This window comes from Aethina tumida, chromosome 1, assembly GCF_024364675.1.
Source record: "Aethina tumida isolate Nest 87 chromosome 1, icAetTumi1.1, whole genome shotgun sequence".
In the NCBI taxonomy this organism is placed as follows: Eukaryota; Metazoa; Arthropoda; class Insecta; order Coleoptera; family Nitidulidae; genus Aethina; species Aethina tumida.
Genome location: NC_065435.1, coordinates 73,229,486 through 73,517,843, shown reverse-complemented (window position 1 = coordinate 73,517,843; position 288,358 = coordinate 73,229,486). Strand labels below are relative to the sequence as shown.

The 288,358-nt window shown below is 30.6% G+C and overlaps 9 protein-coding genes and 2 long non-coding RNA genes across 15 annotated transcripts in view; 5 read left to right on the top strand and 6 right to left on the bottom strand.

Annotated features, from left to right (window-relative positions):
- LOC109596034 (uncharacterized) overlaps positions 1-114,736 on the top strand; it is a 124,948-nt gene extending 10,212 nt beyond the window's left edge. Inside the window, exons 2-11 of the mRNA XM_020011484.2 lie at positions 37,988-38,208; positions 106,341-106,591; positions 106,901-107,118; positions 108,637-108,792; positions 110,191-110,425; positions 111,952-112,164; positions 112,225-112,988; positions 113,177-113,396; positions 113,448-113,584; positions 113,647-114,736. Coding sequence (XP_019867043.1) covers positions 37,988-38,208; positions 106,341-106,591; positions 106,901-107,118; positions 108,637-108,792; positions 110,191-110,425; positions 111,952-112,164; positions 112,225-112,988; positions 113,177-113,396; positions 113,448-113,584; positions 113,647-113,813 — 2,582 coding nt within the window. The 3' untranslated portion in view covers positions 113,814-114,736. The remainder of the gene's footprint in view (positions 1-37,987; positions 38,209-106,340; positions 106,592-106,900; positions 107,119-108,636; positions 108,793-110,190; positions 110,426-111,951; positions 112,165-112,224; positions 112,989-113,176; positions 113,397-113,447; positions 113,585-113,646) is intronic.
- LOC126266498 (uncharacterized) lies at positions 74,923-76,225 on the bottom strand. Its single transcript, XR_007548839.1, has 3 exons — positions 76,080-76,225; positions 75,635-75,839; positions 74,923-75,427 (listed from the first exon to the last, which is right to left on the bottom strand). It is a non-coding gene; the product is annotated as an uncharacterized LOC126266498 (long non-coding RNA).
- Positions 114,737-117,077: 2,341 nt separating the features above from the next.
- LOC109596035 (uncharacterized) lies at positions 117,078-119,678 on the top strand. Its single transcript, XM_020011485.2, has 3 exons — positions 117,078-117,235; positions 118,769-118,889; positions 118,988-119,678. Exons 1-3 carry the CDS (start codon positions 117,194-117,196, stop codon positions 119,206-119,208), a joined length of 384 nt encoding a protein of 127 aa, XP_019867044.1. The 5' UTR covers positions 117,078-117,193; the 3' UTR covers positions 119,209-119,678.
- An 11,080-nt stretch (positions 119,679-130,758) lies between these two features.
- Positions 130,759-132,591, top strand: LOC126266506 (uncharacterized). Its single transcript, XR_007548843.1, has 3 exons — positions 130,759-130,892; positions 130,946-131,026; positions 131,122-132,591. It is a non-coding gene; the product is annotated as an uncharacterized LOC126266506 (long non-coding RNA).
- Positions 132,592-132,914: 323 nt separating this feature from the next.
- On the bottom strand, positions 132,915-139,261 carry LOC109596017 (hexosaminidase D). 2 transcript variants are annotated; one of them, XM_020011470.2, is made up of 10 exons: positions 139,206-139,261; positions 139,097-139,151; positions 138,818-138,983; positions 134,706-134,926; positions 134,463-134,646; positions 134,145-134,415; positions 133,981-134,088; positions 133,765-133,932; positions 133,624-133,710; positions 132,915-133,567 (listed from the first exon to the last, which is right to left on the bottom strand). In XM_020011470.2, the coding sequence occupies exons 1-10, from the start codon at positions 139,232-139,234 to the stop codon at positions 133,372-133,374; spliced, it is 1,485 nt and encodes a 494-aa protein (XP_019867029.2). In that variant the 5' UTR covers positions 139,235-139,261; the 3' UTR covers positions 132,915-133,371. The 2 variants fall into 2 exon arrangements, with proteins under 2 accessions (XP_019867029.2, XP_049817212.1); XM_049961255.1 differs by having other exon boundaries at positions 133,765-133,948; positions 134,003-134,088.
- A 1,748-nt stretch (positions 139,262-141,009) lies between these two features.
- LOC109596037 (ubiquitin carboxyl-terminal hydrolase nonstop) lies at positions 141,010-144,347 on the bottom strand. The gene is made up of 7 exons (XM_020011488.2): positions 143,966-144,347; positions 142,652-142,896; positions 142,325-142,586; positions 141,969-142,264; positions 141,655-141,907; positions 141,344-141,603; positions 141,010-141,243 (listed from the first exon to the last, which is right to left on the bottom strand). Exons 1-7 carry the CDS (start codon positions 144,086-144,088, stop codon positions 141,201-141,203), a joined length of 1,482 nt encoding a protein of 493 aa, XP_019867047.1. The 5' UTR covers positions 144,089-144,347; the 3' UTR covers positions 141,010-141,200.
- A 307-nt stretch (positions 144,348-144,654) lies between these two features.
- On the top strand, positions 144,655-148,892 carry LOC109596036 (pyridoxal-dependent decarboxylase domain-containing protein 1). Its single transcript, XM_020011487.2, has 10 exons — positions 144,655-144,839; positions 144,911-145,245; positions 145,296-145,537; positions 146,449-146,678; positions 146,729-146,800; positions 146,874-147,203; positions 147,260-147,403; positions 147,535-147,763; positions 147,820-148,104; positions 148,158-148,892. The coding sequence occupies exons 1-10, from the start codon at positions 144,732-144,734 to the stop codon at positions 148,589-148,591; spliced, it is 2,409 nt and encodes an 802-aa protein (XP_019867046.1). The 5' UTR covers positions 144,655-144,731; the 3' UTR covers positions 148,592-148,892.
- A 115-nt stretch (positions 148,893-149,007) lies between these two features.
- Positions 149,008-151,197, bottom strand: LOC109596015 (trehalase). Its single transcript, XM_020011468.2, has 6 exons — positions 150,828-151,197; positions 150,565-150,727; positions 150,092-150,513; positions 149,601-150,036; positions 149,389-149,546; positions 149,008-149,313 (listed from the first exon to the last, which is right to left on the bottom strand). Exons 1-6 carry the CDS (start codon positions 151,140-151,142, stop codon positions 149,068-149,070), a joined length of 1,740 nt encoding a protein of 579 aa, XP_019867027.1. The 5' UTR covers positions 151,143-151,197; the 3' UTR covers positions 149,008-149,067.
- Positions 151,198-151,849: 652 nt separating this feature from the next.
- LOC109596016 (trehalase) lies at positions 151,850-154,604 on the bottom strand. Its single transcript, XM_020011469.2, has 4 exons — positions 153,674-154,604; positions 152,762-152,951; positions 152,458-152,709; positions 151,850-152,339 (listed from the first exon to the last, which is right to left on the bottom strand). The coding sequence occupies exons 1-4, from the start codon at positions 154,583-154,585 to the stop codon at positions 152,014-152,016; spliced, it is 1,680 nt and encodes a 559-aa protein (XP_019867028.1). The 5' UTR covers positions 154,586-154,604; the 3' UTR covers positions 151,850-152,013.
- Positions 154,605-160,945: 6,341 nt separating this feature from the next.
- LOC109596031 (uncharacterized) lies at positions 160,946-180,677 on the top strand. Its single transcript, XM_020011482.2, has 3 exons — positions 160,946-161,029; positions 178,854-180,371; positions 180,428-180,677. The coding sequence occupies exons 2-3, from the start codon at positions 178,912-178,914 to the stop codon at positions 180,522-180,524; spliced, it is 1,557 nt and encodes a 518-aa protein (XP_019867041.2). The 5' UTR covers positions 160,946-161,029; positions 178,854-178,911; the 3' UTR covers positions 180,525-180,677.
- On the bottom strand, positions 173,946-288,156 carry LOC109596033 (extracellular serine/threonine protein CG31145). Of its 4 annotated transcripts, XM_049961251.1 has the most exons (12): positions 288,055-288,156; positions 287,874-287,990; positions 277,842-277,879; positions 253,759-254,816; positions 241,934-242,209; positions 219,436-219,560; positions 211,428-211,506; positions 190,892-190,984; positions 186,742-186,985; positions 185,739-185,932; positions 185,370-185,510; positions 173,946-175,134 (listed from the first exon to the last, which is right to left on the bottom strand). In XM_049961251.1, exons 4-12 carry the CDS (start codon positions 253,980-253,982, stop codon positions 174,942-174,944), a joined length of 1,569 nt encoding a protein of 522 aa, XP_049817208.1. In that variant the 5' UTR covers positions 253,983-254,816; positions 277,842-277,879; positions 287,874-287,990; positions 288,055-288,156; the 3' UTR covers positions 173,946-174,941. The 4 variants fall into 4 exon arrangements, with proteins under 4 accessions (XP_049817208.1, XP_049817207.1, XP_049817209.1 ...); XM_049961250.1 differs by having other exon boundaries at positions 287,874-288,156; XM_049961252.1 differs by lacking the exon at positions 277,842-277,879.
- Between the last annotated feature and the right edge of the window lie 202 nt (positions 288,157-288,358).

The window sequence follows — 288,358 nt, the reverse complement described above, 5'->3', positions numbered from 1 at the left end:
ATCTAATAAAAGATCTTAGTCAAATAGTACCATACGATACAAGAAAATTATAATTTAGCGTTACAAAGACCAAGTGAAATAATTAGATATTCCTGATCGGCTATTAGTCAATCGCTTCCCGTATTAACAATAAATTAGATGAACAAGTCAAGAAGTAGTTATAACAAATATACAGCGAGTTCGAAAAACAATTAGCTCAAATTAAAGCAAACCTGGAAGAAATGTTGATATACGTTCAGCTTAAGTGGGAAAAATATAAATAACATTTGATAAAACAAGAAAACATTAGTTTTTAGAATATATTATATATAATTTTAGCAGATTATTTAAATAAAATGGTTATGGCTATTATGGGTAATTTTTCAAAGTGTTAAATATTATATTTAACATTTTAAAAAACTATTCTAATTATGGCCTCAATTGAATATGATTATAAATTTTACTTTTTACTAACTTTTTTATCATTTTTGGTGCAAACGCATTAAAATTAGAACTTCTTTTTGACTCAATGAAAATTAATTTAATAATAGTTAATAAAATATGTTTTACGTAAATCAGCGATCGGTCATTTTATACTATAAAAAATATTTTCCACACATTTTTCAAGACTTTTATTGATAATATATTTTTTCTATACCTATTGAAGAAGTAGTTAGGTAGATGTATGACTAAAACTAGACTAATTTGAAAATTCTTTTTATATCGTACTAAGATTTTCCTATAAATTTTAACACACTATACCTAAAAATTACACTTAAATTCTTTTTATGGAAGCATTTTTTAAAAATATAATAAATAAATAAAGATAAATGAATGTTCTACAATATTTGTTTATATATTTTTAAGATTCATCCAGCAGTTCAGATGTGAGTGATTTTCGGGCAAAAACGATCGTATCGTGCTCGGAGCAATAGAAATCACAAAGTTAAGCCCACCTTGAAGATAATACTTATGCAAAAAAAGCTAATGAAAGTGAAAATCGAACAATAAATTATAAAGTGATTGCTTTTCCATACGAGAAATTATATATATATAAATGAAAGTTTTAGAAGGTTTGAATGTCGGTGCAACTCCGAAAAATGTGATTATCGTGTTTTGTGAATCAAAATTTATAGAGAAATCATAGTAGGATATGAAAAGCAAGATGACTGTAAACCAGTGTTATTTGACCATCCAATACATTTTCATACACCATAAATTAAATTATAAATAAATCCAAATATTTTACCTATTGTTTCCAACTTTTTCTTGTGCCAGAGTAAAGGGAAATTATTTTAACAAATCCCCTCGTATCGGCTAATTCACTTTCCCAACTCTGATAAATCCTATTTCAATATAACACTTTTCGGGATTTCGCTTCGGTTATGTTTTATTTATGATGTTCCGAACATGAAAAGATCAGACTAGGATCTAGAATAGTAAAAAAATCACTGGAAAATGGTAATAAAATTCAATTGCATGTTATCAAAAAGGGACGTAAAACTTTAGCATGGACTTTTTCCGATCCAGGTAAATGACTCGTATAAAAATGAGGAATGTTTAGAACGGCCACAAGATAAAACTTAATGAAATTCTTTTTATGAAAAGCTTATTACTAGGAATAAGCCTTTGCGGTTGAAGTTCAAAAGAGGTAAAAAATTAGAAAAGTCTAATAAGTCTCTTAATTAAATACGAAATTAAGTAGTCCTGATTATCTGTCTCATTTATCCGTTGAAACGCGCCTACACATAATTTTTAATTAAATTGTTGTTTTGCAAATGGAAAGAGGCAGGAAGTAATTAAATCAAAAAAGTGACAAAAACTTAATTTGCCTCGGCCAGGAAACTTTTCTTTCCTGAGCTGGTAATGGTCTTGCATTTTTCTTGATTAGCCGGGTTTTTGAGGCGGTCTCACGGCCCGGATGAGACGGAATGAAACGGATTCCGACTTCCCGACGCATTTTTTCAACACTCCTTTTTCCCCCGGCAAAATAACAAACTCCACCTTCACAACTCAAATTACGCGGAATTAAAAAAGATACATTTCGACGCGGGTGTGTGGTTATCAGTCACCAATTCGAATTAATTCAATACAATTAAAAAACTCAACCCTTATTAAATATAATCAAATTCAATCTATAATTGTAGATATCTACAAATTAGTAAATACGCATTTTTTATAATACGTGATGCATCTTGTTATTATTAGACGTTAGTATTATCAGACAAAACATTTGATTAAATAATTATTAATTTATTAACCTCTTATAATTTTACATAGAATTCTTTTACCAAGTTTTATGAAGAATTCTTAAAACGAATTTGCATGACAACAGCTTTCTTCGAAATTCCATTGAGAATAGAACTTGAAATTTTCTTTTAATTCGAATTCACCTATTGTAATGAACTACTTCTTGGGCTGGTCTCGATGACAAAATCATTAGACCTCTATGATTGTTTGATTTTTGGAATGCATTCTGACAACTTAGCATTATGCCATTGAATTCTGTTGTCTAGTATCTCAATTATTTTAACGTATCACATATCTGTAATATTTCAAAGAATATAAGCGGATGAAACAAAGATGGAAGTTTTATATCCTGCCATACTTAATATTAACTATAGTTCAGCATGTGATTACAAATAGATGGAATCAAATCGGATACATCCTTTTATTAATTAGTTTTAGAAAGTTTTATCAAACCAATCTCAATGAAATTATCATGATTATTTAATTTTATTATTATTATTATTATTGTTATTAATCTATTGTTATATACATTTTTTAAAAAATGATTTATTGGTTTTATATTGTAACTTTCATAAACAAAAGTGAACTATTTGTGAAGTAATCACGTTTAATATTTATCGTAACAAAAATATTATATTTCGATAAATAAATCACAAACTAACACATTTTGTGGAATCTGCACGGTTTCAGCGACATCCCAGAAATTCTTATCGATTACAAACGATTCGGATCCAATTTATCCCTGGCTGTTTTATGGCGGTGCATTTGTGCGAATATAAATCAAAGCGATTCTCATATTTCTATTAAATAAAAATGTTTTGATATTGAAATATTTATACCCCAGATATATTGGTTTTGACACGGTTCCGGGTCGTTATTTTAATCTTTCCCAGACAGCTTTCCTAAAACAACAATAAATTACAAAATACATTCACCGCGGTCCCGCTTTTGTGCCGTTCCGTTTTTCTCCAGCAAAGGAAACGAGATGCTTTTAACAAATATAAGAACTGCTTTGAATTTACGGAAATAACGAAAGCACTATTATTCTGTACTTTTTTCTGATAGAAATACAATTGTAAATAAAGTGTAATTTCTTGGAAAACATTATTGAATTTGTCTAAGAAATGTTCCGATTGAAGCTGGTTTTAAGAAGCTATTTATATGCATTTCATTACCATCTACCATCATCTACCTTACAAAATCTTGACCTATTTTTCTTAGTGTTCATTATTTTTTAAGAGGAATGCGAGACAGGATATATTATCTTGGCCACAAAATATTGTGGCCACGTTTATGACACTTGACACAATTAGGTGTAAAAATAAAAAGGTGTGAATAAAGTATGTAACACATTTTTTTATTATTATTTTAAAAAATTGTAATTCAAATGATTGTAAATTATTGTTAAATATAGGGTGGACCTTCTAAAACGTATCGCGTGGCATTGCGTTGAAATCTAAAAACGCTACAAGGTTCATCTTCAAATAGATGCCGATACTTCGCAAGATACGTCGTCCTCGAAATCTTCCAATGTATCGCGTGGAATGCTGTAAACTTTGTTTTGTTTGTATCCCTACAAAGATAAATTCTAAAGGACTTAAATCGGGTGACCAAGGGAGTGACCCTTCATCCCATCCAGCGTCCTGGAAACGTGTCATTTAAATAATTGCACATTTTACGAGTAATGCGAAGGAGCTCCGTTTTGTTGGAAAAACAGGATGTTGTTCATTGGATACATGATCGTTCTCTATGATATATGTTAGAAACAATCGATGTTATATCGATAATTATAATTTTTTAAGGAGTATATCGAAGATCGCTTTTTAAAGAACTAAGCAGCAATATATATGGAAATAAACACTCTCTTTAATCTTATATAAAAAACAATAAAAGTAACAAAATTTTAGTTATATAAACAAAATACGATTAATGAAAAAATCTATTACTTAACTACCTGATATAAATTCTATATCTACTTTTGAAATAGACAATAGATAATACTTAATTTTATATGATATTAAGTTTGTTAATTTATAAATGAGAAACGACAATAAGTCCAGTGTCCTTTTAAATTATCCTTGTAAAATGTAAACTCACGCAAAGGCTAAACTAACACATGTACATAATTAACTGCAATTAGATAAAAAGAATAAACATTTTTAACTCGGAAAAATAAATAAAGATAGAGAATATAACGGGGTCATTTTCTAAAGGCATTAATTGAAATTATGTGACATTTACATGAACTCCTCGGGGAAGTGAGGCTTTTTACCTTGACAATTATTTTAAATATTTCATAATTTAAAGCTGAAATGTTGTTTCAGTTTGCCCGTCTGGTTCATGAATAACCGCTGAAATTTTCAGCGGGTCGCTTCTTGGACCCCACCAACAAACAGGAACGTATAATTATGTTCACTAAATGATTTACAAACATTTTCCTCCATCAAATTTAATTTGAAATTGCAAACTTCTTCTTTGTTTTTAAAAACAATTTAGTATATGGTTATAAATATGAAAATATAATATTTTAATATTTTTATTAATAATATTAATATTTATAAACAGACATTGTTTTACTGAATTCTTTGTTAATAAAGTTTATTATCAGCGCATTCAAAATTTGGAATCAGACTCTGTAACTAAATGTTTGGTAATAACAAAATTAATTATTCAAATGTTATTACGACATTCCGTGAAAAGCCGTCCAAATTCAAGACCAACTTTTGGCGCCTTTATTCGACGTCCGAAACATCAAAATCAGAATTTCCCCAAGGTGTTTAAAATAACTTTTGAATTGATTAGAATTTTGAATACATTTCAGTTTTCAGTTAAGAAACAACAATTTGTATAACTCTAGTAAATGTTTATTTAAATGAATTATGACCCTATTATTAATTATTAGTTACGAGTCTGGATAAACTAATTAATATACCGATACTGGTTTGTATGTTCTGTTTACTTCATATGAAATAAGCCATCGGGCAAATTAGACTACAGTAGCAATATAATTGCCAATAGTATTGAACCATCGAATTATTATCAACCATATAATTAAATAATAACACATATTTGGAACTCCAACGGCTTTATTGACGGCGGAATGTAAATGTAACTTATAAATTAATTATAAAGTACAAAATCAATTAGCGAATGAAAGCAAGGAAAATGGATTTTCGCATAAAATCAGTCGATTTTTACTGGCTGACACTCGAGAGCGGGACATGTTTGGAAGTTTGTAAATTGCACGTCAAACGTCCCTTGTCGAAAATTAATGGCGTTATAAAAAATGGGGACGAATGTGTTAAAATTTAAAAGTTCCAATTTTTATTTAACGGGGTCACGAATTATTTATTTAACCGCAGAAGTTGTTTTTTTTTAACAGAAACGGAAAGAAAGTCAGGAGGACCTAATCTCTTTTGAAATAGGTCTAGATGATTTACTCGCATATTCGACAGTCTCGTTACCCCTTTTATAACGTGATTTAGAATTTTTTTAAATATTGTATAATTTTTCTTTCTATATTTTTTAGGGTAACTGGTAAAATCATATTTTGCTTTTTTTTTCTTTTAGATCATTTACTGCCATATGTCCAATTGAAAAGAATAAAATATCATTAGAAAAGTGATCAAATTGTATCAAGTATCAGCTGTAGCTGATAAAAATCTTGAAATTTTTTTACAATTCTCAACTATTTTCGTCATTTCACTAGTAATTCTCAACAACGAATAATTTAAAAATACTTACTAAACCAAAATCGAATAAATAGTGAAAATATTGTGATTGAAAGAAAAATATTATTAATGACAAACAATTCTTGCAAAATGAAAACTCACCCAAAGGTTAGGTTGAATTAACAATCAGTTACAAAAAATTGAAACCCTAGTAAATCAAGATTAGATAAAAAGTTAAATTGCGGTAGAAAGAAAAATAAGCCAGTGAATAAGTTTGTTGGTAAAAAAAGTCCATTAGAAGTAGATATTTAAAAATTGCCTTCAAACTACTTCCTTGTATAACGAGAATGTATTTATTGAATGTTAGGTTAAATTCACATAAAAGTATTTCAGTCGTTGCTAAATTTTTTGGACAATCTTCAGTTATTCGCTTTTCTACTCAGACCACTCCCACCAAGATATTATCAAAGTATTGTAGAAAGAAAATATCGAAGAGTCGGAGATGAGCAAACGATGAAAGACAATCAAGATAAGATTATACCATTAGAAAATGTAAAAGTTCAAGTCAAAATTCTTTACACAGTTCAAATGAATGAAACAGAAATTTAACAGTATATAAAATTAAATTTTCTTTTTCCTTTCCATCATAATATTTGGATTTCGATATTAATCTACCAAAGTTTCAAATATTTGTAATTTAATAAACTATATTTTTACTTAATACTCACTTTTTAATGAAATATTATTCATATGGATCGCACTTACAGTTTATTCTGCGTACTACGTTAAGTCATCGGGCAGTACCGCTCCACAAGCCAGTGGTGGTGGGAAGCCAACGGATCAAACTGCAAGTCCAATCCTCACCCAGGAAGGTCCTTGAACCTTCCTCAGATTGGGCTTGTTCTTCCGGATCCAGTTGACAGGGGGCTGGCATTTTTGTCAGTCCCGTCTTCTGGTTTAATTCACCCGTATATATTAAATATACGCCCCTTTCCCCCATATGTGCAATCACATATGTGAAACATTTGGTCATGATCTCCGGATCGGTACCCGGAGAGGGGTTTACACTTTCCCCTCTCTGTCCATAGGCCATCATCAGGAGCTTCAAAATTAATACTAGATTTTTTTAACCTCGCTATGGAAAATGGTGCATGCACGTTAATACAAAAATGGTGGATGCGCAGTATTAAAAAAATTGTGGGTACGTGAATATTAACAATGGTGGATGCGATTTAAAAAATTGATTTCAGTATTTACATTGTACCATTATCGAAGGGGATTTCTTGAATTAACTGATTAGTTTTGGCTATAGGCCATCATCGGGCAGTACCGCTCCACAAGCCAGTGGTGGCGGGAAGCCAACGGATCAAACTGCAAGCCCAATCCTCACCCAGGAAGGTCCTTGTACCTTCCTCAGATTGGGCTTGTTCTTCCGGATCTAGTTGACAGGGGGCTGGCATTTTTGTCAGTCCCGTCTTCTGGTTTAATTCACCCGTATATATTAAATATACGCCCCCTTTCCCCCATATGTGCAATCACATATGTGAAACATTTGGTCATGATCTCCGGATCGGTACCCGGAGAGGGGTTTACACTTTCCCCTCTCTGTCCCAAACAAAAAAAAAAACTACGTTAAGTAAAATGAACACAAAACACATATATAAAAACTAGAATTACCACTGAAAAGTTGAAGAGATAGAGCTATAATATAACCTATGGTTTCTCATAAAAAAATAAGACCTGGACATTTAATTCTCTTTTGGAGCAAGTCCAGATAGTCTTTCCTTTTTTGAAGTAGGTCTAGATGATTTATATTCGACATTTCTTATTCATTTTTTGCGCACGTTTAGTCCTGTAAACATAAAACTCTGTATCCGACATATTTAGTTACAGATATATGTAAAATTAATTTATTAAAAAACCAACGCATGATTTGACATAATCCTTGTCTCCATTTTGAACATTTTAACATCAAGTAGTGTTAAAGCATGCAAGATTTAAACCAACTGACACAATATTAAAAGATAGAAGTAATATCCGGCGTACATGTCCGTTGATAAATAATTATCATTTTAAATTAACCCAAGTATCTGGGGTAATCAGGACGCGTTCTTCGACTTAATGCACTCGCGACAAGGTCACATTATAGTTAGCGATTTCAGCCGGGAAACTGCATGCACTCTAATAAGAATTAGCTGCAGAATGTGACGCGGGGCTGTAAACCGAGTCGGATATAAATTCACTTGTTGGGAGAAAGAAAGTGCGGTTTATGGGGTGGAAAATTTAACAGACTGTTATATTTGTGCGTCCCGGCTACAATGTGTACTTTACAAACGTTGTATGTACAAAAGCTGTACTACGTTTCGACTTAACGTGCTCACAAGTACAACAGTGAAAAATAATAGAAAATAAATTGTTTGTTCGTATTTTTGATTGCCATCTAAGAAAGTAAAATAAACTATTTGCTTGGTAAATACGTAAAGAACTATCGAACTTTGCTACCACATATGCAAATATTTAATTTATTTCCAGATAACTTGTGTTATTCAAGCTTTTATTAGGATGATTTTTTTGAATATAAAATGGAAAAGTTTTTACTGATTAAACTCTTTCACATTTTAATGACTTAAGTTGTCCCAACTTCAACTAAATAAGATTAATTTTAAGGGTCAAATTAGTTATGAAAGGCAACATAAGTTCGGTCTGCGTTTTAAATAATTACGTACAAACCTTTTTACCATCCCAATTAGTATTACAGTCAATTAACTTTGAAAACCCTTTCGACTAGACTATTGAAACCATCATCCATAGCTATAAAACCAAAAGGACAATTCAATTAAATTTCCCTAACCTATGCATGTTAAATAAAAAAATATATGAGGTTCTGTGTACCGTTAATTAGCGGAGTTTATGGCCCATTCAGTAGTTATTTTATACTTATTGTTAGTAGCAGACAACATAAAATAACTTTAGTGCAAGTTTCAAGTAATTATAATAACAGTACAATAATTGCACTGGAATCGAGCGTCTGTAATACAATGGGAAAACTGTTTATTGATTCGGCGCGCCAAAACATCCCCCGAGTCGCGTTTCGATATACATTTAACAGCTCGGTTCATATAACAGTCCCGCTTCTACCCATAATGCAAACAGCTTAATATTCACCGTTTATGGTCGAACTTTCCAAAGATCCGTCAAACGACTGAGTCGCCCCGAAAGGGTTATCATATCTCAATTACCCCGCTTTATTAAGTCATCCCGCAATCAAGGTACGGGACACTTAACATGCATCGGGACGGTTACACACTTTCTCCCATCGAGATTTATCGGGACAGTGCCGCGTAAACCAATTGTGCGGTCGGAGAGCGGTTAACTGGATTACCGATTAATTCAATTGTGTCTGTCTGTCATCGACGTTGACCGTTCAGTGCGGACGTCAATCTGCGTTGAATGGATTTCTTCCTATGCCCATCAACCCCCCATTCAATTATCTTAAGATAATCGGGATTCAGTGGAGGAACGGCAAAGTGGACCCTCGCTCTAATTTGGATTAACGTGAATTGGGCCTTTTTACTTATTGATTTAATTATTTCGACCTTTCAAATATACAAGGGACCTAGGCACTTGTTAGTTCAACTCTTAACCGAATATAACCCAATGATTTCGATTAAAACATGTACATGTGTACGTTAAACAATTTAATTTGCGTGCATCCACATGAGAAAACAACAGATTTTAAAGTAACAGACATTTGCATAAATTTAATTAAAATATTTACTTACGTTACATTTAACAAAGAAAATATAAAAAATAAATACATTTATTTTTTTCTTAATTCTAACTTTGAAGGAATACACCAAATTTCTTTACTTTATTTATACAAAATTCTTTGAATTTTAAATAAAACACGTTAAAATATAATAAACCTATTGTTTTCTTTTATTTATTTATTTGATTTTACAAAAAAAAAAAACACAAAACATAAGAATAAAAAAAATTGAAATTTCAGTAGTACTTATTATATGGAAATATTTTAGTAATCACATAAATTTTGGGATAACATTTTGGTTTTTTTCCTAAATTATGTTGTTGTTCTCATTTAAATCAAACTTTAAATTATTAAAGAATTTTAAGAAAAATATTTCACTGCTCAATTAATAAATTAATTCACGGGTAGAATTTTTAAAACAATTTTGCACAAACAATAAGTGGCTTGAAAGTTGTAAAGACAATTTTCATCATTTTTGTGGTAAAATATGTTTGTCTGTTTTAACAGTTATAATAATTGATAACTTTTTATAAATATAAAAAATATATTACATATTCAAGTTTTCATTCTAAAAATTAAAACCGGGGAAATTATAATAGAAATACTTTGTTTGATTTTTAGAGTAATCGGCTTAGTAAATAAATCTGTGTTTAAATGGAATTATAAAAAATTATTCATAAATTATTGAATCTTTTTGGAAAAAAATAAAAATTATAATTATATATTATAATTTAATATAAACCCTTACTTTCTAGCTAATTATAAAAACGTTTGCCGTAATAATATTATCTATCTGCGGCGCGGCATAATTGCGTTATGATAAATGAAATTAATCCAACAAAAATTAAATTTTCCCAGATAAATCGTCTGCAATTTATTTAATGTCCGGAATATATTTTACGTTGTCCCACAATAAAACAATACATAATGCGGGCATAATTTATAACCCCGGAAGATGGTTTAATGAGAATTCTTGCATCGAAATTTCGTTGTACAAGACCCCAGAGAACAACGAACAGAAATTTTGCTTAAGTTGTAATGTAATCTGTACATGTAGTTTTTAATGTGGTGATTAATTAACGTAGCCAAATTTACGAAAATTTATTATCCGTATAAATTTAACAGCAGTTAAGTATGTATTAATTAAATTAAATTTTTTTTTAATTTTTATTTAATAATATCTGTTCTTTGTGTTTTTGAAATTGCTGATAATTGATTATCACCAATTACTTCATTTAAGGCAGCAATTATATTATAATGTTCAGTGGTGGCTTACAAAGTTTGAGTCTGATGAGGCACATTATATATTAAACACACAAAAAAACCAAAAACAAAATCTTATTTACGTAGAACTAGTAAGATATAGTTCGAATGATCACTGTCATGTAAATTTAGTTCGCGAGATAGATTTTTCAAATCACAAAAACCCCTTCTATACCAAATATCTTCACTATGCTTTAAAAAGACATGACCATCAAAATAATTTTATCCATTACTATACTTCCCGTTAGCCAATTAAATTTATCGTATCAAGATATAGTAAATCCCCACTTTTTTGTATTGTATTTGTTAATGTATTCAAATTAGGAATTGGATGGTTTAATACTTTACCAACAAACGTTTTGTTAGTAGTAATATAAACTGGAAATACACAATTATTTAATAAAAAATCTGAATTTTTTCATGTTATTATTGGTTGACGCCATACGTAATAAAAAGGAGATGCAGTATTAAGTTTTTGAAACTGAATTGAACTGATGTTCGGAAACATCGTTTGTGTCAGTGTTTGGAGTTATCTCATTGGCCTCTGCTCCCTTACCATTGAAACATTACCTTAAAGCGCATGTTGGAACCAATAGAAATATTTAAGATTTACTTATGAAACGAATTGACATGAAGAGGCAAATTTAAATGTGGCTTTGGAGAACTTGCTCACAAAATTTTCATTGAAATTAAATCAAAAAATGTTATTACTTGTTTAATTATCTATTTTACAACCTACCTTAGTTTAAACATTAAGTTATATTCTATTTTAAAGAATAAAAACATAAAAATTTATTTTTTTAATATTAACGTTATCAATAAAATCATTTTCAAAAGTGAGGCACTGTCTCACCTGCCTCATCTGAGTAGTCTCCATTGAAGAATATCTAAAATTATTTTTTGATATAAAATCTACTTGTGAAATGTATATATTCACACAATTTTAATGTTTTACAAGTTGTGTTTTTGTAATACAGCTGAACCATTAGTTAACTAATTAGTAGCATATCATCAAAGTATGGTATTAATTATACCTGATGTACTATGACAGTGATTTAGTAATTATCAATGACACTGTACTAATATAATTAATTGATATTATTGAAAATATCCTACATATACACAATATTAACAGAACAAAATCCATTAAAGGACAAACAATTCAGATAGCAGGAAATTCGGGCAGTGTTGATGTGCATTGCAACCCGATTTGCACAAACAGATTCGCGTTATAAAATGGGACGCATATGCCGAATGGAACGATAACTTTTTATTTTCAATTATGTTTTCCAAAAGCCATCGTCTCCGATAATTCCGACAAACAAATACAGCGATTGCGAATGCGAATCGTGGCTGGTCGTTATTAAGTCCCGCTGCATAACCAGTTAAAACAATTTCGTTACGGAACGGCATCTTTGCGGAGCAAGTTTTGAGGTTAGAGAGCGGTCGAAATAAGAAAAACAACGAACGAGATTGCACAAATGGCGTCTCTCCACTTGGGTCCAGGCACGTTATACACAAATGTCTCCTAATCTAATCTACATTCGAATGGTATTCGCTCACTTTGCATTCATGATGTACTTCAAAACTGACAAATATCTTTTAACTGAGTAACGGTATTCGGGTCGTACTACTTTAATATTCCGCAAATATTCTCTTTGAATGGGTCTTATGTTTACGATCGCTTTTATGGCGATAAAGCGCTCACAAAAGACGGAGTGCCAATTGAATCGGCCACTGGATATGTTGCTTTAATGGGCCTTCAACCAAACTCTCACGTGATCATATCAAATATTTCACTGTTTCTTATGCACCGAAGAATTTATTATATCACATTATACTTTACATGCTTTAATTGATCTACGTTAGGTTAAAAATGATTTTTAAATAACAAAGAAAAATGTAAATTAAAAAATGCTCCGTATATATCGAAATGGAGAGATTTTTTATTCAAACCTTCTAAACACATTAAAGCCACAAAATTATTTTTGCATTTAACCCCGAAATTGAAGCGAAATCAATACGGTCTGCAACAATATGCCCTGATCAAAAAGTTTTGTAATAGTTCCACTAGTGCCAGTCACGTATTAATTAATCTGTCAACAACTGTGTGTATAATAAATCCCGTCCAGAATATAATTTTAAAGCCGGTGCACACCACTAATTTTATCAGTGTCGGTTTTCGGGAGGACAAGAAGGCTTAATCCACGGGATTCGGTAGGTCCTGACGTCTCTGGTCGTCCTTAATCCGTCCTAGACGGTCGCAGGCTCTAATTGTCACAGAAATCGCGGCAATCCTTGGTCTGTGGTGACGTGCGAGGGTTAAAAGGTTTTACCCTCCCCTGTAAGGATTAATATTATTACTGAATCGTTCAATTATTTTAAACCGCTCCTCGGACCTTTCTGCGGAATTCAATTTGTCGGCCCGAACTGCCCTGACTTATTTTATGTGCGATTATTATACCCTGCTTTCCTCCCTACTACTACCATTTCAAATTTGAATTATTTGCACAAGAACCAAATTTATATGTTACATACAATATTTTACCTACGTCATAATCTTCCTCTTGCGATTAATGTTGAAATTAACAATTCCTACCATAAAAAAATATGACAAAAGAAATAAAAATATATTTTTATAGATTTAATGCATCTAATATTTATATGTTATTTTTCAGGTAAGTGACCACATTTGTTAAATTATGGTAACGTATATCAATTAATCGAAGGCCAATTGGCAAAACGAGTGTTAATGCAATTTAATATTTACCATTATAGTGATAATAATTCGATTAAAAGTTTGGCCGGCCTTAATGGCTCTCATCAGCTTTTACAGGAAGGAGGGACGATTTCCACGAGTCGACCGAGCCCACCTTTTGCAAACTGGCCAGGGCACTAATGAATCCAATGCCTCGGTCCGCGACCCGTGAAAATTCCGTTACGAAACATTTACTTTAAACCGATTTCGCAGCACGTTGGCGACGGAACATCGCCCTCGGTTTCTTCTCCCGCTCCTTACACCAGTACTAATCTTCAGATTTATGTTATTCAATTACACAATGAGCGGGGACGGTGGCTGGCTTAAGAGCATTTTAATTTTGCCGAATTATCCGGCGCGATTATTTCGAAAGGGAACGCGGAAGTGGATGGAAATACATTTCGCTGATTGCCGCCGATCGCCGCCCCACGGAACGGCCGCCGTTCTAATGTAAATTATGCAGATTTTGGTTAACGGCTCGTAACGGTAATGTTCTGTTTCTAATTCAACGTTTCGTTTATTAAAATTTAATAACTGGAGTTTACGAAGGGCACCTTCGAAAGAAAACAAAAACACTTTCTCCTTCAAGTTATAATTGAATTTTATAGTTCACTTAATTTTTTATTACATATTTTAATGTTTTAAATTTTACTCGCCCAATAGTGTCTTTCATTTTACATTTTCAAATTAGATTTATAGTAAAAGAATTTTTTTATGATTTGTTGTTTTAGTTTTTCTATCTTAAATACAAACTTTGAGTGTATTTGAATTATATAAATAAGTCAATCCACTTAAAGGTGTTCAATAGGCACAAACATAACAGATTAATAATGTGATGGATTAATTATGTACACAATAGTTCTGAATTAATATAATGTTTGATAACTATACTGCGCGTCAAAATTATCGCCTAATTGCATAACTATTGTGTGATTATGTGAAGATTATTAAACATTTTAAATAAAAATGTTAATTTTATTCAAAAACATATTCAGAAACTCAAAAAAATAATTTATTTCTAAAATTAAATAAATTTTTAAATTTCCTTCTTTGACACAGCGATCCCCCATGCTAAAATTTAATAACTCGACCTCGAGTGATTTCATTCCATATTTCAACCAATCTTAAAAAAAGTCATTTAAATTATTTGGAGGGTTTGGAAGTTGCCTCAGTCGTTATCTCAAACATATTCAATGGGACCGAGCAAATTTCGAAATAAAATTATTTCCAACAAATAAAACAAGTAGAATAACATTATTCTCTAAAAACTTCACAATATACCGTTGTGTAGTTAATCGCCTACTATCCGCTAGTACGAACTTCGTACGATCGTTTATGTTTATTCTAACTCAAACTCTTATAGAACCGCCTTACACTTTGCGCATCTTTCTGTTAGCCTTCCGTATACCATATTTCTTCTATCGTCTGATAAAAGGACTCATCAATGAATCATATTCGATCCAATCACGTGTAAAATTCGATCTTTGTCTCCGGTACTCCCTGGAGCAAGGGACCTGTGGTTGCTTTTTTTCGTCTTCTGTGACCCTTTTTCTAATTCTTGTTTGACTTATTCTAAAGTTATAACGATCCGCCAATTCATCTTGCAAATATGTATTGGATATAAACCTTTGCCTCAATGTTTGGATACCTAGAAAACGATCTTGGCACTAGCTTTTAATCTTTTTTTTACTCTGACCTTCTTCTTGTTTTGTTATTCGTTTCGGTAAACCGCCTCAAGACTCTGGAGTTTGTTAATTGGTTCACATTGAATCGTTGAGGTAGCTAAGCTTGATTGTAGTCTTCTTTGAAATAAATCTAATATGATCAACTTCATATAAATTATGATTTTGGATTTGTAACTGATTCATTTTATACGAAAACGATAAATGAAACTTGAAACCTATGATATTGTGGGAACAAGTAGGCAAATCACATTGAATTTTTTTTATAATTTTATTGATTAACAATGACAATGAGTTCGAACTAATAATTGATAATATTACAAACTTTAAAAGTGAAACAAACTTTACTATATTTTTCAAATGATTAAACGTTAATTTTGACGTGCAATTTATATTACAAATATCGAGGTGACAAAGACAGGGTTTGACACTAAGAAAAAACTTCACATTTTCAACTTTTTATTAAACGAAATATCAAAAATATTCGTAATTTGTAAACATGGCTTTTGGATTATCATGCGTTATTTTAATAAAATGCATAGTAATAATTTGGTGATAGTATAAGTACCAAGTGGCATATGCTAAACAGTATATTTAAAAAATTCACGGGTATTTCTAAAATAGAAGCTCCTTTGAAAGAAGTTAAATATTAATTAACGTTATATAAAGAATCAAAATCCTCTATGAACATTTATTTGCCAAAAATTCGTCTAAAATTCCTAAAATCATATATTACATGAATTCATTATCAAGAGCTATTCAAGACACATTAGGGTCTTCGAATCAAGAGGAAAATCATACAGTAATCCATCATTCAAAAAGTTGTCCCATATATGTCCGTCTGTCCAATAATATTGTCAAAATGTTTCCAATGGGGTCCTTACATAGACATATCATTTGTCATAATTGTAATAGGAACATATTGTTCCTATTGCCATTACCAGTATTTATTGCTACTTATTTAATAGAATGGTGAAAAATTGTAAGTGTTAAACGGGTTAAACCCGTTTTTACGACCAGAAAAACCCTAATTATTTGCTTTTTAATTATAGGAAGAAGCATCTGTTAAAACAGAAAAGGTCATAAATTCCGTTTCCTGCAAGAAACAACGATAAAATTTTATTGCAGCCCCTTTAAATTGACTGTCCATGGGATTGGCGATAAATTAACGAAACTCCACTCAGTGCCCCAAACATTGCATCGGCATTATGAAATATATAAAAACTTTCCTTTTCCATTGGCTTGGTTTCCGTCCAACTTCCGAAAGTTCCGCGAAGTCGACCCGGAGTTATGTAGGCACTTTTGTCGCCGCAGAGACCGCGATGGTCTATGATATATTTAACCGAATTTAATGAGGTTTTACTGCCCTACAAGGCCATTACAACAAATTTGCCTTGCTCGCTCTTGTTTAACTGAAATGTATTACAAAGTTGGACCTTTGTGACACAGATATTCGCGACGCGAAATGTTTGGCAATTATCGTCCACAAAAGACAAACTTCGGCTCATATCCCGAATTCAGTTTATACATTTTGTAAACATACAATTCAATTTTCGACATGGTAAAATACAGAGTCTACGTGACTGACAATAATTAATTGTGCACAGATTTTAGCGTAAGGCGTCACATTGCTACATTTGTTTAATGAAGTAAATATGAATTGCTTATATATATTTTATAACATAAAATAAAAATCGAATAAACTTAAATTGGAATGTGTGGAGGAATTTTGCATTGGGAACATATTCTCCAAATACCATAGGTGCGTTTAATACCAGGTCCTTATTAAAATCAATAATCTTAATTAAATTCACTGTACATCAAGTGTACGTTTTCAGTGTCTCCACAAACGTTGGCTAATATTAGCTGTGCTGTTCATCTTGTTTATTATACTTATTAACCAAAACACAAAAGACCTGAACTATATCAATAATCAATACTTCAACTATTTGTTATCATTTGTAGTTGCTCCATTTGAAACTGATTAAATTACGACGTATAGATTTTGTTTTTATGTTTATTATTTTATCCGACGTGTTCCGTTGTCGCACATTCCGTAAACCTGCTTTAACAAATTTCGAATGGAAAAAGTTATGATTGAATTTTATGACTTAGTCCGCTTATGAAAATGGATTTTTTACTGATACATTCTTATTCATGGAAAAATCCTTAAAATATATTTTATGGTGTGCTTCATAAAGAAGACGGATTCCGTTTTATTCGCAATCTGGTTTCGGCGAGATATGTTTATTTGGCCAAACGTACGTAACGCCATGTTCAACTATTCAAATGTATTGTAGGGATTTTCTCACAATTTTATTAATGCCTTACAGTTATACTTAAATTCATTTTATTTTCGTGGGAACTATTTCTCAAATGTTTTGACACAAATAACAATGCAATTTTGCCTAATTTTGATATATTCAAATAAATTGTTTTTATTTAAACTTTTTTATGTATTTCCCTTATAATACCTTATATACATTTAATATGGAAATATCCCTGTAACAGTTCTATTTGTAGTTCGATTTTAACGAATAATGGCCCAACACAATAAATATTCCATAAATTATAAAAATTGCCATCCAGCAGCCAACACAGATCTATTATAATATGTTTATTTATAATAAAATGTAACAAAAAATATATAAATAAGGGACATACCCATTGTTAAGTCTGTGTTAGAATTACAGTTAACATTTTCCTAACCAATTTATTTCTTTCGTTGTATTATATTTGTTACACAATGTCCACTAAAATTCAGTTATACACTTTTTCGGTATTCATAAAGTTTTTTTGAAATTCAGGACAAGTGAGCCCTGAAATCCGGACAAGATTCGGACGCCTAATAATAAGTCATACATTTAGTTATTTAGTGTAAATAGTAAATGAAATTAAAAACATTTAAAAATATGTTTATTTTTTAAATATATTTTAACGCAATAAATGATAATATGGTGCCAAAAAAAAAAAACAAAGTTAGCAGCATTTATTGTTGTAATATTGTAATAACTAATTTACGTGGAACTTTCTTGATTTCAGAACTTCAGTTAGAACGGAAAATTTTTCCGGTGACTTAATATATAAAATTCAGTTTGATATAAATAAAATGTTGTCATTATTATATCTTTTATAGACTCGAGGGCAATCCTATTCCTATATTTTGTATATTGAGCAGCAATTAGAGAAAATATTTGCACATTTGCATTGTGTGTAGTAATAGCAAAAAGGAATTCACATATTTTTAACACTTTTAATGGTTATGCATTGTTGAAAATAAGTTGACCATTTTTTGAGAGTTGACAAATCATGTTGTATCTAGATAGTAAAAGTTTTTTAATAAAAAATAATGAACTGATACTCAGACGTGTCATCGTATCTATTAAAATATTCAACAAATTTAAATGTTTTTACCACTATCTTCAGGTTTTCCGAACATTTTTTTAAATTCCTTCACCGGACACCTGTAAAAGGTACATACATATTTTTGACGGATCTATGTTGGATGATCCATTATATTCGGAAAGTTTTTAATTATAGGAGCCTTGGCACAACTAACAAAAATAATTTTTTTTAAGTATTTGATCAAGTTGGAAACGTTTACTCATTTTCGGTCTATTAAATTATATTTTTAAGTAACAAAGAAAGAAAAATGTTAAGAAATCCCTAATATTGTTGATAAACAGAAAATGAATGAAAATTAAATTAAAAATTACATAACTTTTTCTACTTATTACCTCCTGAATACGTCTCGACAGAGTGTCAACTAACTGAGTAAAATTGTTCCAAATTTTCTTTGAGATGAGCACGCAACTGTTGTATGGTTCGTGCGAGATGTATTCTTTCTCTTCGTGATATTCATACAATACTCTGATAACATGTAGATTTACAAACAATGGCATATTTAAAAAAATTCTTATCATGAAATAAATTCACAAATTTTATGTTTTGAATGGTGAGGCCAACTACTGAAACAGGGCTCATATATTAAAATAAATAAAAATTACAGAAGTGTTTCTAGCTTAAATGGGCCACACTGTATAAAAACAATATTTTTTACTATTGTAAAATGTAATATTTAACTTGGGTGTGCCTTGTGTTTATTATTTGTAAATATGAGATTCATCGCCTGAATTTGAACTATTCGATAGACTTTCTGAATTGTGACATAACGTGACTGAAAGGCATATCGATAAATTTAAACAAGCCAAAAATAAAACCTGGATGTGCCATTCATGATGCTCCATAAATAAATTTAAGGACAATTTACGAGAGGAAATATTAACAATATAATAAATAAGAGCGTAAATTTCATGGTTACAGTAAATCGCACCCATAAAATCTCAATATGCAATGAGAATAAACAAGGATTTCGCCTTGAATTTACAATTACTAGATATCTCTGTTTATGTAACTATTTTACGGACTTCTATTTTATAATATAACGCCGCAAATACATATTTACGTTTCTACAAAAACTTTCTGTTGTCAATAAAAGTAATGAATATTTGAGGTGTTCTTGTAACTGCGTAATGGATATTAAAATCGGTAGAAAAAAAAACAATAAATCGCCTACAAAAGATATAAAGTTCATTTCATTTCGGTGCAACTGGGCCGTCTTAAATATTTCACGAATTCGAGACGGCGAAACCAATTTAAAAGAAGTGTATAATTTAGGTGGAGCTATTAAAATTCCCATCCTCTTGGCGCGATAAAAAATTAAACAGCCATTCACAAATGGCCGGGGCCAATAAAAATTTCATTAACGATTCATGCCCGATGGAACACGATTGGCCAGAAATTAAAATACAAATTTATTATTCGCGTGACGTAAATAAATAAGTGGATACATTAGGGCTAAAATGTTTATGTGTTTTATGACGAGCGGATTGCGGGGATTTCGCTTGTTACACAGTAATTAAAACAAAAGTTATGTAAATGTACACGTGAAGGCAATTTCCGGACTGCGATCAACTATTAATGGCCACTTTCACTTTTTTAATGTTTCAATGCAGTCAAAATTAAAATGTGTCTCCAAAAAACTATCGTATACAATACAAAATTTTATATTTCATCGTTGTTGCGTTAAAAATAAAGTGGTCCCCCACATTAAATATAATATTAATTTAAATTAAGTCCTAATTAAATCAAGCCGGCCAACCATAATATTTAATTTGAATTTTATTTTAAAACGCAATTAATTCGTTATTTTTTTCATTGAGAAAAAAATAGAGTAATTTATTTTCTCTTCAACCAAATCTAGATTTTACTAAATTAAAATGTTACATATTAAATTTGACATTAATATACACAGCGCGTCTTTTGACGTGGATAATTTGAATTCCCCAGATTAAATAAATTTATTTGAATATTTGCAGCTAGACAGTCAGTATGCTTTTCATATATTTAATAGACATAAAGATAAAAAGGATTCCATTTTCTGTAAATATTTTATTTCCAAATTATTGTGAATTTAAACACATTTTATTCGGTTTATTCCTAATTTATCTATTGTTTAGCACTGTAAAATTCTTCAAAAATGAGTCAACAACAAGCCTATCTGTAGAGTAAGTATAAATACTGATTGGACAAATGTAGTGGTTAGAATGTTGAATTTTTAAATTTTAATTAATTTTGTTGTATTAATTTCCCAAGAAAATTGGTGATATTAATTTTATTATTTGTTTAAAAGTTCTGTTGCTAATGCAATTTTGTTTAATTTATGTAGGGGATTACATTACTTATTTTGATATGTTTGTTACAATATAATGCCATTGGTTTTTAGTTTCTCCAATTTCAATAATTCAAATTATCCACTTCAAAAGACGCGAACTGTATTTAAGTTACTGAAACTGATTTATTTTTGTTATTAAAATTTAAATTTAAAAATATAATAAAAGAAATAATTAAACGATTTAATTTTCACTAAATCAATTTATTTAAATGATAAAATATATATATATATATATAATTGTACAATCAGTAACTTTTGTAATAATTTAGGTTTACAGTAATTATAATTATACAAATAAAAAGAATATTTAATTAAAATAATAATTACTTGGGACTTAATTATTTCAACATTCAACACAATTTAAAATAAATCGGGATAAAAAGTACAGTTGGGAGTTGAAGCATAATTAGGAAAATTAAAACGAGTGTCATAATGCAGTAATAATAAAGCATAGAAAACAGTTCTTTGTAATATTCATTTTATGAATGTAATATGTTTATATGATTTTTTTCTGCAATATTTTTATACTTTAAATCAGTGCTTTGTTAATTAAAATGAATAAAAAAGAAATTTCCAGTTTTAATTTATTGCATTTCCATAAAATAAAAGATTGGAAAGGTGGAAAATTAATTCGGTTTATTAACATGTAAATTGGCCATTCGATTATTTTTCTATTTCTGGCCCGCTATAATTTCCCTAATCAACTTGTCAGTTAGAGCAAATAGAACGGACGTTGTCCAGATCATTAATATTTTATATAAATACATGTTTTGCTGATGTGGTAATAATTTAACACGCAAATAATGGATTACCTACACACCACCGCCAACAAATTTATTTTGTATCGATTTTTTCCGATGTCATTAATAAATGGTCCCATACCCGGTGGTTAATTCATTTTTCCCCATCAAAAAAAATGCATCTGTTGTATTAATACGTCAATAGCACAACACTCACGTGGAAAATATGTTTGCAGGTTAATTTTTAATTTACCCTTGAGTTTTTTTAACACAAAAATAGATCAACGATAATGCGTAACATTTATATAGGAGCACAATGAATATTCAAACATTTCGAACAGTGCCGAAGTATTCGATTTCGCGCTTTATTTATTCATCGTTTTAATTTCAAACAAAATTGCATGCATAATCGGACTGGCTGATTTCGGACAATGTCAGGAGGGTATTTTGCATTAATACTCGGCTCTTTTGACCTAGACACAGTCCATGTTTTTTAATCATTGTGGAAAACTCGATGTAACATTTATAAACCACTGGTCACTGTGCTTATAAAACTGTAAAATGAGCTTTTCTTTTAAGCTTCTGGTCGTTGTGTTTATAAAACTATAAAATGAACTTTTCTTTTAAAAAAGCTATTTAAATTTACGCTGTCGTTTTCAGTTGATAATAATTAAAAGATAATTAATTGAATTAATTAAATTGATAAAACAACGTATTCGTTTGATAAATTAACAATTTAAAAAACTTATACTAATTCAGTATAATTTTTCTGGAAATCAGAAATCTACCCTGTGGTATGATGACAAACAGCTATTTACATATATATTCACTAGTGAATATTTGTAATACAATTATGTTTAAATAAACACAATTAATATGCAAATTAAAACAATAAAGGTAAAATGTAAACCTCAACAACTACAAGCTCAATATAATTCTCTATATATTCAATTTGTTTCGTATTAATATAATAAAAGTAATTCTTGATGTAAAGTAGATTATAGTATTTTGGACACAGGAAAAACAGATTATATGTGATGTATTTTAATCAGAATTATGTAAAATAACAAATTAAATTATGCGAATAATTGAACTAGGAAATTGCTAAAACAGTAATTAAATCAAAAGTGCATTAACTATGTTGATTCGGCCAAAATTGTTGGATTTATACAATAATAGTTTTACCATGGAATAGTACAGATTATAATAAGTATTATTCTGGATTTACTAATAATTTCTTTAATATCAAAATGAAAATTGATCCTTACATACAAGAATTTTAGAAATGTTACGTGATGAAGTAGCACGTTTGAAGCAAACTTCGAATAATTTGAAAAATCTTTCCTTCTTAACCTTATTTTAGCTATAAAAATTAAGTTATATTATCAATTCTATATAATTGTTAATGGTCTTCATAGATTCGTAGTTAGTTAGTAGTAAATAAAATCATTAGCCTTTAACTAATATTCAATTAGTAATTTTATTATCTAAACACAGAACAGAAAATTTACTTTTGGAGTTGTGTTAGAATCTTTCCATACACAAAAAGAATTTTAAATCGACCGCGCAACAGAGGAATCTAATAAAACAAGAATCTAAGAAACTTGAAAGTCAGGTAAAGCTTAAACTTCCTTAAATAAATTAATTTACTCTCCTTTAAATAATAATATCAATTTGAATTCAACAAACTTTAGTTAAAACAAGTTCATACCAAACAGAAACAAGGCGTCGAATAATTATTTCAAGGCAACAAATTACTTCACGTATAAATAAACATGAGGTTAAAAAATATACTGTCGGAACTAATAGTAATAAAAATAATTAATACGCAATATGAAGAAATTAAAGGTTCTGCAACTGAAACAAGGATAAATTGAAGTAGTATAAGAGAAGTAATTACATCTGTTGACGTTTGTTGATCGAAAAATCCTAAGCATTATCTATAAGTAAAAGGCGATTGATGTCGAATTAAATTGGAGCACTATCCAAAAAAGCATAACTTACTCTATAAGGACAAATAGTGAAGTTACTGGGAGATCAACTGTATTCTATGTTGCTCTTATCTGGAATTAAGTAATTTCATTCACAAGTAGTAAATTAAAACTTTTCCCGTCCTCTAATTATATATTTAGAAATATAGGTATTTAGATTAATTCAAATAAATCTTTCTATTTGTCTCAAACTATTTTAATTCACTTTGTCCTCTGAGGTAGTAATTGGCATGTATTTTAGGTGAACTAATCAAATAGCGATTAAAACTAGTGATGTGGTTATTTCAAATATGCTGTGATGGCAATCAAGTTTCTCTTGCTCGTTGCTACATCAACAATCCCAACATGGTCTCATAGAAATATTGCAATAAAATAAATAGTCGCATTTTAATTAATGTCTCAGAATTTCCTCTAAGTAACAAAACGATATTGTTGCATGCAACTGAGGCAATAATTGTACATATTGTTAATTTACGTGTTAATAAATAATAATTAACCAACTCGAAAACAATACAACAAAAAATTGAAGCGTCTACAATCAGAATAGATGTAAACTGGAGCAGTCTGAGAGAAGTAAATACATAACGTACATCTATTGAAGTTGGTCGAAACCTTCAAAGCATTATCTACTACTAAGAGGGTGGTCGTCGACGAAGTGAATTGCAAGCATCGACAGTGAATCCACAATTGACGGTATAGGAATAGCAAATGATGAGACTACCTGAAAATCAACTTTATTCTAAGTTGGTCTGAAATTTAGAAAAAGATACTCATAGAGAAATCTTGCGTTTGAAACAGTTTGAGAGAATTTTTCTATTCCCAATGTGCTGAATATGGTAAGTGATTTATTTAATTTACCTTTATGCCAATTTTGTATAAAAAAAATAATCAAATTTAATTGATGAATGTTTAAATATAGATATTTAGCGAGAGCATCTCTTTTTGATATGTCAGTTATTTTTTACAAAAACATTTACTGAGATCCCAAGTTGAGACTAAAATTGATTCCGATGTACAGTCGGCTGCAGAATTACCACCCTAAGGTTCATTTTCGCTTGTGGCCTGAATACGTATATTCACCACCGTAAAATTAGTATACAGGGCTGATAAATTAAATTTTTTATTATGGATTGTTTTCAATTAATAATTATTTTCCATAATTATTATTATTATAATATTATCAATGTATTAGCGATAAATCGCTTGAAATACAGTTAAATCTGTTAAATGGTTTAAACTGAACAAAATTTGTCTCACAATTAAGGATAGAACATACTTCATCCGTCCAAAAGAGACATGTTGGTACAAAAGGTTTCACCAACCACCATTTTTTAACTGAATTAAAAAATAATTATGTAGTTTTATTGACAATTAAAAATTTTGGGGAAGAAGTTAATGATTTCAGGGTTTATATAGTATTCATTCACATTAAATATTTATTCTTGTTACAACATGTCGATTTCAAATAATATTTATATTTATAAATTTGCGTAATTTAAATGTTTAATAAATGTGTAACAAAGGTTTGTTACTATTAAAAATAATAAACTATATTGGCTCTTTTACATGATTTTTTGTTCTTCTTTTCGACTCTATATACCTTCATATTTTTATAGATTTTATTTCCACTCTCTGCAACTGTACACAAATGAAGCACAATCCCTCTTCCTCCCACTCGATTCAGGTTATTCACATCCCCCGATTGCCGCCATACATCTCGTAACAACAATGGCAAAAACGATTGCACCGTCAACCCGACGCTATAAAATAATCCATCCGAAGTCATAAATCTCATTTAAAAAGTTACGTCAGGTTTTGCTGGTGGCCGTCCGCAAATTGTAACGGATGCAACGCAACCAACAGAAAGGGGTTGGTATTTCGCAGCGCGAACTTTGATAGATCGACACCAACGGCATTTGTCTGGCTCTAATGAGTCGAACATTCCTGTTCTCACTTGGAAGTGCTTAGCCAAGCAGTTTGTATCGGCTGTCATCGGGTTGCCTTAATTGCGCACCCTCTGTTCAAAGATAAATATGTAGGTAGTAAAGTGGGGCGGCCCCCAATATAAAAAAAGTCCAACCTAAAACTTCTAATTAAACTAAATCAAACTAACGACATTGTCTCGTTCAAGTGAAGCACACACGAGGAACGAACAGGAATTTGAACACGTCTTAACCCGGGGCTTAACGAGGGGTGACGCAACCCTTTGAAGCCGGCTCCAGGAGTTGTTGAGCCGTCGCACTATCGCGAATTATTATAAACACCTTCGCATCTAATTTGCGTCGCGAACAGATGTTTCCGAACTAAAGTTTATTTTAATAAGCACTCGCTACCCTCGCAATGGCTGACAGTTTGTTTTAATTGTGCATGTGTGCTCGGCGAATTTTATGGGGAAAGTTGAGTTTGCGACGCGGCGTGTTGCCGCCGTGACGTATGTACGTCGCATTATTTAAAGTTTTATGTACCAGGTGTAATGTGTAGAGTACATACTTGGAACACATGGTGGGGGATGTTTTTTTGCTTTAAGTTGCCTCTTTTGTCTTGTTGAATGTGTGTCACTGAGTAGAAATTTAGTTCTATGAACATTATTTTGTTTACACTATTAAGGATTACATTTTTTCACTGACTTTTCTTAAAAAGGAACATATTCTATATATAACAGTAAAAAAGACGCAACACCTAAAACGTATTAAGATATTTTTATAAAATTTGGTATACTAGTACCTATTTAGATAAGAAATTATTAAAAATTGAAGTCAATCGGAAAACGTATTGTCAGTTTTTTGTTTTCTTTTCTTCATTTATTTAAGGTATTATAAACAAACGTGTACTTAGTTTATACTAAAATATACTATTACTATACTATTACTATATATTTAGTAATTTGTTTTATTCAGTAATTTATACTAAACGTTTAACATGCATAGAGTACGAAGAAGAAATAATTTTAGCGAATTTCGTTTCGAGGAATAAATAGCTCGGCGTTTGAATAGAAATGTGGATATTGTGATGCAATGTTGGCAGTCATGGAGTGGAGAGGGTTAGAAGAGGTAGACCAAGAGGTTCCGGAAGACCAAGAGGGAGGAGATATCACACACGCAAGAAAATGTCGATAATCTCATTAGATCGGTACCACGACGCAACAAAAAGGGGGTCCGAACGTCTTAATCAAAAAGGGGGTCCGAACCATTATTTGCTTTTGCACTTTATGCTTTAAAATTCTTGTTTAATTTTTTAATAATGTATTTTTTGTAATAGGTTAATACTTTTCTAAAAAATTGAAATAAATCAATTATCTTTAGGTGTTGCGTTTTTGTTTTTGCACGCAGTATACATTAGATATACTTATTACAAACAGAATTGCGTTTATTTCAATTCAGTATATTGAATATTTTTGGAGATAAAAAGTATTTAAATTTTAAAATAGCGCTCAATGATATCAGAGTATCTGATGGCATCTTTATTGCTCATTGCGCCTCTGACTAGCATCGTTCCGTGCGGTTAAGTGAAGATTAACAGTTGATTAATTAAATTTACCAGGTTTATAATGGTACAGATTGAAAAGGGATTTAGACTAGGTCAATTAGATAACTTATCTAAGATTGATTCATTACAATACAAGTTATTTTATACATAAATCAACAGTTTGAATGTATATAGGGTTTTTCAAAAATGGTGGATAAGCTATCACTAACTATAGTCAGTTTGTTTTGTGTCGAAAATTAGAATACAAAAATCCGATGAAAAAAAAATATATATATTTATAATCAAAAAACTATTATTAATAATTTGCGAAAATATTTTTTTAATGACATTTTTTAATAATACTCGTAGATTTAAACGTATGTCTGAAGTTTTATTGTATTTAATTTGGGAATAAGTGTAAAAACAAATAGAATACCTACATTAGACTAGTCGTTAAAAATTATTTTTATAGAGACGTCCCCTAAAAAACTTTCTTTTGATGACAAAACACCAGGAATTTTTTTAAATCAAAATAACAGGTGCCTCAAGATGATCTAAGTTAATTTTTGGTAAAATCATGTTTTTTGGATTTGTTTCTGAGAAATACAATTTTATTCTAAATATAAACAATTTTAGAATCCAAATAAATAAAAACTCAAAAACAAAATAAAATTTCAAAAATTTTTCCAGTTGATATGGTTTATTAAATAAAAAACAAAATATATTGAAATTAATATTTTTATTTTAAAATAGTAATAATAACGAGTGCCATTGTCAATAATTTTAAATGAAAAAAAAAATTATATTTGCGTTGCAAAAAATTTAATTTTTAACGATCAGTTTATTCTATATAGATGTTTTGTAATATTGATATCAACTTACCTCAAAATGGTCTTCTCAGCATCACTTGTTAATCAATTCAACATTTGTTTTTTATTATTTCATAATAACTTTGTACCACTGTTTTCGTAATTTTGCATTCTTTGTAAAACTGATAAATATTATGTTGGTGGAGTAAATATAATATTTTACTCGTGAGTGGTATATAATTTTTATAAGCTTTATTTTATGTCTTAGTCGCCATCAAAATGCGTTCAAACGTCAACAGTTTGATTAATGTATGTATTATTATAATGTATTAATGTTGTCGTCTGCTATACTAACTTTATAAAAATATTTTGAAACCGTTTCAGGAACACAAACCAACAGTATACCAATATACCAACGAATATAATATTTATATAATATAATAAAGATATTTTAATTTAGTAAATAATAAAAATTGTATATATTACGCTGATCAACACGAAAAAGTAGTTTTCCTTATAACCATCAGAGATTGACACTAAGTATCATATAATTTTCAGATTAAGTGAGATACGTTTTTCTCGAGAAGTATTATTTTATCGACGTCAATTTTTGTGTGAACTTCCAACTGAGTTCAAGTATGGTATTACAAATTTTAAGAACCGTATGATTCTTTACTACAAAATATTTATAATTACAATGCAGTAAATAAATAAAACTATAATGAAAATATAGAAACTTTTTATTACATTAGATTATTTGGAACTATCGATAAAAAATGATGAAAATAGCTCAAAATAGTGCAAGAAATTTAGGATTTTATTAGCTGTTTGTAACTCAACTCAATTTCTTTTAATCGAAAGGAGTTCTCGTTGGATGCACAATTTAATTACCTTTCTAATGAAATATAGTTTATCTCGATCAAATTGTCCGTTTACCATGAACGCTGGTTTAAACCAAATCGTAAATGGAAAAACATAATGTACCGTTTTTATTTTGATTGTATGGCTCAGATGAAAAAGAAATAAAATTTTTTTTCGTGTTCAGCCTATACAAATCGCCTTAAACAAATGTCTATATTTGTAAAATTTAAATTTGAACTCCGGTGTAAACAAAGAATTTTGAAACTTTCGATAAGTTTAGAAGGAAAACATTTTATTGAACTTTTTTTGACAGGCTCTGATTTAAGACCGCCCTGTATGTTTAATAATTTAAGGTGTTTGTTAATAAAATATATAATTTCCGCGTTGACGTACGTTATTCACGGAAAGATTGATTTCTCAAATATGTAAATTTAGTTTTAATATATTTGATCATGAATAAGGAAGAGAATTTATTATCTTTATTTGAGCGATTTAGAAGAAGTATTATAGTGTCACGAAATGATATAAATTGAGTTTGTGTGCACATAAATTTCCGTATTTATATATTTAAATTAGGGCTTTCATGAAGGGCAACATTTAAAGTGGTTGATTATAACTAATGGTTATAAAGATTACGCATAAAATCAAAAATTTTAATATCTTCTATAATAATGTGGTATAGATTAAATTTTAATACCGTGTTATTTAAGAAAAATTTAATTATCATAATAAACATATCAGTACTTTTAAATTGAATGTAGGAATATTTCAGTTCGTAAATAAATGAAATATTTTTCTAACTTGCAATCAATAATTTACTATTTTAAATGTGCATATTTAGTATCTTATTATTATAAAATCTTCACTCAGTCACCCACGTTAAGCAAAATTTACACACGAACCGCGAACGCAATTACAGCTCGTTTGTACGCGCCTCAAAAAAAAACTAAATCAACAAGCCAGAGAAATTTAACATTCAAATCAGAGCACGTAAACAAAACAATCGACTCGGAATTTTTTGCGTCGTCTTAATTCTAGTGAAGGGGAAACTGGATACGTGGCCAAGTCCCGTACAGAACTGTCCTGCGGCATTTCTTTCCCGCGACGGGAAATATAAATTTAACGCCTGTCGCTCTTCATGTGACAATCACTGCAATCCGAGACGTCGTTCTCCAGTTCCATTGTTCGGCAGATGGGAAAATCAAAAGTCGAGGAAAAAACTGCCTTTGCACAAAGCAGCAACCCGATAATTAATAATTCCGGATTCGTTCTGGCGACGTCTTAAAAATTGCAATAAATTTTATAATCGCAAACAAAACAGTTCCGCAATGAAAGTAAATTAAGGGGGCCATTTTCCGGGGAATCCAAAAGAATTCCGAACCCGATTCCAGATCGTAAACTAATAAATACTCGAGTGGAATTAATTCGTTAGGGGGCGTTTTAACAATGAACAACGAGTTCGCAGTTAATCTCCAGTGTTTATAGGCTGTTGTGGAATTTAGGAAAAGGTAAAGCTGTGATCGTCATTAATGTCATCATTCTCTGTCAAAAGCTTATTCTGTTTATCATATTTATTATTTTAATTCCTGTCATTAAATACACATTAGCAATTTCGATATTTATTCCTGGTTAATGGTTGATTTTTTCATATAAATTAGTACATTCGTTCGTTTGATATTTATATTATATGATCGTTAAATATAAATTTTTCTATAAACATAATAAAAAAGTAAATAAATAAAAAACATCAATGTAAATATTTTTGTTTATTTCAATATTATTTGATATTTTGATATTAATAAATACGAGTACGTAAGTACCCACGTTCAAATACATACATGGTAGGTAATTCGAAGTGTAAATGTTGAGAATCGCTCCGCAACATTAAATTCAGCGAATTAAAAACACGCCGCGAACCAATTAAAATTCAGGCGGCGACGCGTTACAATACCCCGTTGCTTTGCCGATTAATTTTCAGTGAACCGTACCTGAAGGCCCCCTTTAAAATCCGAATGTTTCGAACCTGCATTACGGAATCGCGAGTCAAGACGATGGTGGAATTGTGACGACTTTTCACCCAATAAAATAATTTCGAACTTGAGAACTGGATACAAAAGGGGGTTGAACGTACGGAGTTGAACTTATCAAATGATTGAGTTATATGGGGACGCAGCCAAGCGTGTGGTACACATATATTTTACGCTATTGTGCTGGTGTATTTTAGGGAGATTATGGTAACGTTTAACAAAAGCTAAAATATTAATGAGATTTTAGCGATTAATTCCCGTCTTGTCAAAATACAAAATTCATATTTCTGTTTCCATATATTTTGCTTCCATCTTTTTTGTTTTCGATTCGTAAAGGTGCTTTATCAAACAATTGATAAAATGATAAAAAAAATTTTAAACGTTTCTATAAAAATTTAATGTCCGTCGACTATCTACGAATAGACTATTGTTTTTTACTAATGTGTTTTTATAATATTTTTTTACTACTGACTTGATTTTTATGTTCACAAATTACCTAATCAGTAATTTATAATAGATTAATAACAGCGTCCATAATTATCAAGAAATATTACTATAATTATTGTCATTAAATACAAAGATCTAAATGATTACATGCCGTGTTTGTCTGCGCTTAATTTTCAATTATAGTCTTATTATTAGTAATTTTAGAGCAAATAGTCCTAGAAATTTTTATTATTATTGTTTATTTTAATATTGATCATTGTTTGTGAACTTGATTGATGTAGCAGCATCCGCATCGGCGTCGATTATCCAAAAATTCCACCTTTGGCGTTGCTACGTGCCATAACCAAAATGTATGCCGATATATCAGTATTGTATCTATATTTTTATGGTTGATTTATTTGTTCAAATAACTTTCGAGTGTGTTATTATTATTTTTTAATCCTTCGTCTATGAAATGAAATAAAAATTTAAACGCATAATATAAAAAATTCAATTATATTTTAACATGAATAATAATCACTTTTCTGTTTTCGATATATTACGGGTATCACAATAAACTGTAATCTACATGTAAAATAAATAAATGTATATGTAAATAAATTCTTTTATCTTTTCTTTATTTTTTCCTGAACATATAATATTCCACAATATATCATTTCAGTAATTTCGAAAGTAATTAATTTTAGAATTAACGATTTTTGTTTTGTTTTTTATGTTTCTTTTTATTTATTTAAATTTTTTGTTTGGTTTAATAGGTTGGTTTGGTTCAGTAAGTTTCTTACAGTCAAAGTGACCATCTTTTACGCTGTGGTCAAGGGCATACCAGAGGCTCTGGATCACCCAGAGGTACTAAAGAAAGATAACATCGATACTAGTAATTAACTACTATAAATTAAAAAAATCGCCTTATGTCGACAAACCGTCCGTCAGCTGCGGTATAATGCAGTGACCAATTGCAATATTGTCAATATACCGTTGTGTCAGCTATTTTGATCTTGCCACCTACCACCTGTATTTGGTATTCCTACTCATCTCTGAATAATATGGAATGGTGGCATGATTGAATGAATCCACCCTAAATAAGAATTCTAACGAATCAAGATTTTGGTTAGGAATGAAAGACAGTCATTAAAAACGTGGCTAAAATTATAAAATATTATTTTTTATGAGTGCTTGTCTCTAAAGAAATTCGACCACACTGATACAGAGCCATCCCCAAAGGCAACAGTTTTTACTAATATTTCTATGTTCACACCATGTTCAAATACGCTTCTCTGACTAATATAATGTATACCTACGCTCATCTGAAAACAGACAATTACGCCATTCGGCTGCAGTCCATGGGCGGTGATCGTGGCCCATACTCTGTGGTCAACCCGATTCTTCCATGTTCCAGTTTCATGCAACCTTGTCTAATGGTAAACGTACTTCCAGTGATTCTAACCTCTGCACAAAACTTGGATGTAGAGAATCACCACAATGTCGTATATTGGTATGAGCAGTACACGGATTACAAGTGCGACTTACTATTTTGTGATGCATTATACATTTGAGCTATTTCTGAAAAAAACTTTTATTTCAGGTATTTTACCGTGCTAAACAAGAAATAAATCAAGAATGAACCGAATTAACTGTGTTGAAATTCACAAAATGGTTTTTTCGAAATAATTATTTTCCAAGAAATGGAATGCTTTTTATTTTGATGTATATTAAATATATAAAAATTAAAATAAATTTAAAATACCGACCATCTAGAACTACAAATATTCAAATAAAATTCTTTGGGAAATGTATTCGAAATTGTGTCTACGTAAATATAAATAGATTAAAGTGAAAAACTATGATTTCATACAAATTTTTATACGATTTTGAACTTTTTAAATGTATTTATACCTATTATTTTCCACTGAAGGTAAAATTTATTATGTCAGATACGCTATGAAAACTCTGCAAATTTAATATTTTCAAGAAAAACCTGCTTGTAATTAATTAATTATAATTAAATAGATTATCTAGCAATTTATTTTAAATGTTAAATGTTTTTATATCTCATTGTTGTTTTTATATGTCACTACATTCATATTTTTTCAAATGCTACTTTTGTTTTAATGTATTACTTTTATGTATGTGTTGCCATTTAATTAATACAATTTACGATGTAAATAAAAAATGAGAATGTATTTTTTTTTTTTTTTTTTTTTGATATTTGTATAATTTAATATTTTCGTGCTTTTATACGTCATTTGTGTTTAAATATGAACTTTAATATAGTTTACATATTAGTATTATTTATTTTAAAAAATATATATACAGTTTAGAACTGCAAAAAACGAGCATTAAATCAATGATTTACATTGTCCTGATTATATCCAGAATCAATTCTCGTTGCATTGTTCGGAAACGGGTACAAAAGACGGGCGCCATATTTTTGAGATTTAGTAGTATATCTATTAGGAGGTGACAGTTCGGGGTCTCCCTTTTAGTGGCGGCCAAGCCTTGCACCGCCATCCTTCCCGTGAATCATCGCACCCGTGAGGATGCCGCTGTATCATTCCGCCTTCTGCCGCCGCCAGCCTGCAGAGAGAGAGGGAGAGAGATCTCCAGACCACTAACGGCCTCGCCATGATAACCCCCCACGCACGAGCTATTTATGAGAATTTATATCTTCCAGACGCCAAACAAAAAATATATCCGGCGATGTTGCTCGGCTCTTTGGTTTATTAAGTATTTTTTTTTTTTTTGGAGTACAAGAACAAGCATGAACGGAACGCAATAACATTTGAATAATATATTAATGGTGTTCGCCTCGGGCAAATGTATTTTAAATGTATGTGAATTGGGACGAGTCAAAGAAGATTATTTTACATACTTTACTCATGAATTTTTACCGGTGTAACTTGGGGATTTTCAGGTATTATAAGACTAAGTAAATTAAAAGAATGATACTTTTTATTGTGGTACTTTTTTTTCAATCGCTATTATCGTTATTCTTTATGTAACAATTTATTTTTATATAGTAGTTTTTGTTGAAATGGAATTTTCCCTTGTAAAAGTATAATTTATTCCCCTTATGTTAGGTCACATCAAATAACATTAAAAGCAATGTGAATATAATATTTAAATTCAAATTGAGAGTCGCTGTATTTAAATCGTTCATAATTAAATTATTAAAATAAATCTGATATCAATGGTGGAACACAAACAAAGGCGCCTATAATAAAATCGGGGTCTGGCACTTGATAAGTTCTAAAACCAACAAAACCGTAGAGCAGTTCAATGGTAAAGCGGGCAATCACGGCATGTAATCATTTACCTCTTTGTACTTGGTGACAATCAATACATCAAAAATTCATTGTAACCGTAGACTTGTGTTCAAAAGAATTTGTATCGAACACTGAGCCAAAAATAAACATAGCTTTTACTCATTGCATTTCATTGTAGATAGAAAAACGTTTTGAATGTATGACTGGACAATTTTTGTTAATAATTAATTTTACAATTAAAAATAACGGATGTTGTTGCGATTTTTCAAACAGTCACCGTTTTCTGAGTGCACCATTCGGATTGCAAAAACTAGTGACAGATTGTTAAGGATTATCTGCGGCCTGGTTGACATCTTAACTTGCGTTTTTGCATTGTACACTTTGTCCTAGATCACAGTTTTTGCACGACCCAAAAACCAGAAGAGACAATGCACAGTGCATGCTCTATAAAGCTTATTTGTGCCGGCAACAAATCATCGCGTGTTTGATTTATAAAACGCCAACATTCCAATTCTATAACTCATCTTGTAAATTGTAAAATTCATTTCATAATAACACGTTCGGCGGGCGCACGTAAATCAGAATTCCGTCCCGCGAGATCCACAATAAAATATTCCGGGGCACTATTTTACGTACGATTTAGTAATTAGGACCGGATGATGTGTTCAAACGGAATTTCAATTGGTTTGACGAGAGGACCGTAGTAATTCACAGCTCACTGTATTGACAGTGTTTAAGAACTTTGTAAATATTTAATTGCGAACGTTTTAAAAGTGTAAAACACTTGTAAATGTGTATATGAATACATAATTTAATACTTTTCAACGTTTTAAACTAAATAAATTTACTGTTTGATGTTGTTCCGCAAACTCGTTTCATTTCTCCCTAACATAAATTTTCCGTTTCATAATTAACAAACAAATGAAGATAATTGCATGAACAAAAGTTATACATAATAAATACATATAAATGTTTTCTGTAAAACATTAAAATTAAATAGTTTTGAAAATAGATGGATAATAATGAATGTGAACCGAAATTTGATATATCCATTTTTATTTAATAAATTAATTTTCTTGTAATAATCTTACTGAAACCAGATACTTAATGATTTGTGTCCCAATTAGGATAATTGATCAAATCGTATTTCCGGTTATTGTCAACAACAGGTACACCGATTAAAATCAATTTCTCCAATAAATATCCAGATTGTTACGTACAAGGAATCTTATTAAGTCCCCTTGTTAATTGCATCTGCCGTAATGAAGTTAAATAATGGCAGGACGTCTTCGGAGATGTATTGGCGAAAAGTCGTTTGTACTTAATATCTTTAAGAGGATTAGTCCCGGGACCCGTTCGAGATTAAGATAAATTAATGTATAATGCCCCTATTATTGTAGTTTCTGGATTGTTTCTTTGTCCGGGTCGATTCTAATAATTCGACCCGATGGCCAATTATATTCGTAGGATGGCGATGCGGTTTCCCTTGCGGAAAAACGAACTCGACACAGGAAAAGCCTTTTGTGTGTGTCCCCGCAATTGATTCAATGGTTTTAATTGTTTTGTTTTGCGGAGTCAATGGAACGAAACACAAGTTGCACAAAGGCTTTTCCAATTCTCCAAATAATAGTAATCATAATAGTGTGTTTTGCCTTTCAGAGATAAAACCGACGACGAGTACTTAAATTACTATATAATCTTATCGAGATACTCAATTACATTTATTATAGTAGATGTAGTTATTTTAATGTTTATTGTTAGATAAAAGTCATATTTGTTTTCTATACTTCAGATAATAAGTTTTTGATTTTTATACAGGAAAATATTTCTATGGATATCACAAAAATTGTTTTCTATAGAGGTCTACTTTATTATAATTTAAAAAATGGGTATAAACTATGGAAAATAAAATGGAATTGTAAATGAAAAAGATTTGTTTCGATCTTCAATGAGTCACAAAGTATAAAAATTTATTTATACAAATTTATTTCTTCAAGTTAAGTTTTGTATAATCTACTTACTCCTTCTTTTTTCTATTTAGAAGTTAGTGTTTCTCTCTGTTTGAACTTTTTAATGGAACATTTTAATTAAACATACAGAATATTAGCATAAATAAACTGAAATGCATCGGAATAGCAATTTTCCGGTTTACAAAACACAAGGAAAATATCATAAAAGCTAAATACCATTTCGTTAAGGTTTAGAAGTGGGAATTACGACCGAAGTGCCTCCATCGTAAGTAATTTTAAGTGTTCTCAACTCAAGACTGTTTATAGATTCTACACTGTTCCAATTAGCGATGTTAATCCCTTTTCCACTGTGAAGTATTTGGAGAAACTTCAAAACAAAGTTGCTGCACCGTTTCGGATTTATTGTGTTTTCGATTATTTCGATTATTGCGATACGTTTTTAGTAATAATGCATTTGTTGTAAGTTTGCGAGTGTTAAATTTAGAACTGGGTATTCTTTATAGTTTAAATAACACAATAATTAAAATTCTGTAATTCCTTAAATTAAATAAACAAAAGAAATTTTAATTTAAGTTGTAGATTTGCGTATGTATACAATAAAAATAGTTTTTATTAAAAAATATGAAGCTTATAATGCTAATTAAATATTTATGAACACTCTAAAAGTTTTAATAGTTTTCTAAATTAGTTTAATTCCAGAATAAATGAGTAAGTCGAAATTAATGTACAACTTTAGCGACATAATCATTTAAAACTAATTCTTGGATTCTAATTTCACTTTGTGTTAATTTTACAATAAAACGTTATAAATTAGAATTTGTAAGTTGGTTTAATGAGTCAACATTTAATTTGTTGCGCGCGCTCGCCCGTAACTGAGACCGAGAAAATGAATTTGGGACCAGTTGATGCCCCAGAAATAATTTCTTTTAACAAGATTTATATCGCTGCAGGAAAGCGAAAATTTCAGCAGCGAACAAGGTAAATTTCATTGCGAAATTGTTCCTTATCAATGTTGAAACTTTGTTTCCGCTCCCGAATAAACTGAATTTCCTGTGTTGTATCCAGCCGAAGCCAAAAAGGACCATTTCAACGAGCCACTACTGGACGTTCACTGCGAATTCCGACCACTGACACTTTCAGCCGAAAATAATAAAGCCCTTTGTTTACGGTCGGGTTTTCGAGACATTCTAATAATAAGCCGTAAAGCCATCCAGTCCGTGTATTAATTTAAATGCCACAACTAAATTCCCATTCTGCAATTTGTTAACGCCGGATTAAAATTAATTCGTGCCGTTTTTTTGCTTGCAGCGGAAGCGAAAAAGGACCATTGCAACAAGACAGTGGACATCTACGAGGATGTCGCCAGTCCGGAGGTGACGCAAGACAATTTCGGCAAACCGATGACCTGTTGGTACCGGTTCCGTTCGTTCCGCGGCACTCCAAAGGACTGGATATTGAGAATCAAGTTCAACAAGTTCAAAGTGGGCAGTTTGCTCAACGCCAGCCACTGCGAGGGCGGATACATGCAGGTACTTAATTTAATTTTAAAATTTTAAACTAAGACTGTAAATGAAAAATTATATATTTATTTTTTTAATTTATATTTATTAATTTCAAGAAAAAAATATATTAAATTAAAACGTCAAGTAAAACAAATACTACAATTATACACGAAATAATCATTATCTATTTTCCATACATTACATATAATACAATATATTGTTTTTTTCAACGTGTAAAATAAATCTGTATATAAATATATTATATTTTATTACTGTTTTATTATATTATATGAATTATATAAATTTCTACCCTTTACCATTCAATGTTTTATCATATATAAATAAATATTTAAAAACTCTTTTGTGAATCTTACATATCTAATTATATTATAATTTTTATAAACCGTAATTAATTTCAGTATACTGTTATTTTTGTGGTACAAAAATCCTGCGACACGTAAACAACATGGAATGTGTATGAGCTTGGGTCTTTGCAGAAATAGGTAGATTAAGGTGAAAGATATATGGTTTCATTCAGTTTTCTAGATCTTAACAATTACTTTTGACTGCGACTGAAATTTATAATGTCAATAATTACTCAATACACTCCGAAAATAATGAAATATTTAGAAACTTAAAAAAAAACTATATCTAGTCATTTATAAATATTAAACAGAAAATTATTTTGTGATTTAGTTTATATGTTAAATGTTTTTGTCACATTTGATTATTTGATTTTTTTTATATCATACTCAATAATTTCTACAATTACATTAACCTATTTATTTTCACTTTAATATATTAGTCTTATGTTTGTGTTGACTGTTAATACAATTGTAATGTAAATAGAAAATGAAGATTTAATTTTTTCAATTTTTTTATAATTCATAACATTTTTGTATTTTTATACCTCATTCACGTTTGAGTAGCAAAAGAACTAAGATGTCTAGCATATCAGGTCAACATGCTTAAAATATCGTTTTGTTTATGAAGGGGACTATTATTTAAGAACAATGGTAAAAGATTTTTTAATCAAAATATCGGCGTTCGCTTTCTACACATTTTACCCATCTCTTGTTCAATATATGGGTGCAATTCCAAATAACAGATTTATCTTTCAATGAAGTCTATTAATCTAGCCATTTTTGTACGTACATCCTTGAATGTTTTGAAGTATTGCTCAGCCAGTGCGTGTCTCATCGATAAGAAAAAGTGATAATCAAACGAAGAAACCGTTTCTTTTACCTGGCTGAATGTGCAGGAACGTGGTTATGCTGCAGAATAACTTTGCTGCATTCTCGAGCCAATTCTGTCGTTTTTGGATCATTGATTGTCGGGAGCGAGCAGACGTAGTACATTACTCCTTTTTGGTCCCACCACACACACAATATTTTCTTCATTTCTTCTTCATTTGTGGTGTTTGTGTATCGTATTCGTCCAATAGTGATTGTAATTCGTTTTCATTCGCAAGTCTCAACAAAAATTTGATGAGGTTCAATATCTTTTTCTTTTGATTAAACAAGAAAACTATCACATGCCGTAAATGGTGTTCATTTGACTCAATATTCGACATGTTAACCACAAAAAGTTTGTTACTAATTCGTAAACAACAAAATGAATATGACATTTTCTATGGCAGTATCTTATAAAGGAAACACCGTTTAGAGTTCGACATATATTTCAATAGATTTTATGCACTAGCTCTTCACAGAAAAACTACATTAAGTTTTCTTAAACCATCTGTCAATGCCAATGCAAACAGAAAAATTCGCCATTCTATTAATCATGTTATTCCCTGCTACATTAAATATTGGTATTTGTAAACACGTATAATTTCCTTAAAACCCAAGTTTACTTTGTGTCAACAAAACTATTAGGTAAAAAAAATTATGACCTCAATTCAATTTTACGAACTAATGAAACTCCAAACCAACTCATTACAAATCCTTTTATCCTTTGTAACGTTGGTTTCAAGTTTTTTCACAAAATTAAATTCTTTCGCGAATACCAACTCTTTCCCAGCTAAATAACAATTACGGAGCAACATAAAAATCAATTCCGAACCACTAAATCTAGGCGATTTATTATGCTAAGAGAGAATTGGTTAGTGCTAAGCTAGATGAATAATTTATAAGTGTAAGCACTTTGTATAAAAAAAGTAATTGCTATAAAAATTTCTTTTACGTTCCATTAATATTTTTAACATAAAAAATTGAACTGAAGGTTACATTATAAATGCTATAATTAGGACAAAAACCAAGCCTAATTTATGCAAACAATCATTAGAACAATTTTCCTGTTAAATTTGTTTGATAAACGAGCGCACTGAAAAATTACTGCCGTTTAATTTAGCTGGATTTTTTCCCGGCCATTCGTCAATGTGATTTATAAGCCATTCATTGAAATCGTAAATGTCCACAGCGATATAATTCAAAACGAAAACAACAACTTAAGTCGATAACTCCAATTAAAACACGTGTCCCAAGAGAAAAAGACAAACAATATTGCTAGTTTATTTATTGCCGAAACGGGCGGCGCAAAAAGCCGCCGACCGGAAATAACCGACGATGTATCAAACAGGAAACCAATAATCATGAAACAATACAAAGAATCGGGCCCAATAAATAGTCGTGTGTGCCGTTTCGTGTATCGAAAACACGACCAATCCAGATTACAAATGACACGAGTGCAATAAAACAATCGCGATCCGCGACAATCGTCCCCCAGAAACTGGGAGAAGGGCAAAAACACAAATTGGGGCTGTTAATAAACGACAGCAGATTATTTACAACAATCGGTTCGATTGGATTTTCTTGAGACAAAGAGAAACGGTTTGAAATGTAATCGAAAATAGGTTGTGAGAGAAATGGAGAAAAATAAACGGTTAGGAGGCACTATAATTTATAATTATTAATTTTCATTTTATAATTTCTAAATAAAAAATTCGTCGTCGCTGGAAATTGAACGAAACCCGATAGAATGAAGAACAACAATAACAAAACACAGCAGAAAATTCCTCAAACATTTCGATCAGCAGAAAAATAGTTTTCTGTTGCTAGTAAATTGAATTAAAATTATTAAATTTGAAACGTCCCCTTTAGAATTTGTATCCGCTGCGATGTATTCAATTTATATTTAATACACCTTTTAGTAAATTTGGTGCAATGGTGCAATAGTTATAAGTGGATTCGGCTCCATCGTGCTATGTGCCAACGAAAAATCTCAGATATTCATTAGATTGCATTTTTATTGTTTTTAATGTTCCGTAACTGCACTGCCGTACACCCGTGCTCAATTATTAAAATTCTTTTAGCGCGGAACCATCTTAAGGAATTCCGAAATAGTGCCGTAATATCCATTCAAGGCTCGTGTTTATTAGAATATAAAAAACAATGGCGTTGGGCCGGATTATAAGGGGTTGTAACAAAAGAGGAAAGCAAATGATTGTTGTGTTTGTGTTTATTTGTTCGCATATAATTTAAATTTATTTTTATATGATATGTATTTATATAAAATATAAATGAACTTCCTTATTGCTGAGTCAAATAGAAAGTTTTTTATTTCTAGTGATTGGGAATTGTTACACCAAAGTTACTCTATATTAACATATAATAAGTTTTTATCATATATATTTTTAAATATAAAATTGGTAAAATTAATTAAAATTAATTTAATTAGATCTGATTTTTTATTCAAACTTGAAATATTTAAATTTGAGAGATAATTTAAAAAGATCTGAAATTATTATCAAAAAAAATTGATAAACATTATATATTTTTAAAGTTATCGAAAATTACTAGTAATATATAAATACTATTTTAATTACCTATTTATTTTAATTACATAAATATTGCTTATATATAAGTCTGCTTTTTTAAAATTTAAAATTTATTACAATTTGAGTGTGTTTTTTGTATAATAAATGTTATTTTAGTTCCTGACTAAACTTCAAAAAAGTAATTCAGTGATCATTACTATACTTTCATTAATAAATAATAAGGATTGTGCTCCTCCGATTAGTAATCTGTTTTCTCGGTCAGATGTAACTTTTGGCCGACCTCCTCTAGGCCAACTTTGCACATCTCCAATCTCTAGAAACTATTGATAGAGTCTGCACACTATGGTTTGGTCTACATTAAATGCAGCGGCCACATCAACTTGTCTTGAGCCAGCTTAAAGTATTCCTGCAGTACAACGTCTATCAGCTTTTGATAAGTGAGTGATAAGACGAATTTAAGAAAAGACAATAGAAATTGGTTGATATTTCTTGAAGAGAATTAAAACCAAACTGAATATTTAAATATCGACTAAAATCCATGATGCGTTCGACCTCATTGTTTTTTGTCTAAGATTTTATTATTTTCATTTTTACGTTTTTATTCACAAATAATTAACGTATACAGATGGTACAAAATATATGGTTAAATTTATATTTTGGTCGAAATATGTTACTATGCTTAACTTTATTCGATCAGTTTATATGATTATTTTTATGTTTGAAATATATTAATATAACATAATAATATTATTATACATTAATATTTGTATTTTATTTTATTCTATTGCTGAAATAATAGATAAAGAATAGATTCTTTGGATTATAATAATGTAATGGATTATATAAATGTAATCATAGAAATAAGATAAGATAATAATTTTAAATAATCCTGTTTGAAATTTTTTATTCAAAAACATAATTTTTGAAGCTACATCTTACCAAATGATTTTTCATAAATTTTTAGATTTTTCACTCCATTTATAATTATATTAATATTATAATTATTATTAATAAGAAAGTAAAATATTAATAATAATAATAATAATAATAATTAAAATATATATTATATGTAAAAATAAAATATTCTATTTTACAATACTTCTTTAAAACTGCAATTTTACAATTTTTTTTACATTATTTGTGATTTAAAATTAATTATATTTGCATTCACATCAGTAAATTAAAGGAATTCTCTGAATCAAAAAAACTGTTATATACCTTTTCTCTGTTCAATACAAGAATATGCTAAACATACACCTAACCCCAAACACATGTGTCGAACATTATAGATACCATCGAATGTGCCATTATTAGTAAAACAATATGGTACGGGGGGGAAGTAAATACGTTCCGGATATGAGGATGCAGATGTACATTACGTATTCAATTTCCATTGCGCCATGCCCATCGATCCAGAGCCGTACCGAGCAATAAACTCCGGAGACTATAAAAAACAAACATATTTTTGACCCGTTTCGGTTGGAAATGGGTCCCGCTGTTACGTAGCCTTCTGGCGAAATGCGAAATACAAATAATTAAATCGGAAGTGTGTTCGCAATCTGTTCGTTTCGGGGATGATTATCGTCAGAAATTTTGTTGTTTTTTTCTCGTGTATTAATGACGGCACGGCTGGCACTTAACTCTTTATTATCGCATTTGGTCACAAATCACTGTTTAATGTTATCTAATAAAAACGACACCCTACACTACGCCACTGTCCAATTTCGAAAAATTAAATATGATTTGTATAGTTAAGTAATTTCACTCGAACGCCTAAATAGTGAACTTTTCGAGAACTAAATAAGAAAGAAACTACATCTAATTAGTCCTCGTACAAAGAGAAAAACTTGTTGGATTTCTCGCCGAAATGCATAAACGAGGTTTTTTTTCTATAGCCATGAAACACGAAATTGGTGCTTTTGTAATAAAACCCTTTTAATTTTTCATTTTTATGGTGCAGTATTTTCCCAACCCAAAAAGAAAAACGTTTGCTCTCGAGAACGGAAAAATAGCCATGGAAAGAGAATCTTACGTTCGGATTTTATTTAATTTTTCTTTGTGTTTACTGTTTCACAAACGCGTGAATAAAGTATAGAAGCTTTGGCACCGTACACCTTCGTGTACATTTCAAGAACGCCATATTCCCCTTTTTTATAATAATTTTCTAAATATAATATTTCACTTAAAATTTAAAAATAAAATTTAAAAACATACTTTTTTATCCTTTAAATGCCTTACACAGGAGACCAAATTTAAAATTTTAATTGATAAAGTCAATTGCAATTCAAATTGGTTGTCCAAAACTGAATTGATGAAAAAATTTGAACAAATTGAAAACGGTCACTATAGGAGTACCAAAGTAATTAAGTTGTTTTTAAAATAAGCAAGAAGCCTTTAATCCATAACAAAGGAGTGATGAAAAGATTAGTATAAGATACATAAGTTTAGGTTGATATGTTAAATGATATTTACTGTATTTTAAAAAAATAAAGGCAACAGTATTGATAGAATTGTTTAGAAAATAACAAGAAACATTTTAAATAAATAATAAAAAATGTTAAAATTAATTACTAAATTTTTAAATTTGTAAGTATAAAAAAGTATATATAAATTAAGAAAAATAACTAATGAAAGGCATAGATAATTTGGGGATAAACCTCCCATTCACTGTTTGAGCATAAATCTACAATTGGCATCAGCAACAATTTATGTGTTCACGAACTGGTCTAAAACTAAATGACAAAAGAACTTCTTGCACAACTACAACTAATTAATCCTGAGAGACACTTCTACAAACAGAAACAAAACTTGAGATATTTCTCCAACTTGCCGGATTTTTATATCGGAGTGCTTAACGCTTTTTATCTGCTCGGATGAAACAAGGAATTGGCGCTTTCTGAAATACCACATTATTAATTATTAATTTTAGTGTTGCGATATTTCTCCCAAAAAAAAAAAAAATGTACTGTGTCACATTTCTAGTTTTATTTATTTTTTTTTAATGTATATTTAGGCAGTAAAATAAAATAGACAAAACTATTAGTTCGTCATGTTGACTGTTGAGTGGGTTAGTAAATTGAAGTTGGAACAGGGATGGTTTACATAAACAATCCGCCGTGATTGTTTTTTATCCAGCCCTCGTTGAAACGTTGATCAGGCACTCCGTCGTAAAAACAAATTCTATTAATCGTAGGTAATTCGAAAAACGGGCGAAAGGGACGGACGAATTAACCCCCGTGTGTATTGTGCCGTCGACGTATTCGAGTGGCACCGCCATTGCTCTCTATACGTAAATCCGTGGCTCGGATGGCATAACAAGTGTTTACACAGTAGGCAGGGATCCAAGATTTACATAAAAAGTCAATTGTAGTCAGTGATACCAACCAGTTCTATAGTTGGCGTTCCCGTAAATGGCCAACAATCATTTCCAGATCGATTGGCGTAACCGCAACCGAAACTGATTTATATATACAACACGGAAAATGGCCTGCATGGATTTTCAAACCCCCTATTTGCATAGAAAGTATAGGAAATTTGAAAATTATTTAGATTTTTGTTAAATTGGCCGAAAGATGGTCTCATCCTCCATTTGGAAGCACCATTGGGTTTTCACAGAACTACCTTTATTAAATATACCAGTCAATTTATAAAAATATTCCCATTCATTTTTATGGTACGAATACATAAAACAGAAGTTGATTAAAATACAAGATTAAATTAACGTTTTACAAATGTTTATGCTTATAAATTTATGTACGTTTTTTATTTGAAATTCTATGCCAAACCTCTAATCCGCAATGATGTCAGTTTTAAGTGGACAAACAGAAACTTGGAATCTTAGAACATTACTTTATAATTTATAAATTTAAAAAGTGATAATATGAAGTGTATCATTTTTATTTTAGTTTATTTTTTTATAGTAGTTATATCAATTTAACGTCATCGTTGTTTTATTTAGTAATGTTATTTTAATTTAAAAAAAAAAGTAACAAATAAATTAGTCGTTATTAAATTTAATATAAAAAGATTTATTGTCCACTATATTTTAATTGCAACAATAATTTTTAAATAAAAAAGTAGTTATTCTTTAATTATACATGCATACCACCAACGTGATTTATGCTTTTAAAAAATTCATTCATTGAAAGTTAAATAAATAATTCGTCACAAACAAAGAGCTCTGATAACTTAATATACAATCTGGGTTGTAAAAACACGGACCATACGGAATCATAAACTTTAATTCGATGCAAATGAAAGCGTTGAACATGAACTACCGACGTGCTACTTGAACTACTACATAAAATACACGGTTTTTTTATGTTTGGCACCCAGTAAATCAGCTACCGCCAGTCTCGCCCTCTCCGTAATAACGCAGCAGGTTATTTTTTCATCAGAATTTTATGATGTCTTCAAACGACCACACAGTGAGGCCTTTCATAAGATAATGGATACGTGCAAAGTTTGAGATTTCTCTCGTTATTTTGCATTTTAATAAAAATTCTTTATGCCGGTCTATTATGAGGACGATGCTGAATTTAAACCGCACTTGAGCAACTGCGAAATATTTGAGCACGCAACAAAACTCTTTTTATCTTGAGGTTGAATATCACACCTTCACAAATATGAAAGCTAACCATCTTTAAATGATGAATATACAATATTAAAGTTTTTTCGTTTTCGTTCCGTTTTCGTTTATGGTCGACCATCTTGAATGATGATGATGAAAGGCTTTAACTTAATACTGGAAGTGCATTTTCACAAAGGAAGGAAATCATGCTGAAAGAATAAATTTGTAAAGAAGATAAGGAAAAGTTTAAGATAAGTTCGTGTGATTCATTTTGTAAAATTTTTTTGCAGGCAAAACATTAATAGCAGCACTATTAAAGCAGCAGTAGAATTCCGGTTAAATTTACAGCAATATGTCATGCAAGCTGTGTACAAAGAGTTTTTGTATGATGAAAAATCCCTTTGAAAGACCGAGGTTTAAGGTCTCATTAGTCGATTGAATGCTTTCATTCAAGAAGTTCATCAATGTAATAAAGACTTACTGGTTTCATTTGCCCAAAAGACTCCACCACTCGCCGCCGTATTTCAGCCAAATGAAAGATCTCGGTTCCGATTGTTTCTCCTTTTAAATGAAAAACTTTTTATTTGCGACTTGTAAATTGTGGTGTTTCCAGTTGAGATGCGAAATACAAGTATACTTCTGCCCTGGGAACACTCTTTTAATTCCGATCATTGTTTCATGTTTATCCTTTATATTTTACAGGTCAATACCGATCGGATAAAGTAGTAAAACAAAACCATTAAAAATAACTTATTTTATTCGTGTTCTATGTTCAATTATGGTTCACGAAAGTGAGCATTCGTTATAAAGCCAACACTAGAGTGGAACACGGTTCGGACATTTACGACGTAAGTAAAAGGGAGCTTAAAAATCCTGCAATCACCATCGAACTGGAAAGTTTCAATTTGCTGTCGCTTGCTAACGAATTAAAAAGAAATGAATTTTATGATCGCAATCACTGGAAAGGCTTCGTTAAAATTTCGGTGGAGTTGCTGAGTACAACTTCACAATGGATAGATTAAATCAGAATCGGGATCACCGTTTTGCAATGCACCGTCGAGATTCAATCAAACAATTATAACTGAGGAGAACGAGAAATATTCCTGTGAAATTAGTATTGACGTTTATCATTTTACTAAATCCGTTTTAATTGGACCAGTTTCAGCCAATTCTGTTCCTCCTCTGTAATTTTTAACAGGAATACGTTTTGATTAAAGCTGCTTGTTAATTAGATTTAGGTATTATGTCGATTATTAGTACACGCTAATTAAGCAATCGAATTGAATCAAACTTCGCACAGTCGTGTGATCTCAATAATTAAATTTTAATTATTTGTATATTGGAGCATACATTTCAGCGCATCAGTGAATTTCTACAGGTGTACTAAGTTGTTTACCTAATTGTCTTTTGATAGCTTCAACAGCAGTAATTTCAAAAGAGCCAATACTGTTAGGTGTTAATACGTTTTGATTGGACCAAATAACTATGAATGCAAGTCCTTCTCTATGGATGGAGGATTGCCATTTTCCATCAGGCATAATTAACATATTGGACCGTGCAGAGATTAGGTCCTTTGACTGCAACTGATAGATATATCATGGAATGAAAGCTCCCCGTGCCACGTCGGATTTATTAAAGTCCATCATTAATCAATATGCGTGTAGCAAACAGCCAGACTGTAACAGATCTTGATATAAATGGCATAGATGTGTCGTGGCAAACCATATTTGACGGGATTGAGACAATGTTCGGCAAATTGTTAATGGAAGATTAACCGGAGATTTAGTGGCAAACACAAAATTTCCATCTGTACAGAAAGGCGCCAGATTGATTTTAAATCTTACTCCCAGATAAGTAAACTGATAATCCTCGGTAAAACGTGAATGCTTTTAATGAAAATCGGGGTTATAAATATACTAATACAATTTAAGTTGAAGCAGATTTTCTATCAATTTGCGGAAATACAAGTGTGGGGTTCGTATGTGGGAATTTTACTTTAACCCTCCCCATCATTCCAACGATTCCTCAATATTTATTTCGGTTGTCGATATATAAAGTAATTTACATGATGGTCCATAAAATTGGAAAATATAAGTCCCCAGTAAATGGGATAATAAAAATCGAAATCCCACAATAAAGTGACCTTTTACTGTGCGACCCGTATAAGATAAAGGGTGATGTACACGCTGACTTGGAGTTTCGCCTTTGGTTTATTTGTGAATCCATGCATTTTATAGCGTGTAACCCGTCGATATCTTGTGGACAGACTTGGAAAGTTCATAAAAAATGGGTCGAAAGTATCGGGCGAAATGGAGTTTTACAGCACTGCTTTTACAATATCTTTATTGGGCTTTTGCTATATTGGTCGTGTCTAATATCTTTTATAAGCTACGTGCGTTTAAATGTTTATATAGGCCTGTTGGATATTCTTCTTATACATTTTTTATTAAGTTTGGTGAATTTTACACAGATATTTTATTACCGAGGAAACCGACTCGAATGTGAAACACCAGCCAACTCCAATATTTACTTGGGGTCGTTAATTCAACAATTTTCTTTAAAGCTCACTTTTTATTCAATGGTGTAATAAATAACCGCAGTATGATTTCATTCTACTACTATTTATTATGCGACCCAGATCACTTGTGTACAATTTATGAAAAGTTGTCGCAAGAACGTTTGAAGTTATTCAATTCATACACACGTCGGATCCGGAAAGTAACTGCGGGAACGAACATACAGGAAACCGCTCCTGTTAAACTTTCAATATCCATTTCATAACGTTATCTTGACATTAAAATAATACTTGAAATATTGAATGCGGTTATTTTAGGTGAATGAATTTTATATACTTTGTTATTGTGTTTGTTTCGGTGTGAAATGACGAATATAAAAGGTTCATTTATTTATACATTAATAAAATTGCTTTTGTTTTATTGTTCCGAAAAGACCATTTGTATACGATTAAATGAGTTACAAATGTTTAATTTTTCAATAATATTATTTTGCGGTTCAATCAGTTTGTTTTACAATGCAAATTACATAATTAAATATTGATATAATATCTAAAATAATTACTTTTTAATGTAATACATTGGAGTGTTTACATATTGCAATATATTTGTGTCGGTTAGTCTTGATTGCAAAAATAATTGAATTATAATTATTTATTAATATTAAAACAAATATAAATTAACATACCAAAAAATATTTAATATTTAAATTAAAAATTGATATAGCTTTGATATCAACAATTTTGATTTACTGCTCTTTCGAAACTATTGTATTTTATTTATCCACTGACAAGATAAATCGGTTCTATTCCATAAAAATTACTGATGCATTTATTGTAACAAATATCTAGAACAAGGTCCATTCAAAATTTTAACAGCACGCTGTCCAATCAGACATTTTTATTTTCATTGTAAAATCAATGCACGAATCCATTCAAATAAAATGATGATTTTTTTATTTCAATTTTGAAATTAAAATATTTTTACTTTTTTTTAAGATGTGTTTTAATTAAAAATATTTTAGTTAAATAAAAAAATTGGAAAAACTATTGTATCTCTTAATCAAATTTCTTCAATAACAATAATTTATTTATTCATTCATTTTATGTATAGGGCTTATTCCACTCGAAAGGTTTTTTAATATTCTAATAATATTGTGTTGCAAAAAATGAACTTTCCAACGTCAAAAGGACATGGACATGGTATAGCTGAAAATGAAAAAAATAGAAAAGTAATTCTTGTTAAGATATAATTGCTATAAAAATTTCAAATTAACTCTTTTAACCAATCTCCAACAAGTTTCTTATAAATGAGTGGATCACCCTGTATAAATTATTATATTTGTGTGAGTTAAAAAATTTATTGTATTTCTCATCCTGAATACCATTGTCAAACTTAGTTTAGAATATCAGACGTTGACCTAATGCAGAAGTTCTTACAATTTATTTAATTTTTAACTCAATCAATATGCACAAATAATACACTTTTAAAGATATATTAACAATTTATTATGAGAAGAATGAGTATGAAATTTATTAACATCCAATTTTAAAAAAATAGTAATAAACACCTGAGGAGGTGTTTCTATTCTAAACTAGCTAGGCTGCATTTCCATCTTTAAAAGTAACAAAATAAATAATCGCATTATTACTAACTGCTGTTTAAACCACAACAAATTAAACAATTTTCAATGTTACTATTAATACCATAAATAAGAATAACAGTTTCCGTGTTTCATAAAACAATTACTTCTCCAATGAGGCGTTTTCGTATTCAGTGAAATAGAGACGGTTTGATAATGTATTCGGAAAAATATTGTTCTATTGCAGGAAAATGCAGGGAAAATTCGTCGTTTTTCAGTTCCACCGGCGCCTCACTTCTCATTCTTTTCCTGCTCTCGCGTAAATTTGAAATAATATTTGCTGGAACGGTTCATTAAAAGAATTTATGGAAAAACGTGTTTCTTGTCCAAGGAAATGGGGCGTGAAGGCATGGCGCGCACTCAACGATTTATGCCCATTTAAATGAAAGGGACGAACGAAAAATGCAAAACGGAAAGAATTATTTTGACAACAGTTATGCTGAGGAATTGTTCGAAAACTTACCTTCACAAACAATCTTGCTTTTGGTGTTTCAATTTACTAAGTGCTAGTCTTCCCTTAAAGTTTGCATTTACGAAATGGTGGATAATTATAGAATACAATTAACTTTCGAGGATTCCGATAATAATTTTCTTTCATCCACATGGTTTTATCGGTACTTTTCTTAACGAATTCTTTAAAATGATGAAAGCCAAGTTTCCCTGAATTTTGTTTAATTAAATAGAGTTTCCATTATACATAACGGCGTTCACGATCTAAAGTACACTTAAACGTAAAAAGTTACGATCCACATTTACTTGAAATACATTCGATCCAATTAAGTACGCAGCCCCGAACTAATTGTATTTTTATATCGACCAAGTGGTTTTAAATTACGGCGGAAGAAGGAAGAGGGAAAAGGACAAATTTAATAGTTGCCTGATAAAAGAAAAGAAAGCCGAAAGAATCCGATATTGGTTATACTCTATTTCCTTCCGCCATTCGATAATTTAATAGACTCACCCAATGTTTAGCTGAGTCGCGGCACCGGAAACTGGGACGAGCATGTGTTCGTGTCACATGTCTGATCTTACAATTTTTCAGGACCGAATTAACTTTCCCCTACGAATATTAACTTTATTACGGGGGAATAATATGCGCCTCACTACGTTTCGGGAATGTATCGCATGATCCATCCCTGTTTTCCCACTTCACGGTTTATATCGTAACATTTTATATTTTATGTATTTGCCGTGCCGCGGAACGACAGAAAAAAAAATTTTACTTTGTAATTATTTACAAAGATTGTCAAAAATTTGGACAATAAAACATTATAAAAAGTGAATCTCAGGTGGTCTAAAAAAGTCTTAATTAAACTAGGGAAAAAACTTTCATGTTCATTAACCTGAGTTATCTTGGCTCCGAAACGACTTTCGTTTACGACTTGCATATAGACAATGTTTATTTCGCGCATAATCGTGCAGCATCCTCTTTAACTTCTCTTCGTGCCCGTAGTTCCTGCATAATTTAGGAAAATTATACCGAATGCCACTGTTGTAAATTTATTCGTCTGCATTCCGGTTGAACCGTCTCCCTTTCTACGCTCCCGTTAATGAATTTATAAATAAATATTACATAATACATATTTTTTTATTACAAAATCAACTTTCATTGTTTTTTATACGAATGAGATAACTAAATACATCCATTATTCAATAGCACATACAGATTCATCGGATGTGGAACGAAATCGGATTAAGGGGGAAAATAAATACAAGGAAATTTACAAGCAGACATATTAAATTACGGAAATATTTCGTCCCCTTCGAATCGATTTATATTCCGTACATATCAGACGGTTTTCCTAAATTGCGAAATTGTTGTATTATTTCTTGCGAGGACATCAGCATGGAATAATAGAAAATTTGATTAGACTGAATGGATTTTCGAATCAGTGGCTCTCGGATTAAACGGATATAAAATATTGTACAGGTACGTGAATGTTTTAGACAATGTATAATTATGTTATCCTCTTACGACGAAATATGATGGAAATAAAAATGAATCAAAATTATTATTTCACGATTTAAGTACTTGAATTAAATAATAATATTTTCACTTAAATTTGGTGTCTTACGTAAAATGCATTATCCATTTCTTCATTTGTGTTTTCCAGTTTCTCATTTTAGTTGATATGGGCATAGAGAATAAACTGTAAGCCCATTAGAGATGAACAATATTTAGAAACGTGAGTAATCCATACATCGGTGTCTAATTCATTTTTAACGGAATAAAAATAATGTAGTTACAACTGCATGAATTTAATATTTCATGCAATTTTTGACGATTGTCAGTCACTTTGGCCATTTGGGTAATTTGGACAATTAATTCCAAGTATTAAATTTTTAACAGATAGTTTATTCACTTCAATTACAAACATTTCAAGTCTTGATAGACCAAGATTAAATAGAATATTTAATTTTATATATTTCACCTATTTGAACTGTGTATCCGTGTGTTACTATTTCTATCGGTCGGATAGCGATGATAATACGATATCATTTTTTCAACGTATTTATCTCTTTAACCAGACTAAATTTTTTGAGAAGAAAAGCATATGTCTGAAGGAGAAAATGAGTCTTAATTGTTCTAATTCAAGCCTGAAATTTGAAAATGAATATTTTGACGTGAATGATGTGTCTTAGAAAAATTGCGATCTTTTTTAAATAATTGAGACATTTCTGTCGTCCCAAAAACTTGTTAAGGACTCCCTTGAATGCTTAACGAAATAACCACTTCAATTGATTTTTTGATAAAATCGGAAATTAATTTTTCAAGTAGTAAATATCGCTATTGTCTGCTAGGATCTGAAATGTTTTAAACTATCGTCTAAAAATGTAAAACTTCGGATATCGAATTATATGTTGTTGAAAAAAATTATTCCAATGTTCAAATTCCATGAAATTTGAAGTTTCATCAGTTGTAACTCTGCCATTTTCCTTCCGACTGCAACGAGTTATGTAACGTTGGACGCATAATTCCTAACAAAATATAATTTATTTCAATTGGGCTTTCCGTTAATTCAGCGCACACAAATTACTCTAAAATATTATATATAAGAGGAAATTCCTATATTTCAAAAATAATAATAATATAATCAATTTTTTATTAAAGTCTAGAAAACATTTATGTTAGATTTCCAATTTGTTGGCTTATATTTGATGTGGTTTTTGCACACAAAACCTGTATTCCAAATTCACACAGATTCTTTTTTACCTCGATGGACGGCCGGTCGATTTCCCGCAAACATATCTATTCATCGCGCGACCATCGTCCGGAAAAAAAGGCATTTGATGCATGGGGGAATCGCTTATAATTGAAAAGTTCCTGCATGGAATGGAATGCGTTAACTTTTAAACAGGGACGAAAACCACCGGAGGATTTTTGCCGCCGGACTCCAGCCATGTAAACCTGCAGATACTATCAATATAACTCGAGGACCTTTTCCACCTTTTTTTGTGGATGATAAATGGAAAATGGTGAATAGCGTTTTTAAAAATGTTTAGCGGATAAAAAGCGTCGCAAGAAATTGCAACTGTAACGAATGATAAATATTATGATATATGAATCTTTGGCGTAGAAATACAGACACTCTTTTTCTGGGTTTCAGTAGCAAGATATTACAGCATTTAATGTTGTATTTTGACGCACTACGCATACTCGAAAATATGATTAATCAGTACTTTAATTAACTGGTAACATAAAAAATAATATACACGTATATGTGCATTGTCTTAAAAATTGACTTGTTCTGTTTATTATAAAATGCACAATTAATAATTTCATTCACTTTTGTTAAACTATGTAGATAATTGAAAAACGGTATACATAATTACAAAAATAAATAGAAAAATAAGACTTTAGTACCTACTTGGATACAATTTATGACCTTTTTAATGTTGCGAAGGGAGCCATACCTTCGAGATTGTAATATTTACTTAAAAACATCATGAAAAGCGTATCGCATGGTTACGAGAGCCAGGATCGCGTTTTCCGTGACTGAACGATACATTTTCGTGTTCGCGTATCGGCGCCGTTGTTTCCCGCCTCCGGCGACGGGGAAAAAATGCCATAAAACAATAACAATCCGTCAACAGACGTCGTATCTGTCATAGTGGCGGGCCGCCGCTGTTGCTCGGTCTCCGGAGGTCCGGATCGGGTAACCGGGAGGAAAATCGTCTGGGGAACGGGCCTCCCGGGTAGTTCCTTGACGCAACACCTGTCCGTCCAAATGATGCAGCGAAATCCCATTTCAGGAACTGGAAACACCTCAAGACAATGAGGTCTGTTTAAGCTTCGGATGTCAATAGAAGCACGGAACATGCGATGCGGTGTTTAGTGTTGGGGGCGAATTTATCGTCGTTATCTTGTTTGATAATGATGTGTAATTACTCGCGTCCAAATTACAATATCAAAAGTAAAACTATTAACCTTCTCGCTGCAGATACCAACGTGCTGATAAGAATTCCACTGGGCGGTGGAATATTTCTTGCATTATCACAATAAATTTTAGGACGTCGCGTTAGACTTATCTGCAGAACCATTTGCTACCCATAATTACTCTTAATTAGAGCACATAATGGTAATAAATCAGTGCAATTACCATACTTTCAGGCTCACTGGGGCTGATATTAAAAACATTTCTTTGCACCGTTTATTTCAGACGAGCTATTTATTTTCTCATCAAATTAACGAGGTTTAGTTTAAGGTTTATTAAATCTCAAAATGGGAACAGTTTATTAGAAATATAATGTCTAAGATGAAGTTAATGGTTAATTACTGTTAAATTAAATATTATTCCTCTAATTTTTGTTAAAGATACTTGTTGCTTTTGATGCTTTATTATTTTTTTATATTAAACTTAATTAAGCTATAACTGCAACGATAATGTTTATACATTAGTAAACAAAAAATAGAAATACAGTCGGCTGTTTATAATTCGATTACAATTAACAATAGAATAATAGAAACTCAGACAAAAAACTTATTTAATTATGTCATTTCTAACTTAATACGTAATATTTTCTTAAGAAATTTGGTGTGTGTCCATTTTGATAGATAAAAAATTCAATGGAGAATTTTTTTAACTTGTTAAAATTGTCCTAATCAATTTTCGACTCCAAAAAATAATATGGTAGAACTCGTTCAAAAGATATAGCAAACAATGTTTATGACACATAGATTTTTAATTTTCTTTTTATACGAGCTAGTATTCATTAAAATCAATATATAAATATACACATATACATAATAATTATTAACAAGTTTTTCATTACGTACACATAAACTTGTTGATTTATATCAAATAAAAAAAATAATTTGGGCCATTAACCATTTATTTGATGTTAAAATTAAATTATTTAACTTTAACATCAAAATTAAAAAAAAATATATTAATTAATCTTGAATTCAAGATTTGTATTATAGAAAGTTGATTACACTTAATAAGACTTTTAAGTTAAAATGTCTAAACCAACATTATTTTCAATTAAATTAATTATAACCTCTTAATAAACAAAATAGCACGCCTCCGCAAGCAAACATTCATAAAGCGAATCTGCATAATAAAAATATAATTGGAATAAGTCGCGGCAATTAGGCGAAAAACAATTAATTAAAAGTGGGCAGGGCCAATATTAAAAAAACATTTTTTGCACCCCTTAATTATATCAAAAGCCGAAACTCGTTCACTAGCAATCAAATTACCATAATATTAAAATGTAAATCGGGAAGTTTTGCTTCGCGAGTGCTTTTTCGTTTTCAGGAGGATTTAATTCGTTAGTGTTCAATTAAAAATACATAAACCGAATTATGTAGTGTTTAATTTATTTCGAATAAGTTTATTACACTAGTAATTAATGAAATGTCCAAATTGAAACTGCTCCTATTTGTAACAGTTTAATTTTGAATATTCAAGCGTGTAATCTCATAATACGGACGTGGTGTATAGTACATTGCCAACAAAAATTAATTTCATATTGCGGGTAAGTTTTAAAATCCCGGAAAATAAAAACGCCTGGACTTCTAATACCGCTGAAGATTAATATTTCATAATAGCTTAATATTCTCTCACCCTCCCGTATTTAAAGCATCCATTAATAACTTGCTGGGCTTTATTAATTAATATTAATGGTCCTTTATTACGATATTTAATTGGTAAATTAACTTGCAGGTTGGGGATAATTAATCTGCACAAAAATTAAGACTGAACTTTACAGTTTAATTCATAATCAGTACGTTTGACAGTCAGCAAAAGAACAATAAATATTATCTACAAGATAATAAACAACAATAGATCTGAAAACTTGATCCCACCGTAACTAAACTACAAATTACACATGAATATTATCCAACCTCATTATTGAATCGAAGACAATAGGTAATACAATGCTGACAAGACAATTAGACGGGTTCCTAACGCAAATGCATCGCCTAATTGAGACTCCGCAGGAAATATTATAGTAAATAGGAGAGAGATTGTCCATAACATGAACAGAATTTTTGTTTATCTATTTAAATTTGTTGACAACAATGGTGGCTCGAAATTTGAGCTCATGCAGTCAGTTTTGGTGAAAACAAGAGTAACTAACTTTAACAAAATATTGTTGAATAAACGGCGAGTTGGATTAGCATAAACTTTATATACAACTCCATCAGTAAAAAATATAATTGAAGCACGGAGATTTAGGAATCAATTTAGCGGCAAAAGTTGGAATGAGTCGCGTTTTAATACTTTCCCGTAAAAGTGACGTCTCCATTTGGCTGATTGCAGGCTGTCAGTCTGTTCGAGCCTCAAAATTCAGACGTCAAACTTTTATAATAATTCCCAGCCACAGACTACAGGTTTCGATCTATAATGCACGGAATGGTACGTCATTGCTGAATGATTGACGTCTTAATATATTTTCTCGATTCACAGACAATTTGAATCTATTTACGCTGTTTCAGCCGGTGACAGTGGTATTATTTTCAAACGGAATCACGACGCCTGCAGCTTAAACACGATCGGTTAATTTTCGCGAAACTACAAATGATTTATTCTGATTTAAACACAACTTTCTTTGTGATAAAATTACTAAAAGTAAATGTTTTTATAAAAAAGTCGCAGCAAAAGGAACAAAGCTTTTAGATTTAAAATAATTTAATTTTTTTATAATCTTGTTTATAAATTTTTAACTAATTTCATATAATTTAAAAGAATTTAGAAGAAACTAAGGGAACGACATTTAAGCTATTAAAAAGTTACACTCTACAATTTTAATTTTGAATATTGGATCTAATAATGAGCATAAAGAAAGAGAAAAAGTGATAAAGATATTATAAACAAATAAAAACATAATAAAATAGGACCACACTATTTAAGATGGAAACATGACACATTTATAATTCAGTTGCAATAAATATGACAATAAAAAACTGTATGATTGCCATCAAGTTTATTTTATACTATACCTTTATATTTATTGATAGTAAAAAAATTCAAACTCATAAACTCATAAAGCCCACTAAATCAATAATGTTAAGATCTAAATAAGTGATAGAGAAATAGAAAAATGATAGAATTTTCTAATGATAGAAGTAAAATATCAAATACAAACAATAACAGAAGTTGTCAATGATAAAATTTAAATAAATAAATCCCAGGTATAAAATAATATATCGATCGTATATGTTTAATTTATATTTATGTAGTAATAAAACCTCCAATTAAATAACAAAAGGAAGGATAATCACCCGGGCCGAAATAAATTATAAAACACTCATATCCATCGCCCTGATACGTTTCAATCCCTCGGCAAATCCTAAATGGTCGGGAACGTGAAACTTAACGGACTTGACGTTGTACATCAAATAAATAATTTATCAAAATAATCCATTTACTGTATTCTATACGGAACACATTAGATTAGTCCATTATCGTATTATCCAGCACAAAGCTTGGTTGCGTCTGTTCTCCATTACGGTTATGAATAAGAAAATAAATACCGCTGACAAAGCAAATCGACGCTTTGTACCCATATACGTATTTGTGTTCTTGTGTTTGGTGAATTTAATACTGAAGATTAATGGATATTGTGTTTTGGGGAATTGGACTTTTCTTTATTGTTGTATGTGGGGAGTGACGATTTTTATATTTCTGAAATGATTCTTTGGTAAAGTTGTATAATCGTGTAACAGGAAGTGAGATTCTAAAAACTTTACGAATAATATTAGGGGTGAAAACATATTTTTTACATCGATATAAATGTACTTTGGAAACTTTTTATCTGAAAAATTTGCTCGGGACGAATAAAATTGATAAAGTATCAAGACGCGAGACAGAGAATGTCATAAAGGCTTTAGGTTCCAATATTAGTTGATATTTTGTTCGGTAGAACTCCCATCCAGATAAAATGTAAATTTTATGCGGGAATTGAACAGTATTGAAAGTTCTCGAAAAGTAGATTTCATCTAATTGCTTGAGAGCTTTCCTATACTCCCAAGCACCAAGCGTACCAACAATATTTCCATCATTTTATTACCCACCAAAAAAGAGTGTAACAAAAAAATATTAAGCAAGTTGAGAAAAAAAAGTTTCTTTTAGGGTCAAAACCAATATTTTTCTAATTAGTGTTGTGGATTTTTTTCGATCCGTCCTTAACACGTGCCATTTCCTCCTCTGGCAGAGTGCACAAGATGAACCGAACCTGCGAGGCTTTGTTTCACTTTGTTCTTTACGAGGTTTGTCAAGTAACAAAAGAATCGCTACTAAAAATAGACGGCGAGAGAAATTAGTACCAAAGAGCTTTTAATCCCGGCCGCGCAGTCGGTTCGATTTCCCCTGAATAAAATATGTGGAGTGGAGTTTTAAATGTTAGTTTGCTTTACTTACGTGGACAATTCGAATGGAATGTTACGGCTTACCTTCGACAAAAGCGGCCCTTTTGTTCGACCTACTCCATTTCAGGCGGATTAATTGAACCATTACGAGTTTTTAAAGTTTAATTTTGAGTAGTAATCAATGTTAAGAGTAAAATCCATTCATTTTTGGGTACTGAAAATCATTTACCTGAAAAATATTATTAGCTAATTCGTATTAAACAATGACTGTTTATGCTAGTTTATAATGCCCATGTGATTCGCAGTGGTTTTATTTAGATAGAAATTTGTGCATACAAAGTCACAAGTTGGACAAACTCGTAATGAGTAAATATTACCTTGACAATTTATTTATACGAAAGTTTTCCTATCTGCATATGTGATTTAAATTCGTTTTGCATTTATCCGTCAGTTTAATTTATTTAGCGCTTGTGTGACCGAGATGTTTTGCTGTTGCAAAAACAATTCGGTTTACGCCGGAGCCGAATAATGTGCAGTTGGTCCCGCGAATGATTAAGTTGCATTTTACGATGTCATAAATAGAAAAGTCGGTTCCATGAATATATGAATCCTCTGAATAATAACTCAAAGTGTTTTTGCACGTCTAACATTTACATATGCGGTCCAAAGTTCTGGATTACATTCAATGAGTGTGTTTATAAATAAGTACGTGTGTGTCCGGGTCGAAAGTGCCCGATAAGGGTAAGGATTCTTTGAATTACGTGCATTTTCAAACGGGGACAATTATTCTTTACATATTTATGAAAATACGAAAATTCAATCCTTGCACAAAACGTGCATAAATTAGATCATTAACATCTGACAACAAAGATTGTGGAAATGAAACCGTTGATAATAAATAGTATGAACGAAATTCTTTGTTATTTTTAAATACGACTTGACGTGAATTTTGATAATACGCATACAATGTTGAAGTTTATTGCGACCATAAATAGTTTCCCATAAAAAGCTCGACCTCTTTTGGTATTCTGGCATTCATATTTTACGTCTTTTTTTCGTTTTATAAACTGTTTTTCACAATTTAATGACTTAGTTTGAAGCGATCTGCATTTGCATTTTTCCAGTTAGGGTTGCAATAATTTCCACGTTTTCGCAACAGGACTTTGTATGGAAATATTTCTGTTAATTAGTTCATGAAACTACATTTTTGCGCACGCAAATCAATAAAAGTTCCACAGCCAAACAATAAACGTACAGTTTTCTTTTTAGAATAGTATTTTTTTTTTTCTTTGCTCTCGGGTAGACATAGTGGCCGCAGGACGTATATCAGTCCTTTCACGGAAAAGTCACAGAAAGCGAATGGAATTGTCGTATTTCCTTTCCCGCAAAAGGAAATGAAAATATTCACGTGCTTTTATTACATTACTACAAACAATTGCTTTTCATATTTCTTCAACTTTATACTTTATTATCGCTCTATGACGTCGCGACGTTAAGAGAAGCGATTGTTTGTGCTGACCGATAGAATACATTTTTGAAAGACACGGACATTTTTGATAGAATACTTGAGTGATGACGATGCACTTTTTTCAGTAAACGTTACAATTACTTCATTCATTTATTTGAATTAGACAATTTATTTCCATCAGGTATTAAATATTCTGAACTAAACGGGGGCAAAGCTGAGTCTGAAAATTGCATATTTAAATTTATTCTGTAAAGTTTAAATGAAACATTTAACTTTTGTTACAATTTAAAATAAATATGCCGCAGTGTGGAGAATGTCCAGTCCTCACTTTTATTTTTAATTCAGTTGGAATAATGGAAAATATTCAATTTCACAAGAGAAAAATAAATTTCCAACAAAAGCTCATTTATAAATCCTTGATTAAAAGCTAACAGATTAACAAAGTTATTTAGTAAAAATAAACTTAACAGTATTTCCACGATAAAATAGCGTTTAATTTTTTTTTTGCTTTAAGGTCCACATAACAATTTAACCATGCATGTGTAATAAAAGTTTCTATTCTCATTTGCATCGCAGCGTTGTTAATCGACCGACATTCTTGCATTCGGATTTTGCGATTTCATAAAACTCAAATTGCCAACTTTTATCTTTCATCTTCAATAAAGGTCTGTATTTCAGCGAAAATCACGTTATTCAGACATATTCCAACGTTCTATTTGCAAAACACCAAACATTTTACCATGAACATTTCTGTTATTTTCCGACAACAATGCATCGAAAATTAATTATATACAGCCATTGTTGTTCATTGCAATATTACAAGCACATAATAAGACACACAAGCACCATACAAAATATCCAGTAATGTTAAAGCTAACGCATTAAATTAACATTAAACGAGCAACATAAAATATAATTCGCTCGAAACAAATTTGGTTGCATGCGGCATATTTCAATTTCGTATTTCGGTAAATTAATATTTGCTTGCATGATACAAACAGAGTTGTGGCGATTGGGCGCTGACAAACCATTGACATTCGCTTATGTTCCTTAATAATGTTCAACCAGCAAACGTCCATTCGGTCAATATTACGATTCAATCAATTGATGTATGGATATTGGGTATTACAAAAATGAGTTCATTACGCGGTTTAATATTTAGTGAGCACGTCGATAAAGTAATGTTGTTTTAAACTGCTAAATTTATTTAGTTTCATGAATACAAGATGCATTAAAAATAATGCAACAATCTACGAACAATTAAATAATTAATTATAATAATTAAACTGAAGTAATCCTATTGTGTAATATTGGCATAATACATATCAATTTAAAACAGCTTTAACAAATTGAAATGGGAAATTAAAGTGAACAGTATAATTTACTAATGAAAATGTTTAATTAAAAATGTAATTACAATAAACCCCTTTGAACAATTCAAATAATTGATAAAAATATTCCAGTCCATTAAAGCAACTAATTAATGTAATCGAATGAAAACTTATTCTGTTGTAAAATATCATCAACATAAATTTTATGCACGAAATTATGGTATCGGTGTTAAACTGTCAAGTTTATCTTGCAGTTGAGATAGCTAATCTTGGAGATGGTGACCTGGGAGACCAAACTAGTCCAGTGAAGGCAAAGTAGTTCAGCAATTACAACCACAGTGGCCTTAGTTTATTTGTTGTTAATGTTTCGTGTAATCTACTTACAAAACAATACCACCGGCGTATTGTTTGGGGAGAGTCGGTAGGTGCGTTTTGCTTGGTCAGTTTACCTTGTCGTTTTATTTACCGGTAACGGTCCAGGGATTTCCATCCCGCAACTGGATGGAAATGCATACGACAGAAATGTTTAGTGCATCCCAAGTGGTCAACCGTAAATTGATCTATTTTAAATGCGCCAGATTCAGCTTCATCGGATCCATCCATCAAATCAAAATTTGTTCGAGTTTCAAGAGTCCAAGAGATTATTTTTGCAAATGCTTCATTCAGGATTTTATAAACAATTTAAAATTATTATTATTATTATTATTATTATTATTATTATTATTATTATTATTATTATTATTTGATATATCTTGAGCTCTGATTTATAAATTTCGTTTTATCTTTTTTTATCATGACCAATTTAATTTAATTAACCAAACTCATCAATTAACATTTCATTAGAAAAAGTTAAAAAAAACTACTACACAACAACGAAAGCGACTTTCATCAATAACTGATTAAGCCACTGATGAAACGCACATATTTGAGTTAAAAATTGGACTCCAAACCATTGGAAAGGTCATAAAGTTCTGCATGTATATTTTTCCGGGGCGTTTGTTTGTTTTTCCACCGCCGATAGCTATTTGCCGAGCAGGACTGGACCATGTAACTTTGCAAGTCTGTTGTTGTTGTTGTGAATTAAATAAAGTGCTTTCCAATATGTACGGGACCCTCAATCCGTGCCGTCGAGGATTAAGTGGTCCTTAGTGTTGACAAAACCGTCCATGTACGTGACCCATCAAATACAATCACTTGGCAAGCGAGTTAAGGAACTTCCAAATAATTTTTTATCGGTTATATTGATGTTATATTCTAAGGGCTCCGTTTCTATGCAATGTTTTTATGAACTTGATAAAAGAGATTATCTGATTAATTAATTTAGTTTATTTTGTCGTAGCCACAGATTTTAATAAAATCGATAAACAGGTCTAATCATGAAAATGGATGCAGGATTTTCGTTTAATAAATACCCTCTTTCAGTCTTTCATTAAAAGCGGGTGCACAGGTTACCCACTGAAAAGGTTCTTTGTTAAAACAACTGCCGGGTTCGATGATTTGCTATCTGATTGAACATCCTTTGATATATGTTCGTTACCTAGTAGCAACATAATGCACTTCTCCCGGCTTTATGTTCAATATCCATACACACATTATAATTAGTGGATTAAAATGGACGAATACCAAAATGACTTATTTTCACTTTGTTAGAAAAAAAGTATATTGGAAAAGCTGGTCTCACATAACAACTTTGAACGACATTGTCTCTAAATGAGTTTCAAGCAATTAAGCTTCAAACTATGAATAACTGGATTTAATGAAACTCAATGTTACATAATGAATAACTAATTTTACTTTTACTGCTGCAAACGCGGAACTTTATGAGTCAATTTCGAATTTAACGGGCGTTAATTTCAATATTTAAAAAAGTCGCGCACCAAGCTAATACATACTTCATGGAGTACCCAATAAAGGAGAAGTTATTAAGATTCGGCGCACATTTGACAGAGGTTTTATCTTCATTTCCAGTTGGTAAATTTATTTTTTTCCTTATTACGGTTCTTTTATCTTCACGGTCTTTTGCCGATCTGAGACCCTAATTAAAACGTTTTATTAAAGGAAGAAACTAATAAGGGATTTATTTGTGAATTAGCGTAAAATTGTATAGAACTAAAGACATTAAAATTTTTAATATCTTCTCATCTTCTCTTATCTCATTTTCTTTTTCCTCTTTGCCAATCCATCTTCCTATATTATTAGAATAAATGTGATCTCTTTCCATGTTACAGTTGCCTTTTTGTATAAATTTATAAAAGCAGCAAGTTCAATTAATTTTCAAGCTGACATGCCACATAAATATAAGTAAGATCTGACGATACCCCAGGTTGAAATGACAAGATTCCATATGCGAAATTGCATCTCGTGACAATTTCTCATCTCGACCTGGTAATTTTAAACAACAACATATGCAAAGCACAAAAGTCAAAGTAAAGTGATAGTAATTTTTTAAAGGGCCATTTATAAATATTATGGCGTAGTAGCTCGCATCTATTACGCCCAATATCATCTGCCACAGGAACGGCTCACCTTGCAACTCGAACACATAAACGTAACAGCGATAAATTATGGAACGCCCGCCGGAATATTTCAAGTCGGAATGCGAAAAGTAAATAAAGGAGATGCTGCATTTCCAACAGGTATTTTCGCAATTTTTAATTAAATATTCGTAAATCGTGCAAACTTTCTTTATATGTGTTTTAACTAAGGTAAGGAGTTTCGGCTTTTGTTCCTTGAAATTGTGTCACTGTAATACTTAAACTGCGCTTCTTGACACTGTTGCTGAAATAACTAGGAGTTAATTTCTAAGGTTACCATCGTTTTAAGCTTTGTTTCTAAAGGAATATATTATTACTAAAAGTCTGCTTGACGTTTCAGTCCAATTTGCTTGCAATATAATGGTAAATTTTAGCACGCCTTTCACTACACGTCTTAATTGCATCAGTAACTCCTTATCTAATATCTATCTTGTGTTCTAATTCCCTGACACGTTTTAATATCTGATAGGGTTAAATAATAAAACACTATATTTATACTAAAATATTTATTAATTTTTTAGACTCTATCTATGATAATGATATTTCTATAATCTCGTGGTATATGAAATTTATGTTGGTTAAATTAAGGCGAATTAACAACATCCTTGGATTCTGATGTGGCCGATAAAAAAGTGGTGGTGACGCCGCCCTTGCAATGAATGTAATTACCATGTAAGCTCTTGATTACCCCCATTGACGTTAACATATGTTACCTTGGGGATCTCACATCGGCGCCATTACCCAGCTTTTCTAGACCCACTTGATGTCTTTTTGATTGCTATATATCACATCCGCAATTTAACCGCATCGTATTCCTGACACGGGACCTCCTCACTCACTTATTTACTGGCATCGAACTTTTACCATTAGTCGAATTTGCGAAAGAAATAAAAATATTCATGAAGTGTTGCTGAGAAGAGCCAGTAATGAATTAAAGTCTTAGTCTTAGTTTTTGAAATGCACAGGCAAAGCCGTGTCTCATTTTTCTATTATTTTTCTTATTTTTCATCCATGGTTTGTTCAGCAAATTGTAGTCGATCGTTATTATATTAACTTTCAATGTCTGGAACTCTGGAAACTAGTTAGCTGGAAGAAAATGCTGCAGAAAATAAAAGATATGTGCTGTGCTATAGCTATAAATTACAAGTTTGTGTACAGTGTTAATAAGTTTCCCAGAAACTTATAGCATTTATGTTGTTGCGGTAAACTTTCCAACTGTCATTACAGGCACTTTAAATTTAATACGTTTCAGGAAAGTTTGTCTGTTTCTCAAAAAAATATACTACGACGTATAACAATTGATTTTTATGACTGTTTTTTATTCGTTCTTTAGTTGCAATAAAATAAAGTTCTATTTATTATTTGCACCCGATTCCATCCAACTTCTGCGTTCAAAACAACAGTCAGGCAAAACTAAACAATTTATAGTTTTGTTTTGATTTCAATTTAAAATTAAAATTTATTTTTTTAAGCGTTGCATTTAGTTAATTGTTTTGTTGGTTCTTTTCGTGTGCATAAAAACACAAATGGAAATTTATAAATCAACATGATTGTTTGTACAATTTGAAATTTCAATTAGTTTCATTTGGACTTGTTATGTGTTCCTGTTAATGGATTTATTGGATACCATTTCAGGAACACTAATTTTCATTTAAATTTTAACCACTTTGTTTATTAAGATAGCTCTTTAGTTAATGTGAAATTGGTGTAATAAAAGTATAACCAAATTATATTCAAAACTCATCGATTGTTGTGCTTTAGTAGTTGAGGTAAATGTTAAGTCAATATTGCTAACAGTATTGTTCCAATTTATTACTAAAGCATTTCAACAAATTTTAAAAGAATTAAGTATTAATCAGATTTGTAGTCAGTGTAGCATATCATATTACTCTTATTGTGTACATTTTATTTTATGACATGTCGATTATTAATATCAGTAACTTATACAATTTAATTAAATTATAATAATAAAAAACATCTCAAAATTAAAATAAAATAATATCATAAAAATCATATTTTTTATTTTTTCAAGTTAAATTTACAGATTTATATGTACTTCTCTCTCTTCTGCAGCCAAATTTGGTTATAAACTCTTGGTCCTTTAATAATTGTGAAGTAACGCAATCTTATTTTTAGAATTGTAGTCATAATAAACTTCGGTACTTCATTCTTCAGTGATTGTTAGCAAAATATCTCCACTACCAATTCTTTTTTTACAATTTATCAGAGATATCCATAAATAAAGAATACAATAGTTTTCTGCTTTACTTAAGATTTTAAGGTAAAATCCATAACTATGCCCATATTTTAGTTTCCATATTGTAAAATTTTGAACAAAACTATTCCTTTCTTTTCAATCCCCTTGAATTAAATGTCGCCTGCTAAATGGATGTTTAATACTGCATAAAACAATTTAATTTAGTTTAAAATAAATTAAAATGTGATTAGTTACACAAGATTTCATTACTTCTCTATAGTAAATTTTGCGCAAAAGTTCACAGACTGGAAATAAAATTAGACAATGGCAAGATAATATTGCTCAATAACGTAAAAAACAATATTCGTTACTTATGGACCACCTCATTTATATACAGGTATTTGATTTAATATTAGTATTTGCTTTCAATGTTCTATGGGCGTTAAATAGGTTGATTTTGTACTAGTACTTGCTTTCAAAGTTCTATGAGTGTTAAATAGTTTTCTAAATAACTTACAATTTTTAAATGAGATCCTGAAATATGCCTATTTTTATTTCCAAATTGTAAAATTTTGAACAAAACTCTATTCCTCCCTTTTCAACCCCCTTGAATTAAAAGTCACCCTTTTTAAAATTTCTACAGATTGTGGGTACGTCTGATATACTGCTAAATGGGTGTTTAATTCTCCACACAACAATTTAATTTTTTTTTAATTTATTTTAAAATAAATTGAAATGTGATTCGTTATACAAGATTAAAATATATCTCGGTGTTAGGGATGCTACGAATTCGGATGTTGATGGCTTCAATCACACATTTATTGTAATTATTTTATTTATTATAGATAATTAAATGGTTGAATGGGGAATTAAAAACCCTTTCTAGCAACGTATCACACCCACATTCCATTGATAATTTAAAAAGGGATGGCTTTTGCTCCAAGGGGGTTGAAAAAGAATAATAAAGTTTTGCACAAAAGTTTACAGATTGGAAATAAAAATAGGCGATGGTATGATTATAATTTAAAACTCAATAACGTAAAGAAACTATATTCGTTACATCTGGACCACATTATTTATAGACATACTTGATTTTACACTAGTATTTGTTTTCGATGTTCTATGAGTGTTAAATAGTTTTCTAAATAACTTACAATTTTTAAATGAGATCCAGAAATATGCCTATTTTTATTTCCAAATTGTAAAATTTTGAACAAAACTCTATTCCTCCCTTTTCAACCCCCTTGAATTAAAAGTCACCCTTTTTAAAATTTCTACAGATTGTGGGTACGTTTGATATACTGCTAAATGGGTGTTTAATTCTCCACACAACAATTTAATTTTTTTTAATTTATTTTAAAATAAATTGAAATGTGATTCGTTATACAAGATTAAAATATATCTCGGTGTTAGGGATGCTACGAATTCGGATGTTGATGGCATCAATCACACATTTATTGTAATTATTTTATTTATTATAGATAATTAAATGGTTGAATGGGGAATTAAAAACCCTTTCTAGCAACGTATCACACCCACATTCCATTGATAATTTAAAAAGGGATGGCTTTTGCTCCAAGGGGGTTGAAAGAGAATAATAAAGTTTTGCACAAAAGTTTACAGATTGGAAATAAAAATAGGCGATGGTATGATTATAATTTAAAACTCAATAACGTAAAGAAACTATATTCGTTACATCTGGACCACATTATTTATAGACATACTTGATTTTACACTAGTATTTGTTTTCGATGTTCTATAAGTGTTAAATAGTTTTCTAAATAACTTACAATTTTTAAATGAGATCCAGAAATATGCCTATTTTTATTTCCAAATTGTAAAGTTTTGAACAACACTCTATTCCTCCCTTTTCAACCCCCTTGAATTAAAAGTCACTCTTTTTAAAATTTCTACAGATTGTGAGTACGTTTGATATACTGCTAAATGGGTGTTTAATTCTTCACACAACAATTTAATTTTTTTAATTTATTTTAAAATAAATTGAAATGTGATTCGTTATACAAGATTAAAATATATCTCGATGTTAGGGATGCTACGAATTCGGATGTTGATGGCATCAATCACACATTTATTGTAATTATTTTATTTATTATAGATAATTAAATGGTTGAATGGGGAATTAAAAACCCTTTCTAGCAACGTATCACACCCACATTCCATTGATAATTTAAAAAGGGATGGCTTTTGCTCCAAGGGGGTTGAAAGAGAATAATAAAGTTTTGCACAAAAGTTTACAGATTGGAAATAAAAATAGGCGATGGTATGATTATAATTTAAAACTCAATAACGTAAAGAAACTATATTCGTTACATCTGGACCACATTATTTATAGACATACTTGATTTTACACTAGTATTTGTTTTCGATGTTCTATAAGTGTTAAATAGTTTTCTAAATAACTTACAATTTTTAAATGAGATCCAGAAATATGCCTATTTTTATTTCCAAATTGTAAAGTTTTGAACAACACTCTATTCCTCCCTTTTCAACCCCCTTGAATTAAAAGTCACTCTTTTTAAAATTTCTACAGATTGTGAGTACGTTTGATATACTGCTAAATGGGTGTTTAATTCTTCACACAACAATTTAATTTTTTTAATTTATTTTAAAATAAATTGAAATGTGATTCGTTATACAAGATTAAAATATATCTCGATGTTAGGGATGCTACGAATTCGGATGTTGATGGCATCAATCACACATTTATTGTAATTATTTTATTTATTATAGATAATTAAATGGTTGAATGGGGAATTAAAAACCCTTTCTAGCAACGTATCACACCCACATTCCATTGATAATTTAAAAAGGGATGGCTTTTGCTCCAAGGGGGTTGAAAGAGAATAATAAAGTTTTGCACAAAAGTTTACAGATTGGAAATAAAAATAGGCGATGGTATGATTATAATTTAAAACTCAATAACGTAAAGAAACTATATTCGTTACATCTGGACCACATTATTTATAGACATACTTGATTTTACACTAGTATTTGTTTTCGATGTTCTATAAGTGTTAAATAGTTTTCTAAATAACTTACAATTTTTAAATGAGATCCAGAAATATGCCTATTTTTATTTCCAAATTGTAAAGTTTTGAACAACACTCTATTCCTCCCTTTTCAACCCCCTTGAATTAAAAGTCACTCTTTTTAAAATTTCTACAGATTGTGAGTACGTTTGATATACTGCTAAATGGGTGTTTAATTCTTCACACAACAATTTAATTTTTTTAATTTATTTTAAAATAAATTGAAATGTGATTCGTTATACAAGATTAAAATATATCTCGATGTTAGGGATGCTACGAATTCGGATGTTGATGGCATCAATCACACATTTATTGTAATTATTTTATTTATTATAGATAATTAAATGGTTGAATGGGGAATTAAAAACCCTTTCTAGCAACGTATCACACCCACATTCCATTGATAATTTAAAAAGGGATGGCTTTTGCTCCAAGGGGGTTGAAAGAGAATAATAAAGTTTTGCACAAAAGTTTACAGATTGGAAATAAAAATAGGCGATGGTATGATTATAATTTAAAACTCAATAACGTAAAGAAACTATATTCGTTACATCTGGACCACATTATTTATAGACATACTTGATTTTACACTAGTATTTGTTTTCGATGTTCTATAAGTGTTAAATAGTTTTCTAAATAACTTACAATTTTTAAATGAGATCCAGAAATATGCCTATTTTTATTTCCAAATTGTAAAGTTTTGAACAACACTCTATTCCTCCCTTTTCAACCCCCTTGAATTAAAAGTCACTCTTTTTAAAATTTCTACAGATTGTGAGTACGTTTGATATACTGCTAAATGGGTGTTTAATTCTTCACACAACAATTTAATTTTTTTAATTTATTTTAAAATAAATTGAAATGTGATTCGTTATACAAGATTAAAATATATCTCGATGTTAGGGATGCTACGAATTCGGATGTTGATGGCATCAATCACACATTTATTGTAATTATTTTATTTATTATAGATAATTAAATGGTTGAATGGGGAATTAAAAACCCTTTCTAGCAACGTATCACACCCACATTCCATTGATAATTTAAAAAGGGATGGCTTTTGCTCCAAGGGGGTTGAAAGAGAATAATAAAGTTTTGCACAAAAGTTTACAGATTGGAAATAAAAATAGGCGATGGTATGATTATAATTTAAAACTCAATAACGTAAAGAAACTATATTCGTTACATCTGGACCACATTATTTATAGACATACTTGATTTTACACTAGTATTTGTTTTCGAAGTTCTATGAGTGTTAAATAGTTTTCTAAATAACTTACAATTTTTAAATGAGATCCTGAAATATGCCTATTTTTATTTCCAAATTGTAAAATTTTGAACAAAACTCTATTCCTCCCTTTTCAACCCCCTTGAATTAAAAGTCACTCTTTTTAAAATTTCTACAGATTGTGGGTACGTTTGATATACTGCTAAATGGGTGTTTAATTCTCCACACAACAATTTAATTTTTTTAATTTATTTTAAAATAAATTGAAATGTGATTTGTTATACAAGATTAAAATATATCTCGGTGTTAGGGATGCTACGAATTCGGATGTTGATGGCATCAATCACACATTTATTGTAATTACTTTATTTATTATAGATAATTAAATGGTTGAATGGGGAATTAAAAACCCTTTCTAGCAACGTATCACACCCACATTCCATTGATAATTTAAAAAGGGATGGCTTTTGCTCCAAGGGGGTTGAAAGAGAATAATAAAGTTTTGCACAAAAGTTTACAGATTGGAAATAAAAATAGGCGATGGTATGATTATAATTTAAAACTCAATAACGTAAAGAAACTATATTCGTTACATCTGGACCACATTATTTATAGACATACTTGATTTTACACTAGTATTTGTTTTCGATGTTCTATGAGTGTTAAATAGTTTTCTAAATAACTTACAATTTTTAAATGAGATCCTGAAATATGCCCATTTTTATTTCCAAATTGTAAAATTTTGAACAAAACTCTATTCCTCCCTTTTCAACCCCCTTGAATTAAAAGTCACTCTTTTTAAAATTTCTACAGATTGTGGGTACGTTTGATATACTGCTAAATGGGTGTTTAATTCTCCACACAACAATTTAATTTTTTTAATTTATTTTAAAATAAATTGAAATGTGATTCGTTATACAAGATTAAAATATATCTCGGTGTTAGGGATGCTACGAATTCGGATGTTGATGGCGTCAATCACACATTTATTGTAATTATTTTATTTATTATAGATAATTAAATGGTTGAATGGGGAATTAAAAACCCTTTCTAGCAACGTATCACACCCACATTCCATTGATAATTTAAAAAGGGATGGCTTTTGCTCCAAGGGGGTTGAAAGAGAATAATAAAGTTTTGCACAAAAGTTTACAGATTGGAAATAAAAATAGGCGATGGTATGATTATAATTTAAAACTCAATAACGTAAAGAAACTATATTCGTTACATCTGGACCACATTATTTATAGACATACTTGATTTTACACTAGTATTTGTTTTCGATGTTCTATGAGTGTTAAATAGTTTTCTAAATAACTTACAATTTTTAAATGAGATCCTGAAATATGCCCATTTTTATTTCCAAATTGTAAAATTTTGAACAAAACTCTATTCCTCCCTTTTCAACCCCCTTGAATTAAAAGTCACTCTTTTTAAAATTTCTACAGATTGTGGGTACGTTTGATATACTGCTAAATGGGTGTTTAATTCTCCACACAACAATTTAATTTTTTTAATTTATTTTAAAATAAATTGAAATGTGATTCGTTATACAAGATTAAAATATATCTCGGTGTTAGGGATGCTACGAATTCGGATGTTGATGGCGTCAATCACACATTTATTGTAATTATTTTATTTATTATAGATAATTAAATGGTTGAATGGGGAATTAAAAACCCTTTCTAGCAACGTATCACACCCACATTCCATTGATAATTTAAAAAGGGATGGCTTTTGCTCCAAGGGGGTTGAAAGAGAATAATAAAGTTTTGCACAAAAGTTTACAGATTGGAAATAAAAATAGGCGATGGTATGATTATAATTTAAAACTCAATAACGTAAAGAAACTATATTCGTTACATCTGGACCACATTATTTATAGACATACTTGATTTTACACTAGTATTTGTTTTCGATGTTCTATGAGTGTTAAATAGTTTTCTAAATAACTTACAATTTTTAAATGAGATCCTGAAATATGCCCATTTTTATTTCCAAATTGTAAAATTTTGAACAAAACTCTATTCCTCCCTTTTCAACCCCCTTGAATTAAAAGTCACTCTTTTTAAAATTTCTACAGATTGTGGGTACGTTTGATATACTGCTAAATGGGTGTTTAATTCTCCACACAACAATTTAATTTTTTTAATTTATTTTAAAATAAATTGAAATGTGATTCGTTATACAAGATTAAAATATATCTCGGTGTTAGGGATGCTACGAATTCGGATGTTGATGGCGTCAATCACACATTTATTGTAATTATTTTATTTATTATAGATAATTAAATGGTTGAATGGGGAATTAAAAACCCTTTCTAGCAACGTATCACACCCACATTCCATTGATAATTTAAAAAGGGATGGCTTTTGCTCCAAGGGGGTTGAAAGAGAATAATAAAGTTTTGCACAAAAGTTTACAGATTGGAAATAAAAATAGGCGATGGTATGATTATAATTTAAAACTCAATAACGTAAAGAAACTATATTCGTTACATCTGGACCACATTATTTATAGACATACTTGATTTTACACTAGTATTTGTTTTCGATGTTCTATGAGTGTTAAATAGTTTTCTAAATAACTTACAATTTTTAAATGAGATCCTGAAATATGCCCATTTTTATTTCCAAATTGTAAAATTTTGAACAAAACTCTATTCCTCCCTTTTCAACCCCCTTGAATTAAAAGTCACTCTTTTTAAAATTTCTACAGATTGTGGGTACGTTTGATATACTGCTAAATGGGTGTTTAATTCTCCACACAACAATTTAATTTTTTTAATTTATTTTAAAATAAATTGAAATGTGATTCGTTATACAAGATTAAAATATATCTCGGTGTTAGGGATGCTACGAATTCGGATGTTGATGGCGTCAATCACACATTTATTGTAATTATTTTATTTATTATAGATAATTAAATGGTTGAATGGGGAATTAAAAACCCTTTCTAGCAACGTATCACACCCACATTCCATTGATAATTTAAAAAGGGATGGCTTTTGCTCCAAGGGGGTTGAAAGAGAATAATAAAGTTTTGCACAAAAGTTTACAGATTGGAAATAAAAATAGGCGATGGTATGATTATAATTTAAAACTCAATAACGTAAAGAAACTATATTCGTTACATCTGGACCACATTATTTATAGACATACTTGATTTTACACTAGTATTTGTTTTCGATGTTCTATGAGTGTTAAATAGTTTTCTAAATAACTTACAATTTTTAAATGAGATCCTGAAATATGCCTATTTTTATTTCCAAATTGTAAAATTTTGAACAAAACTCTATTCCTCCCTTTTCAACCCCCTTGAATTAAAAGTCACTCTTTTTAAAATTTCTACAGATTGTGGGTACGTTTGATATACTGCTAAATGGGTGTTTAATTCTCCATGCAACAATTTAATTTTTTTAATTTATTTTAAAATAAATTGAAATGTGATTCGTTATACAAGATTAAAATATATCTCGGTGTTAGGGATGCTACGAATTCGGATGTTGATGGCATCAATCACACATTTATTGTAATTATTTTATTTATTATAGATAATTAAATGGTTGAATGGGGAATTAAAAACCCTTTCTAGCAACGTATCACACCCACATTCCATTGATAATTTAAAAAGGGATGGCTTTTGCTCCAAGGGGGTTGAAAGAGAATAATAAAGTTTTGCACAAAAGTTTACAGATTGGAAATAAAAATAGGCGATGGTATGATTATAATTTAAAACTCAATAAAGTAAAAAAACTATATTTGTTACTTCTGGACCACCTTATTTATATATACAGAATTTTGATTTATTACTAGTACTTACTTTCAAAGTTCAACTTTTTGTATAAAATCAACAAACAAAAATTGTTACAGTTACACCAAAAACATGAAAATATGCATACAAATTAAACCAAACAATGCCAACAATGAAAAAGAATTCAGTAATGAAGAGATGATTGTAAACAATACGTAAGTTAAAACAAGGACCAAAATCAAAGACTCTGACAGAACAAAGATTCTTCTATCTTAACCTTAGATATCGATACTTATTTTTGCTTCATCAGTTAATGAGTTGCGGCTTTAAAAATCCAATTCGATTTGATCTTCTCTCGATGATTCTAAAAAGTCAGTATGGTTAAGCCTGGTGCAGAAAAATATGAAATTTCGAATATGACATTCAAAGAATGTTGTATTTAAATTTTTAGGTATATTATTCATATTTTTCCAGATAATAGAAGTATTCAAAAGTAATATCTGTAGATTAATATCAAAACATCTTAAAGTACCCGTAATAAAAATAATAAAATACCAATAAATCTACTTACAGAATAATACAGTTGTTGCTGGTCTTCACGGTTGTTAGCTTCTTGGGAAGTCCTCTTAGAATATTAACAGAGTGTTTGAAAACACAAACTTTTGAAAAAAATGTTTCAGCAATAGAAAATAAGTAAATTCAGTTTCAGACAATCGAATCTTCCTAATTACTATACAATACTTTTTCCTTTTCACCCTTAATTTTACGTCTTGATTCTACAAACAAAGAAGCGATACGATTAAAAAGGATTTACCTATTAAGTTTATAACTAGAGTTTCTATACATTTGAAAATTACAAGCTGTATCTTCTAATTTATGCATTTTCATTTTTATTTTAAAATAAATGGCAAAAAAAGTACAAACTAATTAATATTATTAAATCAAGGAAAATATAATGCCTACTCATGAGCCTGTGATCATTCAAAATTAATTAATTACTGTATATTACTACTCACTATATTTTTCTCAACGACGTTATCAATTCTTGTATGGTTCTCATTATTTAAGAACAAACCTCTTCTTATTTGAAAAATTTGAATATTCTACTAGTTGTTCGTACAAGACGGTTGATGTAAATCGCAATCAATCATTACAGCACATCCGAATGTATCAACGTTTGGCAAAAGAATGAATTTAGTTTCAGCAATACAAAAAAAATAAACCGTTTCCTTGACAATCCGATCTTCAATTGTTACTCATTTCTGGTTACTATGCTACCCTTGTCACTCCCTTTACATTTGTGGCTATATTCTAGAAACAAGAAAACGATACGATTAAACGGATTTAAGTTTATAATAACAGTTTTTGTAAATAAAAAATGAATAGTTGCATCTTTTTATTTTTGTATTTAAAATAAAAAATTAATTGTTAAATGATTGTAAAAATAAAATGGTGAATATAAAATTACTTACTATATATCAACGTAACTTGTATGCTATTCCTATATGATTTTGGAACCTGCTCACTTGTACAAGATTAAGATTATGACTGCATCTACTCTCAACTATATGGGAACATTGCAAGTTTATCGTAGAGTTGCGATGATACGAAACAACAAACAATTGTTTCGTTGCCTAAAGAACAAAATATTCTCTATTTTTACCAAAGTTGGCTAGTCACAACATTGATTTTGCATTAGGCTGCGGTTACACTACATAATAATTCGTACGAAAATTTCTTTGTATTAATTTGTTCGAACAAAGTGGTTATATTGGTCGCAAAAGGTATTATAGATAGTATTTAATTATATATAGTTTTTAGTTTGTAGCGGAGTGAAATTAATCCAGCTAATTTTATTTATTAAAAGCAGTCCTTTAATAAAATTTCTTTTACTGGAAAACAGAAAACGCTTTTTGGGTTTATGATTATCTTTTATCTAGACCTAAAATGAAGATCATATGGAGAACTCAGGAGAAATAAAATAAAGAAAAATATTGCCCAAATTTTTGATTCCGTAAATATTACCTTTCTTCAATCAATGTAATCAATTTTTTCATATCCATAATTTTATTCATCCAACTAACTAACCGAAAAACAGAATATTTTGTTTCGTACGTACAACTTGAGAATATGTACGTGGTAGGCTTAAGTACTAACCTTTTACATACTTATCTAAAAGTATTTGATCCTATTGAGTTTTGAGAAAGACATCGTGTATGACAGGGCCAGTAAAAGTCTCCCACTACGGGGCAAAATTGCAGACTTCTGTCTCAAACGTTTTTCAATAGGTATACATGTACATGTACAGTCATAAGCATAATGGCATTACCACCCTAAGGTCGAGTTTCGTTTGCGACCTGAACAAGCGGGCTCGCATAAATTATCCCAAAATTTACATTTATTTGTATTTTAGTAGGTAAGTAACATTTTGTGTGACCATCTTAACGCAATAATTGTAGAATACTTCTGTAAATTTAAAGTTTTTGGAGTAGATGTATAATTATATTATTATAAATTTATTATTTATAAATTTACATCGTATGATTTACAATATATTTTGTGCATTTATTTTTGATATTAATAGATGAAATAAAATAACTAAATATAAAGCAAAATATATAGTTATTTATTATATAGTTTTATTAAATAAATATATTAATAATATAAATAAAATTAAAAACGTGTGTAGCCGCCATCAGCGGCTATTACGGCTTCAAAACGATCCCTCATTGAATTAACAATATTGTGACAATAGTTCCGTCTTCGCAAACCTTCCAATATGTGGAGGCAATGCTGATACAGGTCTCCAGGCGTTCGTTCGTTGTGGTTCTCCCACATCTGCATCATGAGCCCCCAAAGGTTTTCGATTGGGTTAAGATCCGGTGATCTAGGAGGCCATGGTATTCTGTTTATCTCTCTGTGGGCCGCAAACCACTCTCTCACAATACGAGCTGGATGAATGGGGCAATTGTCGTCAACAAAATTAATTATCTCCATATCATCGGCCGGGTAAAGTGTACGAACGGACGGCAACATGACGTTATTAAGAACGTCCAAATAATGACCAGAATTTGCTCTGGATGGCAGAACAATCGTTTTATAGTTAGTTTGATGTCAATTCTGAGTATTGCGTTCAAAAATTTTTGCGAAAAATTCTTATCATAATTCATTTTCGGAATCGGTCAGTCTGAGTTATGTTCCTACTATTCAGATACTCAATTACGAATGGCAGTAGTGGTTGCTAATATAACGTAAAGCGTAAAAAAGTAGCCGCTATATAATTAGAAGGAGTCGTTTTATTCAATTCCCTGAATAGAGTGAAATTATGACCAATGACCGCATAATAATTTATTATCCCAATTGCTTACAACTAAAAAGTATGACTATATTTTAAAATATTTATAATAAATACTAAAAAACAATAGTATTTGAATTCTCAAAAAAGCGAAATAATTTTATACATTTTTATTAGTTTTTATAAATAGGGCTATTTTATTTAATTTATGTCTACCTGAGATAATAATTTGCAAAAACTAAGTTTTTTCAAGATTAAAGAAATATTTCTAAAAATATGAAATACTTATTATATAATCGACAGAAGTAAATATTTTGACCTGGTACCATTGACCCTTTGTTACGTCTACCTGGGTTTTATGGTTATTTTTTTTGGGGTTCTGGGCGGGGCTTAGCGAGAGCGGGTCGCAAGCGATTTTGTTTGGAAAGTGGTAATGCCATTATGCTTATGACTGTATGTATATATACCGTATCAAAAATGATGAGCGTGTCTACTCGCATATTGAGACGGAACATCAATACCCCTTTGTAAACAAAAAGGAAAGATATACATGCAATTATGTGGGCGGGCCGAACTGACTGGAGGGGATCATTTGGTTTTGCTGCGTTTAGCATGCGGTTCGTCTCCGCAGACGTTGTTTTTGGTATATTTTATTTAATTTTTGGGATACATTTTTATTTTGAAAAAAGTAGTTTATTTTTAGAATACTTATTTTTGTTTTTGATATACCCTCAAAAAATATTTCATTTTACAGATTGAAAATTATACAAAGTTACGGAATTTAAATGGAGCATCCGAAGAACTCGAACTACATCCCTACGCATACGGAGAGTTACTAAATGCATTCGCAAAGATTAATTTACATTGTGCGCCGGCGCGCACCAGCACGGCGCATTGTCTCTGAGAGTAGGGATTCTTACTACCGGGCAAAACTTTTCTCTCTTTGTCGTGCATCCATCTCTTACAACATCCAGACACGAAGAGCATTTTTCGTACGGTATACTTGTTTAGTTCAGACGTATTTGTATCAATTCGTTCGAACTCGGTAGCATACAGAGAAAAATAATGCAACAAGGTTACATAACATACATTCATTAAATTAGGTCAATTTAATGAATGTATGTAGATTCAATAAACAATACATTTTTGGAAAATCCAATAATTAATCTGTCGGAACATGGGATAAATCAAAGGAAAACTGAAAACTTCTGACACCATCACTAATTACTAGTGGGGACGACTCTCGCATCAATGGACGACAATATTTCCAATTATAACATAATGAGTTATCAGTTACCAGCAGATGTGGATGGAAAAGTGAGTCCCGGAAGTTCGGTGAGGGTGAAAGATGTTTTCCGAGTAATTGATATCAACTCGAGGCCCACCCGACCGAAATGAGTTATTGTCATTTGTTCGAGAAACCGGTCTTTTGTTTTCCCAGCTCGTCTTTATCATAATGTCGAAAGTGCCTGGAGCCGTTTTAAAAGAATTGCGATATGTCATTTCGGATTGCGGATACGGCAACTGATTGCGGTATCGAGATTTCCTAAAAACGATGTAATAAAACTACGGTTCCGCAATCTCGGTTGTCTGATTTTATTGGACGTGCGAGATGCTAGTATTTCTGAATGTGTTCACGTTTAATAATCGAATTTTTTTGTTCAAGGTACGGTTTTATTTATTCCTGAAATAGTAAGTATTAATAACCAACAAACATAAATAATTTTCACACTACTAATAAAATCCTTTAACCACACATAAACGTATTATTACAAATATTTAATATTTTTTTTCTTTGTCCGTAAATTCATTAGATCTAATATTAAACCTACCCGCAGTCATGTTTATGCTCCTCAAGAGCTTCCATTAAAAAAATTATAGTTCACTAAAAGATAAAATGAAAAATTTTTTTCCAACAAGACAAAGGGTGTTTGTGTTATTAAAGCTTAAAATCCGCGTTATTATTCGTATTATTCCGTTAATATTATATTTGTCATAAATTCATTAGCTTGATTAGGGTTTTTATATCCTTCGTTGAAATTAAGACAGCAGTCGATACAGACGGGTAAAAAGTATCGCACTGAATTCAGGCACGGAGCAACATAAATCAAAAAATTTAATATACTCCACAGGTCTCCAGACATTTATTCTGTACCAGATCCTGAAAAGGCTAGGAAAGAAGTATTTCATCAGAATAATAAAATATCCAAATCATTTTTTATGGGCGAGCGCTCTTCATGCGCCCGGATATTAGGATAATGAAATATTACAAAAAAGTTGATTCATCGGACTGAACGCCGAGATTATGAACTTTCTGCGTCGCGTTTAAGAATGAAATCGATTCCATTTTTTTCAGCCATTTAATATTTCATTGTCTGTATTATAATAAAAACTCTTGGAACATCCGCTTAAATTCTTGCAAAATGCAGTGAAGAAACAAAGAGTGATATTTTACACACTTTGCCAAGTTTCAATATTTAATAGGGTTCACGGTTGGTTTTCGTGCATGAGAATACATCGTGTAAAATTGCGCAAGTTTGCTACAAGCTACTGGGAATATTAAAGGAAAACAAATATCGTCTATCTTGTACACTTGACTTATACATTTTCATATCGTTATAGTGAATTTCAATAATACACAACAGATTTTTCTTATTCTCAATAATAATGCAATTTAGTCGAGGCACGAGATTTTTTAATTTTGATCCATTTACTTTCCATCTTTGGAGTCTGAAACTTTATTAAGAGGTTTTATATGAAGGAAAACTGGCGTATTTCATAAATTACTTATCAAGTTATTTGATCTCCTTTATTCTTTTTATTACTAAATTTTAATTTCAACTATTTTATTTCTACATCTTAGTGCTGTGGGTAAAATTTTAATCTATAAATTGTAAAAATTTCAGGAATTAAATTATACACAAAAATAGAAATATTTTATTTTAATCGATGCAACGTCAAAACAATTCTACATTGTATACATACATCAATTTAAGGAAGCATAAAACTAAGGTTTAAGAGCGACGTTTACTAGAAAAGGAATCACACTTTCGACCAGAAAAGGATGCAGAACAAAACACAGCTCGTAATGTGCTGCCGCCACGAAATTAAATAAACATTCAATTCTAAAATGTTCGTGTGCAAAATTTTTCGCATGGAACAGGACCGCACTACAGAGTTCATAATTATAGTAAATTTACTGGTTGTAAATACATTATGAAATTTGTAATATTAATGAATTCTTAATATATTTTTATTTAATAAAATTATATAAAATTTATTATGATACAATAGATATATTATAGATTATATTAAGACATTTTTCATTTTTTCATATTTTTGCGTCGTTCACCAACTTACTGCTTCTAATTTTAAGAAGAAAATATTTTTCTACAGAAACTACGAAGTACGAGAAATTTAATGAATCAGTAACAGTAAAAAAATTTTATGAAGAACACGATAAAATTGCAAACCCTGCTGGTTTATTGTCATATATATTTATATTTAAGAGCTTCACTTAATGGATTCAATTTTTTATAAATTATATTGTGTATTTTTATAATTAAATTTCTATATTTTCAGGAATTATTTCTCAAGACGAAATTGTGGAAGTTAAGTGTTCTTACATGACATTCAAATCTGAATATTCATTAAGCAAATGAAGCAAATCTATGCTATTTTATTGTATATTCAGGTTCAAAAAATAAACTTTGAAATAATTCATAAATAGAAATATTCTATTTTAATTGTCTAGGACCAGAGATAATATTATATGATAATGAAAATGGTAATTTAATAAAATATTGTTTTTAAAAAATACTAATTCAAATTACCAAGTTTACGCAGTAGTTTACTGCCGTTAAAAGTCGAGAAATATTGTATATAAAAAGTATTTTGATTTTAGTTTGTCAGATAATGAAAATTATATTGTATTATATTTAATTGTATTGAATTTTACTGAATAATAAGCAGAATTTTCTCTTTAAATTATTTAAATATTTTGGAATGAGATAAATATATATCACATAAATTTGAATAATGATGATTAATCAATTAACTTTGTAATTCTAAAATTAGTAACATAATTATGAAAGGAAGTGATTCTAAATTTTACTGCTGGAACACATGACATACGCCCTTCCTTAGGCACAATCACTTATACTTACAGATTTCTATAATTATTCGGTCTACGTATGAAATTTTATTATTTTGTGAATTTGGAGCAAATCTAAAAAATGCAATATTTTTATAGGAAAATTAAATATCGAAGCTTTGACATGACACATTTTATTTGCCAAAATATTCTTTATTCCTTGAGTTATTTGCTGTACAAACATGGTAAAATATGACCCAATTTTGACAATAAATTTCTTAGTTATTAAAGAATATTACGACTTCAAAACTATGTCATGTCAAAGATCAAACATTTATTAATCTACACCTAAAATTTGAAATTTGGCTGATTGCGAAGTTTTTGATTTTTTTAATTAAGATAAGCTTAAAATTTCTTGAAAAAATACTTTGTTGCATCAACTTTCTTAATATTAATTAGCGAAAACGTTATGTTCACGTGTCGATAACGAGAATGAAATAATTCAGTTTCCTCATCATTCACTCGCGCTGTCAAACCGAATAAAACGAAAATATATCACGTTCGCGGTCGAACAAAGGAACCACCCCCCGTAAACGGATTCGATAAAATACCGACTGATTTTTAAACACGGTGTTCAATTGCTGTCGCAATTTATGCATTTGCCTAATTGATGCTCTCGATCGGCCCATTGTTTGGACCACCCGCATTATCACCAGCTGAAACTTGTTTTAAAGCCTGGAAGTCGTTGCGAGGAGAAAGTTAAAAGCGTTTTCGGTTCGGAGGAGGGTTCCTTTTTCAGCGCAGCTGAAAGTTGCCGGGTCTCTGGAGGTCCATTTGTCAAATGTAAGTAACTGATTATACCTTTCCAGCATGTTGCATTAGGCCGATTACATCAATACATAAGATTAATGTCTCGATATGCCTATAATGGATGAAAATTCTTACTTGTCACATACAAATTGGCAGCGTGTGTACAATACAACCTCATTCCGGGCAACAAAAGATCGAAATGCGAAATGTTTCCCGGGATATAAATTACAGGTCTTAGTGACTGTATTAATCTTGATCGCGTATCTATTGTTTGTGTTATGGGTTATAAAACCATACATATTGGATGTTTGCGTTTTGTGTTTCATATCAGGAATACTTTTTTTTGAGAACTTCCAATTCAGTTATCGTAAATCGAAGCAAGATTGATGGAGGTTAGAGTTTCCAATTATTCATTTATCTGCAAAATTTTCACTGCACACTCAAAACCCGAACTTTTAGTGTCCGTTATTGTTATTATTATTCATATGAAAATAATTTTTAGCATTATAGCATTGGTTGCCATTTGTTATTCACGAACAAGTAAGGAATTATAAATTATCGAAGTTGTTCCAGCTACTAATTATTCTTTTGTTTATTGCTTGCGCAAGTAAATTCCAGGACTTACAAAAAGCGTAAAGTAGACGTGTTTACATTGTGAAAAGCAAACTCTCGTATCTATTTTGATTAAGTTTATTAATCTCCCTCCGAAATACTGGTAGTCGTGGTTCCGGAGCAAATATTTATTTCTAGATTAAACCTATATTAAAGGTAACATGTTTTTGTTTATTTTCTTGAGCTTCGCAAATCCTTACCAGTTGCCCGAAAACGATTGGAAAGTCTGTTTGAATTGGAAGATTAATTGTAAGTGCCTCAGGTACACCGTTTTAATAACTCTAATTAAATTGTTAACTTCGCTTAAAATAAACGTAAAACGAAACAAATTACGGGAATCCAACAGTTTTTTTTACTATTTTTAACAACTACTGTGTCTAATACTAAATCTAAACTTTGTTTTTACAAATGCGGGAAGCACTTTCTTATTTATTTAATTTAAATAAATATTATTGAACTTACCAAAGCATTTTTTTTAATATTTTATGAACAGTTAATAGAAAATATATTGTAAATACTTTTGATGTAGTTGTTTTTAAATAAATTATTAATTTTATACATAAACATTTTAATTAAAAAAATTGTCTAAGAGGCTGAATAGTGATTTTAACTATAAAGTCACAGATATCACATTCCTTTTTTTATTACTCTACAGTTAATATAAATAAATACTGTTAAATTTATCAAAGAGATTTTTAGATAATTTTTTTTATTAAAATCATACATATTAATTTTAAAAATTCTCTAAAGAGCTGAAGTAAGAAATTAATTCTAAAAGTGCATCGTTTTTTTTAAACAGATATATCAATTTTATTCAAGAGAACGTAAAGTACGAAATGAATCACGATAATCAAAGTATCTTACTATTAATTAGCTTTTTTATTACTTATCCATTTCTCCAAATTCTTTATAAAATTAATTTAAATATTATTAAATATGTCAAATGTGGATTCTAAATAAATTTTGGACATTGAAAATGTATATTTCAATTCAAAAAAAATGTCTAAAGGGCTGAATTGGAATATTAATTGTAGATGTTTTACAGTAAAATCAATATCTAATATTAAATCATGAAGTAGTATTTTTACAAATTCCAATAACAAATTTCATTTATTACATTATTTACTCCAATACATAAATATTATTAAAATTAGTAATATGGTTAATTTTTAAACAAACATAAAATAAAATAATAAAGTATCGAAATTTAACCGTTATACAAGCAACGCCCAGAACGCAGATATTTTCAAATCAATAGGAAAACGTTTTTTGTTATTTTTTCTTCATATCTTTAAGGTATTTGAAACAAGCGTGTACTTAGTTTTTGTCATAATTTGTTTTATTTATTATTTATACTAAATGTTTAACTAGTTTAAGAGTTTGAAAAAAAAAATAATTTTAACCAACTAAGCGAGTCTAATAGAGATAGAATAGCGTGTCTGGATAAAGCAGAAATTTACCATGTTGGAATTCATAGAGTGAAGATGGCAGAAGAGATTCCGAAAGAGCCAGAGCTACTACAGAGCCACAAGTCTATCGTCTTAATTATTGGTCCTAAGGGACAGGACGACTTCAACGCGGATGGTTGCTGATGAATTTTTTGTCGACGAAGATACGCCAACTGGTATTCAATCTGTTTACCTCCGTATAACGTCTTTTGGTCTACCGATTTATCGCCCTTTTTTGAACATACTTCTATCAACAAACCATAGGAACCAACGTAGTGACTGGTGTATGAAACGTCAACAGTGGGATGAGTCTCAGCGATATGTGAATGACCACCCTGATCTTCAGATCTTTCCTCGATCGAACATGTGTGGGATTAGATAGGGTTGCTTAATGCTTAAGGAATTTACAGCGCTCTCCACGGACTCTTAATGAACTAAGACGTCAGATTCAGTTCGTGTGGGATGAGATACCGCAAGAAAATGTCGATAATCTCATTAGATCGATGCCACGACCCGTCAATGAGTGTCTTAATCAAAGAGGGGGTCCGACCCATTATTAGCTTCCGACAATTTATGTTTTAAGATTTTTGTTTAATTTTTTAATCAATTATAATTCTGTAATAAGTTAATATGTTTATAAAAATAATTTAAATTGTTAAAATGGTTAAACCATTTTTTAAATAAATAATACACAGCTAATTAAAAATATATATTTAAACTCAAAATATTAAACGTCTAAATTGAAGAATTAGTTAATTGTAGATGTTTCAGGAACACCAGTCGTTTAAAAATTCTAATTAACTATTAAATTTTAACTATAGAACCTAAAATACAAACTGAATTACGGAATCAAACAGTATTTTACTATTTTTAATTACTATTGATACATTGATTAAATAAAATCCCAAAAATACAAAATACAAATGTAAATTGTTACACATTCACTTTTTAATTATTAAATAAATATTAAATTTCCAAATGTGCTTTTTAAATATATCATGAACAGTCAGTTAATTAAAAATATATATTTTAATTAAATAAATTGTCTGGAGGGCTGAATTGAAATAGTAATTTTGAATAACTCAGGATAACTTTAATTAAATTATTAATATTCTTTAAAATAATTATAAAATCTTTTTTATAATTATTATAGTATTAATTTTTCTAAATACATATTAATAAATGTAGTTTTAAAATAAATAAAAAACAGCTAATTAAAAATGTGCATTTTAATTGAAAAATTTGTTTAAACGGCTAGAAAAATAAAAACATAATTTACGAGGAAGCTAAAGGCGAACATAATATCTTCTTTAAATTGTTGCACTTGTACTCGTATGTAACACATATCGCGAACCTGGTTGCTGAAGCTGGATGCATTCCCGACAGAGGGATAAGCTGGTATCCGCGCCGTAATTACGGATGCTGTTCACATAACTCCCTGTCTCACATTTCAAACTTCTCGAATATATTTTATGTCCCAGCGCACTGGGAAAAGGTGAAAAGGTCTTAACGCACACTTCTGGGATTAAACCTGCACACGGCCACATTTTACGATTTTCACTTCATATAGAGCCGAGCCGCCAGACCTGCTCCTGTTACACCCGTGTCTGCATAAAAGTTTTTCCTATCGGTAAACAATTTTTCCTATATATATTGCCGGCACTGTTGATTTCTCTGTTTTGGGATCAAGTTTGGCCGGATATATTGAAAAATTTATTCGACACCAACGGTCAAAGCGTATTGAATGTGTAAATATTGAATTGCAATCCCATTTTGGCACGCTACTCTTGAATACAAGTTTTGTAGTTGCAATTTCTTTCCGACGCGGCGGTTCATTTAAATTCGTTTAATAATTAAGTGGTACGTATTCAAATGTAGCATTTCCACAATATTTCTCTCGGTGAAATCCATTAAGGAATCTTTCATAAATTTATACATTAGATACCGGAAAATGTAACGTTTAATTTTAAAATAACATAACCTTCTTTAAAATAACTTTTATTCACCACCTCAGCCAGTCATTGTTTATTATGTAAAAAATGAACAATGGCAAAAATAAATAACAGTCACGTGAATCTGCAGAAATTAATATCTGGACTATGTGGATCAAGTAGAACCTCCTGTTTAACATTTTGAAACTTCTTTTCATTGATTTTTGAATTGATAATTTGGCTCCTTCGTAAAAGTATTGCCCTGGATTTCGATTTTTTAAGTACTCCTTCAAGAATAGCAAATTTTTCGTCGATACGATCATTAAAAGACTCATTTGCGTTGTTTTCAAGATGAAAATTGACAATTATCAAATGGCTAATTTTGTTATCCTTGTGGAATTTATTTCTCCAACTTTTTAATGAAATTCATTAAATGAAGCCTCTTTCTAATAACAGTTTAATGACGGACCCGTTTTCAAATATAGAGTTTAATTTCTTTGTTGGTGCAGGATTGAGGAAGACCTTGACGTTATTCAACTTCAGTACTTTATTCGTCAGTTTTAAACCGATAAAACGCGATACTTAGAATGGAAGTTTAATATATTCCTGACAATATGTGGACAGCCTCCACGTCGCTGTCTTTCTAATGCATGACCATCGTGTATACCCAAGCAAAAGCGTGATTCATCACTAAACACAGAAGTAAGACCAAAAAAGGGCGACAACTCCATAGGACTAAAGACCTTATTCGGAGGTAAACAGATCAAATACCAATTGGTATGCGTATTAGCTATGAGTCTTCTGGAACCTCTTGCTCTACCTTTTCTGCCCTTTTCACTCTATAACTGCCAACGTCGCATAACAATACACACAAAACGCCGCGTTATTCCTCAAAACGGAATTATTACTTCATGGAGGACCACTATTCTACCCTTATATATATAACTCATTTAAATGGCAAAAATTATTCCTTCTATGAAGAGTATGAACTCTAGATAGGTACACGCTTGTTTGCGATACTTTAAAAAAATGAAGAATAGGAAATAAAAAAGCGACAATACTTTTTCCGATTGGTAAAATATTATACAAAAATCTAAATTGTATTATATTTGTACTTTTTTAAACTAGTACTTTGTTGTAACAATTATAAATGTTATATTTCGTTTTTTCCTGTTTTAATTTATACAAATAGAAACGAAGAGATATGTGATACAATTTCGATAATTCCCAAAAATTGTTAACCGTATGTTTGAGTCTACACAAGTGAAAATCTCCATCAATTCCCGAACGTAACTGATTCCTTTTATCCGTCCCTTTTAAAAGCCCCTCCTCGAAAGTCACCTGACGGGCGTTTGTCAATGTGCGAAGCCAGACGCGGCAATTTCACGTCAATCCAACAAACTTCCAGACAGTCTTGTGTGTTTTTGGAAAAAAATAGACCGTATTCCATTTATTCCCAGTCCCCCCTAAATCGCGGATTATTGGATTTGTGCGGTCACACCTTTTCACTATTTTGAACCCTTCAGTTTATTTAATTCATTTTCCATCTTCGTACACGCAAAAATCGTAAAACAATGACCGAAAACAGCAGATGGTCCACACGAAAAATCGCAAAGTACAAATTGACGGGTCCAGATTAACTGTTGGGTACGTGCAGCATGTTGCGACCTAATATCGCGCATAAAAGAACCACTTCGCCGCCGGTCCGTAAGCGAGAAACATTTATTAAGTCCCGATGCAATAAAGATTCGAACTGCAAGAAGAATTCCATCAATCCGGACGAACTGGCAGATCGATCGCGTTATTTAGATAAAGAATCGTCGATGCGGTGGAACGCCAATTTGCCAGAGAAGTGGCTGCATTGTGCAAACCGCCTTTTTCAGATTAAGATAATGAATGGCTCTTTTGCCTTCAACTCGAATTACATTACATTTTGGTGCAAGTATCAAATACTGATTTAAAACAAAATTGCCACATCCTGACAATTAAATGATAGTCTGTGAGCGTTTGGCTTAAGTTAAATTTCTATTCCATTTAAAAACGCTGTGACCCATTTTAGTGAAATAATAGAAATGAAGTTTGTACAAAAAGACAACCTGTAATACAATGAACCAATTTTCTCCCACAGTTCATTTCTCGTTACATTTTAGATACTCGATCGTATTGAGCAATATTGCAATTCAATTATCCGCCGCCGATTATCTCGGTGGTGATTAGATCTTTATGGGCAGGCGTCTGTACGTCTCATCCAGCATCCACTAATTTTCCAGCACGTCGTTTGCAATCGGACAAATATATCTTCCGAGCAGATCTCTGGAGGATATGAAGCCCCGCAATAAGTTTAGGGTGATTCGTCTCCATTTGCCAAATTGATATCGACTTTAGCAGTTTTAGACGGGCCTTAAGTGATTTTGTATTAAATTAGGACACTTTTTACGTGGACCTTTAATGCAATAAAATATTTAAACGTGTGTATTTGATCGAAGGGAACACCTGAAAGCCAATCTTCTAACAGGCCACAAATGTTTTATCTCACTAAAACGGAGAAAGAAAGAGATCAAATTGGCCGCTGGCTTGAAATCACAAAGAAAAACCTAAGCGACACTTTTTAATAAAGTCTCTGTCTATATAATTCGAGGACTTTCCATTTTTCAACGCGCCTAAGAAAAAACATCAAACCTGACACATTTAATATTCCCCCCATTTAAAACTTTATTATACTGTCATGGTCGCGCTTGATGTATTTTTGCCCGAAATGATTGATCTATATTGAAAAAAAACTAAAAAAAAGTTATATTGGAAAAAGTTTCACAATACCAAAATTCCATGTTGCACTGCTTCAGCTCGATTTCAATTATTGCCTCTGTGTCGACACAAAGCTATTCACTGTGTAATTAAAATTTCTGATAAATTAACTGTAATAGTAATTTTGGTTGGGAAATGTACGAAATTAAATCACCGGTTTGTTGTTTCCTCATCAAGAATATCCATTTACACAAATCTGCGTGGAAGTTGTATGTCTAAAAATAAATTCTGATCAATAGCATTAATTACATAATTTCATCTACCGCATCCATATATAATAAACTAATGTCGGTATTTCTAAAACAGGTCGTATTTAATTGGCAGTTTCAATTTTGTAAATAACGAAAGCAAATAATGAAGTTTTTTTAACAATATCTCAGTTTTGCATTATATTTTAATGAATTTATTTTAATATGTTGTTATATTATATATATATATATATATATATATATATATATATATATATATATATATATATATAACAAGAGTTTGTCATCGTTGAAAAACTAAAAAATTTATTAACCACTCATAAACTTTCCCAATGACGGTCAGCATGTTCGCTGAGGTGAAGCTGTCCGAAAAAAACGCCCTGCAAAAAAAAAAGAGGTCCGAATTCAATTTGTGCAACATGGTCGACTCCATGGGCGCAAAAGGAAACTACGCTGTAAAAATTTAATTGCAACAACGTCCACAAATCAATTGACCCGTTAATATAAAAACGAGGAGTTTGTGTGTGGACTTTTGTATCTGTGTGTATTTGCTTTGTGCTTAATTAATAGTGTTGAATGTTTAAGCGCCAAACAAATGTTTACACTGATTAGTTATACGATTTGTTGCAGTTTCATAAACTGTTGCAAATTCGATAGTTGCAATTCATTGAGCTTCGTAAATATTTTATGATTAGTAATAATATACGTTTATACATCGACGAATATAAAATTTATTTGATATTTTACAACTTTTCGAGTAATTTAGTTTCGCAATTTCTGAAATTTGTTTGTAAAAGATACGTTGTAATTTTATATTTTTATATCAAGCCATTTTATGGTGCTGAATACTTAATTTGTTGCCGTGGAAAACATTTATAGTTAACAATTTTATGAGTATACAACGTTATAACATAAAAGATATTTAATTTAAAATAATAATAGACTTTGTATGTCATAATTAAAATTAAATTTTACGGAATAATTTTTCAGCGAACACACAATTTTATTTTAAACGAACGGCTAATTATGTTTTCAAACTCAATAACTCGATTTTCTCTAATATTTGTTTATAACAAGTAATGTAATATCCGACAATTTAAATAAAATTCACGAAATGAAATTCTTAAATATATTTACCATTTTCTTTTCCATTATTTTTTCATATATTCGTTCGTTACGTTTCTGTATAATATTAATTTTAAGTAAAACTGATATTCTCTGTTCAATGAAATTAATCATGCTTTCAATAGCAATAACAGAATATTCTTGATTTTATCTCTACCATAAAAAATATAATTTCCAAAATTTAGTTCGTTATAGGAAATGGAAATGGACAAGTCATAGATCTGGCAAGAAATAAAGATACCAGCATGAGTGTTAATCAATTGACCGAAAGAGTTAAGCATATTAACATATTTCGATCAAAATATAAATTCAACCATACATTTTTATAAACTATATGTATATAGATTATTTGTGAATAAAGACCTCAACATGAAATCATTAAAACCTTAGACAAAAAACAACAACGTCGAAAAAATGCATTATGGGTTTTAGTCGATATTTAAATATTCAGTTTGATTTTCAAAATTTAATAACCATTTTCTACTGCCATTTCTTAAAATCCTGCAGAGATGTCATTTATCAGAAGCTGACCGATATTGAGCTGTAGAAATGCTTCAGGCTGGCTCAATGCACGTTGAAGTGGCCCCTGCATTTAATGTTGACCAATCCGTAGTGTGCAGACTCTATCAACGGTTTCTAGAGACTGGACATGTGCGAGATTGGCTTAGAGAAACTTGACCAAGAGTTACATCTGACCGGGAAGGCACATTATTAATCAGAGGAGCACCAGCGGATCCAATAAAGAACTGCACACTTTTCAGACAATATCTGATTTTGTCTATTGGACTTCATATAAACCTTAAATCGGTTAAATGATGCAGGACTCGGTTGCAGGAGACCCATAAGGCGTACCCCTCCAGTCTAACCATCGTGCAGAGAGATTAGCTTGATGTCAGGAAAAAGAAGTGTGGCATGAAAAGTGGAATACTGTGATGTATACAGATAAAAGCAGATTTGGAGTATTTTGTGACAGAAGGTCAGTACGAGTTTAAAGACCTCCAAGACAAAGAATAAATCCACGTTATATGCAGGAAGTTCACGCATATCAACTTGGATCCATAATGGTATGAGCTGATGTTTCTAGGAGGTAGAACGAAGCTCTACATCTGCGATGACCTGATAAGAAGTAATATATGTCACGTAGGGTATAAGCTGTAATAGGAAGCAGAGGCGGAATTACTCCATATTAAAAAAAAGCATATTTTAACATATATGTGAGAACAAAATTTCTTATTTATTAATTAATTTTAAGTTGTTTAAGTTGGCATTGGTTTAATTTCTTATTGATATTTAATTCTTTTATTACAATTCTACTATTACAATTTTAATTTTTAATAAATGATCATTTAGTTCTAAAATAAGGCATGTTTAATTTTTTGCGATCAGTTTATTGTCCAAAGTTTTTTATCCAAATTTATTTGTTTCACTGAAAGCTATATATTTCAATACGATGGCAGAGAATGGCACATGTCAAAAAGTGTGTGCCAAAAAACTCGAAGCAACCGTTTCCCCCCAGTCTTATCTCCGCACACTTATTCAGCGTAATCCCAGCGGTCAGGATTTTTTCAGCTCGCCCGGGGACGACGTAAACATCGCTCCTTAAAAGCCCGTCGATTTATCGGCGGTATCTTCGAAAGCGCTCAAAACGTCACGACGCCGAAAGGTACAAATAGGACGCCGTTCATCCGACGCAGTTTAATAATGAGCGCTGAGTTATCGGCCCCGTAACGTAAATATCTGTTGCATATCCGTTCCGGACGCCCCACGTTCCAACTTTTCAGTCATTCAGCCGGCATAAACACGCGAATTGATTTCACGTTGAGTTATTAGTTTCCGTATATAAATGAGGTTTCAAACGGATGCCGGCGCTGTTGTAATGTCTATAGAAAAGAGATTTGTCTTACTCTTACATTTATTGAAATTCGTTTTTACCATATAATAAAAAGAAAGATCAACTTCTATACAATATTTATCTATAATTTTTTATTCTTATATACAGTTTTGACCATCTAAAGTTAAGAAATAATAATTGTCATATATCAAATATTCAAGATTTTAGATAAAAGTAACAATAAAACGTACTCGTAAGACGGCATCTCAAGTGGATAATGTACAAATATCTAAAAAGAACCCACATTTATCATCAAAACAAATTAAAGGTGAAATGTTTGGTGATTATTCTTCAGTGTTAGCAAGAACAATACGACGACGCTTAGATGAATTTGTTTTATTTGGAAGAATATCCAAAATGAAACATTCGTCGTCAAAAGAATCGTATTACCAAAAAAAATTTGCTCAAGAACATATGAACTCGGATATACAGTGGTGGAAATGTTATGGTCCAACGTAACAAAGATTATCTGAGTAAGTTCTGATGATCGCACTTACGTAAGAGGTCGAATACAACATTTCCTCTCTTTTGGAGCTGCGGCACAAACATGCCCTCAATCTCCGGAGATCTATCTTTCAACACTCTAATCCGGAGATTGCATGCTTGCATGACATCCAACCCTGTGAATCTGACAGATGCAAGAGACCTTGTCTCTTGGCTGTCTAGACCTCTGCGTCTCTCTGGGACATCTTTTCTTTAGTATGTGGCGGTTAGCCGCAAACCTCTTTAATTTTTTTCCTTCTCTCTATTTTCCTAAACCTATATGGTTATACTCTTAGGCCATGATCTTCGGATCGGTGCCCGGAGAGGGGTTTTTAGTCGGTTAGTCCGACACTGCCTTCGACTTCCACCAGAAGGCCTCTTGTAGATTTTCCCCTCTTTGACCCAATAAAAAAAAAAAGTAGGTTCTGATGATCGCACTTACGTAAGAGGTCCACCTCATATGGAATTTACCAAAATACACCTCAGAAGAATAACAGCATTAAACTGTGAGGTTGTGTCATGGCTAAGTGTACAAATGTACAATTTTTCTTACAGATGAGATGTTACATCAATATAAATATGGCGATATTTTAGAAATACTGGAAGTATAAAAAATGTAATAATTATATTGAATTATGAAGTTTAGTATTCCATCCCTAGAAAGAGATGTCATGGACTTATTGAGTCGTCAAAATACTTACGTTATTATTTAATATATTATTTTTTACTGAATATTAAATGATTGCAAGCAAAAACATTATGAAATAATAATCGTTCCCGTTTATATGAAAAATCTGAAAATTTGTTAAACATTTAAAAACAAAAGTAATCATACTATAAATATTTAATTTTTTTTAAGTCACATTTTATATTATTTTATTATTTTTATTTTTTACGAAATGAATCATTCTTATTTGGTTGAATATCATTATATGTAGTCGAACTAACAAGAAATTTTAATAAATCGAAAAAATTTGTTGGTACGAAATTTAATCGATGGAATTCTTGCGAGGAAATACCTTACGATGTATTTTAACGATTATACAGGGTGTTTCATAACTTATCTGAAAATTTTTAACTAGGTATGCACTTCTAAATAATAAGTCGATTTCTTAAAAAAGATTCTAATAAAAGTCCAACAAAAAACGAGATAAAAAAATGTTAAAGTTTGTAACAAACCTTACTCTACAAAAGCTGTTCAAAGTTTTCTCCATTGACCTGCAAGCAAACTTGGATCCGTCTTATCCAATTTCGTTGCACTATTTCCAACGTTCCTCTTTGCTGCTGTTCCCGGAGACGCAGATTATAGACAGGCGTTGTGATCCGTTCACGCAATTTACCGATATTTTGTACTTCCGTACGGTATACTTCGGTTGCAACAACAAAAAACCAGATAAAAATTCTTTCGGTTACAACAATTGAAAATATTAAGAAGTAAATTTTGCATAAAAATGTACAAAAACAAACACATTTTTTATCTCGTTTTCTGTTGGACTTTTATTAGATTTTTTTTAATAAATCGAGTTATTATTTAGAAGTGCATACCTGGTTAAAAAATTTCTGATATATTATAAATACACGCACTACAATTTAGTATTAATTTAAAATGGCTCTAATTCTTTCAAAAAAATTAATTGAAATGACTTTGAAAGACATTTAACGCTACGGTTGGTAAATTTAAAATAATTTTATTTTTCTGGTGTTACGTACCCTAGCAGCAATTTCAGAGATTATTATTCTACTTTTCGGTCACCTGATACATTCATACTTATTTCATAAATTATTTGCTAACTGTAAGTTCGAGTTGCCGTCATTTAAATTATTCACTACACTATACTGAACATTTTTTTGAAATCAAATATCAAAATAACATAAATGAATATCAGAAATCGATTTAAAATTCAGTCCAGAATTTAAAAATGAAATTTAATAAAACATATGTTTATTTTTTTTTGAGTAATTAAACCAAATTTAGTTACCAACATTTTTTTTCAATTATCGTTCATATAGATTCAATTTTCTCATAAATTAGTATTTGCAGTATGTATTATGTTTATCACCATTACAAAAATTTTATTTTAACGTCGACGTAAATGTCGTCTTGTATTCATTCAAGTTAAAATCTAATTTAAATAGACGAGAAGGAAAATACGTAAACAGGAAAATAGTCATGCAAGAGTCAAGTAATTTGTTTGTAAGGCAAATCTTAAAACTAACTTAATTATACGACTTTAAACATGCTAGCTTCTCAAATTGCTATCATTACTAAGATATTCATTAATAAAAATGTTTATTAATTAATTGTGTTGTTTTAAATAAAAACTATCAAGAAAAATTTATAAAAATTTGATCAAGTAAAAATTCGTCCACTAATTGATTTATCGGTCTGTCAGGAATAAAATAATTTCCCCGTTCCGAATATTGACTTGACCGGTATGTATCATTTAAGGGTTCGTGAAGAGCTCACCCACTTAATGGGCCTAATGGGCGGCCAAGGGAAGTTATTTAAGTAACGTATTACGGATTCATCAATAGGTGATGAGGGCATTCCCAAATGCCGAACTTCCACCGCTGTCTGTTCGGGTCCATTGAGTAAAGTAACTTTCGAAAATAACTTTCGGGACGCGAGAGACTGGGGAACAGCGCCGTTTAGCGGCTCCTAAAATATCGCTTTGCCATCAACAAACACACCGGGATCCCTTAATCGTGGCCAATTGGGCGAAAGGTGGATTTTGGTTTGTAAGTGCGATCGATTAGTGTCCCGAAAAAACTAAACATGGACTTTTTACCGTGAGTTTTTCCGCGCGTGATTTAACGTGATGGTAAACGGCCGATAATAGATGGGAGGAAACTGACAAAAACGTTATCAGAAAAAACGGAGAACAAGCAACAACGACAAAGTTTGAGTGTCTGACATTGGACGGGGAAATAATAGAATTCGACGTTTGCTTTTAGTGTCGTGGGGGGAGCCGAGACAAATAATAAATAAGTTTGCCGACGAATAAGACGTTTCGAAGTTCTATTGGATGTACACATCTTTATTGTACATCCAAGTCAACGGTGACAGAAGTCCTCGGAACGGCGCTTGTGAAGCTTTTAGGGGTGATACGATTATATCGGTTCAGGTCGTAAAAATGCGAAATGTTTGCAGGAAATTATGATAATTCCATATGTGAAGGCTAAAGCAAATTCTCACATTTTACAGCCAACAAAAATATTGCCGGCATTAAAACACCTCTATAATTTAAAAACTCGTTGTCATAAATGTTTTATTGTCGATTATTTTATGTTTCAACTCTTGAACTTTTTTATTAATATTACCCTTTAAATTTTTATTTAATTAATTATTCCATATACATTTTACACATTAATAAAACACTTTCATAGTTTTCATATTTGGCCACATGTCCAAAATAATGAAAGAAGAATTATCGCCCATTTAAAAACTTGAACAATAAACTTTTAATTAAACATAAAGTTCCAACAAAACCAAAATTAAAAAGAAACTTAAATTCATCATAAAGCTGTCCAGAAATAGAGCCATAAACCGTCTTTATGTTTATATTATATTTTTCAGTGTGCTAAATGAAAGTGGCGGGACAGTAAAATTTCTATATAAACAAATCCAATTAAGCGTAATAATCTGAATTAATTCAAAGGGTCATTTCAGATTGTTTTATATGTTCTAATAAAATTTTAGTGCCTGATAAAATTTCAAAGGTTCCTACGAAAAAATTAAATTATCATTATATTCATAGCATGCATGCTAAATAATCGATTCATCTTTGACAACAGTAAACAAAGACTATAATGTACGTCTAGACGACACAAAAAATTTCATATCCACTGAAATATTTTGTTTTCTACTAAAAAATCTCGGTTATTCCATGCAATTAAGTTACAGATACTATGTAAATTAATTCGAGACGGCAGTTCTGTCACTTGTGTCAATAAATTTATTATCAACTCAAACAGTCGCCTTTTGCTTAAGTACATAAAATATTTCGTCGATCAAAGTCAATTAAGTTAATTTTATCTAGTTCTGTTCTGGCATATAAAGCAGCAGCAAAATATAAGGCGAGTTGTTGTCGTCGTGAGACATCAAAAATAAATTAAATGTGATACTAAGAAATTTAAAAGGTAATTTAGTTAATTTAATTATTTTTTTAATCGATTTGGACGCCAATTTTTTCCTTGATAGTTCATCAGAAATAAAGATGTTCCTGAAAATTTGTGCTCGATTCAGTCAAATCCGGACACTGGAGAATTTTTTAAAATTTGAAAAAAGTTTCATTTCAAAAATTTGTACCTCATCTTCTATAACTTAGAGATTCCATTCAAACGGCATTCTTCTCTGTGAACTACTATCAAGACAAAAATAGATATTAGCGTTAAACTCATTTCCGACTTAGCTAGAAGCTTCCAACTTAACAACTGCGTTAGTAAAATTTTACCTGTTTTCAAAATGCTCTCAAATCTACAGATTCTGAAGTATAGAATTAAATAACTGTTGCTACTTTCTGTGGAGATGTATTCTGTTGATATCAACCCATTTTTTCCTTAATTATCTCGATTTCGTTATTACACAGCCATCCAATGGCTATCTATATGGCTTTTTTCTCAGAACTTCGATTTGCTTAAAATTGTTAGGGAAGTTAGTCTATTATGTTCCCAATAAGCTCTATGTTATCGAGCTTGGATCTAAAATTTCAAACATCTCAAAAATTGTGTTGTATAAAATAATTTTTGCGAATAATTTTTCATTTATCTAATGAATTATTTATCTATTTTCTAGTCAGAAATCTGTACCTAATTTAATTATTTTGTGTTATTGTTGCTACTCATTTAAGTGGCGTATAAAGTAAATATTTCACATTTAAAAACTCAAAACTGCAATCGTACCTCGTATAATTTTTGAATTTATATTGAAGATGGCGTTGAGGCTATTGTTAGTATGATGACATGATTTAAATTTTCAATAAAATCCTACAAAACAATAATAGAATATATGAATATTAAACGATATTTTCAGAGCCCACACCGAAATTCAAAGACGAATTAACCATTATTTTACACCTGTTGATGCCAATATCTCAAAAGTGAGAATGATTTCTTTCGAAAGATTATAAAGTAGTTCAACAAAATTTAGAGCATTTTGAAAACATCAGCTAAAATTTAGCTAATGCAATTATTTAGTTGGAATATTCCAGCTAACTTGAAAATAAGTTTAAGTAGAGGGTTCTCATAAAAGAATGCCGTTTGACTGGAATCTCTAAGATATATAGAACATGAGATAGAACTTTTTGAAATTTACTAAAAAATTGACTTTTTCAAATCCTCCAGTAGCCGGATTCAAATTTTCAGGATCATCTGATGTATTTTCAAAGAAAAAGTCGACGTCGAAATCGGTTACCAACGCCCACACTAATGTAAATTAATATGTTGTTGTATTACCAATATATTATGTTACTTTAATCAAGACTTGTAATTTTTTATTAGTCATTCAAAAGAGCTTCTAGTCCAGATAGTTACTAAATAAATCTAATTAAGTGTACCCAAGGAAATCATTCTAAGACCATTTTCAATATTACGACACCCTTTCCTTCAGAAACAGGTAAAAATTCTAATAAAAAATTGCATTTTTTTGGTGGTGTAAGCTTTAATAAAAAAAGCAATATTACCTTGAATTCGTCTATTACCGAGCTTTATAGGTATCACAAATGATGTTGTAATGACGTTTTTTTTTTTCAAATTTTTTGTAGATTCCATCCTAAAAGTAAAGCTGATATCATAATTGATGGTCGTCCAAAAATGCCTACGATTCATTGTTAAGGACGTTCAAAAACGTTAGAATATTTTTCCCTTTCCCCAAATAATTGATCCCCTTTAAAAAAAAATCGATACATTATTGTTGTTTGTGATTCTAATGTTATTAATGCATTACAAATAATGCGTTGTTCAGTTTCAATGTAGCATTAAAATGATTATACTCAAACAGATGTAATTAATTTGCGGCTTCGGTGTAATCATTACCCAAATGAAACGACCAGGACTACGCAAGTTTTGCTGAACCGTTTCCTGGTTGCTTGTTCGCTTTCCAGGAATTTCCTGCTGTCTTGTTGCGTTTTGTGCTGTAACGCCCTTCCGATTACTAATCGAACACTGTTCATCCCCATTGTTTAACTAAATGGGATAAGTTACACTTGTTTCATTATAACTAACTAACTATATTGTGCACCAAATAACACAATAAAAATGTGTTGTCACAAAATAATGGGGTGAGTGTGTGCAAAACCCACTTTGCTTATTAACTGTGACAAATTTAATTATCATGTGGGATTGAACGTGTAGTTTCTTAGGATAAACTCGGTTTGAGGAACTGTAGGCGGATTTTCAGGATGCCGCACTGAAGCGGTTGAAGGTTTATTAGGCAGGAAATTATAACCAGCCACAAATTAATTCAGTCTTCCAAACACATTGACGTTCCCTCAGTAAATTATTATCCAGCAGGGTAATTATGTTTCCGCAACTCCTTAGTAAATTTTGTCAAAGAAAAAACCTAGTGTTAACTTTAACCCCATTGGGTTAAATCGTGCAATTCCAGCACTTATAGAATGATTAATTTTGGCCCACGAATATTGTCGCATATGCAAACAAAGCTGATAACGTTTGATTTGATTAGGGCGTGAGTGTGCGTTACTAACTAAATTATAGCGAGCAAAGATAGCAGGAAATTCCTACAAATTGTATTGCCGCTAGTCTGCAGAACGGCTCCGGATTATTTGATGAGTGATTATCATTGCTGGATCAGTATTACCGACTCTGCATGGCAACAGTCCGGATCGTTTATCAAATTCGGTCATCTTTGTAGATCCAGCTGCAAACACAATTGCCATTTTTTACTATTACTACTATTTTTAAATATTGATCTGTTCTTTCAATAGATTTCCAGTCTTTTCTCATAAATAATGAATTTTTAATATTAAGTAAAACTAAAAGCAAACGTGAACGGTTTTACCGCACTCATCAATAAATGTTTCATATTTGCGTGGCCCATGCAGCATGGGTCGATTGGGTTTTATCTCCGTTCTCGCAGTAACCGCGGACTCTTTTAAAAATATTTCTCCATTTAAATTCGAAAAACAACAAGCGTGACGCCATCGTCGAGTTCATAAACATGATTGATGTCGTCTGTCACGCGAAATAAAATTTCATAAAGCGATAACAATAAAATCAATTTTTGAAAAGCTGAAACGGTGTGTTCGCATTTTTGCGGGCTGCGGAACCGAGACCGGAATGTTTTATTTATCACGGGAGGGAAGGTCAACGTATGACCCTTTTGTTTATCAGGATTTACTGCCCCATTGAAATTTTAAATATAGCCGTGTGTGTTTTTTATTTGAACATCTGTTGTTTTATTGTCAACTTGATTTGGAACGTAAATGCAAAACTTACATTTTTCTGAACTGTATATATTATTGCTGTTAATTATATAAACGGATATTTAAAATTAGTTAAAAGAATTGTTAATTGAAATACTGTTGATACAAAATTATTTTAAGTTTGTGACTATAAAAATGAGATCTCTTTATATATAGTATATTAAATATATTTGCATATTATTATTTGTGTTTGTATACTAACTCATATTTTTCAATATTATATTTAACTGAAAACAAAGCTTCCTTTGACATGAGATATTCCTAAAACCCCTCAATACATAATTTAATATTGCCGATAAAGACAATATTACTCAAACAAAGACTTAGGAATATCAAAAACAGTCGCATCTCAGTGATAGATATCATTCGAAATAAAATTTCATAAACCGATGGCAATAAAATCAATTTGAATTTGGCCGGGATAAAGTCTCGGACCGGTTTGTTTTATTTATGCGGCCGTATCCTCTTTTGTTGGGATCGTTCCGCGTTTCGTTTCCCTTATTTATTTATCATTCTTCCACCTGAATCAAGACGTAACAAGCCACAATGGGGAGTTAGTCTGTCAGGGCAACGTCCCTTTTTGTCTTTTCCACGTTTTTCACTTTTACTGGATTTGACTTTCAGGCAAAATATAATGACGGGCCGCTTTGATCGTGATGGATTTTCATAAATTCATTTGACATCGACAATAAACGCCTAAAATAACGCAACCCAGATTACACAATTATAAAACAGTTCGTCTACAGTCTCTGGTTAATAAGAAACTAAAAATATTGATATTTTCATTTATTAATGTGAACAGATTTTAAGGATAAATCTAAATGAATCTTCATTTTATGCAGTGGTCTTTTGTATAAATGACCTTATCAATTAATTTCCTGTACCAAATATTCAAGATGAAATTTCTTAGACACATTGCAACATTTCAACAAACCCTGACAGTTAGAAAACTGTGTCATGATATTACCGCATTGGGCGTGTAAACTTCCTAATTTCCGGAATAGTTTGAATCCTAAACATGTCTGAACATGAATTAATCATACTCAAACCCTTGTTAAGAGAAGTTGTAGGAAGATAAGTCGAATAAACTCTGTTATTCCAACTATTTGTCGAATAATTATATGAAAAGAACATGATAACGATCATGTCTGTAAAATAATTAACCATTAGTTGAATATGCTAAACTATTTATACTAGGTTAGAGTTATTAATTATTCGTGTTGTTGCATACGATTTAACATATTAATGTTTTACGAGCGACCTATTTGAAATGAAATATCGATTGTTAAAGTTTTACTAAAAAGTTCGAAATTTGCAAGGGATTCTTAAAATGCTGCGTGGAGATTTCTGAAATTAATTTAAAAATTGTACAAATTATATAAACTTTAATGAATGACTGGTAATTACGAACTGAAAAGGAATAATATTATCGCCAATTAGTTCCAGTTCATCCATAAATCTCAGGTGCTGACGAGTCTGCATTTTTAGCAACCACAGTGTTTCATTAAATATCTTTTAGGTTGCAGAAAAAGTAATTAGTTAAGCTCTGATTGATTGCAGTATCAAATCATCTTACATAAATTATTATACAAAAATAAACTATAAATATCAAAATGAAACATATCATATATTTTTTTATAAAACAAAACTGCCGTTCGAATTTAACTCAAAATTGTGTAATTTAAACAAAAACTACAAATATTCGAAATAAGCATAAAAATGTGTTTTTTCAGTCATTCCAATTTGTTTATTGCGCAAATAATTAATCAGTAAAACTTTTCATGTGTATAAAATAATTTTGTCGACTGTTGAATTAAATAAACAAGCTAATTTTATTTAACATTTAATGAAAACATTATAGTTTGTCAGTGTTATTTTATTATTTTGATGATCGCCATCGAACTAACGTTCATATATGTATATATATTTATAGAGTCGAACATTCCAATTTTTAAATCCGTTTATGGGTCTGTTTTTTCAAGCGATTAATTTTCATGCCGTAATAAAATTTGGAAAACATTCAACAAAGCGCTTTTTTACACATAAATCTTTTGTGACATTTAAATACTAACTAATTATTTTTGTAACTAAAAATTCAAAATGTTTATCAAGTATCATGTTTCACGTCAAAAAGGATTTATAATCAAATAACGAGTAAACCTCGATATATCAACGTAAATCTCGTTACGCGTACAAAAATAATATTAACGATATAAAATAAATATACAATACAAAAATAGTAATTTTCATAGGAAATGAACAGGGAGCCCGCATATTTTCAAGTTTACAGATTTTTTTCCGAATACAATTCATCCCTTCATTTACAAAACCAGCCAGTGTTGGTGGCAGGTTGTATCCAGTAAGCTGTAAACGTCTTCATTTATCTACGGACACGAAACTCGCGACTCTGCTGATGTTTACCCCGTGACATGTTTTCAAACACATCAAGGACTTTAAAACGTGAAGTATAATTTTTTTGATACTTTTTACTTTCTTTCATCAAAATACTTTGGTGTCATACGATAGTCATAAGCTAACCAATTTATGCATTAAAATATCAATATATTGCCAAGGATCTAACACACCATATCATCTCCCGAATCCTTTGTTGTATTTATATTCCCCCTCTGGTCTGGTTCCCCTTTCGATTTCCTTCCAGTTCGTCGATTCCGTTCGTGTCATAAAACGTTCAAGAGCCGTATATCTCCCAGTAAGTATTCCTATTTTCTGTCGGGCCATTACTGTCATTTCAATGTATGTTATCGCGTTTGTATCGGGACACTGTTTGATAGACAATTTTCCGAAAGGACGACACAATGAAAACGAAAAGTTGATGTGTCCGCATTAACAATATGTCACATTTTCGATATTCCTTCCTGAACACTGTTTTTGCAAAACCCTACTTTACCTAACAAAAAAAAAACAATCCCCTTTCACATGTCTGTCCTGGAGCTACTCTAAATAGAATTTAGACAGCTATAAAACCGCTCCTTTGATTCTCCCGGATTTTCTCCTTGACGACCACCAACTTCTATTATGCAAAATAAGAAAATTACACGCAGGACAAAATAACAGAGTATATTAGAGCAATATAGCAATAAACAATACAACAGGACAGTCTAATAATAATATTTTCTGTTTTTATTCATGCCAAATAAAATAAGTCTCACATATGGCAGTGTTTTCTCCTTTAACATAGTTAATTTATACTCGAATGTGTTAGTCACTTTGATTCTTTCTCTTCTGCCAGAATATGCTTCCAGTCCACCAAGACCACTTTGTGGTAAATAATTTGTATCTACAGCAATATCAATATCACAATTGGTTTTGTCTTTATAATCGGCCTTAATATCTTTAAGCAAAGGTTTTATCAGAGACTCATCTTCTTTTCTCACCCTCAAAAAAATTTTTGGTTCCAGCAATATCAAGGCGGCTTGTATAGCAAAATTTTTAAGAACGGTTTTATACATTGTTTTGTCTTTTATTCGATCCGATAGTTTATTTGATACCTCATCAAAAATATCATTAATAAATTCCTCCCTCCTATTTAGTATCTGCAGTCTGGCCTGATTCATCATACCGGACCTTTGCACCCGTTTCAAAGCCAACAGCTGCTTTTCTTTCTTGTTATAAATCTCAATAATTTTCAATCGCTGATTTTGAATATAAGTTCCCTTTTCAATATTATACTCTTCTTCAGCTTTGGCATTAATTTCGTCAACTTTCTCCTTTACCTCTTGATCTATGAATGCTATCATGTGATTTAACTGTTTGGAGACATCGTTCATTTCGCCTAACTTTCCAGCGTGACTCATTTCGAATGACGTATGTCAATAAAATCTTGTCAAAATAAACGTGGAAGATGAACGAAACAGAGGCAAAACAAAGATTAACGCGAATGGTGGAGTACATAGAAGCAGATGCTCAAAAGAAAATTGAACAAATAGATTTGTCAGCAGAAGAGGAATATTTTGTAGAAAAAGGAAACATAGCACAAAATCAGTGTTTGAGAATATTAAAATATTATCATAAGAAAGAGCGAGATTTACAAAGGCAAAAGCGTGTGTTGAGAACTCAATTGAAGAACGAAGCAAGAATCGCAGTTCTGAATTCACGAGATAATTTTATCAACAGCATATTAGTGGATGTAGCTAATAACCTACAAATGAAAATGAAGGATGTACCAACTTACCAGAAAATTTTGGAAGGTTACATTTTACAAGGGGCGTTCGCTCTAATGGAGAAACGCGTTACAATCAAATGTTTAAAAGGAGACAAGCAGCTCGTTAGGAACATTATTCCCACAGTTACGAATGAGTATAAAAAAGCTACTTCGATCGATGTTTCGATAACTATTGGTAAAGACGCACTTCCCGAAGCGCACATTGGTGGAATTGAAGTATACGGATCGTCGGACAGTGTAAAAGTTTCTAATACATTTCTAGCTAAAATTAACTTGTTGAGGGAGAGGGCCGTCCCTTATATGAGGCTGATTCTGTTTGGTATCAATCCTAATAGAAAATTTGTAGATTAGGTACAATAAAATCAAATATAAATCATTATTATGTCAATTATTTAAATAATAATTCAATAAAAATTATTGCATTTTTCTGTTTATGTAATTTTTAGGAAATCTAGGTTAATACAAGATAAATTGGCGTGATACCATGAATCATAAAATAGAATTTATTTTGAAGTTTAGGAAGAACGCCAAACCTTAACCATTTTATAAGTTATAATGGATTTTGAACGTTCCAAGCTTAACAGACTGAAATCCATATTAAAAATCAATTCGGGTTAATACATAGTTTGTGTTCAACATCAAATGGACGCGTTTCCCGACTGCGACATTAAAGATAGAATAATTAAAATGTCAGTATCCGGATATTGATTTTATAATGTAGTGATACGTAAACTGTCTCAATACTGGAAAATCTCTAACATCAAAGTAAATAAATTTAAAATTTTTTTATTATAGATTGATTTTTAGCTCAATTTTATTAATTAACTATAACATTTTATGGGTAAATCTAATAAAATAAGTAAGAGATCACAAGTAGTAAATAAAAGAAAAACTCCAGACTATAACATCGAAATAAATAAATATACTTAGGATAGACATTTTGATTTCAGATCGTGGACGGCAATGCAAAAACGGATGTCAGCAACCGGAAGGAGCCAGGCATGTTCTGTGGCGAGAGCGAGCAACCGCAGACGTTCATGTCTGAAACGTCGTTCGTGAAGGTCGTATTCCACAGCGAGAACTTCACGGACCAAACGTACTTCAGCTTCGACACGCGGGCCGAGCAGCAGCTAGTCGTCTATCTGCGCTACGGACAGCATCCGGAGCTGTATCCGAACAGGAGAGGAGAAGTTGTGCAAGGGTGAGTCGACGGACATCGACGACCGTTGCAGAGATGTTAATGACCTATCGGTTAAGCCAGTTATTCAGTTATGTCGACGGCAACATAATGAGATGTTAAGCGAAACAAGAGAGTTTTTACTATTATAATTTTCGAAAATTCAGCTCTAAAATATTAATAACGATTCATGAGGGTTTCAGAGGGTTTCAGTAATTCACATTCGACTACAATAGTATTTCGCCTCAGTGGAGCAAGAAACCCAGTCATAAAACTAAGCAAATGAAATAAAGATTAACGGTCTCTCTGATACATATCATTTCTGTGTTCCAGATCATATTGCGAGAGGATGTTCCGAGACTGTCGTCTCCAGACGTGTTACGTCCAGTCGCCGGCGTATCCAGGGGTTTATCCTAGAAACTTACACTGTAGATATTACTTGAACACAAGACTGCCTTTTATTAAACTATATATCGAGAATGAGGAATTCAATATTGACGGACAGAGATGCGAGAATATCATGACTTGTCCTATGCGACCAATCTCATCAGGTAAGAACTTATTTCCAAATCTTTGACTTCAGAATTAATGCATAGACTTTCAAACAACAACAATTTATTTCATTTTTTGGTCATTTAAGAACCCATAGAAAAGGTACACTTTGTAATTTAAGATGTAACACCTTAAGTTGAGAAACGGAAAGTAAAGTTATAAAGAAAGGAAAACAGATGAATACTACCAATATTAAATGTTTTAACATTTTGGAAGCCATCATAGTAATGTTTATGTGTTACAAAAACCTAGAGTTTTTCAACATAAAAGGCAACTGAAGAGGTATAATTAAAAATGGTCATAAACAGAACATAAAATTGATTATTGAACATTTTTATCTCCTTTCTATAGAGACCATAGGGTCAAAGGATTGCGCACAAAATACCTGCGCATCTAAGGGGCGTTCTCAATATAATATGACACTACACACATATTCAAGATTTTACATGAGACAAATTCATTGAAGACAAAGTTTCTTGCACCTGTTAATTTGCCACCATGTAATAAACGTCTTCTCGCATTACTAAAATATTATTATTTACTAAACACACAGGAAGTGCTGTCATTGTATGTAGATAGTGTAATATGTTTGCTCGCCAAATATGATTATGCCGACGTGTTTCCGCCTGTAAATTAGATGCAAATACCTGGTACAAAACAGGCCAAGAACTAGGATTAAACCTCAAATATGAATATCGGCGACAGTTTCCTCGACACGTGTTTTAAGTTAAAACTTTAACGAGCGGTACGTAATGCAGCGGGCTGGTAGTTTTCAGTTTTCAAATAATTTCCATTGTGTGTCTATACAGCGTTGGCTAATTAGGTGAGCGGGGCTTAAAACAAAAGCCAGTACAAATAATCAGGGTTTCAACGTAATAAGCCAGAATAAACACCTAATTTTTGCATAATTAATGTGTAAACTTATTTGCAAACCTAATGAAAGGTTTCAATGTAATCTTATAATACTTCATGTTCAAATAAGTTGCCACACAAAGGCAAAGCCCACGCTATCTACATTTTAAATCTACACTACCTGCAAAGCTTAAATATTTCTTAATTTTATTAAGGACACTTTGGCATTATGCGAGCCGGATCCCTCTTACTTTCATGTTTTATTCAGTGCGAAAAAAACACTTTACTTTTTAATGCAAAGAAGTTTATCTGATTACAAACAGCCCTTTGAATTTTACGCCTCGTCCCAATCTCCAGTCCATAATCTTTGTAATATTGTTCAGTGGACTTGATTATAAGTTTGCAATTTCATACAAGCCTCATATTTACACAACAGCAGCAGACAAAAATATTATTGGATTGTGACTAAAAAACATCATCACTGTCCACTAAACGTCAATACATTATAAATACAAACAGAGCGATTCACCCCTTCCTAATAAATACACCATAGAACGACCCCCATAAACTTTTATATGTTTATTCCGGGCGTCTTTTTTATATAATTCACAGTCATAAACGTCGTTGTTTCCCACTCTAATTGTGTTATTATTTTTCGTTTGCAGGCCAAGAGAACTGTCCCTACGACTACATAAAAATCTACGACGGAAAAAACGAGTTCAGTCCGGTAATAGGGACGTTCTGTGGCATGGGCAAGTTCCCCTACTCCATTATCGGCACTTCGCAGGACCTTTTCGTCGAGTTCGTGTCCTCACCAGCAGGTAATAACCGTCGATTGGTCCCGTTAATAGGCACGGTCGCTCACCATTCCGTTTCGTTATATTATCGGACATGTGTTCGCGCAACTGATTTAATTTCAGTTCACTTCTATCAATCGGAATCCTCGCAAATTCGTTTCGGTAATTTATAAGACGAATTTAAAGTATGTAATACATAATTCGTATATTTTAATTTTAAAGCAACCCTAAATATTCAGCATGTAATATCAGATATAAACAACCCGGACCTTCTTTCGGAACGTAGCTACATAATTTAGCATTTTATTTTTAGATGGATCAGTTTAAAATATTTACGAACGAGCTTTCCACTTACGTCGACCCAACGTCTGAGATCGTGTCGGTTTCGAACGGCATGTGAAGGAAAAGGGCCGTGTAAACACCGCGGCTACACTAACTCTTCCTTTTATTGCCAGTCAGCTCAAAAACCTGAGACCGGCAATAGCCATCAAAGAATTGCACTGTTGTTTTCCTTCGCTTCTCCTGCAGTTAAAGCTTAACAATCCAGAATGTTCCGGTTAATGCATGATTTTGATAAAGTCCGCGCTCATTGCTGGAGCGTTTAACGCCGTTAAATATTTTTACTTGCAGTCTTATCGTTGTTTTATTGTGTCGAACGTCTTTTGTGCTTAGCACTAAATGAAAGCTCGAGAATTTTAAGCGGAAATAACATTACCAGGAAGAGAGGAGGCGCCGGGTTACATCAGCTCGAAATAAATCACAAGGGGAGACTTTATCAGGTAACACACGACTCGACAACGTCGAAACAGTTTAATTATAACAAAGGTTCAGAAATAAACAAAAAAGACAAATAGTGCAGTATATGCAAGCGACGCAACCAAAATGAATGGTTAATTATTTAACATTGCAACTTTACAACTGAACACAAACCGTCCATTGCAAATAGTAAATTCAAAATTTTTATAAAAGTGGAAAACCTTCAGTATTATTATAGTTGCAGCGTTCATATAAAATCAATTAACTTGTAATTCACTTCACCATCTCGTGATTGGTGATATTTGCATTACACCGTAATGGTACAACTGCCCTTGATCAGTTCCAAGCGAAGCCAATTTTACTTATTGCTTCCACCTCTTTGGCTATTTTTCTTACATAAGCTTCGCTCTTTTATCGTCGCCGAATCCCTTTTGCAAATCTCTCAACATGATTAAATCCAAACATCGTCTGAGTCTAATGTTTATCTAGGCCCGTTTGCAGGTCTCTCGCTAACAATTCAGCTCTCGCAACTGTTCCCTGACACGTGGACGTGCAATAGTTTACAGTGACGCTAACAGGTCCCGCGTTTCCGCATTAAAACACGATGGCGATTTACTCTGTTTGGCCCGTCAATAAACAAGACAATAAAATAACGTGTGATTTTAGGTCCTCTACTCAACACAGGATTCCACTTCAACGTTGGCAACTGGCCGGGACATGTCGACACGGCGGGCAGCAGGAACGGCACATGTGATTGGCTCTTGTCGTCTGAAAGCTTGAGGGCCTCAGGTGATTCCGAAGGGATTTTTCTATCGGTCGCGCACTGGTATCCACCCCACACCAGCTGCACTTACTTGATGCAGGGCGAGGAAGGCGAGATTGTCAGACTGTATTTCCCTAGGTAAGCACTTTAAATAACAAAATAAATGATTGAGAAAGAATTGAGAAAAATCTCCAACCAAAAAGTTTTCTTAATTATTATTCTGTGAAGATGATGAAAAAATGAAATCCATTTGAGTATATTGTGTAAAATAAAGTTGTACAATATTTATGGTGGGGGAACTAAGTCAAAAAGTAAACTTTAATTTATTCATTAATGCAGGAAGCAGCACGTTTTATTTATTTCCCACCAGAACGCAAACAATGACATAAAACCGGTTTGTATTTCATCTCCCTAGGCAAATACACACCGAACTCATGCATGTATATTTTGCGATCTTGCGGTTACACTTTTTGCCCCCGATCTCCGATCGCGCTGTCATCGACACGAAGGGGAATCTAAAATAGAATTAAAGGAAATTTAATTTGCATCGCCGATATCCACATATGGATTCCATGCCTTAGAGCCAGGCGAATGTCGGGGCAAAAAGGAGAACAGCAAACTGCAGAAATATTTATGGGGAAGTTTCGCGGATGTTCGCCATAATATTTCAGGATAAATGAGTCAAAGGAAATGTCTCTGCTTTGATCAAATTGTTTATATCGCGTTTAACTACAAGAATTTCTCATCCGAACTCTGCGAATTTGAGGTATTTTATTATATGTGACTCAATGAATTTTAGTTAATTCAGATAATTTCGTCGAAACAAACTTTTTGACACGACTGATTGTCACATCCATTAAGAAATTGCAATTTCAAATAGCATTCGCACATCCCACGTTATCTTCCATCATATTTATGTCCGATCAGATAGGTAACAGTGTCTCCGCATCCGAATTTAAATATCCCCCAATCCCAGGGATTACGATTGGACCGACGAGACCTCGGCAGAGAACTGAAGGGTCCTGCAAGCGAAATGGAAATGGGGCTTTCCGAGACACATTTGACGTCTACTTTATCCGTAGACGACGACGGTGCATGTCGGTGCATCCACTTCATTTTCTCCAGACTAGATGCGACCAGGAGATACGGCCACTTCTTTGATGGCTGTTTCACTGTTATCGCGCGATCGTGATCTAGTCCCATCAAATAGCTTATGGCTGAAATGCTGGAGTTTGTAATCAAAATGTCACCGAATGCGCTTAGTAAATTTCGCATACGCTATTTTTTGCTTGGCTGATCACTAAAGGAGATGAACCCTTCCAAATTTCTGTTGGAGTTTGTCATTACACAGAAAACACATTTTTGCAAGAGATTATTACATTTAAATGGCATAGGATTAACACAATTGTATAATTAAACAGACTAGACAATATTAAATATTCAAATATTTGGATTTCAAAAGCTTATATTGTTTTGCGCAACATTTCACCACAATAGAGTAACAAGCGTATTGTACCTGTGTGGAACTTAATAAGATTGAACAATGAACTAGCAAGCGGGTAGAGATGTTAAACAACACCCGCGTTTAGTTTAATTACCCCTTATGTTGCATTTTATTCTTCAATAAACAAAGGATAAAAACATTTTCGTATTCTTCGTTCTAGCTTTAGAATAAACAGAATAGAATCACCTATCCAGCCAATAGAAGGAGATTGTGGCGAATCTTTAACATTGTATGACGCCTCTTGGCCCGATGACTCAAAAATTATCAAAACCTTCTGTGATACATTCTCTAAGGCTATGGAAAAACATGATTTCGTATCAACTGGCAACGCGCTTTTCGTAAGATTTGAAAGCAAAACTGGAAGTTATAGCGGGTAAGCATGATGTCTAAATTAATTTCAACATATAATCTCATTACTTTTTTTATAATTTAGCTCTTCATTATATTATTGGGCTCATTATGACTTCTTCAACAACACTAAACTAGGAGAACCAGTACCAGGTAAACCATGCGATGAAGTATTTGCTTCGTGGAGGCAAACAAGGGGATGGGTGCGGTCTCCCTTAAACACATTAGTCTACAAACAAGCTCAATCCAATGAAGATGTTCAATGCCTCTATAGATTTGTGACAGACAAACGACTGTTCGCCAGAGTCATACTCACAGTAACAAACATTTATTTCAAAGAGCACCCATACAATCCAGGTCCATGCACAAATTGTCTGGAAGATCGCGTGGATAAGTTAATAATCTGGGAACCAAACCCAAGTGGTGGTAACGCAACCCACCAAATATCGCTTAGTAAAGCTGCCCAAAGCGGAGAAGTGTCTTGTCTCTGCAACCGTCAATCGTTTCCCACACAAGTCATATCAAAGGGCGAGCAATTGAATTTACAACTTATCGTAGATTCAGCACACTCAGCCCTCAGTTACTTCAAGCACACCTCGCCGTTATTTGAGGCTCAATATGAGTTCGTACACGGACCACTTTGTGGCCCGCCTATTATTCATCCAGCAACTGATGGAGAGATCCACTATCCATATTACGAAGCTATAGGATATGTAGAACCCCCCAAATCGATTAGGTGTATTTGGGAAATCAAGGTTAACAGAGATAGAGATTTATGGCTGCATTTCGACAGGATTAAATTTTCATCCAAATCTTGCGACGATGGAATTGTAGACATATTTTTGAAGGGTAAATATATTTTATATTACACATTGTCTTATTGTTAGTCACGCCCCAATTTCCTAGTACAACGTTTACCTCGTGTAGACAGAGATCACTTCATACGTCCCATCAGTATCATAATCCCCGTTCACTTCAGACAACGAAATTACAAGACATGCTCTTGCATAAAATTAACGCCGATTTCCCATGTACAGGTCGTCTCGATCCATATTTGTCCCTCTGCGGGGAGAACGTCTCCTTGGCGAAGGAGCTGCCTATTTTATCATCAGCTGAACTTAGTCCCGACAGTTCAGACCCAAGCATTACTATTCAGTTCATCGGTCGGACATCGCCCACCAGAGCGGCATTCAAGATCGCTTGGACTGAACTCTTCCATCTTCCTAGAAATGTAGATGGCAGCTTAATGCAATCGAGGTAACAATAATTATAAATATGTATTAACCTGTAACTGTTTATATTCTACAGGTTAACTGACGGAGGAATTGCTCAAGATCTGGTTGATGGATGTGAGTTCGCGTGTCCAGGAGAACAAGGACTTTGCATTCCAGAACGACTTGTCTGCAATGGAATTGTTAACTGTCCAAACGTCACGGAATACAAAGGTAGCAATCAAATGAAACACGTTTACAATAACAAAGAGGCATCGGACTGTTCTTTGTTACAGGAACAGCGTTTAGCGATGAGGCACCGGAGCTCTGCATAAAAGATTCAGCACCGGAAATCAACTGGATCTATGTCGGTGTCGCATTCGTATCAGTGATCGTCTTGATGTGTTGCTGTTGCGTCTGCATCTGCAGAAGATGTTGCAGATATTGTTGCGGTGACGATTAGATGAAGTGATGTTAAAAATAAACCTCCTTGTTCAATTTTCCAAAGCCTTAATACAAATATAATGAACTTTATATTTATAAGACAGTTTTGGTTTTTTTCGGTGAGTTGTTTGTCACGCGTTTGTGTTTGGTTTGGGGAACTACCAAAGGCTTGATGGATAATCCAATTTGTCTTACAGATTAGGAAAATGTAGGAAGTTGATAGTGTTAGAACTCACTGAATTTATAGCACAAATATAGTGTTATTTTACAATTTCAGTATTCATCAATCCTCTATTGTTAAACTTCCCAGTGTAAATGTATATGTACTATATATTACTGACTGCCAAAACATGGTAAATTTACAGAATCCTAAACCAAATATTGTTAAAAATGGATCCTTTTAAATATTTTGGATGTCAGTGTCTAGTTTACAATTCCTCAATAATATCAGCTTGAAACGACAAAATATTGTGATATAAATACGTAACAGATATAATTTTAGCGCGTTTCAACACAACTCGAAAAAATCAAATCACGAACCCTAAAGACTTAAAAAATAAACCCAAGTGAAAAGTGGTGTTGTAAAAAAATCATCTTGTAATATAAAAACGTAAATGAAAAACCAACCCCATAAGTTTAGAATTTAGGTTGATAGATTATCAGTTTTTAATTGTTGATTGTCCATTTTAATTGCTTGAACAGTTAATTTTAGTAAAATTCTCTGTTAGTGGTTGAGCAAATTGAATGGATATCATATCTAATGTATCTTTGCACAATTTTTACATAAAGAATTTTAACAAATCTTCAAAGCGATGATGTTCTAAAGTTGGTTTGTATAAAGACATTGCCAAAAAGATACTGTACATTTAAAAGTGATAAGTTTTTATTTATTTATTTAATATCATTGTACATATAATGTAATTTCACATTTGTATGTGATACTAATAAAGTATTGTTTTAAAATAATATGTTTCAATTCTTCCTTAAAAGTAAACGAATAAAATATTACTTAGTGGGTACATTCTAATGAAATCTCTACACATTGTAGTGTTTGTTCAAGTAATTGTAGGTTTTATATTTCAATAGGATTTCCAATTATCTAATAAAACCGTGATGTCATCTGGTTATCAAAAACATTTTATCAAAGTAACTTGGATCAAAAGTTCGTTGAACAGAAATTTATATAAAAAAATGATTTAACATTTTAACTTCTCATTGTCATATACTCAATTTCACTAATGAAGTCCAAGCTAATAATAAATTGATATATCAGTTGGGAAAAGTATTTGATGAGATAACGTTAATTAAACGAAAATATGGAAATTAGTCATCTTTATTAATTAATTTTTGCTATCAATAATTAGAATATGAATTAAACTCTAAATATGGATAGATATAAATACATAATATACAGAATATTAATTTATTGGTGACCCTTATGATCTTTATTTAACATATGAATAATAATTATAGTTATCATGACTTATTTGAATCATCTAACAAAAGTGAGTAATTTTGTCATTTCTCATAAATTTTGATAACCGATTACTCAAGTTAAATATTAAATTGTAAAAAAGGTTTTTAGTCTGGAATTTTTATTGTTTAAAGATAAAATTCCTAATGAAAATGATTAAACTAATAATGACAATTCTCTAAAACATACCGTGTTGACAATATCCTTCTATATTCAATGAGGTTAAAAACAATAAATATTTATTTTATAAAAATCAATTAATTTAACAAATTAAAAAAAAAAGACGATTTAATAAAATACGCACAAACAATTTCAACAATGTTTCCAATTATTCCATGTTTGTCTTATTTTTATTACAAACACTTCCACATGTTTTCGATTGATTGTCAACTATTTATAAACATTATCGCATGTTTACAAATTTCCATTCCACAAATTAATTAAGCGTAATAAAAATACTTTTATTCTTACGTTATGATGATATCATACGATCTACTACCTATACCGAAACCATTCAGTTATGTCATAACGATGACGTTTACCTTGAAGTAAATGGTGAGTAACCCAGATTCAAGACCAAAGGTGTACAACGTAATTGTATAGCACAGAACCCCACCTTCTTAAAATCTAATTAAACTGATTCATGCCGCAATGTTTATTTTTATCATATTGTTTACTTTGCTGAAGTCATATTTTTAGCACCCTAACATTAAATATTTTAGTTTATTTTAAAAATAAATATAATTAGAAAAAATGTGTATTATACATAATATATATATTAAAGAAAAAGTTATAAAATAAAGACTTGAGACAATTATGATTGATTTAGATTTTTAATGAAATATACAGGGTGTTTCGCAACTTATCTGACAAATTTTAACCACATACTCACTGTAAGATGCTCATTAAAAAAATGATAAATTGACTACTTATGCAACAGTGAGTATGTGGTTAAAATTTGTCGGATAAGTTTTGAAACACCCTATATAGAAGGTTAAAAACAGTGTGCTAAAATTGGATTCAGCAGGCCAAAGTTTGCATTTAAATCAAAGACAACAATTTCGAACAACCTTTATAGATGGATTGAATTATTTTTCATCTCGTTTTCTGTTCTCTGTTACATTTTTTTTAAATGGACTTCTTATATAACAGTGAGTATGTGGTTAAACTTTATCGGATAAGTTATGGAACACCTTGTATAGTTTTTAATTACGCAGGGCTTTGATTGTAATTAGAATTATTTTATTTATTACTAATTTACTACAGCAAAGTAATATTTATCATCTTATCGGTATACTTATTTAATAATGTAAGGTATACGTAACATACCGGTATATACTTCCCAACAAAATTGTAGGGTGGGATCACTTCCTTAAAACAGGAAATAGAGAGGAATCATATTAATTTCCAAAATGGTCAAAATTATAATAATGGGCAGATGGCCTTCCAAAATGATTCTATAACTATAACCGACGCATACAAAAGCGTAGGTCAACTAATTTAATGATGACATCATATATATGTCACGGGCCTACACCTTCATTGGTCACTACTACCAGAGCTGGACTAAGTATCGTTTAAAAAGAACTTTATTTTATTCTCTTCTTAATAAAAAAATTACTCACATCAAATAAATAAATTTAAATTGGATCAGGTGTATATTAAACCAATAAAAAACAATTTATATGAGATCAGAACAAAGTAAACAACATATTCTCCTATCTGAAGGTCAAGATAAAACTCTTATCAAAAACACTTTTGAATAACGCAACGGGATTCTTGTTATTCCGGCACTGAAACAGCGCTTTTCGAATGAAATTCACAAACAAAGCGGACTTCATTTCATTCGAGAACCTCTGCGCTTTTAGTGAACGTCTATCGATTGGTTTGTGTGAGTGTGTTTCGGGGGTAGAAAAATTACAAAAATGGCAGTCAGCAGGCTTTCGATTATCAAGTTTTTAGAATTGGTATGTAATTAATTGTTTATCATGTTATAATTGCAAATTAAGTCGTTTTGAAAAAGTACCCAATTAGATCAAAATTGACCATGGAATTTTATTTGATTTTACATTTTTTATATTTTACTTTTTGCATCTGCTGATCTATTTCAGTCTCAGTTTTTGAATATTTTTTTCTAAAAATAATTGTACTTTCCAAGATTGGAAATTGATTGGACTTGTTTACAATATTTACAACAACAAATGTTTGCTAATTTGATTAATTTATTTTTGTGGTGGTTTCAATGTGTGCTATTTAAAGATAATTGTGTGTTGTCACGTTTATTTCTTATTCAGAATGAATTTTTGAAATATTATGATCTTTTGTTTAAGTACCGCATTAATTTAAGTAAATATTTACCATCGTCACTTGACTCACTCACAACCAGTTAATTTAATTTAATATATGAATAAGTGTGATACATATAAACTTAATATTTTTATATTGGAACAACAAATTATGTGAATATTGAGAATTATTTATAATATGATGATATTAATAAATGTGAAAATTTGAACTGTTAAAAATTGGCGCCCAAATTTTGAGGGCGTAACAAATACACACATTAAAAATTTTTATTTCGGTATTAATAGAACTAGCTTTAAGTCAAAAATTAATTTGCAACGGCAGCAGGCTGATTAATGATAATGTATGCAACAGCGCGTCGTAACATTTATAAATATATATGAACTCATAGTGACCGATGTCCAAACTAAATGTTAATATCTACTGCCGTTCTAATTCTTAATTCGTTTCAATCTTTCATATTTAATATTCTTAATATTTGGCCCAATATTCTATTTTTAAACTTCAATGTTTTTGATGTGTCAAACTTAATATGTTTATTTGTATTCCGACTTTTAGTTTTATTTTTATTTCCAAGAATAAACTTTCAGTTAAAAATATAAAATTTTCACACCAACAATCAGTCATTATAAAATTATTTCGAAAAACAGATATATTGAGACATGCACCTATAATAAAAACTAACTATACTTGTAGGTGTAATTGTTTAATAGTATTTGTATTGTACTAAGTAAGGAAACATTACATTACTAAACTTAAAATGGTATGACGCCAAAGTGGACGTCGTTACGCAATACGAATTTCAATAACATGTAAGGAAATAAACCCACAAACTTATCGAAAACTTGTTGGAAACAAGGTTTTTGTTTACTTACAAACAAAATTAAATAAAAATATAAGACCGTAAATATTTGCTGAAATATAAATAATTGGCTACATAAAAATACCAATTAATCGATTTCAATGTGCTAAATTTGTTTAAACTGTGATCTTGACCGAGTTCACATAAATGGCCCATAACTCGACATTCGTTGAAGAAACGCGGCAAATAAACATTTTCATGAGATTCCGCAAGGTTATGACGTTGTTCATAATATGAACGTAAATAGGTCCCGTTCCGTGTATGGAATTACGACTTCTCGCATTTTATTTTTATCAAATTCAGTAGTTAATCATATTTCTGTTGTTTTTTACAGGCAATCGCCGTTTGTTGTATCGGACTTCACTACAAAAGTGTAACGAACAACTTCAATGCTGACACTATCTCGTGCGTGGCCTTCGGTGGATACACCATCATTCTTATTGGTGGATTTGCAGGTAAATCATAATAAATTATTTTTTTATTATTATGATCTAGGTCAAGATAAATAAAATGCATAAACGTATCAATTCTCTGACAAATATTTTTTATATAGGTTATCTGATGTCAACCCCAATCAATAGAAGGATCGATATTTTCTTCTGCCTGGTTGGGTGTGCCATTTTCGTTGCTGCTGGCGCTTTGAACATTGAAATCTACAAGGACTACAGAAGTACTGAGTGGAGAAACTATGGATTAGCCAAAGCTTCCCTGGCCATCATCAACGGTGCCATCTTCCTTTTGGATTCACTGCTGACATGGCGCGGCGATTTCTGAATATCTTAATATTAATGCTAAATTTAGATTATATTTTTGTGCTATTGCATTCGATAATAATGTGATTTTTAACTATATATTTTTATACCGATTTTAAAAAGTTGTATATTTTGATAAACGTGTTCCACAAAATCAACAAAACGATCAAATTTACACAAGGTACAAGTTTTAAATGCATGGCTTTAATTGTCGCTGACGAGATTTATTTATTATTGCAGTACAATAATACTCGTATATGTATTAATGGATATTGTGCTTTCGATAAAAAAACCGTATATTAGGTAGCAAATAGACCTAACTTATTTTTATATTCCTTACAACACGTACAATTCTTACAATTTTGACTTGTATATAAATGTTATTAATTTATCTGTTTGTACTTTTATTGTTCTATTAATTCGTGATTTTCTATTTTTCTAAGCTATATATGTAATTGTTTTTAAGAATAAATGTGTTCAAATTACTAAAAATCGTTTTATTTTTACTGGAATAATTATCAGAAACTATGACTTCAAATAAATATAATGTTCTTGTTTGTTTAGGGCAAATATTATGTTCTAGTATTTCTTGAAGTTAAGAGTTGCATTAAATGAACGAGAACTTAAAATAAAATAACTCCATAGAGGTAAGTTGCCCATTAAATAATCCAAGCCCGGGTGGTTGGTTATCTTAGTATAATATTGCTGTTGGTTGACTCCCATTATTGTTCCTATTTCTGCTCGACAAGTTTGTTTTAATTTTTTATTTTGTAGGTCTGTGTGTTTGAGATCCGGTTTATTGTGATTTTGTTGACTTAACTGTTTCCTGTACATTCACCTGTTTTATTTCCCAATTCCAAAATGGTATGAACCTATGGGTTCTATGGAAATACAACTTGTTATTTCTGTGTAAGTATAGGATTTTGATGTTAACTCTCGTAGAGCTGAATGTCAATTGGGTTCAAATCTACAAATAGTCAAAAACAGGATCACGCTCGGTCACATATCCATTACCCACAAACATCATTTAAATAGGAAATAAAACACGTCCTATAATGAAGAAAATCTAAATAATTTTTCCTGAATAAAATACAACACCTCAAATTTAAATTTCTAATTTTGTTTTTTTCTCATATTTTCATAATCTCATTACAATCATGTTTAAATTTCTATTATGCTAAAATACATATCTACAGTTAAACGTAATAATGATATAATAACATCTAAATCTATTCTTTTTTGTAGTAAAAATACTATTCGGCCCAATCCTTGCTTTTGGCTAATTTCATTAAATTAAATTTTCTTTGATATAATTGTTCTATGTTATAAACTGGCAGAGCATATACGCTCCCTTTCATTTGACCCTATACTGTAAAATCTCATGAATTAAGATCTTGTGATCTTGGAGGTCAATTTCCCGCGGAATAATATAGAAAATTTTCGGGGAGTTACTGATGACATTGCTGCCTAAAATGGGGAGGAGCACCGTCATGCATATACTGTCCTATGGGATATCTTCCAGGAATTCGTAAACTCGTGTCTTCAGAAATTGAAAACATTTTGTCGCGTCGAAAGAAAGCACCGTTTCCAACTTCTACGACGGGTTCGTTGATTGATAGTCACAAAAATTTTAAACTATTTTATTTTTAACAAAAAAAACACTGGCAAAATGCAATGTCCACAGTATCGCTACACCTTTCTTACATAAAACAAAAACAAAAAAAGGGTCTGTTGAGTCGTACACGGAAAAACTTTCTCTACTTCTAAAAATGTCTGAAGAGGGCGTACATATAATTTTTCAAACTATATATATATATATATATATATATATATATCCATGGCGAAAACCCAACAAACCAAAATTAACTATAATTATACGTACATAGACAACCGAAACAACAAATTAAACAAGAATATTATAGTGTTCCTACACATTTCTTCAGTTGAACACATCAAATCAACTTATGAAATTTAATTGTGCAATAAAAATTCCCACATTTATGTGGGCTTCGAGTGATAGCTATAACCCTCAAATTTTTAAATGAAAAGTAGGAGTTTATGGAGCTTCACCATTCATACTGTACTCAAAAATTTTATTGATTTCAAACTTATTGCACAAGTTAACAATAAATATAAATTAAAATAATTATTGATTTATTTTAAAAATTATTGTTAAATAATACAATGAAATATTTTTCTTTCACCTTCAGGGCATGTAACAAACCTTACTCTACAAAAGTTGTTCAAAGTTTTCTCCATTGATCTGCATGCAAACTGGGACCTGTCTTATCCAATTTCGTCGCACTAGTTTCAACGTTCTCCCTTGCTGCTGTTCCCGGAGACGCAGATTATAGGCAGCCGTTGTGATCCGTTCACGCAATTCACCGATATTTCGATATTTTTCACTTCCATACGGTATACTTCGAATGAAACAACAAAATACCAGATAAAAATTGTTGAGGTTACAATAATTGAAAATATTAAGATGTAAACACTGCACAAAACAGTACAAAAACAAGGTTTGTTACAAACTTTAATATTTTTTATCTAGTTTTATGTTGAAATTTTATTATTTTTTTTTTTTTTTTTTTTTGAGAAGACTTATTATTTAGAAGCGCATATCTGGTTAAAAAAATTCGGAGTTCCGATAACTTCAACCATTATTTTCCAGAAAAAAAAAATCGAATTACCAAGACTTCGAGTTATTAAGTAAAATACATACATAGAAAATTACAAAGCTTAGTAGCAAAATATTAGCATTACTATTGTAGGGCTTGTCTGAAAGACATTTCATTGGAAAAACCCCTAGTAAAATGTACTTCCATTTAGAATGTACGACGTTGTAGACATGTAAACACCATAAAGTAACTCCAGGATGGAACCACATTGTCGTGGTCCTGGGGCTCAGTACCGCTCCACAAGCCAGTGGTAGTGGGGAGCTAACGGATCCAACACCTGCAAGTCCAATCCATCCCCAGGAAGATCATCGGATCTTCCTCAGATTGGACTTGTTCTGCCGAACCCAGTTGACAGGGGGCTGGCATCTTTGTCAGTCCCACGTCTTCTGGTTCAGCATACCCCGTATATGCAAATATACGTTCCTTTGTCCCATGTATGATTTATCATACATGGTAAACACTATGGCCATGATCTTCGGATCAGTGCACGGAGAGGGGTTTTTAAACTTTCCCCTCTTTGTCCCCCCAAAAAAAAAAGTAAATTGTAAGAGTTTTTGGCATTATTCTAATCAATTCATTCCACTTAAAACTGTACTAAAATCAATTGTTAGCAAAAAATAATTATAATCGTAATTATTATTAACTACTAATAATTGCTAATAGTCGTTTTCATTGTTTTAGACATAAAATGTAATTACCATTAATTTATAATTTATGGCAAATTCTTATTCTTAATAGAAAATTAATGTGCTAGTAAAAGACTCCTAAAAAATAATTAACTGTTAAATTTTTAAAATATTGTCTATTAATAAGCAACAAATAGTCTACTCCAAAAAATTAACGCATCACATAAATAATAATTGATCATTATTAATTATTTCTGAAAATAAAAAACACTAAAGCATAAACTTCCATATGTTTACATAAAAATGTGTTTTCTTTCGAATTATCTTAAAGAAAACAAAAACAATTTAATTCTAAAAAATGAAAAATGAATAAAATTCGATATTTATATATTAATTAATATTTATATACTTAATTTTTATAATAATTAATGAATTTTACTTAATATTAGATATTTTCACTTCTATTTCAAATTATAACCGCACATCGTCTATTTATACTCAAAATCAACGTTTTGATCCAGACTACCAAAACTGTTGGAATGATTTAGATGATCGTCTCTGAAGCAGATCCCAAATATGTTCGATGAGCTGCTTTAAGCGATGTAAGCGTTAAAGTTCCATTATTTAACACAAGTCAATACGTGTTGTTAACGAAATACCTTATCACACCATAATTGCGACTCTGCAAAATAAGGTAATATTGAATAAGTTACATTGGTGATATATATCTCTTGGCCATCGAAACACATGAATCCGTTCATCATAAAGAGAACTTGTTCCCAATCCGCTTCTACCAATTGACGTGCTCTCTAACAAAATTTAGCCGGGCTCTGCGACTATCAGCGGTTAATATTTCAAAAAAGATCTTTGCCAGAAGTTGTAGCATGATATCTCGCCTGTCCTGGACTGATTTAAATAAAGACTTTGCTGCAGTTAGTCCAGTACAAAAATTTTACGCTGCTTATTGTGATAATATATAAGAAGCTCGAATATCCTAATCTGTTCGATTCGATTTAATGAATGAACGTCTTACACAGAACCAAAAAATTAATAAAAAAAAAATTAAATAAAAAGTGAACATTTTTGCTTTTGGGCCGAAATTAGAGTTCTGTACTATGAACTTCTGATTCGATAGAATTAACTGTTTAACCTCAATGAGAAACAAGCTGTTTTTGAAATCTGAAATTTTAAAAAATACTCATTATTTTTTGAGTTCATAAAGATATTGGATTCAATTCCCTGAACTTCAGAAACGAGCCGCCATTGTTATGGCTACTATTGTTATCGACTAACTTGAGTTTTCTAGCACATATTGATTCAAAAATATAAGTTTTATGAAATTCAAAATGATAATCATTAATAAATATAAAACATAAGCATAATTTTGGCAATAATAATTGATTAAGTATATTAATTAACTGAATTATCCATAGAAGAAGTGGTTTCTTAAAAATGAGGCAATGTTATATATTTGCAAAAATAATTTTTAATTACTAATAATATCAAGAATTATTGTAGTGTATATATAATAAGAAATATAAATATATAATATTACAAGATAAATAAATAGTGCTGTTATACTAATATAATATAATATAATATAATATAATATACAAGACAGCGTTATATGTCTATAAATTCTGAATCTTGTAAACTGACATTTCCAATTATAAGCTACATTTACGTTATACTAAAAAACATCATGGCACCAGAATATACTGTCTTAAAAATCTACAAATAAAGTATGTAACAATATAACATATTTTTAAGAATTCACGTTACCTTCAGCAAAAGTAGATTATTTATAGCCAGTCCCCGAGTAAAATAAAATGTAATTGGTTGAGTTGTATTTTGTAAAATAATAACTAAAGCTTTTCTATTTTTGTATTTCATAGTTTCCCATTGTGTGTCATAAATGTAATAGCGAAGTTTCTCACTCTAAAATCAAAATTTAAATAAATTGGTCACGTAATGTGTCTTTATACTGACGTCGTCTTCAATAAATTGTCCAGAATTCGTAAAGCACAGCATGATGAGAACATTCAAAATTCCAATAAAAATTGTATCAAACGTCGAAATATGGTCCACAAACTAAAAATGATTTTTGTTAGTTGTAATTGTATTTTTTTCAGTAGGAGTGATCTTGCCTTACTGAAAATAAAATTGGACAATATTCCCAATCCCAAAAATATTGAAGTAATTGTATTTGGTATTATACTAAATTGTATTACATTTCGCATGTCGCAAACCACTCTGAAAAAATAATACAATTACAATTATATAAAAATTTTTAATTATACTGCATACAGGATATCCCAAAAATAGGAAGGCAAATTATTTACAAATTGGTTTGTTTTCTTTTATTTAACCCACTAACTCAGTAAAAAGTAAAAATTTGTTCCTTATTTATTTTCTTGACTATTTTCATAAAAAATTAAATGCTTATTTTGGGATATCCAGTACATAATAAAAATTTACCATACTTAATCCAATAATTTACTCACTTTTTGGTTTCGTGATGTTTCTTAATTAGAAGTTGAATGTAATATGATTGGTATTCATTGCTTCGAGTATTTTTAATAAGTTTACAAACTTTTTTACAAGCAGTAACTTTCAGAGATATGTAAGTAGACGCGAAATTAAATACTAATGGATCACAAACAGCGATTAATGAACCGAACAACAAACTTATCTTGTAAATGTAAAAAAGACATATGTATATAGGATAATTAATTTTTTCAAATATTATAAAAATTGAAGATAATGAATAAAACTCTAAATTAAGTGTGATCAACTGGAAACCAATAGTCATTAAATACATGTTAATTAAAAATAGTAATCTGTACATAACTAGATGTTGGACAGAGTTATATTCTTCAACAAAATTTGCCATATCCGTAAATGCTTCCTTTTCTCTAGTAATGATATCTTGAACTCCGCGAAAATTACCTAAAAGGCATATCGAACACACCACAGACTAAAAAATGTTATTATAATTTGTGCACCTCTCTCAAAATTGCATACTTACATGTATGGTAAACGATAGAAAAAACATATCTTTTATCACAATTTTTAAATCATAGTTTAAACTGTTCTGAACTACATGGTTAATAATTACTGGTATCTGTACCAAAAGCACAAATTGTGCCACATATTTTGTTACATCAAATCTTCGAAATATAGTACTCAAAAACCAATATAACGTGACAATTTCTTAAATCATATTTAGTTTTAGAAAAATTTATATTTATATTATATATATATATATATATACACGGTGTTTCACTACCGAAATGATAAAATCAAGTTTAGTCTGGTTAGCAGTGATGGAATTTTATATATAAAGTAACCTATTGTATATGTGTAAAGAAATATTGATGAACCACATGGTACCAGATTCAGATAAAATTATGCCACTAAAACATTATTTTCAACAACATAATCAGCAAGATTTATTCACGGTTCTGCAGGAAGCCTGGCAAAATATGCATCCAAATATTATTAACCATCGGTTGTTTTCTATTAAAAAAAGGTGTTTGGAAATTATTTATAATAATGGAAATTTTACAAAATATTAGTATAGAATTTATTAAAATACTAGTTACAAATTATTTGTAGTAATAAATCTTTAAATAACATATGTTATTCTAGCCCAAAACAAATAATCATCAGTAAAATTAAACTTTATTATTTTGATAAATCGACTACATATGCAACAGTAAGTATGTGGTTAAAATTTGTTGTATATATATATATATATGAAAATGTAACACAGACATGGTCTACTTACTTAAAAACAGAGGATTGGTTGCCATATTTTTTTTTTCTCTTTACCCTAGGGAGACTTGCTAAATAATAAGACTACCTATACTTATGTAAAAATAATCAATAACGTTTTCCGTAAAATCTTACAATTATCATCAAGGTTAAGAGATTTGATTACAACAGTGATTAATTAATATTATATTCTCAATCAATATTTTATTAATTACCACTAAACATAACTTTACAGTAATCTTAAATTCATTCTATATAATTAAAATTGTTTTGTAGAAATGTTTAATATTTCAATGTTAAAGTTTGTTGTTCTTGAATTTTAAAGATATTAAGAATAATGCAAACTTTCACAAAAAAATCAGACATGGATTAATGTATTAATTAAGTTTTCTAACGAATTTATTCCCTCTGAATAAAGGAAATGAAATGTCAAATACAGTGATGTAAAAAATAATAAGGACATTTGTCGGTATATAGAAAAAATGTAAATTAAACCAATGTTTTCAATACGTTTTGAAAAGAGTATTTATTATTAAGTACTATATTATGTTCCTAGTATACAAAAAGTAAAAAAATATTGCCAATTCCTTTAAGAAAAAAAAAGAAGGTAATTGAATTGAATTGAATTGAAGATCTTTAAATTTTATGTGAAAAAAGTGGGTCAATTTCAGAATTGCCAAAAATGTATGTATATGTTTGAATAGATTTCTTTAATGTGTTTAATTTAATAAACATCGACAAGGCATTGAGTCTATCAACTTTTGGCACGTTTCCTGAGGAATTGAATTTCACGCTTCCTCCACCAAGAACAAGAGGGCTTCTTTATTAGTAACACTTTTACCCCTCAAAGCTATCTTCACAACGTGCCGCAAGTTCTTTGGTCAGCTTAAAAGTTGGACATTATTGTCAGAAAACCACTTTTTTGCCACCTTCGATGTATGTTTTGGATCATTGTGTTATTGAAATACCCATCGCAGTCGCATATTGTCGTTAGAATAGGGCAATATAGTCCTATTTTATCAAATTACATTAAGACATTGCTGTCATTATTTCGTTAATACGATATATTGGACCGACACCTTGATAGGAGGAGGATCCCCATACCATAAAACAAGCACTGAACTACACCCATACCTCGCTACACGGTCGCTCTTTATACGGCATTTCGCTATAACGGCCTTCTTCAATTAAGGCACGTTTTCGATATACGGCCTAAAATGTTTCGCTATAACGGCAAAAAAAAAATATTGCACAAGCGCAATCTCGATACACACTCTTTTCTATTTCCTCTTGTGTACGAGCGTTATTCAGTATGTGCTTATAAAAGTTTAGACTTGTCTGTGAGTGTTTTATGTACATATTTATTACTATTATTTACTTATTATTATTTTGCTACAACAGATCTGATCCAAACAATGGATCAGGGTGCAATAGCCACTTTTAAAGCATATTACCTACGCCAAACTTTCCGACAACTTATAAGGGAAATCGATGGTAAATCTTCAATTAAAACATTTTGGAAAAACTATAACATCAAGGATGCTGTTGACAGCATCAGTGAATCATGGAAGGAATTAAAATTAACAACAATGAACCATGCTTGGAAAAAAATATGGCCAGAATGTGTAAAAAGTACTGATGTAGAAACTAATTTCCTTCCTGAAATTAGGCAAAACATTTTGGATCTAGCAATCTCTCGGGCAGTCCCGCTCCACAAGCCAGTGGTGGCGGGAGGCCGACGGATCAACTGCAAGCCCAATCCTCACCCAGGGAGGTTCTAGGACCTTCCTCAGATTGGGCTTGTTCTTCCGGGAACCAGTTGACAGGGGGCTGGCATCTTTGTCAGTCCCGTCTTCTGGTTCAACTTCACCCGTGTATGTATATACACGCCCTTTCCCCCATATGTGCTAGCACATATGGTTTCCAATTGGTTATGATCTCCGGATCGGTGCCCGGAGGGGGGTTTACACTTTCCCCTCTCTGTCCCCAGAAAAAAAAAAAAAAAAAAAAAAAAAAAAAATGGATCTAGCACATGATCTCGGCTTTGAAGGTTTGAACGTACGTGATGTGCTTGATCTACTTGAAGCCGATAGGGAACTCCTTTCATATGAGGAACCCATTCAGTTGCAAGCAGAACCGGCATTTGATGAAGAGACCGAGCCTGTTGTATCCAAACATTAAAACATTTGTCGAAAGCTTTTTCCTATTTCGAACAGGGAATAAACATCCTCCTTGAAAACGATCCTGATGTCGAACGTAGCGCTAAAGTTTCTCGAGGAATTAACTCAGCCATTAGCTGTTATAAATCACTGAAGAACGAAATAGATAAGAAGGCAAGACAAAGAACGTTGGACAATTTTTTAAACCAGACCCATCTGTACCAGCGAAAAATGATGATATGCAGGTTACTATTTCTTCATCATTTTCATATTAAAGATATTTAAAAAAATATGTATACATACACATATTGTATGTAACATGAAGTTGTTTCATTTTTGTTTATAGATTATTGGAATCTGTTATTATTTTATGTACAAATGTACTAGTTATGTATGTATTTTTGATTTAAATTTAATAAAAAGATAAAATGCATTTTGAATGATATACCATGTTACAAAATTAACAAATTTGGAACCGATCCCATTGAATTTGTATTAGAATAATTGATTCTTTAGACGGCATTTCGCTTTGCGGCCAAGTTTCGTGGAACCTATTTAGGCCGTAAAGCGAGGTATGGGTGTATATTGAAAACTAATAGGTTAAGTCAATATCTGAGATTATTGATTAATTATTTGGTTACTTGACTCTAATAACACTGTATTTATACTTAAAATTATTTAATGAAATATGAAATAACTTTTACTTTTTATGTATAATTATGAAGCTAATTAACTAATTATATTAATTATACAATTACTAACTACTACATTATAAATACAAAAATAAGGGTACTTATGACATTCAATTTGATTATAATGTGTTCTGTTTGTATTACCAGAAAATAAAATATAATAATATTAATTATATAACCGTTATAAGTTACATACGTCTAATATTTTATTTCTGGCAATTGCCAAAATTTATAATAATTGCTTTAACTGTCTAAAGCGTGTAATAATAAATTGATAATGTATAATATGAGCTTACACGGATTATTTTCATACTGTGAAAAGAAATGTAAGTATTTAATAAAATTTAGACTTTAACAGAAAAATATTATTTGGTAGGTAGTACTTTATTTACTGTACAACTTCTCACTTTCTTCAGAAGATCTACCGTAACTAACTACATAGCGGTATTAACAATATTAGTACAACTTCCATTAATAATTATTCAGATTATATTTTGTTCCATAAATTTTCGATTGGATTTTTTAGTAGAAAGCAGTCTGATGTTGAGTTATAGCGTCCAGGTATTATATTATTATATATTATAGTTTATTAATAACTTTAATTAAATTTATTGTTTTAGTTAGTTATGAGTTCAAGCCTTATTTTAGTCACTTACAGAAAATTGAATATTGTCATAGTTAAAATAATTAAAACAATAAAAAGGTATGAACACTCTGAATCCCCCCGAAAAATTAACACTCTCATAACCATTTATTATGTAAGTATCTTTGCGATCCTTTTTGTATGTTTCGCTAAGACCCACGAACAATTTATAACACAGTACTATTCCCTTGAATATTTAAAAAATCACACAACACCGTTAATATATAACTCCATTAAAATAGCATTTATAATTTCAATGTTACTGAGTCCGGCAATAGTTTTGACTGATGGAGCTACTTTGGTTGCATACAATATGTATTTGCTGTTTGAAGTGTATTTATTTGAGAAGTTCAACAGAAAACAATACAAACTTTGTGATTTACATTTAATAAATAATAAAGAATATCAAACATTTACCAGAATGCATCTTCGATCTGTTGCGATTCATCATATGCGATTAATTAGGTATGTTACAAATAAAATAATAAATATACAAACATACATTATGGCTTTTAAGATAGAAACACTCCCGTATTTTTCATTTGCAATTCGATTTTAATGAATAAATAGCTCAAAACGTAAACAATAAAAAATTCTGAGTATGCCCTACAAAATTGTTACAATTTCTTTTTCAAAAAAAAAAAAAAATAATGCAAATAATAATGCTAAGTGTATTTTTTATGTAAAAATAAATATTATCTTCAACAAATCCCCAAAAGAAATATTGAATAAGTCTGTGGTAGAATTAAAAATTACATTTTAGATACAGTACATCCTTACAGGTGCGTTACTATTCGAAATTTCATGCACGGAGTACTGTTGTTGTCATTTTTGAAGAAATAGTGAGAACTTATTTAAGGTCCTAATAATATAGTGCTATAATAGACATCTAGATGTAGTACAAGTATAATTTCTTATTGTTTATCTTTTAATTTATTGTTCGTTAAAATAGAGTTATAAATGAAAATATTTTAGAATGTTTCTTAAATGGACTGTAACGTATTATACTGTAAGTATTTTTCTAGAACTGCTAATGAAGTACATGATGTTATGTCGTATGTGGTACTGTCTTATGCACTAACATTTACCTTTGTTGGTATTGCTACTGTAGTTACTTTTACCACGAAAGAGGTTAGTTGAATAAGTTTCTCGTTAATTAAAATATTGCTATTTTAATTTTTTAGATAAAAACATACCAACATATCATTTTCTATGCGCTTGCACTATGTACTTTTACACATGGAGGTCAATTCTGTTCCGATCAGGTAGAAAATGTTTTATATACAAAATTAATATAATACAACGGACATCACTGCTAATATTCTTAGAAAAAAACAATTGACTACTTGTTCCCTTTTAGAACGATAAGTTGCATGAAATACTATGTAAGGTTTCATGGTACACCTGGAACGTCGAAAACAGAAAAATGTACCTAATAATTCTCACAAACGTTAAGCAATCATTGGATTTTTATTTCACATTTGGTATAATAATTAACCACGAATTTTTGTTACAGGTACTTATATGAAGAAGTATTTTATGACATTAATTTAATAACTATGTTGTAGATGGTTAAATTTATTTTTTCTGCTGTTACACTTATAAGAAATTTAATTTAAATTATAATCTTGGGACGAAATATAGTAATAATTTATGTTAATGTTTATCACAGAAATTATAATGATAATAGTTATTTTCTATTAGTTAAAATAATTTATTTAATAAATTATATTACTGCTACTTTTTCAAATATGTATTGTATTTTTACCACACGATAAAAAAATTCAAAATAATATCTTATTACTGGTAAACAATTTAAACATTTTAATTATTTTTCTTATTTTCTCAAGTCGCCCGGGCACTTAGTATGATTCAGGGTGGTATCCGACAAATTGATGTTGCGATAGCAGACAGTGTGAAAGCAGACTTGTAAAGAGAAACCGAGAAACGCGTAGTGTACGTAGAAAGCCTGGATAGGGTAGACCAAGGTGCACAACCATCAGGCAAGACCGTTACATCACCCAAAATGCAAGAAGCAAGACCAGAATATCGGTTACCTTGATACGTCGCCAATTGCACATCGTCACTGGTAGAAGAGTATCTGTTACAGCTATTCGTGTCTAGACCACTTAGAAGAGTACTCCTCACTGATCAACACCGACAAGACAGGGTGCAATGGGCACGAGAGAGACAACATTGACCGAATAGAACGCCGTGATGTATTTTGATGAGCACAAGTGTGGTACATAACTATACGAAACGAGTTCGGACGTGTAGGCCAAGAAATCTTCCAAGGCAACAAGGATTTGTCCAAGAAGTTCACGCTTTTAGAGGTGGCTCGATAATGGTTTGGGGTGGCATCGCTCTACATCTCCGGACGCCATTTGTAACTGCAACATGATCATCACAAACTTTGTCAACCCCATTTCCGAGGAGATAGGAGTAGAATTCCATTTATTAAACAACAACGCACGGCCTCATAGGGCACGAAGCGTTCTTAATAGTTCTTGAAATTTCGCATCTTCCTTTGCCATCGACGTCACCCGACCTGAATCCCATCGAACACATGTGGGATGTTCTTCAAAGGGCATTAGATCCTCACATCATACTTCTGCAGTTACGAGATGCCTTACGTTAAATCTGGGAAAATGCAAACATGCCTCATCGTGTTAAAGTTGTTGTGGAAGTTAAAAATGGCCCTACAGGATATTGAACCGTTTTTCAAAACCTTTCATTTTGCAATTACATTTACTTTATTTTTAAAAGGAGTTGCATTGTATTATTTTTTATTTTTGTAAAAATCAACGTACTTTGGGAATATTTATCTCGATTTATAAAATTAATAAAATTCACAGTTTTCCTTTACATTTACATGCGTTTTACTTATTGGTAACCAATTTAAAAATTTTTAACATTTGTACTGGGGATCCTGCACGAGCTCTGCAGAGCTCCTTCTGATCGGAATTTAATGTAACGACGAGAAGAGTATTTGTTACAATATGTTACAATATATTACACAATAAAATGACCATTTATGCAATAACATTTTTAATTTGCAGTTTGCACTATTTTTATATAGCAATTATAAAGAATAAAATAAGTACCAGTTGTCAGATTTCTTAAAATAATTAGGATTAGAAATAAAACACAATATAATTGTATAACACGTTTATAAATATATTACAATTTAATAAAATATGTTTTATTAGCATTTATCACAAGAATCAGAACGATAACTAAAGTCAATATCATGCAATAAAATATTTGTTATTTAATGGAATAAAATATCACAAAATAAATACCGTTCTGTAATTTGGTTAGATTGTGCACATTAGCTAAATCTGTCGTCAAATATGAGACAAAATGAGATAAATCCATCAAATAAAATCATAGACCAGGTACAATTACAATATTCTTATGTCTGCAAAGCACAATAAATACAATTGTTAATATTTGTACAAATCTATTATACTGTTCAGTAATAGATCAACATTAAACAACTTAAAATTATTAAAATTAATTCCAGTTACAACAACCATAATACCTATACCAGTTCATAAACATACACTTGCTGTTAAATAACACGATTAATTTTCAGTTTGACAAAAAATTACAAGTTAAGTTTCTTTCCTCTAACTCTACAACCTAACGATAATTGTGTCTCACAGTCAGATTTAATTTGCTTCAGATTCTGTTTCATGGGATTAATTAAGGTACCCAGTAGTTCATCTATTGTGTGATTATAATAGATAATTTCCAAGTTTGTTTTCAAATAATTTTCCAATGACGTTACTTCTATTAATACTCTGGAAAACGTAAATATAATTTTCAAAATAATTAATTTTAATTTACCAACACATACTCATTTATCACAGGACAGATTGTGTCAATCTGCATGGGATTGGTATAATTATTGGCAATCTGCCACGAGTTGAACCATGTATTCATTCTGAAAATAATTGATTTTTTATTATAATTTATAGTATGTTAGTTCTCTACTTACTGGTCACTTTCTATGATGTTTTTGTACCTCGTTCTTAGATTAACAAACCACTCAAAACCTACGAAGATTTGCCATCCGGGGAAGTTCAGTTGGGGTAGCAATGGGGGTCGTATTGGCACATCGTTATTTAAGAAGCTGTCAGTATATCCCAGCATTTTTCTAACGGAACTACAAAATAATTTGTCTAAAAGCGAATATCTAAATTATTTTACTCACTTATTTAATTCCGATGTGAAACCTCCGCAAAGCCAAGTTTTTAAGCAAACTGCCAGTGATGGTATCGCACATGGTAAAAGCTCGCATATTGTGGCATAATGGTCAAACCTATAACCAAAGTAATGATAAGAGTTAGTATCTTATTGGTTTTTGGCATAGATTACCGCGACCATCCAGTAAGCGCGATTCCTCTAAAGTTAATAATTTTCCCAGCATGTACTCCAAGTTCGTTAAGCCATGCCTCGTGATTGCTAACGTGGAACTTGGTAATGGGTATGACTTGAGCGCTGCTTGTGGCACCTTTGAACGCCGTAGCGCCCCACACATTCGTGAACACATTCCCATATTTTTCCCACAACGCGCCGCCCAATTGGAAATTGTCCGTTGAATTGTAATGCCACACCATTGGTTCCACCAAGTTACCCAAGTAATAATCTAGGTGGAAATGTTCAGTGAAAGAATGAAAAATTGTCAGATTTTACCTTGCAAGACTTGAGTATCTATGTTACGTAACATGTCGTCCCATATGATGATTTTCAAATGTGGATAGTTGTCCTTAATGTATTGAGCAACTTCAGTCACGTGATCTAAATATAAACCTGATCGTCCATATTTTCCAGTCTGTATTCTCTTCTGACATGAGGTACACAAACCCATGTGCCAGATCTGGAAAAGTACATCTGGTAAGAAAATGGTATACTCTGAAGGTCTTGCCAAATATTTGCCTCGTCTCCTCCTATGTGTAAGTACTGTATATTCGGATGGAATGCAACGATTTGCTTGATCAGACTCCTGACCAGGGGCATGGTCTCACTGTTGCTCGGGCACATGGAACTGGGATAGGCATCCACCTCCCTCAAAGCGCGCCACTGGTCATGCTTCAACACGAACTCCATGTGCCCGAACGTTTGTACTAGGGGTATTATTGTCAAACCGCAATCAGCCGCTAAAAGAAAAAATATTTATATGATTTATATTTATAATGTCAAGAAATTTAAATGAATCTGGATGTAGGAACTGGCAATATTAAAAAATAATCGTTTATTTGTTAAATACATCGTGAAATCGTAGATTGTTTTCATAAACAAATGCTTTGAAATAATTTTTTATTTTTTTACCAGTATTTTACACTTCATCTTTTATTAATTATTATTTTCTTAATAATTTTATTTAAATTTCAATTATAGAAAAATTAATTAATAACGTAAAGATGTTATTCGAATTATGATTTTACTTCTTAAGGTGATTAAATTACGTACTAACGGTACTCAATTCATTTATATTGAATAATAAATGGCTAAATTGAAGATGATGAAATATGAAATTTAGGCATTTGAGTAATAATTATCTTGATCGGGATTGACATAAAGCCACAAGAGAAATATACAAATAGCTCATTTAAAATCGAAAAAAATATAATAATAATAATAGTTATTATTATATTTTCATTGTAACCGTTGTAGTCTAATAAAGATACAGTTTATTTAAACGAAATAGAGAACATACAAGCGTTTCCCTAATTAGTATAAATTGTATTATATCATTTATTTTGAAATTAATGATAACTTACCTTTCGAATTTCAAAAGAAACCATTAACATTTTATATAAAATTAAATCCTATAATTATGCAAATTGTTTTTTATCTTAAATTAAATATGCTGAACTTTTAACTTTTCTTGAGATATTTATTTGTATATTATTATACATTATCGGGACATTATATTATCTGGACATTATATTAACACACTATAAGCGGGTCGGGTAAAAATACCCGTCTCGAAAACTGTTGATTGTTAGCTGGTCGGGTAATTTTTACCTTTTTGAATGTACTTTCTTCAAAAGCGGGGTGAGATAATTTTACTCTATTGGTTTACATACGGAACTGAAAGAATTATCCCTTATTTTTTGTTATCATTCAACAACTTAGTTTGGACTATTTTGCTGCCCGCCTATAGCGTGTTAATAAAAAATTCATTAATTACTAATTTTTGATTGTATATTCTTTGGTGTTTATAAATATTATTAAATATTAAAAATGAATGATTTTATTTATTTATAGTATAAAATGATAACAAAAATATGGTTAACTTTAAATCAATAATATAATTTAAAAATACAGTAAATAGAGGAAATAGAAAAGGTAATTAATTCGCATCTTCAGAGGTTCTCTAAATTTAGATATCCAAATAGTAGTTACCAAAGCCTTAACCATTGTAACAAGAAAATACAGCATACGAAATAAAATGCGCATTTTTAATTAAAATATGCAAGAACCATTTTTAAATAAAAGAATAAATAACTCAAATTACGGAGTTTCGTTGATATTGAACTTTCTAATTTTTTTCTTATAAATTAAAAACGAATATTTTTGCATAACTTTTACTGAAAATCCTAAACCATTAGTCCCAGTATCTCAATAACTTGAAAGTTGAAAACTAGTCTAAACAACTAATAAGAGAAATTTTTGATTAATACTTTTTCTAAAGTTAATTACAAGTAATTTTTGAGAATAAAATTGACATCAGCCTGGACTAGGTATTTGATAATAAATAATAGTTAATTTTTCTAATGTTTTATTTGTTCTATATTTTTTTAAATATTCATTTTAATTTAGTTACTTAAATACTTTTGGCGTCTGTCTTATAGAAATATTTTAGGACTTATCAAGATACAACAATAGTGAAATTCATGTAAGTATAAACTATTATTTTTGTATAGATAGTACAGTATAGATCCTGCATCATGTTACGTTTTATACTTATATTTTGGTACCTAAAACCTTATTACCCTATTATTTTACTAATTTTGACCTATTTTGTGCAACATAATTATCAGATTACGTACAAAATAGCATTAAATACATCTTAATATAAATAATTTTGCAGAACTTGCGCGCTAGCCATACACACAATAAATACTGCGTGTAAAAAAATGCAACACCCAGAGTGTATTAAAATATTTTTATATTTTTTTTTTCTTCATTTCTTTACGGTATCGCAAACAAACGTGTATTTAGTTTTTGTTTTATTCAGTAATTTATACTAAACGTTAAACATGCCTAGAGTACGGAGAAGAAATGATTTGAGCCAATTAAGCGAGTTTGATGGAGCTACAGTAATAGGCCTGCATGAAGTAGAAATTTCGTTTTGATAATGTAGCGTTTGAACAGAAAGTACATTGTTGCGATCTTGGCAGTCATGGAATGAAGAAGGCAGAAGAGGTGGAGCAGAGTAGATTATTGGCCCTAAGGGACAGGAAGAGTTCAGCGCAAATGACTGCTTATGGATATTTGCCGATGAAGATAGACCAATTGGTATTCGATCTGTTTACCACTGTATAAGGTCTTTTATGAATGAATATTGCAAATAGTTTTAAAATGATGTTCAACTTGCTATTTGAAGTGTTAGTGCATTATTAGTGAAGTGATCGTAAATTTATTTTAATAAAATAACCCAATGGGAAGGCTATAAGGTAACGCAAGTAGAATGTTGAATATATTGATGAGTATGAAGTGTTATCGATATAGTAGTGAGGTGCCTAGTATTTGTAAAGTGGATTGACACCAACACGGTTTATATATTTTTTAAATATTAGAATTACACCATTTATTATTAACCATTTAAAACACAAAATTTTGAACAGATTATTTAAACTCCGACTCCGAATAAAAATTTAGTGAAGTATTAACACACTATAGGCGGATAGTAAAATAGTCAAAACTAAGTTGTTGAATGATAACAAAAAATAAGAGATAATTCTTTCAGTTCCGTATGTAAACCAATAGAGTAAAATTATCTCATCCCGCTTTTAAAGTAAGTACATTCAAAAAGGTAAAAATTACCCAGCCCGCTAACAATCAACAGTTCTCGAGACGGATATTTTTACCCGACCCGCTTATAGTGCGTTAATATTAGTGTAAAATATAATATATGTAGTGTTGAATGGTGGTAAGGTGATTTTAACAATCTATTAACAAGAATCCAATGAGGAGGAGACAAGGTAAGGGCTAAGCACTATTGGTAACGAAACTGCTAAAAGTAGCGACCGCGGCTCCAGACGGAAAAGTAATGTCTTTGGATATTGAAAATACAGTACTGGTGATTTTAAAACTATGTTTAGCAGTTTTGCGGTTTTCCGCCCAATATTTCATAACCCTTACAACAAGAAAAAGATATTGAATATAGATTGAGAACAATATTAGTTAGGGCAACTGGCAAAGCAAAGTAGGATTCTGAACAAATCTCCATTCTTAATAATTTTATTTATGTATTAAATTTTTTCAAAAATTTTAATCTATATGGACCAAAAAATAATTAAGCTTTAGAAATGTACTAAATTACTTTAATAAAATCTATAGACTATATCTATATCTGAATATTTACGTTTGATCCGCGCAAATATGCCGTCAAAATTGCAGCGAATCTCTCATTACGCCAAAATTACACTAGGTGTTCTGTACCTAGAATCAACACGTTAAACGATAGAAATAAACGTAAATAAAAAATAAAACAATTTATAAATTAATGTGCCAATTAGTACAAAATGTACAAATCTCAGACCTATGTTTTGTGAGAGAATTATTTCTAATTTTCTATATGTATAAAAATTAGTTTTTAGATCAAAATAAATGCGTTTTAAAAATATATTACAAAAAATGACTTTGGTTTTTAATTAATGCAAGTAAATTAAACGTGATTTCACAAAATATAAACATATTTTCGTGAATGATAATCAAAAATTATAATATTAATGAGCATTAACTTAAAAATATTAACTTAAAAATAAGTTATTTGAATTTGTTTTGTAAAAGTTGTATTAATACAAAAATGCATGTACCTAAATAAATTAATTGGCGAGCTTCTTCTAGAGAATATGGAGCTCCATGCACTTGTGCACTGTTTGACAGTCCACCAATTTGCAGCAGATCCCTTGTGTATGGAAATGTGTCCTCCCATTCCAATAAGATGCCAGTCGCTCCTATTTCCTTTATGAACGGGAATAGCTGCCGTAATGTATTATTGTTAGTATGACGCAATACTTGATTCAATTAATTAATTAGTCATCAAAACAAAAACAAATGGTGTTTGTTATTGTTTTTGACTACGTTTTACGTACCTTTTCAAAGTAGGATATCTTTGGAGGAGCTCCCTTTAAGTCCAAGTGCACCAACCTGAATAAAACAGAGAACATTTAAATGATACTTATTTAAAATACAATAATTTACCTTTGTGTACCAAATGTTATGTTGTCCATTTTATTTATTAACCTAACTCGGGTTACTCAAACTTATTTATTGATTTTGAGAAGTGGGTCTACTCTAGTAGTTCAAACATCGGTGATGGTGGTTGCATATTTTCTAAATTATTCAATTTTTAAAAATAATATTGTATTTTAACTTATAATATTAAATTTATTAATATTATTAAATATTTTATTATTGTTATATATTAGCAATAATAACACGTCTATCAAAATATAAGAAACTTACAAGCACACAAAAACTGAAATAACACAAAACATCTTAGTAAGACTGGCTAATCATAATACAAATCCCAGTTGGCCGAGAAATTTAACTACAATTGATCTACAGTATCGAAAACGCTAGACCCAGCCACCTGCGGATTGAAACCCTTTAGTAAACAACAAAGAAAGTTATAGGCCGGCAGTCTCCGCAGGTGAATTTTTATCAAAGGTGAGGTATTTTATCACTGTCTATCGCACGTTTCAATTGTTCTTTAATTTTTTTATTTATGCATTTATTTATTTTATTTAATTATTGTGATACATTTTTATTTTGAAAATTGAGGATTACTAAATACATTCGCAAAGATTAATTTATATGGTGCGCCAGCGCGCACTAGCAGAGCACATTATCTCTGAGAGTAGGGACTCCTACTACGGGGCAAACTTTTACTGTCTGTCGCGCATGGTTTCTCTTTAAAAATCAGATGGACCACTTTTCTTTCACGATTTAATATCAAAAGATAAAATAAAACCGCATTTCCAATCATTAATGAAAATGTGCAGTCATTTGAAAGTCTGCACAACGATTTTTTTTTTTTAACCAAATACTATCGCGTGTACACTAATTCACCTTCTGATTAAATTCTTTTATCATATAGAAAATTGTTCCCCATTTGTTCAGAAAACTAACCTGTATGTTCGAAAAAAATTCGGTTTGGTTTTTCGAATGTCCAAGAAGACCCACCATTCCACTTTGGGTGTCCTTATAATAAATTAACTGCTCAAAGAGCTTCTTGAGAAAGAAGCTTACCACTTCAAATGAATTTTAGAATTTACAAGGTATACCACAAGGATCTCCACTGACTCGAAACATTTATAGTTTGTACTCTTAAAATCTAAACGTAAAAATACTCATTACATTATTTACAACGACGTAATCGTTGTTAACTTCAACGGACATTCAATATATAGTAAGACAATTCTAAGTAATAAAGCGAAGCATTTTGGTTCTATTATAACAAAATAGTGACATCACAATTAACACGATAAGTAAAATACTGAAATTATGAAACCTGACTAACCCACTGTTTAATATACAAATGTATGAGAAAACGAGGATTCTGGACAGATTTAACTACTAACAAACAATTTATGCAACCGTGAGAGTAACTTCGAAATCTTTCATGTGATGTATCATACAATGAGGAAGTAAGATTTCCAGATTTTTTTAATAATAATATAAAATTAAACAATGAAATTTTTTTCTCTCTTTCTCACAATTTTGTCCAAAGTTTGGAGGCTAAGTAGCTCCAGTCGATAGCTTTTTGGATGGATGTAAAATTTCGATAGTTATAAGATATTCAGGATAAATTTTTATCTTCACAAGACTGAAATCCCGAATTTAAAAATGTCTAGACTGTAATTTTTTGACCTCCACTAAAATTAGACCAACTGTTTGTACAGCCTTTGAAAACTAGGTTTTGTTTTATCATCATCTATATATTTTGAATTTATATTAATTGCGACTATTATGACTATATTCCTGAAATAAAAAAAAACTTAAATAAATTTACCTGTCTTTATTAAAATAATAAAATTGAGCAAAAAATATTTGTTCAGGTGGCAGTATAAAATGTGGGTAATACAAAATAAAGTCAGTCGTCAATAAAAAGCCTAATTTCAGATTATTCTTGATGAGGTCACTGTTGTGGAAGTCTTCTTTTAACCATGTAAACATAAACGGACAAAGTTCCTATCACTCATACTCCAGTGTTTGTTTGTGATAAAATAGTAAATACCTATAACAACAAATTATAAATTCAATAATTCAGTAAAATATGTACTAGTACAATAATCTTTATTATTTAAAAAAGAATGAAGCGAAAGAAATAATTTTACCCTTCTGAGTCAAGCACCTCCCGTAAATTAGCTCGTGTAATGACATGATCGTCACATTTATACCAACAATCATGCTGCTGGCGCACAAATGCGGTGTAGTGACCTACGTTGATCGATGATCCCACGTGATTTATTACTGCGAAAAGTGAGTATCTATTATCCGAAGGGACGGTAGGCGTGTCTCGACGACCGTGCCGACTCATGAAAGGCGTCATGTCTAATGTTTCTGGGAACGATATTACCGTCGAGATCTTCTCCATCTACAAAAAAATTTGTTATAAATTGTTATTAAATAAAATTTCCGTAATAACCTCAGTGGAATGTTGAAATCTCTTCAAATGAAAACTGACGACAATTGGAAGCGTTTTAAGGGTGAGCTGCTTGGTGGACTCCTCATAGGATTTGCACTTCTCGCAAAATATTTTTGCGCTGGAACCGAGGTGCTCGGCCCTAGTAAACCGTTCCAGACAATCTATAAGGGAGGAGGGAGGCCGGCATCCAATCGACACGGGCCCCAAATCCAAAGAAAAATCGGAAATAGGATCGATGGTTGTAGATACACCTCTAAAATTGCAAACTCATTAATAGTTACCAATACTTCAACAAATATAAAGCATGTACTAACTTGCATTTTTGGCATACGACGTCGCTTTGCAGCCCGCCGGCGAAAATCTGGTCGATGATACAGGGACAAGTCTTGGCGCCGCCGCCGACACCGCCGCCACCTCCGTTCCGTTCACCAGAACTATTGTGCATATGAGGCATGGTCGCCAAACAATGTTGGTGCAAGACGTCTAAGGTGGCGATGAAGAACTCGTGCGCATCCTGCTGCTCGTAGCCCGCGAGGTGACGGGCGTGCGTCCAGATCAGATGCAGGAGCTCGTGCAACGCCAGCGGCACACGCGCCCCTTTGTAGAATTCCTTTAGGAAAGAGAAGTTTTAAAAATTCACCGTTCTTGACGTGTTAAATTGTAAGTTCACCTGGAATAGTTTGGACACCTCGCAGACCAAACAAGTGCCGGGGACACCGTTACACTTGTGCCGCTCAGTGAGGAAATAGTCGCGTAATAGTGGCGTATGCATCAACGCTTGTACGATGCAGTTCATAAAACACGTCGCCCCCAAATTTAACAACCCACGCAGTCCGATTGTCGATTCGGGCGTTATGCAAATTTTCTTTGTTCTATGCTCCAGTAGATCGCGTTCTTCTTCCGTCGGATCCCAGGATGTCCATTCGAACAACCTACACGCAATTTTTGTTATTTACGATTTAAATCCATCACTAAACAAAAATAACAAAGAAAATACCTTTTTTTGAATTTGCCGGCCTGCATTTTATTATCCATAGTAATACTGTCGATTTCCGCATCGTATACGTAGTCGTTGCAAGAGAAACAGTGCACTTGGCCGTACGTTAGGTCCACTGAAATTGTGTGCTTATCAAGTCTCATATGTTCCCTAATGTGTTTGTGGCATCCGAAGAACACGCATTCCAAACAGGCGTGCAGAAATGGACCCCTGTTTTTGCACGTCCGGCAATACGAATTCATTACCTGTGTTTGAAAACAAATTAATCATTGCAGATTTTGAATAGACATTCACAATTATGTATAACATATATATATATATATATATATATATATATATATATATATCTGATGTAGAATACTAAAAAATGCTATGAAAACATTTTAATTTTCCCTAAATTTGTATATAAATAAATATCCAAGTGATTAAAAAAATTATTTCAATTTTTTTTAAGAATTTGATATAATATATATTTTTTAATATTTTGAAACTAGCTGAGGTTGTTTCAAATTACATTCTTAATTCATATTCAAATTATTTAAATTGGCTTGGACCGTCTAGCTTGTACAATGCATTCTAAATGTGCAACAACAAATTTTTTAAACAGGTTATATTCTTGTTCTTGAGCGATAGAATGAGCAGTATATAAAAAATATTTTTGTTGATAAGAATCTATTGAATGTTATCCAGTGAATGATAACGTGCACCTTATACTCATTCCTTGAATCTTATATTGTTGGACACTAGAAGACCGCTATATCGTCTATTATATCGCCACATTGATAGACTTTTTAATCTTAAATATTTAACAAAAAATAGTTTTTCTTATGGTTTCCAACAAGAGCATCTTTTTAATTTAAGGTTTAACATATATAATTTTTGTGTCTTAAGAGTTTTCTTAGCAGGGAGCTTTAATGATTTTTTTTATATGCTCATCTCATGCTATTTAGATGTCTACTATACGAATTCTTGAGGTCACTCACATATCAGAGACAATAAATAACCTTGTTAATAGCAAGATCTAGAAACTTGGATTATTTCGAAATTTTATTAAAAATAAAATTTTTAAAACTGAATATTTCAAATACAAATTTTCTATACATTAATTTAAAAATAAAATGCCAAAATTTGTTCTCTTATATTTACTCATAATTGGGATTCCCCCATAATAATAACCAATCCCACACAACACTAAACAAAAACAGTGTCATCCCTTTGTAAACAAATCATTTAGCACACTATAAATCAAGACACAATTTTAAATAACTAGGCAACTTTTATTCACAAACAATACACGTTTAAAGTATCTCTTACCCTCGTTCGACGACTTCTCGCCGGCGTCCCGACCACAAACACCGAGTGTATCCATTTAAACGATTCGAGATTGTTACTGTCTTTCTTGAACATTTGTAAATGGAAACATCCTTTCGCACTCATTCTTCGTAGCAATAAGATTTAGTGGTTTAGAAAATGTGTATGATTTCTGACAGTTCCTGTATGTATTTTGACGTTTTGAGCGTTGTTGTCATATCATTGTAAAGAGATTTGTTCACCGCTTTGTATTTATGTGTTTTATATTCGTTTGTATTTATCAATTATTGCAATAACTCGGATTGTTTTGTGTTAGTAAAAACATTGATTGTATTGTAAAAACAGTGCGATTTCGATTCTGATCGGCTTAAACTTGACAACTATCGATAAACTTGACAACGAAACAAATCGTCCAGTTGTACCTACACAACATCTCAATTGCCAACATTACAATTTTCATACACTCCCAGAAAGGTAACAATTACCCATAATTATGGAAGGAATATCATAATATACAACTAATAAAATCAAATTAAGTGGAGTTTAATTTATTATCTTTTCATATATTATTTTTTAAACTAAAATTGATCACGTACAAAGTTTTATAATGTTGGTAATGGTCCAATCAGCTGTTTACATATTTTGAGAATTTGACAGGTACTTTTTTAATCAACGACATACCCAAGTATATTTTTCTTTACCTTCGTATTGATTGTTTATTTCCAGTGTGTCGAGTATAATTATTTATTATAAAAATGCAGTTGCCACGATGGCTACAACAATCATAGATAAGTCAAGTTCGAAAAGCGAAAAATCAGTAAATGCGGACTTAACGACATGTAACATGGCTTCGTATACTAATAAATTATCGGATAAGGTAACTGTCCATCAATTTACAATTAGCTGTAATTAATTAACTACACCGTTTGTTTACATATTATTTTTTAGCCGCTACTAGGGGAGTTAGCAATAGAAGCATCTGAAATAGTAAGCAGATTAGAACAAGTAGCTGAGGGAGTTCCAGTAACGGAAAACGCATTCACCGTTTTCCTGGGACTTGAAAAAAAACATACTGATGAAATTCTTCACATTATCAATGGACTGATTAGTACTGATGATGAAGGGGTCCCGTATTCTTTTCCGCCTTTGGGCAGTGTTGCAAAGCTGGTCATGATTTCACACACCTTGCAAGCTTATTGCGGAGGTCTGGACAGAGCAATTTTACAGAAAATTAGCACCAGATTCACCACTGACACAACTCGATGGATCAGTCAGATCTTTGGGTAATTGGTTTGATATATTTATTTTTATAAATTGACTAACTCCAATATAGTTTTTTGGATTCAACTGCATTTTACCATGAGGATCAGTTGGAAGGTTTAGTGAGAGTTTGTAGGATGATGTTGTATTATAAATACCCGAGATATTTTGAAGATGGAGCATTAGCATTTACAGAATCACTTCCCACAATATATAGTAGCGTAATAAGTCCATTAGGTATTGTTCAGCATCTCTGTAAACAACTGGGATTGCCATTGGCTTGTATACGTCCTGTGCCTGTCAATACACATTTTGGTAAGACAATATATTTATTACATATAATTATTAGTCAAAAAAAAAATTATATTGCATAATTATATATAAAAATATACGTTTTAAATTACCAAAATTTTATTAAGAAAAAATTAATTTCAAATTTTAAAAAGTATAGATAAACCACTAATCTCTAAATTATATTGTGTTTTATGTTATTAATCTCTTTATCAGTTATATTTTGTGATGGCCTCCAAAATTAAATATATATTTTAATTTCTTATCAGTTGTAGTTCTGTTTCAAAATGTGACATATTTTCAATGAAATCTACAAAAAAAAGTTTTAAATTATTAAAAACATAACCGTTCTACAAAAAATGTAGCAAGTAAAACATTTATTATAGAACAAATATAAATCAAATGTCAATATTTTGGAATTATTAGTTTATAATTATTAAACATACATATTGAATAAAAAAGATAATCGGCCTTATTCTCTAAGCAAGCAAATTGTTAGAAAATCCTTAATTTTTCAATATTTTTAATTTCATTTTCACATTTTAATATTTTTTTATTTAACATGTATATTGTGGATCATTTTTGATATTTATAATTCGATTTTCCTGAATGGAAAGACTTAGACAATATACAATTCTATGCAATAAAAATTGTTTTCTGTATTCCTTGGCATCTAAAATTAGAAATTATATTTTATATTAATAAGTATATATTATAAATTTTATAGGTGATTTCATCTTAAATTGGTAACAGTAAATACATATACAAATTGTTAATAATAAAAATGTCTTATTTCTGATATTCGTTTAAAATTAAACAATAAGATGATTGTTTCCGACAATTAAATTACAAAATCTCATACTTTGTCTACGATAGGTTGAACAGACTGAAACATTAGTTTCTCTGACAGGAACATATAATTTTTATGTTGCTAGGTTCTCAATATACAATGGACGTGGCACAATTGCAAAAGATGCTTGCCGAAGATGTCGCCGTTGGCAGAACGCCGATCGTAGTGATTGCGGATGTCGGTACTCCGATCACTGGCCACGTGGATAACATTTCCAGAATCAAAGAATTGTGCAAGGTACACGACGTGTGGCTACACTTGCGCGGCCACACTTTAGCCGCCCTTGCCTTGCCTAACCACCAGCCAAATGGACACGTGAGTTGTAGATAAAATTTGCACATTCGATATTTAATTCTCTATTTTAGAATGGCTCTGTAGCTGACAGCATGACCCTCTGCCTCAGCAGCTGGTTGGGCATTCCAAGTTTGCCGATGGTTGTATCCTTTTTGAAAGTTTTAATATTTTTTTGAGAAAATCTTTACACGAAAACATTTTCCTTAAAGTCGACAGACATTGACTTGCAGGCAATGGGATGCGACACACAGCAGCGCCAAGTACAAGCAGGTAGGAGCGACGAGGGAGAGCACGTTACCCTTTCTGGCGGGACTCCATAACGATCACAGCGGTAGGAGAATTCTCTCGATGCCCCTGTGGGTTGCGTTTCAGAGTCTCGGCACAGAGGGCGTTCACTCCCGCATTCGCGATAACTTCCTTGCCAGTGAGCGGCTTTGGGCCGCCCTTAACGACTTCAGACATCTTAGAGTTCTGAGTACCAAACCCGGTGGAGAAAGTGGAACTTATACGGTATCGGAATTAATGTCCAAGCCTGCAAATATACCAGTAACTTTATAACCATTTAATTTAAATATGAGTTTATTAATGATGTACAATTTTAGTTATTATTTGAATCAACTTCTTCGTCGGTTGTCTTCCAATATACACCCGACTTGAAGGAAGGAGAGACGCTGACAAAAGTCCCAGCACACTATGATAAGCTCAACTCATGGTTGGGACAGATTCTTCAAATTGAAGTGCCTCAGGTTTATTCACCTTTATTTAATTTGATAATTGACATGATTTTAATCATAAATAGTAGTATATTTATGTGACTTAAATATCAAAATATTATAATTGAAATGAATTTAATAATTTATATAATTTTGTAATTTAGGTGCCAATTAGTCTATGCGAAGACGAAACTGTGGGCGTGGTGTTGCGATATTGTCCATTTGAAAATGCACTCGATCGGCAACCCACTCCAGAGGAGATCCAGACGTTCATCCAATGTCTTGAACAACAATTGATCATATTACGTGCCACCCTTCATCACAAAGAAACTTTCGTCAAGCTGGTTGAAGAGTCGCCTGTCCTCCAACTTGTTGACCTGCCTGATTGGGCAGGTGTGTGAAATAATTGAAATCTCCTAAATCATCGTATTAATCTACTGATTTTTAAGGTATGGGTGGAGTACGATACGCCCCGGAAGGCTGGGAAGAGCTTTTGACTGTACAAGCGAAGGACGAGCTTAACCATTTAAACATGGCGCTGGTGGATTCGTTGCGTTCAACTGATGCAGCTTTCTCATTGGGAGAAGATGCCGACGGATTATTGTGCGTTCGTTTCGGCATGTTGACACCTCAATCGGACGTCGAAGAATTGCTTAACTTGGTTATTAAGGTTGGGCAGAGTGTTGAAGAGAACTCCAGAGTCTTGGACTCCATGAGTGAGATAGTTAGAAAAGGTATTAACAAAAATTATATATATTATATATAGTATATTACTTGTTATTTCTAGGTATTGAAACAGCTACACTCGATTTGCAAAAAGAAAACGAAGAAAAACTGTGGCAAGAAGGTATTTTGCGCCACGTCCCTGTAGTGGGCACTTTTGTAAACTGGTGGTCGCCGAAAACAAAGGAAACCGGTGTAAGAGGTCGCAGTCTGAATCTTACACAGGGTGTTGTGGAATCCACAGAGAATATATATAAGTATCACATGCAGATTCAAAGCGGTACCGTCCCCCAAGGTGCTAAAAATCCTCCTCCCACTCCACAAGTTCAAACACCAATAGGAGGCAGTCATTCCAGATCCAGTAGCCATGCTTCAAGTCAGGGCACGGCACCTTGTACTGTTAGTATAAAATTAGACAATGAGAAGAATAATGTAGAAAAAGTTGCAATAAACGCCAAGAAGGAGGCGACAGATGTTTCCGTCATTCAAAAGGACTGAGGATTGATTGTATCGAGGCTGTTAAATTTGTGACTTAATTGTTTTAACACTATATGAAGTATTTAAAGGCTTTTTATTGTTATGATTGCATTTTGTTATGATTTTATTTAATTCCAGAAGAAAAGTTTAATACATAAACCGAGTTTTATTCTTTATTTGTAGGTTCATTAAGTTATTTTTACAGTATTCTAATGTATTATATAATATAAATTCGATAATGCACATATTCTTGTTGTTTTCGGCAACGGTTTACCAAAGAAGCTTAAAAAGCTTGCATTTGTAATAAATTTTATCTTATTAATTTAAACGTGTTTTATTAAACTCGCATCCACTTAATAATTAACTATTGTTGATCTAAAAATATTTTTAGAAATAAACTTTAGTATTAGAAAATCTAATAATGTATGTTAATTGAATTGAAAACTGATCAACATATACATTTAATTATCAAAATTCCATGGGCACAAAATGAAAATTCAAGGGAAAAAGTCCAAATTCTCCTGTATATCTTCTTTCATTTGTTTCTTGCTTTGCTTTTTCTTAACAGGAGGTTTGGGTATCCGATAGTAATAGTCGATTAGCTCCAGCATAACACCGTTTGTCCATCCAAAACCAGATTGAATTAAATACTCTCCTCCTCCTCCAAACTGACCGCTGTTTTCTGCATTGTACTTTTCGAACATGACCTTATTTTCATTGTAGGCCTTAATATTAGACCTTATCTAAAATTATATTATGTAAAGAACAACGAAAATAATAAATATGTTTATCTTAACAAAGTAAGTGATAAATTTTACCCATGTATGTGCCAGCTGTTTTGCTACGTCTTTGGCTTCAGGGTTGCCAGAAAATTCCAAGGCAAAAATTAATATGGTTTGACTAGGTGACCAAGCATTTGGATAGTCCCATTGCTGTCCAGAGGGTATAAATGAACTAGGTGTTCCACCATGAAAATCTAAATTGAATTAATTAATATTATTTTAATTGTTAATTTACAACTTTTGCATACCTAAAATTCCATTTGTAATTATATATTGTAAGATTCGAGGTATTCTGTTACTCATATCAGAAAGTTCCATAGCTTTGGCCCAGAGTGGAGTAAAATTACTCATGTAAAAGTATCTTCTATGCTTTTCAAGTTTCAAATCATAATCATACCAGATACCATCCTCCTCACACCACAAAAATTTTTCAATATTTCTTTTCCATTCTTGGCCCAATTCATAGTAATAATGGGCTTTTCTTTGCATATTTAGTTTTAGAAACATTTTATACATAGTCATAAAGTCCATGTATAAAAAGGCATTTAGATCAGCAGGAACATTCCGTCGCGTCTGTATATGGGATAAGTTTGCATATGGACTACCTTTATTGTCAAAAATCCATCTAGTTGTAAAGTCCCAACCACTTTCTGCACCTGCTTTCATGTCCATGAAGCACTCAGCCTAATAACAAATTGAACATGATTAAATAATTATATACCGTCATAAAATATTTTACTCTTTCTTCTTCGTTTTGGAAAAATTCGCAATTTTCAATATCTTCTGCATATGATTCAGGCCTCGGTGTATCACTTTGAGTGCCATACGTAGCTAACCGATAAATCGTACCATTCTTTTCTATTTGAACTACTCTCTTTGTTAACCAGAATTCCATTTCCTTTTCTAAGATAGGCAGACTTTTTTCTAAGAAGTCCAAATTTCTCGTAATTCTTACGTATAGGGCAACCATAAGAACTAGTAGTGGTGGCTGACTTCTGTTCAAGTAATACACTCTAGTGCCATTAGGAACATACCCATACCGATTTACTAGAGAAAGTAAATTGTCGACCATACCTTCTGCGGTAACATTCATCCCACTTATTAACAATCCATGCACTATCCAAAACGTATCCCAATAATAAATTTCTTTAAAACGACCCCCTATGAACAAGTATTATGTGATTTATGTTTAATTTATTGTTAGTTTTATACCAGGTATAATAAATCCATGAGGTACCGGAATAATTGAATATGATTGAGGCTCTTCCATAACTGGTCTTGTGACTCTTCGTGCTAGAGTCGGCCATAAAGAGATTAATTCTGATGTATACTTTCTCACAACGTGATCTTCCAGTTCAAAAAGAATATCTGGTGCCTAAAATAAATAAAAAATTTATAAATAAATTATTTGTTATTTATTTATAATTAATTTATTTATTTATATTTATAAATAATATAAATTAATTAATTCGTACTGGATCATAATCAGGTGGCCAATATTCTTCTATTTCTCCCACAGAGTGAAAGTTTTGATAAACAAATTGTTTAATGTCCGTTATAGTCGGTTTTTTTCTGGTTTGAACTAAAAATTCGAAAAATGATTCCAACGTAACATTAACTGAATGTATCATCGAGAGATCCACGAAAGTTTTAGAATCATTGAATATACCGGACGTCTGAATGAGGTGCAAAAGTTCTCCATGACAGTAGATTGGACTGAAGCACGATTCACGCAAAAGAGAACCTTGGCATGTTACTAGAATACATAAAAACAGAAATTTTTTTAACATGTTGCCGAATTTGATTTATGTCATAAAATGATTTGGTAGTCAACTAACTGTTAAGTTTTTTTAATTGTTATTATTTTTACAATATTTCATCACTAAACAGTTTTCTTCCTCTTGCAAACACTTTTAATGTCTACTTTCAACTACGTCAATGCGTTATCTCAACAACTTTCTAAAATATCTGCATTTTTATACATTAATTAATTTGATATTATAGATTTTAATAATTAAATTTTCATCGGTTCTGTGTGTATCATTAAAGTTTAAACATATTTACGTCAAATCGCGTATCGCTGAATCATTAAATTTATGCTTCCTGATGTATTATGAAAGTAATTAATTTAATTATTCCACACTTTTGTCGCGCAGTAGGGTGTCACAAACATTCCGTAAATAAAAAAATTACCTTTTTATTTAGTTTTTAAATTTTTTATTCAATTGGGTATTCCCTGGAAGTCTGTAGTACAATTATGTGTCTAAATAACCCATGAAATTTGAATGAATAAATAATTATATAAGAGTGTGCGATTTAGGTAAATTTTATATCAACTATAAAACTATGTGTGTGAGTTGTTGTGAAGGAATTTTAATCTGTATATGTGCCTATGAATAATTTACTAGACCAGAAACAATACTGTGAATTATGTACATATACGCTGTATAATTAAAAATCATTTAATAGATTGAATAGATGGTAAATCAAACTAAAATTTAATTTAATAAAGACACTATAATAAAATAATCTTAACATTTCAAGGAACATAGCTGCTATCAATCATCTGGAGATCGAAGAGAATAGCTTACCAGCTAATAAAACAGAAATACTACAATATAATTACTGAATTGGTAATTTTCTTTTCTTAGCTCGTTTCTATCAACAACGATTTCCAGTGTAATGATCATGGATAAAGCTCAACACGACGCCGTTTGTCCATCCAAATCCGGATTGTACGACATATTCGCCACCGCCTCCGAATTGTCCGGGTACTTCTGCATCGTATTTCTCGAACATCTCTCCGTTTTCACTGTAGCCCCTCATGTTGGCTTTTACCCATCTAGAAATGAACTCTTTGGCGATTTCTTTGGCTTTCGTTCCCTTAGATTTGTACAACCCACTGAGGATGATATCTTGTAGTGGTGGCCACGCGTTCGGGAAGTCCCATTGTTCTCCTGAATGATTTAGTGAAGATGGGACTCCACCTGAAATTTCAGATCGAATATTGAGTAACTGGATAAGAGCGGGTAGCAACTTATGTGAATTAGTTTAATTTTTACTGATAATTGTTGGTAAGCCAACTAGTTATTTTTCAAAATTTACCTTGGTATTGTGTGACGTTTTCTCTTTCGAAATATTCTGCAGCCCTTTCTCCCAGAATCTTCCCCATGTCCTTGTTGTAAGAACCGGTCCACAGAGGTGCGAAATTGCTGGGATAGAAACCTTTCTTTGGCACCCTCTTAATGCTGTCATAATCGTACCAAATGCCGTCCTCTTCATTGTACAAAATGGCCTCGATTCCCTTTTCCCATAGATCGGCATAATCTTTCCAAAGTTGTTGTTTTTTGTCTTCACCTGTAAAGAAATTATGTGAATCGTTCGAGTTTGAATTTTCGATAAAGTTTACCTAATTTTGCATAGAGTTCTGAGAGAATAGAGAAACTACCCTGAAGGAATGCGTTCAAGTCTACTGGAATGTTTCTTCTTGTTTGAATGTTGGATAAGTTGGCAGCTACGCCTTCGTCATCAAAGATCCAACGTGTTGTGAAGTCCCAACCGGTTTCTGCGCCGCTCTTCAGGTTTTGGTAACAGCTTTTCTGAAATTATCATTAATTACATTAAAAATACTTATAATAAATGATTATATAAAATAATATAATTTCACAGTACTATGCCAAAGTAATTATAACTGCAAATAAATTGTAAGGTTATCACATTGATTTGTTTAAATTAATAGTAGGTATCACTCTAAATGCATTGATGCAAATATATCGCCGTGTTACAAATTTTTGTTGAGCTGAAGGTTATTGGTAGATATAGCTTAGTTGTTGCAGTAGTTTTGTATTTTATTTTATATAACAATGAATGTTAACATTAATATTTATAGAAAACACTTTCAGAGGTTTTATCATATAGCTTTTGTTGTTAGTTTAATTAAAATAATTAATAATATATACAGTCATATTTTTTGCAAACAATTTTCAGTTTAGTACATTTAATAAAAAAATTGTTAAAATAAGTATATATTTCCTTGTGCGATTGTACTGATTAATGTACATTAAAATTCTTACCGGGATTAACGATAGTTCCGACAATAATCAAGTTTTTATAGACATATTGTGAATTCTGTTAATTATTATTTGATAGCTACGTACTCAGAACGATTACAATTTACTTATTATTATTTTTATTTAATTGTTAATAAATAACATATTTTTTATTTGCTCCTGGCATTTTTACAATTGATGTAATTATAATTTTAAGTCGTGACAAACATGTATTTAATTGCAATTTTATATATAACTTTTTAATTACCCACCTTTTTATTTTCATTTGGTTGATATGCACAAGTTCTGATGTCTTCAATATAGGATTCAGGTCTAGGTGTGTTGCTTTCCACACTGTAATGGGCAAGTTTGTATTTTGCGGAATTTTTGTCTTGCACCGTAATTGATCTATTTCTAATCCAGAAGTTAAGTTCGTCTTCTACAATTTGTATGTTGTCTTTGAGCCATGTGATATTGTTTGTTGCTTTTATATATTCATTCACCATCATTGTTAGGAAAGGTGGTTGAGATCTGTTGAGGTAATATACTCTGGAACCGTTAGGTATGAATCCGTATTTTTCTACTAAAGACAAGAAATTTTCCAAAATTCCCCGTACAGTTTCAGTCATTTCACTAATAAGTAATCCTTTGACAATCCAGTAAGAATCCCAGTAGTAAATTTCTTTGAAGCGTCCTCCTGGTATAATGAATCCATTTGGCAGAGGGATGAGTGAGTGCTTTTCAGGGTGGTCAAAAACTTCTTGTTTCACTTTGCGACCGAGCGTAGGCCAAATAGCTATCAAGTGTTTGGCAAAATCCTTTACTTCAATGTCGGAGATTTTTTCCAAAAACGATGGATTTTCCTTAAAATCAGGAGGTGACCAATTATCTAACTCACCGGAATCAGTGAAGTAGTCGCCCACAAAGCTCTTTAGTTGATCCTGTGTGGGATTGTTACTGGTGTTCACCATCAAATTGTCGAAAACTTTTAGAGTTTCATCCGGAGTCTTGACAAGGCTAAGGTCGACAAACGATTTAGAGTCGTTGAAGATGTGTGCCTGCTGTATTGTGTCCAGTAGTTGTCCTTGGCAATAAATGGGGCTGCTACAAGACTCCACATTGTCGGATGCGGTGAACTGTACGAGAAGCAGACATACCGCCACAACAGCGAACGCGCGTTTCATCGTGACGGCGTGTGAACTAATGATCGACGATTTGCACTTGTTTCATTTATAGTAACCTGCACAAATCGTTTATGGTAAAATATTATTATAATTTATGTGAATTGTGAAGACGGCGAATGTAATTCGTTTTACGCGGTGTGACGTAGCTGATAAAGCGCGAGCGCTCCTCGTATTGGTCCTTTCAAGGGTGTGTTCAAGAGTTCTAAAAGAATTTAATCATCAGGTCAATTTTCTGTACTGTAAACAAATTAAAATTACATAATTTTAAGGTTTAGTTACGCGAACCATTTCTAATAATTTATTGCGTTTACATTTTTTTGTTTAATTTTAAAAATTTTGTTTGGTTTGTATATTTTTATTTAAATATCTATCAATAAAAGACAAATGTGACATATATTTTTTTTTTAATTGATTTTAATAGATGAAATAATAAAATAATTTTAGAATTAATGTTTACAAAATTATAAAAATTACATAATTATCAGAATTATATTAAAAAATAGATGATTTACTTTGTTTTTATATTTTTGGTTTATATTAATAAATTGCTGTAAATTATTAAATTTTATTAATTAATTCATTAATTCAATTTGGGAAAATTAAGACCTTGTAAATATGCAATTTTTAACAATATATTTTTTAAATAAATCTGCCTTCTAAATAATAAGTAAATTCGCAACTTGTTTTTAACGAATTTTAAAATTTGTAAACAATTTCTGCATTAATGTTTATTCGACTTTTATTATCACAAACACCACTATCTTTATCAAAATTTTGCATTATTAATAAGTTTATTGGTTATATGAAATATTGTGAATTTTTTTTTAAATACAATACGTTTTTAGTTGTTTTTATGTCATGTTTATTTTTATTTATAATCAAAATAATTATTGGATAGTTTCTATTTAATAATCTACTTTGAAATGTTAAATTTATTTCAAATCTGTCTAAATAATTGTGTTTTGATTTTATGTCAAAAAAGAAAATAGACTTAATATAAAGAGTAACATTTTTAGAGAAAATTGCCCACAGGTGATTTCAGTCGAAATTAACTTAAGGACGTACAACAAACATGAACATGAACTCAATATATAAAAATCAACGAACAATACTTATTATTCATTATTTCAAACTAGAACTTGACAATCATATCGCGGGCGTATAATTATTTCGTAGAACCTAAACACTAAAAGGACAGCTTCAAGAATAACAACGGCATACAATTGTCTTAAATAAACACCAATCGAAGCGTGCTCAGATAATAATTTAAATTTTAACATTGAAACGTATTTGCGTAACCTTATTGTTATACAATAAATGCAAAAACTGAACTGAAAAAATAATCCCTGAATAACTAAATAATGCTGGTAGTGATTTCGTTGGCTAGAATTGGTTATCAAATTCATCATTAAGTGCGTATGTTTTTTTAATGAATGCACACCATAAAATATTCATATCCGAAAACGTTAATAAAACCTGGGTTACATTTTTTGCGGTTAATTAATAGTTTGGAGACCACAATTTTGGTTGTAGCATTGAACAATTGGGAATCACGTCAAATTTCATTAGTCATTAATTAATGATCCGTTTGTTTAAAATTTATCAGAGTAATATCGTCGACATAGGTTAATAATTGTTATACGGAATTTACTAGTGTTAAAATTTGAAGAAATCCAGTTTGATGCCCACTCCCCAAACTCAATCGAAAATTTGATCTTAATAATTAACATGTAAAACAGGTTTCAGGTGTTTGCGACCGCGGATGATTATTCAAATTAATACTTTATCTCATTGCTAAATGTGTTGTTTCACCTCAATTCATACGATTAGTTTGTCTTATTTTCAACAATTTGGCAATAGAAATTTGTGCAAATACTTGTTCCATTACGACATTTTTATTTCTCCGAATTAATAAACCAATGTTTATTTCTTAAAAGTACACATTCTATTAAAATATGGGTTGTAAGTAAGTAGTTTATCTATTATTTGCAATTACCTTGCAATGAACAATCAAAATTGGTTTTACTATCTTCAATACCCACTGGGAAGATTGTTAATTCAAAGTATACATTTGTCGCAAAATATTCACTCACCTCGGACGACATAGATAAATCAAACAAAAACAAAGTGCTTAAAATTGACAGAAAAATGACGTTAAATTGTTACAATAGTATTTATCGTCGATCTTCTACCGAGTAATTTGTTCAGTTTCAATAAGCACAACCTTTTGGACTGTACGTGTCAACTTGTTGATAATGTGTCTAGAAATAACTTAAGAACATGTCTGCAACTGATTAATTAAACATTTTGATAAAATTATTGCAAATATCTCTTTTTTGCAAAATTGATTCTCAATACAATTTTTTATCTTTATCAACAAAATTAATTTCCGGAATTATTAAAAATTATGGAGTCTTGGTATATTTAAGTCATATTGTACTATACCTTTCAGATTATAATAATTATTGTAAATTATATTGTTATATACATTATGTACAAAACAAATAAATGATACTAGAACTGTTTACCAGATTGTATGTTAAGATTGTAAAAGGGATCCTTATAATTTAATGGGTATTGCTTGTTTTCTTTAATTGAATCATTGCAGTAATTGTTATATTTGTACAAATCAGATTATCTTCTATTTATTTTAGAAAATACTGGTTTTACCTAATTTTTAAAAATTGATTAGTATACTAAAATCAGTTTGTAAACATAATGCTAAAATGTGTACATGTATGTACTCAGTGACATAATAATGTAATTGAACCAATTGATCATCAAAAGTAAATAATTAATTATTTATTTTCCTTCTTATTTTATCATTACACAATTGTATAATGATCACGTGGAACCTATAAAATTGATTATGGGTTCTAAATGTTTGATATCTGGTTATGTACGTACAAACACCTGTTTTTTTAAATAATACAATTTTATTACATTTTTATGACACTTGTACTGTAAAAATATCAATTGAATTGATGTAAATTTGCGTAATTCGTTCACATGTGCACGAATAAAGAAATGTTATTTTTAATTCAATCTTATATTTATTTATTAATCATTCTAATTTTTTATTTGTATTTCATATAAATCATGTATGTGATAAATATTTAAAATATTCTTAATTGTTTTTATTTGAAAAACAAAATAGCTAGGCAATTATTCTTTATATGCTAAATTCATCTAATAATTATAAAAGTTTTGCTTATCTGTTAAAATTTGATAGTAAAGAAAATAATGTGGGACAATTAATTATATGCAAGTAGAATAACCTCTTGCAATTAAGATAATACAAATAGATAATGAACACAAAACAACCTACATAAACAATAATTATAAATTTTTAACAGACTATTCCATAGTGTTAAAAAGACTAAGGTATCTTATATGCATATCTTATCCATTGGTTGTTAAAAATTATTTCACCGAATTTTAACGTTCAATTTCAATATTTTTCGTCCATGAATAAGTAATGAAATTTTTAGATATTTTATGATGAAAAACTTCATTAAATTCAAAGTGTATGAAAAGTTTACATTTCATTATAATTTTTCATAAATAAACATTAAGAATAAATTATAATGATAATTGGCCAATAACTCGAATTATTTTGCTCATCTTTATTTTATTTTGTAATAACCTGTTGGAACGTAATTTATTCACATTCAGGAAATTAAAGATCAATTAATGAAGCCGGATCTTTATTACAACCAAGAGCACTTATCCTTTCTGAAATATTTAACTTATTGTCAAATAAATCAATTTTGATAAACAATTCCAACTACTGATAAATATGTATATAAACAACTGAGCCAGCACTAATTTAGGTACAGGAGATTTTTTTTCTGTAAATTTTTGCAAATAAATTAGTTTATTATGCGTATAGAAACAACAACACTTCTGATAAGATTTCAGTATTTACAATAATTTACATTGTACATATTTATGGAAATTAAAGTAAGGTAATTGTTTCACGTGAATTTCATCAAGGACAACCCACAAATATTTATGCACAATTAAATCACACAAAATTATCTATATCAACGTTATTTAAAAAGTAGTTAGTGTACCTATTTAAAATATATTCAAATTTATTTATTCAAATCCATCAAAAATAATACCAAATAGATATTACAATCATCAAATTTCGTTTCAATTTGGATATATAATATATAGACATTGCAGGAATTTGTTGTGTAGTCAAGTACTGGAAAAGTTTTAAAAATGTAAGACCACTTTATTTATCGCCAAACAAGAAATTGATAATATAAGTATCCTTACTATTTTTCGAAAATTCCATCACCGTATCTTAATCGCGTTCGTGTATAATATGCCCAACATTGTATATCAAGAGTGTTTTTATTCTCAAGATGACACTTAGACCGCAGCTTAAAAATCGATTAAAAGTAAATAGAAAACGATATGGGTCAAGTTGTCGTTGGACTTCAAGGTCCGAAGTTCGAACTCTAAACGAAAATTATTATTTTTGTTACATTTCAGTAATTATTTACTTGGTCGTTTGTGAAAATTATTCTTGTTGGCTTATGATCATGACCATTTTAACCACCGATCTGGAATTTTTGTGGTAATTTCTTAAGACAACTATAATTTCAAAATAATTTAAAATTATAGAGAATTTTTAGAAATATTTGCAGGAAATTAAAATTTACATGTTTGTATTATCAGTTATTATATGTTAATCGTCAACAACTTTCAATACCATTTTTATTCGTCTTAATTGTTTTGCCTTTTTAACGTTATTAGATTGATAAATCACTTTTTTAATCAGCTAGAGTATATTATATTTGTTTTATGAACGTTTCAAGATCTAATTAATTCAAAATTCTTGTGTGTTATGTTTAATTTTATAAAATAAACGATTTATCAATAGAATTTTGTATAATTTTTTAAAAACAATCATATTTTCATTCGATGAAAGTTTATAACTACACAAATATTTATTTTTAAAACCCATAAATCTACAATTCCTAAAAATACATTTAAAAATATAGCGTTGAAATTGCCTAACAATAGTAAATAATAAAATATAAATGGATTTTTATTATTACATTTGTCGGATATGTTATTTTTGTAGTGTTTTTATTATTATTTTAACATCATGGGACTTTTTGTGGTGATTCTTTAAATTGCTGTTAAATAATCTCTATTGTATAAATAAATGCTATTTTATTTCACAAATGTTAACAATGAGTATTTGATCTAAAAATAGTTTAGTTATTGATCACCTTACCACAAAAATTACAATTATAATGTAATTATTGCATTTCATTAAAACAATTCGATATTCTACAGATTTTTTGTAAACAATAATAAAAAAAATAAAATTTACAATTTCGTGTGATAGTAATTATATTTGAACATCCATTAATTACACTTCCTGTTCTTTTTATTAAAGTTTTTATTTGACTTAGTTGTTAACTTCTTGTTAATGTAATTTTAATAGTTTAATTTGTTAATTTTTTAGTCAGTCTGTTTTTATTTTGCGACAATAATTTTCTAGAAGGTCTAACAACAATTTTTGTATTGAATTATTTATTTATATTTTTTATTATAATTGTTTTAACAACAGAATTTTGCCACAATTATATTCTATATATAACATTGATTTGATGAAAGTTTAATAAAATCATAAATAATATTATAACATATAAACTATTTTAGTATTATTGATGACTCTACCGCAAAAATGTGGTTGTAAATTATTTTAAATATATAAACATAAAATTTGTGGACATATATATTTAAATTAATCCATTTGATTAAAATAATTTACTGCTCTATTACCAGTGATTATTTGTGAACATCCTATCATCATATCATATGTTATTTTATTTAAATCAGTTCTTTGGTCTAATAAAGTAATTTTGTCTTTATTACAGTGTATATACTTACTAATGACATCACTTAACTATATACTTTTGAAGATATTTTAACATGAACAAAGCTAATCGTAAAAAACTAAGTTAATATCGAATAGTCTCGGACATCACTTGATGGAGTTAGTTTAATTTATCAGAATATGATTTTTTTTACTTTGCCAGAGATCATTATAAATATATTTTATGACATTTGGAATGTGGTATAGAAATAGTTACTTATTACATGCATTTTATTGTTTACTTTTTACTTAGATGGACCACAGTAGATAATATTTTTCAATAAATGTATTTCATAAAATTAATTTAAAATTATACGTTTGGAAAACAATGTGGGAAAATAATATTCATAAATTTGTGTGATTATTCGTAATTATTTTTGAACATCCTGTAACCATATTTGACTCTGTTTTTTATTAAATTTTTTACTCGTATCAGTTGTTTCGCCTTTTAGTAATGTAATTTTAATAGTTTAATTTATTAAATTTTTAGTTAATGTGTTTTTACTTTGATTTTTTATTTTATAGACGTATAATTTAAGGTAAGGACTAATATCAACACTTTTTGTATTATATAATTTTTTATTTTGTAGTATGATTGTTCTAACAATAACAAAATTTGCAACGATTGCATTCTGTAGAAATGTTTTCATTTAAAAAACGCTTTGATTATAGCAATATTCAAGCAATATTTACTTTAAAAACCCATAAATCTACAATTCCTACAAATACATTTAAAAATACATCGTTGAAATTGCTTTACCATAGTAAATAATAAAATAGAAATGGGTTTTTATTATTACAAGCATGCCGTATATGTATTGTTTATACTGTGTTTAAACAACATGGGACTTTCTGTGGTGGTTTTTCAAATCGTAGTTAAATAATTATTTTATAATTAATTTTATAAATAAATGTAGCTAAAGGTTTTGTATTAAAAATACATACTGCGTAATTTACCACAAAAATGGAAATATAATAATATACATACATATTTCAATAATTTTAAAATAAAAATATTTGCATATCTGTTAATATTTGCTTGTGAAAAAACAATAGATATATACATATAAAAGTAAATTGATAGGTCAAAATTTTAATTATTTTATTGGGTTGGGTTCGATGGACCGATCAAATTGATTCAAATGTAATTAAAGTTAATATATCTATTGGTTTTGAGGTAACTGTTTACGTTTCTTTGATTGTATACTTAAGCATATAAAAATGGCTTGATTTGAAAATAATAAAATATTTATGCCTCCAATAAGAAAAAGATTCTACTTTCACCAGCTTCTTTGATTTTTATACTTTACTTGTCTATATGTTATGTAAAGATGTATTCCATTTGAAATTCTTAAAAAAATTTATAAATCTTTTAGTTTTGTCTAATTGGTAACTTTACTAGATGTTATAAAAGATTTATAAAATTTTCGTAAAATATGAATGATATACCAAAGCAAACTCTTTCTTTTAATTTTAATTAGCTGATTAATCGATGTCTATTATGTCAAACTTGAAGCTATATCTAATCTTTTTACTACTCTTATATTTTAAGAAACAGTAAAAATATTATGCTAAAAAATACAGTAAATATTCTAATAATTTTTTTAATTATGCGAATGAAATAAATTAAAATAAATTAAAATTTAATATCAAGACACTAAAATTATTAATGAGTGACACATTAATATTATTAGGAAATCGTTTTTGTATTGTCATCAGTCACATGGAAAATAGAATTTGGGTACAGTATTCAATATTTTCGTCGAACCACCATTTATCCCATAAAAAACGCTCTACAAATCCTATCCTCGACATGGTTACATATTTTTAATATGTCATATAAATAACGAGACCACTTTCCGGTGCCCCGTTTCGCCAAATGGGGCGCTCCAAGGAACGGCTCGTCGCTGAAAAGGGCCCCACGAACAGGCAATCTGAATCGCAATTTTTTAAATGACTCGAAACCACCCGGGGCTTGTAAGATTATGGGACTATACGACGTATTTTTTCTTTCTCTTATTCAACGTTCAACGCACAATGCAACAAATTAACTTCTGTTTTTTGCCACTTTTTTTCTTTATCTTAATCTAAATTGTTCTTTGAAATATGAACTTATAATTAAGCTAATATGGAAATTTGGAAATTAATTATGACTGTTGATATTACGAAGATTATTTACGTTAATTGTGACAAAGTTGTGAATGTGTTATAAACCCTAAAATACAAAAACCGTAATATTGTAATAAAACAAACATGTATCATGCAGTTTCATATTTTATTTGCTTTCCACACATTACATTAAATTATTAGAGCTGTATGAAAACATCATATATCTAGATTTATTAATTTATGTATATAAATTTGTTATTTGGTCAACAATAAAACACAGGAAATTATGAAAATATATGTATAGGTGTGTATGTTATTATTTAAGCCCAAAAATCCTATTGTAAATTTTCAGATGTCATGTTTATTTCAGTGTTTTGTTTATTGATTAAAAAGTAGCAATGGACGTTTTTAAAATTAACTCATTTTAAATGAGTTACAAATGTAATCCATTTGTTTCACTGAATTAATAATTTGATGATAAAATAATAATATCAAAACAAAATGGAAACATTTTAAAATGCAACCAAATTTAAAATAATGTTTATAATACTATATACAAAGTTTGTTTACAATTCAACAATATTTGTTTTACTTTAATTAAGTAAGTAAGATGGTTCATAATTTAATATCTTTATTTATTAATTTTTTCTAACTTTATTTTATTACAAAATATGTTAAAAATGTATCCTTTCAAAGTAAATCATGAGTATTAAAAATAAACAATATTAACGGCGACATCTAGTAAAAGTGATGTAAACCTTTTAATTCGGTTAAGAGTAACCTGACTTTAAACTTATAAAATGTAATGAGATATATATAAAGTATGTATACTCAATGACAAAGAAATGGCAACACCAAGAAGGGTGTGTTCAAAGTTAATATTGTTTTTTAAAATTTAGAAACAGAATATTAAAGATTTTAGATTTTTTTTAAATAATTTAGTTAATAATGTGTTTGTCTATCGAGCTTATCTAAACACTCCATAACAGGTATTGGCATTGATTCAATGAGGTGGTTCATTTCCTCTAGAGGTATTCCAAGCTACCTATACTTCATGGCTTAGAACCTTCAAAGTCCGTGGGGGCTGGGGTAAATTTCCTAGCTTTCTACTCATCACATATCAAACATGTTCTATGGGTGAAAGTTTCGGGGATCTGGCTGGAATCTAAACTGACCTTGGTAACATGGGACATGCTGAAATATTGGATTCCTGGACCGATTAAGATAAGGAAGAACATACGGCTTGACTACTTCTTTAAGATAACGTTGTGCTGTCATGTTTCTTCTAATAACCAACTTCTATTGTCTGACTCTTTTTGCACATTCCAATGTTGTCGTTCTCTACATCACTGTAGTCATTCTCTTCGATGTTCAGCGGTCAGAGGTAGCAAAAGATGAAGTCGATAATGCTGCAGTCCAAATGACCTTATACGACGATAAACTGTTCGGACATTTACAACATGCCCTTGTTCACGCAACTACTCATCAGCCAAAGTCTCTAAAGGACCTAATAATTCTTAGATGTCGATCTTGAACTACATCTGTGCCCCTTAGATGTCCGGTGCCTACTCTTCTCCGATTTTGGGCGCTATCAAACCACGCCTGACAACATCTCAACAGTAGTTTTTTGGGGGGGGGGACAAAGAGGGGAAAGTTTAAAAACCCCTCTCCGGGCACCGATCCGAAGATCATAACCATAGTGTTTAAATGTGTGATAAATCATACATGGGGGAAAGAATGTATATTTGCATAACGGGGTATGCTGAACCAGAAGATAGAACTGACAAAGATGCCAGCTCCCAGTCAACTGCGTTCGGAAGAACAAGTCCAATCTGAGGAAGATCTGAGATCTTCCTTGGGATGGATTGGACTTGCAGGTGTTGGATCCGTTAGCTCCCCACTGCCACTGCTTTGTGGAGCGGTACTGAGCTCCAGGATCACGACATCCTGGGGCTCAACAGTAGTTGTATTTCTGTTAGTGCGATTACCGATTTGTCAAAATGAAAAATCTACCTCTAGTAGACCAATAATTCAGCCTTTTTCAAATTCACTTAGCTGGCGATAAATTTCTCTCTAGTCATTTTAAAATTACTAAGCATCAATATTGGACCTAACCAAATAGTATTAAAATAAAAAAAACAAAAAAAAAAAAGAAAATAATTTGAATTGTGGTAAAAAATAAGTTTACAACCTATACCAAACATTACCAAATTTTAATCGTTTACTACTTGCTTTAACATATATGTTTTACCAAAAAAATATTAAATTTAAACACCCCCTTCTTGGTGTTGCAATTTCTTTGTCAGTGAGTATATATTAGACTGACACGTGCTTCAAGATAATTTATTTATTTATTTATTTTGTTGAAATTATATTTTTAGGGCATTTTTTCTAAAAATTACAATTTTATTCGAAATATAAACAATTTTAGAACCCAAGTAAATAAAAATTCGTAAACAAAATATAATAATATTGCTCAAACCCAAAAAGATAAGAAAAATTAAAGCATGAGCTCAAATGACGAAACATTTTAAACTTTTCATAAAGGCATTAGTTGAAATTTATAACTAAAAATTATAATAATAACGATGTTCCATTGTTAATAATTTTTAAATTCAAAAAACTTATAATTACATATTTAATAAAATACTTTAAAAAAATGATTTTACCAACAAATTAACTTGGACCATTTTGAGGCACGTGTTATGAAATAAATTCCTAGTGTTTTTTCACCAAAAAGGGGCGTCACAAGGAATTTAATTTTTAACGATAAGTATATGTATATTTTATGAATATATAATAAATAATTTAGAAATCATACTTCCAAACCCTTTTTGTTATAAAAAACGTATAATTTTATCTATACAATTTATTTTTTGACCAGTTAACTAAACCTTATGCAAATGAATTGTTATCGTTTATTGCACCATCCAATTTTTCAAAAATGAACTGCACCCCGTAACCGAATAGGGAAAATCTGACCCCCAAATGACCAACTCCGACAAACTACCAGCCATAAAAACCTTCTAGATTGCACAAGTTAGCATCGTTCTCGTAAAGCAGCGACTGCATATCATCATTTCCTAAAACAGGACAATTCTGCTTCCCGGGTCCCAGACTTTGTTACATATTGCTTATCCCCATATTACACTTTACGACGCTTTATATTTGACCATTGTTTTCCGGCGAAACAATATATGTACGTGAATACTTTGTTGTCAGTTTATTTCCTCTGTGCCGCATCTTATTCCATAATTTTCGTGTCTTCTGAAAACGAAGTTTTGTTTGTGACAATTTTCAAACTGTTACAGTGCATATCACAATCGTTCCGCTTGATTGAAACATCGATTAGTGATTTAAACCGCATGGAAAATAGAACGAAAACCCGACACGTGCTGTGCAGAAATTTCCTCGTCCGGTAAATACAGGAGACGAATCGCGTAATCTTAATTTGCATGTCTGTTTTCGCCGGTAAGCAAACACAGGAGGGACATGTACAAATACAAAATCGGCCACTTCGAAAACATTCAAATCGAATCTACGTGCGATTACGACCGCCTAAAACGCTCAGTGCAAACAAACGTGCGACTGCCCTGATGTAATTAAGGGGACGCATGTGGCCATAAAATTTATAACATTTGTTCAGGAAACGCGGTATGGCACTGTCATCTCTCACGGGAAGGCCTTGCGAACTCCAGATGTGGTCGAGTGCGCTTCAAGGTGCGGTTTTAATTCGATTATGACGAGGTAATTTTTTAATCAAGCGGCGGAACGACTTTCAGTTTTGGTTTGTTTTTGTTTCGCGGTTATTATTGCACTTCATTAAGTGGAATTTCATTAACCTTTTCATCGTAAATTTCTTTAGGGATTCTGCCAAATAACAGACACAGTGTTACCAAAAAAAACGTATTTTTTGAATGACATATCGTAGGTTGTAGATCTAATTAATTTCAACTTAAAGTCATATTTTATTTCATTAATAAAATGAGTTTTTGGCTCAGGAGTGGACGGCGTTATAAGTTTATTTTTTATTAAATTTAAATGTCTAATTTTACAATTTTAGATAAACGAAAGGTGGATTTTTTCAAATTAACAGAATGCATTCCCAAATATGTGATCAAAGCACATCAGATGAATCCAAATATTTAGAAAGCTTTGTTTAACTTGATCATGAGTAAATACAAGTTTTCTGAAAGGGCACCGAAGAGGAAGAAGAAGGTTCTAGTTTTAAATCATTGCAATGTTGCAGCCACAACTGGCAGCAGTTACATCAGTTGAAATACAAATCATTCTATGTTTGATTTTATTATGTATTCGAAAATGTTAATTTTTTCTCAGTGTTGACTTGTCTGACAAATTTTGATTCAAAAATATTTTCCCAAAAATTGAGTTATAATGCTTTAAATAAATATATATTAAAGTTTTTTTTGAGTTCCCCTTGCCACTGTCACAAATTATTGTCATGGACTTTGTTTTTTGAAATTTATTGTATACTAGCTGTACTCGCGACTTCGTCCGATAGTGTGTTGAATACGATCGTTTTCTAGACGGTGATCTCGAGATTCCAAAGATTCTTGAGCCCTTAACAATGAATGACGCGTTCTATCTAATTGTAATCATTGATTCCTCTCAGAACTACTCTCATTCGACCTAGACATGAACATCTGTAATCTACAATTTTTAAGACGACTTTCCCTATCTTGTTCAGATTCATTTTCACGTCGCAAACTTTGGCTTTTGTCCTTTCTCATATTTTTAGAGAGATTTGACTCTCTTTTAGGCATCACTAAATATTAGAAAAAAAACAACTATCTATGTTACTAACTAAATAAAATAATTTTCTCATAAATAAAATTTTATTAATTTTGAACAAAAGTATATAAAATTTAAGTTATTAATCAGGATTTTTGTGTACTATATTAAACTTATTCAATATTGCACCTAATTAACAAAACTTGAGATAATTTAAGAGGATATTTCATAGCAAAGACTGTCAAAAAACATAAAAAGACTTACTAAAACTTACAATTAATGTTACTATTGTTTTTTAATGATATGTAATACATTCTTTCGAAGAAAAACGTAATATCTTCGGTATATTAAGTATATAGTAAATTTGAGTAAAACATAAACTAGTTTAATATAGTGAAAATCATCACTATATTTAAATTAAAATATGTAATAACCGGCGAGATTATGTTACATATGCAAATACGTAAAAGCCGGTGGCTACTTATAAAAGTAGCTCCAAAAAAGAGGTTCAACAATAATGTAATAAATTTTGGAAGAAAAGTAGAATTACTGAAGCTCTGTGCTATTTTTCCTTTTGAGTTTTGTATTTTTGTTTTACTATGATTGTAATATTCAAACCAAAAATTTCATTTCAAATAACCTGAATAATTTTCAAGATAATATGTCCATTAAGTAGAGAGGAAAACATGATTATACATTCCTTGACGTTTTAAGCACATAAACATGTTCCTCACATGGAAACCTAAGCTGATTAAATCAGTTCTGTCCTCGTAGATCTCAATCCATAATAGCACGGACCATTAAATTGAAAATTTATCACGAACCACGTGCAGATATTATTATTATTAATACCGTCGCCGAGATTACAATAAATGGGATAGCCATTTGTATCCCCCTAAAAAGCGATAACACAGTAAGCCGTAACATAAGGTGTAATAATTCATCAAGCGGACTACTAAACAATGCGCGCCACCAACTTAAATTACCCGCGTAATTTATGTTATTAACTAGCAAAAAGCTTGGGAATCTGGTCGGGTGCAGATAAAGAAGTTAAATGTCTGGTGGGTCGCGGGTCAAAATAACAAACACTGTCCCGCTATCCGCTATCTTTTTCGATGGCACTCCAACTATTTTACGTCCAGCATGCGAAGCAGTGCAACTCGGTATGAAGTACGCATTTTAATTACCCGACTACGAAGGCAATTATGTTAACTGACTTGGAAAGTATTCCCGGATTGTTTCCTACATGTAAATTAAACGCCAGGAATTTTTATCAACTGTGAGACTGATCTTAAAACATGTATAACAATGAATCTATAAATTATGACGGGGTTTATTTAAAGTAGCTAAAGGTCTGAAAAAACTAATATTACTTGCGTATACTTTGAGTTGGTTACAAGTTTTATCGGGAAAATTTACAATTGTACTTCCGCAGCAAGTTATTACGGAAAAACGGAAACTTCTTCTCTAATCTATTACAGGGGCCCGATATTGGTTCCGCAACTTTCCAAAGTCAATAATAAGAAAACCCGCGGAAAAGAAGTTAATTTATTCACCAATGTCTTCGCAGCCACCTTATATAATATTCTCGTCAACACGGTCCATTCTTTCTTTTTAAGCCTGCAAGTTTGCGGAAAAGGCAAATCGAACTCAAGAAACAATTTTAATTAAATAAATTTCATACTTTACACGACCAGAAACTGTAACCGGATTTATAAGCCTTCTGATAATCCCATTCACATTTTGCTCATGCAGTGCTAGTTTTAAGGTCCCTCAAAACTGATTAGATTTTTATGAAACTTCGACGAAGGAAGCCGACAACTTTATTGGTAATAAGATGATTTTACTCATCTTAACGCAACATTATAATTTAATTTTACGGCATATTCAATATTGGCCGTTAGATTTGTTCCTGTGGCATCACAAAATATTTTACCACGAGTACAAAACATCCAACTAATCCAAAACCAGTTTTCATTAAGAAATATAGCGGCCCCCCGAGAAACTTCCCTTACGGTTCAGATTGTAGGAGTCGAGATACGACAAGAAAATATTGCTACCACATCCCGTACAAGTTAATTACTTTCATAAAGGTGGTGATAATAAGTGCAGATTTACAATCTCGAACAGGCTGCTGTTAAAAGTGCTCCATCCGGAAAGTCGTCCATTCATCACGACCATGCTTTTAATTACAGCGCAAAGGTGCTAAAAAACTGTTTAACTTTTTGGATTTGTGCTTTTGACATACTTTCGTTTTACGATGTGCCGATTCGCAGTCTTTTAATTAGACCTAATGTTAAATACATGTAGCGGGATTTTAATTACTTGTACATCAAAATCTGATATTAGGACAGGGCGGAGTTGCTTTCAAGCGCACAACGCTAACTATCAAAGTAAAAATACGAAATTAATTAAACTGTTTTGGGGAAACTGCCACGTAATATGGCAGGTATTCGAATGAGTACTAAACTGTTTCACTGCCTATATCATGTCCGTCATGTTAAAATTAAATTTACAAGTTTTCAACTCTGTTAGAGAAGCTGAGAAGCTGAGAAGCTGATTCTCTCTACTCACCGTATCAAGCGATGATTTGTTGTTGAACGGCAAATGATGTGTTGACACTGTAAACTCCAATAGTGCTGAAATGTTAGATATACATATATTTCGAATATATATTTATATTACATACACGACATACCAGAATATGTCGGCTATCCCCGAGATTCATAGAAAATGAACCAAAATAGCAAAAGTTTCTATAATTCTTTTTTTATTATTTGCGAAATACAAAACGAGATGAATTTCTCTTTCGACCGCTATTTTTTCATATTTTTAAAGACAAATTTAATTTCTTTACATATGAAAAATGCTATATATTTATATATAATAATTAATTATTAATATTTACGGAATCAAAAAATTGGCTTATATCGTAACGGAGAATTAAAAAAATATATAGATGGCATTGGTGAAAAAAATAACAATACCGGGTATGTAATTTCTAAAATTTGTCACGTCTTTTTGCTTGAGTTTTTCATCATTACAAACTAAAAAGTATGTATGTATCTGTACTACCTTTTTGTGTCAAATATAACCAGTTTATTCGTTATAGATAATAATTAATTATTCAAATTAATTACTTTGATTGAAGATTGGTAATATTTACGGAATCAAAAAAATAGGTTATATCGTAAAGAAGAATTAAAAAATATATAGATGTCAGTGTTGAAGAAAATGACAATACCAGGTATGTAATTTCTAAAATTTCTCGCGTCTTTTTGCTTGAGTTTTTCATTACAAACTAAAAAGTATGTATGTATCTGTACTACCTTTTTGTGTCATATATAACCAGTTTATTCGTTATAAGTAATAATTAATTATTCAAATTAATAATTACATTGATTGAAGATTGATAATATTTACGGAATCAAAAAATTAGGTTATATCGTAACGGAGAATTAAAAAAATATATAGATGGCATTGGCGAAAAAAATGACAATACCAGGTATGTAATTTCTAAAATTTCTCACGTCTTTTCGCTTAAGTTTTTCATCATTACAAACTAAAAAGTATGTATGTACTACCTTTTTGTGTCAAATATAACCAGTTTATTCGTTATAGATAATAATTAATTATTCTAATTGATTACTTTGATTGAAGATTGGTAATATTTACGGAATCAAAAAATTAGGTTATATCGTAAAGGAGAATTAAAAAATATATAGATGTCAATGTCGAAGAAAATGACAGTACCAGGTATGTAATTTCTAAAATTTCTCGCGTCTTTTTGCTTGAGTTTTTCGTCATTACAAACTAAAAAGTATGTATGTATCTGTACTACCTTTTTGTGTCAAATATAACCAGTTTATTCGTTATAGGTAATAATTAATTATTCAAATTAATTACATTGATTGAAGATTGGTAATATTTACGGAATCAGAAAATTAGGTTATATCGTAAAGGGGAATTAAAAAATATATAGATGTCAGTATCGAAGAAAATGACAATACCAAGGTATGTAATTTTTAAAATTTCTCACGTCATTTTGCTTGAGTTTTTCATCATTACAAACTATTAAGTATGTTTGTATCTGTACTACCTTTTTGTGCTAAATATAATCAGTTTATTCGTACAAAAAAAATTCTTGGATGAAAAACAATTTGTATGAAGAAATTTTTGTATGTACTCTCATCCAGTGTAAATTGTCACAGTGAAAAATCTAATCTTAAATATTTAATAAGAATAGTTTTTCGCAATTTCCAACTATAGCCTATACAGTGTTGACCAGAGGAAGAACACACATTACTATATTAATGGTAATTAGGGAACACACGACTCTAATTAAATGCAATCAAATTATATTATATTTTATTTAAAATAAATATACTATATTCTTTCTCCCGTTATTCATAAACCAAAATATTTTCTACTTAAATTAAATCTTGTTGTTAATATTTTGTTGTGTGCCCTTTGTTCGATATAGCCACCTGTAAACGGCGAGTCAAAATGCAATGATCGTTTGAAATTAAATTTCAAAAGTCTTAATAACCACAATTCATCTAAATTTATATAATAATAATTATTATTATTATTAATACTTATTGGTGTTTTAATCGAGATTACATGTCGTTCCAAAAATTTTCAATTGTGTTTAGATCCTGACTTTACGTTGGCCAATCGAGAATCTGAACATTTTTTATCTTTTAACCAACTTTGGATACATGCTTCGTATCATTATCTTGCATAAAAATTCAAATAATTAGTAAATTATCGTTGGCAAATGATTTTATTACATCAGGGGTCGGCAACCTTTTGGCAGACAAGGGCCATTTAGTGGCAAAGTGAAGTAAAGGCGGACCTCACTTGTCCATAATTTTGATAATCAATCCGTATATCTCATATAATACTTTCATTAGTAGTAGATTGGCTACTCAAATAATTTATTTTTTATTTACCTAAAGTTCAAGAAAAGATGTCATTTACTCATTTATCCAATTCGCCTGTCAATAAAAGGAATTGTTTTTTTTGTATTTACAATTAACTGAGTTGTTTCATATTTATTAGCACCGCAACCATTTTTCGAAAGCTTTCGATAGTTTTTAGCGATATAAGCAATATTTAGATTTTGATGTTTCAAGTTCATTGTTAATCTCCTTTTCTCTGGAATGTTATGTTTCTTTCTTTTCACTGAAAGTGAATTTATTTAATTTATAAAATAATATAAATCCTACTAATAATAAATTCTAACATATTGTAATACAAAACATTTATAAATACATTTGTTTGTGCTATTTCTTTGGCCAACAAAATCCGATTAATATATGCGTTTAAAGTAATATCTCCAACGTTTATAAGATGTGTAACAACAAAATCAATAAAAGTGTAAAATATTGACATATATACTTTTTATACGGTTGAACAAAATTTAAGTTAAACCCTCTTATGAAATATGTTACAAAATATTTGATTTTAAATTTTGTGCTATTTCTCTGGCTACATATCAAAAAATTTATTATTGCACCTTTACATGTATTTACATCATTTTAAGTAGTCTTAACACTTATTATATTATATTATTTTTCTCAATTTTTTACAACGAATTTTAGGAGCCTATGACTTCTTGGAACGAAATTTTAACAATCTTTATAGGAACTCTATTTTGTTAGTTATTATACTAATTCGGGATATCGCCAACATATTTCAGAAAAACCTGTATATTATAAACAGTTTAAAATTGAAATTACTAAATGGTTGAATACATCTGTATTATAATGTTCATATACCTATTTGATATTGCCAATGGAAAGCGATTCTAATACAAGAACATTTGTACAAGTTCATCAAATACCACCAACAGTTAACAACTATTACAATTTATAAAGATTAAGGAGTTGGTACGTTGTGCAACTATTAGATGCCTTGGTGAAGCATAACTTGTTCTAATTACCCGACTGCAGAAACATTCGAACCGTGCATAATTATGCGGTGTAATCTCGAAACCGCGATATTAGAATACACACTCCACTATTAATAACAAACTTAATAATATGATAATTTAAGCAAAATAACTTGCAACTTCCATACTTAAGGTGAATCGTTTCCGGGGAATAATTTAACAACTTTAGCAACAGAAGACAGCAACATAATTTTCATATTGCAACAAAATAAAATTAATCTAAACGTTCATGCACAACCGAGATGTGAAAACTCGCAATACTATTTTGACCATTTAAATCTTTGAAGCTGTAAAACTCGGTAAAGCAAATGCAGATAATATAGTTACATTATTTACATTCTTCAAGTGCTGCGAAATGTAAAAATTAACGAATCATAAAGACATTCATAATATTACAGTTACTAATTTAGTTGGTGGAGATGTATAACTGGTAAGAGAGCAAAAATTATATTATTTAAATGCTCACTTCTGTTTGACCTTCTTTCATGAAATTGTGAACGTCAAATATTGACTATATATATAAGGGATTCAATTTAAAATTTAACAAACAATTTAAAAGTAACAAAATTTAAAGAAAAAATTAAAAATGATTTTACTTACCTTTCCTTAAATTTGTTATGACAGTAAAACACAAAATATTTTCTCATATATGTTTACTTTATTGATCACAATATAACAGTCAACTTTGGTTTATTCATATCAGTTAATAATTATACATCTTTTATATATAAAATGTACCAATAATCTATTTATAGACCCAGTGTTTGATACATTTTTTGCATAGTAATATAGTAATATACAATAATTTACAACATTTTACAAGGTCTGTTATATACAAAGAAATTAAACAGAAAAAAGGGAGATAAAAAGAGAATTATAATTTATTGGCACAGATTTAAAAGTGTTGAAGGATATAAATGAACTAAAATCTATATTTGGTAAATGGTGACTAAAAGTGGTTGTGGTAGGTATAATGTAATTATTTCATAATCAAATATTTTTTGAAATTATTTTGTTTAATCGAAAGTGAGATTAACACAACATAATATTTAACAAGACATACAGATGAAGTTTGTTTTGTGTAACAAAATATATTAAGTCAATTCTTTGGTAACTATTAATTAATTCATCAGTATGTCCAGCAAGAATTTTCTGGAAACAAGATATAAAGTGAGTGCTGGAAACAATTATAATATCTTAAATATTATTGTCATAAATGGGCAAAGATAAAATTATTTCATATCGATAATTTTCCATAAAGGACGATGATTCCTTGTCTATATTATATTAATTTAACTCAGAAAAATATATATTATATAATTTGCAATATACATACTCACATTATGTTACATTACCAGAATAATAAAAATGGTAACTAAGAAAGAGATCTATCTAAAACAAGCCTTGCGGACAAACATTTGCTTAATTATTATAACTTGATTGTAAAATAACAAAATACAAATAAATCAGTAGTAACATATGCACATTTAAGGCGTGAACTTTTCTACTGGTGTAGTTAAATTTGGTCCCTTGATATAATATAAAAAAAAATACAACATCCAAAGGGACACAACCAAAAAAACATTCATTACGCCTTAAACGTGTTCCTTTAACGAAAACATTTTTTTTTGTTTTTACGTATCATCGTCTTTGGTTTCTGATTCAATATCCTCTCCTTTGGTTAAACAATCCCTGATACCCCGTAGGACTATTTCGACCCGACGGTCCAACGCATCCAGATGGGGTTCCCACAGAATGGGAGCGATTGGATCCAGTGCCATGCTTTCCCTCATCGCATCGCTCAGTTTTTTCGGTCCGTTGTGGAACCTGTAAAAAATGATCACACGTTTAGCCTATCCTTATGGCCGGTTTAATTAAATGGTTTGCAAATTGATGTAGACGCGACAAATAAAATTTTATTAGGAGTAATGCGAACAAATGACTGGCTATATTTTCTTATTTTGTCGACGCGAGGAAAAACCAACTGGTTCCACTTTTGTCTGTGCTTCCATTAAGGTTTATACACTTTGTTCGTGTTCTTTGTATTCGTCTGCTGTTATTGTATTCCGATAAAGTGCGAAACTTTCCCTTATTTAATTTAAAGTTTTGTTTGCTATTTTTAATTAGCCGAGAGCAAAGACAGTCCCCAGTAAATAAAAGTGAAGAAATATTTTGCATTTTGAATAAAATATAATTAAACAACATAAAAACTTACCAATTAATAACTCTTAATTTCTCTAAAAAATGTAAAACTTGGTATTATAAAAAGTATATTTAATACACCCACTATACATCAAAAACAAATAAAATATTGATTTTAAAATATGAAACGAACTCAAATTTTGGTTTCTACCATTTACTAACCATTATAACAATGTTAATTAAATAAATTACTAAACGTTAAAGAAATGTAAATGTTTTACATATTTCATGAATATTTATTAATATAATTACATTGTAGCTCCCATTTTTCCGTGGTTCATTTTATATACGCTCGCAAAAATATAAATTGTATGAGCGTATTCTTGTACATATAAAAAAATGTATTATCCTTGTTCCCACTATTTTATTCATTTTAATTTTAAGAAAGGATACTCGAAATATAATTTATTCATGGCGTTCACTCTCCAGCTATTCGATCTGACCTCTTCAAGACGTTTTAATTTTTTTCTCGTGTGTTCCGTCGCATTGGAACAAAACGAAGAAAAACTAGCCTTGCGCCCGATAAAATATAAATTGGATATATTTTATTCACTGTACTTTAATTATAACGGTTGTCACTCTAACGATTGTTTATAGCTGACTCGCTTAAAAATTTACTCAGGACTTTCCTTTCCAATTTACCGTTATAATGGGACAAATGACTTTGTGCCAATCAACTATCAATTCTCCCTTAGTATTCTCTTGTCGTTGCATCGAATGAAATACTGAATTTTTAACGATGCTCAAGCTCGTTTTTTATAATTACGAGCTTAACAATAACAAAAATTGTTTTATTCAATGCAATTGTCAGACTGGAATTTTTAAATTGAATTTTTGTTGTTACATTTCACCATATCAAACATCGGGACTAATTGTTTCAAACAAACGCCCGTTATTCAGTCATTATTAAAAGCTTTTGTCTGTTGAATTTTGCTTCACATCCAACCATAAAAAAGCAATAATATAATTACTTTTTTAGTACCTATTTTTTATTAGTGTGGACATTTAATGGGTCCTTGATGTGGTATTTCCTTTTGGGACTGTCCGCTCGCAATTCATTTGATTATAAATTAGAAAGTGCTAAAGTACATAATCACAGTAACTCTTTAAAACGTGACTTAATTAAAATTTTTACAAGTAATTTAATTTGCAACTGTATATGATTTTTTTGATTATTTTGAATACTTATATAAATAATAAACCTACATATTGGAAATATTTACCATGAACATTCAAGAGTAATAGTAATAAAATTTTAAGATTTCTAGAATTTCTGGCACAGTTCCATTGCTTTAAGTAGAATACACTCAAAGGATTTGATAGATAAAATGTTAATACCAACAACATTTGTATCGCCCCGTTTTTATCGTCACCGCCATACATTTTCCTGTCGTTGTATTTACCCTGTCGGTCGGTTTTTTACCTTCCCTTTTTCGTCGCAATGACTGATTAACGCTGAAAAGACGATCCAGATTATCTTGAGGGTCGTTTCGGGCGGAAAGCCAAGATTATGATGATCGAATGCCTAGGTATTAACTTAATTTGCCTGGCTGAGATTACGGCGAAAAAAACAACGGATCCATCGCTTTATTTTAATTAAAATCGGAGGTGACACCGTCTCTCTTCCTTCTTTTATCTCGTAATTAAACTGGGCTTGTTGTGGCGACGTGGATCCTTCGGCTCCCTCGAGCTTTGGCATTGAGAAACGTTTTGCATTTCGTATTGCAAACTTAATGGGAAAGATAATTAGCTCAAACTGTGTAGTAGAATATTAAAATTCGTGTAACACATCTGTTGCATGAACTCGGAAATGCATATGTTGTGTTGCGTGAAACCAGTAATTGATATTGAGTGTTTTACAAGAATTTGGCCCCAGAGGGATTTAGATGTCACAAACATTGCCGATTTCGTGCAACTATTCCAGGAATAAAATATTAATAAAGACCACAGGATGTTTTAAGAGAGCAGAGTAGGGATGAGTGACACTTGGAAAGGTTTGGGGACTATTACATCCGATAGAATGAAAGATGCGATCGCATTTATTTTCCATTAGGGGAAGCTGAATTATACAATCGAGGGCTGCTTAAATTTCAACAAGTTGAGAGTGGTTTTTCAATGAAATGATTAGAATCGTTCAAATTTGAAATAAGCCACAAAGTATTTTTAATTTCCTCAAAATAGAAAAGAATTGCTTTTATTTGTTGGGTACATATTTGAAATATAGTTGCTCTTTTCAATAAATAATCTTAATATCGTTTCTCAAGTGGCAGAATAATTCGACTAAACCCACATTCAGAACGTCGATCGAGCAGAAACATAACCGACTTATTGATAACAACCTCCTGGAAAACTGGATTAAGCATACAAATATCTGGGTTCAATGTTTTGAATATGGGCCAGCCGATTTCCATTTATTTAAAGTTTGTTTCAGTGTAAAACCACAGAGTAACATTCCGCGAATGATCTTAATCTGCAACATCTTTGATGGGCTTATTTTACACTTGAGATGTGGTAATCTCAGTAATTGGCGGTATTAGTGTAGTCTAGAGAAAGAGCCATGCAAAGACACTAAACTCCTCGTATTCTAATTTAAAGTATAATCAATTATGGAACAAATTGATACCGTTATAATTACAAATATAATAAAAACTGTTCGGTCACTTTTTAAAAATACTAAATTTGTATTATCTTATCCTCTATTTTAATAATTTTTAAATTTAAAATTAATTTTTTTCAATTTCTATGATACATATAATAAATTTCAAAATTGTTAAATACACATTAAACTCTTAATTCCTACAATTTACTTAACTATTGTAAACAAATTCATGATCTATTATGATGATTATTATTTTTATATTTAGACAAAATTGTAAGTATTATTTTCATTCCCTACTGCAATGCCACGTGTTCTGCTCTTCTAGTAACTTTTTTATATATTATGAACGTAATTTGAAGTTTACAAAGGCTTTAGCCTTATAATTTATTTATAAATTATTAACGAAATCTCACTCGTGGTGAATATGAGAATTCTTATGTATAAGAATATACATCAAAGAAAATAAATTTCTTTTTAAAAATTGCCGTACACTGGTATATATTTTTTTTTTTTTTTCATTTAAAATTATGTAACATAATACATATTTCAAGTACTAATTTCAAGCTATTAAATAAATTAGGGTATATGAATAGTTGTTTATTTAATGAAAAAGTAATTAATGAAAAAGAAAATTAATTTACAAATACCATTTTCGTACTATTTATTAATACCACAACATGCAATTAATAAAATGGAAATTTAAATGTTTGCACATTAATTCTATTAATTAACATACTTGTTTCAGATTTGTGTAACTAAGACTCTGGATCAATCATAGAACATAATTCCAATTAAACAACAAAATGATTAATGAAAATTGGGAAAAAATTGAAAACATCAAGGAGAAAATGCATAAAGTAAATGATGATCATGCGCATACAATTTTAAAGATAAAAAAGAGCGACACTGGACAGATATATCGACTGAAGACTCGTTATAATTTTAAAGCACAAAGACGATGTGAAAAAATAAGAGAACAACAACAATTAAATACAAAAGTTAATCTGGTTCCCCAAGACATAATACATAAAATTTTGAACATAAAGAAAATATCCGTTGAAGAGAAATATCGTCTGATGACTAATTGCAAAATTAAAGCACAAAGACTAATTGAACAAATAAGAGCGCAACAACGATTTGGTATGAAAGGTAATCTTTTTTCCCAAAGAAAGGCAACAGAGAAATATATTGAAGAAAACAAACAGAGGAAATTGGAAAAAATACAACAAGAACAAAAGGATGAATTAAAACCTGCCTTTAAATTAGAATTCGACGGTAGAGATTATTTTAATGATAAAATAGATATTAGATCACCAAAGAAATTGGAATCAATTCTGATGTCAAGTTCCAGTCAAATCACTGACCAAAAACCACAGACCGAATTAAAAAATATCCCTAAATTAGAATTCGACGGTAGAGATTATTTTAAAGATAAAATAGATATTAGACCACCAAAGAAATTGGAATCAACTCTGGTGTCAAGTTCCAGTCAAGTCACTCACCAAAAACCACAGAGCGAATTAAAAAATACCCCTAAATTAGAATTCGACGGTAGAGATTATTTTAAAGATAAAATAGATATTAGACCACCAAAGAAATTGGAATCAATTCTGGTGGCAAGTTCCAGTCAAGTCACTCACCAAAAACCACAGAGCGAATTAAAAAATACCCCTAAATTAGAATTCGACGGTAGAGATTATTTTAAAGATAAAATAGATATTAGACCACCAAAGAAATTGGAATCAATTCTGGTGGCAAGTTCCAGTCAAGTCACTCACCAAAAACCACAGAGCGAATTAAAAAATACCCCTAATTTAGAATTCGACTGTAGAGATTACTTTAAAGATATGAAAAAGATTAGAACACCAAAGAAACTGGGATCAATTCAGGTTTCAGATTCCACTGGAGATAGTGACCAAGAACAACAGAGTAAATTAAAATCTGGTCCTAAATTAGAATTTGACGGTAGAGATTACTTTAAAGATAAGAAAGAGATTAGAACACCAAGGAAACTGGGATCAATTCAGGTTTCAGATTCCACTCAAGATAGTTACCAAGAACAACAGAGTAAATTAAAATCTGGCCCTAAATTAGAATTCGACGGCAGAGATTATTTTAAAGATATGAAAGATATTAGACCACCAAAGAAACCAATTCAAATTTCAAGTTTCAGTGAAAATAATTACCAAGAACAAGGAGGAGAAAACAGGAAAGGCAAGCTTGACCTAGAATTATTAATAAAGAAGCTGAAATCACTTCAGATGTCAGATTTTGCTGAAAACAGTTCGCAATAATATCTGAAATCAATTCAAATTTTAGATTCCATTATAGACAATTACCAAGTATTAATCATAAATTTAAGAAACCTTCTTTTACTAAGAACGTGATGTTCAATAAAGCAGGCATCATTATTTAAGGTTGTTCCACCCCTGTAATAAAATACAGAAATAGAGAAAGTGGCCCTTGACGACGTTTTTTGAGGAACGGAATTATTTAAATTTTATAATAATGTTTAGATTTACATTTGTGTTGTAAAATATGTTACAAAATAAATAGATTTTTAATTTGACTTTTAAGCAAGTTCATTATTAACTTGTTAAAAGTACCAAAGTGGATACATTCATTGCCCATTTCCAGACTCCATTTAACCCCCTAAATATATTAAACAACCCTCATCCCATATAAAAAGCCGCTCGGAATTGTCCATCTCCAGCAGAGAAAATTATTCCGGTAACATCGCCAGCGACTCGTCGTTTTGTGCGACGGTGTCGTGACTGGTGTCTATTACGGGGGCGGCCGCCCCGGGTTGGTGGCGGCTTGAAGTGAGCCACCGTAAAAAGTAATCTCGGTTCGCGGGACCTCATTTCGGATGCGGCATCGCGATTCGTGCCGACTGAAGATTGGCGTGGCGTGAGGCACGCATCTCGGGAAGACGGACCCGTCGGGGAATTTTACATTTTTTTTTGCAAGGTATTAAAAATATTAAAGTGTTTTGTAATAGGCCGGCTTCGCTTGCAGGCCACGACGATTGATTGATGAGTTGCCTTTAATGAATACATATTTGTAAAGTGTTGTTTTGGATTGTTACGTTTGCAATCTGTTTATATCATTTTATGTCGAGCTAGTTTTAAATATCATTTGTGCCTAAATAATGAGTTGAGTAAATTTGATTGACATTGCCTGCTTTTCTTTTTATAAAAGATATGAAATCTTTAGGATCACTCAAATAATTTAAAAATTTAAAATGAAATCTTGATCCCACTGTTCTCAAGAGTTTTACATCGTCTACGAAAAAGAGAATAACTAATATTTTAATACTTCTTTGAAATTTTGAATGTTTTGAAAGTCCCAGTGGAAAAAATATACTGGTAAACTTAAGGAACTGGGCAACAAGATTATTATATGTATATCATGTACACAATTAAATTAATTATTGGGATGAGTTTTCAAAAGTTTTTGTTCATTGACTTTGCTTTGATAAAATTTGTTTAATTAGTTACATTAATTAAATATTTAATTAATAAAAGAAAATGTTTAATATATAATATTAAATAAAAAACAATTGGAATTATTAATATATCATAAAATGTAATATAACAAACCTTGTTTAGTATGTCACCATATAGTCAAGGGTGAATCCGAGAATAACTCAATGGATTTATTAGGCCGTTTCCGAAAATAGTTTAATAAAGTTATAATTAAATGACGAGGTGTGGGTGTTTTGTTTCTTAAACAAGCTATTTAAAGCAACAGGAACAATCGATAAGAAAATAGACCATCACTTTCAAAATATCCGAAACAAAGGATCCACGCCACTAAAACTTTATTAAGGCACTTGGCAAAACTAGTTAAAAAAGGACCCGAGTGACTAACTTGAAGGCATCTCATGAGAACCGGTCCAAACTGGCATCTTAATAGAAAACCGTAGTTTGAGATTCGCGTGTTACAGCCACCCATTTAGGCTAATTGCCTTCGGAAGAAAGAACGTTGGTTCGGATCGGGGGCGACTTGGGGGGCGTAGGCGTGCATTTTTTCGGCTAATGGAACAGATTATTGCCGCCGCCGTGATGTGTTTAATTCGTGCAATTACTGTAATGGGGCAGGTGGATGTAGCGGGACTTTCTGGGGGTTATATCTCACTGGGGATGTCTTCATTTTGAGTAGTAACAATTGGTAATTTATGGCATTATAATCAAAATGCTTATAAGAGATAATTTGCTTTTAATAAACTTTTGATTTAAAGAATATTTTGAAGTTTTATTTATTCACAATTCGCATTAATTATTCATTCTATCAAGAAACATATAAAATTTAACACCTTTCATGTTACTTTAGAAATATTTTAATTCTAAAGTTTTGGATTAATTCTACTTATTTAGTACTAGTTGCAACACTGAATGATTAATTGTTTAACGGCCAACAATGTACTTAAATATTCAATCAATACATGAAATATTGATTCGATAATGGTTGAATTTAAAAACCAGTTAAAGAGCTTTTCACTCGGAAATTCTGACAGGACCAGATTTGGACAAATTGAGTCACATACCAACCGAACGGTTAATTGATGCTAAAATAGTAATCACCCGACAAACACATAAGTCAAATCCACGCAAAATCGAGTCGTGCATAATTCATCATTCCCTTCAATTTACAAACATTCCTGTTATATAAGTATCAGCAGGAAAGACCAAGGGTTCGGGGTTTGTTGTGCAGCCGGCTTAGAGGTAAATACAGTGTCTAAATCATTCATGGGCTGCTTAAGCCTGTACCTGCTTTAAATAAGCACTACACGTTTCATAAAAGTCAATTTCCTGTTTAGCTTATCTGCTGTTGCTGAATAGAACAAAGCGTCCACTGTTTTATATATTATCCGTGACTTTTGTTTCGTCCATTATTTTTTGCCGTTGTTTTTCTCTGGTGCAGCAACTCTTGCCGTTTCACTTATCACACCTGGATATGCATTCGCGTGCGCGAAATCCATATAAATCAACAGAAAGTGTTAACGCTGCGGTTTAAAGTATAACGGCGTTAAACTGATACGAATAATTCCAGCTAAATAAATTAAAACTGTTGGTTGAACACTGGACTTTGGACAGAGTTTGTTTAAGTGGTAAGTGGTTAAACTGTCTAAAAATAAAAGAACTTTAACAGACTTTTAAACATTTATAGGCAGTGTTTATGATTAGCCAGCTAACACTATTTTCTGAAACTTCTGTTAATTGAGTTGTAATGTGCTTTTAAACAAAAGTAAAGTTTAAACCGAGCTCTTTTCAATCGAAAACAGACAACTACATATTAGTTGTAAATTGCTCCATTATTTCAAAATAATTTAATTTTAGAACATTAATTATAACCGGACGGTTCGACTAAAACGGGTAAATCAAAGGCAAACAAAAATGGAATGCTCTAAAGCATAATTTAAAAACATTTATAAAAATGTTTACATGTCCTCGTATCACAGAAGTAAGAGATCCTTAGATCGTCGACAGCAGACAAGAACCCAGACACATAAAAGACCTCCAGTGAATGCGCCTTTGAGCGTAGCTGGCAACACAGCCTCCATACACAGGACCAAGACTAAATAATACATGCAGAGTCTCGAGATAAAATGGAGCGGGACCGAAATGCTACTCCAAACTAGGCAGTGGCGTACTAAAGCCGGATTAGTCCAAATGCAATTTTCTGTTCGGTTTAATTCGTACAACAACAACAACAAATTAAATTTCTTAATACTATATTATTTCTCTTCAAGAGTGGACTTAAAAAAATACAAAAAAAGAAAAGCAATATGGTTTCATAATTATAAAGTCATTTTAAAATCATCAAATTTATTGTGTTAAAGTAATGAATATTTTTATATGAGTACAGAAAATATGAAATTTACAAATGTTAATATTGTAGTCGTTTGTTACCCTGAGAAATACTGTTTTAAATTTATAACTGACATTCAGTTTTCGTGATATGAATTTAATTAAATTTTGTCATAACAACATAATTGAATTTTAGTATTAATTTTTTGTTCGATATTCAATAAATGTAAATGTATTTTCATAGGAATTGTCATAGAAAATAGAAGTAAATATAAATGCTATATTAAAACTTAACAAGTCTTAAATTTGAATGAACTGAGTTTAATAATATTAAGAAGAAGGAAGATGATCGAAAGATCCAAATATTTTAAAATTTATTATATTTGACAATTGAAAGAGAGTACCCGATTTATACTTATTAAAATGTGTACACCACTGGCAAAGCTCCAAGTTCGCGAAATCCCATACAAGAAACTAGACTCAGTAATAAATGGTTTAAGATAACGTTCCACTATCCCATGAACCCCTTTAATACACACATCGTGTGAAAAGTATTGCCCGGCTACAATTTTAGTAGTGGTTAATGTTCCTAAATAAACCTTCGAAATTTGGCTGTTTAATTTTCACGGTGGAGTTTGTTTTTTATGTTTCGAATGCAGAGATTGTCTATTAAAAATGTATTAAAGCGTTCCATGAAAGCTCATTTTCAATTTACCGTGACCGACATTTGATCGTGGTTCAACGTTGAATGACACGACACTAATAGGCACCATTGGAGGTAGAGCTTTCGTGTCGACAAAGAACAATTCTACAACTAATTTTCAATTATAGTTTTATTTTAGGGTTTCCAATTTTTATGGTCTTCCGACAAAATGGTTGTAAATATTCAAATACACAAGTCAATGATATTGTCCAGTGAAAAGCTTCGCTTTTGATTAAAAATGTTTATCAGGAATTTGCTGCGCCGTGATGTCTATGTGTATTTGACCACATCTAATATAATTCCCAACTTTCACAGACAATACATTACTAACAATTATCCATTAAGTTATAATGTCGATTAAAGGAAAAATTTTGATAACAAATAGAACATTGGAATTAGGGGTCAGACTTAACGCAGCAATAAATAAGGCAAAAGTCAATTAGTGGAAAGGCATCTCGTGCAAACTCAATGATTGACCCCGTCTACTCTTGTAGGATATGAAATCAATTAAACTTGGCTAATTTTTACCGAGCGTCGATAATACCCAAAGAAAAACGACCCGTCGCTATGTTCGCAGCCGTGAAAAACAAATTTTCCTCCTCGCTTCTGCCAATCAATTATTCATTTAATTAGCGACGAACGAAATCCGATTACAAATAGAATAATTACGTCTCTCAAAAATAACACTCGAAATTAAGTTCTGGTTTGATTTTCATTCGTACGATGATTTAATTAATTTACTTACTTGAGCAATGTTTCCAGAGTTGATTGTCGGATCATGCAACACTGTAATAGAGGTGCCAAGATGGATAATTCGTCGTGGAACGGTTTTCCAAAACCTCTTCCGTGGTCCAGATGAAGTGTGAACGTATCGTTCCCAAACAATCTGCAAACAACGCAATAATTTATTAATTTGCCATTTATTGTTTTAGTACAAAACTATATTAGGTATAAATTTAATTTTGCTGGAAATAGGTAGGACAATTAACAAAAACTCATCATAAAACCCATCGTCCGTATAAACACGAGTGTTTCCTGAACGAGGGTCGTGGTAAGTGGAAATCGATAGGAAATAAAAGCGAACCCGAACGGGCCTGCCTTCCTTTTTTATTACCTGAACGTCTCGTAATGATGCCTGTCCATGTTGCCCATTAAAAAGTCGAACACCGACATGTCCATCAGGTCGGCCAGTCTGCGACCCTTGTCGTAAGGCGGAATCTCCCGGACCAGGGCGCAGTAATTCGGGTCCGTCTCCCATTGGGCCTTCCGCCTCTTGTGGTAAGACCGTCTCCAGGGATGGCGCCACACCTGGAATGAATAAATTATTTTCGATGTTGCCATGATGTTTTATATGTAATTAATAACTGCAGTCCTTTTTAATGATTATTAAGCATTTCTTCTATTAAATATTCATTGTTTATTTATTATTTTGTACATATAACGTTATATGAAGAAGTTGAGAATGGGCCAAATCAGACACTCCCATTATAATGCGCAATAGTCTCTGCGCTGATCTGTCCTTGAACTATTCAAATTTTAGCAAAGCACACATACAAAAGCAAACAACTACCATTATAATTATACAAAAGGCTTATCAGATAACTTGCTTTCGGTGAATTTTTAATTAAGTTGACTTGTTTCTACCTATGAATATATTCGCTTTGTTGCGCATTTTTAATTAAATTAACTTTTTAAAACTTTTATCCCAGTTACAACTACATTACAAAGTATGTAGTTTATTAACACGAATGTGAATTTTTCCAGTCAGAAAATGCAAAGGTACAATTCAAGACTGATAAAATCGCGTTTGAACAGTTGAGAAAAACATAAATTGGCACGTTAATCTTTGAATCAGTTACCGAACAACATTCTCCCCGGTTGAAATTCTGGATTGCCAAAATCAAATAAATTGCGGATAAAGATCTCTAATTCCCAGATCCATCCACTATCTTTTGTTGTGGATTCACCATCACTTTACACGTCCAATAAAAGTGGCTTTTGTACAGTTTTCGATAGGATTATCTGCTACCAATTACAACCGTTTAGATTTAAGTTATAAAATAATCATTTGTAAATAATAAAGCATCAATACTTTAAATTAACATTTAAATGCTTACTTTGGTGGGGGCGATTTTGCTGGAGGGCAGGAAGGCGGCAAAACTGCCCTCGAGTGTGTCGGGGTTACCGCAGATCGCGTGCGACGTGTCGCAATAGTATGAGCACTTGCCGTGGAAGCACAGATTGTCGGAGGGCGAGACGAAGAACGTGTTCAGCAGTTCACCGTCCGCCTTCTCGTACAGGTCCGTCGTGATGTTCAACATACGTCCGGTCACAGGCATTGCCCGTCTGAAGCCCATTATCCTGTAAAACGAACGAAAACAGTTTATGAATTAATAATTTTCGATATCGATTTAAGTCTGGCTGGGGTTTCAGAAAAGTGACACAAAATATAATATTACAAACTTCAGATACTGATATAAAGGATCGCATTGGATTTCATGACCGCGTCGGCAGAAAGGGGTTGGAAATGAACTAATTAGTCACAACTTTGCGAACTGAATTTAATAATGGAGGGAAGGAAGGGGCGGATGGGAATCTTTTTCGAGCGGTTCTTACACCAGTTCCGGGTCTGAAAAACTCGCCACTGTTTAATTGAATCTTAAGGCTATTAACTTTATAAGGGTAATTGATTTCGGCATTTCATTATGTAGTCACTTTTACGAAGCATTCGGCTTTATTAAATAATAATTTTAGTTAGTAGAGTTTTGTTACGACTCTTTGTGGTTATAAATACGTACTAAAAAGGGCTGAAAATTATAATTCACAATAATTCTTTTAGATGATTCTAAGTAAAATTTAAAAAATATAAATGAATTGATATATTAAAAAAAATCATTATTTTTAATATTATGAAACAAAAAATTAATTTATAACAAAGCACAGCATTTTTAAATATTACATTACCACATTACACCAAGAATTTGTTTTGACCACATAAAATTAATTAGCATGATATTGTTTTAAAAATCTGATTTCCTCTGAAATTGCTTAAAATATTAAATATAATTAAAAAAAAATTGTGTTAAATTTAAAGGAAAAATTATTTTGCTACAAAATACTTTCATATTTGCAAAAATTTTCGTTGTTCTGAAAATCGACTATACCTTGGGTTCAATTTATAGATTGTAAATATTTAAAAACTTATAAAAAATAATGTCAAATGTGTGTTAGTTATAAATATCTCAAACAATAACTATTAGGCTTTTAGTCGTAAACTAGAATTTCCCCTTTTTATTGTCATGAACTAAAAGTAAGTGCATGTGAGTAATAATGTTTCCTACAAAGTAGTCTAAATTTTATTATTAGTGTTCTAAAAGTAACAAAATTGGTTGTAAAAAAAACTTATAAAGTAAAAGGGGTACTGAATTAGTTAAATAATTATACTTCACCACCCTCCTATAAAAACAATTAAACCAAATCATAGTTTTAATAATACTGAATGTGATATTAAAACTATGGCTGTAACAACCGTTACAAGCAAAAATTTTCCACATTACATTAGTTTATGACATCGTTACATCTTTAAATTACCTGACGCTGACAAACAGCTATTTCGGCGTGATTCAATTTTTTAGAGTCAGTATAATTTATTCCCTGGGGCGATCCTTGTTATTTACGAAGTTGTAGCTTCGCATAACATTTCGTAATTGAGTTAGAAAGTGATTAATTATTTATCTTAATTTAGGAATTAGTGTTATATGATATTTAACTTTCGGTCAAAACACACTTAGGGCTGTTATGACGTTGGGTATCACTGCCGCTAAATTAATGATCTAGTTGTTTTTCGTTTTGCTTGTTTGTAATCGATTTCTGCTGGGCGAATTCTAATAGTATCAGCGTGTGGTGTAAAGAAAAAAGTCTTGTCAACAACAAGCAATAAAGTTGTTTGCGGTAGACCGAATCAATTACGGTATACTTAACAAATTTCCTCACGGACTTTACGCGGCGAAAATAACATTGTATCAATTTGTATGTAAGTAATGTCTGACTGAAAGTTTTCGTCGGTTTTTCCAAGTCAAACAACGGCGAACTGTGTATGATGCGGGCGTAGCGGCTCCCGGAATGATCCGGGGTCGTGAAGTTATACCGTCATTCCGAACTTTCAACTTAACGAACATCAAATTGTAACTTTGTCAAAGTGCACTAGAAGAGAAATGCAACGGTCGAAATTCGCAGTTCGGACTTATTACTGCACCGCGGACTTAATACAAGTTTCAATTGTCGCGTGGCAAGTAAGCCCGTGTCTCCGCACTACTTACATTGTTAAAAATCCTCGTGCACAAGAGTCATCGACTCAAAATGCGTCGGAACTTTCTCGAATGAAACATTGGTAATAGGAGCTATTGTGCCTTCCACAGCTACAAGTTGAAAAAAAAACCGTCTCTAAAAATAAGTTTCAGAAGATTGTTTTCGTATGAAATCAGTTTTACGACTAAAAAGTCCATGTGTTATATTTTTTCTTAGTCTAAGCCGAAAAGAACCGAGGACAAACGCATTGTATACATTTCCAAATGGGAAATATATTTGACAAATAAAATAGAGTCTTACAGTAGGTTTCCAGTAGTATTTACTTTAAGAGGTCTACTTAAATAACTAAAGTTTTTCTTTAAGTGGCACAATTAAAACAGTATAAATAAATGATTTGATGCGCAATAAATAGATAAATATCATTAAATAAGAATATAATGTATCTTCCAATGAAAATTAATTTACCAAAAGTAAAAAATTTGTCATTTAGCAGTGTAATTGATTATTGAAATACATTTAAACTGGAACCATGATTTGTGACAAAAAAATACATACATAGAAAATTTATAAATGTGTATTTATCATATAAGTATGATTTAATCTAGATATTACACCACTTATCAAAAATAACATGACCTATAAATATGTAAATAATATCAATATTATTATATATTATATTATAAAAAGTTTTTATTTTAATGCAAAAAAAGCTACAATTAAACCATTCCAGAATAGCTTTATCGATATTTTCATACATATTTTTCCTCACATGAAGCTTAATAGCGAAATATAAGGATTGCCATTGTAAAAGTTGTCTTGACATTTAATTTAATAAAACCCTTAGTAAAATGTACTTCCATTTTGAATTATGTAAACATCATAAAGTAAATTATATTGAATTGTATTCTAATCAATCTATAATTTGTCTTAGAATTGTTGCCGACAGGAAATGCCGTTCGGTCATAAGGAAAAACCTCGAGGAGTTTATCTGAGGCAGGAGAAATTAGTCCTATCGTCTTATGTGCCAAATATTTAGTTCCAGTTATCAAGATAATGGAGTAATCGAAGTTCAAGTTATCAAGTAAAAATTACATATAATTTTCACCCTAGACGCCATTGTCTACCAATTTGCTTCGACTTATAGAAGTATTTGAAATATTATTCACATACGATGGTCTAATATGAAAACACTGCATTTTTATTTACTGAATTTTAATGAATGAAACAACTTTATGTTTGCCATTTGTATTTTATAACATCCGACAGAAATCTGTCATATATCTATATCATATTTTACATTTACATTTAAAATTATATAAATGAATGCTTCCTTTAAATGAGTACATACCAAATTTAATACACAAATGTATTATCTTAATGTCTGTGGTTCATGTTTTTCTAATAAAAATTTTTCTTCATGAAATAAAATGTTAAAAATAAGTAAGAATATTAGTTTAGTGCTTGTTAAAATATTTTTAAGAGTCTCATTAGTGAATAAAGTTTAACCGACAAAATTACAATTGTGGGTCTTGATGGCACTGATACAATAAGAAATGTTTCATATATTTAATTCTGTCACAAATTTATTAATATACATTTTTTGTGAATCCGAATAGTACAAATATCATTTTTTATTGTCTACAATGATTGTCCTTATTAGTCTTTATTATCAATCAATAAGATTTGACATATTTTTAAAATGGTATTGTAAAAGTAAATTTACAAAATATTTTAATTATTAAAAAAAATTATATAAAAGAAGAAGTAAATTAATATATTTTAATGATTTACTTTCTACACTTAATTTAGGATAAACATTTAATTTATACGTCTTCTTAAGTTCTGGAGTTAGAGATATAAATGAATTGAGAATATTGAAATTTTGAACATAAACTCCTCTACATGAACGCGGACCGTAAAATTGGGGATTGGAGATCGAAAAATGGGGAAGGAACTCACCTGTCCAAGTGGAAGGCGGCAATCTCCGCGTTGTGCCTCTCGTAGTCCGTGAAGTAAAAGTGATTCGGAAGGGTTTGCTGCTCCCTCGGGAACCTGCAAAAAAAAAAATATTTCTAAATTCGTTGTTTTTGCTATTAGATATTGTAAGATACATAAATTAAATAAACATGTTGTTATTTGAGGTCAATGTTTAAATTCAGTGTTCCAGCCGCTTAAAATAATAGATGGTAATAATAAATTCATTGAATTTTATATCGGTGCATATTTAAATTTATTTGAACAGAATTGATTTTGATTTAAAATGAAAATTACTTGAATGTCAATAAATTCCTTGAATGGAATGGATTTTTAAAAAGCTAAAATAAAATTACACAAATATTTCAGTTGGTTTTTATATCAACATTTCAATTGAAGAAATTTAATGAATGTACGTTACACCATTTTTAATCGCAAATAATAAACGGTATTGTTTAAAAACACTAAAAACAACATTTTATTTGTAACATATTGAAAAACAATTATTTATTCAATATTATTAAAAAATTGCTTTTAGTATGGATAAAAAATTAAATAACAATTTTATTTTTTCGTTCAACCTTTTGTTACAATTTTAGCATTTCAAAAAATATTTTATTAGCATGTTTTAATATTGTCGTATATAAAAATAAAAGTCCTAAAGATGGTTGATTAAATTTTGTATACATTTATTCTTAAATCACAAGAAATCGTTCCCCAGGCTCCGAGTTTTTCCCAGCCACCGATTTCCCAGCGGCCCACATCATTTTATTTTTTGTTGTTGTTGTTGGTTTGGACGCCACGACGACTTTTATTTACCCAGAAACACTTCGACATCCTGTGGGATGTATCTGACCGCGTCCCGTTTCCCGGAAAAACGGTCGCATGTGTTTCGCTTGGCGTTTAAAACGGCGCGAAAGACCGGTGGTTCCCAAGGGCACACGACAGAAGCCACAAGTGTAACGCTCGAGATTTGCCTGATTTCAGGGCGCCGGTCTCAAAAAGGAAATACAGGAAAATCCGTGTATACATTATAAGGTTTACATAAAACGTTAAGTAAATGAAAACGGCTGAGGCAGCGCGTCTCGAGTTTTATTAAAGACGGTCTCCCGTTGAGGCCAGATATTGTTCAACACGGAACCGCTGTATTTTTCTGTTTATTTGTTGCTGCTTCGCGGGGAATTGGCAAATTAAAAACTTCCTATGTCTTATTTTGTGCATTATTTTATGGCTATATAAAACAGGAAATGGAAAACGTCAATCAAAGCCTGTTTGTTATTTATCACGGGCCTTTATTAACGGCAAATGAAGTAGTGAATGTGGATTTGGTTTTTGTTGTGGAACTGATATTATTAAAATAGTTTATTACCTTTTTTAAATGAGATATGCTTTTATAGCCTGTCTATTTTTTAAAGTTTGTTGATTATTGCTTTTAGTATATTTTATCTATTCTATAAAACAATATATATATATATATATATATATATATATATATACACCAATATAATTTTTAAAATTTTGTCTTATTCAGAGATCTTCTATAATAAGGAAACTTTAATGTATGTTCATTGTCATAATTTTTAGATGACTTAAATCAAATTTGAGATATATAATCGACTGAATAATGAAAAAACTGAAAATGTCATATTTTTCACAACTTGTACCTAGTTTATTTTAAAAGCTAAATAAAAAGTTTATACATGAAATTGAATTGTAGCTGACAAAATTCTTTTTATTCATACTGGAACTGGACATAATAAGGTTTTTTGGTATACAGTAAAATGTAACATACAATACAAAAGCTTAGGGACTTTCAATTTTGTTATTAGTTTCTTGCTAATAGCTTTTAACTTAAAAATATTGTTGTTTTGAACCTCTTATAAAAGACATATATATTAGGGAGACCGGAAAGTGATATCGTTTCTGCTAAGTCGTGCACTTCTTCACTTCTAAATAATTCAATATTATTATTTTTTTAATTTGGGATGAAATGGCCCGTTAAATACCAGAAGAGCATATTCTATTCATTCATTCATATTCATTCCATTTTTTTCGAGTTTCACAAGGGTTGTAACGTAACATATGCGATGTTAATCCAAGTGCATTAGACGCTCGTAAATGCCAAAGATGGTTTTGCAAGATCCGGTAATTTTGATTTTTCTGACTCCTATGGATCAGGGAGACCAACAATATGCTAAAGGCAAAAGTGGAAGCAAATCCCAACCAACTATTAACAAATATTTGCGAACCATCCAGGAACATTTACAACAGATTGGAAAAATAAGCAGAACAGGTGTTTTTGGGTCTCCTATATTCTGTGGGAAGAGAACAAAGCTAACCGTTCCTCCACATACAACCTATTGCTTCAACTGCTCCATACAGAACCAATAATAATCCAAAACGCAAAAGGCAGTGGCTCTCTCCAAATAAATCAGCATGAAGTACTGCCAAGCGTCATCCCAAAAGGGCGTTTCTGTGTGTTTAGTGGAGTATTCGCGGAATTGTTCACTTTAAAAAGTTCAGCAACTGGAATAACTTAATACAGACGTTTATTGATCAATCGGGTCGAGTGAACCAATCTTATGTCGAAAAATATCCGGCGATTGTCAATAGGAAAGGCGTCATTCTGTAACACGACAATGCAAGACTACACTGTGCAAGACGAATACTGAAAAAAAATAATGAATTGGGGTGGGAGGTAATGCCTCACTCACCATACAATATTGCATCCTCGGATTTTTATTCCGGTCCCCACAACATTTTCTTAATGGCAAAAATTTGATAAATTGGATGATGTCCAAAATGCCATTTAGAAAACTCAAAGACTAATTGATTTTTATTGGTATGGATTGAAAATTTGCACACTAGATGGCAAAAGGTTGTTGATAACGAAGGTGATTATATTAGTAATTTTAAATAAAAACTTATTAAAAATTTATTTGTTTGAATTTAATATAAGCCATTGCCAATTGAATTATCTCACAAAATGGGCACATACAAGATTTCACAAAAAATATTACTAATTATTATAATAACTATCTATTTTATGCTTGTTACTATATTTTTAAAAATATATATCTGAGTAATGATTATTTTAGTGACAACAGAGAAAATTGAACCTCATCTTGTAATACTAAGAATTAAATTGATTGTAACTTCATTTTTAATCTCTTTATTTCATTGTATTACCCGATGAGAAGGAATAAATTACATTAGAAAAATGTGATTTTAAATTACATTCAAGAAAGCACAGTAGAATTTTCAAACTAAAGATTTTATTGGAAAAAAGTTAAAATAAAAGAAATTTCTGTAGTATTTTATGTTTCTACATTTATATTGCAAATGTTTATAAAGTTATAAAAAACACTTATTGGATGTAAAAATCTACATAGATATTGCAGAAAGGAAATATGAAAGGGTTGTGTCACTTAAATTTTAATTTCAATGATCAAAAGAAAATACAAAAAAAGTCATCTGGATAAAATAGTGCCCGCATTAATCAAAAAAACACGCTCCCGACACCGAACAAAACGGGAGCAAATCTAAAAATACAAGTCGCCGTTATTTCCATACGCGGCAAAATCGATGCGGTGGACAATATTCGGGTCTGGCGTCTCGCAAAAAAAAACCGTGTAAAATATTCCAATCTCGATGATGATCCCGGAGTCGAGGGTCAATTCTTGACCCGGCGGATTACGAAACGGGCTGACTCGCAAAACTGTCCCGTTTTATATTGTTGTCCGACGTTATTTTGTATGATTTGCTGGCGAGTTTGCATTTCAAAACAGGGAAATAAACCAAATACGATCACCACAACCCAAAGCAATTTAAAATATGATCCGCATATTTTAAACTACGAGTAAATTTTATAATTTATAAAAAATTATTTATATATATATATATATATATATATATATATATGTATATATATATCATGGGAACAATCAAGAGCAATTTCACGCGAACACAATTCCGAACCCGCTTACAGAATTAAATAAAGAAAACGGGCGCCTTTTTAAAATAAACTAGATTGAAGTTGGCCGTGATTACAGCTTCCTGAAATAGTTTCCAGCTAAAGTTTGAATTCTATTTTCCGGAACTCCCGCCGGGAGACCGTTATCAACTCGCGGCAAACACACCAATAAATTGTAACAGGTCCTATTGGGTTGTTGCCGTGTTTATACAACTGGTTACACGGTTTAAACTGGCAAGATTACTGCGGAGTTTGAATTGTTTATTTTTTGTTTTATATCTATCTTACACTTAATTCTTTTTTTTGTAAGATTTTTAGGACCTACTGAAATTTTTATATAAAAATGTTATTATCTAGGTCTTCAGAAACGTACTCCTAATTTTAATAACAAACAATAAATTAACTTTTATCTAAAAATAATTCGATTCTAATGATTTTTAGTTGGGCCGTGTTTTTGAGATGTTCACTTAAAGCAAATATTTATGCAAATTGCAATACATAAAGTCATATATTGATCCGCAAAAAGGCATATTTATAGGAATTTGTTTATGAAAATTTTGAGCAAATAGTATCAGATTCGATAAATAGTCATTTAACCGTAAGAGGAAGTATATTACACTGCAATTCCTAGAAATAATTTTTAATTTAATTTAATTTAATTTAAAATATTATAGTATAAAATAATGTTATAGCACACTGTTTGTACTGCGAAAAATCTTATAATCAGTTTCTCGCACAGTGGTCCGACAAAAATCACCTTTCCAACAATCTTGATTCCTTATTTCCATAGAAACCTTGTGATCAATTTCGTTTTTTAAATTAGGAAAATGTAATGTAGAAATGTTGTAACTTCTTTACAATGTTTACATAACTCTTTTATTTTATTTAAACCTTGAATATGTCTAAACAACTGCATAAATTAGTTATCTTTCTGTATCAGTTTATGAAAAAATTGTATTAAGATATTGAAAACCGGCGCTATTAACATTTAGTTTTCAATTTTTTTTTTTTAAGTAGAGACTTACTTAGAAAGGATTTAACGAAACTGTGCTTGTTTCGATAAGAACTGGATTCGCAACATTCAAAATATTTTTTATTAGCCAAAATGAAAGTATATACATTTTACTCTTGCTTATTGAGATAATAATCTCAGAGAAGTAATTATTGCATGAAAATGTAATAGAAACTGACATATATAAATGAAATTAAATTCGATTTAGTTTCAGTTATAGCTCAAAATAATGATAATATACGAAAAACAGTTTCTGCATAATGTCAAAATTTTTGTAAAAGAGTTTCTATACAATAAAATAAAGAAAGAAACAATTGGTTTCGATATGTTTATGCTATTCTTAACGTTACAAGTTATTAAGAAGTCAAAAAAATTACTCTTTTTTATATACGATTACTCATAACTACATAACACATACAGTTATTGAGTCACAGTGTTTTAATATCTTAATAAAGTAAAATAGCATACACATTTTCAAAGATTTGACGTTTTGACAGTATTAACTTTAACATTGAATTCATCAAAGAAAATTTACTGTTTTTTTTTATGTAAACTAGTGTACCAAATACCAAAATTTATCAAATTTAAATGAATAACGGAGTAAAAGATAAAAAACAAAAAACTCATATGCATATGCATTCATAAAAACTGCTTTCTATTTAATTCAATCGAGGTCAGCCGGATGATTTTTAACAGATATAAAAAAGAGAAAAATTATTTTTTATTTAAAAAATTAATTTAGCATCCTACAAAATGGGCATATACCAAATTTAATAAATTTTTTTGTGTATTAATAAGAATTTACAATCATTTTTTTCCTAACCTTCTAATCAAGTCAACTAATAATTGATTATGCTTTAACGAATTAGTCAAAAAAGGCTTTGTGCTTATTCAAAAATATAATTTAATCGAATAGTGTTATTAGGAAACAAAGAATACTAAACTTGTTCGTCATGTCAAGAATGAATTAAACTGAAAGAATTAATTGTTTACATCAAAGAATGATGTTCTGAAAGATTTTTTATCTTTTATGTTATTATTTTGCTTAAAGGGAAAGAATAAATTAATTAGAATAATGTTATTATTAATTACATTTGATATAAAATCAATATTTTTTTTAATTTTATATCATATAATGCATGAGTATTTTTTTATAAATATGAAAATGGTGATTGTATTTTAAATGAATATATTATATAATTTAATATATTAGAGAAGTTGCTTATGCTTAAGGAATTGGCACAATAAAGTGAGGTGCGAAATTGAAGTGTGAAGAAGAATGAAGCCAAAAAATATATGAATGGGATAAAACAATTTTCGTAAAACACCTATGAAGAATGTTAAAAGGTGCAGAGATAGGATATGGTGGTAATATAATAAAGCGGGTGTCAGCAAACCCATTGTTTTTGGAGAAAATATGGCCCGGTTAATAAAACAATCATTGCGGGATCCACTCGTTGAAAGAGCGAAGACAAAGGAAGGACGCGGAGACGAATGGCCCACAAAACACGGCAAATGGTCAGACATTAAAGGCAAATGTGGTCTGTTGGACCCCATCACGTATCGAAAAACGAACGACGTATACTATAGCGTCGCGACGACGGTTTTCCAGGTTGAGCGTGTTTAATCTATCTGACATCACGATGACGCGGCAGGACTCCCTAACGACAAAAGAATTGTTGTAATGCCACTTTAATACCCTTTCTTTATACACTCTCCTCCGTCCTGCTGCCAATATAATACTTTAACGACGTAGCCGGCTCAACGTGCCTCCGTTCCTCTCAAATAAATTCAATTACGATATCCTGCTCTCCGCTCGTCCATCGGTGTCTTAATCTCCTGTACGCTACTTTTCAGGGACCTCTTCATCACTGCAATTTAACTAGAACTGTTTTACGTTAATTTATTAAATTGCCACAAGCAAAACAAACTTTGGATTGGGTCTATAGAGCCCCGTCCCTTAATACCGCATGTTTAACCGTTAACTTAAATAAATTTGACTTCAATTTACAAATTCGCACCCGTATTATCATCTTCAATGTTTGTGATACGAGCATTCCATTTTATTCAGTATTTACGTTTCCGGAAAATCTTGCATCCTTATAAATATGTCACGGGACCGTCACCGTTATCCCGCACGGCAACTTTAAAATATTTAAAAAAAGGGCCCGACGTCTCGTGTTTTATTTAAAAGAATAAAAACATAAAACTGCTTTCGGCTTTTATGGTCACACGTTCTCACCCTAAATTTTGTTAGGGTGTCGGTCTCGTGTTACGGGATTTGTATCTCGATACCCAAAGAAATCCAATCGACGAATGAGGCAAAAGTATATTAAATATACAGATGTGGAGACCGTTTCAACCCGGCTCCGGTTCGCAGTCATTAGTAAGCCGCAAATAAGGGCCTTTAACGGGTTCAGATCCGATGTGCTTTTTCCACTTCGTGATTTATTCAAAAGGTGAAAACGAGCACACGATAGGTACAAATAAGATTTTCATTCTTTTTTTATGAAAGATGCTTTTTACATAGATGACACACATGGGACAATTTTGTTAAAGGATTTTAAACTTGTCAGAAAATTTTGTAATTGCTTTAACCAGAGTTATTAAATGAATAAAACCTCAGAATTTTATCGGGTTTTTTTAATAATAGGACAGTTGAAATTGGTATTTTTGGCTGGTTAAATATTAATCAAAGTTCAAAGTTCGAGGATTTAAGAACAATCGAATGGCAAGGAAATTCAATACCTATAAAATATAAATTACCACCATGTCAATTTGAATGAGTTTAGATGATATTTACTCGTATTATATATTATAACTAACATATTTTACAATTAGTATAATAGTTAATAAAGTTAAACGGATTCTCTGATTTTTGACTTGTTTATTTAGTATTTCGCAGAGTTACGACTGTGGCTGATAAATTCGTCAGTAATTTATTTATGTGTCCCGGGAAGCCAATGTGCAGTTTGTCTCCCAGACATTATCCACATACATGCGGTTAAAATTGCATCTGTGCAAAACTCATTTCGAGTTAAGTGAAAACGAAATTGGATTCGTGGCGGCGAAAAAAAATATGCCGCACTCGTGAATTATAATTAAATTTACTGCCATCAATTTTAATCAGAATGCATAATGAAATGGTTTTGTTTTAATTAGGCTGGAGAGTTTCAAGATGTTTATTACGACTGGCGCTCTCGCACTCAAATACAAACGATGAAATTAAATATTAACGGCGCAGGACTGCAATTAAAACTTAAGCAGGTTATTTTGTATTTTCTCACACACGCAGAACTGCCCTGGAACTCAATTATATTTTGTTTAGCGTGCTGCGTCCAAATGATATGGTCGCTGGTTATGGGTTATGGAATTCATTTGATTTTAGTTCAGTCGCATTGTTATTAGAGTAGTTTTCGCATTACGTATCCCCAATTTTTATTGCAAAAAACTTCTAATAAATTTGCAGGTCAAAATGTTGTACGGAGACATTGCAAAATGGTTATAAAAATCAATGTTTATTAGAAAAACAAGAATTATATTTAAATTGTAGTTATATATTAAATAAATTAATTAATTTGTTGCGTAAATTATTTACATCTTTACATTATAATATTTACATCATCATATTTACCTAGCATACACCATTAGAAAAACAACTAACATTGCATTTTTACATTGCTAAATGTTATTCATAGAATTTGAGGTTCTTAACATCACAGTAATGTACAAATCAAATTTAAATTATTCATCAAACAGAATATTGTAGCATACTGAATTTAATTTATTACAATTTGTTTTCTCATCCGAAATAGCTGCGCATTCACCATTTTTTAAAATATCATCCACTGCCTTTCTTGAAGGCAAATATTTTATCAAAATAAGTTTCAATAAAGAATGAAATCTCTTACGCAAATTGCATCAACAACAGAATTTCTTTGAAAATTAATAAAACTAAAAAAGTTAAAATTAAAAAAAGGAATATTAACTGTTATATTGTTACAATGATTGCTTGTTTTTTCTTTTTTTGCTCTACGAACAACTTCCATCCATCATGGGATACTCCAAATTAGTGAACGAATAAGCGTTAGCAAGTTCTTACAAATTTTGAGACTGCTGGTTTCGAGTGTAAATTTGTCTTTGAAGACGATCTCATACGTATTCAATTGAATTGCAATCTGATGAACGTGAAGTAATGTAATGATTTCGCTTGATGAGGTCGGACATTGCCTTTAACAGAAACAAAATCTCCAAATTTTTGAACAAATGTATTTATTATTGATTGAATAATAAAGTCGTGATATCGTCGAGTATTCATAGTTTCTCGCTTTAATATGAAAAGGAATTTCATCCCACACGGTTACGGAATCTCCTACAAAAGCAACAGCTGGAGCCACGATATCTCTTTACGTCATGTCCTAATACGACTATCCAAGTGATATAATGTGTACCTAGACTCATCTGTGAACAAACAATTATGCCAATCGGTTACAATGTAGGTGGTGATTGTTGGTCCATCCTCTGCGGGCAACCTGCTATTCCTTGTTTAGTATATGGTGTTGGCTTTAAGACCGTCTTCATGCAACGTCCCTCTCATGGTAGACAGATTTACAGTGATTATAATATCTGCACGAAGCCTGGATGTAGAGAATATGCGATTTCGTCTAGGAGAAATAATTAGTAAACAGTCCTGTCTTCTGCTCGTAGGTCGTTGTCGACCACCACCATATCATATATTGACATTACTAGTTTGCTAATATCGATTTCAAGCGCGACTCAGATTACCATGTTCCAAAATTATTCACTTCAAAAGACGTGCAGTGTAGTATTGCTTTTTTTGTTCTTGTTAACTTTTTTGTAGACACCGTAATAAATTCATCAATTGAAGACAATGAGATAATTATCTACAAAAGTAAAACTAAATATTCAAATAATCTTTTACACTTAACACATTTTGAATTGCACCGAGTTCTCTGTGTTTCTAAATTAGTGTAATGTTATATTATCTGTTCTGAAATGGAGTTGAAATTTAGCAGATACCTAACTGAAAATAAAGAGAACAAAATATCATTTACGTAGGTACAAAGCAATATGATAATTTTACTATTTAACGTTTATAATTAAAGCTCTTTCACACGCGATTTTTTTCATTCATTTTCAGGATTTTAGACTGTGTAATATACCCACTGTCTATATATTAATTGTTCACTTTACATTCTAATTAAAAATTAACACTGATATAAAATTTATATGCAGATATATGCATGCTATAACAATGTTATTTTTTGTTTTCATAATAATTTTATAAACATGCGCTTTAATTATGTTTTGCATTTTATAATCATATATGTCTGTGTATATTGCAGACCAAATAGAACAACACAACTAAATTACTGTAGCTTCAACAGCTTTTTCTGTCATGTATTTTTTTTTTTTTGTAATATTATAAATGTTATATTTATATATATGCATAAAATGAATTTTCCATACATGTTCCATAATTAAATAAAACAAAACTGAATTTCAACTTAATATCAATTTCATTCTGCACCGTTATTTCCATCGTTATAATAATATATTACACATTATATTATCAGTCAAGCAGAAAGTTTCAATTTCCTTAATAAATAAGCTATCAGACGTCGCAGCCGCCAAACCGCAACACCGTGTATAATTCATCAACGTCAAACGGCAGTTATCGAGCGAAATGTGCGGCTAATTTGATCGGTACAGAGACGTGGGGCGTCGGGAGTGGATCCGCGCCGTTTGCCCGTCCGGCAAGTAATCGAACTGGACATTAGTGGCGGTTTTGATTCAACTGGCCGTGATCCGATGCGACGCAATGGGACGCGGCACGTCGACGCTGCATTAACACATCGACGCCGCCGCCACTCCATCAACTCGAGACGTGTTTATTTCGCGTCGGTTACCTGGCGAGAAGTGATTTAATATGGGGTTGGCTGAGGTCGGGACGGGGTTGTAATTAAAACCGGAGTGAGTTGCTAGTGTCACGTCCGGAAACGTGCTTTGTATGCGGGTGCTTTGGTATTTCAATAGCTCGCTATCGGAAATAACTGCAGCACTGTTATAGTATTGCAGAAATGTCTGTGGTTGCTTTATTTTGTCAATATAGTTTATAAATAGATAGAATGGACAATGAAATGAATCCGATATTTTTTGTATTATTGTTTTATTGCATACGAAGTTCCAGACATTGATTGAAAACAAATTTATCCTTATCGAAATACAGAATCAAATCTACATTCAATTTTAAGTTTTATTAACTTTTATAACAATATACGTATTGTGAATGAGTTCAATACTACGTAATAAATATTTAATAACTATTATTTTATTTAAAAAATATATGAATCTTATAAATTAAACTCTTTTTTACATATAGGATATGTGGATGGGAATATTAATTATACAAGCTAAAAACATTATAAATGTCATGCCAATTTACATATTAAAATATAATTTATTAATAAAAAAGTATATACTTTATTATTTTAATAAATTTTCATTATAATATTTCAAAAAATAATTTGTTTTCAAAAAAAAATGGCAATTCAACTATTGTCTGTTAGTTTTATATATACTTTGCATCTTGAAGTGAGTAATTTGAATTTCCTAGATTAAATATATTTTATATCAGTATTTTAAAATAATTTTACTTTTTATATATTTAAAAGGCATAAAAACAATATTTTGTGGATGTGAACATATTTTATTCAGTAGATTCTTAATATATCTGTTACTTCACACCGTAAAATCCCTCAAAGAAGACCTTCTTCTGACGATTTTGCCGCTATAATTACAATTTTGGACCATGGTAATCTGAGTCAACAAGTAACAAATGTATAACGGCTCACAAAGTGTAACAAATTGTCGACGTAATAATGGTCGACAATGACCTACGAGTAAAAGACTGTTTTTTAATTATTTCTGTTAGACCAAATGACATTTTCGTGCAGGCGTTGGAATTATTGTAAGTCTGTCCACCATAAGAAGAACATTGCATGAAGTTGGTCCTATTGCCAGACGACATTTTCAACACCTCCTGTTAAACAGGGAACCCGCAGAGAATAAATCATCATCTAAGGCTTGCTCCAACTGTCACCTTTAGAGGTGGTTCTGTAACAGGGCGAAAGGGAGTTGATATTAAATCGAGAAACTACAAATGCCCGACAATATCACGACTTGGTTATTCAACCAATTAGTATTCCTCAAGAATTTGGATCATATCTCACCGTGCGTGAGTTATAAATTTATAACATTACGTGGATGCAGTGGCACCCTCGTTCACCGGACTGAAATCCATTTGAATACGTAGGGGACCGTCTTCAAAGAGAATTTACACTCGAAACTATCATCCTCAAAATTGAGAGGAGCATGTTATGCTTAGAGAAGAATGACGAGCTATGAATCAAAAATTTATTCGTTCACAAATTTTAAATATCTCAAGGAGGGTGAAAGCTGTCCGTAGAGTAAGGGGAGACTGATGAAGTACTAATTGGAAAAATATAGCTGTTATATACTGTTTTTTATTATTTTTAATTAATTTTATATTCTTTCTAAGGAAACTGATAGTTTAATTACTGTTTTAAAAGTTATGTTGTTGATGGAATTTACTTTAAATTATGCAGATTACATTGTTGATTTTTCAAATAATTCAAATTATTCACTTCAAAAGACACCCATGTATTTATATAAAGAACATTTGTTTCGGGATAATAATATTTGCTGTAAATGAAAATCATTTTAATCAGTTATTAAATAATAATGTATTTATTTATTGGACAATATACTATTTACTACAATTATTATACAATAATTAATAAATACAGATTTGTGCAAATGTACTTATTAATGTCTGTTATTCTATGATTTGTAAAAATTATTACTAAATTTCGATATTCAACATTTAATAACATTTTCTCTTATATAAAAATAATTATGAACTGTAAAATATATTTTTAATGTACGTATTATTTCAGTATTTAATATAATTTTTAGACAAATATTTTCCGTATTTTTTTTTATAGAAATAATTCAAAATTAATTATTTCGTTTGAAATAGATAGTAAATTATTAGGACTTCGAATGAGTACACGCTGTTTCTTTAAAAATTGCTGTAACAGGAATTTCGAATTGTAACGCACCTGCAAGGAAGTACTTTACCTAAACTTAAATCTCACTATGTCAGATCACTTTTGTGCAAACAAAGTAATATTTATATATATATAATATTATCGGATATGACATGTAGAGATTGGTTTCGACGCTTCAAAAATAATAATTTTGAACTTGAGGATAAAGAACTGGCACACCGAAAAAAATAAAAAACAAATAATTAGAAGAATTACTTGACCGAGAGCGATGTCAGAAGCTAGTAGTACTTGGAATAATATTACAAGTAGGTGAGTTAGGAGTTTCAAAACAAGGTATTAGGAATGATCCAGAAGCCGTATGATTTGAAGCTGAGAGACGTTGAACGGCGTTTTCTCACATGTGAACTACTAGTGTATTTTATTTTGTAAAAAAACTGTGAGAACTTATTCAAGGTCCTAATATTTAAAATATATTGTTTAAAGAAAAAAGTTATTAATAAAATAAACTTTTTTAAAGTCAATTATTTCATTTGAGATTTACAAAATATATCGTTGATAGAAAAAAAGTATATAAAGAAATAAAATTTATAAATAAAACTTACAACTGAACATGTTTTCCTAAGGTGAGAAAGAAAATTGTTAGCCCGATTTATATTTTGATTCAATGATTAAATTTATTATTTATTTAAACAATCCATTTTCAATTACTGATAAAAGTGTGTGTTTAAAAGTCAGCACATATCCACAATAAAGAGTACACCAGACATTTTTATAGCCTTTTATTTAAGTTTATTGCACAATTGAGCAATAAAACAGTTGGCAAGAATTATTTAGCGATTTGTTCGAAAGGCAACTGCCAATTATCCACTCAAATTTGAATTAAAACGGTCGTCGCAAAAAGACCATAACGTAACAGGTGCACGGTCGGACGTAACACAATCAAAAATTGCATTCGTGTCCAACCTCCATAGTGAATTAAAATGCCGTGTCCCCGGCAAAAACACAGTTTCACGCCATTTCCATAGTGTGAAAAGTTTTCAGTGAAAATGTTGAATGTAAAACAGGCCCATTAATAACGAAACGAAACATAAATAATGTCGTTGGTCGACACTAACAACGTCTTGCGTTTGTAAACGAGGATGTCCGGCCGTTTTTCTCCCACCAAACACCCTGCCGTGTTTCTAATGCTGTTTGAGGTCGTAATGTCTAATAATATGTGTGAGGGATGCGATAACTTTCGGTCGTTCTCTTCTGAGTTTACGAAATTGTGTCAGCAATTAAGTTGACATTGTTTGATTTGAGATTGAAAGTGCGGACGTAATGATACACGTATAATTAAGAAATTATCAACGTCCTAATAATTAATGTGCTTAATGGAAATGTGCTAAAGTCATCCAGGCGAGATGTCACTATTTTAGAGACACTATACTGTCAACACTGTTCTGCATTTTTCAGCCTTGATATATAAATAAATATTACTGTTCTTAAGAAGTTTTATGTTGGAGTTTCTCGGAATGCAACTGATGATGACAGGAATTAAAGTGAATGTACTAGTTTATTTTTCCGCTAGAAACACGCTACAACACTCCAGTGTTGGATCATCCCTTCTGATTAGAGCCATTCCGGGGTGGCTCTACTTAGCTTTGCATATGTTATACGACTTCGCCGCTGTGTGTTAATCCCAGGGCCGTTAAAGTGGCGAGTTTGTTCGCAGTTGATAATCCAACCCGAAGTTTCGCACCTTCAACATATATCACCACTAGTCTGGGTAAACTTGTCCTCCATTATGACGGCGGATCGTCTATTACGTTACAACGGTCTACACTTTGGCAGACATTCTTTAACCGTCAACATATCAGAAGTTTTTGTTAAACTATACTCTTCTTTTACAGCTTCAGTTTGAAATACCTTCAAAATGATCAATTAGAGACAATTTAGAAGGTTTAAACAACAAAACATCCTAAAAAATAGTATAAGACAAAACCGCAATATCCGTCGAGCATATATAAATTGTTTCAAAGCCAAAATAATAAAATTTTCCGAGCAATTGACAACGCTGTGGATACATCTTGTGTAAGGTATGAAAAGGAATCGAGGGGCGGCTTTAAATCCACCATTAATAAAATATTCAGATTCGATCATCCAAGAAAAATTGTGCCTGAACTGATGGAGACATAACGTCGAAGTTTATCGCGAACGACAGCCATCAAATCGGCCGTCCCGAGGTGGATGATTCGGGATTATGCAGCGGTGTCTTCGGGTGTTATGCCGCCGCCGAATAAGTGCCATTCACTGGCGGGCCGTAAAACTTGCCCGGCCAATTTGTCAGGTAACAAAACCGACAACGGCATCAGCATACTGCCGAACTCGTAAAACTCCACAGACATCCGGTCGAGAGCTAATTTTGAATAAATGGGATTTAGGGCGATTGCCTTTGGCTTTAGACTTTTATCAGATTTCGACGATTCAGTTTAAGACTTCGTTTAATAGGATTATTTGCAAACTGTTCATCCATTCAACTAGTTTTGCATGTTAGTTACCGTTCAGCCCAATTAAATATCGTTCGTCCAATTGACAATTTTCTTTTTATTCATAGTAAAAATGTACATGCACAAATTAATTAGGAAGAAATCAATGACCTGCACTTATATTTTTATTTTTAATTAGAAATGAGTTGTCTAAATATAGGCATAACATAAATATGGATTTTTTAATTAAAAAATTTCGGACTGACTTTATTCCAACTTCTATGAATATGAATATAAATACATATTAAGTATCAGAAATAGAAAACAAAATAATAAAACCACAAATCTTTATTTTAAAGTCGTTTTAAAAATATAAAATTTCCAGTTCTAAAATATAAATGGTAACATATCTATAAAATAAACCCGCTGAAAAAAAATTATGTTCGTCGTTCGACGAACAGATTATCTCCGGTACAAAATAAAATATGAACATTCTCCCGCCGTTCCTCCTTCATCCCGTCTTTCTCCGGCCAATAAAGCAACATGTCCCGGTCGCAATTTAGATCGGTATCCCTATCTATTTTAATACGCCGATGATGGGAAATCAGGCACATGCAAAGGGTCATAAAAAACATATAAACTGCCATTTCACATGTTATAAACTAATAAATGGGGAAATTGTTTTTCGGAATATTACACATAATCTGGCTGATTGCGGTCGACATGTTTTTCGCGGTGCTTTTATTTATTTGTTATGTTCAAATAACGTTTTATGTATGTGGAATATTTTTTAGTGTATTTTGAAAACAATTATTTTATTTTATATAAATTAAAACCCTGCATAAAGGCAACTTTTTGTACAATGTATGCTTTATTCCAAAAATAAATATATTATATTATAAAAACAGTAAAGGTAGATAATCAATCTATCAAAAAAATTGAAACTTTAAAATAATTAATACTGATACTTATAACCAACCTACAAAATAGTATGTATTATTTATAAGCATTAGTAAGGGTAAAGTAATCAAGCTTAAACCTCATGTACCTATTATTTATACATTTATTAAATACTTAATGTGTTTTACAATGTAGTTGGCTATTTTAACGTTTTGAATAAATAAACCGACGTTGTTTTGGTATATACAACAATTCCGCGTTAGATTGACAGGCTTAAATATGTAATCAGGCGTAAATTATTCCCAACCATCAATAGGGTAATTCATGAAAGTCAAAACTGCACAATTAATAATAAGTTGGAAACTTCGTACTTAAAATGCAAGAATATTGATGGACCGTTTTTTCAACGATTCCCCGAGGCAATTTGAAATTACATTTTTTTTCGCACGCCACTGGTAACCCGACAGATAACGAATTGTGGAGCGCACGTGATTCGGGTGCGAAACCGATATATTTGCATATCGTCAAAATACAGTCTTGTTCTCTGATAAGAACTTGATGGGTTCCTCCTGGTTATTTTTTTACTTTTTTTTAATTTTAGCAACGGTATCCCACATGTTTACCTCGTAAATTTATCGCACGTTTAGCGAATGCCCAATCGTAATTCACTTAAGTAGTTTAGAGAGATAATATTACTTGGTGTATTGTTTCCGAAATACGAGAGAAACGTAATAAAATACAAATAATAAACAGTAAGGGTGGAAACAGATTTATTTTTTGGCTAGGTGATAAATGATTTCCAACATTTCCTGCTTACTTATTGTTGTCCAATTTAATAAAAGACTTAACCTAAAACGACAACGATAATGTAATTTAATAATTTCATCATAGCATTTTCGACGTTGGTTTTAATATAATCTTTTAGCACTCCTGACACCTTACCGCTGAATAATTCGTCTACATAATTGAAAAGTTCGCCAAACAAGCCAAATTAGGACTTAATGGGACGCGAATGTCTGTTATGCTCTGCGGGGATCAGCCCCCCGCTAATCCTAAACCGAGCTCCTGGCGACTTGTCTCTTTATAAGTATCTGTTACATTGTTAATTAACCGGATAGGTCAGATTGGGATAGATACGCCCCTAGCACTCATAAAATTGTTTTCTTCTTAGATTTTTATCTCTTCTTATTTTGGATTATTTTATGAATGTGATTTGAGTAATTTTTTATTATTTAAAATAGTGTGCAAAATCAACGTCATATATTAATATAATTTGATTCACAGTTCAGTTTAGAATTTTGTATCTAAATATGTGTTTCAAAATCAGGAAGGTAATTTTTCATAAGCGATAAAAGCCTTTACATAATAGATGATTTTTTATTCCCCACATTACAACATGCAATGAAATATTAAAAAAGAGAACTTACGAGTTTCGTTATACAAAGCCATTAAGGTTAATACATTTCAAATCTTTCAGACGGAATCATATGTAAAAGTTATTTTTAAAGCATAGCCATGTTGAATAGGTTATTCACATTTAAAGAAAAATTTGGAAGTTATGATCTTATCTTTTGTTTTTTTTTCCCAATTATTTGCATTGTCAATTCAATTCAATGTTCGATAGACAAAGTGTAATATTTAATTCTGCTACAAATTTATTAATATATTTTTTTGTGAAATTTCCCATAAAGGAATTAAGAAGTATGTAAAATTCAATGACAGAATTTCATAGAAAAAGACCAAACTAAAGATTCCTATTTTTGAATAAAAAAATGTATAATACTTGTGCCCCGTGATATAAAAAATAAATTTTATGACATGTATAGAATATATTTTTTCAGTTAAAATTAAATTTAAAAAAGAAACTTGGTATAGTCCTTTTATCTCTAATGACCACACTGTATATGTTATATTACATTTTATTAAAAAAATGGTTATGCTGACTTTTGACACAATTTTTTGTATAAATATGGTAAAGATTGTCATAAATAAATTTTTAAATCTCGCATTAATTAAATATTAAAATAAAATTTCTAATATATCAGGTTTTCAGTTTCAAAAAGAAAGATTCTAAAAAATTATTTCACATCGAAATTAGTATAAAAAAGTATACATTTTTAAATTTCCATAAAACAAATAAAATTTTAATTTTATTTTAATAATTAATCTCTTAATGTCATATTCTAATTAAACTCAACATTTAATTAATTCGGTACTTCTAATGTAATTTTCATGTATTCACTGCGCCACAGTTTGTTATATTTAATTATATGTTTGTTATATGTATTTATTTCTTTTTCAATAAATATTCATAGAGTTTTCTTAAAACTGTATCCTTAATTTATTTAAAAAATAATAATATTAGAAAAATAACATATATATACAAGAAAATAGAAGCAAAAACCAATGATGATGTGAAAAGAAGGTATTACCTAAAGACCTATATAAGAAAAAGTAAAACGATCACTTTATTCTGCGGCGTCAATTTAAAAAGATTATTAGAAAATAAGGGAAATAGAAGATTTGAGGAAAGAAACAATTAGATATCATAGGAGTTGAAGAAAATGAAAAGTGCATTTTTGACAAAGATAATAAAAAAATGTCTCTGCTTCAAATATGCCGATTGATTCTTCAGATTGTCAATGGGAATGCAGAGTGTATACATCATTTAGTGAACTTCGCATAATAACTACCAATTTAGATACCTCTTGTACTAAGAAAATAGAGAACGTCTTCAGGTTGGTTCATTTATTGGAACTATAATCAGCAGAAAAGAAGATCGGACAGTTGAGAAGTGCTATCTCTGCAGGTCGTTAGTACTTTTTAGAACGAGTTTTCGATTAAATTGGGAATACTGAACACGGCTACCAAGTTTTGGTTATAAAATTCTTGACTTTTGTGCCACTGAGGAAAAAAATTAAAAAGATCTATAGCGTAATAGAATAGCGTAAAAGTAAATTCTTCAAAATTGATGCTGCCATATATGAAAAATGGGACATAAACAAATCGTTGATGAGTGTATAAACAAAGTCTTAGTAGAATATTTCTTTCTATCAAATTGTTAGAAAATAATTCAATAAAATCATTCGATTTATTTTAAAATCATGTAAATATTTATTTGATTTAGAACTTTTTACGTAAATAATTTTTATGTAATTTTGTGGATATAATTTTTTATAAATTTTATTGTAAATATATTGATTGCTACAAACGTATCATTATTATGTGAGTATTTATATGAATAAACTCCAATTTATGTTATATTATAAAAATTAATACCATAATCATTAAAATGATAAACGATAATTACAGAATTTACTGTTCATTGAACTGATGCGTGGTGTTCATAAAACTATACATTGAAATAATAAACGGTGTTCGTAGAAAAAATTAATTTTGTTAATTGTAATTGTTGCTATTGATCATTGTCTTAAAAAATCGAACTGTTCGTTGTATCAACATTTTATTAAATTGTTGAATAAACCTAGGTTAATATTACATATTGGAATTCACCGCCACAACCCTTACTTGCCTAACTTTTTCTTTATATGTATACCGTCAGCACTTTTGAGAAGGAGTCTTAGCTTGCATGAAAGGTAAACTGTTTTCTAATTACTAAAATATTTTCCGATAGATTCACTTTTCATGAGTTGCAGTTGTAAATAATAAATATATATCTTTGTGAAAGAATTTACTTACAGAAATATAATATAATGTTTATAATGTACGTTTTTGTGTTTTAAATGTTATTACATAAATTATTTATTAACGATTTTAAAAAGTGACAAATTCTTAAATTGTAATATAACAATGTAAACATGTAAATAAACACCATTTACAAAAGACGAGATCAAATAAAAAAGGACCCATATATTAATATTTTTTAAGAAAATTACTTATTTATTCATTTTATTGAAAAACTAGAAAAATAAAGCTGTTAAAGCATCCAATAAAAATACAATAAATTCACCACAGCTTGTATTAAATGATATTCGTAATAATTATTTTTTTATGACTTCAAAGTTATTTTAAATATATCTAAAAATCTACTTACCGCATAGGTTTAAACAACGCTTGCACTTCATTCGGATAATCAATGATCAATTTAAGTTGAGTTCCTCCCGTTTTTTGAGCTGTAACAAAATTTTGCAATCAAATTTTGCGATCTATTGTAGTGATTAAACACATACATACAACATTGACTGTTTGAGAGTATGTAACACTTAGATAAACAGATTGCTGTTTATATCAATAATCCAGCAATTACCAATTAAACGCACTTAATGAGGAGTTTAAATCAATATTAACTCTATCGTGTTGAACTGAGTAATAACAATGGACACACCATGTGTACAAACACAAACAGGGCCATTATACGGTTCGGTTGAGTATTTTTATCATAATCACTCGTCGAACAAATCAAAGTTTTGGGGGGAAAATAACACAACATGTGCCCGGTGGCTGAAGCCTCGCTTTTGTGTGGTTTTCCGAGGCAAACTCCCTCGCGAATTATACGACAAGCTCATATTTGAATATTTGTTGTGGGATTTAGATGTGAGTTTGATAAATAGATGTAATTCCGTTTCGTTCGCTTCGGATTAAGTTCACAAATAATTAACAGTCGTGTAAAAAGTTGAAACACTTTTCATCGCGCACGTTCATTTTGATAAGGCCATCGTCGGAACCATATGCGTGAAATAAGATCCCGCGAACAACGGCGCTCGACGTCGTATAAAATTAGCGGAAATACGACTGTCACAATTTTTCCTGCATGACGCATGTATTTTTGTAGCGACTGGGGAAAATATTTAATAACTTGCCTGCATGAATGATATGCCGGCACAAAAGACACGACGCATACGAATCTGACATGACTGCAATTATTGTGTGGGAATTTTCAGGGACCGATGGCTTTTTGGCTCGAGTATTCAACATTTCTTTTATTTTTAACCGGTCGGAAATTGAAGACCTTATTACTATTAGCCCTTATTACAATAAAATATTATTGCCTTCAAATTTACTGGCCCTCTTGAGCCTTATTTTAGAACTAAATGATAATTTATTAAAAATTAAAATTGTAATAGAAAAATTTTATTAAAAGAAATAAATATCGATAAAAAATTAAAACAAATGCAACTTAAAATTTATTTTTAAAAATAAATAAGAAATTTTGTTACCACATATAAAATAAAAAATACTCTTTTCAAAAAAGTACGGTAGCAAATTTTACATCGTTTAGAGTGGGTATATTCTGAATTGTGCAATTTATTCCTTTTGATCAATAAATAAAATACTTAAAATGATTCTAGGATGTTATTTAGTTACGCAAAAAATTTCACAATTAATTCAATAACTAGGGTCACCAAGACGAGCAAATTCCATTTTGTCTGTTATCCTATATTCAATTAAGTCTATATTTTTACAAATATTGACTTATCAACAATCACTAAAGAGAATACTAATTATCAGATATTATTCATATTTTATTGAATGATTCATGTAGATCATTTGAACATAATACTATAACATATATAATTTCACCAGAAAAATATGAATAATAATAACATACATGCAGTATATTTTCGTAAACTGTACACATTTCGAAAAAGAACTTGTTTCATAACAATGTTTCTTTTTAAGTATAAAAAGTTCAAAAAGCTAATTTTTTAAAATGCGGTTATATATTATAAAAAAATAAATGAGCGATGACAATGACAGTGATATCTCTGTTAGGTGATTTAGAAAATATATTTTTAGCAATGAAAATTGAAAAGAGGGTAGAAATGATACAACAATTGTTTTTATAAAAAATCTAACTCTTCCACCGGATTATGTATCTTCTGAAATGGGTATATACTGTGGAAAATATAAAGAGTGTATTTTTTTAACTAAGTAGTTTATGGAATAAACTGTCACAAGTAGCACAAATTATCTTATTTTTCAGAATTATTTGAATATTATACTAACAATACTATACCAATCATACCGTACTTATACTAATACTCTTAAATATCAAATCTTAATATGTCCGTGGTAAGCATTAAGAAATATATAATAAATACACAGTATATAAGTACTATATTATTTGTATAATAATATTGAAAAATAAGATAATTTGTGCTATTTTTGACAGTTTATTCCACAAACTAATTGACTACAAAAACAGATACTTTGTGCTATTTTTACAATTTATTCTACAGGCCAATTGATTAAAAATATAAATTCATTTTTTTATTATGAATAGTTTTTTATTAAAATTAGTACATATCCATATCAAGAGGTGCTTAATCCAGTAGAGTAGTTAGATTGTCTATAAAAAATGTTCTAGAATGATTTCTTCATTTTTTATGCTGAAAAAACTACCCTTTAGGTTTTGGTTTCGGACTAAAAAAGTGACATTTTATGAATAATATAAAATGTCCATGAATGTTTTAAAAGAAGAATTTAATTTAATATTCGTTTTTACAGTATAAATTGAACTATGCAAATATCTAATATCCGAAATAAATGCCTGCATATTTAAGGATTTGGTGAAACATAAAACTTTAAATAATTAAAAAAGTACCTAAAGCCCGTATGTTTTGTAATATTTTTTTTATTATGTAATGAAAGTTTCAGTCTAAATTAATGAAGTTTTCCGTGTATTCAAAGAATTTAATCAATGTTTTATTTCTGGTTTATAAAAGAGTATCTTGTCCAAATGATATGCATCCTTACATATTACAAATTAAAATCCACCGCCGAGTTTTGCTGTCTGTATCTATGTAAACTAATCTTACAAATTAATGTAGAGATTATGATACGGGGTTTGTTTATGTATACAATTTATAAATATTTTGCGCCAATTGCCTAAAATATTCTATAACAAAAATTTCTAATGATTTATTTGAATCTGACATGAATAATTTTATATTATAATAAAATAACATACATATCACAATTATCACTGTTAACTCCATAAATTATTAACTGAACCTTAATTGTATACGACACAGTTTCTTACACTATAATTTGTACCCTCTTTGATGTTTTCATTAAAAACATACACAATTTAATATTCCATTTGGATTGGAAACGGCTTAAGACCTGCTGGATAAAGTAATTATTTTTGAAACAGCCAAGATAAACTCAATTAGTATTTATGATGTTTATAACCGGCATAAAAGTTTGCCACAACACCCATAAACTTTTAATTGAATTACACCTTCCAAAAGGAACAAACTGCGTCCCAATGACTTTGTTAACTGCTTGTAACCCATAACTGCTAGTTTCATACAGCCTCGACATTTTTTTATTGCTTTTTTATTAATAATTCACGTGTGTGTTATATGACTTGGCCATTTCAGGTAAAAGCTCATTCGTTTTTACTCATAAATCATTTTACGGGAAAATTGAATGCCCTATATTATTCGACACACCTCTAGTCTTTGAGCTGCGTTTAAAAAATGTAAGACAAGAAGAGAAGTCGCCCTATGTTACCGATACAGCAAACAACACCCTTGTTAAGTAACGTTCGTTATTTGCATTTGTATCGTCGGTCTTTGGCTCGTGCCCTTTTCAGTCCTTTATTGCAAGTGGCGGGAGTTAACTGATAGCCAACTTGATTAATGATATGCGGCCTATTAATTAACAATTTAAAAATGCCGTCTTTATGTTTACTTTTCCGACAAAGTAACTTTTCTAATGGTTGTGCCAGCAAACTGCTTTATGACGCATTATTATTAATAATTAAAATCATGTAAATAAAACGTTGAATTTTTGATAAAAGGCGAAGGTTGTGTGTAGCTCCTCCAACACAATTCCACCGGGCCATTGAATTCCTTATCGGCAAACGAAGCCCCGGAAAAGTTATTGGTTGTCGTCCGCCACAAAAGTGGGTTGTAATTCATGGTTGCGGGACATGCAAATATGCAGCGAATTGGCGAACAAATAAGTGTGCCTTTTTAGAGGGAAACGCGACAAAGTGATGAATTGTGGAACCGGATTTTCGATTATGGCTCTCGCTAATCGAGTTTAGCCGACGGATCAAATTACGATCACCTGTAAAACGAGCCGTTTCGGTGAGAGCGGTTTGATGTTGGATTTTGCGAGTCGGTTTTTAGCTCGATAAACAAGTTAAAACCTCGGTTGAAATTACTTTTGTTGCGTATTAAATGGATATGTACACCAACAACCAACACTATTTGTCTATGATAATTCGTACGCGTTATTTTTGACTGAATAAGACAACTTCTTCCATTGTTATGTTCATACGAGAAAAAAAAAATATTTTGAAATATATTGTTTTGTAGTGAAAAAAGTTCAAATTAAAACAGTAAATACCGTCCGGGTCCCCGAAAACTTCCCCATTATCCCCGAATCGAAGTCGGCCAGAACTTAATAACCCCGTTCCCCTGTAATTTACCCCGGGAGAATCTAGGTGTTGAGAACAAACACTCGCGCCCAATCCGTGGAAATCGGACGCACAAAAACCGAACCCTTATCCCGACCACCAAAGTCAAATTGATGGGGCCGAAACCAAACTCCGGCTAACTTTCCGGCACGGCGGGGGGTGCACGTTCCGCCGCCGGAATCGCTAATAAGTCGGACGCACACCTGCGTTGACCGCCCCCGTAATCATCGTGTGGATGGAGTTAATTACCCCGCAGGTCGTTCGTTTGGGAGTTCGGATTGCCCGGACCGGGATTATGTAATGATGTGATTGAACAATTAAGCCATTCATCGTGCGAAACGCTAGTTATTTATTCGTGTTGGCTCTGTAATGGGGCGCTACGATCGGGCGGATTTCCCCGGTTCTGATTTGTTTTCGATTCGATATAAACACAGATAATGGCCCATTATTCTATTATGTACGCGGATTCTGGGTACGTTTGGACGGATTTCGGGTGGTGCATGTATAGTACAATCTAAAACAAATCATAAGGAACGTTCAAAGTAAATATTAACTGTTTCAAAGGCCCTTCGGTTTAGTTTTCCTTTGTTTACGTTACTGGATGATGAGCGGAGATGTTTCAGTAACTGGACTGTTTTTCATTTTCACATGGGAATATAAATCAATAAACTACTCGGAAGTGCCTGATCTAATCTCTAAAATAAGGAGACTATTTAGCTTTGCAATATTGGTGAAGAACTCGAGAACAACATTATCTGTATACACCCACATAACTCACGATTTAATTAAAATTAATAATTAACATATTTTTTGAAATTAATCAAAATATATGTTATTTCTTTAAATGAAACAAATTATCCAATGCTCAAATTTAATAACTTTTTGGATATAAAAAACATTTTAATAAATATATTTTATTAATAAATTTATTATTGTATGTCAATTTTTTATTAGAATTTAAGTAAAAATTTGTGTTGTGTGGTTTAGGAAAAGAGAAACAATCAAACACCAAAAAAATATTTGTGCAAGGTCTAGCTGGTAGCGGCGGACACTTCAAGCGTAAATAAACCTTGAGATAGTTATACAATTCTCTAATGAACATGTACTCCCGATGTTCATCAAAATGTATTTATTAAAAATACAAAATTAATAAATGAATGATAAATAATAAAAAACTCACGCGCCTTACACCTTGCTTCCTATAGAATCCAGCTTTTTAGAGTAAAACAATGATAAAAATTGATTAGAGCATTTTATATGAAAAAAGTACTCCATTAATTTAGCATCCTTCTAAGTTGGTGCATATCAAATTACTAATTAAACTAAGTACGAAAAATCGCTAATTACATGTTATATGGACCACAATGATTATATAAAAATTGTATATAAAACTTTGAAGTAATGTTAACACATACGAATAATTTTCAATCTTCAAGATATTAGGCTCGTAATTTCAGGAAATGTTGGTACTCATAAGATACTTCGATGCTGATCTTTATCTGTTACCGTTTCTCAATAAAACAAAAAATACTGAAAATCAATAAAAATTAATATTCTCAGCACCTTGTGAATCGATTGATCTAAATACCGGACATGTTTTGGGGCATGATGGATTTTCTTAATTTTGATTTTTAACCATGTTACGATAACGATAGAAATATGAAACTATTTTTTTTTTTTTTTTTGAATTCCTCATTCAATTTTCGATGAAATTATAAGCTTCGGGAACTTTTTAAAACGGTACGATTTAAAAATCGATTATTTGTTCAAAAATCAATTTCTTTTTATGATTTAACTCTTGATAGGATAAATTACAGAATTTTGCGATTGCTGTACCAGTGAAAACAACAGCATAAAATAGAAACACTCATAATATAAAAATAATTGTTAACTTTATTTCTAACTATAATGATTAAATCAGTATAAAATACTATTGTTTATATAATTCAATTTAAACTTTCTGTAGTTTGTCATTTCAAGGATTAAATCATAAAAAGAAATCGATTTTTAATTTTTTTCAATGTGACGTACCGTTTTGAAAAATTTCGTGTGGTGCATGTATAGTACAACCTACAACAAATCATAAGGAACGTTAAAAGTAAATATTAACTGTTTCAAAGGTCCTTCGGTTTAGTTTTCCTTTGTTTACTCTAATCATTTTTATATACTTTATTTCTAACTATAATGATTAAATCAGTATAAAATACTATTGTTTATATAATTCAACTACGTTTTAGAGAATTTAAACTTTCCTTTAACTTTAAAGTTCTGTAGTTTATCATTTCAAGAGTTAAATCATAGAAAGAGATCGATTTTTGAGTAAAAAATCGATTTTTAATTTTTTTCAATGTGACGTACCGTTTTAAAAAATTCTCCAAGCTCATAATTTCATCGAAAATTCAGAATTCAAAAAAAGTAGTTTCATATTTTTATCGTTATCGTAACATGGTTAAAAAACAAAATTAAGAAAATAACCTCGTTTTTTTAAGGTTTTTATGAATAGATAGATTTTCAGTATTTTTTGATTTATTCAGAAACGGCAACATATATAGATGTGAAACTTGCAGCATCAAAGTATTTTATATGAGTATCAACATTTCCTGAAATTATGAACCCGATACCTTTATGGGGCCGATTTGGTATTCTTATCATCCCATGGCCTTTAAGACATTTTTCATTCCTATCGAAACTTTTACATTTCCAAATTTCCTTTTTCAAATATTTTATAAAATTAATTACGAATCAGAATCAATACATAAATATAAAGTATATAAATATATTTAAATATTATTTTGTAATAATAAATTCTATTTATAAACTCATAAATTACGTTTTTATGATACAAAAAATACATTTTTCCATTACTGCTATTAAAACTTTAGATTTATTTAATTTTCATTAACAATTACAATGTACACAGACAAAAGTATAATTTTTGTAAACTTTATAATATAAATTATTTATAAATTTATAAAATGTAATTAAATTTAAATTCCTATTATTAATTATTAATTATTTTTCCGGACATAAAAATTAGTGACGTTCATTTTGTTAAAATTACATATAAAGCATTATTTCAATTATTGAATATAAAAAATAAAAAGTATGAGCCATATATATTTAATAAAAACATGCATAAATGTCAAATTAAATAAAATCAAATACCAATAAATATTGACTATTATTATTCAATTACAATTTGATTATAATTATTAATTTTACAATATTGTTAAATTTCCCCCAATACTGCAAATGTTTTGTTTCGTACAAGTTCAGTAAAATACATTATAGTTCAATCATTAACCATAATTTCGTTGTACCAAGATTAAGTCGTTATCTTGGCAAGCCCTTTAAGTGTGGTTTGCCGAGAATTAATTAATATTCAGATAGCCGAAACAATATCAACTTTGGCAGTAGTTGTAAAGTACAGTTAATTACTTATTCATGAAACCTATCAGAACAAGTCAATAAATACCAATTCTTACCCTTGTACCGGTCCCTTGTCCAACAGGGGTGGTAATCAAGAGGTTTTGTCCCGTTTAACCGAAAATTGATATGTTCCTGAAGGGTCGCATCCTTGACATTAAGTGGAAAAGTTTAAGCAATCCCGGTGCAACATTGCTTTGATCGTACACTAAATAAATACATCTATAATTTAATACGAACTTACCGACATGCAAAATTGGCTCCTTTATCATAAGCTGAAGCACTTTGTCCACATAAACACTGTTCTTGGGGTAGAGTTCGTGCTGGGAGATTCCTAGCTGGAATTTTTCCAGTACGGTGGCGTTTTTCCTGCAACAAAAGACGGGACGTTAAAATACATTTACTGGAACGGATCTTATATTTTTTCTTGCGAACTATCGGATTAAATTGAATCTCCGATCTGGTATTGGGCTGTAAAATTTTATGTTACGTTATTTACATGTTTTCCGAGATTCCGCCATCATAATAGAAGCATTCTTTATTTATTTTATGTCTCGAATTTAATGTAGGTTTAAGTATTCTACAGAGTGGTGATTTATGGTTTGAGCAGTTAAAAATTCGTATGTCTGGCACAGATACGCAAACAAACAGGCAATGACAACTCTGAACTGTGAAGCCAATGAATAATGGTAAATAATTCCCCATGAATGGTCGGAAATAATTATTTCAAACACATCATTTGTAAATAAAGCGACGGCTCTTTTGTCATGTTCACATTACCAAATTAAACAAATACAATTAGGCGACAATCAATTGTACGCAGACAAAAGATTTTTTTTTATCGTTCAATCGGCTCAGTTTTAATTGACAAATGACATGGAACAATTTGTGTTCATTGAGCACTGATGACTTAAAATTTAATGAGGGCACACTAACAATGCAAAGACATTTCCTTTGTTCGATTGTGACTGTTTTAACACTATTTTAATAGACGATAACTTTCTTAAATTATCAGAAACAGAAAAGACTTAATGTTCAAAAAATAAACATGATAATAGCATGAATTTAATTTATATAAATACATCAGGTTGTGGAATTAATTAACATAGCTGGTCCAATTTCGGATTCTGGTTCGCGACTAATAAAATTTATGTCATCAAACGGGACAAATTTATTAATAATTCAATAGTCGGTTAATTTTGCCGACGCTCAGTTAATGAACGACTTAATAACGAACGTATTGTTCACGAAATGTCTTATTTAATGTTGGGCATAATAAGTTTGAAGACAAATCCAATAAGTTAGGATAAGGTAGCTGCGCCACCGTAAACTAATTATTCCTGTTTAATATCCATGTTAACATCGAGTTTATTGCTCCAGTTTGAGCAGTGTTTTGCGTCACAACAGTTAATTTAAATTTTATAACGTTTAGATTTATTATTGTAAGGTTTATTGGTATTTGCTCGAGTAATCCTGCGACGTTATTTTGATATCCGGTTTCGCAATTAACATTTATTTATACTCAATTAAGTTTGCGGTTATTGAACGGGATTATTTATTGTTTTGGTACTAAAGTACTAAAAGCAAAACGAGATGAAAAAAAATTATATTTTGCATAGTTGGAATAAAATAAAAATACATTTCAAATGGTAAAAATTATAGAAATCCTAAAATATCCAAATAAATATTTTTTTTTGCAATTTAAATTTTGTTTTTTATGCTATTCAAACTACAAAATATATAAAACCGAAAATTTATATTTCAGGGAAGCATTTTATTACACAAATTTCGATTCGTTAATAAAATTCATCGTTAATAGTGCCATCAGTCGATTATTATGCCCGTCATATTTGCATACAAACAACCGTTGTCCTGTCGAAATGCACGAAAAACAAACGACGCCTGCCGCCCGCTTAAAGACACCAAACCACCTTTTAGATCTCGTGGCGCGATCCCAGCTTATCGATGTTAACGTGATTTATGCGAAATTCGCGTTCCCGCAAACGAATTTCATATGCGACCGACATTCTTAGGTTAGGCATATTTTTTTTTTTCTTATTGTTCTGACGCCACGGTTATAATAAAGTTGACGGATTAGGTAATTATAATTATTGTAGGATGGAAGTCCATTAGTGTTGGATTCAAACTTTAAAAGGCGTTTTTTCTGTGGGTTGTAATTATGTAATATTTCTTTGTAAGTGTAACGATCGGGGAATAGAATTGGAAAAGGAATGGAAACAGTTTTGCAACACTTTCAGACATTACTCAAACTTTCCAGCAACTAATTTTAATACATTTTAATTCACACATACTTTTGAAACTTTTCACAACTTCTTTTACTACCTACTCTTTCAAAATTCCTACTATTTATAATGCAACATTTTTTGATTTTGATTTTTTGAATTTTTGATATTAATTAATTATGGTATAGTATAACCTTGCTCGTGTGTCAAATTTCTCGTATCACAAAGCAAATAGCCCTTAGCTGGCGTTAAACCCTTTATCAACTCCTTCTGTTTAAACACAGTACATATCATTGATGTACTACGCCGGTACATCCTCGCCTAGTCAATAGCTCACACACCTTGCTCATATTTTTCTATGATTTCACGCTTTAATTCAATAAACATCATCTTCTTCTTCGAACCCATGGTTATAAAAATAAATGTGGTGATGTTTTGTAAATGTACAAAACGCAAAAAATATGAACCCAACTTATCAAAAATGCTTCGAAAACGAGGGAAACAAGCACACAGACTGAGGTCTAGTCTGAGGGAGAAACTGTTAGACGTTGCACACGATTCCTCGTATCTAAAAACACTCGTATATCGAGGTACCACTGTATGTGGTCAAATAGTGGAGATACTCGTCCATATTTCAGAAACTACTAATCCAGTAGGTATACAAAAATAAATATAATTTTTTCCATTTCATCAATTAAAGATATACTTAAGAATTTGTTTATTTATTATTGTTATTAATATAATAGCTCTATAAAATTGATTATTGATTTGCTCACAATGTCTACCCTGTCCTGGTCTTCTGATGCGATCACCTGTTATAACATTTGAGAAATTAATGTATGAGGCACACCAGACCTTTGAGCTATGGTAACTAATAAAAAACTTGTAAAAACGATTATATACTTTTTAAAAGCCATCTACGAAGGTTTTTAAAAATTAATAAACCAATTTGCTATTTAATTTAAGAGGATTTTTATTATTAAATTTATTCCGAATTGAAATCTAAGGTAATATTTTGTACGAATTATAAAGCAAAAATTATACGTATATGTATGTATTTGACGCTATAGTAAAAAAAATTATCCAAGTTAACTAAGTTCTACAAATTTTAAAATAGAAGACTAAAAAATCCTTTTAACAAAAGAACAAATAGAAATATAAATATTGAAGCGAGTATATGAACGAAGGATTAAAAACTAATGCATCTACAACATGTCAAATTATCTGCGAAGTTTTCGTAAAAACCAGAAACACAAGAATTTAATCCGATATTAGTCAGAACTGTGTGAAAAAGCGTGATTATGCATATTCCAGTGAGGCATTAGCGGGTGTGTAATTAAATAAAGACACACACACAGTGGAAACATGAGGATTCGTTAGCGCGGCAATTCATCATATTTACACGATTTGCTGTGTCCAGTTGGCTAAAACCCACTAATTAAATTATCACCTACCACTGTCAACAAAACATTCCTCATCAATAAATAATTGTCAGGGTTACGTGTTTATTATCAGGACTCATCAATATTTACCAACACTCATTAACTGCGTCCATTTTTATGATAGTAATTGCATTATTGCTCTTCCTCATCGCCTGAAAAGGCGCAATTGATTTATTCACACCATCGTTCTTTTTTTTTTACTGCGTCACATGTAAATCACGTTCGTTCGCCAAAAAATGCTGATTGAATCAGTGCAACAAAAATCTTGAAATACAAGGACCTTTTTTCATTGCATGTTTGTTGCAAAATCACGGTACTATGATCAATAAATTTGAAAGAAGATAGAAACATTAGTAACTATAGACTGAATGATTAAACTAAGTTCGATGTTTCATTTTTTTTTTCACCCGAAGATAATTAATGAAGTATTTTAAATGAATTTAATTATACTTTTAAAAAGTGAAATTGTATAATAAATATATCTAATTTAAGCTGGAAGCACCTTTCAATTTTCATTCATATTAATGATTAATAGATAGAATAAGGTACACAAAGCTATCCATTTCACAAAAAATATATTTTTATCACCCTACAATTGTTTGATAGCATTTTTTTTTTTACAGTAAAAGATAAGAAAAACTTTAGCTTTCTTCAATACACAGTGAAGATAGAAACAGATAGATATAAGGATTATAAGTTATCACATAAATAATGTTTAGAAATTCAAGAGCTTTATTTCAGAAAATACTTTTTTATTGTTTAAGTACTCATCCGATTTTAGCCATAAAATAGGACAAAATAGAGAATAATAATAATATGTCTCAATTATGGTATCGGGACTACTTTTAATAAAAATAATTGATTTCACAATGCTTGATAAATTAACACTGAGTGGTGTCCTTATTGAACATAGTATTATGATGGTGTAATTTAAAAAAAATTACCACAATTATGTCTGTATGTGGGATATATAGAAAAGAATTTATGGTAACTATATTTTCACAAAAATGATTCCAACTTAAATGAACTATAACTATATGAAAAATAATTAAATACATCACACAATGCATAATATCGTAGACACATAAACATTTTGCACATTATTATTTCCATCCACTCAAAAAATAGTTTTTGACATTTTATGTGAACATTCATGGTTGTGAATAAACGGTGATCAATTATACTGTTACAGTTATTATAATTATTACGAACTTAATCCACATTGGTTGTACAACGATAATTGTTCGAATTATTGAAGGTTAATCAATTTTAATTTGGTGCACTTCGCCTCGAACATATTTATTGTGTTGAAGTTTTCAAATAAATAACACTAATGATCTATACTATAATATCTTTATAATGGATATTTTGAATACAAATTAATAATGAGGTATTTAGTATTTGATTGTCGTTAATCGTTTTGTTAAATAAATTAAATTTGCCAACATATAATCCATTCATTCACGCTTATATTATTTTACAACCAGTATTGTCATGTTATGTTTGAATATTTTTACACAACATGAACATGGCAACACTGTTATCGTATTAAATTATAAAAATGAACCTAAAATTCCATAAATTATGAACGAAATCATTGAATTTTTACCAAGTTAAATCCAAGGCGGGCGACAACAAGACGAATAACTAATGACCCTCTAACGGGACCGATAAATTAAAACTTAGATTAGTACTTTAACAGCGCCACTAAATAAATTAGAGCCACTCCGTTAAAAATAATGGAATAATAAATTAAATCCGAAGATGGCGGCGTAAAAACAATGCACGATCCGGAACGTCGCTGCCATCTAGCGCCTTTAAAGGCCCACACTGTTAATTGATATTTGATTATTCCCGTAATCCCGGTTTAGCCGCAGTTGATTAACTTTTCCCGCCTCGCAATTTTGACGACAATGACGCCGTCCCGCTCACTTATTCCTTTAAGGTGTCAAACGTTGACGACCGGCTGCGGATGAAAACGCTCGAAGAATTCATTACGTCCGCCTATGTGTTTGCCGTTGATGAGAAATTGTTAACGCTCCGATTTCAGTTTCGGAATAGTGGAATTTTAATTGTGTCGCGTTACCGGCTCCCACGCCTAATCGGATGGAGGTCCTTTCAATAAAGAATAATGGCCTGGAAACGGTCCTAAATTTCAAGGCACTGCTAAAACAATATTTTTAGAAAAGTTGGTAAAGATGTAAATGCCAGAAAGAAATGGAATTTTAACTACATTTAAAATGTAATCTTGCCACATTGTCACAAAATAGAAGTACTAAATATGGCAATGTAGAAATGAGTAATTATATTAGAGAGTTAAAATGTATAACAAATCGCATCAACTATTTTGTAAATATAAATTCTGCATTTATTAATTAATTTAATTTATATATCTATATATTTTTAAAATGAGTACCTAAACCGTGTGTACATAGTAAGAATTAAATGTCAAATTAAAATGAATTTTAAGTGCATTTAAAATGTATTCTTAATCAGAGTTGCCACATTATCACAACATAAAAGAACTAAATGCTGCACTCAAAATAAAATACAAATTTAGGATTTATTAATTAATTTAATTAATTAATATAGTTGCCACATTGTCACAAAGAATAAGAACTATATGTGAGAACACTGGATTAAGTAGTCTTATTGTACAGTTAATAAGTATAATAAATTTGTTTCAGTTTATTTTTCATATAAAATACAACGATAAACGAGAAACACCATGAAAATAAATTACACAAATATTTTGTAAATATAAATTTGAAAACATAATTTTTCATTTATTAATTTATTTAATTAACAACACCACTTATTTTTAAAATTAATATAATATATATATATATATATATATATATATATATATATATATATATATATATAAAACAAACTTTGTATAAATAATTTAAATTAATATTGAAACTCAATTTGTCTTGTTTTATCATCCTGTCGTTAAAAAACTTCTAAATTAATCAATTTATTCCTTACGCAAAAATTTTAAAGGCAAAAATATATTTCGTAAACACAAAATTTGAAGTATGATTTCTGCACACATAACATAATTTATTTATTAATTAATAAATTCAATCTACTAATTAATTTTCAATATCAATACATCAGGAACGCAAATACAAAATAAGCATTACATGTAAATTTAAATTTAAATTAACCATTCTAAATTGCAAAATGTTCTTTGAAAATAGGTATGCATAACCGTTGCACTTATCCTTTTATCAAACGGTGCTTATAAATTAAATTATAATTAACTTCTGATTAACTTCAGCTCCCTACCAATCTGTCAAACATAATCAGACAAGTTTAATACTAGATATTTCCATCAAACCATTATACATTAATTATAGAGAATACATTTAAATAAATGACTATTCATATGCGATATAGTCGTGTCTATTGTTTGCTTTCAAAATTCTCTAGATGAATTAATTTCACCTGCTAATTATAATATTCACGTACCGGATGATGTTCACTAAATTCAATTACATTAACCAATCAAGTTAATTAATTTTAATGGAACAGATTTTGCACGGATTAATTTCTGGATGTGACATTAATTTTTTTACGGAAAACGGATGTGCAAAAATAAATAAAAAAAATCATCAAATAGATAGGTATATGGAGTGCCTCTCAAGTAGACAGGATAAAAAAATAGTAATCCTCAGTTCGCTTTGTCAGCAGGACCCATAAAATACATACAGGCTGTGTTTTGTCCTTCGTTTGTTACTTTGGGATCGACACGCAGAAAGTAAATTGTTTATATAGAAAACTCCCGATAACGAAACGGTTATAGGTAAATAAACTATTGGATCAGTTCGATGCCAAATCAGAAAAAATAAAAGGATCGATAGTTCACTCAGTTTTTTATAAATTCTGTCCGATTATTTCACATTCCGGTCAGATGTGTTTGTTCTGGACAAACAACGCCAATCATAAATCTTAATACGTTTACCATTAACATAAAAATCAATAATGGTAATTTTGTGACCAGATTCCTAATAATATTTATGAGACACAAAATACGCTTTGTAATTGAACGCAAGATTAACTGACCACAAAGGATCCCATAAAGCATGCGATTCTAAACCGAAAGGAAATTAACATTGTGCCAATGTTTAAACCTATAAATACGTTATCTATGTGAAAACGATACAAGAGAATATAAATTCAACGGTGCTATAATATTAAATTAACCACTTTCAAAAGTTCGGAATATTACTTTTGACCCACATGTTTTGGGTTAAAGGAATTTTAAAATTTATTACCAAAAAGTTTATTTCTGCAGGACATATTTATGTTTGCGGGTTTCAACATGAAGCAAAGCCAGGAGTTTTTCTGGCTAATCAAGTTTTTGTAACGGTTTTTACTTGACATTTTTGTGAGATAAACCACCAAATATTAACGTCCGTAAAATTTATTAAAACCCGGCTTTCAACAGCTGTTACAAAATATAAAATACATTTTATAAATAAAAAAAATATAAAAAGATAAAAGTTTATCTTTTGTTAGTTAACCAATGAACACCTTCAATAGATTTTCACATTAAAATATGGTAAAATTATTCCATAACTTACGAGTCACAGTAAAACACTGAATTTATGACAACAAAATATTGCTGATTAATTAAAATTTAGTGATTGACTTTCTCTAACTCGCATATGGCACCTAGCATATTTAAACCGTTATAACTTTTTTATTTCTTGGTTTGTATTATTTTTATAAAAATGTATCTTCAATTTCTTTCATGTAAACAGTAGACCTCTCTAAATGAGGATTTTCAAGACATTGGGGTTTAAAATATTCGATTAAATGTTCGTATACATTTTAGCAATATTTCAAGTAGTGACCCTGTTAATTAGATTTCTCATAACGACAAGGACGGACCTTATTACTCAGGTATATCACGAAATTATTAGTTATCTAGACAATTCGTTGTTGGAAAGCAGAAGTAAAGGAAATATTGCAACAATGTATTATTTTATGCTACTAAACTGAATATTTTAAATAAAAACAATTTGAAAACATACTCAACTGATTCATATAGAAGTTTATACAGAACTAATTGAGATGTCTGTCTGAAATTTTAGTTGGAATCACAAGTGATGTTATCTATTTTTATAAATTTTTCAATGCGCTGTAACTTCCGGTTCAACCGGAAATATTAACTTCGTTTCTTATAGATATTATTAATTTTTTTAATTTTAATTATAATTATAATTTTCACTTGTGAGTTTATTACATTTTGAATTGTTTGCCAATCTTAAAGAAACTGTATTGCTAATAATTTTTGTTGAAAAAACATCTTAATAATATGTAGTCAAAGCTATTAAGATTATTCCAAAATATTATACAATATATTTGGTATTTCCATCAGTGGCGGAACTTGATGTTTGAATCTGGCGAGGCATATTATATATAGAACAGAAAAAACCAAAAACAATTTACACTTCGAATGTATTGTCATGTAAATTTAGACCGCAAGATAAATTTTTCAAGTCACAATTCTTTGAAAATAAAAGACATGGCCAGCAAAATAATTTATCCATTACTGTACTTCTCGTTAGCCAATCAAATTTCTCATACCAAAATATATTAAATCCACGGTTTTTTGTCTCGTATTTGTTAAAGTATTTAAATTAAGAATCGGACGGTTTAATTGTTTAACTTCAAACATTTTGTCATAGTAATTTAAGAAATACACATTTATATAATAAAAATATCACCACTCAAATGTATTTATTATGTTAATAATTTCTTTGGTGTATTAATGGTTGACGCCATATCGTAATAAAAAAGAGATACAGATCAAGTAGTTTTTGAACTTCGTTTGTGTCTTGAAGTTATCTCATTGGTTAGTGGCACACCTCAGCTCCCCTACCATTGAAACAACAGTCAGATCTTAAAGCGCATGAGCGAATGTTGGAACCAAATAAAAATATTCAAGATTTACTTGTGAAACGAATTAACCTGAAGAGCATCATTTAAAAGTAGAACTTTTACATTGAAATTTAATATAAAATTCTATCTTTGTTTAAATTTTAAATTAAATTCTATTTTAAATAATTAAAGCATAAAAATTGTATTTTTTAATATTAACGTTATATCAATAAAATCATTTTAATAGGTGAAGCACTGTCTCACCTGCTTTATCAGTGTAACTGCCACTGACACTTTTACTATATCGATAGAGAATACAATTCTACGATGAATGATTTCATTTATACATGGAATGAAAAATGTCATAATATTTATGAAGTTCCATTTAGAAAAAAAGTTAGGGTCATTTCCGGATGAACAAACTATATTTTTATAAAAAAAATAAGATGTATCAAGAAAGTTTCGAAAATTTTAAAATACGCTAGTTCTCAGATGAGGTATCCACTTTAATCTATAATAAGATATAAAGAAAATCTAAACACCTGTTAACCAAATTATCTTTAAAAAAATTAGTTTGAATAAATTATTTAATAAAAGCTAAACAAAAATTTTCAATTTAACCACTTGTATCTCGGTTATCAATTGTATAAGGCAAATGTGATTGAAACACAACATGCTTATGACAGAAATACAGTACTTAATATGTATGAAAATACACGTAAATAAAATATTATAATTGATAAAAATTGCAAGAATGTAAAAATTTAAACTTGACATATTTCCACCAGACACACCGTATTTCCTCTAAAAGTGAAAAACTCTTCACCCGGCCAAATTAAATAGACAGACGCATAAACAACCTCTTAAAATACACCTGAGCAAAAAAAAAGAAAATACGAATAAAAATGTAAATCCTCCCGCACAAATGTGTTTTTAAGTTCTGCTCGACGATCTCGCATAAATTATGAGCAACCACACAATTTCATCATATAATAAAGGTGGCCCGAAACTGTGGCTTTTACTTCGCTAATTAACCGCACGTCGAGTTGCCGCCGAATTTTTCCAACACACTAGCATTTCGTTGCGTTTTTTAATAGTTCCCCAGCTAGTTGTTGGCGCTACGCACTTTTTCACCCATCCACTCGCAAATGTGCCTCGAGAATGTGCAGCTTATATTTTATTCATGCAAACTGCCGACCCCTTTATTTGCCCCGGATTATTTCGCTGTAATATATTGTGTGACGCAATTCCAAAACGATCATAATTTCCTCCTTATAAACAGGTCTGGGCGTGTAAATAAAAAACTAATCCAATTCGTATGATTGAAATTTATAGTGCACACTTTTATTTGCATAGTGTAGCATCTGTTGTTTTCCCAGAAATTTTCATACTTTCGATGAACAAATTGCAGACGCTTTGTTTATAAACCGGAAATTGTATGCGCCGTTTTATATCAATAAAATCATACGGCGGGGAATAATGAACGTTTTCCTTTAAGACTCCATCCCTGAATATAATATCGAGACGGAGTTGATTGCGAGCGGAAATATTGAATTCCATGAATTTGTTCCGTTTTTACCGGGTTCATGTTACAATAAATTTCACCAAAGTTTCCCGTGAAAGTTGGCGGAAAACTAATTTGCTCAAGAGGTATTTTTTTTTTAATTTTTTGGATAAAAATATTCCGTGCCACAAAAACATAAAGAAAATAATAAAAAAAAAATATTTTTAATATTATTTATTTATTTAGAGGGAATATATTCCAGAATTTAATAATTTCTTTTTTCATTATCTAAAAATATACATATAAATTAAAAATATTATGTATAAAAAATTGTAATATTTACTTTTTTAACCAATTGATCACTGATTATTAATGTACCCATTTAAACTCTATTTTTTATAAAAAAAATAGACAACAAAATTCATATTGTTCCAACGAATTTATTCCTTCTAATCAATTAAACCTTTAGGTATTTTTTCATAAAAAATGCCCCAATCATTTTCTGTTTACAAAAATGTTATAATAAACCTCAGTCAAATGATAAAATAATTAATAATAAAAAATATCTTTTTCGATATATATACTTTTTGCCTATTTTTTGTTTGGCATTTATTAATATTTTTCATTAAAATCTAGTAACAAATAAAAAATATAGGTGTCATGTTAAATGGTGTCACCGTATGTATGTAATATTTTTAGACAAGTCTTTAATACTAAAATATCGCCCCTACACACATTTTAATGAAAATAATAAATGAATTTATTAAACAGAGGAAGTAAAATTTGAATTTTTATCTCCAGTTGGAAATATGGATTGTTAAAACTTTGGCAGAATTAATTTCATATTGTTCTTTGTTTTACTAAGATATTTAAAATACGTGAGACTTGTGAAACTTCGTAAAGAACTTAAACATCAGAGCAGTAGAGAAGGAGTGCTTAAGAATTTTATATATTTTAAAAAAGTATTTTTTATTTGTTTCATTTTATTAAAGTATTTTTCAAATTATAAATAAATTTGTGTGTGACATTTTAATATTTATTTATTTATTTATTATCAAAAATGCTATTAGAAATTTTAAAAATACTTTATTAAAATAGGACGAATTAAATTTACAAATTTTAAAATCAAAATAACGCATAAACTTGTTCAAAACTGAAATATTTTATTATAACAGCAATTCTCAGTATAATATTTTCAAAATTTATTAACAAACATAAATTTTTCAAATATTTTTATATATATTTTTATGATATTATATGTTTGAAATAAAATAATGTAAGTAATGTACACTACAGAGAAAAATACATTCAAAATATACAATTTTTCTTTATAAAATAAAAAATTGCCGGTAGTAAAGCCGTAATTATATTATAATAAATTGCGAAACAATATTAATATTATTTATGTTGCCTAAGCATAATACAGTTAGATTTCAAATTAGAGCCCTGATTATTTTAGCAGAGATTGCATGTATTTGCAGTGAATTATAATTGTTTCACGTATTTACGAACTTAACATCCGATGTCTTCGTTTCTAGGATAAATTCATTAAGAGTTTTGTGTACCCAACTGGATAGGCAACGAAACTGTTTACTATATTTGCATAAATCTGCATATTGTTTAAATAATGGATTGTCATTTTCTTCTCTTTTTAATTATCTATTGTTCCATGCAGTTTAATTAATGATTTTATTTGGAAAATGATCGTATATACAATGAAATAAAATTATATAAACATTTTACGAAAACGCAACGTGTCATCAACGCCGATATCGAATTAAACAATGAAATAAAAAAGGTTCAAACAGGGCGGCACGAAAGAGTGTAAAAAAAAAATAAAAAAGTATGCCAAAGGTAAATACCAACAAGCGACGTTGGTTGTCTTGATGCCGAGCCGCACTGATAATTCATTTTAACGTCCCATTTTTGTGCACAAAAGACGCAAATAATTTAGTTTAACGTAGAATAATAGGCGCGGGTCGCATTTAAAAAAATATGAGGTGATAACGGGACATTAAATTTTCTTTCGTGTGACGATAAAATTTCACGGCCGCGACGACCCCTCTCACTTGCATAAATTGACGGAATTGCCCGGTATTTTATCGCACTATAAACGCCTGTCGGGCATCGGACGTCGCGACGCTAATTAAGCGCCGAAATGGGTTGTAAAATTTTTTCGACGTTCCACTATAAATTCATTTGACCCGCGCTGATATGGACAGCCGGAATTGCTATCGACGTTTCGTCAATCAGTTCATTCAGTTTAGTTTTAATTTCGGTTTTGTATTGTTATAAAATTCACACGTTTGACTCCACACGATATTTTTCTATGTATTCTCATTTAACACTGTAAACCAAAAAATCGTATATTAAAATGGTGGAGGAAATTTTAAATTAATAACTATAATTCATAACAGCAGTCGTTTACATTATGCGCTTATATTAACCCAAATACATATATTGACAACTACCATATGAAAATGTAAATGATATAGCTCCTGCGGTGTCATTATATCTCGATTACTTTATAATATCGACAGTTACCTCATTTACCTAATTGGTAAATTTCATATTTCTACAAAAACAGACACACCACATGAAGGTGATTTCGTTCAATGAAAATGTAATTACAAACCAGCATTTGCCGAATAATCTCGCAAAAACTTAATTCACTCGGTGCATGCAAATGGCACACGTTCCTTTTGTAGATTATTCGGCAACAAGAAATATCGAGGGAGATTGGATTATTAGATACCGAACGAATTAATTACTAAAAGGTCATTAATCTACTGCAACTGTCACAACTGCAAGTGCACAGAATAAAGAAAGATCACGTGATGTAACCAATCGTAGCAATAATCAATCATCGAACAATGACAAGAAAATGGTATTGTTCCAAGTATCCAAAAATATCATTAGTTTTACTTTCACTATATTTATTTCCAACTTTATCGTATCTGGAAGGTGGATGGGAGTATTCAATGCAAGATAAGTTTAAAACACAATGCGAGCAAAATTACAAAACTAAAGTTTTTATAACATTCTTCTACACTTATACTTTCTGCTTTATAAAAATGTATAATTACTCATTGGAACGACTACGCCGTTTTAAGAAATTTCTGATGATCATTTATTTAAAATGAAGTGAACTAGAATGAAAACTGAAATTTCTAATTACAAAACTCATTTCAGTTAGTTTGTTATCTTTTTATTTTGTTCAATTTCAATTACAACTTTAGAGCACTTTTTTGACTGTTTAATGTGAATATCGAATAAACTAGTTACTTGAATTTTCACATGTTCAGTATGAAAAGAAAATTAAAACATCTACGTATGCCATAAGTATGAGCCATAATTAATCTTAAGTTTCGTTACTGCGATGTTTAACACAAATGAATTTTTTTAATTACAATAGGAATTAACTAACATCCACAAAATATTCAAACAATTTAGCACAGTTAACTCAACGGCAACTGTTAATAACCCTACTCCCATAGAACGGACCTTTTCCAGTAAGTTATTGTGAACAGGGGACAGTCTTGACATACCTCCATTCCAGGAAACTCCTCCGGGAAGATCCCAAGTGCCAGATCGGCAATAAAGTACCATGCAACTGCCACGCCAAACATACGTCAACCCGATCCCTGTTTCTACCAAAAATATCAAGATACGGCACAAACATTTGCACTGATACGCTTGTTTACAGGCACTTTGGCAAATATCTAATTAATGATATGATTTCGAGAAAAATTGTAGTGTCCAGCGACTGTTATAAAATACTCATCACATTTACTTTTTAACCGTCTAGAGCATTCATCCCTTTCCAATCCATTAACATCGTATTTAGCAATTACCAGTATGGACATGTCGAGTGTATTGGCATGCGGTCCGGAACGTTAATCAGCGCAGATTGATGGGGGATTCATTGGGACGCCGGGATCGAGCCCAAGTCGATTTGCCTCGCGTTCACTATTTAGCGGCCATTTGGATTCGAGCCAATCGACGTCAATTACAAAACCCGTACGTATACAATTGCAAATTTAACCATTTCGTCTCCACGACCTCTGTAATTTTTTTTAAAGCATCTATCAAACAAAGCTGTAATCAAACTGAAAATTGACGCGTTATTTTTTGTACAGTCCCGTTGCGGCCAAAACGGAGCGGTAATAAAGGTGGAAGAGAAGGGAACGAGAAGGCTGACGTCTTAAAACTAGTTTATGCTGACCGTTTCGTCTTGTTCCGGCTGTAAATATTCGATTGGGTTTTTTTTTGGGTCGCTTATGAAATATTACCGATACGCCCGTTCCGAAAGTCAATCTCATATTTCGTGGGCATAATGAAAAAATATGTAAGAGGGTCGAAGTTACCTGTATAAACGATTAGTTGTAGGGAAAATGTTTCTAGAATTTTATAAAGACCACAACAACGGTGGTGACGAACGCAGCTAGGCATAATATTTATGGTATTGGGTTAAATTAGAATAATGTACGACCAATTTTCAAGTCGTCACCCTTGCGAAAGATACAAGCTTCGATGCATTTTTATGATCGACTTGTCGTTCGCTACGTAAAACCTCTTTTTGGTCGAAATATTAAGTGGGAAGCTGCATCCTTTAGCACGGGCATTCGCCCGTAACACGGAGGAAGGGATCATGCATACGAATCGGCTATAATGTGCGTATATATTTCCGATATGGCCACAGTGTCTTACCTACCGATAATACTGCGACCTGGCCCTCGTATTTCATGGGGCCGCAAAAAGAGCCACTGATTTCCGGCGACCTGCTTTAATACACCCGCCCGATACGGACCGGCCTCCGAGATTTAATGCTAATATTATCGGGGATGATCTGCGCCCGGGACGGTCTTAATTTACTTACTTGCGAGCCGCTTCGGTCAATTTATACTGAAAAAATTAGATGAGGGGGCGGATAAACTGAGAAGAAGATATGCATGTGAATCTGATAGTAGATTAGACGTTTTGCGAAATGAAAACACACATTTTTTCCTTTATTTTCTTATAAATGTTTACATTTCTGTCAAGTGGGACTTGATAAGATTTAACGGCAAGATTATTTTTCATTTCAGTATAACTGAGAGATAAAATTGTATTTGTTAAGAGTTGTTACCCTCATACTTTTAAAAAATAATAAAAGATAAGAACTTAAACAGACAATTTATTTAAAAGCACATTTATGAGGCTAGAATAAAAATTATTAATCGTAAACATAAATAAATGATAATTTAACCTACACAGTAAAGTGAAATATTACTGGCAAAATTGAAGGTATACACTCTGTCCATATGTCCATATTTTAATGTCGTATTATTAAAAAAGTATTAGTATGTAGTATTATTTTATGTATAAAGTTGTTAAGTAATGGTTGTATATATAGGGTGTATAAAAATTTATCCGAGAAATTATAACAAAATACTTACTATTTTATAAAAAGCCGATTTATCAAAAAAAAAATTAAATGTAAAAAAAGTTCAACCGGAAACGCTGTTCTAAATTGTTTCTGTTGGTTAGAATGTGATATTACACCCGCTTAATCCAATTTCGAAATTTACTCTTCCTGCTACTCCCGAAGTCAAAATTATCGCATTCCATTCTGATCTAGTCACACAATTCTTCAATATTTTTTAAATGTACCTGTAAAAAAAAATCCACAGGATTCATGTCTCGCGACCGTGGAGGGCAAGCTAGCTTAATGTTTTCAGCTAAGATTTCAAACACTAAAGATAAAACTTTATTATTTTTATCTCGTTTCCTGTTGGATTTTTATTATGAATATTTTTTTTTATTAATCGACTTCTTATGTAATATAGTACGTTACAATTTGTAGGTTAAGTTTTGAGACACCCTGTATAAGTACTCATAAGTTATATTTATTATATGAGAAAACTAAATCACAAACTGTTTCAAAGTTAATCATTGATTAAAATAAAGACAAAAAAACTAACAAACAAAATATTATTTTCTTTTTTTTCACTTGTATTCACTGGAATCAGATTCATGTTTAAGGGTGTAACAGCAGTCTGTTAACATGTTTGGGAACTATTTTTTATTTGAGCAAGTTGCAGGTATAATTTCTAAACGGATTCATCGCACCTAATTTCTCGGTAAAGAATTCCAAATGGAATTGAAGAAAATGCAACTTAAGTGATAGGTTGTAACCTAAGTTCTTCAACTACATCTTTGTAATTCTCCTATTTCTTGGAACTTAGTGGCCACATATATTTGTGAAAGCAATTCTCAATTATTTTTGCGAAAATGTAGTATCAAATTTTAAAAAAATGTGGTAATACTGGTCCAAGAAATATTACTTCTTAAAGCTTTTCCTCACTTATACACACAAATAACTACGAACTCAAGAGTAAGTACATTGGTAAAAAAGAAATAACACAGTTTGACGACGGAGATTTTCATCAGTGAAATAAATCATTTTTATTAGGTGCATATTAAAATTTTAAGAAATAATCAAATAATAATTTGGATCAAACGGAAGTTCAATTAATAGAATACAAAATTTCACTCAAAATATATATTCTGTTAGTCAGGAATCATAAAGACTTAATGAATATTTATTCACATTATATATTAGCGACAGGGAAAGAAGATATGAAAGAATGAGAAGAAATGAAGAAAGTCTTCTATTAGCCACAGGATTGTCCTCCGTAGTATATCAACGTCAAACTGATGTAATATCTTTGTTCCACCAACTATTAGTTATTATTATTTCATATTATAGTAAACGTTTATTATTCCATAAAAAATTAAAATTGTAAGCTTTAGTCATTATTATTTGGTTACCACTATACAACCATAACGAATAATAAAACATAAATTTTCATAAAATTTAGAATAATAAATTATTATTTAATTCAAAATTCATTCATAGTTGAGTATAACTGCAATCAATACTATATAAATTTATATCCCAAACCGTAATTTTTGAATAAAAATTAGTTAAATGAGACTCAATAAATATTTCCTTCTCTAAATATATTCTACATATTTAGAATAAAATTTTAATATCATAAATATTTGATAAATTAAATTAAATTAAATTAAAAGTAAATAAATTAGTGGTATGAGTACATTTTTCATGTTACATAAATTATTTTCCTTCAAATCACCAAAATTTCATTATAATTTGTACTTTAGGAGTTATATAAACAATAATTTAAATAAACAAAACATCCTCATCCAAATGTTACTGACGTCGTTCAAAAAACACTTAACTGAAATAGTCCACAAAAAATATGTAACTTAACACATATTTAGTCGTCCTAAACGATCGCCCTATTAAACCGAAGTGAAAAAATGTGTCGAGCCAATCCCCGACCGTCGACCCCGCAGAGTTTTACGACCGACCATGGACTAACATCCCCATAAAAATAATTCGCAAACAATAAACAAAAAACGGTGTCGTGGCCGATTTAACGAGCCGAATTGCCCGACGCGGTCCCCGGAACTGTGCAAACGGCCTTGCCAACCACTCAAACTTTCCAAACAGCGTTAAGGGTCCCAACAAGTGCTCCCCGCTGGAGGATTTCGGTATCCAAATGTACTATACGGAAACACGTTAAGGGACCGACGTTCGACCGCCAGCCGAAATTAAATTGATAGAATCGGGAGCGTTCACCTCGGCAATCTTGCGAAAGAAACCGCACTGATTAACCCCCCGTTGAGGAAACTAAATCTGCGTTTTTATGGGGCACGATTATTTAATTACGTCGATTCAATTTAATTATTTTAACACGATGATTCTTTTTTTTTTTTTGCTTCGTAGTCAGGAGTCAGGATAACAAGTGAAAATTGGAAAACCTCCTTTCTTACCAGACAACAAAAGAAATATATAGCATATGTGCAAACCCATCATTCAATCATATATTAAATTTGACAATGGTTGCACCGCGCGACAAGCTGCACAATATGATTAATGGAAATTTCATTTTGAATATTTTCGACGGAGCTCGTACAGTGTGACACTGCACTGAAGATTGCTCTTGCAGACAAAAAAGTAGAACTTATGTGTGTATAGAAAACGCGTCTCCAGAGTTCGCTTATGGCGTACATTTTTCTATTATTAAGAGAATATTCAAACAAGCGCACCTGCTCGACGAAATTGCGCTGGGAAAATGGCGAGTATTTTTTTGTTTCCGTTTATAATGAACTTAGTTCAGATTCACTCATTACAAGTAAATGCTTTCGATGTAGCTCTACTGAATGTTAAAACTGACTCCGGCAAATTTTTTAAACCCCACGAAATGCACATTTCATGTCAATCTATGAAATATGGATTTTATATGAGTAATCTACCCGCTTACTCTTAATCATACCGATACAAGTTTAAATCACATCTAAAATTTCCGGTTACAATAGAAACTCGTACAGAATTAATGTTTTATAAATTGTGCATAGATTTCCCAACTGAGTGTGTAAATATGTAGCAGAAAATCCAATTATTTTAATGGTCCATTTCTAAATAATTAATCATGAATAAGCGCTATATAGCCGTATATTTCTAAATCTACCGAAATGTAAATTGTAATGATTTGAATTTGACGGTATTATAAAATAACAACAATCCAATTACCCAAATTGAAGTTTCTTAAACTTAAAATGTGCACTTGGTAATCTAATAATATTTTAAGGTCCATTTAGTACGTGGAATGAAGTAATTGTATTACACTGAATAACAAAATCCAATTTTAGAATTATGGTATAAGTGAACCTGACCTAGAATTTGCTGAAATTTGTTATAGTACCATACTAAATGAGCCTCTATATTTTTTTCAAATTTTTTTGGCCAACGGGAAAATATATACGACCTTTTCTAAAATAGGTAGTATATTTTTTAATGAGCGAAGGGCAATCTAGATCGACATAAACGATATTTTATTAGAATGGAAATTCAATTACACATACAAAAGTACTAAAATCATTTCGATCGAATAAACATTGGTCGAGTTACTTCTGATCAAATATCAAATCAATTTCCAGATTCAAATATGACAAGTGAATGGTGCTTGAAATTTCATCAGCTGTAAATTCAGCCATTACATTTTTCATTCGATCCAAATGATTTTAGTACCGTTCTACGAGTAATTGAACTACGTAGCTAATGAAGAATCCTTTACTCAAGATGCTAGTTTAAGTACAATCATTATTTGAAAATTGAAATATACCGTTAACTAAGTGAATGATAGAAATGGGAGAAAAATGTATATATAAAAGAAGATTATATAACATATTTTTGCTATTTTAACTTGTTGATGTTGAAAAAATATATAACACACTCAAAATTATGCATAATAAAATATAACAAAACGTAGTCTGACAATGAACCTTACTCATTTAACGAAAAATGAATGAAAGTTGTATTTTTTTAAAAAATTCGTATGAACATTCAATCAAATTATGCTTATCCATAAAACATAAAAAAAGCAGTCCCTCAATGGATAAGTTTTATTTTCAAAAAATTAAAAATGACGAAATTGAAAAATTAGTAACTATTTAAAAAAATACATTCATGAATCATTCATATTTCTAAAATTATTAAAATTGAAATTATTAAAAATGAAATTTCAAAGTAGAATACTGTAACACATAAAAATTATTGGGAAATTTGGAAGGTTGGGTTCAAAAGTGGCATGACATGTCCCACATAAAAGTGTATAAGTAAAGCAGCAAATAAGTAAAAGTATCTAGTTCGTGTTAAATATTGTGAGTAATATGTGTATAGTCCAATTGAAGATTCTAATTCTAGCTTCATCTAACAAAAACAGAACATCGGTGATACTGAAAGTATCAGAATTGTATTGTCATCGATATCTTGTATATATATATATATATAGATATATTATCTAGCTGAATGGAAGAATTAAAAAAAAATCACACACAAATTACCCTAAAAATATTTAATGTTATGTTAAGTTTTTATAAGTTGCAATAAGATTGAACTTTATATGCATAAGAGACATATTTAATTAAAACCGTAATATGTTTTTATACAGCAAACAGTAAACCACATTCGAGATTCAAAGTTTGACGAATGCGCGTCTCAATTTAAAAAAATGGTGAATGCACAAAACTATATAAAAATGGTGGATGCGCCCTGGTACTTTTCTTGAATTTAGGTGCTGCCCCAAAACAAAATAACAAGATCGTATCAGCATTGTAAGCTTCTATAATATATTATACTTTCGCCATAACTTTATTACACCATTTCTAAAGCACTAAATTAAATACATTGATTAATGGTCCCAGCAAGATTTATATTAGCTGTTTCTTAGGTGTTAAATCATTGACTTACAAATTGCGATTTAATTCAGCAGCAAGGGCCGTACGAACACGAAATATCCGCGGCCATACAAAAATTTCAACCGATTCATCAAACATTTACTGACTGGCATTAACAACATCATTAGTTATTTTTGATTGAACCGAAACTAGCGGTGACACATTCCGTGTTTGGATATCTCATTAACGGCAGTCGCTTTCCGAATGCGAACCGAAAAAAGCAATTTGTGTAATACAAGTAATTACGATTGTTTCGTTTTTTCGTTGTATGATTATCATGATTGAATGGTGATGTATTATAGTGGAATAAAAAAATGAGAGAGGGCACGGCGTTTATTGACGTAAAAAACGTTAAAATGGTTACTATGTTGGTATGGGTTCGTATTAATTGAAGACGATATGTACATATTCATGTTAGCAAAATACAAATAATATATTAAAGAGAATTTTTATCATGTTTTATCTGTGCATAAACAATAAAATGCCCATTCAACTCTAGCACTTTTATCGGGTTTTAATGTTTCACATATAGTTCTATGCATAGTTGTGGAATGCGTTTTAAGTGCTCCAACAATTTGTATGCATATGTCCAATTTATTGCAATACTAAAAGTTGGCAATGCCCAGAGGGATTAACTGTACAGATATATGAAAATATATTGTTGGATAAAAACGAACAACTGTTATATGGGAATTATTGTTCAAAACTGCACGATTAAAATCACTGAGTTTCGGTTTCAATATTATGAAAAAAAAAGGTCAAATTTGTCAGTATTTTGGCAGAGAAGAGAGGGAATATTAATACGAATTCAAAATATTACAGGTATTTAAAAACAATATTTATTTTTGTCAACTTGTGTAAAAATATGATATATTTCAAAAATCTGTTTATCAAAAGATATAAGGCAATAATAATATTTTTTTAATTTTCTATATGTATTTTAGTGAATTTTCATATCTATTATTGATAATTTATATTTGTAATAATAATTATTTACACTCCCTTATTACGTGATTATTAATGACTTATTTTTAGTGTAGTTCAAAGTAACAATTTATGTTTAAATTTATACATTTATACAAACTCATCAATTAAATATTCATTTATTGCTAAATTACCTATTGTAATTACTATATTACTAAAACTTTGAACCAATATTATTAAATAATTGTCATTGGATTTTGTTCTCATGCTCTGTAAATGACATTTCGACTAACCTTGACAATAAATGAGCCGAACTAAAACACAGGATACAATCATGGCATGTACTGAGCATAGAACTGTTGATAAAACCTTGACCGCAATTCAATTTTAATAATCAATTTAATTTTAATTAAAAAAAATACTTACTCAATTATCAGATGTTTAGCTTCAGCCAAAGTCGGGTTGTTCTTGTATGCCGCATCTTTGACTACCACCGGATTCAGACGGCCCGTGTCTATTTGCGCCTTTTCCTTCTCAACACTGGACAGACTTATCCAGTCGACGATGTCACCAAAATCATCATGGACGCCAGTCGTTTTCTGTATCGTATCGGATGGCGCAACGTTCTTTGCCTTCACGTTACCGTTGACTGCACTGATGTCGTTCGGAAGACTCTCTTTGGATATATTCGTACTTGTCGCACTGAAAACAACCATACCATACAACATTATAATTTAGTTATAAAGATAAAATACTTGTTGTTATTTAACATTCTATAGGAAATTTTATTGGATAGGACTAATTAATAATTGTTAAAGGGAAATGGGATGTACCGGCAAAAGAATTGCGATGGTGCAACATTGTCTACGGGGCGCAATTAGAATTTATCCAGTTTATGCACATATGCGCCTATTTATTATAATTACATTCCAACGGGTTCGTGTGCAGGATATTGAATTTGCAATTTTTTGTCCGCGAATCGCAATTGCAATTGATTATTATCGTCTGCCGTAAAATTACAATATACGGGAAGGCGTTGCGATGCTTGTCTATAATTTTTTTACACAATCACGACATGTTTTATTACGCAACTGTTGTTTTATTGTCTGAGATATTTATGAACGTTTTGTATTACTTTATAGGGTATCCATTTTTGCTGAACTTAATTGTAGTAATCCGATACTGAATCCGATTTGTTATTTGAGATCTTGTAGTTCACGATCCGCACAGTACGACAAAATTACAATTTTTTGTATTTAATTCGGCTAATAGTTTTAGCTATCAAGTCAAACTTGTAGCTTTTATTTTAAAATATTATCAGATAGTGGAGATCTACTATTAACTACTAAAAATATTATCAATAAAAATCTTTTTATTGTATTTGATTTTACTTTTAAACGAACATTTCTTAATTATTTTTTAATAATCACTACTATATTTTCTTAAATTTTCTACAACTAGCTGTGGAAGATTCTAATAGTTTTTTGTTTATTTATTGATAAACGGTAAAAATTTCATATAGTCAGTCCACTGTATGTAATATGAATTTTCTATATTTTGAAAATTTGTACGGTAATATCGATATTATTGATAATCCATAGAAGCGAACAATTGAATAAAAAATAAAGTCAATTGTCCCATACAATCACAGGTCCATGGAGGAGGACCTGTGATTGTATGGGAGTTTTTTCGGTCCGGTTTACCGTATAGAGAGCATAATGTATCTGTCCGTTTATAGAGACATCCTTAGTAAAGTTTTGAAGCCATATTTGTTGGAAAAAATGGCTATAAGACATATCTTTCAATACGGCAACAATCCAAAACACACCTCAAAATTAGTTCAGAATTGTTTTTTAACGGAAAAGGTTGAAGTAATTAAGTGACCGGCACAAAGTCCCGACCTTAACCCTATTGAAGATCTGTGGAAAATTCTTGAACGCATAATCAGGAGTCCTGTTATGCTAAACAAGACCAATTTATTTGAAAAATTATGTGAGGGTTGGTATTCAATAGAACAGAGGCAAATTGATGAATTGATTGAATCCATGTCTAAGAAATGTGAAGCAGTTATAAAAGCCAAATTATTAATATTATGACAATAAAATAAGTTTTTATTTGTTAAATAATAATAAAATATTCAAAATTTTTGTCCATCTATATATTTTTTAAAATAATATAAAAAAATAATTGAAGCAAAAATAATAAAATAATAATGGTTTCAAACATATCTAGTTGAACTACTAAAATTATTAACAATTTTAATATTCAATAGTCAATATTCTATATACATATATTATTTATACATAATATTTAAATTGACCTTTTTTATTTTAATTGAAAATTACAGTTCAATTTTCCTGTAAAATTAAAAATATAATTTGTAATACATAATACGATTTAGCTGAAATATAACAATATTTTTGGTAAATTTAGAGATAATTAATATTATTGTCTATGACATTGGTGAGTGATATCACTGACACTTCATTTTATAAATGTTTTTAAAAACCAAATTTAATATTACATTTTATAAAATGGCAAAAAATTATTTCATAATGGTTAATGATTAGTGGTTATTATTAAATTTATTAGTATTATATTATTATAAATATTATGTTTGGTAGCTATAGTCACTTCAATACTTTAATAAGATACTATTTTCGCTGTTTATAGATGAGCAAAATAAATATTTCGGAATGTACCAGAAATATGGCCGATGCATAAATAGTAATCAACTTTCAAGGAACCCGGTAAATTAGCAGTACATTATGAGGTCGCGTGATGGTAGGGTAAATCCATCAGGTTAGTCCTACATTACTACGGTATGCAATACCAAGTATGCGTAACAGTATTTCCCCACCTTAAAAAAACAGCAATATAGTTATATTTTAGTTAAAGATTTTAAATACATTGAAATTGACCAATTCTTCATATCTAATATCAAGCGGCTTTATCATTTACATTTATATGTAAGTAAAAACATATGTCTTTAATTTTTTAAATTTTTTAAAAAAATTATAAATTTTAGTAAAATATAAGGTTGCGAAAAAAACTTCTTTTTCTATCTATATTATCTATTTATCGACTTCCGTTCAGCCAAACTGCAATTTTATCTCTTTCAATATTTAACACGTTAAAGTCAAAAGATTTTAATAAAGAATATGGTAAATGTTCTCAATATAAATAATCAATTTGAAAAATTTTAAAGAAGATTTCTGATGTCTGTGATCCCATAGTTTTGTTTGTGACTAGTCAATTCATGGATTTTTAAATACATCCGTCCACCCCATCATTTGGTCACCCGGTACAGTTAAAATACAACACTAACCGACAACATTTTTTAGACGAATTATTCTTCGTGGCTGGGTCACATTGTGCGCTGGCGGTTGGCTGCACAGTCGGGGGTATTAGTTTGGCGAACGTACAGAAACTGCGCCGCCGTAAAGCGCAGTTCCTCCGTTAATTGCCTAATTAAATTTGCATATTTTAATCTTAATTTATAATTAATCGGGTATTGCGGAACGTTCCGGCTGGTTACTTCTGTTTGCGGGTGCCCGTATCGCACGAGGTCCACACTAATTGTGACAGACGTTTAGGAACTTTCGGCTGAAATTGCTTCGTTGTTTAGGGTGCAATTCGATGCAATTTTAATACAAGTTCTCTTTCCTTTTTTGTTAATAGTTGTATCGGAACTTACCTGAGCGTTGCATCAAATGAAGTTGAATTATGTATGTGGTTGTATGAAAGGAAAATTAATATAAGTATTAAATAATCTCTATAAACCTTTTCGGGATCATAAAGTCTTTATTATATTAGTGGTTGTTAAAAATTAACTGGTGTTAATAAAAGTAGCAGTAAAAATAATAATTATAATATAATAATATACATTCCTAACATCTTAGGTTTTATACATCTAAGTTCAAATTATTTACGTACTTCCATAAATAATTTTCATATACACTGTTGCTCATATGTAGAGATTTTAGAAATTTTCATTTGTCTTGATAAGAGTGAACGTCTAAATATCCATATTATTGTCAATTGTTTGATAACAACAATACGGCAATATAATTGTTTATTAGTGTGTTAAATTAGGTATTTGTTAATATTAAAAAAAAACAAAAGTCAAAAGTAGTATAAAAGTATAAAATAAAACAACCTTACGTACATTCAGCCTACTTTTATTTAGTATCCAATAGCATATTATTCTTAATGACTTCTAAACACCTTTTTTCATTGATTTCAGTAAATTTTCAATATAATCGTTCAATATTTCTTTCCACTGATTTTGAATTTCTTCATAGAATTCATTCAAATTATTGCGTCGATCAATTTAATCCCAAAGATTCTCAATTGGATTGTGGTATGGGTTTTCTACTGGCCAAGACATTACTCGTACTATACTCATCGAGAAGAAAACGATTCTTTAACTAACGCCTCCTCCACCATGATTTACGGTAGATTTAGTGTATTCGGTTTATACCTTTCATGAATTGGCCTTCTCACCCATGAAATTCTATCAGATTTGAATAATTGGAACCGACTTTCATCGGAAAACAAAATTGTTTTCCGTTGCCCATCTGTCCAGTTCATATGTTCTCTTGCAAAAAGTAGTCTTACTACTCTACTAGAAATGAAGGGTTTCTTTGCTGATTTTCTACAATAAAGGCCAGCTTCTTTTATTTTTCGTGTTATGGTACTCACCGATATACTGACTTAGTTTATTTCTTGATTTATGTGGGATGCGTTGATTAAAGGGTCACGAACAGCAAGCATTTGTATTTTGTTGTCCACGCCTCTTTTAGCCTTACATTTTCTACCACTTTTGGGAACTCCTTCCAGTGTATTCTTTGTGTTAAAATTGGAAATCGTCCTCGAAATTATCGACTTATTTAAATTTAAATTAACTGTAATTTTACTCTGCTTTTTACCATTTTGGAACTTTTTTACAATGCACACCTCTAGACATCTTTAGTTTTGAGGAACGATGTCCGACACAGAAATAAATTATAAAATCAATTGCTCGAAATAAAAAGTTATATAAAAACTATATAAATAAATATATCCGTATATATTGAGTGATACGAATGTTTAGACACTTAATAATTACAAAATTAATTTAAATTAATTAATTTTAATAAAATTATTATATGTTTTAATTTGTTGCTCTACATAAGAACCAAAGTGTACATCAGTATTATGGGCTAGTAGATATGAGCTGTATTTTTAATTTAACTACTGATTATTATTATTATTATTGTTATTAGATGTAGAACAAATTTTTATATTTTTGAACTGATTCAGACTCTTAATGAAGGTTATCGCTGTTTCTTTACTCCACGATTTTCTAGGCTTTGGTTTGTCGTAGTCTATCCACTTTTCATCTCCAGTCACGATACGATGCAAAAAAACTTTTCTTTTCCGTCGTTGAAGCTATAATTCACACATGAGAAAAAACCGTTAGATGCCTCTCCTCAAATCATACACACCCAATGTTATAATGTTTTTCCAAGTTCTGACGTCTGACGTCGATTTTGATCAAGTAATTCCTGCAATTATTTGTCTTCATTCTTTTCAATGCACCAAAACGTTATTTATCTTTAAGTTCAAAATCATTATTTTTAAAGTGTTGAAACCAGTCTCTGCATGTCGTATCCGGTAGAACATCGTTACCGCGAGGATTCTGTGTGCTTTAGTTGTAGATTTCTTTAGAATAAATAGTGTAATAAAATTCTCCGCAAATACACTTTATTTGGTACAAAAGTAGACATTTTCAGAACCAATAAAAAATATACTGAAATTTAAGGTTAGATACAGTACTTACAGGTGCGTTACCATTCGAAATTCCATCGACGGATTACTGCTACAACCATTCTAAAGTTCTAATATATCAATTGCCGCAATTTCATTATTTTCAGGGCCTTGTAATTCATTTCATTATTACACCGACAGTTGAAACAAGTTTTCTCTTCTTATTGAGAAAACTATGTAGAATATGAAGTAATTAATTTTGGTTGTTGTTATATATTGAAACCGAAATTTGTCTTCCAATTGTGAGATATATATGTAATCACTCAAGATCTTTTAGTTGTTAATATACTTTTCCCTTTATTATGAACAAATAAAAAAGTGATAAATGGTCTTTCGGTTTCTACTGAAGAAACTGGAACAGTTAAAATTTTCAGACAATGATGTACCATACAAAGAGACTAAAGATGTAGGGTTGATTCCACTACAGAGAAAGTTTTCTAAAATGTACCGTAAGACAAAATCCAAAAACACGTTAAGTTTATTTAACAGGGAGACAACTTTTGACGCAAAAAGCATAGCAAAATCATAAACCCCCTAAATGAGGGTGTCCAAATTGCTATAGGGGACAATCGAATAGACCATGCGCCGTGTTTTTATAAATATCTGGTATACACCCGGGTAAATATACGCAACACCCAGAACGTATTAAGATATTTTCATAAAATTTGGTATACGAGTAGGTACCTTCATGATTGAAATAAGAAATGATCAGTTTTTTGTTCATCTCTTTAGTTTTCATTAGAGGTAATATGATGTCCCCGCAATATGTGGATGACGTTTTGGAGGCTTTTTTTCTTCCCTACATAAGATTTCTCGGACTAATTTTTCAGTAGGAAATAATAATATATCCCTTCACATATTGTCAGGAATATATTAAACTTTCTTAAAGCCCCCCATGTGAATTTAGTGCCTTAGCCATCCAGATCTCCAGACCTTTCCCCAATCGAATATGTGTCGGATATGATGGGGCGATGCTTAATGAATTAAAATGTCAGATTCAGTTTGCTCGGGATGAGATATCACAAGATCATTAGATCGATGCCACGTCGCCTCAATGAGATTTTGCATTTTTTTTACGCAGTATATAATATCTCCTATATTTCACAATAGGTATATACTCTCCAGGTTGTCAGTGTATACTAGGTATATATCGAAATTTCTTTTTAATAATACTTGGATATTTACCCACTCCCCATTACTGTCATCACCTATTTTAAAATCGTTTTTCGGTTTTGGACTGAAAATTTTAGACCATAAATAAATAGCTATTATTTATTCAGTTAATTACAAAATCAATATAAATATATTTTTAAACGAAAGTTTTCGATACAACTATGCGTGAAATAATAAAAACCAACTACAATACATTTTAACTAAATAATACATAAATCAGTAGGCAATATTCATATTAAGTTTACTGAACTGTTAAACTACACACAGTAATATTAGAACATATTATATGAACAGTCAACACGTAAAGTATATTTGTAATCCAAATTGGCATAAAGTTGTGTACGTGTCAACAAATTGCAGTGCCGTTAAAATAATTAGTTATTATGAAGTATCGTTAAACTTGACGTGAATTTATTTTACATTCGGATATTGTATATCACTGTTAAAATGAAACACGTTTAGATACTAAAAATTTAAGGAAAACTTTAAAAATTCACGTATGAAAGGATCGGTTTACACACAAAAATTAATAAATAATTTATATTATTCCTGTTCACAAAATGAATTAGATGTAATAATTTATTGCAGTTGATGGTATTCAAAAAACAATTTATTCATAAATAAAAAATCATGTCGGGATTGAATATTGAATGTATATTTCAAGAGGGTGAAGATTTATCACGAATACGATCGGTTGTCCAATTTTGTTTGGGTCGTGTGAATTATGTACGTCCCCCAAATAAACTATTTAAACTTTCGCTGATACAAAACTTTGCACGACATAAATCCGAATTACTGGTATCGAACCGTTTTTAAAAATAGCATGTGCTTATTGTTGGTTTTCTATGCGTTTAATTTAATACGACCGAAGGTGACTGAAACAACTGTTTATTAATTAAACTGTAAATCAGAATTAATGAACCACTTGCCCGATACATTAACAATGGAAATTTAAAAAATATGCTTGTTTAACCGTAAAATTTCACACACTTTTCTTCAATTATTATTTATCCTTCACACAATTTCACTCGAACCAGCAATAGTAAAAAATAAAAAACAATGCTTGTACCTGCATAATTAATTTTACTTACTTTTGTATCGCTTTAACTGCATATTAGTTACGAAGAAAGTTTTGAATCGAAACAATCATAATTTCGACCTATTTATTGTAATAATAAAAAAATATCGAATGTGGGTGAAATATTTTTGCAGAATTTCGTAACACAAACATCCTGTTTTCTAGTTACCCTAAAGCGTCAATTTTAATATCAACCTACTTAAATGTGAGGCACAAATCGGATTTGTTAAGGCGAGAATGGCGAAATAAAGAGGCCGAAATTAGATTTAATAGACGTTTTTTATTCAGTTTGTCGCCTCGTCACTCTGTCTGCATTTTGTGTATGCGACGTTTGTCAATGGAATTCTGTGTCGGATTTATTGTTGAATAATAATGGACGCATCCAAGAAATCAAGATTTATTATTCGAAAATAATTAAACTCCGTTCTCAGTTAGAAATACGTGCATTTGATTTAAAACATTTTGGACATTTTAAACGTGATTCTTGATAGATTACTAAAAATAAAAATGTAGGAATTTATAAAAAGGGCGTAACAACAGATGTAAGATAATAAAACTGAATATTCCGTTAAATATATATTTTATTAATATTTAAAAAATATTTATATCTTTCAAAAAATAGACAATGATTCGAGATGTAAAATTACAAATAACAGTAAAAAATACTTCAAACTGTTTAACATAAATATTGTTATAAGCTTTAAAATCTTTTAATTGTGTATTAATAATAGATATTTTACATGAATATTTAAAAGTTAATTTAAATAAAAATTATATATATATATATATATATATATATAATAGCTCTACTTTGAAGTTTATTATTTTATTTGCACACATCAATTTCAAGCAAAGTTAAAATGAATCTTGCGGCGTATAACATACTATAGAATATGTAATATATAGAAATCACAAAATATGACGGCCTCAGAAAAAGGATAATAATAATATGATTGATGGATTTTTATAAAACTTCACCTTCACGTCGAAATATGTTTTTAATTCACAAAACGATTAACAGTTTCAATAATAAATATTCTTGACAAATATATGAGTCTGAAGGTAATCATCATAAGGTAAGAAACAAAAGTCATTTTGCAAAAAAAGTTCCATATCTTACAAGACATTTAACTTTTTACTGCATTCAGATAATTGTAGTAAATTTTACACATTATTCGTTTACATGCGAACACGCAACGAGTATGTTAGAATTAATAAAGTAAAATGTATCAAAGGTCAATCTCGTGTTATAATAAAATTGTTTTGATAAATAATAATCCGATGACAAATGTTGTTAGGAAAACGTGTTGAAATATTGAATTATAAAACAGTGCATTTGTGTTTGTTTATAATGCATGATATTTCCAGCAAAAATTTAATTCTGTAACCTAATTCAATCAAATAGTTTTTGATTTTAATTCAATTTGCTACACACTGATTCGATTTTATTTCAGCCTTTTATGCCCTACTCCATTTTATTAATTAAAATTTCTATGAATAGTAAGTTATTAGTTTTGATCGGTCAATTATTCCATTATAATAATGAATTAATAAAACTCTCCGAAAATATTATTAAATAAACAGAACAACATGGGTGAAAATATAAATATTAATTATAACTGAAGTTTACTAACGGAAGTGTTATTAAAATATTATTCGTCAAATAACAATCGAGTTAAAACCAATTTAATTAAGAGCTTTTGTTGCATTCATTTCTGGCTTCCTTATTTCGAAAACTCACAGAACGTTCGTATTCGAAAGAGATTTGTAGAAACTTAATTTGTGTTTTTCAATTAGTGTCGCTGCCTGTTCGGAAAAGGCAATCAATGCAAAATGGATATTACAGTTTATATCAGTTTATATCATTTTATAAACATTTCCCAAACAATCGCATTAAAATCTTATTGTTCGTATTGACTCTTTAAAAACATTTGCCAGATAAAAGCTAATTAGAAATGTAATTTGTTTATTTCGTGTTGCCTTACAACAGAATTTCATTTGTCGTTATTAAAACGCAAAATGTTCACGTTTCAGCAAACAATTACTCTTTAAAACAACGCCCCAAAAACACTCTATTTCTAAAATGAATTCTGTGAGTTTTTATTCAGTTGAAATGATCAAATTTAGGAAGCAACAGAGGTAAAGAATGAAATTAGTTTTTACTTTTTTTACACTCAATTTTTCATTCAATTATTTACCTTACAACAACATAAGGTAGGTGGTTTAAATAAATTAATAATTAGAATATAAATAAATAATACTAACATATATGATTGAAAGGAGGATCCAAAATTCCACATTAAACATAAATAAAACGCAGATGCGAAATAAAATCCAACAACCAGCACTAAAAAAAACTTTTTACCACGTCGAAGCATTGTTGACGAAAATTTCACTAATAAATAACAATTTTTCTCCACAGTTCATCAACAGATTTGTGTTTTCTAGTCATCGGCCCGAATAGATTAATAATAAACATGAAATGTATTAAAACCACGTAACTAACAAACTGGTAATCATCCTCGATTTATTTCAACAACAAGATAAACCTTGTTGAGTTTAGCGATAAATCTGACCGTACATTTGTTTGGATGCGTTTTAAAATGCACATTCAGAAATTTATGTATTTTTATAAATTCAGAGATAACGTCGAACACAAATCAATGCGTTTATCGACACATGGAGACGGTTCAGGAATAATAAATCAAGTGCAAGCGAACAAATTAAATTTTTCACTTGCGTGTTTACATTTAACGTTAAAGTATATTGTAATTTCTGATTAAGAATTTAAATAGGTACACTAATATATTTTTAAAGAGGCTATTAATTATAAAAAAAGTAATAATAATTTAATATTGTTGGAACTACACAACTTTTATTCAATGACGTCTAAATATTGTACTAATTTAAAGTGAAAATTTCATAAAATATAATTTAAAGCAGTAATAATTTATGAAACAGCCGATGCAGGAATTTGTGTCTAATAAAATAATCGGCAAACAAAAATAGTTCAATTGCATTTTATTTAACATATTAACGTTTTAATAACTTTGAACCAGCTTTATCTGATTACTTTTTTATTTTTACTTTAACTCAATTTTAATAAAAAATAATTAAAAGATCATTTTTAAATTAATAAAATATTAAAGAATTTTTTATGAAAAAAGAAAGATTTTCATTAAATTTAGTATCCTTCAAAAAAAATGTATCCAAAATATTTGATATGGCAGTTTAAACATGCATTGTCAAAATAGTTGTAATTTCTTAGAAAAAGTACTTGAAAGCCGAATTATTATTTATTTAAAAATAGTCTGGACAAACAATATTTTTATAAAATATTTGGATATTCCAAGAAGCAAAATAGTTTTATAGTATCGTATGACGTACCCCCTTTTAAGGTACAACACCACAACAAGTTTTAATTCAAAAATATTTAATATTTCTATTGAAATTGCTTAATTATGTTATGACAATAGTTAATACCAAAAATTATTTACAAATTTTATAAGTTCTATATTATGAGAAATTTTAAATAGATTAAATTTTAATTACTCTACAGATTTGAATAACTTTGTTTGAAAATGGACTTGGGTAATAATGAGTAATTTATCATACAGTTTAATATAATTAGGCAGTTTTGGAATATTTTAACATAAAACAGTGTGATAAATCTATGTCGTGATTAAAAGACTAACAAAATTATTCGAACTACAAACAGTAAAAAACCAAATATAAAACATTAGAATATGTTCATTAATTTGTAATTATAATTATTGCTGTTAAAATATTATTTAAGTACTACGTCATATTACAGAAGGTATTTACCGATTCGTTAGAATCTTTACAATAATTAGTATAACGAATATTAACGATTTATGGAATGTTTGACATTGTAATACCTAAAATTCACAAATTTCTTGAGTCTTTGGTACGGTACAAATCCATATGCAACTTTTTCTGACATATCTATCCGTAATTTATATAACTGCACTAAAACTAAAATAACTGACACAATCACAATTGATCCAATTATAAAACGTCTTCTACACTTTAAACTTATGCCTAACATGCTTGGACGATTTCTCCACAGTACTAACGTTTACATTTGTATAACACAAAAATGTCTGTTAGAGTCAGCAAATTTTTTAGTTGTTTATAATTACGCCAAGCTTAATAAACTAATTATTACCTGTGCGTTTTTTGCAGCAGTCTGTTCCGGAAGCTGTTGTATGCAGAACCCGGTCCCTCCTCTTGCACCACGTACTTAATCTTACCATGGGACGAAACGAGATGTTTCCCGGATATACCCAAGTCCATCTGTAAGTCCACAACAAGCACCAAAGTAAACGCGACCGCGAATACACTCACTGCGACCATCAGTCGTTCCTTAAGCTTCAACCCGCCACGCAACATCTTCGGATTCGTTGCTAAACTGTTGCTGACGGCTAATTCGGTACCTGTTACGGTAGGGGTGGTCGTAGGTTGTTTTGCGGCAGTCGTTAATTGCAGCTGTGTGGTTGTCGAAGGTTCAGGTGGCGGTGAGTACTTGGACTTTTGTCTGGTGAAGTAGTCACTTGGTACAATCTCTTTGGAAGTGTCTTTGGTGGTTGGTTTACGCAGGATTATTTCGCGGTTGGGGCGTTCTGCGTACAATTGGCTCGCTGATAATAAAGTATTTTTGTTTGGGGTTGGATCAGCATCGATTGTTGGGTTCTTGACTAAGTTATCAGTAGTAGGTTTTGTACAAATTGTACCAGTCTTTTTGTTCTTAGTTATTGATTTAACTTGACTATCTAACTTCTTAAATAGGCCCGTAAGAGAGAACTTGTGTTTTTCATTTACTAAAATATCAAAGTTAGACGTGGACTTGTTCTTGAGTGCGACACCATTATCAACAAATCTATCTACAACCTTAACAGCTTGATGTTTAACAACATCTACTGACTTAGACTTGGGTAAAAACTTCCTCCTACCGATCGGACTGTAATGCTCATGAATGTAGCCTTCCGACTGATGAACAGAGTTTTCTTCTGGGTTTCTTGAATATCTCCTCGCCAATATCCTCGAATTTTCTACGGTTCTTTTTTTTGCTACTACTACGGTTTGTGTGCCTGGAGGCGATATGGAAGTCAGATAGGGTTGACCCGTCTGATGGAATGTATATGGAGGGGTTACACTGTTGGAACATTGCACCCCTGTTTTGTCCCTGTTGTCCAGATTACCTTCACCCCGCTACCTCGTCTTCCACTGAAACAAAAAGTTAATTTTACGAAAAGCCTAATTGATACGAATGTGGGAACTGAATTTTATTTGGTTTGAATTTATTTGTATCATTTGTCATGTACAAGGTCCAGTTCAACCTCATTGGACTTTTATCCCTTCATTGGCTTTTAATAGATAATCAATAAGGGGAGTTTTAATCCGGTACGAGGATTAATTTAGAATTTATCACCTCGCACTTAATTAATGTTTTATAAATTAATTAACGCAATGTTTTGGCTTTGATGAAGGTAACCCCTCGGTTTTAGCTTACACATAGGGTTGTGAAATATTTCAGCCGTCGTAAAAATTAACCACACTATCATTAATTTCGAAATATATATATGTATATATATATATATATATATATATATATATATATATATATTTCAATAAAAATAAATAAGAGGAAAAATATTTGTTTTCTTTCGTGTTTGTAGCTTACAAAAATAGAATATTTTCATCAGTATTGTGAAGGTGTAAGTTGACGACAACATGCATTAAATTTTTCCTATAAATAACACGGTATTTTCTCTAAAGAAATATTATTGACGTAGGAGTAAATGCATTTAAAAAACATTGAATGTTCTACATAATTCAATTTGCAAGCGCGGAATTTGAATTTGCGTCAAATGTAAATCGTTCGGAACTTTATTCACTGTTTTAAAATCAATTGTGTTGAAGTGATGTGTGACAAAAAGTAGTTAAAATGAATATGTCACACCTCATAAAAATTGAATTGTCGGCATTGTCGAATTGTCACGTTGCAGATTAAGGATTTTTTTATTATTTTACGTTAATTAACAGTTACAAGGTTTACTATTGTTTTTAGCATTAAAATGTTATCTTTGGAGAAATAAAATACAATTACTTAAAATTAATTTAAAAACACTTTAATTCAGTGTAATATGTAATATTTATATTATTTTAATGTCAAATATTTTGAATATTTACTTAATTTTTCATATTTTAAATATTGTGTTTATACTTGTCTGGTACATCTCACGAAACTTGTATTAATTAATTTTAAACATCTCTGTTTTAATTTAAGTGAATTTAAAATGAGACACATTTCATTTTAAATTATCCCAACAAGTTAAACGTTTAAATCTTAAAAGAGGATTTCAACGAGTTTAAAATAAATATAGGTTTTCTTTTAGCAATTCAGATCTGAGTGAAGTTGTGACTTAACTACAACAATAAAATATTAAAATCATTTGGAACCTATCCAAATGTTGAGAGCTTACTTAAGTATGTTTCTGTCTAAACATTTACGTAGATCAAAAAACAAGCAAAAGCATAGTCATGCAAGGACTTTTTAAGTCGACATCCGGTATTTAATAAAATATACGTTTGATTTTAGTAAAGTTAATTTGAGGTTTTCACACAATGCATAACCTTCCATTCTGTAATATACCTTATTAAAATTACATAATTGATTGTTACAGTGACGAGCTAAATTAGACATAAAACAATGTAAAAATGCAGCTGTGAAAAACATTGTGTTACATTTTAGATTCTATAAAATATTTTATGAATACATCGTAATAAACAAGCGCATAACCCGACAGCATAATGATAATGATCGTCATTTTTTACTATAATCATAGGGTTGCGCTATTATGTATAGTTTTACGCATTCGCTTTTTACAAATTAAATAACTAACAACAATAAAAGCGGCAACACATAAAATCACAATGGCAACGTTCAAAACAAAAGCCAACATGCAATAGCACTCGCAATTTTTATATTTAACATTGCATGAATGTTAAATAACTCAACGGTAACTAATATTATTATATTTTCGATTCAATTATTAACAGAAAATAATTTTCAATCGGGAATAAATTAAACAAATAAGCCACGTTTACCGGAATGCGCCTACGAATTGATTGCGACCAAATTTGCATCACATAATTAATGACCGCATTCAATAACTGAAAATACAATTTTCATGGCGGTTTTATACATATTTATTAGTGCGGATTCGCACAGTACGAACTACATTAAATGAATTTGTACTGTGAAGTTGCAAGCGAAACTAAGACAAGGCAATTATCACTAAAACGTTAGTAATTAATTCAAGAAATGTGTTAAATTGGTTTTAAACGACTTTTGTGAATTCAACACTTTTTTATGTACGTTTGCATTCTGATAAAGATTTTGCGAACGTGCTTATAATGATTTTTCTGTGCTTATAGTGCTCTTGCATTCACGATAAGCTGGAATTAATAATTTACACGTATATTCTAACGTCATGTATTTTTTATTAGTTGCAAAAACAATTTTACGTCACATAAATAATTTCGTAGACAGTCTTGAAAAGATGACACGGAAAATAAGACCTCCAATTTAATACAGTTTATTTCACGTAAAATAAGCCCGTTTCGTAAAGCAAATACATTCATATTTTCATGTCGAAAACAAATTACATCGAAATATAAATAACCCCTCCAGTGTGTACTTTGAATAAAATGATATCGCTTTTTTTTCAATAATCCGTTGTGTGGTTTAACCAAAATTTCTTTCTAATGTAGAATATTGAATTTTATTTCAAATAACATTACTGTTTTAAATAAACAAATTCGATCCGTTTTAAATATAATAGAAGTAACGCAATTTATACAGCTAAAAAAACTGTCCCAAAAACTTAAAATATGTCTAAGTCTGCGGTTTCGGAGATACCGAGTATGTTTTTGACTTATTATCTACTAGTGAATAACTGTTATCAACTGAATAAATCAAACTTTTGTTTTCTGTTTTTTAAAATTTATTTTGTTAACATATGACATTGCTAAATTTTTGCTAACAAAAACAAAAGAGCATTAAGAAAAGTACATTAATACGACAAATAAAATAATCCTGTATATCTCTGAAATGGTTTATTTGTGTTTATAGTTATGTTTAAATTAATAAATTTGTATCCCCATTTATTTGTGTAAAGGTGTTGCTGAAAAAGGGAATACGGAATTTATAGTTTAGTTTTCTATAAACTTGTACAAAATAACAGACAGATAATCTAAGAAAAATTGGCTTCGTTATTTTTAATAAACGCCCGAAGCAAGTCGTTGAAATCTTGATTAATGCCGACTAGTAAAATCTTAATATGCAAGCTTAATTAAGTCAAAGATAATAACTGCAAAAGCTGTTTAGGAAATATTCCGCATTTATTTAATATAGACTATTGAATTGTAAAATATAAGTTACTTGATTGAATACCGTAAAAAGGAATATGCAAAACTTGTCGAAATAAGGATCATTAAACTCATGTCATGTTGATTTTAAACGTGTCACAGTTTCCACTATAATTAAAATGGAAATCAGGGAATCCTGTACAAAATTGTGTCCTGTGATGCAAATCACAAAAACCACTTAACTCGTGACATCCAATTATCAAAAATCTAATTATGTATTACTATTTCAAAATTAAAAAAGTATTTTTCTATTGATACTTTAAATTTTATTTAAAAAATTTCTTATTCGCCCATTTAAATAATAAAAAAATCAAGGGATTATTGTGACACAATTAATAAATAAATAATACAATCCCAGTTGAATAACTTGCATCACTATTCTGAAATTAAAAAATCATTTTTATATTGATACTATAAATTTAATTTAAAAAAATTCTAGAAATAAATATTAAACATGTCAAGAGATTTATAATAGTACAAATTAATAAATAAATAATACAATTTTCGTTGAATAACTTAAAAATTAAAAAATATTTCTTGTAATAAAATATTCAAAATTTCTTACACAACTTAATCTCCAAGGCATAAACGGTATTTTTCAAAAAAAATCTTCGTCGTACTAATCAATGTCTTACTAAAAATAAAGTCCTACACCAAGTATCATTATGAAAATAAAACAACAAGTCCTTAAAAAATCAATTATTTTTCATCCCTCATGACAGTCTCCACTCCCCTCATTCATCTCATCGTTGAGAACATGGCATTTGTTGCGTGTGCAAATAACGTATTTATACTGAAAATTTTTACACATGTTTCCAAACATTCAATTCCAATTACATTCAGTGTCAGTTGTTTCTCTTTGTCAAATGGATTGAAAATAAAATTCGATGTGTTTTAGGGGAAAAAACAAAATTCAGGCCGATCTAAAACGACACCAGCCTTGAGCCGTTTTCTAGATGTGTTTCGAAACAAAATACGTTCTGAATATTTTTACTCCTGTCGCACGCAATTAGATTTTACAAACAACAATCAGCGGAATCCTTGAAGATAAATAAACACAAACAACCAGAATCGTGCTCTCAGACAATCGTCCAAATTCAGAGATTATGCAGTTCGGGACAGTCGCAAATCTTGGTCGTTAATATACAAATGCACTGCACAGAAACAATGCCACATTAATGTTTATTGTATTATAAAATTTTAAAAGACCGCGGTTAAAACGTGGCCTGATAATAAAATACAGCTGACAATAAAACTTGATCCCCTCACAGTCCGGGTCAGGATATTATGGTGCTCTAAAACCTCTCAAAATTGAGATTTAATATTTAAAGTGTGTAATTATTTCAAGAGCTTAATATTTTTTCGGGAAACGCATAAGGACCCTCCTCCATTTAAATAATCCCATTTTAATGACACAGCTTCAAGTATGTCACTGGGAATGAAGTCCATTGTTTCGACTCTTTTTCGAATTTATAATTAATTATATGACGTGTGTTTATTTTATCGATTCAAATTAATAGTTTTACTAGTGGGAGTAGTTTTATAAAAAAATCGTACTAAAATATTTCAGATAAATGTAAAAATATTGTGTCATAAAAAGGTATTTTCTAATCCTAATTAGATATCATATTAAAAATTTGGTGAATTTTATCAATATAATACTGACTGATAATTTTACTTTCAATTAACGCCTAAAAATTGCAAACAAAAAATTAATCGATCGTTCCATAGTCAACAAGGGAAGAACTAAACAAGAAAGAACTAAGGTTACTTGACCCTCGAGGTAGTGGACGCATTACAAAATTCAAATTATACTTTATTTGTTAAATTCACGTGCAAAATAAATTATGGTATATACATATATTCTACATAATCAGAATTCTATATTGTATTTCCTATTCTAATTATACGACAGAGGAAAATATTTCCTACGTCATAAAATCTATGTATTTTCAAATTTAAAATTTATAGTTTATATAAATATAAAACTGGCGCAGTCGTAAGAGTAAATTAAATACAATAATATAGTGAAAATATATAATTTAAATAAATGAAACGATTACCGATTTAAATTACGTTTAAAGGATATAAAATTATTACAGTCAGATTATTTAATAATCAACTGAATACTTAAAAATATAAGTATCGTAGAAAATTGGGGAGGCCGTTGGGATCATTGTTTAATTTCACATTTAATTAACGCATAGAATCTACAAACAAAAAACTAATCGGAAATCTTCACTGAGACTATATACGACAAAAACCTATGGTAAAAGAAGAAAAATAATTATCAAAATGTCAATAAACAAATAAGGAGTGGATGTATGTTCAAAGTAAAATTATATAAAACTATATAAAGTTATATAAATACAATGGTTACTACTTTTTAATGTTAATTAAGAAATACATACCTCTAATTAAATGCAATCAAAATATTTTATGTTTTATTTAAAATAATTATCTTATATTCTTTCTACAATTCTTCATTTTGTACCTACATTAAAATAATACTTAAACAAAATACTAAACTAAATAAATAACAATGTGGATGACGATTTGTCTAAATTTATGTCGTTTTCAATTGTATTTAGATTCGGGCTCGATGCTGGTCAATCAAAAAATTCAACTTTCTTTTAACTAATTTTGAACAAATTTGGATGAATTCATACTCGTGCATGAAAATCCAAGTAAATAATATTTAATAAATTTGGCCAACAAAATCAAATTAGGATATGCTTTTAAAGTAATATCTTTGTCGTTTTTACGATGTGTAACAAAAAAGCAAAGAAATCTATAAAATATTTAAATATTTTTTCTATACTTAGTGGACAAATTTTTATTTAAATTCTTTTATGAAATATATAACAAAAAGTCTAATTTCAAATTTTGTACTACTTTTCTGTAATCTACCATTGTGTCTATTTATATTCAAAATTTATATTTTAAATCAATCTAAAACTAACGCTGTCGTATGGATTACATTATATATAACAATGTAGTGATAATATATAACACTGACTAAATGAAACAATTACAAATTTAAATTATTTAAGTTATGATTAAAGGAATATTATTACTATTAGATTATTTAATACTAAATTAACTGGTCACTTAAAAATAGGAGCATCATTTAAAATTAACACAACCGTAGGGATAAACAGAAGTAGAAAACAAATTTCACATTCAATTAACGCATAAAATCTCCAGACGAATAACTAATCAGAGGTCGTTAGCCAGTGAGACCATATACAACAAAAACCAACTGTAAAAGAGAAAAAAATGATATCACTTAACCAGTGAGAAGTGGACGCATTGTCAAAGTAAAACTATTGTTCAATGTCCGGTTAATTTGCGCCGGTTATATAAATACATTCTAGGACTAGGATTGCATGTTAAAAAGGATTTACCAATATCAATATCATATCTATTTATTTTCAAAAATTAAAATTTATATTTTATATCACTATAAAAGTGACGCAATCATAAGAACATATAATATATGACGGTATTGTAAAAATATACATCTCTAAATAAATAACAAAACGATTACAAATTTAAATAATGATGAAATTATATATAATTATTACAAACAATTAAATTGATTAATGTTAAATTAACTGGATGTTTAAAAATAGAAGTAAAATTGGCACAGCCGTAGGGATACTCACAAATAAAAAACATAAATTTCACTTTCAATTAACGCCTAAGACCTCCAGACAAAAAAACTAACCGGAGGTCGTTAGCCAGTAGGAGTGTCTACGACAAAAATCCGTAGTAAAAGGGGAATAACTAAGCAAAAAAAGGACTAAGATATCACTTAACCAACGAGGCAGTGGACGCATTATAAAAGTGAAATTATCCTTTATCGTCCGGTAAATTTACGCGCGAAGTAAGTTATATATATATATATTCTACAGGACCAGGACTATATCAGTTAAATGAATATGACCCGTTATCCCGGATTATAAATCATGGGGACGTTGGTGTTGTAACAGGACAGGCCATATCCTGGGACGCGTCGTATGAAATTTGCACATGCTTCATAAATCCACTGAGGAGGCTTCAAAAAAGATAATGGCAACTTCATCGAGTACTCATTGTATTTTATTTTTTCGCGTTTCCTTTGTATCACCGTTTGCATTTTACTGTAGGTAATACACACAAAGTGGAATTCCGTGTAATCGCAAAAATATGCTGCAAGTGATAAATTATTTGATATTTCTGCACTCTGGGTTTATTTATTAAGGAGGTGAAACTTTGCAGACAGCAAAAGTAACCCTTATATAAACTACCAACTAATTTATACAATAAAAAGGCTGATTTAATGACTTTATTAGAACTTATTTTGTATCATTCATAAACTTTACTTATAGTAGTAATTGGAGTAAAAGAAGTTTATAACTCGGCTTTAAAAATAACAGTAAAATAAATCAAAGTTATAGCCAAGTTTTTCCTTTAAAGTGAAAATAACAAGAGTTTCGTGGAGAATATTAAAACTAGCTAGACACACTTATTCCTTTTAGCTTTCTGCGTTCAACCGTTAATTAACATAAATATCCAACAATTCATTTAGCGAGAATGAAAATTAACACTGAAATGCGAATGGATTATTTATTAAATCACTCTGAGCCAAGTGGATTCGGTTTATTTTTATTCCGACCATAAAAATCCATAAAAACGGACATAATGAAGTAATTCACCGTTTTATAAGCGGCCTTTGTATTGGCTTAATTAATAATTGAATCGAAACAGTCACTTTATATGAGATGCGAGTGTCGCGGAATTAAAAAATAGAGCTGTATATATTATAGAAAGGTCTTAATTAGTTAATCTAATATTTAAAACATTAATTTCTATATATTTCACAAACTTTTATAAACTATGATAACAAAGTTATTGATTCAAACAATTAGTACAAGTGCCATTGCGTCGAAATTACAAATATTGCATAAACAGCAATTTAAAAATTATTACAATTAATCAGATATAATGTATATTTTTTGTAATTTCATATCACTGTTTATACAAGTATATTCTATTTTTAATACCGTACTTCAAGGGTCTGTCACTGTTCAGCAAAAACTTTTCCATAAGATCTAAATAAGTAAAACCTTTTATATAGTTCACAATCTCAGATTAATTCATTGGAAAAAAAAAATGCGATATAAAACTGAAACCGAGTGGATTTGCTTGTCACCGAGGGAAAAACAAATCAGACCAGCCTGAAACTTTTTAAATAAATTTAAAGGGACCAAAGTAATTTGATTGTAAACTTCGGTACAAGACCCAGTAATTTCCTTTGGAAATCACTTAGGAAGCGGGCAACGATTTTAATGTCTCGGGAAAGTGAGTGTTGGCCAAAGAATTTGGAAAATCCAGGGTTCCAGAGAAAATGAAAGTAAATTGCTTGTGTTGATTTATCGGGTTCGAAGCATTGTCAATGAGCTTTTTTATTAGCTGTTGCTGCCAAATGGGTATTTATGGACCCGAGCTACTTCAGCCGCACCAGCAATGCAGTTTATCAACAACGGGATCCACTGTTAAGTCTATTACATCGTAAAATCTCATTTTTGCCACGGTATAAAAGTCTCGAAAACAAAATTTAATGGTAACGCTGAATTTTATGGCAATTTTTTTTTCGTTCACAATTTATTTCCCCAATGCCTTATTTAAACTGAACATAAACTACTACTGCATGATTAACTAGAGTGTTCCTTAATGAAACAATAATTCTATCTTTGAAGTTGAGGGATTGTTCTACGTCAAGATCGATATTTATGGATTTGTAGTCTCGAGACTGAGGCTTGAGATTTCACGTAAGCAGTTTATCAACAGCCAGGCTCTAACTCTAAGCCTATTACCTCATAAAATCTCATTTACACCGTAAATAAAAGTCAGAAAACTGAAATTCGCCATTACATAACGAATTTATTAGAATTCTATCACACCTGCGAAATATTATTTCCCTAGTCTCATCGCGGAACAAGTTATTTTTATGGTCAGTTATGGAATAGAAGAAATTCAATTTTGCAATGAATTAATATCAATATTTAGTTGGTTATGCGAAATGAACAGTGCAATATATAGAATGTAAAAAAATCTTCTTTCACTTCAAAGAAATTATGTTGCATTTATTGCAACATGCATATAGAATCGCTCGGCTGTAAAATGAAAAATCTACAGTTTCTTGTAAAACTTGTTTTGATTAATGCTAGCAATTAAGGTAGTGGATAATTGTTCCAGAGGTTGCTGGCATTATCCACAATTTATACACAACAAATAAAATAATTGTTTACTTAAAACAAATATTAGAGATACAATTCTCGTTTTGTTTGTATTTGTGCTGTTGGATATATTTAAACGTATTATTGACAAAAAATGGAAGAAAACATGCAATAACACTCAATATTAATTTTATATAATTTAAAATGAAGTTATTACTAACATAAAAGTAAAATTAATTTGTTATACATGTTATACAATTGAATTTCAATAACTCGGATATCTGATAACTCGAATGAGCCAAGCGACAAGAGTAAAAATTACGTGTAACGTTTACTTGATAATTTGAACTATTTGATAAATCAAATTTTTGGAGGAAATCCATAATTCCGTTGTTAACCGTTCCATCAATTTTGATTATTGTTGAGTGAAGATTCAGAATATATTAATTAGTTTTTCTAACAACTTGTGAAAAAAGTGTAAAATACAGATGATATGAGATGAAATAGTGTTTCAAATAGGGCTTTATTATTTTCTGTGTTTAACGTGTCACCACAATTTTATTTTAAGAAATTAATGTATGAAAGAAAGCGGATGCTCTCAAGATAAATAATTTAATTTTTAAGTCAGTTATGTTAGGCTTAACATCTTGTTTTTTTAAAGGCCATTTTTATAGATATTTGTTTTCTACAGTTTTTCAGATATGTGCTAATACATCTACGATGTGCCTCCCAATACATTTATATTTATTTTATAGTTTATTTATTAACTTAAAATCTTGCGTCGATCTTTTTTCCATGCAAGTCATGGTCTGAGTTATCGACGCTCGACTGTAATTATTTAAACTGATATTTTTTTAATGTAACGATAAAACTGATAGCAACTATAAAGCAAATATTTTATCGTGATATCTATAATAATACTTTTATAATCTGTAATAGAGAAAAAAGGGAAAACATCTAATGACTACGAAAGTTATCTTAATAATTTTTCAAAAGTATATATATATATATATATATATATATATATATATATATATATATATATATATATATATATACAGTGTGGCATTAAAAAACTCTATGCATGAATAAATTGTATATTAAAATAACAGATAATAACGAATTAATTCCCATAATTACTTTAATTTTTAGTGGCAACAAAACATTCAATTTTGTCTATTACACGATGTACTTCCACTAATAACATGTGATAAATTTCAGATGTTTCGTAAAATGTGTTCTAATTAATATTTATAATTTTTTTACTGTAAAAAGTATCACTGTGGAATGTTGTAGAAAACATATTTATAGTAGGCCTATTGTTTCACTGACTATATTTTGAGCAATTATTTATTAAATTTCAGTTATCTTAAATGGGTCAAACTGTATAAATGCATAAAAATACTGGTTAATATGTGTTTTTCGATCGAAATACGTATATGAAATATTGAAATGTAAATGCGAACACCCATGCAACAAATTCCACACTAAACCTATGTTATTTTACGATTTGTACTAAGCTAAGGACAAATTGACAATAATACTGAAACAAATGTGTAATAAAGTATACATGTAAATAATTCTCAGAACACTTTAATGGCAAAATCGATTTATATGTCAGAATATAAATCCGTTTAATTAATTCATTTTTTACTGGCAATTATAAATTATAAAATTTTCTGTATATATTAATCACATTTCTAATGTATAATTAACATGGAGCACTTTACACGACTAAAGAGAACGAGATGTGTTTGATTGTATTGCATTTTTATGTAAAATAAGTAAAAATGCACTACAACGAAAGTGTTCTATTAATTTTTTATATGTAATTTAACAATACAGAACAGAAGTAATAGTGTTTTCATTAACGTCGATATTGTTCTAGAATGGATATTGCAATCCATTAGATTATCTATTTAAGTGATTTATTTTTTAACCTATTTGCGTTGCAATTTGCATTAGTGAGGAGAAATTCCAGGTGCTGAAGTAAAATGGGAATCTTCCACTACTAAAATAAAATCTCCAAATTGGTTCAAATTAAATAGATCGTAATTCTTATTCGTTTCAATCAACGTTCAAGGTCTTAATTGAGACATTAATTTTAAATCTATTACTATTACAATTCTAATAATCTATTATATAGTTTTAAAATTGCTGAAACAATTGTATCAGACTTATTTTGAAAGAATTTAATATGAAAAAATGAATTCCACACTTCAGTGTCTTCTCCCTTCTTCATTTCATCTCTTCCTTCGAGGTCACAGATCAAGATCGAATCACGATCCGCTTATTATCCAAACAAGAAAGCATTTAACACATAATAATACATAATTAAAATATTGTACACACATACCATTACAGTATGCATCCAGTGTACTTCTCATGTGCCACATTTTCCACTTTATAGGCGCGGTCAATGGTACAACGATTAATACTTAATAATAACATTATTTATCTACCATATCTGGTATTATACCATCGGCATGAACAATCAAAAACCATCGGAACAGTAACCATAACCTCCTATCACTTATGTTAGCTTAATGGGACGTTCGATGTCTTGATCTATTTGTGGCCGAGTGCACTTGAAAATTCCACAACGTCGCTGCATCTTTACGGTCTCGTGTTGAAGTAAATAATGGTTTACTGACATACCTACTTGCCAATTTAATTTACAATGCAAATTCATCTCGTGTTTCCTTCGACATTAATTCGTTGGGTTTCGCTTTAATTATGACTGTGTGCTCGCTATGGGGAAAATCAATGGAGGCTTTAATCAATTGTCACGCTACCATAAATGTTTTTAAAATATTACATACGTCTGACATCACATTCTTTCAGCACCGGAGGAGAGGTAACCTAATAAAGAAGTCGCGTTAAGTGGATTTTCCACCCGACCAAATCCTTTCAGTCATCAACCTTACGGACAGCAGGGTTAATCGTACCCCGATTGCTAATTAGTGGACGCAATCCCGATTTTCCAGAATTACAGTCGAGTTGCGGTCACGGCTGTTTTTCCCACAATTATCAGGAGAATGCGGCCTGGTCAGAGTGTTGAAAGTGTAAACAATACATTCGACCTTCCATATGTGTTGTTGATCGTTCTCACATTTTGTCAATGGGTTGCTAGTAGACAATGGGGTATTAATTTTCGATTGTTGGCTCTACTTAATTATTATATTTTTGTGCTATATTTTATAGAGGTATTATAGAAATGTACAATTATATGGGTGATTTGAAATTACAATTACCAGAATTCAAATTTGTGAACAATTCCTGAAATGATGCTGTGTTTTATGGGTTGAAATTTTATTAGATGATTAAAAATCCCATTTCATTTATAAGCTTTTTTATCAACACCACAGTAATAACTACATATTGGATTTGTCATTAATACGGTCAATAAAAACTAATGGAAAATAAACATTTATTGCATTTAAGCGAAAGTATTATAATTATTTACAATTAAAAATTTGTAATTGAAAGTAAACTTGTGCAGGTTCACTGAATCATTTTTTATAATCCTGGAAGTAATAATCCATATCTAAGTGAATATCTAAAATGGAAATGTTGTTTAATTTAACACACTGTCAAACCGGATAATTAGTATAAATAAACGACTGTTTTCTGAAAATAAAAGGACAGTGAAAGTGACTTAATCTAAAGAAACTAATTAAATGTAATTAACAAATTATAGTTATAGGTCGTAAAACACGTGCTAGCTTTGAGACAGCAATTTCCATAAATTTTTTGGAACGCAAGACAAAAAAAACCTATAAAAGCTGGAATGCCGTAAAATAATCTACTGGAAAAAATATTAGAGAAACTTTCTTTCTAATAACAATATAATATAAGGTTTTCGATTATTGACGTTAAAAATAAAGAAATACTTAAACGTAATGAGAGTATCACCAACAATTTTATGTTCTTTAAAAAAGGGCGAGTAAACTTACATAAATAAGTGGAATTTAATTTTTTCTAAAACTGAAATTTCTAAAATTTCTTATAATTACAGCATGAAATAATAGTGTATATTGAAAACGATTAAACACTAGTATAATAATTAAATTTTCCCACACTTTCAATTGTTCAGAGTAAATTAGAATAATTTTCTGTTTAATTATAAAATCATAATTTCACATTGAAAGAGTCCTATTTTAATCATTTTTCATGTTTTCACCACGCTTGTCAAGCAGGGAACCAGTGCATTGAAATATGTGTTTCATTTATCAAGTCGGTTAAAAATAAATTTTTGCAATCAAATTGTAGAAAAATTAGAAAATTTATAATAAGGGGCATCAAATCTCAATCAAATCATAAAATCAAATACAATTTTGTTGATATCAATAATTATCCCAGATAGCACAGTACGACCTCAGGATGCTCCAAACAGGTTCTATTTAAATAGATCCTAAAGTCCCAAGTTTAAATAGAATGTCTCAAGGACGTTTTATCTCGTATTTATTTAGAAAAATATAATCGGACGTCCCTGGTACGTCCTCGGTACGTGGCTGTAATATAAACGTGATGTGATGTATCAGAAACCATAAATATGAATTTAAATCTTAATATAAGCCAGTTTCTCTCTTTTCGTCATAGAAGCATAATATAAGACATGTAACAAAAATCAATGATTTATTGAAATACTTTCCAAGCAGTTTTCCTAAATTCAGAAAGTATCAAAATTATTAACTGGTTTATCACTAATACGCTAATGCATAATACTATGTAGCATATACAAAGTTTGGTGGCACAAACATTTAACCTTGTTAAAATTGTCATTATTGTCTTAATAGATGACTCCTGCTAAAATGGTAAGTAATTTGAAGTGCAATTATAAGTTTTATTTGGTGTTAATTTGTCCATAGGCGCTGCAATTAAATGTTTTAGAATCATAATAAATTAATCAAAAATGTGACTCAAAACTACATTAAATTGTTGGTGTAGAAATCTGATTAGTTTGATGTTATAGTTTATTATAATTGTTTAGTTTTATTTGATAATAAAATTTTGGCAATATTATGAGCTTCCTATCTATTAAGAACATCTATATGAAACATATCTAGAACATTTATTGGAATATCCCTAAGAAATATACAGTGGTGACTATTAATTTAGAAACTTTTTATGTTTAAATAAGTTATTTTAAAAAATAATTAAAATAGTTAAAATACAAATTGAATTATTTGATTTTAAATAACACACTGTATACATATACATATTCTCTGTATTTTAAAATTAATATTAATTTGTAAAAAAAGATGATTTTTGCTTGACGATAAAAATGGAAATTTTTTATACATTTAGCATTGTCGTTAAATCATTAGATTCAAGTATTATTGTATAAACTAATTGAATTGTTTAGTTCAGATGTGAGACAGTACGAAATTTCAAAACTATTGAAAAGATCCCAAAGGAACTGTTAATAAAATTATTAAAAAATATAACGTCACGAGTTACATAACAATTAATATACCGGATCCCGGAAGGTCCAAAAAATGTGAACAAGAAAATAAAACGTATATCACAAGCAAATTCAAAGAAATCTTCCAGAGAAATTGCAAATAAAAATTCACAGTATTCTTTGTCTGAGAGAACTGTTTTAGGCTAATGTAAATGGATTTGTTTAGCAGCACTACTGTCAAAAATTATTAATTATAAAAATAAAACAGCGCAATTGGAATTTACACAAAATCACATTAATTGGTCTGATGAAAATGGAGCTACGAAATCAAAATCACCTTCTTTGAAGTGATGGTAGACAGTAACAAAGAGATCCAAAAAATACGGGATACTCTATAAAGTATTAAGACTCACTATAGAACAGGAAGGTGGTGATATAATGGTTTAAGGCGCATCTAGAACAGGACCATTAATAAAAATAAATGGTGTGATGGATCACTTTTTTTATAAAGACATTATGCACAATATGATTGTTCCATATTCCTGATGGGAAATACCATTACAGATAAGACAAGGATCCTAAACATTCCATCCAAAAAGTAATACCTTGGCTTTAGAAGAATTCCGTTATTTTCATTAAGTGGACTTCTCAGAATTCCGATTTAAATCATATAGAACACCTGTGGGATTATATGGATAGGCAAATACAGGAAGAACATATTTTAAGCAAGGATGAATTTGGAAAGCAAGGCAAAAGGACTGTAACCAAAGGATTACAGGATTGCCCAAAAATAAAATAAAATTTAGTTAAAAAATATACATTTTTTATTTTGTTTTTATAATAACGTTATTTATAAACAAATATTGGTAATAGATATATTAATTTTGACGAGTTTAGATACCTCTGTTAACTCGTATTGCTAAAAGAATTATGTTTCCAAATTTACGACAATCTAGCAGGTAATATCTCCCTGGTACGGCCTCCGGAGAACGTTTCTCGAACGTATTTTAATCGCATATAGATCTAGGGCACCCTCAGAACGTATTTATACTACATGGGATTAAAACATAAACAATATTTAAATATTTATTAGTGATATTTAATGTGACAGGATAAATTTAATAAGTATAAAGTTTAATCTCCTTAACATTTCATATGTCACAGAGTAATTTTCATACCTTAAATATGAAATAAACAAAATAATATGAAATAAAATAGCTGGAATATTACGGACACAAAACATTATTTGATAGAAATCGACAAAGAACAAGAAGTTATAATAAAAACACCATGGAAGTTTTCACATTGCGTGTTTGAAAGAGTTCGTATCTAATTTTTATAGTTATTGGCATAAGTTACCCAATAAAAAAATCGTGCTTGTAATTTGAAAAGTTAAACTACTATTCCGGCCAGCTGTTGCGCCTTTGAACAAAATTTTCGTTAAACCACTTTTGTTGCCTAAATTATCCAAATTAAATGTACAAGCACTTTTAATTGTAATTTTGTATGCTAAACTAATTTATACATTATTCAGCACAATAAAGTTGGTTTTGATTACATACGATTTTATGGTTGTTTGGGGCGTAGAATAAATAAGTACATGTCAAATGTGAATTATTTATTTGTCGTTATTTCGACGATTTCAATCGATCTTCCAGCATTAATTTTAATGAGTTAGTGTTGAGACTTTACTTCTAAAAAACTAACTAATGAAAATACACAAATATTAATTTTTAGATGGACTCGTATAATGGGCCATTAATATTAGATTACCATTTTTATATTTTAGTACTAATACTAAAACCGGGTATTTAATGTCATTTTCGTATAGAAAATATAATAAATACTGCATTTATTTCTACGGGATTATCTATTATAATAACAAATTTTATTATTAAATGGAATGAATATGTTTTTATAAAAGCTAGCAAATGGTTAATCACAAGAGTAAATAAAATGTCGTTAAGCTTCTACTCGTTGTCCATTAATCAATACCGAAACAACAACAAAAAAAAAAAAGTAATTCGAGCCCATTTTAATTTGTTCAAACGTTCGATTGTACACCCGAATTGGATTACACGTAAAAGTTCGGATGGTCTAATCACTATAAACATCGGAAAGAATTTAAATAAAACCTCAATACTGACACGGTCGTTGTTTTGTTCATTAGTTTAAGTGGTTGGATTATACGGCGTCGAGGATTAGAGAATTCCTATTAAATTAAATCCCGGAAGTTCAAAACATGTGTTCTTCCGGATATTGCTCGCTAAGTGTAAATAATATGCTAATTGAATTCATTTGTCGGTCGACCATTCAAACTCGGTTTAGTTGCTAACTCAGCAACTGGCTTGTTTAACATTTTAACGCGAATTCTGATTTAATTAATTAATTCCAAATGTTATAAATTTTTAAACAGCTTTTAAAAAGGGGTGTTCTTAATGAAAGGGAATGTTTTGACATACTATGTAAATTGGATTATGGAAACGTGATTTGCGTTAGAAATTGTTTGAGTTGTTTTGTTGTTTTTCTAACACTCTGAAATGAAAAAAGATTTCCATAAATATTACCAAACAAAAAATATTATTTTTAAAAATTAATTTCGCCATAGTAAAAATATTTATTGTAATAAGAAAATTATTGATTACTTATTTTTTTACAAAGGGTAAAATTTTTCTTCAAGCACTTTTTTATATAATACCACAATTTAATTTGTGGTTTATTTAATCTTTATTTAAGATATAAGATGAAGATTTCATCATACTTAATATTGTTGCACATGAGAATTTATATTTATAACATATTATAAAACACAAAAAAATTAAATTATACGTTATATCTTAGCTAAAAATAATATAATATATCAGAAATTATATAGCATTAGCACATATCTCGAAATATGCCAAATGTCATTTTTCTATATCTGGTCTGGAAGCACTCCAAACAGTCAAAGAACTAATTTAGGATACCCCGTATAGTGTGGCCCAGATAAGATACTCCTGCAACTTTTTATATATTTTACACACAAATTCCACAAAAGACGCGTACTATTTATATGATAGAAAATATTGGGTTTTAAGTATGTAGCATAATTAAAAATCACATTATTCTAATAAAATTATGTTTTCGGATCATAAAAATTAATACATTCAAAAAATGAAAAAATTCAAAAAGTATCATTTACCAAATAAACGCATTAGTCTCACAATCAGAATGCTTGTATTTATGTCTTTAAAAGTGTATAACTATTAGTGAACATACCATATTGTAACAAATAAAATTGATTTTGTACATCTCGTTGGTACTAAGAATGAAACAACTATTATTATTTCTGACATATTATTTCATGTTTTATGGAAGGAATAATTTCATTTGAAAAATATAATTTTTAATTAATCACAATCACATTAACCATCACATCAATTATGGCCATAATTACAGCAACATTTTAAAGACTAAAATTATTTAATGTAACGTTATAACAGAACATATGTCATTTACTTACCTCTATGCTTTATTATTTAATAAAAAAAATCAAATATATTCCTTGAAAAATCTACATATACTTATAAGCTAGCTTTGGCGTAGACATAAATATAGCAACTTTTATTTTTAAATGGCAATTAATTTTTATTTCTTAATTTTGTGTGTATTAACCCTTTTGTTTCATTACCTTTACAACCCTCCTGAAACCCCCCTAAGAATTCATTTAAATTTCTCAATAGGATTGAATTCTGATGACTGACGTCCAAGATAAAACAACTATGTTTACCTTAGACTGTGTTTTGATTCGTGAATATATGGTACTAAATTGTTATTTAAAATGTTAACTAAAGTTACGAAAATTATTATTCAGTCTAGACCGTACAGGACAGTTTACATAAGAAAGACAATCACTTTTAAACAAATTGAACTCGTTACTAAAAACTACACATTTCCACGGAATCTGGCCTTCACACTATTTTATTTGGAAAGAAGTTATATTTTGGCAGGTCTACGTCCAAACAAATCAAGATCCACCAACTTGTTAAAATGATATTAGACGGGCCCATTCCTTCCAGATTGGATTTAATGAGAGTTCAACCTTTGAATAGATTGTTTTTATAGTAATCATCAAATCAAACTCTTATATAATTTTTAGTAGCTTCCATTGGTGCAGTAACTTTATATTTTTTGGCAATGTCGACTTGTTTTTCACTCTCGTTGAAACGCTGAATTATATTTTTTTCAGAACTAGTGATAATAAATTTGTCAAGATACATTATTAAAATCAAATTTTTTATATACTTTTACTAAATGAAAAGTTGGCATAATAATTTTGCAAATCCAAAGAAGCGTACACAGTTTTATGAAGTATCAGAAAAACAGACCCAACGCATTCAGTGAAAATATAAATTAGTAAATATACCGACTTAAATATACCACAATTAAAATGAAAATTTATTTTTTTAATAATAAATTGCTTAATTATGGCCACTACTGTATATTAACATGGAATATGTTTTGTGAGACAGACACTTTCAAGTAAGTCATATTTTAACTATAGAAAATGTTATACAGTCATGTAATGTACAAAAAGTTTTTAATGTGGGTTTTGGTTTTAATCTAAAAGATAAAATTGAATATAAGCGTGTTGTTGCCAGTTTAAAGAATTGAACAGTAACGCATTAAGTTACAAGCTGATACTCTGAGATACACACAACCGCTATGTCTAGGGATAATTTTGTTTTTGGCTTAAAAATTTAGAGAATGTGGTCAAGGGTCAATTATTCGTTATGTATACAGGCTGTTTCACAAATTGCCCGACAAACTTTAACCACAAATGCACTGTTACATACCAACTTGATTTTTGAAGAAAATATGTAATAAAAATCCAACAGCAGACGAGATAATAAATAATAAATTTTATAACAAACAATTTACTTCATTCTACAGAAGTTGTTCAAAAGTGTTTTCATTGACTTGAACGCAAACTTGGGCTCATCGAATCCAATTTTGGCGTACTAGTTCAAATGTTATTCCTTCTTGCTTGATACCGAAGACTCAAAGTATCGCTGGCGGTTCTGTTTCGGATGATTTAGGTACGATATACGTCATTTTGTCCCCATTGTTTTCAACCCTGGTTTCTCTTGGACTTTTATTATATTTTTTTAGCACAAATTAACTTGTGTAAGAGTGCATATGTTGTTAATGTTTGTCGAATAAGTTATGAAACACCCTGTATAATAATACGACTACATAATCATTATTTTAGGCGGTTTACAACTGACTGTATATTTTATTCCTGTGGTTATTTCCATTAAAATGAAACGACACATTTCTCCGCCGATATATTTTTCGTAATTCTCCCTACAAAAAACCATGGTTTACCTTTAATTTTATTCGTACAAGTCAATATAGTGCTAATTAACTAAGCGCAAAGATATTTAACTGGAGAAGAAATGATAAGGGCGGTGAGTTTTTTTGGACGGTGGCATGAATCAAACTCAGGTTGTGATGGAAATAGGCACTACTCAAAGCATGATTTGAGATGATATAGAGAAGAGAGAGATATGAGGAAAAGGCACCGTATTACAACACCTGTGCACGACTGTTTTCTGCCACTAAATGCATGAAAACACCCTACTATGACAGCATCAAACTTGCAACTCATGCGCCAACAAGTACATAATGTTGGAGTTTCGGCTGACATTGTGCGTCGTCGCTTATATGAAAACAATCTACGTAGAAGTCGACCTTTGAGTGTTCAACCGCTCTCATCGGGAAATCGAGGTATTTTGAATTTTGTAGGCACCGGAACATTCGTTGCAAAGTGAAAATTGGGTAACGGTGCTTTTTAGTGATGAAACCCGGTTTGGAATTTATCCTGATTTTAAAAGAGTGCGCGTGTGGAAAGAGCCGAACAATACAAACCGCCTTTATAGGCGTTATAGTCTTGGGATGAATCAGTATCGGAGGAAGAACCGACCTCATTTTACTGGAGAACTTTCTGACGGATAGATCATACGTGGAACAAATATTGGGACCAATTGTTGTTCCATATGCAGCAGTGATTGGGCCCAACTTTGTTTATATGCATGATAATACCAGACCTCACATTTCAAGTGCATTGGAATTTATGGAAAACAACAGTGTTGATATATTGCCGTGGTCAACACAGTCTCCAGGTCCTGAACTCCATCGAGCACTTGTGGGACATACTTCCAAGAAGGGTTCTTCGTCTGGAAAGGTCAAGAGACAACAGAACTCTTTTTTTAGCGATGCTTGAAATCAGATTCCCCAACAGAACATCGATAATCTAATTCTGAGCATGTTCAGACGTTGCAAGTTGTCACTAATCGGGGAGGTCATACAAATTATTAAACAATACTATTGTTAAGCTTTACAATCTAGAAATGTTTTTTCATTTGTTTCAATAATCTACTAGTCAATTTTGTATACCCATATTCAAACTAAATTAAAACCGAAATTTAAAATAAAATTATCGAATATATTTAAATTATCCCTAGACATTGCGGTGGTGTGTATTTTATCATTTTGTTCATTAAAATCAAATGATAAATAAATAAGTTACAGGTTCCCATCTTAAATAGGCCTCACTTTATATTATTTAACTTTAGAAAAATGATTATAATGGTTTGAGTAGTCATAATTTCTATTTTCCAGGTTCAGTAATAGAAAGAAATAAAAGAGTGGCTCGAGTACCTTTATAGTTACAACAAAAATTCTGCATTGCCGTCGTTGTTTCTGTATTCTACCGTGTGACAGTAAACGGTATTGTTGCCATAGTCCAACCGATACAATGACATAAATAATGAAACCAAAACACAATAAAGATATTCATTTCGACCGGTAGCGGCGTACCGGCGACCGGAAGCGTGTAAAATATGCAGAGGCTCATGTGTGACGAGAGTAGTAAATTAAGTATGTAACCGGGGAGCAGCAATCAACAAAGTGCAGCGTTGACAAGGCCGCGCCAACATAGATTCAGATTAGATCTGATCCTATCGGTTGTTTTATCTTTTGGCCGATGGATATTGCAATAAACGTGGCGAATCGCCAGATTATTCAATCGGAGCGGTTGCAACTGGCTCATCAAAACATATTCGTTATGTGCGTTGCAGAAATTACGATAAGACTAGGGTGAATGGACTGTGTACGAGACGCCTAACATAGTGTAGGAAGTTAAGACTGTTTTTCTTCATTTGAGATTACACAACTTTGTCATCCGTGATAACAGTCTTGATTAATAGTAAACAAACTATTTATTATTGTCGTTGGATTTGATGTGATTCTAAAAGATGTCAAAGATCAAGAATAAGATTTGCTTAGTAGAAAAGAAAATAAGCTTTTGATGAACTTGTTTAGTCATTTATAAGAACTCATTACTACAAAATTAAGATTGTTAAAATTTTGTTTTTTTTTTTATTTAATTCAAGATTATAAGCGTCTACAGATGATAACATACAAATGATAAAAGATGAGTAAACAAGCTAATTTGCCTGTTAATGAAATAAAGTAAATGTGAACAATTTTGATGTGACATACATGATGACAATTTATTATTAATTGACTCTGCATAATTAGCTGTAAAGAGGAAGAACAATAACACACGTTTGTGTTGTAAACATAAACAATTTACACGATGCCACAAAACATGTTATCATAATTGATAAAGGACCGTAGTCGTCCTGAAACAATGTCCGTTAGGTGTATCAAATGGCCTTAGTTTCATGCGCCGTAAAAGGATTTGAAAGCGATTTAAAACGACAAAAGTTTTAAATTGCTCACGACCAACGGCTGCGTTTTCCGTTTATTTCGTTTTTTCCCTTTTTTTACCGATGCAGTATAATAATATCTGTATATTGGACTTTGTCTACGGCATATGTTTTGCTTGGATTAAGTTTTAGTTTATGGTACGTTCGAAAAATAGAAGTTAATTTCGTTGGTTTGGACCATTTATTTTAAATGTTTATCGAGCCGGGACGTATATTTTGATTTCATCGGTTTGGTTTTTTGCTAGTCTGAAAACTAACAATTCATATTTGTTCTGTACGATGAATCAACCCTCCTCGTTGTATTGACTTGGAGATTTTACTTGGTCCGAGGGAAATATTATTTGTGTTAATTGGGGCGGGGGTAAAATCCAAACAAGTTTTATTAGTTTATTAAGTCACAGCAAATAATTACCTAATTGTAGACTAAAACTAGAAGCAGAACAAAGACTCCTACAAAATAAATACTAATTAACACAAGTGAATCAAATGTGTGGAAAATGTTTGGCTTGTTTTCAGTTTTATTCCAAATTTATCTATGTTTATACATCAGCACACAATTTCCTTCAGCAATTTAATCAACTAGAGTAAAATAAGTAATTCTACTTTCTGTTGATCCGAGTAAATAGTGTATTCACAAAAATACCTGCCCTAAAAATAGCAAGCGTTGTCACTAATCTGACTTACTAAAAATATTTTATTATGGTCCGTCTAGCCAAACGAATTAGTGAAATATGATCGTTTACTTTATTTTTGCACGTTTCAAAACAGTAATCGAAAACAACTTTTTAAACAAAACTCTTTTAAAAACCGTTTTAGGCTAGAATAATCCGACTTATATTCAATTATCTTTCGGAAGTTGTCTCATTAGGACGGCTTAACTCTTGAACAGTTCGCGAGATAGTTCAACCTATTATAATATTTTCATGTCTAGATAGTTCAGTCTATTAACCACGGGTAATTAGGTGTGCTTTCCAATATTTTCGATTGTGATTTTAATTAAGATAATTAAATTTATGTCCGACTAAAACTATTTGTTCATGGCTGCATTGATAATTACAATAAAAAAATAATAATAAATTAAAATTTACATACAAACAAATGCAAGAAATTAATAAATCGCTAATTGTTTAATTAACTCGTATTGTGTAAAACAACAAATCACGCCACAAACATATTTATCCATCAATGTGGTACATGCATTTTACTGTATTCGCAACATTTAATAACGATAACCTTTGTTGCAAACACAATTGATAATTTTGTTTTAAAATTATGAAATAACCTATCGAAAAATGAAGCATTATTTATATTTGATAACGTGTTTATTTGTTTCTAAAACTGGACTTTTATAATATCAGTTTGTATAGAGTTTCAGTTCGTGATTTCAGCCATGATGCAGCAAACTATGCAAATTTAAAAGCCTTTGTCAGTGGTAACATCGCACATTTTTCAATTTCTGTTTTGAATTTTATCAGTTTTTGTATCTATTGGCGTTCGGTAAAAACACGATTAGCATATTTGAAGCCGGAGCATTTAAATAATAATGAACTTTCCATAAAAGTTTTCATAAATTTTGCCAGGCTGCTTTGCAAATTACTTTTTAATTAATAATTAGCAAGAGAAACAAGTTTTTTACTTTAAGTTTATTTTTCTAAGTAACGAGGCTTTAAAAGTATCTAACAGATGTACACTTAAAATTAAATTCAATAAAACAATTTTGTATAAATCTCTAAAAATGCATAATAATTTTTATCAACAATTATCGAAATGTATTTAACACTGCCAATTATCAATATATGTTATGCAGAAAACAGAACTAATTTTATAAATAATAATTAAACTTTTAATGATACCAGGTTTTAATTTTTATTCAAACCATTAAACATCAGTTATGTAACGGAACCAAAATTCTGTAGAATCAACTAATTTCAATACTGTCACATCAAAACTACCCGACATGACATAAATTTGAACTGAAAAATACAAACACTCACAAATAACATATTTTACAAACAAATAACTCTCTACAAATGTTTAAAGTCAGCTTCCATGCAACAATTTTTAACCCACACATAACTATTATTTGGTAAACAAATAACGCCGAAACCATACATTTATTATTGAACATGATTTCTGACGAACCAATATTTATTTAGTCATGTAATTAGGTCTGAAATTTACGGCACAGTTGTTACGGAAATACAGCTGCAATACGATTTCTGGGGGGTGGATTTTGGTTGGGGTTTATTTGCTTTTTCAAACGAGAACAATTTTTCAATCGAAACAAATAATGGTATTGAAAAGAAGTATTTAATGAAAATTTTAATTTTAATAAATGTAATTTGAAGAGTATTTTATATTAATCTTTTATTATATTGATGTTTACTTAACAAAATGCAGATTAAAGGAATTAACTAATAAATGTCTTGATTCGGAAAGCTTAACAAATAAATCCAAAAATGTTTAATGTACATGACAAAATGAAAAGAATTATTATTATTCCGTTTTCTTAACAAAAGAGAAAAATCAGTAGAATAAAAGGCAGGTTTTAATAAATATGTATTTACAATTCTTAAAAGTTTCCCAATAACAAAAATAACAAAGTTTGATATATAACAAGGTAAATTTCTAATCAATAAAGTCAAAAAGAGTTTCTTTTACAGCCCCCTCAAAATTGTTTATCCTTCAAAGTGAAATCTCCAAACTTTCGTAATAAATTATTTACTGGAAAAAATCTTCCACGATTGTCGAAGTTTCATGACACAGTCAAGTTGCCCTGCTAATTTTAACCTAATGGCACTGACAGATGTTTTTGTTAGTGATCGTATTTTTTGGGGGGGAAACTCAATAAGAACAACAGACTTAATGGTATAAGTTGCGAACTTGACTCAAGATCGATTCAATATTTGTTTTTATAGGCGACAAAGCCTTTAGGATTATTTCGTTTCCGATTGACTGAACCAACAAGTGGTTAATTTGTGTTGCTTATGCAAAGATTATAATCCAAAGTGTCTAAGGAACACCCAAACAAATCGAATTAAATTAAATTAAAAAATAATTTATCTCATATATAATAAAATAATATAATTAAATATAAAAGAAGTCACTGTATAACACATTTTTTAATGTTTTTTACTCTTTGTTGTATTTCTGGGTACTGGTTAAACAGCGCAATTTAATATATCTTTTTTATAATAATATTTTTATGAACCTACTTGATATTAATTCATTATATTTTCATATTAGTTTTTTTAATATTATTAGAATAATTTAAAAATATTTAGGTGTTCCATAAACACTTTGACTGTGTTTATATTCTATATAAATATTAGTAACTATCAACAATGTCTTTAATTTATTTTAAAAATTGATATGGTTGATACTTTTTCATTAAAATCATGTAAGTGGTTCCTAACGTGGTTTTTCTTTATGTACCCTATTTTTATTTTCGCAAGTTATGATTCATCGATTGAGCAATTAATAAAGAGAATACTTCTCTTTGTCACCAATATGTTATGGACGGTTAGTCAGGATCCACCTGCCATGACAACTAAAATATTTATGTCCCGTCAAAGCGCTCCGTTTAAATCTTTGAAACTTTTATGTTTGAGATCAATATAATTTCCTATGTTTCCGGCACAGATAGAGCAACAATTTGTTTGTCTTAAAAAAGTCAATTACTCAAATCATTCGTTCGGAAAATATTCACGTTACCTTATGCATCCTATAATTATGACAAGGAACTTTCCCAGTATAATCTACATACACGGTCAATATTAATTAAAAAAATTAAATATGCCGCTCTCATAAACGTAATAATCAGAAGAAAGGTTTGAAACAGATACGATACATGAAGCCATTCGCTAATCTACATTTCGTGACCTTTTAATGTTTCCCATTAATATCTTACAAGATAATGCCTGGTACTATGAATATGAGACCGGAGTATGTATTAATTATGTGTCGTATTTATAATTAGAAATTAAACTCGCCAAGTAATATGCTGTAATTCAATGTGTAAAAGTGTAACTGGAGGACCCGGTTTGTCTTACAAAACACGAGGGGGAAACGGTGTCGCATTCCCACCCATTACTAAATTCCTAAATTTGTCGTACGAGTTAATCATTAACTCAACTATTATTTCAAAGGACCGTTCAAAAGTGATCATACCAAAACCATCCCAGTGTTGGCAAGTTTAGATGTCGAAACAATTAATTGAACCGTAAAGAGTTAAGATTTAATGAAACGGGAATAAAGGAATAGAAGGGTCGATAAAAATTATCTGCGGTCATTCCATGAATAGTTATTAGCAATTTGATCACACCTGATCCAAATTTAATGACACGGTTTCATTAGTGCCGCCCTTAAAAAACCTCTAAAAACGTTCACATTTAATGAGAAAGAAAAACGAGGCGGAACGACTTTTACATATAAAACTGGACATTAATTCCAGGACCAAATAATGTCTGACCTTAACGATCTTAACGATAAATGTTTCCCTAAACGGTTTCAACCGCTAAATTTATAGGGAATTTATAGAAGACCGGTATTTTAGAAACATACCCAGGGGATGTTCCATACATTATTCGGTCCCTGAGCGCGGTTTTTTCAATGGGCCATCCACGGCTTGATTAAAAACACCATTCGGTCGCTTAAAAATTAATTTTCGCAAACTGTTGCCCAAGGAGTAATAATCCCACAAAACCAACCGTATGCTAGATTAAATACGGATAAAGGATGTTTTATGGGTATCATCCCGATTTTAACTAACTAACTTCTTGATGTAATTATCGATTTCTACTACGGCTACTACGGCTACTACGGCGGCGATTTTTTCCCATCGGCCGATGCCGCTGCCGATTTCAATTATCCATCGGCAGATTGCCGATGCCATTGGTTTTAAAAAAATAAAACTTAATATAAATAACTTATAAACAATACAAATTTACCAACAATATTTATTTTCTAAAACGAATATATTAAAATAAAATAAATTTCACATAAGTTTAGGTATAACAGAATACAAAATAAAAAACAAAAATTACCAAATAACACATTCCCCAATATTGAAGACCAAAAGAGGCTTTGTAAAAGTGAAGTAGCCATATACGAAATGTTAAACACGTTTTCAAAAGTCGTCCACCATCCTGTATGTGATGTTTAAATTTAATTCAAACAATATAGGTATGTACCTTTAACGGTTTTAAGTAAAAAAAAATTAATGTGCAGCAAAAAATTCAAATGATTTCATTCTCAAAGTTTTAATAAAAAAGCAGCATTTAGTTGCTAATCGCCAAATTTAATAAAGTTCAAAAATCGTAAAAATGCAAAGATATCCAGTAACTAATTAAATTTATTTACGAATAATCTTTCTTCACGAGGAAGTTTTGTAACGTGGGCAAATTGCTCAAAGATTGAACATTCATCACGGCATGGTTACGAGAACGATTCAACGACGCAATGAAATGGGGTCCCTTGAAACTGGACCTCGAAGCGAACGTTCAAGGGTGACAACTACCAGACAAGACAGTTACATGGTCCAAATAATTATAAAAAATAAGTGGATAACTGTTAGCAGTTTTAGAAGGCATTTTCGGGGTACATACCACCAACTTATTTCGAAGAGAACCATCAGAAGACGGATTGTTGCTAGTCGATTAGAATCTTGAACACATTGAAGAGTTTTTAGACCATTACTTAGACAGAGAACATCAAGGTTGGAATGGGTCCATGTTCATCAAGACTGTTTTTTGACTAACCGTCGATTTCGAGTCTGGAGCGAACGAAGTGCACAGCAAGGACTTACTTGGTGATTCCATATGCTACCGGAGTGTAGTTGTGTCAAGTTTTGGGGTGGAATTATATATAGAAGAACAGCTTTGATACATGCTCCTGTGACAATGACTGGACATATTTACATAGATCTTATGATTCGGTCTACAACTAATTCGTGAGGAAGTGAGGTACAATGGATCACAATACTCGTCCACATCGAACCGTTGGCAGAACGTTATTAGAGAAGGCGAAATTGAAAGAATAGAGTGGTCATTACCTTTTCCGGACATGAATCCAAATGAACATGTATGGGTTTACTTATCCAAATTAATTCAACATCAATTCCCTCCATGAGTATTAAACACATATTATAGACGGCAGTTGAAGAATGGAATAATATGCCTCAAGAATTTATTGATAATCTAATAAGAGGCATGCACAGGCGAGTAAATGCTTTATTACAAAACAGGGGTGGAAATACGAGGTACTAAATTAAACTTATATTGTTATCGTTTTTGATAATAAAGTTCGTTGATGATGAAGGTATTTTACAACTATTTCTTATTAACTTAATTATACTCTATTTGGTAAATGTTAAAACGCTTTAGGGGTTCTTTACAGATGTGAAGTCTAATAATAGGTACAGTATAATAACAATAAACTTTTGGAACTAAGTGTATAATAAAATAACATCATATCATAGTTAATATTCACCAGAGTTTAAGACTTGCCGATGGCAGATGGTGCAATTTTTGGACTATCGGCGCCGATGCTGATGCCGATGTATCAGTGTATGTGTACACGCATTAGTTTTTAACAGCTTGCAGTCTATATTGTTTTGTATCTGCAACGAAAAAATATCCATGGGCAAAGGTCAGTCATGTTCCATGGTATTTTCGCGTAATAGCTATTTAATCACGCGGATGATAATTGCCTGTTCGTTTAGCTTAAATGACCCATGACGCTAGAGCAATTTTTTTCTAACTGGTGTGTAGGTTTTACATTATTTAGAAACGGAAATAATGGAATTATGGTTTAGATAAGAGAACATCCGGCATGCCATGATGGAAGTATAAATAGCAGTTCGGATTTGGATCTCCTCATTTGATAACTGATATCTTCCGTTAGCGGAAGGATTATGGTCAAGAACATGATAACACTCGACCTATTCGTCAAACATATTTATATAAGTATTATTTGTTGCGGTCTTAACTGGAGATTAAACTACTAGATATGACATCAATGATTCGGTTAACGACACAAAGAAAGATCCAATTTACATTGAACTTACCTACTTATGAATAGGGATATGTAGAATGGCTCAGACTGGCTGAATAATAGCTCTATTATTGTTTATAATTGCCATGTTAGACATGTTTCACAGGGAGCTGGGCGTAAATCAGTGCCACCGACTGACTAGTCACTTCCATCGCGAACTTGAATTAACGACGCAACCACAAACATTGCCTCGCCGTGAAATGGAAAAATGTCCTTAAAAGGAATTGGATGTTGAGAGAAATTACATTTTCGAATGCGAGTGCCGATAAAAAAAATTGACTGTCTTCCTATTTGAATAATCGATTTTCGAAATGGTTTAATAAATATCTGTTTAGTTTTCTCTCGGAGCACAATTTTATCAAAGGAAAAAATCCATTTAAATACATGAAAAGAAATGTTCGTAAACCTCTAGGTTAGGTTCGGTTACAAGAATTTATTTATTATCTAAGGCTAGATTATAAGTGCTTGCATATTTTTATAAAATTAACAACATCTGTTATCACTGAGTCAACATAAGTAATTTGACGTATTGGAGATCAATAAATTTTCTATTAAAATCAAATAATAGTAGATAACAGAATCGTCAATACACGGGAAACCAACAAATAATCATGTTCGAAATGCTCTGCAAACATTTATCAGTCGATAAATTATCATTTCGGTAAACAGTCCGAAAACGCTTTGGTTGAAACGGTAGATTTAATTGTTCTTTGCGAACAAAAGTTATGAGGGGAAATGATCATGAGAAATAACAAACGGTGAGAGGATGGAATAAAAGGTAGAAAATATGAAAACATATTAATCTGATGTTCTGGCGAAGTAAGAAGGGTGAATACAAATTGCAATTAAGGGGATAAGAAACGGTTTACTTTTACGTTTTAATTCGACGTTATCAAATGTCTTCAAGTTTCAAAAATATTACTTTTTAAAATTTTATAATGCGTCACTGGAAGTTACAGAAATTGTATTTTGTTAAATGTTCAGTTTTAATTTAAATCGTGATAATGAAAAGAAAACTTTCTAAATTAAAAAAAAAAAACTCATTTATTATAATTTAGATATCAAAATTGGTATTCGAGTTTGACGCGTTTGTACTTCGAATTTATATTTATCACTTTTTAATTAAAAAAATAAAAACTTCAAGTCGTTCGTCTTAAACAACTGTTGTACATAATATTAAGTTTCTAAATTTTTAGCAATAAACACAACGCTAAACTTTCCGAATCAGACATTGTTACATATAAACTTAAATAGATGGTAGCTTCACATTGTGTGTTTTAATTTTAAAAACAACTCCAAGAAAACATCCAAAACCAATCCTTTTAATTAATTAATTAGCTTGTTTGCATGCGCAAATACTGAAGACTTTAAAGAATTGTTACCAAAAGTTTAGAATCCGTCCTTCTCGAAACGCAAATAAAGTATCAAGTTTATAAATTTTAATTAGAACTACGTCAAATAATTAGAATAATAATTATTTAATTTATTTATAGAATTCATGATACTGCCATGTGAAATCAATGACTATTATATTATTAATATAAATTATTAGTTTTTCTGTCAGTGTCATTATTTATGAACCTATGAAAGCACCTTTGGACTAACAGTATTTTGTTTGGTAGTAATAACTATAAGTTTACATTTGCTACAGACACTAGATTAGTTCGGATGATGATTCGTGTAAATATATATCTAGTATTTCCTGGATTACCTAAACTCACTTGTTAATCAGACAATTAACGAAACCTTGCAGACAATCACACGAAAAGTTCTCACACAGATATACAAATAATTCTGTACTTTCTATTGTATTGTTCTGTTTCACGAATTTTATATTGTAAATAACAAACGGACATTAACAACGTTCTTGTGCAAATAACGCAAACCTAAACGGCAACCAGTCGCATTCATTAAAGCCATTTTAATGGAAAGTAGTAATATTTGTTTTATTAAAAATTAAATTTAACACTACACATTAATTGATGGAAATATTGTATTGCAACTCGTTAAACATTTTAACAGAATAAAATTAAATTGCTTTAATGCAATCTCATGTTAAAACAATTGCTCGAAATTTGCACATATTATTTATTTACGTTTACTGTAAAATAAATTACAGATTGAAAATGCAAAAATGTAATAGAATTGTGATGTTCAATTTATTGAGTTATTCATAATAATTAATTTTTTGTTTGCTAAAATTCATAGAACTGGAATTGCAAATTATATTTGTGTGTACTGTGTATTTTTTTTTTTCATCGTTCCTTCTATATTTATCACAGTCACGGGGGATATAAAAATATAATTAGTTACAGCAACTAGTACAAAACAGAAATCGAGTTGGGATTTTATTTTTGAAATGTTGGACATCACTCGTCGATTTTAGTTATTTAGTCATTTACAATGTACAATTTGTTATAAACTTGTTTTACCGATTAAATTCGTAATACTTGAAAGAACACTGATGTTGATTGAATTTATTGAAATAATTATTACAATTAACTACGTTATGTGTGAATTTTTAAGCAACTATTGTATATCGAAATGCACATATTTTTGTTTCCGTTTGAATGAATGCTTCTTACGTTATAAACCAACATCTAAATTTTAACATTTTAATTATTATAAGAATAAATACGGAATATCAAATTGATTTGGTTTTTATGTCCAGTTTTATAACTTTTTATGTTGCCAATATTTAAACATTTTGTGTTACGTTTGAAGTAAGTAAGTAAGTTTGTCGAATTTTACGCATGTATCATTTATAACTTATAAGTGTTGTTCGTTAAAAATTTTAATAATATATCCATAAACTTTTGTACATAAAGTAAATCATTTTGATAATAAATATTTCGTTGTTACTACACATTGTCATGATTAAAATACCACGTAAATAATAGAATCACCTAGAAAATGCAATTGATCTATTTTTATTCATTTGTGTGTGTGTGTTTCTTAATAATAATAAAAGTGTATTAATTAATTTGTTCTTTAGACACATACGTGATCTTCATTTAAATTATGTACTTACATTTATCACATTCAAAATAGGAAGGAATTCGTTGACGATTTTAACAAATTAAATTAATCGTTTGGCTTACTTGACAAATTTTATTTAGCGAAATTTTGCGTAAACCACAATATTTATGCATGACACCTGTTGGGATCGTTCGAAAATATGTTTCGTGCGTTATTTATGGAAATTTAGTTTATTTTTGAATATACACTTTACTTTTGCGTAAGTGAATCGAAACGAAAATAGTTGATAGTTGTCCAAACTTATTGTTCGGCACCTTAATAAATTTCAACAAGTGTAACTATATTTAAACAGACAACTGATAAGACGTGTTATCAAAAACGTCAACGAATCGTTCCGATGAAAATGCCTTACCTTTTCGAAAATCATATTAACGTTTTTCAGTAAACAGATCCGGAAAAAAAAATGAAAACAAACAACCCGAATGACCGGACAACGTCGGCTTCGAACCAGCACTGTCACTTAAACAAACTTAAAAAATAAAAGCCAAATCAATTTTATAAATAAAAGTTTATTTCACAACAATGAAACGTACAAGTGTCAAAACACGGCGTTCACGTGTTTTCTTTCGTGTGTTTCGTAGAACGTTATCGGGTCGTGGAACAACGGACCACTACGACCGACGCTGCCACATGACTGAATAGAATTATCGCCGTGTGCGGGACCGAAACCGTCGAGACTCTCGAGTTGCGCTGTCTGGCTCCTCCTTCGCTTTTTTCCCATTTTCACCCGAACAAGGATTGTTTTCCTGAACGGGGTAACGGACGGATTTTTTGGGGGGTAATTATGTATATGTGCGTGTGGCCAAACAGAAACGCCACCGCGAGAAGTTAATTAAA

Excerpts from the sequence above, each read along its gene's own strand:
- LOC109596035 (XM_020011485.2), top strand. The coding sequence starts at position 117,194 with ATGGCAGTCAGCAGGCTTTCGATTATCAAGTTTTTAGAATTG. Across the intron at positions 117,236-118,768 it reads TTATCAAGTTTTTAGAATTG|GCAATCGCCGTTTGTTGTAT; the intron begins GTATGTAATTAA and ends TGTTTTTTACAG. Across the intron at positions 118,890-118,987 it reads TCTTATTGGTGGATTTGCAG|GTTATCTGATGTCAACCCCA; the intron begins GTAAATCATAAT and ends TTTTTTATATAG.
- LOC109596017 (XM_020011470.2), bottom strand. The coding sequence starts at position 139,234 with ATGGACAACATAACATTTGGTACACAAAG. Across the intron at positions 134,927-138,817 it reads TCGCCAATTAATTTATTTAG|CGGCTGATTGCGGTTTGACA; the intron begins GTACATGCATTT and ends TTTTTCTTTTAG. Across the intron at positions 134,647-134,705 it reads TACACATAGGAGGAGACGAG|ATCTGGCACATGGGTTTGTG; the intron begins GCAAATATTTGG and ends GTACTTTTCCAG.
- LOC109596037 (XM_020011488.2), bottom strand. The coding sequence starts at position 144,088 with ATGAGTGCGAAAGGATGTTTCCATTTACAAATGTTCAAGAAAGACAGT. Across the intron at positions 142,897-143,965 it reads CGAGAAGTCGTCGAACGAGG|GTAATGAATTCGTATTGCCG; the intron begins GTAAGAGATACT and ends TTTCAAACACAG. Across the intron at positions 141,604-141,654 it reads GATTTCAACATTCCACTGAG|ATGGAGAAGATCTCGACGGT; the intron begins GTTATTACGGAA and ends ATTTTTTTGTAG.
- LOC109596036 (XM_020011487.2), top strand. The coding sequence starts at position 144,732 with ATGGCTACAACAATCATAGATAAGTCAAGTTCGAAAAGCGAAAAATCA. Across the intron at positions 145,538-146,448 it reads GCCTGTCAATACACATTTTG|GTTCTCAATATACAATGGAC; the intron begins GTAAGACAATAT and ends TTATGTTGCTAG. Across the intron at positions 147,404-147,534 it reads TTCAAATTGAAGTGCCTCAG|GTGCCAATTAGTCTATGCGA; the intron begins GTTTATTCACCT and ends TTTGTAATTTAG.
- LOC109596015 (XM_020011468.2), bottom strand. The coding sequence starts at position 151,142 with ATGTTAAAAAAATTTCTGTTTTTATGTATTCTAGTAACATGCCAAGGT. Across the intron at positions 150,037-150,091 it reads TCCAAAACGAAGAAGAAAGA|GCTGAGTGCTTCATGGACAT; the intron begins GTAAAATATTTT and ends ATTTGTTATTAG. Across the intron at positions 149,547-149,600 it reads AATTACAAATGGAATTTTAG|ATTTTCATGGTGGAACACCT; the intron begins GTATGCAAAAGT and ends AATTCAATTTAG.
- LOC109596016 (XM_020011469.2), bottom strand. The coding sequence starts at position 154,585 with ATGAAACGCGCGTTCGCTGTTGTGGCGGTATGTCTGCTTCTCGTACAG. Across the intron at positions 152,952-153,673 it reads AACCAAATGAAAATAAAAAG|AAAAGCTGTTACCAAAACCT; the intron begins GTGGGTAATTAA and ends TGATAATTTCAG. Across the intron at positions 152,340-152,457 it reads AAACGTCACACAATACCAAG|GTGGAGTCCCATCTTCACTA; the intron begins GTAAATTTTGAA and ends CTGAAATTTCAG.
- LOC109596031 (XM_020011482.2), top strand. The coding sequence starts at position 178,912 with ATGATTAATGAAAATTGGGAAAAAATTGAAAACATCAAGGAGAAAATG. Across the intron at positions 180,372-180,427 it reads AAGCTGAAATCACTTCAGAT|ATTCCATTATAGACAATTAC; the intron begins GTCAGATTTTGC and ends TTCAAATTTTAG.
- LOC109596033 (XM_049961250.1), bottom strand. The coding sequence starts at position 253,982 with ATGTTGCGTGGCGGGTTGAAGCTTAAGGAACGACTGATGGTCGCAGTG. Across the intron at positions 219,561-241,933 it reads GCTAAACATCTGATAATTGA|GAAAAACGCCACCGTACTGG; the intron begins GTAAGTATTTTT and ends CTTTTGTTGCAG. Across the intron at positions 185,933-186,741 it reads GCAAAATCGCCCCCACCAAA|GTGTGGCGCCATCCCTGGAG; the intron begins GTAAGCATTTAA and ends TATTCATTCCAG.